The 288,358-nt window shown below is 40.8% G+C and overlaps 1 non-coding gene across 1 annotated transcript; it reads left to right on the forward strand.

Moving 5' to 3' along the window:
• The first annotated feature begins 6,151 nt into the window (after window positions 1–6,151).
• On the forward strand, window positions 6,152–6,224 carry Trnat-agu (transfer RNA threonine (anticodon AGU)). Its single transcript has one exon. It is a non-coding gene; the product is annotated as a tRNA-Thr (tRNA).
• The last annotated feature ends 282,134 nt before the right edge of the window (window positions 6,225–288,358 follow it).

Raw genomic sequence — 288,358 nt, forward strand, 5'->3', positions numbered from 1 at the left:
ACCGTAAAACTCTCTCAATAAACCGAATTCGACCATTCACCTTCCCTTATGCCACCCTTACGTCGTCGTTCCCTTTCATAACTCTTTGCAGCGTTACGCCAATATGTTTCATTGAGTGAATGTGTCTAACGGCACGTGATCAGTACTGTATTCGAACGTTACAGCATTGTTTATCTTAGTCTCCTGCATTAAATTAGAATTTTAGACTTTAAGAGCAAGCTGCGATTCTTTTCCCGATAAGGCAAACACGTTTCCATATCTTTTTGTTTAGCGTCAAGAATGTCATACAATTAAACTCAGTATCTTCCAAACAAAGTTTTTTCGACTTTTTAGATGGAAATTTTAAGAAAATCCGTTTCCCATGCAAACAATTCCACAGGCGTCTCGTGAAGTCCTCCAGTCATAAAATTTTTCTTATGTCTTTTCTATTTAGCCACTAACTTTTGGAAATTCTCCTTTCATTCTTGCTATCATTTTATTCGGAACTATAGTATTTTCATTACTTCTGCTTTTATTTTGCAATTTTGATCAGTTCCTAACAGGACTTCCACTTATTTTCCTCGAAATAACAGGAGACTTACCTTTTATGTACCATATTGTTTTGTGGCTCTGTAAACAGCCATGTTGTATTGCGTAAGTTACATAATATTTTTTGTAATAATTCGTGGGAATATTCTCCTCCTTTGTTATTACTATTCCTTTTCTAATCATTGACCATCCTTTTGTAGTACACTCTGCAAAGCAGAAAAGAGTACGGTGTACTATAATAAGCACTTCCTCCAGATCATCACGCAGTAGACACTTGTTAACAGTTCTCCAAGGTCGACATTTACCAGTCTTTCCACTGTCCTTCAAATAATTTGCCTGTGATTTGAAACTATTACTTATTAAACTTATAAATCAGTAATACTCAAAAATGTCAGCATTTGATTTTGTTGGAATTAAAATAAATCACATGTTTCTTGAGGTCTGAGGGCTATCGAAACTCTCATACATTGCAGACCACCTGCCTGTCTCTGTTACCTCTCTCAATAATTATGAGCGTATGTCGTTTACTGAAGGTGACTTGTTACGACTTAGATTTTTCAGTTCCATATATTCCTTCCAAAATTTAACATTTTCACCTACGGATAATACTGGACTGACATATGAGTTTTTGATATTCATACGACTGCTTAGCTTTTCTCCAAATATTTGTTTCATTTTCGTATATGACGCATCTTTTATCCTGATGGACATGCATACTTCCACATATTTGCATTTCTCCATTTGGGATTTCTGTTTGGCTGTTTTATGCTTTATTCTCACTCATTTTTCGGAGATCTATATTTACTTTTACTTAATTCTTTGCTGCAGTTCTATATTTACGTCTTTCATTCGTTCAGTTCAGCACATCATACCTTCTCCCAGGACAACTACTGGGTGCTGTCATCTTGTGATCCTCTATTTCCTTCACCATGTCATCTCTCACAACTACCTGCTCCCGTTTTATTGTATTCCTTTCTCCGGTTTCGGGCAGTGATTCCCTGGTGGTTTCTTTGAAGCTCTTGGCGACCTCTGGCTGTTTCAACGTAACCAAGGTCCCTCTCCATTCCCACCTTTCTGTAATTTGTTTAGTGCTAATCTGCAGTTCATAAACAATAAAATATGGCAAGAATCTGTCTCTGCTCACACAGGTGTTTTGCAGTCTAAAATTTTGTTTCTAAACCTCTGTCCTACAGTTACACATCTATCTTGTACTTTTTTTGGTTTTAAAGGTCTTTCAACTATACAACACATTTCATGATCTTAAACGAAGCGTTTGCAAAAGTTACTTTGTGATTTCTGGAAAATTCTACCTGGCCATTTCCACTTACATTCTTTTCTCTGTGCATATTTGTCCCATTATTTTTACTTCCCTTCTTCTCCTTACTGTTATGCACAAAGACAATGTGGGAATGGGAGAGTAAAATGTGTTCTAAATCCTCAAAGCCAAGCATTGTTCAGCTCAGGGGTGTGTCAATACAAGCCAGCCGCAAGATGTAAACGTTTTGACGTGGTTAGTAAGTTACCAAGAGTGCGACGTCGGCCCTATGGTGTGAGAGTGCGAGTGAGCCCAGCAGAAAACTAAAACAAGCTCACACCATACTGCTGTCGTTACTCTCGTAACATAAAGTTCACTACATAGGACGCCACTACGCATATCAGGGACCTGCCATGGCAGTTGGAGTACCGAAACAAACCCTTGAAGGAAATTTAGAGGGGCCCTCGCAATAAACTGGATTGATTTGGTCATCACGAATGATATCCCACGGCAAAGCCACTTCTAAGTTCAATACAAATACCCCAATCAACTAGTTCAGGAGCAGTCAATCAGAAGATTCAGTGACACCCATGTCATTAATCTCGAATATCTAATTATTGCACCTTAACATCTTGTGTAAGATTGTCCCAGTATTGTCACAATGTGCCTGCCACACTGTCACTAATTGGCATAATGACAACAGGTCCAAAACCACAGATAACTGCCGCCACAATCCAGGAGTAGAGATGCCGCTGACAAATAGTCCATGGGTAGTCCATGGCTAAAGATCGGGTCCTTAGCTCCTCTGACATTATGGAATCATACAGAACACACAAACTACATAGCTGCCAGGCCAGGAACAGCGTACATCACGACATCAGATTTCACAGCACATGAACTTTCGTCTACGTAGTGGGACAACACTGGCGGTGACTACATAGGGACAGATCACTCTCAGAGGTACACCTCGTTTGCAGTGGTACTGCTGCACAGGAAGCGCCTATGCATCGGCATGTAGGTAACCCGCCAGATCAGGAGTCACTGGTCAACCCTTCTGCTGATGCACCGACCTCCAGCAGCCTCGTCTCGCACTTAGCGTTGACAAATGTCCTTTCAAACGTTGGCAGGTTAATTACCTTGGGCATATTATCAGCCACGATAGATTGAAGACAGATCATCGCCTCACTGACTTTGCAATTCTGCAAATACTAAAGCAGTTACAAACATTCGTTTAGTTGGCCAAATGTTACCGTCTGACGGCTTGCAGAGATTGCACAACCACTGGGTAGATAACAAAAGATAGATGTTACATTTTACCAGGCATCACTACGTTAAACAGGATTCAAAATTTAAAGGAGGTATTGACATGAGATCCTGTGTTAGTTTTATCTGATTTTATGAAAGAATTTGTATTGTAATGCGATGCAAGCAAAACTGCCTTAACCGCAATTTTTAACCAAAACGGGAAGTTGAAGGTGCATCCAATAGGATATGCATCTCATCAGCTGAGTGACGTTGAGTGCAACTCGTCTACAATGGAAAAAGAAATGCTAGATTCAATATATGGTTCTTCTTACTTGTGTTGTTACCTGTATGGTCGAAAATTTAAAGTTGTTGTGGATCATGCATCCTTGAAATGATTGATGGGACAGAAAGACCCTTTAAGTCGACACTTAAGATGAGTCCTGAAGTTATGTGATTTTCAGAACAAAGTAGTTAACACGTCTGGTGTTAAGCACACAACTGTAGATACACTTAGCAGAAATAACACTGTGTTATAAGTATCTGGCACATTGTGACAGTACTGGAACAATATTTCACAAGATGTTAAGGTGCAATAACTAGATAATCGAGTTTAATGACACGGATGGCACTGAACCAGACTGGAAGAAGGCATTAGCAGCTGGCAAGGAATGCCAGTTGCACAGCATGCAGTCACAGTTCCCAGTGCACGAAGGTTTACTGCGCAGGTGAAGAAAATGCGAACCACACATCGTCGTCCCTGTAGCACTCCGTAAATAAGTGTTACAACTGGCACATAACTATGTGCTGTTTGTAAAGGAGCAACTGACAGACGAACTGCAGAAAGATTTTGAAGGACAACACGATGTGGTGATGTGGAACAGTATGTCAGAAATAGAATCCCATGTACAGAGAAACCATTTTGTAAAGTAGAAATTGACATGTTAGAGCCATTAATTAAAAGTTCGGCAGGGAATAAACACGTACTAACTAAGATTTATCCTTTTCCTAGATACCTAGTAATGTTAGCAATACCCTATCAAACTGCGAGTACTGTAACTCAGGCCATGGTTAACAACTGGATACTTAAATTTCGAGTCCCTGAACCGTAGTCACGGATCAAGGAATTACTTGTATGTCTCATCTGATGAGGCAGTGTGTCACCAGATAAAAGTGAAAAAGTTGCTTACCAGTCCATTTCATCCACTGGACTGAGCCAGTCAACTGTACAATAGCAAAAATGTGAAATCATTACAGTCAACACTTTGACATGGATGTGTACTTAAGTAATATGGTAAGCGTGTACAGCTCTAAAACCCACACAAGAATGGGTTTGTCACAACTTGAGATGGCTTATGGAAGAAAAATGCCATCATGTTTCGATGTGATCCAGCCATAGGTGGGAACTCAGGCCGAACAAATAAAACAATCCACAAAAACATTGAAAAAAATACTGCAATATGTAAAACGTGCTGATATGAAAGTTTTGGAGCGTCAAGAACCCATGGTATGAGTAAGTTACCTCAGTGCAGAGTAGGACAATGGGTGTTACTAGCAAACCTTTTTACCTCAAAGAATAAAACTGAGAAATTATTGACAACGGTTCAAGGACCATATTTGGTAGTGGATAGGATGACACCGGTAAATGTCAAGTTATAGTTACCAACCAAAATGTCGGTAGCCGTTGTTAGTTGGATAAAGCTTTTTAAGGGTATTGTTAATGCTTTGGCGTAAGCACATTTACCTATACTGAAAAAAGAGGAGCTACCACAGGGAACAAAACGAATACATAATGCACCATGTGAACAAAGGTCTAGGGATAAGTAATACAGTATTGGGTTATATGCTTTTAACATGTGTTAGATTAACTAAGATAACATTATTTTGCTTAGTTTGCAGTTATGTGCGTAACTTTTCTTTTGAGATACCCCTTGGTCGTGATGAGGGAGGGAATTTTTTATAGTTACTTTGACCATGATGTTCAAACGAATTATGTTGAGTATAGTGTTCTTACACATATATAAGGCAAATATGTTTAAGAACCAACCTTTCGAACCGGAATCTGATTCTCACAGTACCCAGGCCTGCTTCTCACAAACCACAACTGGTCACTAAAACTAACCTTTAGCATGTTAATGGACTTATCTGCTGATGGACTGGAAATTCTAGCTTGCATAAGGAATGAACATTAGGAATTGCAATTATCCTACATTAAACTAATGGCTGAGTTACAGCAAGGTGTAACTACGGAGTCACTAGTGCAAATAATGGAGGTAGGTTAGATTCTGATGGGAATCTGCTGAAAAAAGTATTTGGAATGGCAGATAGTGATGACATCACGAGCTGAAATAACACAATATGGAAGGTGCTGGAAATAGCCATGAGGGCAGAAACAACTTTAAATTGGCATACCATAGAGACTGCGAATATGGAACAAGGAATATTGAATATTACTAAAACAATATCTAAAATAACAACCCAAAAACAAAAGAAACTATGGATGCACTAAACAAAGATCTGTAAGAGGTACAGAATCATATGAGTACACTAGGTGAGAGATTAGTGTTAGCCATACATCAGGTGAGAGATAAGTATTCGTCAGATTGCTGCCAGAAGTAGCTAACAGAATGGGAGGTGGGTCTGGAACACTTGCATGGAGTGACTTTGGCGCGGAGTGACACTTGCACAGAGCGTGGGGCTCATTCCGGGCTAACTGGCACACTAAGAAGTCTAGCAGTTCAGAACAGCTGCTCGTGTGAGCTGGTTCACGCTCACCAGTAAGCAACCATACATCGCTTCAGAGTGTTTCATTAAAGTGTTTCGTGACAAATTTATTTTAAAGACTGTTGTATTAGTGAGAACTGACAATGAAATTCAACGTCTCTTTTAGCATTTTGATGGTGCGAGGAAAAGGGGGCAGTTAAGTAAGGAACATGGTATTTCTTACGAGTGTTCAACTATTGCCAGGGCTCTCCGGCATTGGAATATCACCCCAGCGTTGCACGTAATGGTAAAGTCTTGTACCATGTGACAGTGTAAGGCAAAATAAACTGAAAAAATGAATCGAAGTTTGTGTTGCGTAGGGCACTCGACTCTGGTAGTTTGTGCAGCAGTGTTGATCATAGAGCTGCGGTAGTGTAATGGTTAACATTTCTGCCTAGTAAGCAAGAAGACCCGGGTTCGAGTCCCGGATGTAGCACAAATTTTAATGCCTTTCTTTTGCATATGTTCGATATCGAGCCACTGGTCCAAAAAAGGTCATAAAATTGCTGATGATTTTGGTTTCCAGTCGTGCTCTTCTGAATACACAGTCATCCAGCGTCCAAATTTCCAGTGAAGATGTGCTACAGCAGAACACAGCGTATTTCCCTGTTTTCCATATAGGCTTGAAAAGGTTGCAACACTGAACTTGTTTCCACATACATTGAATAAAATGGTAACAGGAACCAGCAATGTTTATTCCATTCGATAGCTGCTTGGGCATAGCAGTTTCAAAGTCCATCATCAGAGATGCGAGATTCCATTCAGTCACTTTAGTTTTAATTGTATTAAAAATGTTGATATGTTTCTCGCTTTTTATTTGGCAGCAAAGCGTAAACCACTGGAATGGTATTCGCTTCCTTCCAAGAAATACTGAGACCGCCGAGGAGTATAAATAATTGTCTAAACTGCTCGTTCGAACTCTTGAACGTTCCGTCCAAAAAGAATATTCGCAGTTTGATAAATACGCATTACGCTTTTCGCTTGAAAACACCAGACTTATGTCATTCGATCGCTTGTTATCATTTGCAAGTAAAAAATTGCTACCATCATTCTTTAGTAAATTATTTTCTTCGAAGGATTTTTCTCCACAATCGGTGAAATCTTGTGTAGTTCCCATATATTTTCGCCTAACGGAATGTAACTATTATTTCGTGCTTCTGTGTGGTGTTAACGAATTTACTAACTCGTAGCCTTGACTGAAGAGCTGCCCTACCTTTTCGATGTAAACCGAAGAAACTGTAGCGTCTGCTTCTTTTGCCCACTTCTTTGCACTGACAAAATATTTTCGCACTTCCTTTTGTGCTTGATTTGGAATACAAACGTGGCTATCCTAAAACTGTGTTCTTTCTTTTGGATAGCTTTCCTTTGCATTTATTCTTTTTAAAGTTTACACAACGCCATTAAGTCTCTTCTTGTTTATTTGTATAGTAGTCCGCTATATACTGATGCCTGCTGTAAATCAGTAGAGGCTTTTCCTTGGTGGTCTCAGTGAACTCATTTATCTCAGCATTAAGACAGGCAATACTACTTGCCAGTCAGAGGTCAACTGCAAAACTGACTCTGGGAGAAAGCCATGCGCAATACGAGCTGGAGCGGGGAAGGGGAACTTTGTGCAGGAATTGGGCTTTGGCTTTCTCCACAATACGTCGCAGGTAGCAGCGGACAAACCGATGTCTCCTACCTCTGGAATACCCTGTCTTCCACTTACAGAGTCCCGAGCGCCGTGCAAATGCCAACACAATATCTCTCTGTACAAGTGTCAGACCGTGCAATAGTCACAAACTCTTGGGGAATGACAGAATAGAAAATGAGAGGATGCAGGAAGCAGTTCGCACGGGCGGCTAAGAACGACACTGTTAACTGCACAGCAATTTGTATCAGGATTTCAGAAATCGGAAAAAGAATTTCCAACACGATTATAACATAACGTACTTCCCAAAAAATTAATATTGCATTTTCCTACGACATTTCCATGGTTAAGCTCTATACACATCAGGCTAGGATATACATTGATACATAATTTCCAGTATCAGTTTTAAATGCTCAGCGCCAGTGTTTTATGATTCATCTAAATCAAGACAAATGAAAACTATTATTAAATGGGTTTGGGTTCAAACTCATGAAGTAGTCTACTTTCTGAAGAAGGAGATGGCGATCTCAGCAAGTGTATAAAGGAGATTATCATCATTTTTCCAGCTCAAGTAGTACGAACTGACAAGCGGTAGGGAAAATGGAAGCACAACATTGCAAGATGGTAATATTAATGTCACAACCACACTTTGTGCAGATTAGCAGTCACTGGATTTATTCCATGTTCTCACCAAAAATGGTAGTAATTAACTGCTATGATAATAGAACATTTACAGATATAAAGAAATTAGATTCAGGTGGATTATTGATTAATGGGATTGATGTGACATATCTGGAACGGAGTTTCACATTCCTGCTTCAATTACAGGAACCACTACAATTACAGACACTTGACCAATGTTTTATAGGCAAGAGAAACCTCTAAGCGTAGTACCCATGCAAAAGCTAACTCTTCTGAATGGCACCTTGGGACTCACTTCGAAAAAACAAAAGATGAATTAATTATTTCGAAAAAATGCTAGAGAATGCACAGAACTGTCAAGAAAAATGTAGACAGAGTATCATTACAAGCAATGTTTCAGCTACAAGTATTGTCCTGATACTATCATTCATTTGTGCGGTTTACTTTTCTCTGGTAAACAAAATCACTCACTTGAACGAAGCGACCGTTCATGAAATTCCAATAGAATGGATTCGCATTACCAAGTAAGAAATTGTGGAAAAATATATAACTAATCAGACTAGGAAAACAATGTTACACTAGGTTAAGATCTTTATTGTTGATTCGGAAAATCATAAACTCAGAACTGTAGAAACTATAAATATGTAGGATATTAAATTAGTAGACACGGAAAAAGTAAAATAAGTGACGAATTTTACTGAAAAGGAGAACACGCGTCAAGATATGAGGGTGACTTGAAAAGTTCTCGGAATCACCACGTGAGGTCAGCCCTAGTGCAACGAGTTGTTCACGTGATATTCATTGGGCTGTTGCCTGTAAACACGTGTCACGTCAGTGCTCTTGGAAGAGACCTGTGGCGGTGACGTAGCTCTGTTGTTGTTCCTGAATAGTGATTTGCGGAGATGGAAAAAAATTGAGACTCGAACAGTGATTAAATACTTCGTAAAGAAAGGTATGAAAGCAAAGAACATTCATGCTGATTTCCAGAATACACTTTGGGAACTCCTTCAGTTTCAACTGTTTCCAAGTGGACAAATGAATGTAAATTTGGTCGGGAGAGCTTAGATGATGATCCGCCCAGCGGTTCGCCAAGATGTGTCACTACTCCAGAAATCATTGGCAAGGATCGCCAATTGAAATTAATTGAAACTGCTCACGCTTTTCATACGTCATCTGAAAGGGTATATCACATTTTAACTGAAGAATTAGAAACGAAAAAATTATCAGCAAGATGGGTACCGCAACTCTTGCTGCTGGATCAAAAACGCATGTGCCGTCGCTGTGACAAAATTCCATGAACTAAGATATGAATTGTTGCCACACCCACCTTATTCACCTGATGTGGCTCCTTCAGACTTCCATCTCTTCCCAAAACCGAAAATTTTTCTTGGTGGACGAAGATTCACTTCAAACGAAGAATTGATAGCCGGAGTTGATAACTACGAGGGCTGTCCAGCAAGTAAGCTACGATCGGTCGCGAAACGGAAACCACAGTGAAAACCAGAAACATTTTATTTGCAACAGTTAGGTACACCTTCCACCTACTTCTCTACATAGTCGCTGCTCCAACTTCGAGTTTTATCGTAGTGTTGTATCAACTTTCCAAATTTCCGCGTCATAGAAAGCAGCCGCCTGTGCTTTCGGCCAGGTCTGCAGCTCGTTGTCTGTCGAAAAATTTTGTCTTCATGGCCAGCGGTTTTTGTGAGCAGAAATGAGACTCAGGTAGAGCCAATTACGGACTGTCTTGTGGGTGATCAAACACTTCTCATCGGAAACGCTGCATGAGCGTCTTCATTGCCCCTGTAGTGTGCGGCCGAGAATTGGCTTGAAGGTGGAACTGCTCGACACTTGTGTTATGTGGGCTGCATGACCCAGGCGAAATCTCTAACCGGGCCCTCATGTTTGGCGGGAGACGCTATTCCCTACGCATCTTTACGTGCTCACTGTTCACTTAAAACTGAAACGAGCGTCGCGACACGATTGACGGGCATACTAGAGACACTGACCAACACATCTATGCGAAACTTTACCGGACTTTCCCAGTAGTTTCCATTTCGCGGCCGATCGTAACTTACTTTCTGGACAGCCCTCGTATTTTGCAGGCCTGGAGGAAACTCATTTTCGAGATGGGATCAAGGCACTGGAACGTTGTTGGACCAAGTGCATTAATCTACACGGAGACTACATTGGAAAATAAAAAAAGTTTCGGTGATGTAAGTACTTTTTTTTTTACTCCGTTCCGAGAACTTTTCAAACAACTCTCGTAGTAAAGGAACGGGAGAGTAAAAGTTTTCTAAGTGTGAACAGCTCAGCATTGCTTCAGTGAAGGGATGTGCCAACACAAGCGAGCTGCAAAGTGTAAATATTTCGGCGTGATTAATTTTTCACCAAGAATGCGTCATTTAACACATCTGTATGAGAGTGCGAGTAAGCTCAGTAGTGACGTATAAGATAACTTCACACTATATTACTGCCTTTATCCTCATAATATTAAGCTACATGCTCTAGATACGACGTAACAACACCTATCGGGAACCTGCCAGAGCAGTTGTAGTATTGAAACAAACCCATCAAGCGGGCTTGAGACAACTGACCATTTGTAATAAACAGGACTGATTCGGTCACTAAGAATGACGTCCCACTGCAAAACTTCCCCTCTGTTCAATACAAATATCCTATCTAAGAAGTTTAGCGGCAATCGGTCAATAGGATCGAAGGTGTCCATGTCATTGGGACTCAGTTCTTTGATTATTGTAATGTAAGATCTTGTTTAAGAGTATTCCAGAATTGTGACAATCGGACAGTCAAACTCTCAATGACAGACAAAATGACAGCAGTTCTGAAATAACAGATAACTGAGGCCGGAGCCCAGGACAGAAGGTGCCACTGATGGGAAGTCGATGAACCCACCAACATCCCTCCCAAACTGCACTGATTCTGCGGCATCGTATGGATCAGAGGACCCATCTAACCAACACGCCAGTATCAGCGTACACACCACGCATCAAAGTTAGTGGCACCCAAAATCGTGGTACATCTGATGGCACAACATGGGCAACCATCAGAGACGGACAGATTACTCTAAGCACAACGCGTAAATCAGTCACACATGCAGCATGATCACCCGTATGCAGTTCTTCTGATACGTGACTAGCGCCTATGGATGAGCATGCGGTCAAAATGCCAGACGAGGAACCACAGGCCTAAACTTCGGCTGACGCAGCGTCCATTGGCACTCTTCAGTCTGCCACTGATCCCTACGTAGCAAACGGCCGTCGCTGAGGCCACAGGTGGGAAATGTATATAGAACAACAAATTTAGTGGTAACTTACCTTGCTCTATTAGCGGCAAACGACGCCTCACAGGTATTCTTGCCACAGATACTCACAGAACAGTAAGAGATTCCAGCCCAGGAATGCGTGATTCCTACATACTGTATAACTTCTACTACCGAATTGGGTCTTGCCTTTGTATCTACCTTTCACGAGTCTCTCATGTTGTTCTATAACATGACATATCTCTTTTATGAGTGTAGAAATAGCAAGAATCTAAAGCTAAACAAAAATAGGGAACAGTGTTGTATCTTGAAACACTTGTCAGGCTTTCTCAACTAGTCAATCTCTTCTTTTTCAGACGACAGCATTCACTTTTTGTAGGCTGTAGTCTTTTACTGAAATTATAAAAATTTCTCTCGCAAAGTAAGGTTTTTTCCAAATGTGAAAATCTGTTCCAAGGAAAACATTTACATTTAAAATTATTTCAGTAGAGAAAATTTGCTAATACTGTATGAAATGGCCTGTGTTAGGTCGTTATTCACGTCTGTAACTCAGCGGTCAGCTCGAGAGTCTGCCGTACGGGCGACCCACGTTCGAATCCCAGTACTGCCAGAAATTTTTCCTTGTTTTGAGGACTGGAACGAGGTGTGCTCATCCTTCTGAGGCCAATTGGAGAACTATTGCCCGATCAGTTGCCGTTCCAGATTACGAAAACTGACAACGGTATTCTGATCCCACCCTCCTCCATACCTAACCAATGACGCCACTGGCGGAGGATGGCACTGTGGTCGGTCGGTACCAATGAACTCGCCAGAACGTCAGACGGAATTTATTTTTACGTGGTACGTTATTACCCCATTACACACCAATAGTTAGTGAAATGATCAAATGTGTGTGAATTCCTAAGGCACCAAACTGCTGAGGTCACCGGTCCCTAGTCCGCTACGACAGCTGAATGGCCAGCGTGACGGATTGCCGTCCTACGGGCCCTGTTGTGTCGGGGATATTCTCCTCTCAGGGACTGGGTGTTTTGCTGTCTTCATCATCATTTCATCCCCATTCGGCGCACAGGTCGCCCAATGTGCCGTCGAATGTAATAAGACCTGCACCAAGGCGGCCGGACCTGCCCCGCAAGAGGCCTCTCGGCCATTGACGCCAAACACTCATTTCCATTTTCATCGGTCCCTAGACTTACACACTACTTAAACTATCTTACGCTAAGGCCAACACATACACCCATGCCCGAGGGAGGACTCGAACCTCCGGCGGGAGAGGCCGCGCTCTTCGTGACGTGGCTCCTCTAACCGCTCTGCTACTCCGCGCGGCAGTAGCTAGTAACTCAAATCAAATGAAGTAGAAATATTATGAAAGAAAGCTACAAGTTAGGAAAATTTTGAAATGGAAGCTGTTGGTTACTAACACAGTATCTCCATTTCCAAGACAGAGGACACTACTAAGACGTTAAAAAAAGTCATTATATTAGCAGATATCATTTGCCCCACGGTAAATTACTCTCTTCCATTTAAAGGTACAAGATACTGGACGACCAACAGACAATGACTTGTTGTCCACACGTTGTGTAGCTAATTTTAAAAATTTGCAGAGTTTTACTTACCAGGGAACTCTGTAAACGAAGAATTAACGACATCTTCAAAATCACGGTAACGTACATTGAGGTGACAAAAGTCATGGGATGCCCCGTCCATTCCATGCAAACACAGTCCACACTATTATCTAGGCACCACCAGTTTGCACAGTGTCTCTTTGAGAACTTGGGTCCATGGCTTCAGGGGGCCTGTGCCACACTTGAACTAAATGGTCAGCTCTCACCAACTGAAATGGGGACTCATCTGACGAGGCCGCAGGTTTTCAGTCGTCTAGGATCCAATCGACATGGTGATGAGACCAAGAGAGGTGTTTCCAACGATGTGCTGATATCAAGGGCACTCTAGTAGGTCATCTGCTGCCATAGCCTATTAACACCTAGTTTCGGCTCTCCGTCCTAAGGGATAGGTTCGTCGTATTTTCCAAGTTGATTTCGGTGTTTATTTCAGGCAGTACTGCTTGTCTGTTAGCACTGACAACTCTATGCAAATACCGCTGCTCTCGGTCGTTAATTGAAGGCGGTCGATCACTGCGTTTCCGATGGTGAGATGTAATGCCTAAAATTTTCTATTCTCGGCACACTCTTGACACTTTGGATCTCGAAATCTGAATTCCCTAATGATTTTCTAAATGTAATGTCCCATGCGTCTAGCTCCAACTGTCATTCCGCGTTCAAAGTTCGTTAATTCCCGTCTCGTGGCCATTATCGCGTCGGAAATCTTTTCACACGAATCACGTGACTGCACCGCTCCTTGTACCTTGTGTACACGGTACTGCCGCCATCTGAATACATGTATTATGCTACAATGAAATATGTAGAACTGGTATGATGTACCACTCTGCGCAAAACACAACCTCACGTCTCACAAGATCAAAAACGATAGAAAACGCCGGAAACTGCTTACGCCAGTTTATAGTGCGCATTCCTTCATGTGTTTCTGAAATCAGTAACTAGACTCAACCGACGACCAGGAAACAGCATGTGTTCCTAGTTACACAATACTCCAGTTAGAACGCTCTCCCCTACTACAAAATATGTAACTTTTCTGAGCAGTGGCAACTGCGTGCTGATGACAAGCAGACAGTATCTTGTCAAGTACACACTTCAACAATATTCCATGACGTTATTGATTCAAATGGTTCAAATGGCTCTGAGCTCTATCCGACTTAACTTCTGAGGTCATCAGTCGCCTAGAAGTTATAACTAATTATACCTAACTAACCTAAGGACATCACACACATCCATGCCCGAGGCAGGATTCGAATCTGCGACTGTAGCGGTCGCTCAGTTCCAGACTGTAGCGCCTAGAACTGCACGGCCACTCCGGCCGGCATGAAGTTCTTTTTCCTTAAAAATACGGACATTGTAATAACTATATATGCTTGTTTTCGGCGTCCTTCGTCTGTTAAAAAGTTAGTCGTGTCCACGGATTGGCGTATGGTGCAGCTGTTGGCACCTACTTCGCTTGTGCAAGCACTTCAGTCGACGTCGACATTCAATTGTTCTGCAAGCGCGGAGAGAACCGAAGGTCCGGGTCGCTTTGTCCCGAAGGACCGAAACTTCTGTCACCTAACTCGTACTTTCGAGACAGCGACGAACTGTGTGTATATATACATCTTACCAGAAGTTGGGATCCCGGTTGAGAAAAGAAAAGAAAAACTGTTCGCAAAAGAGAATGGGGCGATAGCCGAACTTCCGCTGGCGAAGAATTTCAGGGGTGGAGGGAGCGAGGAATAAACTTTGTGGGGAGGCTAGCCACAACTTAGAACTGCAGTTATCAGAGTGGCACAAAGAAATAAACAGACGAAGAGTGGAAGCACCGAAACAGAGCTCTCTCGTTAAAAGTGCGTGCAGCTGGCCGTAATAAAGATCCTTCGAAGATTGGTGTTTGCCGTTCTTTACCGACAACCGCAGGCGATATTTCCGTGGCCACATCCTAGCGTGCTCCACGGACGTTTTACTCCAGCAGATGTGATGAAGCCCGACCCGATAACGAGTTGGGAAAAGTTCCGGATTAAAAGAACTAGTCGGTGGAGATGGGCATAGATTCTTAGACGTATAGCCTTAGTTTGAGTTCTGACAACGTCGTCGACTTTCGGCAGGAGTAAACATTAGCATATGGGCAAATAATTATCGAACTCTGCACGAAAATGAAAAATGTGCGCTCACCTGTAGCTGGTTTTTCTACATTTAGGCAATGTGTCTCACTTTGGTTAAAAATAGCACATCCCAGTGAAATATAATCACTGTGTAAAAGTGAAATTAGAATAATGTTCGAATTAACATAAAGGTAAAGGGAGTCCTGTAGCGAATCATTTTAAAACTTAAATATTGTATTAATATAATACACTCACAGTTATTGCTCAAAATGAAATAAAACAGACAAGTGTAGTGATATTTATGACTAAAGCACTGCAAGTAAAGGCATTTACTTCAACCATAGAACTAAACTAAAAATAACTGTCTGTGTCAGAACTATGATTGATCGAATGTGGTAAGGTGAGATCAGACCCCCTATGTTGTCAATGCTAAATCCATTCACTTTTAACCCATTACTTCTAAAACTACCAATTAATTATGTGAATGTATTTAGTTCACTGATCTAGAATGAAAAAAGTACACATAGTAGAAATTGAGATACAATTTTCTATAAATAAGCCTATTTATTCGAACAAGTTATTGTGTTTTATACAATGCAGCATCAGTTATATAACTCTCAAAACGATGATTGTAGACCCATATAATCACCTCCTCTATATAAAAAAATCTCCATAAATTTTATGTTTTGTATGTTTATAGGTTAATGAGAGTATGGGTCTTTTGCATGAAAATTTAGTTTTGAGGAAATTCAAGTTTGAGTAAGAAGTCTATAGAGACACACATTTCTTCTTAAAAAAAAAACAACAAAAAACTGGCTAAAAGCAGCCTGCTCCATAATGTGATCCTTCTTCTTCACCTAAATTCTTAATTCTTCTCTTCTTTCTTGACTCATTGGTCATTTACTGAGCAGACATTTATTATCAGCTGACCCAGGACTTTTAATCTCCCATAATTACCATCATTGAAAGGAATAACTGCATCACACATATCTAAAGTTTATATACCTGCAAACACATTTTTTGGAATTCATGTCCACACGATATTGTAAATGCTTCATTAACATTCTGTGGCTTACCATGGAGGCATTTCTTTAGCAAGTCTGGACGTGCTAAGACTTTGAATATAGGCTTAATGGCCGCCATAGCTGCTTCACGTGCTGATTGTTTATTTTAAATGCATCTAATTTTCCTGCTGCCTCTGCTATTCTATACTGGCACCATGCACCTGGTACAGGCGGGCACAAGCTATATACAAGGTTAGTGTCTGTGGATAGCCCTTGAAAGTATGTTGCCCACACTGTTATTTTCATGCTTTCAAAATCATATGTGTTTTCTCTTATGGCTTTGCCATAGTATTCCTGCAATTAATCAATAACTTTATCAGAAAGCCTTCCAGCGTATTTTATACTTTTACCATCCGACAATTTGGTGTCGCCAAGTTTTTTTCAGCTGTCCATCCTTTTCTTTACATGGTCTACACATTCAAGTTTTGTAATAGGTTCATCATTGCGTTTACTTTTTAAAATAGTGTCGAAGGATTTACAGTCTCCATCTCCCAGATATTTCATATATCGAACACATCGCTCTGATTGTGATCGATGAAAAATAGCCATAGCTGCTGCAACCTCCATACTGCCACTTGATTCCTCATAGTTCTTTGTACACAAAGGCCTATGGAAACACTTTTTCTCCTCATTATAATCAACCAAGGCGCAACCCTGGCAATATTTGGCAAAAACTCCAAAGTCTAGAACCTTACCAGTATCAGCACTTGTTGCAGTAGCAAATGCATTTTTGGAAGTCTGGCCCCTTTTTTACCATGACCCATCAAATGTTAGAGACACGTCTGTTACACTACCATTCTCATTGACTGCTTCTACATCTGCAGTTTCCATGGATTCAGTTGCAACAGAGTCTATGCTGTTGCCAATAATTTCTGTCTACTTCCCATATTGCGTGGGATCGTTTGGTACATTCAGGAGAGCACAAAGTAATCTACCACTGCTAGTATCTTTCCCACTACACCTAATCCCATATACGAACCTCACATTGGCTGCATATAGTTCATTGTTTGATCATTTGGCAGAACAAAATTTTTGCATATAACGTTAAGTTTACACACTGTTCCATTCAGAGCAGTCACATGTTCTGAAAGTACTATATCTCCACCACCTAACTTGCATGCTTAAGTCTCTTTCAACACTGCTAATATTTAAATTTAAAATTATATTCACACCACTGCATTCATGGACTGGTAATGCATCTCCTCCACATGGAGCTTGCAATTTTCTTTTCGAAGCACTGGAAGGATTGTCAACAGTCTTCTCGCCTTTACAGCTCTTATTTTGCGTCAGTTCACTATTATCCACAATTGGTGAAGCTCTATAGTACCTATTTCCTTTGTTTTGGCGTCTCTTGAAGATACCTTCTGGTTTTGTCATTTCAATAAGAGCAATAACACAGAACAGTTTCACTATAAACACAGCAAACTACCAAACATGTAAACATTTCCTTTATTTTCAGAGATACACAAGTGTATGGGCGTAGAATATAACATAATCAGTGCAATCAACCCATGGTAAAAAATCCCAAAGAGAAAGAAGAGAAACCACAGCCTTCTAGAGCATGCAGTTTCTGATAGTTGAATACAAATCTGAGAGGACGACAAAATCATTGTAGGCTTCGCGATGTGTCAAGTATGTTAAAAAAAACAAACATTAAAATACATTTAAAGGAATTTTTTTTTAAAAATTATGCACCAACATGTCCAGGAAACTCCAAATATTTCTATAGCAAAAACAAACGAAATTAATTTTTTTCTGAAAATTTGGGGTCTCATCTCACCTTGGACTGCAAATCATTGGAAGAACACTGAACTGAAATTATACGGAATTTTCTGTTAAAGTTTTCCATTAGCTTATTACTCTCAGAATATTAAACAACTTATGTTTCAGTACAGAGTTAATTCCTAGAAAATGTATATCAGTTATATAAAATCGCTTTATTATTATTATTATTATTATTGTTGTTCTTGCCACGATCATCAATAATATTGTCTTCAATGTACTTCTACAAGACCGTTAATTAAGCTGAATGATTGATTACTATCATCGTCATGTTCCAATTTACTTCTGTGATATCACAGTACACGTGAGCATAATATTTTAAAAAACGCATCAGTTAGATAGGTACGTACAAAATTGCCAGATAAATAAATAAAAAGAAAATAAAAGTACTGATCAGTGCTCAGAAGATTGTGTAATGTTGTAGCAACGATTAGAATGTAATCAGTGTCATATATCCTTAAATTTGATGACATGTTAGTTAGTCAATTACTACATTCTGTATGTTGAGGCACGAGACTTTTCGAATCACGTTATCTTTCTGTGGCCAGGGCTGAAATTGTAATAGAAATGTCAGTGGCGATATTCTGTCGAAGTGAACAGACTTTTCTGCCAACGAAAATGTTCATTTGTTTACCAGGTCCTCCAGAACACTCATATGTCCAATACTTCGCTTAGTGATTTGTCCTTCTGACAACAACTTCCTCGCAAGTATACCCCCCACAGAGTTCATTAAGAGGTATAAGCTTACTTTAGACATTTTGGCAATGGAATATGTCAGCATGGATTTGCCATTGAGGATCCGTATGGAAACACACATTGTGTCATTGACAGATTGAAGTCCTCCAGGCTATACGCCAATATACTGTTGTTCATTGCTGATTCTACCACATTGAGCAATAGTTTTGTATTTTTCTGTGTTTGATTATAATTGAGAGGAAATCCAAATGGATGTACAAGGTGACTATAATAACGAAACATTATTTTTGATGAAGTACAGTTGCACACCTATCATACATCGTGGATACGTGGGTGTTGTAAGAACCGACTGGAGACATCCAATGGAATTTGTAACATCTCGGGAAACTTTTTAAAAAATTAAAAATATTTTGACTTCTAGGGAAACGAGTAAAGAGTAAATCTACAGAGTTTAAACTTGTCACTTCTGCTTCGCAAAGAAACGAGAAAGCCGGCGGAATGGCTTGTATTTCTTTCGCATTCTTATTGTTAAGATTTCGAGAGCTGTGTCAAAAATTGACTCCAACTCTGCATAAAGCAATAAATTTGCACTGAACGTATAGGAAAATAGCAGCATTAATTTCTGCCTTAATGGAAAATAAGCCTGCAGAAATAAATATTAATGAAAATTTTATAAATGCGTAGCACACGCATACATTTTAGAAGATTTTATTGAAAGTCAGCGGAAGTGGAATTAAAACAGAAATACTTTCGCAGAGAAATGTTGTCAGCGTATTGTACCCTTAGCGCACTGCCATATGTGTATAGCATGGAATTTCTTGTAACACATACTGTCCCTACATGCTCTCCATCTTTGCCGGCCTGAGTGGCCGTGCGGTTCTGGGCGCTACAGTCTGGAGCCGAGCGACCGCTACGGTCGCAGGTTCGAATCCTGCCTCGGGCATGGATGTGTGTGATGTCCTTAGGTTAGTTGGGTTTAATTAGTTCTAAGTTCTAGGCGACTGATGACCTCAGAAGTTAAGTCGCATAGTGCTCAGAGCCATTTGAACCAATTTTTGAGCTCTCCATCTTTAGCCATCGAACAATTATTTGGAGCTCCCATACACAATTTATGGACATAGTCATCAAACCAGAGATAACGGTCATTGGACTAATTACTGAAACTTCTAACTGGGCTCACTGTAACGATTAGCTTCAAAGGTAGTAGATTCTAACTGCACCATGTGAATACATCCACTAGTGTCTCGTGAACAGCGGCTGTCCACGACCATGAAATCAGAGCTAAAGTCAACTTTACCGAGAGTAAATAAACAAAAAACGCGAAATGCCATTTCCGCAACGAAATGGCTTTTACAATAAGTTTCCATAAGGTATTAAAGAGTCAGCTAAAGTCCAAACACGTAAAAAGCCCGTTAAAACATATCTCTTAAATAACTGCTACTACAGAGTCACGGATTATACAGATAACACAGGAAAAGAAATGATAAAAAATTAAAATTTTTTAATAAAGAACAACTGTCAAAATTTAATAAATACTACTATAATATCCGAAGCCCGGTATCTGTGATGGATAATTCCAAACCCTTTCAAATTTTCTCAAGCTTAAGATCCCAGTCATTACGTTAAGCTACTGATTCAGCGTTTTCAGCCGGACGAAGAGAACAACAAACAGAACTCAATAGTGAGTGTGTGTGTGTGTATGGAGCGCAGTGAAAAGTGATATAATACAAATTTGCAGTGTAAAACTATTATTATAGATTAATTGTAAACTTGTTTTGGAAATATGCAAAATAACACTAAACAAAACATACCGTTACCAACAACATAACTTGTTAATCACGACCTATATAAGATAAAATAGTTTTATCATTAATTAGTTAAAGTTTAAAAACGTGTCTCTTTTTCAGTAAACGTAACGCATCTGATATTGTTTCTTTCAAATTGTCAACGAAGTTGTCGGTCGCTGTGGTCGAGCGGTTCTAGGCGCTTCAGTCCGGAACCGCGCTGTTGCTACGGTCGCAGGTTTGAATCCTGCCTCGGGCATGGATGTGTGTGATGTGCTTAGGTTAGTTAGGTTGAAGTAGTTCTAAGTCAAGGGGACTGATGACCACAGATGTTAATTCCCATAGTGCCTATTGCCATTTTAACCATTTGAACCATCAACGAAGTTCTTCTTTCTCATAAAGAAACGGTTCCTCCCTATCTTAGAAGCCCTCAATGTACCCATTCAACTTGTCTGTGCTCCCTCTGCGTTGAAAAGTCGAATACCTTTTGCGCTCTTAATACTGACGTCATTTCACCCAAATTTACTTGCGACGATTTGCTTTTAACATTCTTCCACATTCCTCATTTACCTTTTCTGTCATAATATAGAATATTTCCGACATTAAAGGAAGTCAAATTTCACCGATTCACTGCTGTGTATTATCATGTTGTTCGTGTTAAAGGGCGTGACCGATCATTGGCCGATTTACCTTAGCTGGCCGCTTTACGGAACAAAATTAGCGACGAGCTGCGACCCCGGACCGACAAATGTGGGACAACAAAGTTCACTACCCAGCCGTGCAGACCACGTGCGAAGCCCGCCATTAGCAGTTCCACGTTGCAGCTGTGGGCATGCAATTTGGAGAGACAGCTAATTCGGTCAGTAACGCGCACCAGCCTTTGACCACTGGTTTAACTGGGCATCAAACCGATGCCTACAATACCTTCGCGCTCTCGCCCTTCAGACGGGAAGTCTTTTCATCGGCTCACTCTGTGTCTGTACTGTGGACGCGTATCACGGGCGACCATATCAGCCTCGGAACATAAAGAGATCACAAACTGTTAACAGTGGGCCCCTTTTACTGCTAACGGATGTGAGTGCATGTTGTTTCCGCTCTGTAAACCATCCAACATGAGATCTAATTTGGATCCCTCTTCTGTCCATGGACGATTGCTATATACTGAAGCGTAATAGCTACTGCCTTTGAACTACTCTTTTATTGCGCTTGATGAAGTTCATATAATTGATGAATCCGAAGAACCTGGAAATGCTCTGTATTGCTGCCATTGTTATCATGGCAGTGCACAGTCCTGTTAGAAGTAGTTGTTTCAGTTTATCCTTTGAGATAATTCAAGACACCATCAATGATTATCAGATGATACTGTGTGACAAAATGCACCACACAAACACCACACATTTTCTTAACATATTTTAGCGTCTACTCTACAATACAGTAACTTCACATTAAAAACCTGAAATACACGGTATTCATGTTCCACAATCATATTTGTTTAAGAGTTCGTTATGAACGCGTTTTCGGCTTTCTACGCCACTCTCAGATAACTTAATACTAAACAGATAATGCACAAAAGTCCATCAAGGGTTCATAGCAGTACGAAGATTATGTTTGAAAGATACGTGAGATTTTACAGCTACATATTGATACAAAAACACAAACATAACAAAATTCACAAAGACGATCTGAACAAATAAATCATTTATTACTATATACTAACAGATTAAACGTGTATGAAAGTATTACCCAAAAAACTGTACAAATGAGTAATGGCACATAATAAAATATTACATGAACAAACTGGTGAATGATGAACATACTGAAAATAAAGGGGGGCAGAGCAGAGAAAGGAGTCCGTGGAATGCGGGTGTGGAGCAGTTATAACAAGCATATTATCTGATTGCGAAGAAAATATTAATGGCTGTTATTACTCTGGTGAAGTTGAATAATGAATCTCTGAGTAAGAGGTTGGGTTTTCTTGATTGGTATTTATTAAGAGACAGAATATCGAGCAATGTTTGTTGCCTTTAGTTCTTCTATGAACAACATGACATTTACTATAGTATTAACGACATTTTCAGAACATATTCAGCAAAAGTGGTCTCTTTCTTTTTCAGTCTCCAACTCCGTTCATGCTCAATCGATCTGTTAGTTACAGGTCTACTTGACTGACCTACATGTAATTTATGTAAATTAAAAGCGTAGGGAGACGAAAGGAAAGGAAAGGAACTGGTGACATCAGGTGCATGAAAAATGTATGCGAAATCAGCGACGAAGAGTTAAGACGTATGCAGGGCTGGGACTCGAACCAACGATCTTCTGTATACTAGTCGATTACGTTAACCATTGTACTATCCATCCCAGTCTTCATTACAAATGGACGGACTATCTTGGCACACTCCCTGGCCGATTCATATTTCAACATAGCCCTAAATATCTACTGTCCCCATACACCAGGGCGAATCAGTTATATGAATGCGTGGTGTCTTTTCTTTCGGACGTGGACGGGAACAGCGAATAGGTTGCGCTAGTTGGGAATGTGATGCGGCCGGGGAGCGTGCTGAGAAAGTCCGCACAGTTGGCATAAACACACTGTCCGAATGGTGCAGTGGTTACAGCATCTGTCTACTCCAGTAAGACATCCCGCGTTCTTACTCAACTCCGCTGACACCACATGAAGTTCCGTTGCAGCTGATATGATCATTTCCTTCCTCTTCCTTTTATTTCTCCTTTCTAAACCTTAAATTTATATGATGTGTATCATAGCCGCGGTTTCCGTATGGTGTCTGACCTTTCGGACATGTCCTACCCACATACAGCACGGGAGCCCATTGGTCATCGGTATGGTTTACTGCTTCCTGAGAACGATACAGAATCCTCTGCCCCTTCTTTCCATTAGTATGTTATCAATTAAGGTAGGGCTACAACCATTGCTGTACGCTATTTCATTAAGTATTTTCATTTCATTTTCGGAATATTATTTGGTTTGTAGCAGGTGTTGCACCAAGCAGTGGAAGGTTGAGAACTTGTGTGTTGTGTGACGTTAGTAACTGGAAGGAATTACTGTATCTATAGAAGATACTATCCTGTATATTTCAGACAAATGCTGATGCTTACTAATGTCAATGGTAAGGCCAAAAACGTAGCTAGATCTCTTCTTAAGTCCACTGTAAACTTAATTTTACTGTAGTGTGGAATTAAATGATGAAAAGTTTACTAAATAGTTTGGTGGTACCTGTCAACAAGCACAGAACATTATCCAGATATCTAGTCTAGTACTGTATTTTAGAATTTAGGGTCTCTTTACCTAAAAACGTTTCTTCTTAATTATCCATAAACAATACAGTTAGTAACGGGCTCAGACAGGACTCCATTAATACTTAGCATTTATCTGTTCTACAGAGCCTATCCACAAATACGGTCGCAGGTTCGAATCCTGCCTCGGGCATGGATGTGTGTGCTGTCCTTAGGTTAGTTGTCCGCACCTCGTGGTCGTGCGGTAGCGTTCTCGCTTCCCGCGCCCGGGTTCCCGGGTTCGATTCCCGGCGGGGTCAGTGATTTTCTCTGCCTCGTGATGACTGGGTGATGTGTGATGTCCTTAGGTTAGTTAGGTTTAAGTAGTTCTACGTTCTAGGGGACTGATGACCTCAGATGTTAAGTCCCATAGTGCTCAGAGCCATTTGAACCAGTTGAACCACAAATACGGAGTGAACCTAAACTCCATCTATAAAATTATGGAGATTTTCGAGGAAAATTTTCTAAAAATTTTGGTGAGACGCTCTACAGATCCATGGCTCATTACAGTATAATGATGTATGATATACCAGGTTTATCACGCCACTCACCATCATTTCTGTGATAATACTTAAACAACAGTGAAAAGGCCTGTGACATGTTATCCCCCTAACTTCTTCGTTGATCTGTTAACGTACACTTGACACTATAGGGAAAACGAACCCGAAACAGTACCGAGCAGTAATGCATGCAATCTTGAGGGTGGAGTGTAAGGCGGGAATCAACATTGCCAGCAGCAAGAACAGCGAGTAAATGGAAGGACGTTGTTGCTAAAAGGACACATAGTGCACTGTGCAGACATTTTCAGTGAGTGTGGGTACAAAGAAAAATTCGGTGAGGTTACCCCTGTCAGAGGTTCGAGTCCTCCCTCGGGCATCGGTGTGTGTGTGTGTGTTGTCCTTAGCGTAAGTTAGTTTATGTTATATTAAGTAGTGTGTAAGCCTAGGGTCCGATGACCGTTGCAGTTTGGTCCCATAGGAACTTAGCACCAACACCAAAACTTCGGTTAAGAGATAACACGAAATGCAAAAACTCTGTAAGGACCTGCCGGGTACCAAGGGTTCTTGATGCCAAAATACTGCGAAAGTAGACAGAACAATCTCCGAAACTTTGTTGCTTATTCGGTTCCAACCTGCATATGAACGTAGACCTCAGAAAGCGTGTCAAGAAAAACTGAAAGACAGACCATATGAATAGTCGTACAACATCCTCCAAAACGTTGATCTAAAAGTTATTTGTGTTATTTTTAAGAACGAAATTAAGTGTTCTATTACGAGAGACGAAAAAAACTTTTGAAGTACCAAAGACCTCAATGGAAATAAATTTACGTATACAATTCTTGTTTTGCATGGCTTATGTAAGTGTGCTCTTGTGGCGTGGGAGTGTCAGTCCTTAATCATCGGTACGTTATTTCAGAAGCGTAAATATCTGTGACCAGGTTTTTCGCTATAGAAGCAACTGTTGATGTTATTCGCCTCACGTAATATTCAATCGTGTGCGACATTTATGCGAGATTCGTCACGTGTTGTATATGTAACGAACAACTCAGGAATAGGCTAGTGCATAAGATATCAAAGTACTTATAAAATAAAACTGAACAATTAGGTCAATTTCCGTAAGCGGGTATTGCACCCACTTGACGCTCGACACTCGGTTTCTATATAGATATTCATTACAGAATTATTGTCAATTAACTGTTTTGAGTAGATGGACTTTCTGTAACTGTTATATTTTTTTTAGTTTCAAGTAATTTGTTTTCATACATACTCATCAACTGTTTGATGTCACTTTGAAAAAAATGGTTATTTTGTGCCCTTTGTCTTTACTACAGAACTTGAAGATGATAAATACTGATACCTCATTGTCAACTGACACCTCATGTCTAAGGAATAAAACTAAAGGTTCATGAATTTGGTGAGTTTCATTGATTGGGAAAAATAGTCACTTACCTATATATGGAGCTTTTATCACATGTTATTAATTAGTTGTTCTAAATGAAATCCTGCAAAGAAGCACTTTCCAAATGCTTCGAATATAGGGTGTTTCGAGAGAATTAATCCGATTTCAGAAGACTGTATACCCCACATGAACGAATATGGAAAAGGGGGTAAATTTTAGCTTACGTATCGAAATTACAACTTACTTGTGCTCCAAATGCATGTTACCGGTCCATATAGGTTCCACTATGGGTCACCGTTATGCAGCTATCTCGCTCGTTATTTAGGCAATTCCGAGAACCTCCCGGAACTTCAGCTGTTCAGCAGGATGAATTCCCTCTAAACTGGACCTGCGTGTTAGAGCATTTCTTAAAAACTAGATGTCCCAACGATGCATCGGCCTTGAAGAGTTTCCAGTAGCAGCATTGGGCTCGCAGGTCGCCTGATCTCAAGGTATGTCTTTGAGGTGCGAGGGGCGGGGTCGTTTGGAGGGAGGGGGAGGGGTTAGGGGTTGGGAAATACTTGGCTATGTATATCCTCTTTAATCATCTATGCGAGAACTGCGACGCTATATGGAAAAATCAGTTAATGTACGAGGAGCGTTGAATAAGTAATGAAAGACTTCTTTCATTAAAGCAGGTTGATTTTTCTCATGATTCCACCACATGATATTATTTTACTCTTTTGGCTACAAAACCCTATTTTGCAACATAGTCTCCGTTTAATGCGACGGCCTAACGCAGCCTAAATGGGAGGACCAGTATGCCCACATGCTACCACTCCACTGCCAAATTTTTTATTATTTGCACAAACCTGCGTGAGGTCTTGCGTTGTCATGGAGAATGAGATGTACATTTCCATTTTTGTGACGAAGAACACAGTGAAGTCGTTTATTGAATTTCCTGAAGGTACCACAATAAACTTTAGAGTCGATCATTGCGCCACAATGGAGGACATCAAACAGAATAATCCCTTCAGGGTCCCAGAAGACCGTCGCTGTTACTTTAGCGACTGAGGGTGTGGCTTTGAACTTTTCCTTCGGAGGAGAGGTGTTGCGGTGCCACTCCATGGATTGCTGTTTTGTCTCCGGTTCGAAGTGATGAATACGTGTTTGATTCTCTGTGACGATGTTCGACAAAAGAGTTTTCCGACCAGCCTCTTAAGGCTCCAGATATTTGACACAGCTGATCCTTATTTGGTCTTTGTGTTCTTCCGTGAGGCGGCAAGGAAACCAACTGTTATACAACGTTGAGCACACCAAATGGTTGACGAGTTTGTCATAACTACCAACAAAGACGTTCATTTGAGCAGTGAGGTACTTGTGAAAAGTCAGTCATCTTGAATGAGAGCACATTCCAATACTGCAGGAGTCACAGCGGCCGACCTGCACTCAGTAGATCGGATAGGTTTGCGCGACCTTGTTGCGATAATAACAGACACCTAACCCAACGCTCGCCGTGCTTTTATTCACTGCTAGGTCTCCGTAGACATTCTGAAAGCGCCTATGAATGTCTGTGATGCTCTGGTTTTCTGCCAAAAGAAACGCAATGTCAGCTCTCTGCTAGGAACGTAAATCCTTACAGACGCCATTTTGAAAGCAACGTATAGCACTGCCACCTATCGGAACTTCATGAAACTATGGGTGTTGAAGAGGGAATACTCCATTGTTCTACAACAAATTCTGGATTTTTTCAAACGAAATTGGGCAAGAAGGAAGGTGTTGCGATACATATTGAATGCCCCTCGTAGTAACCCCAATATGTTCACAAAGGTGTGGGATAAGATTGAGTGTAGTCCATATGTTTGTCCTGCGTCCGGTGGAAAAGGGTACACTGAACGTCTAGTAATATTTGATGATGAGGTCCCATACTCCGAGGACCTAGGGGACGATGCGTGAGACCCGCACCACCGTACTAGGCAAGGTCCTAGCGGAGCTGGTTTGCCATTGCCTTCCTCCGACCGTAATGAAGATGAATGATGATTATGAAGACGACACAACAACACCCAGTCATCTCGACGCAGAGAAAATCCTGACCCCGCCGGGAATCAAACCCGGGACTCCGTGCTCTGGAAGCAAGAACGCTACCGCAAGACCACGAGCTGCGGAGCCTAGTAATATTTGCATGAGCGGAAAAGATACAAATATGTAAATTTCCATACGTTCATCTTTTAGTGGATATTGGAACTGTCATTGTATCATATACACAGTACACAGAACACCATTAGTTCCATTTACTATTTTTGTTCTTCACAATCGGCTTCACAGTACACTATCCGCAGGCTCTTCTATGATTCTGAGTGAAGAGATCCTGAACGTGGTGAACTGTTAAATGGAAACCGATTGCGTATGAATAAACATACTAAATACAGCTGATGGTATTGTGCCGTTCGCTGTGTTATTCAGTTATTTGGTATTTAACTAATTTGTAAATGGAAATGATAATCTTATTTTATTACATTGAGTAATTACTAAATAATTTCTCTCCCGGCTAAAGATTTGATCAAGTTGCTAAAGAACTCCAAGTTAACGTCGTGTTAAAGTACTGTCTGTAAGTTTTGTGTTACTAAATCACAGTTCATACAACACATTCCTTACAACTATTGATTAAGATGGAAACAGTTATCTTCAGCAAAATTATCGTTAAAACCACCGAATATCAGCCGCGCACAACACTGACGTATGTTGCCTAAAACAATATTCTTCGCAACTCGTACGTAATTATTTTCGGCTCCATACATCAGCTAGAAAAGTTTTGTTACAACGTTCGTGCTATGAGCATTGTTTTCTAAGAACCAATCTGATTCGAATAATTTTCATTCAAATGAGTTCGGGACCACCGGTGCACATTTTTTTTTTTTTTTTACACATTTGTATTACGTTCAGCATTTATGTCTGCAGAGTTGCTTAATTTGAATTTTTCGCTGATACAATTGTTAAGATGGCGGCAGACAATTGATAGAGACTTTCTATTGTTAGGCCAAATAAGTATTTTAACTGCTTATTAAACTTTACACAAACTCTACTTTCGTATTGTGCACTATTTAGACTTCATCAAGCAAACATTTGATTTGTTTCTAAGGAAAACACAGACAAAAACGCGATACAAATCGCTATCATCAATGGCTGCGCTCCTTGCAGCGGAAACAAACAATTAACACAGATAATGCTTACTGAGAGAGGAATTACAGTTACAAATAATTATTCACTCATGTTTATAATAATAATGAACTCTATTTTCAAGTAATAATTAACAAATAATTACAATTTCTTATCAGACCTCAGTTTGATATGCGTCTTGCGTGCTGAACCTACAAAAGCCATCCAACAAAATGTAAAAAACAAAGGAAGACAAACGCAGATCATGAAAGGAATTTACAATTATCATTGTCTTTGTATGATACACATCGATATGTCTAATTACATCATAGAATATTATATAAGTAATTAAAATTTATAAGTTTTCATTGTTTTTTCATACGTCGAATACACAATGTTTATAACTGTTAGAGGCATAATTTCCTCTCGTCGCACTTTATCAAAAATTTATCTCGTGGATGTTACAGTGTTATCCTCATTTCATACGATACAGCTTTGTATATTCGGATGGTTCCTTTCACATTAAAAACTTTGCAATCCAATGCGGAAGAATCTTTGTTCATATAAAAGATATGGTCTTTTGAAAACCTGTGTATCAGCCTATAAGGTCGCATACTTTCACTGAAACTCTGTCATGAAATACGTGCTGTAGATGGCATCCTGGAAAAGTTCTTTTATGAGGCTTCACAACCACTATCCAATAACAGACGTACTTTCGCATTACGCCAAATGTAGCGCGGACGCAATCAGGAACGTAGTGGCGCAGATAAAATAACTGGAATGGTGCGGTTAACGCGCTTGATCAAACTGATTCATAGCGCAGGTGCAGACGAAACCTGAAAATTGGTATGAATAACCTACAATATGAAAGTGAACGACGAAATCTCTCATTAAAGGGAGCACAGCACCATTACACTGAGTGGAAACTGTTTGCAGCAACCGAGAGACATAAAAAATTCGTCTGTGATACGTCGGCGAAACAACAGTTTTGCACTTCGAGGATCTACGATTGTTATCCGCTGTGCACAGAGAGTGAGATATCGTGTTCTCTGGAGGCAATCGCAGTAAACAAACGCCAACCGTGGGCCCAGGTGCGGGTTATAGATACGCTACGTAGCCCTCAGGTTTATGGAATCCAGATATCGAGAAACTTGCCCGCACCCCGCGCCACTGCAGTCGGGCATAAAACGGGAGTCGGATGTTAATGGTGGACGGGCGCACAGCCCGGGGCAGATGCCGTAAAGTCGCGGACGCTTTCTGCGGATTCGGCGATAAGCGAGGCTGCCCTCCTATCTGGCCGGCTTGTTTATATGTTTGCGTTAGCTGCACGGTTACTACTCACATGCTTCTGCTTTGTTTACGCTGACTGACGAGTCCAGCCCAATGGGTTAGTGGTAACAAAGACAGCGACCAATCGCTCTTTTATATTCTGAAAATTTTGAGAAAACTTTAGCACTGATATCACATAGGCAGTAAGTTCACTGGACAAAATAATGGGTCAATCCCGGAGGATATCAAGGTTGGTATGAATAACCTACAATACGGAAGTGAATGATGAAATCTCTCATTAAAGGTAGAACAGCACCATTACACTGAGTGGCAACTGTTTGCAGCAAACAGCAAGGGTGCGGGGACCAAGCAGCAATCGGTATTGTAATTGTGAACTGTCGAAGCTGCGTTCGTAAAGTACCGGAACTTCAAGCGCTGATAGAAAGCACCAAAGCTGAAATCGTTATAGGTACGGAAAGCTGCCTGAAGCCAGAGATAAATTCTGCCGAATTTTTTACAAAGGCACAGACGGTGTTAAGAAAGGATAGATTGCATGCAGCCGGTGGTGGCGTGTTTGTCGCTGTTAGTAGTAGTTTATCCTGTAGTGAAATAGTAGTGGATATTTCCTGTGAATTATTATGGATGGAGGCTATACTCAACAACCGAGATAGGTTAATAATTGGCTCTTTTTACCGACCTCTCGACTTAGCACCATTAGTGGCAGAACAAATGAGAGAAAATCTGGAATACAGCATTTTATAGTCTTAGATGGAGATTTCATATTTACAAGATACAGACTGGGACACTCAGATGTTTAGGGCGGGTGGTAGGGACAGAGCAACGAGTGTCATTATACTGAGTGCACTATCCGAAAATTACCTCGAGCAATTAAACAGAGAACCGACTCGTAGAGATAACATATTGGACCGACTGATAACAAACAGACCCGTACTTTTCGACTCTGTAAGCGCCGAACAGGGAATCAGTGATCATAAGGCCGTTGCAGCGTCCCTGAATATGGAAGTATGTAAGAATATAAAAAAAAGAGAGGAAGGTTTATCTGTTTAGCAAGAGTAATAGGAGGCAAATTTCAGACTATCTAACAGATCAAAACGAAAATTTCTGTTCCGACACTGACAATGTTGCATGTTTATGGAAAACAACGCGATCGTAAAATGCGTTTTAGACAGGTACGTGCCGAGTAAAACTGTGAGGGACGGGAAAAACCCACCGTGGTTCAACAACAAAGTTAGGAAAGTACTGCGAAAGCAAAGAGAGCTTCATTGCAAGTTTAAACGCAGCCAAGACCTCTCAGACAAACATAAGCTAAACGATGACAAAGTAAGCGTAAGGAGGGCTATGCGTGAAGCGTTCAGTGAATTCGAAAGTAAAATTCTATGTGCCGACTTGACAGAAAATCCTAGGAAGTTCTGGTCTTACGTTAAATCAGTAAGTGGATCGAAACAGCATATCCAGACATTCTGGGATGGTAATGGCACTGAAATAGAGGGTGGCACGCTTAAAGTTCAGATACTAAACACCTTTATCCAAAGCTGTTTCACAGAGAAAGACCGCACTGAAGTTCCTTCTCTAAATCCTCCCCGAACGAAAAAGTGTCCAAGGAATAGAAAAGCAACTGAAATCACTCCACAGAGGAAAGTCCACTGGACCTGATGGGATATCACTTCGATTCTACACAGAGTACGCGAAAGAACTTGCCCCCCTTCTAACAGCCGTGTACCGCAAGTCTCTAGAGGAACGGAAGGTTTCAAATGATTGGAAAAGAGTAAAGGTAGTTCCAGTTTTCAAGAAGGGTCGTCGAGCAGATGCGCAAAACTATAGGCCTATATCTTTGCCATCGATCTGCTGTAGAATTTTAGAACATGTTTTTTGCTCGCGTATCAAGTCATTTCTGGAAACCGAGAATCTACTCTGTAGGAATCAACACGGATTGCGGAAACAGCGATCGTGTGAGACCCAACTCGCTTTATTTGTTCATGAGAACTAGAAAATATTAGGTACAGGCTCCCAGGTAGATGCCCTTTTCCTTGACTTCCGGAAGGCGTTCGATACAGTTCCGCACTGTAGCCTGATAAACAAAGTAAGAGCCTACGGAATATCAGACCAGCTGAGTGAGTGGATTGAAGAGTTTTTAGCAAACAGAATACAGCATGTTGTTCTCAATGGAGAGACGTCTACAGACGTTAAGGTAACCTCTGGCGTGCCACAGGGGAGTGTTATGGGACCATTGCTTTTCACAATATATATAGATGACCTATAGATAGTGTCGGAAGCTCCATGCGGCTTTTCGCGGATGATGCTGTAGTACACAGAGAAATTGCAGTATTAGAAAATTGCAGCGAAATGCAGGAAGATCTGCAGCGGATAGGCAATTGGTGCAGGGAGTGGCAACTGACCCTTAACATAGACAACTGTAATGTATTGCGAATACATAGAAAGAAGAATCCTTTATTGTATGACTATATGATAGCGGAACAAACACTAATAGCAGTTACTTCTGTAAAATATCTAGGAGTATGCGTACGGAACGATTTGAAGTGGAATGATCATATAAAATTAACTTTTGGTAAGGCGGGTGCCAGGTTGAGATTCATTGGGAGAGTCCTTAGAAAATGTCGTTCATCAACAAAGGAGGTGGCTTACAAAACACTCGTTCGACCTATACTTGAGTATTGCTCATCAGTGTGGGATCCTTACCAGGTCGGGTACACAGAGGAGATGGCGAAGATCCAAAGAAGAGCGGCGCGTTTCGTCACAGGGTTATTTGGTAACCGTGATAGCGTTACGGAGATGTTTAATAAACTCAAGTGGCAGACTCTGGAAGAGAGGCGCTCTGCATCGCGGTGTAGCTTGCTCGCCAGGTTTCGAGAGGGTGCGTTTCTGGATGAGGTATCGAGCATATTGCTTCCCCCTACTTATACCTCCCGAGGAGATCACGAATGTAAAATTAGAGAGATTCGAGCGCTCACGGAGGCTTTCCGGGAGTCGTTCTTCCCGCGAACCATACGCGACTGGAACAGGAAAGGGAGGTAATGACAGTCGCACGTAAAGTGCCCTCCGCCACACACCGTTGGGTGGCTTGCGAAGTATAAATGTAGGTGTACAATACGCTGTAACGAAACCTCTAGCTTTAATATTGCCCTCAATTCGGCGACGAAGAGGTTTTCCTTAGGCATGCCATATCCAGCTGAAGCCAATTCAGTCATGATCAGATCCCACAGCGGTAACATACTGCGGGTTCCTGAGAAATTCGTGTCTATATCTTTGGTTTTCCCAGACACGCCGAGAGCGGACGCCACTTCCAAATGTGCCGATGAAGACCACGCACAATCGTGGTACGAAAGTAGGAGGGCGTAAGAAGTTAATGAACAGCCAGTTTTCTAGCAGCCAGGAATATGTTAATGTTGTCCAGGTCTTTTCCTCTTTGGGGGTGGCTGCTTAGTGGGTAGCCATACGTAAATTCGTCGCTTCTCTCCTTCCATATCCATAGCTGTTGTGGAACGTTCAATGTTTTGTAGCCAGGTTTTAATACCGCCGCGACAGTACACCACCGAGCTAGTATCGCAGTTATTACCGACATATAACGTAAGTTATTGGTGAGCCACGTTCTGCTGCATTGCGAAATAACACTTGCGCTTAATGTGTGTTACCTTAATACACTGCGAAACCCAATTAATGCATCACTTTTTTGAAAACCCTTCATTGCCTTCTACTGTAAGGCATTGAAATTTGATTCAAAGGTGCCTGATACCTTCCTTTGCAATGGTGAAGAAGCATGGCGCCCTGAAACGTGACTGAAGAGATCGGTGACGCTTCAGACAGCAAACACACGTGCGATAAAAATGTCACTACTCGGAAGTTTGTGTAAGCTATAAGGTAGATTAATGATGTCACATTTGCACCAACTTTTACCACATCTGTGCCCAATGCCACCGCAGACGTGGCTCATGATGGGAAGGTCGTCACAGCCCTTCATACCCATATTTCATCCCTTCTTTGGACGTCTCTGTGATGGAGACCAGAACCGCAACGGCCAGCGTTAAAATAACACGGTTTTGTAGTGGGTGGCCGAGGAAAACATTTCAGAGACGTCGCCGGTCAGAATCGACACTAAAAGAGCTCAGGGGGTGGCATAGACGTTGTCAAGGAAATCGCCTCTTTCACTGAGGCGTCGATTCTCTCGCAAAACGACAGTTCACTGTGCAATGACCAACAGTAAGATGTTCTTGACAACCTTTGACACTGCTGATAACCTTGAACGTTTCAACCATTCCTTTAGAACGTCGTGGGGCTGCATCCCTATAGAACGTGATCGCGCCCTTATTGAGTGCAAAGAGACTGCAATGTTTGCCACTCGTTCACAGTCTGTAACAACTAGGGACTGTTCAAAACTATGCAATGCAATTTGAACGTGATACGAAGCAATCATCTTCGACAGTTTCTAGCCTCTGGCCGGGTCTGTTTGCAACATAGGGCTCTACATCGTCTTCTGTCTTGTCACCATTTCTCCGTCTTCACCTTGGTCCAGTCTTCTCCTTCCTTCTGGATGCATTCCTCCACTCGTTTCAGCCATCTGTCGCTCGGTCTTCTTCTTGGTTTCTTTCCTTCCGCTTTCTTCTTGTGTATCCTCCTGGGTATTCTCTTCCCCCCCCCCCCCTACCCCAATTCGCTTAACATGGCCGTACCATCTCAGCCTTGATTTCTCTATCTCCTCCAGTAATGGTTCCACCTTCATTAACTCTCTGATCTTCTTATTTCTGAACTTGTCTGTCTTTGTCACTCCAATACTCCTCAAGAATTTCAACTCACTAGCTTACATTTTGCTTTTCTCTCTTCCTTTCCTAACGCAGGTTTCGGATACATAAGTCAGAATCGGGACATAGCATCACCGGTATATAACCTTTTTACTCATTTCGGTTACATCCTTGCTCCTTATCAGGCTTCTGTCACTCTTTCCAAATGCTTCTCCTTTTCTCCCCCGCTCGTTTATTTCTCTGTCAGTTTTTCCATCTTCCTGTATCAGGCTTCCTAGGTACTTGAAACTCTCCACTCTCCTTAATCGTTCCCCACCAATGGTTATTCCAGTTGTTCCATTCTCCTTCGTTCTTGTTGCGATAATCATCTCACTCTTACTAACACTAAATTTCTTATTACTTGTACTAAATTACTATTACTTATTCTACTTACACTATACTTATTACTACTATTACTTCCTTATACTAACTTTCATTGATACGAAGCAATAAAGAGTAATTACGTTCTTTCACTCATCCGGTTTTCCACCCTCCTGTGGTGTGATCACATGTGAGTGCAGTATTCACATGTGCGTGAATAAAACTGCAGAGGATTCCTCTAAGGTCCTCCCTCCTCCATTTCTGCAAAATCACCCGACTACCTTTGCTGAGCCCGTTAAAAATTTACCTGTCAGAGACTTCGACACCAAATCAGCCTGAACGCTGCTCTCGCTCCTAAAACTAGGCAAACGCCGCCCAAGGTGTGTCGAGGAGGTTGCCCTACCCTCAGGCGCTACAGCAGCAAGCAGGCTGATTTGGTATCGAAATTTCTGAAGATATACTTGTAACGCCCTCAACACAGGGGCTTCCGTGGTACCGAGGGTGTTACTGGATTGTAGTCTTAGACCGACCTTTTGCCGTTTTAAGCATGCAAATGTTATGTTTCTCTCCCGCGTGATCACGACACAAGAAAGCGGGAAACAGGACTCAAAAAGCATGACTACTCTTTTCTGTATCGGATCACGTTGAAATTTCATCGAATGGATTTGAACGTCTCTAGTGGTTCCATCCTGTAGAAGAGAGGAATAACTGCGGTCGCATTGCACTCCAAAATGATGCGACCGCTTTCAGTGGGGATGCAGCTCTATAAGCGTTGAAACATCCGAGGGTGTCAACAATGCCAAAATTTGCCAAGAAAATATCTCTGTTGCTTTAGGCGCGAAATGTGTGGGTATCAGTGCTCCAGGGGAAGGGGTGATTTCATTGACACCTTTTATGCCACCCACTGAATCCTTTTCGTGTCAGTTCTGAGCGGTAGGGTGTCTCAAATATTTTTCTCGGCCAGCCATAACAAAACCGCACTGCGTGGAGCGGTACTGACCTAAATCACAGAGGCGTCAAAAGAAGGGGTGAAATGTGGGGTAAGAAGGTTGCGACTATCTCTCATCATGTGTCACGTCCTCTGTGGTGTCGGACAGATTTTTTGTGAAATTTTGTGCGAATGTGGTGTCATTAACCCACCTTATAGCTGACATAAACTTTCAAGCTGTGGCCTTTTTTCGCATGTGCTGCTTGAAAAATGGCCATTCGCGAGGCTGACACCACAGGGCGCTACGCTGATACACCACTACAGAGAAGAGTGAAATTTCAAACTTATGCCCCTTAATGGGCCTTAATTAAGGTGTTTCGCAAGAGTGGTTGTCTAGTTTTGTTATTCAGCGTAGCCATCGTGGAAGTACGACTGCCCCATCATTGGTGTGTCCTTTTAATCAAAATTAGAGAGCGAGTGCCAGCAGTAATTTGGGTGATTAGATTTTATTTGTAGCTATTACGCCGCCTGGGAGACAATTTTTCATAAACTGTTTGTATATGTTTCAGCCAAAGATACATTCTGACCCGCCTCCTAACGGATTATTTTATAAATTCATTACTTTGTAGGTGATGGGAAGATGCAAAACTAATGCCTTATCTCAGATGATATGTTATTGTTTCAAGATACTATTGTGCGTATGGTAACATTGTTTTTTCGTATTTCAGAGCTCTAAAACTTAACAATTTCTATTCTGCCCACGTAAAAGTAGTGAGACGACCTCATGCGACCGATGTCAAACGTAAATGGCAGCTTCGAGTTAAACTACTGAGGACGAGGCCTTGGCGTTCTACATCGACAAAAAAATCTGGCTTGAAATTTAAACTGCGTCATAGGGACTCTGACTGTGCTAGGTCTCAGTCTTCAGAAAGGTACAGTATTTGTTCTAAGCCGTCATGGACTGTGCGGCTGGTCCCGGCGGAGGTTCAAGTCCTCCCTCGGGCATGGGTGTGTGTGTTTGTCCTTAGGATAATTTAGATTAAGTAGTGTGTAAGCTTAGGGACTGATGACCTTAGCAGTTAAGTCCCATGGGGTTTCACACACATTTGAACACATTTGTTCTAAGTGTTGGCACCTCAAAACTAAATTCGATATTGCATTGTTCAATTCGGTCTTTGTGCTTTAAGGGTTTATTGATGCTAAACAATTTTATTATTGACGCTTCAAAAAAATTTTCATGATAATCGTAACTGGCACATTAAACTATTTAATCCTTCAGCATTGAGTTTACTTGGCGCTTTTAAACAATATCCGGTTTTAAACCTTATTCTCATTTTTTATTTTGTATCTTTACAATTCAGCAACTATATGACTTTATAAAATGCGGTAAAGTTACGAGAGTGTGTTTTTTTTTGTAAATTTGTTTGTGCAGCATTAAATTGTAGAAAAACGTTTCTGCGTAGTCTAGGCTCAGTCGTTTACCACTCCCGAATCCAGCACCCTAACCATCTCAGTTTCTATGAAATCAACTTCGAGTGACTTAACTAGGCAATAGTGGTGCAGAGCGCTGCCTGAGTTTTTGTCAAACAAGGGACGTATTCGTACATCCCTGTGAAAAATGCTGTTGGCGCCATGGGAGACGGCAGTGTCTTCAATGTGCTCTTGTGGAAGATGTAGAAGAAAGACCAACACTTGTTCCACGAGAATGTAGCCGTGGTCACCCCGTCCATGTTCATGCCAATATGAATGGCGTGCATTCATGATACGGTATATACAACCATTGTATTAGACCATTCCAGGAGTCACCTTCAGTGGTCACACAAAGTGGGGTAAACGCCTCAGTGGCTGAGCGGTCCTCTCGATAAGTTGTCTCTCCTCAAAAGAGGCAAAACTGCGACTCGTCGCTGTACACAATACGCTTCATATCAGCTAGTGTTGATTTTCCCAAAAACTAAAACTTCATGGCCCTCTGCGAGGTGTATCACACAAATCGTGCATTGCATATCTTTCCCAGCGTTCGCCCGGAACCGATTAAGATGACCTGAATTTAGTAACATCAATAAACGTTTTACCAAGAGCAAGCTTTGTCTATAGGAGGAACTACTGTTAAAACTAAGTTTTTGCAAACAGCTACAAGCCGCAAGCTGTACGTTTTATCGACCGGTTTCGCTCTTCAAATGAACAAGAACATCATCAGAATATACACTACAAGAGATACAAACTGAGATAATACAGAAAACTTACATTGACACTACGAAAGAACATATTCTACTTCCAATATTTTGACTTGCGTTTAAAGCCGGCTAACAGTAAAAGGATTTCTTTAAAGCTGGGTAACAGCTCTAAAGATTCATGAGGCTTTACTGTCGTACGTAAACTTACGTTTAAATACGTTTACAGTTCATTAGTAAATGTAGACACTGATAGTGCCAAAAATGAAATTGACTGTACAACAGGTCTTATAACCTCCATGGTATAGTCTATCCAAAGGTAATTTAATGCTACAGGAAACGGAACTTACATTTCAATCGACTCTTTTATGGGCGTATAGATATATCATATCTGTGCATATCAGCTTATCTTTCAAAAAGCACATCCGTAAAAATTAAAATATCTCTCAAAATACACTTTCAGACTACACATTTGAAATTGTGAACAAAACAGTGCATAAACACTACCGATTTTAAAAATATTTCCGTTAGTATAATAAGTAAGGTACTATATTTTGGTTATTTACCTATAGCTTTTCAGAAAATAACTGAAAGAAACCATTGTAAATTAAATTTGTCTTCTTCCTCTAGCAAATTTAGCGCATTTGTCCTCTTTTTTTTACGAAAATTAGGCATTTTCCCATTAACGCTTAACAGAGCACCTTCATCTGTGGTGCGCATAATTTTCATACTGTCTTGTATCTCACCTGATGTATTTTTAGTTGTTCTTAAATGTTCTCCCAATGCTACAAGCTTTGAATTTAAATTATAATGACCATTTTAACGTGTTTTACACGGTCTTCCAGTTTGGCGATGTACGTGCTTTTGGCCCTTCATTTTTTGTAGTAGTTATTACCGCATTTCTCCTTATAAACATTCTCCTTGCTTATTAGTGCGTGTCTATATGCAAGAGTTAAAATCCGGAAAGCCTCTCCAACCACACAATGTATCGCACGTAAAGCGGAGGTGAGTTGGTAAAACAGGAAATCAGAGATGAATACAGAGACAAACAACAACTTAATGTGCTTCTGTATAAGCCATATTTTTAGTTAGGAAGTTTGCTAACCCCAGCACAGAGCAAAGCAGTGGAAAATGTCGATCTGAAAATACTGCACATAAATGCAGTTCTATTCATTGTAAGGAACTTTATTACTGAGCCGTGGCGGGACGGGCGCCAGTAGAATCTCTGACCTGAGTATGATCGATTTCCTAGTACGGAGGTTTGTCTTGGTGGTTGGGCCGGCTCGGGATATAAGCGAGTGCCAACCGCGAGTAAGGGAACAACGCTTTGAGAACGGAAGGCGGCGGTGCGCGAGTCGGCGATTGGCTGGCGGGCAGAAGCGAAGACGGCGTGCCTGAGGCCGGGCGGCGGTTATCACGTGGTTGTACTGGAGGCGGCGGGAGTTGGCCGGCGCTGTGGATTCTCTGGCAACCTCGTGAGCTGTGGATGTGCCCGCTACCTTGGACGGACACGCTGTTAGGGTCTTGCGAAGTGATGGTCTGACATCTTCGCAAAATCGCCCCAGCATCAAGACACCCAGTTAAGTACTCTAATTACTAAGAGCGCTTAGTTAACTGTGATTGTGATCGCGTTTGGTACACTAAGACGTTGCCGAACGCGAGATGTTATGTGTGTTCGATTTCGTTTGATGCTTCCTACTAAGCGTGTGCTCTGCTTCCACAAAATATTGATGTATTTGCAGAATGTTAGTTCATTATCTATTGTTAGCAAGTGTTTCATTTGCTTACGATATCGGTTAATCCATGTCAATATGTCCTCTGCGGGCAATCTGAGTTTTTATTTCTAAAGGTTACCATATTGAGCATTGCAGGCCCAGTTAAGGTGGCCAATACGTGTGTCATTAAGTTCTAGTGAGCGCCGGTTCTCGTGAGCCAGTTCATTTCCCACTCTTAAGAGTTTGTTTATCAGGAACTGTTTCAATTTAAGAAAGGACTTGCGAGTGAAATTAGTGTTGTTAAACGTTGATTTTATAGTGTTAATTTACTGGTCAATCTTGAATGTTAAAGTAAAGAAGTGTTTTGGCCTCCTGTTGTCGGGTGTGGTCTGCGTTTCCGTGAGCTGTGGCAGCTGGCAACCGAAGCGTAGAGCTTCCCTTCGATTACAAGCTTGGCATACGGGCGGTGGACTTCCCCTGAACTCGTGTGTTCCTCTTCGGTAGCGTTTGCTGAGTTCACATTTCGATGGCCTACTGGACGTGGGGTTGCAAACGGAGCCTCGTCTTGGTTCGAAGTTAAGTATTACTTTCCTCAGTCGGTTCCACCGTTCGTGTTTAAACTTCGCCCTTACAAGCTTGGGCCTTACTTCTGTTATTAAACATTTATGATTGTACAAAGTTGTAACTCTCTATGCCCTAAAAGCCCATCTTACAAGCCCATGGGCATGTGAATAATTTCGTGGTTCGCTCTACAAGGCTCTCTAGTCTAGTAATTTGTAAGATTGCTCAAGTTACGTTTTAATAAATATGTATCCGCGTTAAAATTGAGGCTGTGTGTCCATTGTTATTTTACTTGTAATGTTAAAGTATTGGAAATGAAAGGGCCTTAAAGCGTATTAACTCGAGTTGTTAAAGTTATGGTCGATTCAGCTTTAGTGGCTTCTGTCAATATTTATATGAGATCGTTGCTAATGATTTATTAGTTCATTAATGACTTTAAGGAATTAGAGAGTTTCTTAAATATTTTGCCTGTGTGGCGTCTGACAATTTTTATGTGAGATTGTTTTTGGTATGAATTAAAATGTTTACTTATTGGGTCAGCCATTCCTCTCCCTCTAGATTTGAAGGTTAAACAAAGCAGGTGTTAAGTAAAAACGTTCCAATGACCTTTCACAGTTTGTTAGAGATTTTATCATAACTGACTCAGAAACACAAATTACATGGTATGATAATGACGCCAGTTTAACAGATATACAGCTAAACAGGCGTGAGACTGACTTGATAGAGAAAGGACTTCATAACTTGAAGCACAATTTATCGAATAAAAGCATAAAAAAATAATTTCTGATGCGAAAGCAGCTTCTTTTTGTACCAAATCAAACAAAAATGAAGAAATTAAAGTTGCTTTACAAACGAGCATAGATCTATTTAAAGCACTAAATGCAAATGCTTCCAATATTCCGGAACTTGCTAGATGTAGGAGCTAGATGTAGGAGCTTTAGTGATAAAAGCTGACATGGGTAATACGGCAGTGTTATTATATGAAAAGATTACATTCACAAAATATTACAACATTTCGAACAGAAGGGCATAAACGAAATTGGTAAAGATCCAGTCAGTAAGTTCCAAACCGAACGCAAAAGAAAAATTGGTGTTTCTGTATTTCTATTTCATCCAGTAGAATAACTTAGATAAAGTTAGTGCATCCAAGGGTACCTACTACAAGAGCTCAGACTAAAATTCATAAACCTGAGAAGACAATTAGAGTTCTTAATAATAAAAAATATGCTCAAAATAGTGAACAGAATTACACACTCGATAGACGACTTAATAGTATGTATTTCACAAAACTTTTGCTAAAAAAATATCATCCAGTTTGCTGACATGTAATAAATATGAATAACCCAGAAGATTGATTTTCGCCTCTTGAGATGTTACTAATATGTTTGCCCACATATCATTTGCTGAAACATTATAAATAATGAAACATTATTTTGCTACAGCCTTAAACGGTAGCAGTAGGAGGGATTTTAGAGGTGTTTGACTTTTTCCAGTTGGGCCTTCGTTCATTTAAATGGAAAACTATACTGCATGGGAGACGGTCTCGCGATGGGTAATAGTTTAACCAGCATGTTATTGGAAACTTTACCTAATGACATAGAAAGTACATCTTTCGATAAATTTACCGATATAAAGCAGAAAGTACTGTATATTGAAAACTGTGTGGTTCTATTTAAAGGAACCAAACAAGTGTTAAATGAAGTAATACGCCAAATGCACCCAAAAATGAAATTCGCAGTTGAGCATGAAACTGATAGTAGTATCAATTTTCTCGAATAGTATTATGAATGGGAGACATATTTTTAAGTTTACACGAAGCATACATATTCAGGTATAACTATTGGGAATAATTCAAACCATCCAATGAAGCAAAAAAAAAAAACACAACATATTTCTATTAAGGTAAACATAATGTTACAGATACCACTCATAGACGAAGGCAGAACTCCAGAATTATATACAATCGAGAATATAGCACTAAGGAACAATTACCAATTACCAGTTACATGATATAATGAAATTGCATCGTACTATACAGAAAAATATAAAACTAAAGAAAAACAATAGTACAGTAAAGCCAGTAGAAAAAGGAAGGTATATTACACTCAGATAATAAGTTCCTATAGCATACCGTATTGCTAGACGTTTTCCGAGACAGAAAGTGAAAGTAACATTTCGAAGTAGCAGTTCCCTTAGACACGCACTAATACCCAAGGAGAATGATCATAAGGAAAAATACGGTAATTCTCTAGTATTTGACATGAAGTACCAAAATTGTCAGAGCATGTACATTGGTGAAACTGGAAGAGCTTTTAAAACACATGGCAATTTAAGTTCAAATTGTATAGCGATGGGTGACCATTTGAGACCAACTTTATATACATTAATTGATATACAAGGTAGAATGAAAATTATTCAGACCGCAGATAAAGGTCCTGTCTTAGATATTCTGGAAGAATTGGAAATTTTCTTAGAAAAGAAGAAAAACCTGTAAATTTTATTAAATGAACAAAACGAATTTAATTAATGTGAACAAAACGAATTTAATTTACATCGATTCTTCCAGTTGTTTGATGATGTGCTGTAGATAAGCAACCGAAATCTAATACTGGCCGTATCATCGCAAGAGAAATATTTTTAAAAACTGTAGTTTTCAATGAATACTTAAGTCTCCCCCCCCCCCAAAAAAAAAATAAATAAATAAAACCATTGACCTTGCTGTCGGTGGCGAGGCTTGCATGCCTCAGCGATACAGATAGCCGTACAGTAGGTGCAACCACAACGGAGGGGTATCTGTTGAGAGGCCAGAGAAACGCGTTCTTACGGCAGAGGGGCAGCAGCCTTTTCAGTAGTCGCAGGGGCAACAGTCTGAATGATTGACTGATCTGGCCTTGTAACACTAACCAAAACGGCCTTGCTGTTCGGTACTGCGAACAGCTGAAAGCAAGGGGAAACTACAGCCGTAATTTTTCCCGAGGGCGTGCAGCTTTACTGTATGGTTAAATGATGATGGCGTCCTCTTGGGTAAAATATTCCGGAGGTAAAATAGTCCCCCATTCAGATCTCCAGGCGGGGACTACTCAGGAGGACGTTGTTATCTGGAGAAAGAGAACTAGCGTTCTACGGATCGGAGCGTCGAATGTCAGATCCCTTAATCGGGCAGGAAGGTTAGAAAATGTAAAAAGGGAAATGGATAGGTTAAAGTTAGATAAAGTGGGAATTAGTGAAGTTCGGTGACAGGAGGAACAAGCCTTCTGGTCAGGTGAATACAGGGTTATAAATACAAAATAAAATAGAGGTAATGCAGGAGTAGGTTTAATAATTAATAGGAAAATAGGAATGAAGTGTAAACTGTTACAAACAGCATACTGAACGCATTATTTTGGCAAAGATAGATACGAAGTCCACGCCTACCACAGTAGTACAAGTTTCTATGCCAACTAGATAACGAAGAGAAATGTATGATGAGAAATTATTCGGATAGTGAAGGGAGATGAAGATTTAATATTCATCGGTGACTGGAAATCGAAAGTAGGAAAAGGAAGGAAAGGAAACCTCGTAGGTGAAGATTGAATGGGAGTAAGGAATGACAGAGAAAGCCGCCTGGTAGAATTTTGCAAAGAGCATTACTCAATCATAGCTAACTCTTAGTTCAAGAATCATAAAAGAAGGTTGTATACATGGGAGAAGCCTGGAGATACTAAAAGGTCTCAGATAGATTATATAATGGTAAGACAGAGATTCAGGAACCACGTTTTAAATTGTAAGACATTTCCAGGTGCAGATGTGGACTCTGACCACAATCTGTTGGTTATGAACTGTAGATTAAAACTGAAGAAACTGCAAAATGGTAGGAATTTGAGGAGATGGATAAACTGAAAGAACCAGATTTTGTAGAGAGCTTCAGGGAGAGCATTAGGGAACAATTGACAAGAATAGGGGAAAGAAATACAGTAGATGAAGAATGGGTCGCTTTGAGAGACGAAATAGTGAAGGTAGAAGAAGGATCATGTAGGTAAAAAGGCGAGGGCTAATAGAAATCCTTGAGTAACAGAAGAGATATTGAATTTAATAGATAAAAGGAGAAGACATAAAAACGCAGTAAATGAAGCAGGCAAAAGGTAATACAAACGTCTCAAAAATGTGGTCTACAGGAAGTGCAAAATGGCTAAGTAGGGGTGGCTACAGGACAAATGTACGGATGTAGAGGTGCATATCACTATGGATAAGATAGATGCTGCCTACAGGAAAACGAAAGACACCTTTAGAGAAAAGAGAACCACTTGCATGAATGTCAAGGGCTGAGATGGGAACCCAGTTCTAACCAAAGAAGTGAAAGCTGAAAGGTGGACGAAATACATAGAGGGTATATACAAGGGCGATGTACTTGAGGACAATATTATAGAAAGGGAAGAGAATGTAGATGAAATTGAAATAGGAGATATGACACTGTCTGAAGAGTTTGACAGAACACTGAAAGACCTAAGTCGAAACAAGGCCCCGGGAGTAGAAAACATTTCATTACAACTACTGACAGCCTTGGGAGAGCCAGGCCTAACAAGACTCTACGATCTAGTGATCAAGATGTATGAGACAGGCCAAATACCTTCAGACTTCAGGAAGAATATAGTAATTACCATCCCATAGAAAGGAGGTGTTGACAGACGTGAAAATAACCGAACTATCAGTTTAATAAGCCACGGCTGCAAAATACTAACACGAATTCTTTACAGACGAATGAAAAAACTGGTAGAAGCCGATCTCGGGGAAGATCAGTTTGGATTCCGTAGAAATGTTGGAACACGTGAGGCAATACTAATCCTACGACGTATCTTGGAAAATTGATTAAGGAAAGGAAAACCTACGTTTCTAGCATTTGTAGACTTAGAGAAAGCTTTTGACAATGTTGACTGGAATACTCTCTTTAAAATTCTGAAGGTGGTAGGGGTAAAATACAGGGAGCGAAAGGCTATTTACAATTTGTACCGAAACCAGATGGCAGTTATAAGAGTCAAGGGGCATGAAAGGGAAGCAGTGGTTGGGAAGGGAGTGAGACAGGTTTGTTGCCTCTCCCCGATGTTAATCAATCTGTATATTGAGCAAGCAGTAAAGGAAACAAAAGATAAATTCGGAGTAGGAATTAAAGTCCATGGAGAAAATTTGAGGTTCGCCGATGACATTTAAATTCTGTCAGAGACAGAAAAGGCCCCCGAAGTGCAGCTGAACGGAATGGACAGTGTCTTGAAAGGAGGATATAAGATGAACATCAACAAAAGCAATGCGAGGATAATGGATGAAGTCGAATTAAGTCTGGTGATCCTAAGGGAATTAGATTGGGGTACGAAACACTCAAAGTAGTAAAGGAAATTTGCTATTTGGTGAGCAAAATAACTGATAATGGTCGAAATAGAGATGATGTAAATGAAGACTTGGAATGGCAAGGAAAGCGTTTCTCAAGAAGAGATATTTGTTAACATCGAGTATAGATTCAAGTGTCAGGAAGTCGTTTCTGAAGGTATTTTTATGGAGTGTAGGCATGTATGGAAATGAAACATGGACGATAAATAGTTTGGACAAGAGGAGAATAGAAACTTTCTAAATGTGGTGTTACAGAAGAATGCTGAATATTAAATGGGTAGATCACTTAACTAATGAGGAGGCATTGAATAGAATTGGGTAGAAGAGAAATTTGTGGCACAACTTGACTAGAAGATGGGATCGATTGGTAGTTCATTATCTCAGGCTTCAAGGGATCACCAATTTAGAATTGGAGGGCAGCGTGTAGGGTAAAAATCGTAGAGGGAGACCAAGAGATTTATACACTGAACAGATTCAGTAGGTTGTAGGTTGCAGTAGGTAGTGGGACATGAAGAAGCTTGCACAGGATAGAGTAGAATGGAGAGCTGCATCAAACCAGCCTCTGGACTGAAGACCACAACAAGAACAAGCAGGTAAGTACAAATATGAGGTGTCTGTAAACATGCCCATAAAGCAGGCGATGAAATTGTAAACTTTGTTTTCTGCTGTTAAAAATTGTCTTTGGATTGGCTATACGATGGACGTTACAAGTACTGTTGTACATTCAGTTTCCTCTTCGGCGCTGTCAGTACTTAAACTCACGTTTAAAGCACAGAAATGAATGTATACACTGACAGTGCCGAAGATGAAACTGAATAGGAAGTGCGGCTTGTCGCTCTTTTTTTAAAATCTTAGTTTTAATATCGCTCCCCTATAGGGATTGCCAGCTCATGGTAAATTTTTACCCAGCCCTGCATGGGGAATGGGATACAGATACCTAAGGATGAGACTGAAACTTTTGATGATTAACTTCAAAATTATATTCAATCGAGAGCACCTAAAACGTGGCGTCATTCCTAGATAAGCAAAGAATTAAATTCCGGAATGCAACCCATGTAGCACAACGCGTCACTCGTAAGGTGGAGGTAAGCTGGATAAATCCAGCATAGAGAATCAAAAAAGGACTTAATCTGCCGCTGTACAACTTATATTTTCAATCATTAAGTTTGCTAACCCGAACACAGTGCAGTGCAATAGAAAATGAAGTCTTATGTAGAGCTGAATGTGCTGCACATAAATGTGGTCCTGTTCACTAAAAGATACTTATAACTTGTCACCGTTCGCTACAGATGGTATTACAACTGACACAGAAACACAAATTAAATTCGATGATAAGCACCTAAATATAACAAATGTGCAGCTAAACAAGAGTGAGACAGACGTATAGGAGAAAGAACTGCAGCATATCTAGACACGCACTAATACAGGAGGAGAACGATCATAAGGACAAATACGGTAATTCAGGTATATATAAAATGAAATGCCAAAATTGTCAGAATACTTACATTGGCTAAATTTTAAGAGCGTTAAAAACACGTTATGAGGAACATTGTAATTGAAATTCAAATCGTACAGCATTGGGTGAATGTTACAGAACAACTAAACATACATTAATTGAGATACAATCTATGAAAATTATACACACTGCAGATAAAGGTGCTATGTTAAATGTTTTGGAAGAATTGGAAGCTTTCGTAGAAAAGAAGAAAAGCCTGCAAATTTTACTAAACGAACAAAGTAAATTTAAGTTACTTGTGTTCTTCGATTATCAACCAACAAAATATAATACCTCCCGTATCATTCTGGCATGCAAATACCCTCAGACTTCAGGAAGAATATAATAATTGCAGCCCCTAAGAACGCAGGTGTTGACAGATGTGATAATTACCGAACTATCAGTTTAATAAGTCACAGCTGCAAAATACTGACGCGAATTCTTTACAAACGAATGGAAAAACTGGTAGAAGTCGACCTCGGGGAAGATCAGTTTGGATCCCGTAGAAATATCGGTACACGTGAGGCAATACTACTCTACGATTTATCTTAGAAGAAAGATTAAGGAAAGGCAAACCTACATTTCTAGCATTTGTAGACTTAGAGAAAGCTTTTGACAATGTTGACTGGAATACTCTCTTTCAAATTCTAAAGATGGTAGGGGTAAAATACAGGGAGCGAAAGGCTATTTACAATTTGTACAGAAACCAGATGGCAGTTATAAGAGTCGAGGGGCATGAATGGGGAGCAGTGGTAGGGAAGGGAGTGAGACAGGGTCGTAGCCTCTCCCTGATGTTATTCAATCTGTATATTGAGCAAGCAGTAAAGGAAACAAAAAATAAATTCAGAGTAGGTATTAAAATCCATGGAGAAGAAATAAAAACTTTGAGGTTCACCGATGACACTGTAATTCTTTCAGAGACAGCAAAGGACTTGGAAGAGCAGTTGAACGGAATGGACAGTGTCTTGAAAGGAAGATATAAGATGAACATCAGCAAAAGCAAAACGGAGATAATGGAATGTAATCGCATTAACTCGGGTGATGCTGAGGGAATTAGATTAGGAAATGAGACACTTAAAGTAGTAAAGGAGTTTTGCTATTTGGGGAGCAAAATAACTGATGATGGACGAAGTAGCGAGGATATAAGATGTAGACTGGCAATGGCAAGGAAAGCGTTTCTGAAGAAGAGAAATTTGTTAACATCGAGTATAGATTTAAGTGTCAGGAAGTCGTTTCTGAAAGTATTTGTGTGGAGTGTAGCCATGTATGGAAGTGAAACATGGACGATAAATAGTTTGGACAAGAAGAGAACAGAAGCTTTCGAAATGTGGTGCTACAGAAGAATGCTGAAGGTTAGATGGGTAGATCACATAACTAATGAGGAGGTATTGAATAGAATTGAGGAGAAGAGGAGTTTGTGGCACAACTTGACAAGAAGAAGGGACCGGTTGGTAGGACATGTTCTGAGGCATCAAGGGATCACAAATTTAGCATTGGACGGCAGCGTGGAGGGTAAAAATCGTAGAAGGAGACCAAGAGATAAATACAATAAGCAGCTTCAGAAGGATGTAGGTTGAAGTAAGTACTGGGAGATGAAGAAGCTTACGCGGGATAGAGTAGCACAGAGAGCTGCATCAAACCAGTCTCAGGACTGAAGACCACAACAACAACATCATCATTCTGGCAGAAATATTTGTAAAAGCAGTAGTTTCCAATACATTTTTGCATAGACATTTTAAACGTGTATTTTTATAATGTTTTTTGAAAGATGCTGTAATTTTTACAGATGTACTCCTATTTTTTGAAATATACAACCTCAGTGAGGATTGGCTCCATATCGCGGGTGTTCCGTTATACTAAGTTGCTTCAGTTACAAACTGTTAAATTGTCGCCGCGCCTTTGAGGAACCTTTCATTTTTTTAAGTCTCAATGTGAGACCTAATTGTAACGCCTCAAGAAGCTTCTATAGAAGAAAAGCGAATGTCGTACATGCACGCCAGTAGTTTTCGCCAAGACGTTTACATTGTTTACTCACACAGTGATGAAAGTATTCGTATTTTTGGAAGATAAGCAGATATGTACAGATACAAGATGTCTATACACACGCCCATAAAAAAAGAGATTAAAATGCAAACTTGGTTGTCTGTAGTAAATTGTCTTTGATACACTATACCATGAGCGTTGTAAGTGCTGTTGTACAGGCAGTTTCAAACGTGGCGACGTGAAAGTCACCATTTACTAGTGTACTTCAAAGCTACTTTAACAGTAAGTTTAAAATCTGTAGTACAGCCAGTTTAATCCTTTGAGCTATCAGCCAAATTTAAAGGCAGTTCTTTAATATTGTCAACCAACTTTAAACGTAAATCACCATACTGGAAGAAGAATATATACTTTACGTAATGTCAGTGTCAGTTTTCCGTATATTCGTATGATGCTCTTGTTCATTTGAAGAGCGGAAAAGGTCAATAAAAATAGAAAATGCGAGTTGTGGCTGCTTTCAAAAACTTAACAGTAGCAACTGTCGATGATTTTAGTCATGTTCGGGATTAAAAACCTATCAAGATGAGACGTGAAATCTTCTTTATTTGTATGAATTACTAGATTCGACTGACAATCCCACCATCGACAGATCCAAGACATAAAACAAATTTGATCTCAAGTTAACAATGTACAACAGTATTGTAGCAGGACTCAAGAGTATATAGACGAGTTTATCACATAATACATATCACAAAACAATCTTTATTAGAGAAGCCAATTCCAGTAACTGCTATGTAATATTTATTTGGTCATCTACAGTTATTTCTTCACAACGAGCTTGCCTGATTCAGCTTTTAATACGATTTTCAAGTGTATATCTATGTGAAGTTGGTCATGTGGCATCGAGGTGCCAACTGTGAGCTGTTTGTTGTGGAATATTATTATTACAGTCACCTAGCTGTTGAAATATGAATGTTTTTCGTGATAATAATGGTTTGTCAGCTATTTGACAGTTGGGAAACACGTTTCATCTAAGGATCCCAACTGTCAAATAGCTTTCAAACCATTATTAACCACAAATAAATTTATATTTTGACAGCTAGGTGACTGTAATAACAATATTCCACAACAGACAGCACACAGTTGGTACCTCGATGCCATATTATCGTCACCTCCACGAAACACGTTTCATCTAAGGATCCCAACTGTCAAATGGCTGTCAAACCATTATTAACCACAAATAAATTTATATTTTGACAGCTAGGTGACTGTAATAACAATATTCCACAACAGACAGCACACAGTTGGTACCTCGATGCCATATTATCGTCACCTCCACGAAACACGTTTCATTTTAGGATCCCAACTGTCAAATAGCTGTCAAACCATTATTAACCACAAATAAATATATTTTGACAGCTAGGTGACTGTAATAACAATATTCCACAACAGACAGCACACAGTTGGTACCTCGATGCCATATTATCGTCACCTCCACCTAGATTTGCACTTTAAAATGGCATTATAAGCCGAAACAGGCAAGCTTTTGAGCAGAAAAATCTGGGGACAAGCAAATAACTGTTACAGAGCAGCTACTGGAATTGAATGTTTTATGGTATGTACTCTTCAATTAATTTGTTTATGTACTCTTGATCCCTGTCATAGTATTATGTGAAATTATGTAAGCTGTTGTATGTTGCTAACATGAGAAGGAATCTGTTTTAATGAATATGGCTAGCTTTTTAGTCGAAACTAGTATTTATTCCAAATAAAGAATATAAAAATACGAACTTGATTTCACCGGTTTTCAGTCCATGACACAAATAAAAAAAATTACGATAGATCAGGGAATCTCCTGATATACAATGTCAAGAAACTTGAATTTTTGTCCAATTTGTTACTGATAAGGCAGGATATTCGTCTCCGGTCTCGGAAGGAATCATTCTTACAGGCAAGCTTTTGAGCACGCCATGTTTACATGTGCGCGACTGATACATCATTCCAGCACGTGAGACAGTGTGTTTGTGATAGCCCAACGAACTGGGAACTACATTCACGATGTAATCATATCCACTTCTAATCACGATACCCCCTTTCTGTCATGATGTCATGTCTTCACGTCGACAAGTCTTACTGCGCGCATGCATTATTTCATTGACACTGCTTACGTCAGTGACGGAGAGACACATGGTCGGCTGGTTACAGTTATATACCATCTCCGAAGCCTACAGTGTGGCTAGTGTTTAGTTACGAAGTTTTATATTTACCGTTTAGCATCTTTCTCCTACGTAGAAACTCAGTAAATTAAATTATCATTGTTTCAATTTCTCTGACTTGCTGCACGTTCCCTCCATGTGTAAATATCGGTGGAAATCATATAAAGACTATGTCTCTATAATATAATGAATACAAAGAATCTCAAGTAACGTAGTTGCATCAAAGATTGCGTACTTGGTTCCTAATACGAGAACAGCGATTTTCACACGTATTATATTGTACTAAGAGTCTACCATGTTTAGATATGACAAGGAAATTTTTAGACTCATTTCATATCTCTGTAAAACAATATTACAAAAATCTGACTCTCAGTAATATTTGCAATAAATATTTTCATTAATGCGTTCGGAAACAATGTAAACGTGTTGGCGAAAGCTGCTGACAGGCCTGTAGGACATTCGCTCCTCTTCGTAAGGCGTTACCCTTCTGTCTCACAACGAGAGTCAAAAAAGTTAATGGTTTCTCAATGGTGCGGTGACAATTTAATAATTTCGAAGTGACGCAACTTAGTTATTAGAACACCCGAGACATGGATGCAATGAAGACGGATAATTTTAGTACGAAGCGCACGATGTGTCGCATCACAGGAAAACTACCTGATGATACACAACGATTTACCTTATAGCAATCGACCCTCGTGTAGTTTATTTGTAGATCTGCATAGTATTGGTCCATTGAGTGGGACGGCAGACGTCATCGTTCGGAAACCGAAGCCGAAAAGACCCGTGCACCTTTAACTGCATACAACCGAGAAACGATCGGAATAAATATCTCAGGGGGTTTCGGACACTTAATTGAAAAGCAATTAGCGAATGGACACTAATTACGTCCGATCGTTCGTGTCCCGACAATCAGACGCCAATCTCGCCTACGTTACGCCGTAACGTGTGAAAATAACAATATAAATGATTAAGCGAGAAGGTGGTGGCCTGGAACAATAACGGAGCCTATAACACTCCTGTCTGCTGTTATTACTGCACCATAACCTCAATGCTAGAAACAGGTTGTGACTTAAAACTCTTTTGTAAAAGCAATTATAGTGCAAATCAACAGGTCAGTGTTACCCTCTGAGAGGAATTTTGTTAAATTGACCGTGTTGTACCTAACGGAAGTGGCTTATCGGAAATGAAAGTCAGAATTACGTAAATATTTAAACAGTACCAAACAAAATTTTGCCTATTTGTACTGTTCAACGGATAAAGAAAACGGCCGCCAGCCTAACTAGGCAAGAGAAAGATTAACATTCTCGTTTTAGAAAGTAGGTATAAGTAACTATAACGGACAACACAACCTAGACTTGGCCACACGCGAGTGCAATGAACTCTGATACACATATGTTTTAAGATTGAATCTAACAACTGGAGCAGCACAAAAAACTATTTTCAAAATTATAACACGTACAAAAAAACACTATCATTTTCCGGGCTTACACAAACTGAGTGGTCTTTATACAGTTAATATGCACTCAAGAGAGACAAACACTTAGTAAGCATGAGTATATAATTTCCTACTAGGCAATTTTCCACTTTTTCTACTTCGAAACACAATATTAACAAAATTGCAAGAACTGACTCACCTTTTAGAATTTACTCAGGTATCAAGGAGATCATTAGCTAAGCAAAACTTTAGAAGCCTCAGTCTCAAGAACTTTAATTTTGCAGTTGGCAACAGCACTTTAATAAGCAGTTTTAATAGGAAAATTATATTCAGCAAGCAACATTTACTTTAACTCACTCTCTTGCCACATTAACTTTAACTTTCTTTTTACTGAGTTCAAGAGGCATAAATTAGTATAACATTGGTCATAAAAGTTCTTTCAGTAGGGATACTCGGTGATTACTTTAGTTCAAACGGAGAGGACCCTGAGAGGTATTATGATGAGGAGAAAAGTCAAGGTAGGTACATAAGTTCAGATATAAATTACCTTATATTTCAGCACAATAACACATCCATTAAGCTGATCCTTCACTGTACATCGTGATAGTATTATGTTACAGTGATTGCGCAATGTGGTGGCAACTGCAGGTTGGTAGATGGAATTGCAGACAGAATTGCTGGACTCTGTCATTTCTTGGTGGCGATGATAGATACAAATTCCAGAATAGCCCAGCGATTTATCCATCCATCCGAGGCATTGGAAAATAACAGGAAAGCCTCTCTCGAAACCAGCACTATGCAACTTTTACACGGCAGTGCACGGACTCTTAGCTCATCTCTGACTGACTGCTCGTCCCCGACTGACTATTCGTTCCACCTTTTCCACCTAGGCCAACCACAATTCGCGCGCTACACAGTTCCGTTCCCGAGGGGAACCACACTACCTCTTACATACAGAATAACTAAGAGCCCTAAGTGAGGATCAGCAGTTTACATAACAGCAAACAAATACATTAAATAAGACAGAACATTTTCACATATTGGCACTTCTACAAAAAATTATTCACACAGAATTACAATTATATACAGTAAGTTTTGTTCCCTCCAAATGGGACAAAGTATTTTAAATTACAGATACACCACTTTGCATAGAATCAAACTACAACATCAAAGTTTTAACATAGAAAAGAGTATACAATTTTGTGTTATCTATTCAATCAAAAACATTTACAGGTTCTTAATGAAGTAACATTAAATAAACAAAAAAACAAAATAAATCATTACAGCATTAGAGCTATGGTGTTACACATGCCCCATGTTTCGTTGAAGTTTCCTGTAAGGGATACTTCAAGGAAACATCCATAACACCTAAGTGGTGTTGGCTAAAGAAAAAAATTTGTACCATCCAACTTCAGTTGGGAGAAAAATAAATACACATATTACAAATATACAGTATATACACTAAGAAATGCATATATTTCTTTCAAAAACATCCTCAAAGTAAAGCATTTATAGTAATTTTCATTATCAGACTAGTTTACGGAAATTAATTTTTGCATCTTTACACAAAATACCATTAAGCATGTTCATTTTATACACATACAGTTCAACAAAACAGAACAAACAGTACACAAAATAAGCTTCATATTAGTAGAATAGGTATAGCCTTCAAATAAAAGAAAAGGAAATAAACACACATACAATAGCACAGAACATTTTAACTCAACAAAACACAAATTTGTCTTTCAATGTTGTTAAAGAATGTAAATATTCAGACACACAAGCATGTTAATAATCATAGGACTTTTCACAAGGTTCAGTAGTTAATGTAATGTTCAAAATTTCAGTTTGCATCCATCAATGCACAAATATTTAGACAAACAGCTATGAGAACTTTTTCCAACATACTCTTTAAATACAAAAGTAATTTTTCAAGGTTTTCTCAATTACAATTAACTTTAAAGCTGCTCTTCATTAATAGCAGTACAAAATGTTTGTTGCACAAAAACACATTAACCTATTCAGAACCTATCTTTAATCATCAATGCTGTGTTTTAAAAACAGACAGTCCAAAACTTTAAGTTATTCCAAGAACCCTAGCATCAAAACATCTACATCCATTTGAATAAGAATCCATATATACTCTATAATAAATTTTCACTGACTTCAGAAAAATAGTCAGTTCCTAACACATTGACCAATAAACCTAACTAAGTTCACTGCTTGCCTCAGCACTAGCAGTCTATGTTATACATTCTGCCCATTATTGTTTTGGCAGTCTTTATCTATAAACCTTTAGGCACAAAAACACAATTTAGATTAAGAACACTAAAACAAACATTTTTCAATTCATACACTGCCTCATCCTCTAGGTTTGGCAGTTCGTAACGACTTATCAACTTTTTGCCCCACAATGGCAAGTCCTTTGGCTACTGCTCACACTGCATATTTGGGTAGCCCTCAGCTTTAGGACCACTGCAATTTTTATTGTTTCGTCTTGTTTAGCTGCCCAACAACATACTTTTGAGCAGTTTATTGTCATCATCTTTGTGTTTTTCATCATTACGTCACATCTTTGGTAACATTTGCATTAATGGTACAAAATATAAAACCTGCAACTTTGAAACAGTAATTAGACACTGGCAACAAAACCATTTCTTTTCAAATGTCAATATCAGGTAACATATACATTAGTCAAGAAACAATTAAATGTCATACTTGGGGTCAATTCAGGATTAAGAATTTCTTACTACTCCTTTACCATTGTTTTTCCACACACCGTTAGGTCATTACATACATCAAGTCCAGGACAATAATTTTATATCCTATTGCAAGTGCTTTTTCCTTTAGTGGCACTAGACATATACATCTCCTATTCATCTTACACACATTAGCCAGGTTCATCTCCACAGTTTTTTAACACACAAAGTTTTTCAACATCATAACTATCCCTATTTTCAAAAACATTTACATTTAGTCATAATACGTTATTCATTTACCCTGTTTTCACTATTCTTACCTTTTCTCATCCATATTTCTCTTTCCAATTACTTTTTCATTACATTTTCTCTTTACAGTATCCACAATACTTACTTTCATTTGGTCATTTTCTAGTGTACCCACTTTAATTATTCATTACTCCTCTCAAACAATACACAGTATCTTACATTACTTCCACACTTTTCAGTTTATCCTGATAGAGAAGAAGGAAAGAAGATAGTAGAAGTTCTGAATGATGAAGAGGAAGGTTGGCAGCACGAAAAGAAACAGAAGTAGTGCTGGCAAAGACTCGGGTCCCTGGTGCTCGTCAGGCACCTGACAATGCAAAGAGTGCATGTCCCCTGAGGGTTCTACATTTCATTCATCATTGGTTTCTGTGGACATACAGCTTCAGGTCGACTATATTTCTAACTCCTAAAGGCTTCCTTGACCTAGGGTACACAAGAAAATAAGCATTTGCATGTGGAGTTCCTTGCACTTCAAAAGGCCCATTGTAAATGTATTTGAATTTAGAAATTTCATTATTAATTTCACTTGATTTTTCATGGGTTTTCACTAAAACATAATCTCCAAGCTTAAATTTAGTTGTTTTGAGATTATTATCATGCCTTTTAGATCTAGCGGCCGCTTTCTCTTTCATTCTTTTCTTAACTAACTCTTTTTTCTCATGCAGGTTAATTCCTACAATAGGGGGGAATTGCAAGATCTCTTCAATAATACTTTAACTTTTACGGTCTAACAGAATTTCTTCAGGGGTAAAACCGGTGGTTTCATGATATAAGGTGTTCATGGTCTTTTCAAAGTCATTTACAAATCTGCCCCAAGCCTTATGGTTATGGTGACAGTAGGTTCTACCTAATCTTCCTAATTCACGCATATATCTTTCGACAGGGTTACTAGCCGGGTGGTAAGCTGAAATATATTTAACTTGAACACCATGTTGCTTCATGCCTTCCTTCCAGATTTTTGAGATAAACTGTGGTCCATTATCAGACAAAACTGCTTTGGGTTTACCAATGGTGTTAAAATACTCAGTCATCTTGCTAAAGACTACTTTAGCAGTGGCTTTCCTGATTGGATATAATTTAATAAATTTGGAGAACACTTCCAACACTACAACAATATAAGACCAATTACCTGAGGTTTTTGGTAACGGACCATACAAATCCACTGACAGTAATTCTAATGTGTCCTCTGGTATTGTGTTCTGCATGAAACCTTGATTTACTCTATTTGTTACTTTTGCCCTTTGACATACATCACAAGATTTTATTCTCTCAGTAATTTTCTTAGTAGCACCTACGTTAATCGCAACCACATCAGTTAACTTTTCAATACACTTCTTGGGACCACAATGCCCTAAGGCAAGATGAAAATAATCAATTACTTCAGTCTCAAATTGCTTAGGCCAACACACCTTCCATTCTTCAGTGCTGGTATTCTTTCTCCTGTACAAAACTCCATTAAATATCTTGTAAAATCTACTGATTTGTGGGAAATTAGGGTTACTAAAATTAATTTTCACTGACTTCCAATTTTCATCCTCATTCTGGTGGAACCTCATACTTTTACAAATTTGCTCAATTCTTTTTCTACCTGGAACCTCCTTAATATATCTTATATAAATTTTGCCATCTTCATTACATTCCCTTGGTAAGTTGTTCATACCTTCAGGCAACCGTGATAAAGCATCAGCGACATAATTGTCACTGCCTTTAATGTATAATATCTCATAATCAAATTGTTGTAAGTACAGGGCCCATCGACTCAACCTGCCAGTAAACAGTCGACAATCCTTCAAAAAGGTTAACGCCCTGTGATCTGTATGAATTATGGTTTTATGCCCCCATAAATAAATCCTAAATTTCTTTAATCCCCAAATGATTGCTAAGGCCTCTTTCTCTGAAACAGTATAGTTCTTCTCATATTTAGTTAAAGTCCTACTAGCAAAAGCAATGGTATTATGTTCTGTTTCCCCAGATTCTGTGTTTTCCTGAAATATTTCAACACCAATACCATAAGCACTACTGTCTGTAATCATGTGGAATGGCTTACTTAAAACTGGGTGATGTAAAATGTTTTCCTTTACTAGCTCAGTTTTCAAATTTTCAAAATCTTTCTGACATTCAGATGTCCAAATATATACACTATTTTTCTTTAACAAGCTATTCAAATGTGGGCTGTTAAAAGCTTGCCCTTTCACAAATTTGCAGTAAAACCCACAAAGACCTAAAAACGCTTTCAACTGTTTCCGGTTCTTTGGAGGAGGGCACTTTTCAATAGCATTAAGCTTTTCTGGGTCCTTGCCAATCCCAGATGTGGTTATTATGTGTCCTAAAAACTTAATTTCTTGTCTCACAAATTCACACTTTTTTAACTTTAGAGTCATGCCCCCTGCTTGAAGAGCAATAAGGGTTTTGTTTAACAGATCACAATGCTCCTCCCAGTTATCAGTAGCAATCAATAGGTCATCTACATACACAGTCAATCTGGTACAAAGTTCTTTTCCTAATACAGAATCCAAAGCCCTAATGAAAACAGAAACAGAAGTATTCAAACCAAATGGTACAACTTTGTATTGGTAACATTTTCCTGCAAACAAAAAAGCTGTATATTTCCTAGAATCTTTGTGTAATGGGATCTGCCAATATCCGGCAGTAAGGTCTAAACTAGTTAGATACTTTACATTATGGAACTTTTGTAATAAATCATCTAAATTTTCAGGCCTGTCTACTTCTCTCCTGACAATCTTATTCAATGTCCGAGCATCAATGACTACTCTTACACCTCCATCCTTTTTATTGACTATAATAAGTGGACTATTGTATTCACTATTGCTTCTTTCTATTACCCCCCATTCCAACATTTTATCAATCTCAGCTTGTACTGCTTCTTTCTTAGCTATAGGTATAGTATATGGTTTGACAAAGAATGGTTCATGTTCCAGGATATCCATACGGTATTCAAAGTTATTTATGACACCTGGTTTATCAGAGAACACTTTCTTATTATTATTCAAGATATCAAATAAATCACCTTTCTGTTCACATGATATTTCTTGGATAACGTCAACAATTTCCCTAAAACTGTCGGTTTTTTGGTCATCCTGCAATAAACTTCTCACATGGTATATTTCATATATTTGGGATAAACCATCATTTTCAGATTCTATTTTTAACAAAATGGGTTCTACATTCACAGCTTGGACCTGGTTGTTACCTTCAAATTTAATTTCTATTGTTTCTGTTTCCTTATTAATCTTAACAGTTCCATTACCACAATCTAAAATTACTTTTTCCTTGTCTAGCCAATCAATACCTAGAATCATTTCAGCACTTAGTTCAGGGACCACTAAAAAATCATGTTCAAATTTTTGGCTTCCTATTTCAAAGTCCATCAGTACTTGTTTTTGAATGGGCTTGCTGGACCTACCAGTAGCTCCTATAATTTTCACTCCACTAACAGACATTATTACTAACCCTGGTTTACAGGAAATATGATCAAAGAATGATTCTGATATGGCACTGATTTGGGATCCTGTGTCTAAAAGTACTTGCAGTTCAGTGTTACAAACATTTACCGGTATTATAGTTTGTTTAATAATTCTCTGTTCCTTTTCCTCCTGCTCTTCCCATAACAGATCCTGCTCAACCATAATATCTTTCCAGGAAATATTGCCTACTGATTTCTGTTGTATATCAGGTGGCTTTTTAGGTTTGTGTACCTCTACATCTTTACAGATCTTTAACAGTTCACGTTCTACTATGTTTGCATCTGGAGGTTCTTTAAGTTTTAGTAAATCTATTTCTGTCATTACATTAAGTAAAGCCTGCCCTAATATAGTGTCATCCGGCGGCTCTTTCGGTTTTGTTTCAGTTACACATTCCGGATTTTGTTTCGAAAAGATGTCATTAATTTTTTTGTAACCTCTTTCTGTAAAGGTATAAGTAGATTTGTCTACCTCCGAAAACTCATCTGTATCTGAATCTGTTGACTCTCCTTCGTCTGAGCTATCACTGATTTCATTTTCGTCACCCGATTCGAGCAGGAATGCAACTTTTAAACAGTGAGGCAAATTATCACTAGATGTTTCAGTCACTTCGTATTTCGACTCATTTTCTACACAATGTACACCGTTTGGACAGTCAGACACTTCTGTTATATCACTTTGAACGATTTCGGCCTTAATTTCATATTTAGTATAATCGTCATGTACTTCGATAATTTTCATTTCATTTTCTTCCATGCTATCAGTTTCAGGCAATCGTGCGAAATTACCACACCCTTCTACCTCAGAATCACTAAACACATTTCCATCAACAACAATTTTGTCTGCACTGTTTACAATGCAATGTTCACTGACGTCCTCCTTTACATCATTTTTACCTATTATTAATTGAGCACACGTCTTTTGCGTGGCATATTCTACCTCCCTTTCCTCTTTATTCATCATAACTCCTCCCACATCTACGTCCTTTACCTCATACACATCATTAACAGTGCCAATATTTCCCTTTTCACTCGCCTTTTCTGTCTCCCTTTCATTCTTTAATAAAGTCTTTTCGCACGAAACCGTTACTGAGTTATCTTTATCATATGACGTATTAACTTTATTTTCATTTCTACATTCATCTACTACTGAAACCGGCCATCGGAAGTGTCCGATCCCGTCTCTTCTGTCTCTCTCTACGGCAGCCATCTTGTTCTGACGTCTGCCATTTGTGTCTGCTGCCAAATGCACTGTACGCTGCTCCGGCAACCGCTGGCCCGAGCACGAACTGTCACGTGACTTCGCACTGGGACCGCCACTATGTATCACTCCGCGCCCGTCTGCTATAGGCACGCCCTTAACCTTCCTGCCTCGTGGTTTACATCTTTCCTTTTCGAATCTAATATTGGACATCTTTTCTTTGGGCCCAAAACCGGCTTCCGCGTGAATCCGGCCCGTAACACACGCGGTTTTCAGTTTTCCATTTCTTCTCTATTTTGGAAATTCCGCGTCATGTATCCTCTACCGCGCGTAGTATAATTTCCTCTACCTCTCGCGCGACCTCTCTGAATCATGTTTACACGAAACCTATCATTTTCATGTCGTTCGTTTTGGTCATTATTTTCGCGCGAATAATTGTTGTTATGATGGGGACGGGACTCGCGATTTCTGCGCCAGTGATCTTCATCCTCTACCCTTTCCAGAAACGCAGAAAAACTGCTGTGTGTACTCCCAACATATCGTTTAGAATCCTCAGGCAATTTCTGCCAAATAACCCAAACGATCTCAGCTTCAGTCCTTCTAGCCTTCAAATGTATCAGTTTTCTGTACCATGATTCGCAGAATTCTTTCATGGTTTGCCTACCTCTGACATCATACAGTCTGGTCATTAGAAATTCACGCCACAACTGGTCTTGTTGGTGTTGTGTTTAAAGGTCTCAAAAGACATCTGGTTATTATCCAGATTCAATCCCCATCTTTTTGCTTCTCCCGTTAGTGCACTAATTACGACATTAATTTTTTCCTGATCGGACAAATATTCAGGAAAATTTCTTTCGCAATTCTTTATAAAGTCTAGAGGGTGCCATCCATTATGCCTCTTTGCAGGGTCGAATTTCTCTTCGCCCTCTAATATTTTACTGAGAGGCATTCTTTCAGTAATATGTGTAGGTCCGGTTTGTATTTTTCTTTCCAAGTCATACATTTTGCCTTGGATTTGTGAAGTGTTATGTTCACACTTCTTTTCGCAAGTAAGAATCTGTTTGGTTAGAGCTCTGCTTGTTTCTGTTACAGACTGTTTAATCTGTGCAAATTCCTCGTTACATTCGGTTTGTATTTCGGATTTAATACCGAATACCTTTTCATCTACTTTAGTACAGACTAAGGGTTCTATTTGATATTGAATTTTAATTACTTCTGTGTCAAATCTTTCGTTAATGTCATCGATTTGTCCCTGTATGTTGGCAATATTGCCATTGATGACAGTAATTTCGCTTTTGAGGTTTTTAATTTCATTACTCACAATGTCTACCTTTACATCAACCTTCTCAATCTGTTTACTAAGATTTTTGCCCTGCTCTTGCATTTGTTTACTAATATCACTACTTAGCGCTGCATTTTGATGTCCCTGTGCTGCAATTAGCTGTCTTTGTTCTACATTTTGTTGCCCCAATGCTGCGATTTGTGCATTAATATTATCATTTTGCGCAGCATTTTGTTGCCCCTGTGCTGCAATTTGTGCAGACAACATTTTTAACAATTCTAACATATCTGTGTTCTTTTCACTTTTAATTTCTACCGCATTTTCGCATTCAGATCCTACATCCCTTTCTGGTTTTGGTGATTCAAACATATCCCGCGATTCATTGACATAACCACTGTCTCCGACAACATCACTCATATTGCCTTGCATAGTATGCGCGACATTCATAGCTTCGATCTGATTATTGACGTCTGCGTGATAACGTACGTAATTTAATTCGCGCGTCATGCCATCTGTTGGTGTGCTCCCTGAACTGCTCTCGATTGCTTTCTGTTCTCGCGTGTCTAGATTTATTTCTAGTTTCCTGTCCATTTTAACTATTATTAAGTGCTGATACCTTTAGTTTCCAATATAAACTGAACTTTCACTATCCGTTCTGTCAAATAATGTACAGGTTCGTGCCGCTGGACGTTTTATGTTCACTCGATGTTTGTAAAATGCTAACTACTTATAATTTTTTCCCGCATGTAGATGCAAATTGAACAACGTCCTGTCACGCGGCGCCACGTATAACACTCCTGTCTGCTGTTATTACTGCACCATAACCTCAATGCTAGAAACAGGTTGTGACTTAAAACTCTTTTGTAAAAGCAATTATAGTGCAAATCAACAGAGCAGTGTTACCCTCTGAGAGGAATTTTGTTAAATTGACCGTGTTGTACCTAACGGAAGTGGCTTATCGGAAATGAAAGTCAGAATTACGTAAATATTTAAACAGTACCAAACAAAATTTTGCCTATTTGTACTGTTCAACGGATAAAGAAAACGGCCGCCAGCCTAACTAGGCAAGAGAAAGATTAACATTCTCGTTTTAGAAAGTAGGTATAAGTAACTATAACGGACAACACAACCTAGACTTGGCCACACGCGAGTGCAATGAACTCTGATACACATATGTTTTAAGATTGAATCTAACAACTGGAGCAGCACAAAAAACTATTTTCAAAATTATAACACGTACAAAAAAACACTATCATTTTCCGGGCATACACAAACTGAGTGGTCTTTATACAGTTAATATGCACTCAAGAGAGACAAACACTTAGTAAGCATGAGTATATAATTTCCTACTAGGCAATTTTCCACTTTTTCTACTTCGAAACACAATATTAACAAAATTGCAAGAACTGACTCACCTTTTAGAATTTACTCAGGTATCAAGGAGATCATTAGCTAAGCAAAACTTTAGAAGCCTCAGTCTCAAGAACTTTAATTTTGCAGTTGGCAACAGCACTTTAATAAGCAGTTTTAATAGGAAAATTATATTCAGCAAGCAACATTTACTTTAACTCACTCTCTTGCCACATTAACTTTAACTTTCTTTTTACTGAGTTCAAGAGGCATAAATTAGTATAACATTGGTCATAAAAGTTCTTTCAGTAGGGATACTCGGTGATTACTTTAGTTCAAACGGAGAGGACCCTGAGAGGTATTATGATGAGGAGAAAAGTCAAGGTAGGTACATAAGTTCAGATATAAATTACCTTATATTTCAGCACAATAACACATCCATTAAGCTGATCCTTCACTGTACATCGTGATAGTATTATGTTACAGTGATTGCGCAATGTGGTGGCAACTGCAGGTTGGTAGATGGAATTGCAGACAGAATTGCTGGACTCTGTCATTTCTTGGTGGCGATGATAGATACAAATTCCAGAATAGCCCAGCGATTTATCCATCCATCCGAGGCATTGGAAAATAACAGGAAAGCCTCTCTCGAAACCAGCACTATGCAACTTTTACACGGCAGTGCACGGACTCTTAGCTCATCTCTGACTGACTGCTCGTCCCCGACTGACTATTCGTTCCACCTTTTCCACCTAGGCCAACCACAATTCGCGCGCTACACAGTTCCGTTCCCGAGGGGAACCACACTACCTCTTACATACAGAATAACTAAGAGCCCTAAGTGAGGATCAGCAGTTTACATAACAGCAAACAAATACATTAAATAAGACAGAACATTTTCACATATTGGCACTTCTACAAAAAATTATTCACACAGAATTACAATTATATACAGTAAGTTTTGTTCCCTCCAAATGGGACAAAGTATTTTAAATTACAGATACACCACTTTGCATAGAATCAAACTACAACATCGAAGTTTTAACATAGAAAAGAGTATACAATTTTGTGTTATCTATTCAATCAAAAACATTTACAGGTTCTTAATGAAGTAACATTAAATAAACAAAAAAACAAAATAAATCATTACAGCATTAGAGCTATGGTGTTACACATGCCCCATGTTTCGTTGAAGTTTCCTGTAAGGGATACTTCAAGGAAACATCCATAACACCTAAGTGGTGTTGGCTAAAGAAAAAAATTTGTACCATCCAACTTCAGTTGGGAGAAAAATAAATACACATATTACAAATATACAGTATATACACTAAGAAATGCATATATTTCTTTCAAAAACATCCTCAAAGTAAAGCATTTATAGTAATTTTCATTATCAGACTAGTTTACGGAAATTAATTTTTGCATCTTTACACAAAATACCATTAAGCATGTTCATTTTATACACATACAGTTCAACAAAACAGAACAAACAGTACACAAAATAAGCTTCATATTAGTAGAATAGGTATAGCCTTCAAATAAAAGAAAAGGAAATAAACACACATACAATAGCACAGAACATTTTAACTCAACAAAACACAAATTTGTCTTTCAATGTTGTTAAAGAATGTAAATATTCAGACACACAAGCATGTTAATAATCATAGGACTTTTCACAAGGTTCAGTAGTTAATGTAATGTTCAAAATTTCAGTTTGCATCCATCAATGCACAAATATTTAGACAAACAGCTATGAGAACTTTTTCCAACATACTCTTTAAATACAAAAGTAATTTTTCAAGGTTTTCTCAATTACAATTAACTTTAAAGCTGCTCTTCATTAATAGCAGTACAAAATGTTTGTTGCACAAAAACACATTAACCTATTCAGAACCTATCTTTAATCATCAATGCTGTGTTTTAAAAACAGACAGTCCAAAACTTTAAGTTATTCCAAGAACCCTAGCATCAAAACATCTACATCCATTTGAATAAGAATCCATATATACTCTATAATAAATTTTCACTGACTTCAGAAAAATAGTCAGTTCCTAACACATTGACCAATAAACCTAACTAAGTTCACTGCTTGCCTCAGCACTAGCAGTCTATGTTATACATTCTGCCCATTATTGTTTTGGCAGTCTTTATCTATAAACCTTTAGGCACAAAAACACAATTTAGATTAAGAACACTAAAACAAACATTTTTCAATTCATACACTGCCTCATCCTCTAGGTTTGGCAGTTCGTAACGACTTATCAACTTTTTGCCCCACAATGGCAAGTCCTTTGGCTACTGCTCACACTGCATATTTGGGTAGCCCTCAGCTTTAGGACCACTGCAATTTTTATTGTTTCGTCTTGTTTAGCTGCCCAACAACATACTTTTGAGCAGTTTATTGTCATCATCTTTGTGTTTTTCATCATTACGTCACATCTTTGGTAACATTTGCATTAATGGTACAAAATATAAAACCTGCAACTTTGAAACAGTAATTAGACACTGGCAACAAAACCATTTCTTTTCAAATGTCAATATCAGGTAACATATACATTAGTCAAGAAACAATTAAATGTCATACTTGGGGTCAATTCAGGATTAAGAATTTCTTACTACTCCTTTACCATTGTTTTTCCACACACCGTTAGGTCATTACATACATCAAGTCCAGGACAATAATTTTATATCCTATTGCAAGTGCTTTTTCCTTTAGTGGCACTAGACATATACATCTCCTATTCATCTTACACACATTAGCCAGGTTCATCTCCACAGTTTTTTAACACACAAAGTTTTTCAACATCATAACTATCCCTATTTTCAAAAACATTTACATTTAGTCATAATATGTTATTCATTTACCCTGTTTTCACTATTCTTACCTTTTCTCATCCATATTTCTCTTTCCAATTACTTTTTCATTACATTTTCTCTTTACAGTATCCACAATACTTACTTTCATTTGGTCATTTTCTAGTGTACCCACTTTAATTATTCATTACTCCTCTCAAACAATACACAGTATCTTACATTACTTCCACACTTTTCAGTTTATCCTGATAGAGAAGAAGGAAAGAAGATAGTAGAAGTTCTGAATGATGAAGAGGAAGGTTGGCAGCACGAAAAGAAACAGAAGTAGTGCTGGCAAAGACTCGGGTCCCTGGTGCTCGTCAGGCACCTGACAATGCAAAGAGTGCATGTCCCCTGAGGGTTCTACATTTCATTCATCATTGGTTTCTGTGGACATACAGCTTCAGGTCGACTATATTTCTAACTCCTAAAGGCTTCCTTGACCTAGGGTACACAAGAAAATAAGCATTTGCATGTGGAGTTCCTTGCACTTCAAAAGGCCCATTGTAAATGTATTTGAATTTAGAAATTTCATTATTAATTTCACTTGATTTTTCATGGGTTTTCACTAAAACATAATCTCCAAGCTTAAATTTAGTTGTTTTGAGATTATTATCATGCCTTTTAGATCTAGCGGCCGCTTTCTCTTTCATTCTTTTCTTAACTAACTCTTTTTTCTCATGCAGGTTAATTCCTACAATAGGGGGGAATTGCAAGATCTCTTCAATAATACTTTAACTTTTACGGTCTAACAGAATTTCTTCAGGGGTAAAACCGGTGGTTTCATGATATAAGGTGTTCATGGTCTTTTCAAAGTCATTTACAAATCTGCCCCAAGCCTTATGGTTATGGTGACAGTAGGTTCTACCTAATCTTCCTAATTCACACATATATCTTTCGACAGGGTTACTGGCCGGGTGGTAAGCTGAAATATATTTAACTTGAACACCATGTTGCTTCATGCCTTCCTTCCAGATTTTTGAGATAAACTGTGGTCCATTATCAGACAAAACTGCTTTGGGTTTACCAATGGTGTTAAAATACTCAGTCATCTTGCTAAAGACTACTTTAGCAGTGGCTTTCCTGATTGGATATAATTTAATAAATTTGGAGAACACTTCCAACACTACAACAATATAAGACCAATTACCTGAGGTTTTTGGTAACGGACCATACAAATCCACTGACAGTAATTCTAATGTGTCCTCTGGTATTGTGTTCTGCATGAAACCTTGATTTACTCTATTTGTTACTTTTGCCCTTTGACATACATCACAAGATTTTATTCTCTCAGTAATTTTCTTAGTAGCACCTACGTTAATCGCAACCACATCAGTTAACTTTTCAATACACTTCTTGGGACCACAATGCCCTAAGGCAAGATGAAAATAATCAATTACTTCAGTCTCAAATTGCTTAGGCCAACACACCTTCCATTCTTCAGTGCTGGTATTCTTTCTCCTGTACAAAACTCCATTAAATATCTTGTAAAATCTACTGATTTGTGGGAAATTAGGGTTACTAAAATTAATTTTCACTGACTTCCAATTTTCATCCTCATTCTGGTGGAACCTCATACTTTTACAAATTTGCTCAATTCTTTTTCTACCTGGAACCTCCTTAATATATCTTATATAAATTTTGCCATCTTCATTACATTCCCTTGGTAAGTTGTTCATACCTTCAGGCAACCGTGATAAAGCATCAGCGACATAATTGTCACTGCCTTTAATGTATAATATCTCATAATCAAATTGTTGTAAGTACAGGGCCCATCGACTCAACCTGCCAGTAAACAGTCGACAATCCTTCAAAAAGGTTAACGCCCTGTGATCTGTATGAATTATGGTTTTATGCCCCCATAAATAAATCCTAAATTTCTTTAATCCCCAAATGATTGCTAAGGCCTCTTTCTCTGAAACAGTATAGTTCTTCTCATATTTAGTTAAAGTCCTACTAGCAAAAGCAATGGTATTATGTTCTGTTTCCCCAGATTCTGTGTTTTCCTGAAATATTTCAACACCAATACCATAAGCACTACTGTCTGTAATCATGTGGAATGGCTTACTTAAAACTGGGTGATGTAAAATGTTTTCCTTTACTAGCTCAGTTTTCAAATTTTCAAAATCTTTCTGACATTCAGATGTCCAAATATATACACTATTTTTCTTTAACAAGCTATTCAAATGTGGGCTGTTAAAAGCTTGCCCTTTCACAAATTTGCAGTAAAACCCACAAAGACCTAAAAACGCTTTCAACTGTTTCCGGTTCTTTGGAGGAGGGCACTTTTCAATAGCATTAAGCTTTTCTGGGTCCTTGCCAATCCCAGATGTGGTTATTATGTGTCCTAAAAACTTAATTTCTTGTCTCACAAATTCACACTTTTTTAACTTTAGAGTCATGCCCCCTGCTTGAAGAGCAATAAGGGTTTTGTTTAACAGATCACAATGCTCCTCCCAGTTATCAGTAGCAATCAATAGGTCATCTACATACACAGTCAATCTGGTACAAAGTTCTTTTCCTAATACAGAATCCAAAGCCCTAATGAAAACAGAAACAGAAGTATTCAAACCAAATGGTACAACTTTGTATTGGTAACATTTTCCTGCAAACAAAAAAGCTGTATATTTCCTAGAATCTTTGTGTAATGGGATCTGCCAATATCCGGCAGTAAGGTCTAAACTAGTTAGATACTTTACATTATGGAACTTTTGTAATAAATCATCTAAATTTTCAGGCCTGTCTACTTCTCTCCTGACAATCTTATTCAATGTCCGAGCATCAATGACTACTCTTACACCTCCATCCTTTTTATTGACTATAATAAGTGGACTATTGTATTCACTATTGCTTCTTTCTATTACCCCCCATTCCAACATTTTATCAATCTCAGCTTGTACTGCTTCTTTCTTAGCTATAGGTATAGTATATGGTTTGACAAAGAATGGTTCATGTTCCAGGATATCCATACGGTATTCAAAGTTATTTATGACACCTGGTTTATCAGAGAACACTTTCTTATTATTATTCAAGATATCAAATAAATCACCTTTCTGTTCACATGATATTTCTTGGATAACGTCAACAATTTCCCTAAAACTGTCGGTTTTTTGGTCATCCTGCAATAAACTTCTCACATGGTATATTTCATATATTTGGGATAAACCATCATTTTCAGATTCTATTTTTAACAAAATGGGTTCTACATTCACAGCTTGGACCTGGTTGTTACCTTCAAATTTAATTTCTATTGTTTCTGTTTCCTTATTAATCTTAACAGTTCCATTACCACAATCTAAAATTACTTTTTCCTTGTCTAGCCAATCAATACCTAGAATCATTTCAGCACTTAGTTCAGGGACCACTAAAAAATCATGTTCAAATTTTTGGCTTCCTATTTCAAAGTCCATCAGTACTTGTTTTTGAATGGGCTTGCTGGACCTACCAGTAGCTCCTATAATTTTCACTCCACTAACAGACATTATTACTAACCCTGGTTTACAGGAAATATGATCAAAGAATGATTCTGATATGGCACTGATTTGGGATCCTGTGTCTAAAAGTACTTGCAGTTCAGTGTTACAAACATTTACCGGTATTATAGTTTGTTTAATAATTCTCTGTTCCTTTTCCTCCTGCTCTTCCCATAACAGATCCTGCTCAACCATAATATCTTTCCAGGAAATATTGCCTACTGATTTCTGTTGTATATCAGGTGGCTTTTTAGGTTTGTGTACCTCTACATCTTTACAGATCTTTAACAGTTCACGTTCTACTATGTTTGCATCTGGAGGTTCTTTAAGTTTTAGTAAATCTATTTCTGTCATTACATTAAGTAAAGCCTGCCCTAATATAGTGTCATCCGGCGGCTCTTTCGGTTTTGTTTCAGTTACACATTCCGGATTTTGTTTCGAAAAGATGTCATTAATTTTTTTGTAACCTCTTTCTGTAAAGGTATAAGTAGATTTGTCTACCTCCGAAAACTCATCTGTATCTGAATCTGTTGACTCTCCTTCGTCTGAGCTATCACTGATTTCATTTTCGTCACCCGATTCGAGCAGGAATGCAACTTTTAAACAGTGAGGCAAATTATCACTAGATGTTTCAGTCACTTCGTATTTCGACTCATTTTCTACACAATGTACACCGTTTGGACAGTCAGACACTTCTGTTATATCACTTTGAACGATTTCGGCCTTAATTTCATATTTAGTATAATCGTCATGTACTTCGATAATTTTCATTTCATTTTCTTCCATGCTATCAGTTTCAGGCAATCGTGCGAAATTACCACACCCTTCTACCTCAGAATCACTAAACACATTTCCATCAACAACAATTTTGTCTGCACTGTTTACAATGCAATGTTCACTGACGTCCTCCTTTACATCATTTTTACCTATTATTAATTGAGCACACGTCTTTTGCGTGGCATATTCTACCTCCCTTTCCTCTTTATTCATCATAACTCCTCCCACATCTACGTCCTTTACCTCATACACATCATTAACAGTGCCAATATTTCCCTTTTCACTCGCCTTTTCTGTCTCCCTTTCATTCTTTAATAAAGTCTTTTCGCACGAAACCGTTACTGAGTTATCTTTATCATATGACGTATTAACTTTATTTTCATTTCTACATTCATCTACTACTGAAACCGGCCATCGGAAGTGTCCGATCCCGTCTCTTCTGTCTCTCTCTACGGCAGCCATCTTGTTCTGACGTCTGCCATTTGTGTCTGCTGCCAAATGCACTGTACGCTGCTCCGGCAACCGCTGGCCCGAGCACGAACTGTCACGTGACTTCGCACTGGGACCGCCACTATGTATCACTCCGCGCCCGTCTGCTATAGGCACGCCCTTAACCTTCCTGCCTCGTGGTTTACATCTTTCCTTTTCGAATCTAATATTGGACATCTTTTCTTTGGGCCCAAAACCGGCTTCCGCGTGAATCCGGCCCGTAACACACGCGGTTTTCAGTTTTCCATTTCTTCTCTATTTTGGAAATTCCGCGTCATGTATCCTCTACCGCGCGTAGTATAATTTCCTCTACCTCTCGCGCGACCTCTCTGAATCATGTTTACACGAAACCTATCATTTTCATGTCGTTCGTTTTGGTCATTATTTTCGCGCGAATAATTGTTGTTATGATGGGGACGGGACTCGCGATTTCTGCGCCAGTGATCTTCATCCTCTACCCTTTCCAGAAACGCAGAAAAACTGCTGTGTGTACTCCCAACATATCGTTTAGAATCCTCAGGCAATTTCTGCCAAATAACCCAAACGATCTCAGCTTCAGTCCTTCTAGCCTTCAAATGTATCAGTTTTCTGTACCATGATTCGCAGAATTCTTTCATGGTTTGCCTACCTCTGACATCATACAGTCTGGTCATTAGAAATTCACGCCACAACTGGTCTTGTTGGTGTTGTGTTTAAAGGTCTCAAAAGACATCTGGTTATTATCCAGATTCAATCCCCATCTTTTTGCTTCTCCCGTTAGTGCACTAATTACGACATTAATTTTTTCCTGATCGGACAAATATTCAGGAAAATTTCTTTCGCAATTCTTTATAAAGTCTAGAGGGTGCCATCCATTATGCCTCTTTGCAGGGTCGAATTTCTCTTCGCCCTCTAATATTTTACTGAGAGGCATTCTTTCAGTAATATGTGTAGGTCCGGTTTGTATTTTTCTTTCCAAGTCATACATTTTGCCTTGGATTTGTGAAGTGTTATGTTCACACTTCTTTTCGCAAGTAAGAATCTGTTTGGTTAGAGCTCTGCTTGTTTCTGTTACAGACTGTTTAATCTGTGCAAATTCCTCGTTACATTCGGTTTGTATTTCGGATTTAATACCGAATACCTTTTCATCTACTTTAGTACAGACTAAGGGTTCTATTTGATATTGAATTTTAATTACTTCTGTGTCAAATCTTTCGTTAATGTCATCGATTTGTCCCTGTATGTTGGCAATATTGCCATTGATGACAGTAATTTCGCTTTTGAGGTTTTTAATTTCATTACTCACAATGTCTACCTTTACATCAACCTTCTCAATCTGTTTACTAAGATTTTTGCCCTGCTCTTGCATTTGTTTACTAATATCACTACTTAGCGCTGCATTTTGATGTCCCTGTGCTGCAATTAGCTGTCTTTGTTCTACATTTTGTTGCCCCAATGCTGCGATTTGTGCATTAATATTATCATTTTGCGCAGCATTTTGTTGCCCCTGTGCTGCAATTTGTGCAGACAACATTTTTAACAATTCTAACATATCTGTGTTCTTTTCACTTTTAATTTCTACCGCATTTTCGCATTCAGATCCTACATCCCTTTCTGGTTTTGGTGATTCAAACATATCCCGCGATTCATTGACATAACCACTGTCTCCGACAACATCACTCATATTGCCTTGCATAGTATGCGCGACATTCATAGCTTCGATCTGATTATTGACGTCTGCGTGATAACGTACGTAATTTAATTCGCGCGTCATGCCATCTGTTGGTGTGCTCCCTGAACTGCTCTCGATTGCTTTCTGTTCTCGCGTGTCTAGATTTATTTCTAGTTTCCTGTCCATTTTAACTATTATTAAGTGCTGATACCTTTAGTTTCCAATATAAACTGAAATTTCACTATCCGTTCTGTCAAATAATGTACAGGTTCGTGCCGCTGGACGTTTTATGTTCACTCGATGTTTGTAAAATGCTAACTACTTATAATTTTTTCCCGCATGTAGATGCAAATTGAACAACGTCCTGTCACGCGGCGCCACGTATAACACTCCTGTCTGCTGTTATTACTGCACCATAACCTCAATGCTAGAAACAGGTTGTGACTTAAAACTCTTTTGTAAAAGCAATTATAGTGCAAATCAACAGAGCAGTGTTACCCTCTGAGAGGAATTTTGTTAAATTGACCGTGTTGTACCTAACGGAAGTGGCTTATCGGAAATGAAAGTCAGAATTACGTAAATATTTAAACAGTACCAAACAAAATTTTGCCTATTTGTACTGTTCAACGGATAAAGAAAACGGCCGCCAGCCTAACTAGGCAAGAGAAAGATTAACATTCTCGTTTTAGAAAGTAGGTATAAGTAACTATAACGGACAACACAACCTAGACTTGGCCACACGCGAGTGCAATGAACTCTGATACACATATGTTTTAAGATTGAATCTAACAACTGGAGCAGCACAAAAAACTATTTTCAAAATTATAACACGTACAAAAAAACACTATCATTTTCCGGGCATACACAAACTGAGTGGTCTTTATACAGTTAATATGCACTCAAGAGAGACAAACACTTAGTAAGCATGAGTATATAATTTCCTACTAGGCAATTTTCCACTTTTTCTACTTCGAAACACAATATTAACAAAATTGCAAGAACTGACTCACCTTTTAGAATTTACTCAGGTATCAAGGAGATCATTAGCTAAGCAAAACTTTAGAAGCCTCAGTCTCAAGAACTTTAATTTTGCAGTTGGCAACAGCACTTTAATAAGCAGTTTTAATAGGAAAATTATATTCAGCAAGCAACATTTACTTTAACTCACTCTCTTGCCACATTAACTTTAACTTTCTTTTTACTGAGTTCAAGAGGCATAAATTAGTATAACATTGGTCATAAAAGTTCTTTCAGTAGGGATACTCGGTGATTACTTTAGTTCAAACGGAGAGGACCCTGAGAGGTATTATGATGAGGAGAAAAGTCAAGGTAGGTACATAAGTTCAGATATAAATTACCTTATATTTCAGCACAATAACACATCCATTAAGCTGATCCTTCACTGTACATCGTGATAGTATTATGTTACAGTGATTGCGCAATGTGGTGGCAACTGCAGGTTGGTAGATGGAATTGCAGACAGAATTGCTGGACTCTGTCATTTCTTGGTGGCGATGATAGATACAAATTCCAGAATAGCCCAGCGATTTATCCATCCATCCGAGGCATTGGAAAATAACAGGAAAGCCTCTCTCGAAACCAGCACTATGCAACTTTTACACGGCAGTGCACGGACTCTTAGCTCATCTCTGACTGACTGCTCGTCCCCGACTGACTATTCGTTCCACCTTTTCCACCTAGGCCAACCACAATTCGCGCGCTACACAGTTCCGTTCCCGAGGGGAACCACACTACCTCTTACATACAGAATAACTAAGAGCCCTAAGTGAGGATCAGCAGTTTACATAACAGCAAACAAATACATTAAATAAGACAGAACATTTTCACATATTGGCACTTCTACAAAAAATTATTCACACAGAATTACAATTATATACAGTAAGTTTTGTTCCCTCCAAATGGGACAAAGTATTTTAAATTACAGATACACCACTTTGCATAGAATCAAACTACAACATCGAAGTTTTAACATAGAAAAGAGTATACAATTTTGTGTTATCTATTCAATCAAAAACATTTACAGGTTCTTAATGAAGTAACATTAAATAAACAAAAAAACAAAATAAATCATTACAGCATTAGAGCTATGGTGTTACAAGCCGACACAACAGACGGATTCAAATTATCGTTATTGACCAGACATATTGACGACTAGAAAACTTACGTCAGCTCAGTTTGATATCCAAATGATAAAAGGCGTAACACAACTGCTGCGCTGCTTCACTTCTTCTAAGTGGCTTTGCATTCATCACTTTTACGACTTCTGGAAGTTTTACGATGTTAAATGATATCTTTAAACTTACAGGGAATGCGATTTTCACAAACACATTCCTGTCTTTACAGATGAGATTGGTTTTCCTACTATACATCATTACATTACCATTTCTGAGAATAAAAATTAGGACTAAAGATTAATAATAACATAAAATATGTTATCCTTCAACGTCATTGTGATTATTGTGGAGGAAGTGCCTCGAACATTGCATTATATATTTTTTAAATTTATTTAGTTCTCTCACCAGTTCCCATATACTATAACTGCATTCTAATTCTTTTCAGGGCTACAGAATTTTTTTCTTCTTTATAGCCGAAGCCTTTCTCTAGGTTCACATATGCGATGTACAAAGCTTGAAAAGTCTCTGTTGGATTCATTTCATGTTAATTTCTTAAATCTGTTGTCATTTATGGCATACATTCCACTTCTAAATTTACTGTGGTGTTTCTGACTCTATCTGGGAGGAGACTGAGCAGTGGAATGCGTTACTTTTACACATAAACAAGAACGATCTGTCACACTACTACACTTTAAAACACAGTTTATATGTAAATCATGTCACACAGTCTCATATGGAACCTACATGCGCTTTTTTTTATATAGTGTATATGATAAGATACTGTCACCCCCTTCCCTTCTGTGTGAAAGATCGAATGAGCAAATGTATTTCTAGTTGCATGTTTGATGGTAGCAGAGAAGCCTGTCTGCTAGAGAACAGTAGGACCAACGTCAAAACAGGTAGCTACGCTTTCTAAAAGCAAAGAGGTTTCTATTCTTAGTATGGTCCTGTCCGTCCCTTGTAACTTCCATTTGTATCCGTGAGGCACCCTCGGTTGGGGCCCAAGCCAGTCTGTCCACAGCGAGCGTCTGAAGTGGTAAGATCTCCGGCTACGCGCGTCTCTGCTAAGTCCTTAGAACAATGGATTTCTTAAGTTCAGCCTAAATGAAAATTTAATCACCTTTGTCTCAGGTTTAGATCTAAAATATCTTATGTTATCTTAAATTGCAACGCAGTGTAAGTCGAGTGTGAAGTTCAGAATATCTTCCAGTAGTTGCTTTGTTACTACTTTGTGAGCAAAGTGGAACCACGTGTTGATGATCTGTAACTCTAACTAAGATCATCAATCTTAAATGCGAATGTGTGTGAGATTATAACGTCTCGTCTTGACAATATTTTTCAATATAGCAACTTTTCTTTATGTTCAACCCACGTGGGGTGTATTTTGTAGGACCAGTACCACGTGCTTATATAATTGTTTGACCCATCAGGTTAATAGTATAACGATAGTAACCAGTCCGAGGTTTTTCTTTTGTAAATTGCGTTTTGATGTAATTTATTTTAATTCTCAAAATTATTGTGGAGTTACACTCTTTGTGTAAACCAAGTTGACCACGTGAAGCATGTGGTGTAATCATCAAAGTATCCCTCAGCTATTCTTTTCGAGAAGATTTCACAGCCAATTAGTATGAATTTAGTATACCATTGTGTGGTAATTTCATGACGGACATGATTGTGCTACGACCGTAACTTCTTTGGGTGAAAATTGAATCGGTAGCCATTGTACGTGGAGGTACGGGAGTTCTTAACGTACCTGGACTTGAAAGTTTCGTTGATAGAGACATTATTGCCTACCGTACCTCCACGTACAATGGCTACAGTGAGCCAACCATTACCATGACCGAATGTATCGTTAATGTCAATACTAAAATTAAGTCTACAACCACAGAAAGCACAAGGTCCGTCGACAAGGGCAGTAGCAGCAACACTCTTAACTGGTATGCGGTTCTTCTTGTCTCCAGCTGTGGTGGCAAACTCGATGTTCTCGATGGTTTTATACACTGTCTGTTTAGAACGGCGACGAATTCTCCTTTAAGGCATCGTGGCGGCGTTCAATGCAGTTGCCTGTGCAGCAGCAGCAGCAGCGCGGATGAGCTTCTGCGCGGTTCTCGCTCGCTTATATAGTATATGCAGTAGCTTGGACTTAGAATATTTTCACAGTGCCAGCGGAACGTTATCCCGTACGTGCACACCGGTTGTCCTAGGGTGTGCGCGTCCTCTGGCCCGCCGCCACGATTGCGTCAGCCGGCCGCAGCTGCGAGAGATCAACAACGTCAAGAGATAAGTCTATTGTGGTTAATTTCCTCTTGCATGTGTTTCAACGTTCTTCGTGTGTTATTTTATGAATGCACTGTTGTATGCAGTCTCCCAATCTTGGCTCCATATTTGATGTGTTCCGTAAGATTACAAACTCACATTTTCACAATCCTAAATAATGCACAAGTTTAGTTATGAATCAAGTTTCATATGCTGAAATTTTATGGAACAATGATCAATGTTAAAATAAATTTCCAAACATAAACTGATTTATTTCTTTTTATTTAAATTCTCTTTTTATATATATATCAGTGGTTGTCGTAGGATGACTATTAAAAGATCGTAATTAATGTTAGCCTGGTTGGCAATTTGGTTAATTAGACTGGATACCTGGTGAAACAGTTGCTCAGTAATGCAAGGATAACTTCCCCATATAGCTCACAGCTTTTAACCCACTTTTATTATATTGAATATCAGCACAGCTTTCAGAACAACCTAATGCATTAACCTTACAAGCTCCAGTATTGTTGTTAATATCGACATTGTGTCACTGGTACTTTTGTGAAGCTGTATGACTTTGGTCAAATACATCGACAATAATTTCAGGTGACTTAAATTACAATGAAATTCCGACCATTAGCTTCTTACAGGTGTTGATAAATATCAACTTGGATCTCCTCTTTACATGGCAGTCGCTCTAGCCGACTGAGCCATAAAGGACACAGAGGATAGTGCTACTGCAGGGACTTATCTCTCGCACGCTCCCCGTGAGATCCACATTTACAGCTTACAGTCCACACACTACATTTGTAGTGCCGCTGCAGTCGCGCTATCCTCTTTTTCAAATGGCTCTGAGCGCTATGGGACTTAACATCTAATGTCATAAGTCCCCTAGAACTTAGAAACTTCAACCTAACTAACCTAAGGACAGCACACAACACCCAGTCATCATGAGGCAGAGAAAATCCCTGACCCCGCCGGGAATCGAACCCGGGAACCCGGGCGTGGTATCCTCTTCTTCTGGGCCCACATGCTTAGGTTGGTTAGGCCAACTGTGGTAGTACGAAGGGTAAAAATGAAAATAGTCATATGGCGGATGGGGACGTAATGGACCACGATGGCCTTTGTATAATTATGAGGTTATGACCAACTGATATGATAACCGGACAACCAGCTGCCATGCGTTAATGAAAGTAAAACAGATTATGAGGAGGTCTCCTAAAAATATTAAGCTCATTAAAAAATTAGTTTATTAAGTTCGGCAAAGAGCTGAGAAGAATCGGGGACACACCGATGGACGTTTAATTTTCTACCTTCAGCTAGGGAAAGATTAAAATTAAAACACTTAACTCCATCTCGAGGTTTACTGTGCTTTTTTGTCAGACCGTGGTTCTTGTCCAGTGTGTTTGCACCGCGTAGGGAAAAGGCCTAGTGAACCCTGTGACTGTGGTGCAGAGATGGGCACCCCAGAAAACGTTGTTTACTATTGGCCAGTATACTCACGAGTTGCCTCGGATGAGAGCAAAACCTTAACACCAACACTGTATCACGTACTACGTGGTTTTCGGTTAGAGAGACATCTAATGGCATTAACAGAGAAGATATCATCCCATGTTACGTTCTTTTTGTATGAGGCCAAAGCTGGGGCATTGTGATATACAGGAAAGAAAAAACCGTATATACTGTGAAGTACACATTGGCAGCAATTGAATGTCATAAATGGTTCAAATAGCTCTGAGCACTATGGAACTTAACATCTGAGGTCAGCAGTCCCCTAGAACTACTTAAACCTAACTAACCTAAGGACATTACACACATCCATGCCCGAGGCTGGATTTGAACCTCCGACCGCATCAGTCGCTCGGTTCCGGACTAAAGCGCCTAGAACTGCTCTGCCACAGCGGCCATCTTGAATGTCGCATATTAGGGAAAGAGGAGTCCTATTCCCAGAGGTGCGCTGGACCACCCTTGGAAGTGGAATTATGGTTTTACATACACTATAAATGGAAAGGAGAAGGCATGACGAGTTGAGGAAGGAAGACTTCCCCACCTAGCAAGAGATAGGATTAAGGAACAAGTCACCAACAAAAGGACATAGGTGTGGGCTTTGCCTCTCAACCTTCCAAACACTTTTTATTTACTGTGTTATTAATTGTGCTGCGGAGGAGGGAATTGCATAAAGGTTACAGTGCTTGTGGTAATTCTTTTGCTCTTTTGTATTATAATAATACTTGAAAATTGTGACATTAGGCACTGGTTCCGCTGATAGTAAACCCCGAAATCCCGCCCACGTCCGCGAGGTTAGGGACAGGTACTGGTCCCCTTCAGATGTCACATTAAAAAATAGTTAACTGCCTCAATAAAACTAATTTTAGTTGCACATCGAAGCCTCAGCAGCATAGAATTATTAGGTTAATATTCAGTTGTAAGATCTGTTCTTCGTCAGTTAGATATCAAACCATAAGGTATTTGCTACAGGTATAAGAAAAGAACTCGACGACAAGAGCAGTAAGAGTGCAGATGATAACCAGATATACAGTAGCACAGTAACGATAGAAACGAGGATTATGTGAACTGTAACAAACGATACCAGAATTGTAGAACAAAAGCAAACTGGTGCTTTTCATTTATTATTATGTTGTTCTACCAAGAACCGACGGAAGATTCTGTTAATATGATACCAGAAAACTTCGAGCTGTTGTAGAAGATCCTTACTGCTATAAATTGAGGTCACGAACCAGTTTTGTAAATAACAGCGTGTTCGCCTTTTCATTGCAGATTATTTATTTGTGCGACGCACTACTGTTTTTACTAAATTTTACATGAGTGTGAACCACAGGAACCTACGCTCTGAAAACGCTACCTGACACTGCTATTGAACGTCGAAGCAGCATCGGACAACGTGTGCTGTTAAGAGGCCCCTTTGGAAGTGAATATGAGTTTCATTGAAAATGGACCGCACCGGAACTGTTTGAAATTGGTCTAAAAGCATTCTGATCGTTATATTGCGTCGAACGCATCATGCACCTCTTACAACAACACTGCTTGCGGCCTACTAGTGAACAAACTTAAAGTTTCTACCGGGGGGTGCACCACTTCATATAAGATGAATTTGATGGACAAGACATTAAAATGCTCCTCGTTCCAATCTTATGATACGGATAGTTATCCTGTTGATAGATGACATAGAGGACAACTCAAGCATAAACAGATGGAGGCGATCGTAATAATCTTCACATAGTCCATAGTTGTCTTGGTGCCGTCGATTATATCTCCCACAGAAACCATGTGAATGTCTCCCATAGCATAAATCCACTCGTCCGAGGCGCGGTTCATGTTTGGACCAGCCGATCACCTAGATGGTGGCGTATCCGGACATGACCAGCGAACTGGTGTAAAGAAATGTGATTCATCCAACCAAGCGTGACGCTTCCAGTGATCCACAGTTCACCTGCGACAGTCCCGTGCGCACAGCAATGGTAGGTGACGATGAAATCCGACCAACGTGGGAACAAGTAGGGGTCGTTGACAGGCGTGGTCTGAAATACTTGTACGTACACAAGCGTTAAAGTCTTTACATCTGATTCAGATCGCCGTCTGTTTCGTTTTATCTAGCAAGCGAGTTCTGTACTCCACGTTTGGTGGCGAGGCATGGACGTTCACTATATTGTTCCCTCTTCATTTTTTTACTGTTCGTTTTGATTCATTCTCACGACTGTTGCACGCGAATTGTTAGCTTACCAACTTCGCCGGTTGCGAAGCCGAGTCATACCAATCCACTTTTTGTCAAATTTGCTTATATCAGTGGTTTTCTGCATTAGCGGTCCGTATCGTAGCTAGTGAAAGATGCCGAATTTTACCGAGGTTCTGAGAGTGATGTGTGTCTCTCTCTGGTCACTGTCGGCGTTGTACCTCCAGATGTGCCATTAAGTCTGATATCGTGATGTGTACGCTGATACTTTCGCGCCGCATAGGTGGGCTCTCTGGTCCATACGACACCGCAATATAACAGGAGTTCGGTGCCCGACCTGGAGCGGTGTTGGTAGATCCGGCGTTAAAGTGTATGCCTTCCTATAAGTAGCTGGGCAAGTCAGCCGAAGGTTGGAGGGAGCCTTCGCCACGCCACCTCCAAGAGAATTATGCCTATACGTGCGCTGTGGTGTTAAAAGGAATCTTCGGATAGATAACTGCTTTAATTTCCTATCGTCGCTAGAATAATTTCCCCTGTATATTTTCTTCACTGCGCCACGTAGTTGCAAAGCTACCATAAGGCATTCGGTTTGGCCATGGGTGAGCCATGCGCCGATTTTTGTATCTCGCACCCAGCGAGTTGAGCACCGTCTTTGCTGGTTAGAGGGCCATTGGTTTTCTCTATCGTGAGAGTGAGGCACTGGTTGTTACGAAAAGTGATTGGGGCAGCCGGGAATAGGCAGTTAAGGTGGATAGTAGGTCCGGTGAAGCGTAGGGGTTTCCTGCAGAGCAATTGGTCACCATTGCCGGAGCACCGTTTCTCGGGTGTGAGCGTTAGAGATCGGCGTTCTCTGTGCAGGGCGGTGCATCTATTGAGGTGCCGTGCTGGGCCAGCTAAGTCCTGCCGTAGCTGTACTTCTTCCCGCAGTACCCCAGGTTCCTCACGAATAATTTGTCATGATTCGGCGAAGCCCACCGGTCGTGTCCTCTTCTGCACCCTAGGACCGGAACGCCTTCACCAAAGGAATTCACCGCGCTTCGAATCAACGCCTTCTTCGGGTTCCCTGGTCCAGGAAAGACCTCTGTTGCGCTCCGTCATCTTTGTGGTAAGCGTTATGTGTCTTTTCTCCAGAAATTCTGTCCATAGCCCATTCTTGGTTGAGTCTGAAGTAGCATGGCGCTGGCCTTCCTCCCGGTTTTTTAATTTTTCGTAGAGCTGTTCTCACAAAATTTCATTTAATGAGGCTTTGAAAGTGTTTGCATTACGTGGTCAACTCTCTCTCCTGCGGGATGATTGGATTATGTTTAGATTAAATGTTTTGAAACGTTTTTGGTCCCAAATTTTAAGATTGGAGCAGACTGTTGTTTTGGGTGATTTAAATTTAAGATCTAGAAGTCTACGATTTATTCTAGGTCGTATCCTATCGCTGTACTGGCCTTTAGAGAAGATATCCGCTTTATTTAGCGGCACTAACTTGTTTCTTGCAGCCAGTAAGTATTTTTTGCCCTTAAGTACTACAACATCCTTAAATCATATGTAAACTGTGCTAAGAAACAATTCCATGAGCACGGTTGAGGTTCATAAGAATCTCTGCTTTGATCGTTAAGCTAAAAATACAAAATTGGTGTATCTTGGGTTGTGGATTCTAGTTTGAAGACTGCTTCTACATTTATTAAAATTGTGATGATAATGGTTCTACATTTAAAATACTAGTAAATTTTATCTTTTACCGGTGCAGTTTCGTCTCACTTGTGTATCTCGCTCGAACACGTATTTATACGCTGGCAGAAAAATAAAAGGATAGAAATTTAAATTGCCATTTACTTCAGTGACTTAAACTTGAATGGTAACGTTGGAATGTTTGTTACTTGAATGTTAAGTTAAATGTTAATATTCCTCACAGTGAAGTTTTTCTCCATAATGAAGAGTGCCTTTAGTTGGATCTAAGATTTCAGGACTGTCCAGCTATGACGGTGTTTAATAAGTTTACTAGTACGATGTATACTACTGGCCATTAAAATTGCTACACCACGAAGATGACGTGCTACAGACGCGAAATTTAGCTGACAGGAAGAAGATGCTGTGAGATGAAAATGATTAGCTTTTCAGAGCATTCGTACAAGGTTGGCGCCGGTGGCGACACCAACAACGTGCTGACATGAGGAAAGTTTCGAACCGATTTCTCATACACAAACAGCAGTTGACCGGCGTTGCCTGGTGAAACGTTGTTGTGATGCGTACCATCACGTTTCCGACTTTGATAAAGGTCGGATTGTAGCCTATCGCAATTGCGGTTTATCGTATCGCGACATTGCTGTTGCGTTGGTCGAGATATAATGACTTTTAGCAGAATATGGAATAGGAGGGTTCAAGAGGGTAATACGGAACGCCGTACTGGATCCCAACGGCTTCGTATCACTAGCAGTCGAGATGACAGGCATCTTATCCTCATGGCTGTAACGGATCGTGCAGCAACGTCTCGATCCCTGAGTCAACAGATGGGGACATTTGCAATACAACAACCATCTGCACGAACAGTTCGACGACGTTTGCAGCAGCATGGACTATCAGCTCGGGGACCATGGCTGCGGTTACCCTTGACGCTGCATCACAGACAGGAGCGCCTGCGATGGTGTACTGAACGACGAACCTGGGTGCACGAATGGCAAAACGTCATTTTTTCGGATGATTCCAGGTTCTGTTTACAGCATCATGATGGTCGCATCCATGTTTGGCGATGTCGCGGTGAACGCGCATTGGAAACGGGTATTCGTCATCGCCATACTGGCGTATCACCCGGCGTGATGGTATGGGGTGCCATTGGTTACACGTCTCGGTCACCTCTTGTTCGCATTGACGGCACTTTGAACAGTGGACGTTACATTTCAGATTTGTTACAACCCATGGCTCTACCCTTCATTTGATCCCTGCGAAACCCTACATTTCAGTAGGATAATGCACGATCGCATGTTGCAGGTCCTGTATGGGCCTTTCTGGATACAGAAAATGTTCGACTGCTGCCCTGACCAGCACATTCTCCAGATCTCTCACCAACTGAAAACGTCTAGTCAATGGTGGCCTAGCAACTGGTTCGTCACTGGCCGGGGTGGCCGTGCGGTTCTAGCCGCTACAGTCTGGAAGCGCGTGACCTGCTACGGTCGCAGGTTCGAATCCTGCCTCGGGCATGGATGTGTGTGAAGTCTTTAGGTTAGTTAGGTTTATGTAGTTCTAAGTTCTAGGGGACTGACGACCTCAGATGTTAAGTCCCATAGCGCTCAGAGCCATTTGAGCCAACTGGTCGTCACAATACGCCAGTCAATGAACTGTGGTATCGTGTTGAAGCTGCATGGGCAGCTGTACCTGTACACGCCATCCAAGCTCTGTTTGACTCAATGCTCAGGCGTATTAAGGCCGTTATTACTGCCAGAGGTGGTTGTTCTGGGTACCGATTTCTCAGGATCTATGCGCCCAAATTGCGTGAAAATATAATCACATGTCAGTTCTAGTATAATATATTTGTCCAATGAATACCCGTTTATCATCTGCATTTCTTCTTGACGTAGCAATTTTAATGGCCAGTAGTGTAGATTGGTGCAGTCGCCTTACTGATCGAACGGCAGCGATAGAATCTGTACGCTCCACACTTCCCACAGTTGCTGTTGCACGTCACTTTCCTGAATAGCTTATTTCATTCTCACATTAGGCATACGTTGCCATCTACACTCGTAACACACTCTCGGATGTATGAGTGTAGTCGTCTCATTTTTTGGAGGAGAAAATATTTGTGGATTACAGTTCCAATGCAAAGATAGTCTATTGCGACGGAACCGGACGTATGCAGGCTCGAACTAACAAACCCGCAGAGACGAATGTTCAATAGTGCGCATTTGTAAACCTGGAGCATAAATTTCCAAAGTTGTTAAAATGATAAAACTGCTCACCTTTGAATGAATATTTATTTATACGATAGTTCTCTTTAGCAAAACAACCACTTTCGTATTTCTGTTCACAACATATTATGCCTCAGTGTTTAAATAAAATTAATTCTCTAACTAATTGCATAATGTGTGTCGTGGAACAATACGATTAGAACTGATCCGACCACATGTCTTTTTACTGCAGTACCTCAAGCGATGGTAAAAAGCATTATTAATCAAGTGTTAGGGATGCTGTAATAGCAAAGGCTGGCATCGCCTACATAGAGTTTATCCTCGAAGTCACTTTCTTTCGCTGGAGCAAATACGTTAATTTTGAAGCGCGCAAAGAGCGGAGTACGTTAAATTATAATCTGTGCCGTAAAAAACTGTCAACACAGCATATATATATATATATATATATATATATATATATATATATATATATATATATATATATATATATACAGGGTGTTACAAAAAGGTACGGCCAAACTTTGAGGAAACATTCCTCACACACAAATAAAGAAAAGATGTTAAGTGGACATGTGTCCGGAAACGCTTAATTTCCATATTAGAGCTCATTTTAGTTTCGTCCACCTACTCTCAATGGAGCACGTTATCATGATTTCATACCGGATACTCTACCTGTGCTGCTAGAATATGTGCATTTGCAATTACGACACAACATGTGGTTCATGCGCGATGGAGCTCCTGCACATTTCAGTCGAAGTGTTTGTACGCTTCTCAACAACAGATCCGGTGACCGATGGATTGGTAGAGGCGGACCAATTCCATGGCCTCCACGATCTCCTGACCTCAACCCTCTTGGCTTTCATTTATGAGGGCATTTGAAAGCTCTTGTCTACGCAACCCCGGTACCAAATGTAGAAACTCTTCGTGCTCGTATTGTGAACGGCTGTGATACAATACGCCATTCTCCAGGGCTGCATCAGCGCATCAGGGATTCCATGCGACGAAGGGTGGATGCATGTATCCTCGCTAACGGAGGACATTTTGAACATATCCTGTAACAAAGTGTTTGAAGTCACGCTGGTACGTTCTGTTGCTGTGAGTTTCCTTACCATGATTAATGTGATTTGAAGAGAAGTAATAAAATGAACTCTAAAATGGAAAGGAAGCGTTTCCAGACACATGTACACATAACATATTTTCTTTCTTTGTGTGTGAGGAATGTTTCCTAAAAGTTTGGCCGTACCTTTTTGTAACACCCTATATATATATATATATATATATATATATATATATATATATATATATATATATATTACTCATCGCCGTTTTGTGCCATCATACAGTTAACTTTCACTAAAGACTTTGGTTTTATTTAAACTATTCACTGCTTAAGAGAACTTTGCTGTATTTGCTGTGATGCGATACATACCCTCTATAGGCTTGTTGTCGCCTAAGGGCCGGGTCCACATGTCTACGTCTGGGGTCTGCAAGAAACGAATTCAGACATCTGTGGACTTACATAGATCCTCGTTGGTAGCGACCACTAGTAACTGAACATAGCTGTGCCGTCTGAGGGTTTGTGACGCGAACTGACCTGTTATTTCATTGTAATTTCGAGGTAACGGTGTACCGTGGCATGACTTTCAATGTAAATTCTTAAAATATAATGTTTTGATGAATTCTAAGTTTCCCCATGAACCATGGACCTTGCCGTTGGTGGGGAGGCTCGCGTGCCTCAGCGATACAGATGGCCGTACCGTAGGTGCAACCACAACGGAGGGGTATCTGTTGAGGGGCCAGACAAACATGTGGTTCCTGAAGAGGGGCAGCAGCCTTTTCAGTAGTTGCAGGGGCAACAGTCTGGATGATTGACTGATCTGGCCTTGTAACAAAAACCAAAACGGCCTTGCTGTGCTGGTACTGCGAACGGCTGAAAGCAAGGGGAAACTACTGCCGTTATTTTTCCCGAGGGCATGCAGCTTTACTGTATGGTTAAATGATGATGGCGTCCTCTTGTGTAAAATATTCCGGAGGTCAAATAGTCCCCCATTCGGGTCTCCCGGCGGGGACTACTCAAGAGGACGTTGTTATCACGAGAAAGAAAACTGGCGTTCTACGGATCGGAGCGTGGAATGTCAGATCCCTTAATCGAGCAGGTAGGTTACAAAATGTAAAAAGGGATAGGTTAAAGTTAGATAGTGGGAATTAGTGAAGTTCGGTGGCAGGAGGAACAAGACTTTTGGTCAGGTGAATACAGGGTTATAAATACAAAATCAAATAGAGGTAAAGCAGGAGTAGGTTTATTAATGAATAGAAAAATAGGCGTGCGGGTAAGCTACTACAAACAGCATAGCGAACGCATTATTGTAGCCGAGATAGACACGAAGCCCACGCCTACTACAGTAGTACAAGTTTATATGCCAACTAGCTCTGCAGATGATGACGAAATTGATGAAATGTATGATGAGATAAAAGAAATTATTCAGATAGTGAAGGGAGACGAAAATTTAATAGTCATGGGTAACTGGAATTCGAGTGTAGGAAAAGGGAGAGAAGGAAACATAGTAGGTGAATATGGATTGGGGCTACGAAATGAAAGAGGAAGCCGTCTGGTAGAATTTTGCACAGAGCATAACTTAATCATAGCTAACACTTGGTTCAAGAATCATAAAAGAAGGTTGTATACATGGAAAAATCCCAGATATACTAAAAGGTATCAGATAGATTATGTAATGGTAAGACAGAGATTTAGGAACCAGGTTTTAAATTGTAAGACATTTCCAGGGTCAGATTTGGACTCTGACCACAATCTATTGGTTATGAACTGCAGATTGAAACTGAAGAAACTGCAAAAAGGTGGGAATTTAAGGAGATGGGACCTGGATAAACTGAAAGAACCAGAGGTTGTACAGAGTTTCAGGGAGAGCATAAGGGAACAATTGACAGTAGTGGGGGAAAGAAGTACAGTAGAGGAAGAATGGGTAGCTCTGAGGGATGAAGTAGTGAAGGCAGCAGACGATCAAGTAGGTAAAAAGACGAGGGCTAATAGAAATCCTTGGGTAACAGAAGAAATATTGAATTTAACTGATGAAAGGAGAAAATATAAAAATTCAGTAAATGAAGCAGACAAAAAGGAATACAATCGTCTCAAAAATGAGATCGACAGGAAGTGCAAAATGGCTAAGCAGGGATGGCTAGAGGACAAATGTAAGGATGTAGAGGCTTACCCGTCTAGGGGTGAGATAGATACTGCCTACAGGAAAATTAAAGCGACCTTTGGAGAAAAGAGAACCACTTGTATCAATATCAAGAGCTCAGATGGAAACCCAGTTCTAACCAAAGAAGGGAAAGCAGAAAGATGGAAGGAGTATATGGAGGGTCTATACAAGGGCGATATACTTGAGGACAATATTATAGAAATGGAAGAGAATGTAGATGAAGATGAAATGGGAGATACGATACTGCGTGAAGGGTTTGACAGAGCACTGAGCCGAAACAAGACCCTAGGAGTAGACAACATTCCATTAGAACTATTGACGGCCTTGGGAGAGCCAGTCCTGACAAAACTCTGTCATCTGGTAAGTAAGATGTATGAGACAGGTGAAGTACCCTCAGACTTCAAGAAGAATATAATAATTCCAATCCCAAAGAAAGCAGGTGTTGACAGATGTGAAAATTACCGAATTATCTGTTTAATAAGTCACAGCTGCAAAATACTGACGCGAATTCTTTACAGACGAATGGAAAAACTGGTAGAAGCCGGCATCGGAGAAGATCAGTTTGGATTCCGTAGAAATATTGGAGCACGTGAGGCAATACTGACCTTACGACTTATCTTAGAAGAAAGATTAAGGAAAGGCAAACCTACGTTTCTAGCATTTGTAGACTTAGAGAAAGCTTTTGACAATGTTGACGGGAATACTCTCTTCCAAATTCCAAAAGTGGCAGGGGTAAAATACAGGGAGCGAAAGGTTATTTACAATTTGTGCAGAAACCAGATGGCAGTTATACGAGTCGAGGGACATGAAAGGGAAGCAGTGGTTGGGAAGGGAGTGAGACAGGGTTGTAGCCTCTCCCCGCTGTTATTCAATCTATATATTGAGCAAGCAGTAAAGGAAACAAAAGAAAACTTCGGAGTAGGTATTAAAATCCATGGAAAAGAAATAAAAACTTTGAGGTTCGCCGATGACATTGTAATTCTGTCAGAGACAGCAAAGGACTTGGAAGTGCAGTTGAACGGAGTGGACAGTATCTTGAAAGGAGGATATATGATGAACATCAACAAAAGCAAAACGAGGATAATGGAATGTAGTCGCATTAAGTCGGTTGATGCTGAGGGAATTAGATTAGGAAATGAGACACTAAAAGTAGTAAAGGAGTTTTGCTATTTAGGGAGCAAAATAACTGATGATGGTCGAAGTTGAGAAGATATAAAATGTAGACAGGTAATTTCAAGGAAATCGTTTCTGAAGAAGAGAAATTTGTTGACATCGAGTATTGATTTAAGTCTCAGGAAGTCGTTACTGAAAGTATTTGTATGGAGCATAGCCATGTATGGAAGTGAATAATGGACGATAACTAGTTTGTGCAAGAAGAGAATGGAAGCTTTCAAAATGTGGTGCTACAGAAGAATGCTGAAGATTAGATTGGTAGATCATATAACTAATGAGGAGGTATTGAATAGGATTGGGGAGAAGAGAAGTTTGTGGCACAACTTAACTAGAAGAAGGGATCGGTTGTTAGCGCATTTTCTGAGGCATCAAGGGATCACCAATTTAGCATTGGAGGGCAGCGTGGAGGGTAAAAATCGCAGAGCGAGACCAAGAGATAAATACACTAAACAGATTCAGAAGTATGTAGGTTGCAGTAGGTACTGGAAGATGAAGAAACTTGCAAGGGATAGGGTAGCATGGAGAGCTGCATCAAACCAGTCTCAGGACTGAAGACCACAACAACAAACAAAGTTTCGGTGAAAAATTTTTAAAAAAACATCTAAATTGTTTGCTTCTGGTGTTTCATATATTTTTTTTTGTTTTGTTTTTAAGGGGGAAAGCTCAAGTAAAATCTGTAGTGTATTTCTTTAAGACGAGCCTTGTGTTGTTGGTTAATAAATTGTGTGAAAAAGTACTTGGTAAGAAACGACGTTCAATAACTTTCCCGAGCCCTTCCTTTAGGACCTGTTGGTTACCTTTGTCAGAGGGCAGTGGGCAGAACATTTTGTCTCATCTGTGGTAGTTAATACGATAATCTTAGTATCTGTCCTTTAATGCAGCGGCCTGAGTTACAGCATATCTCCTCATGCTTTTCTTCCAATTCGCATGACCAAGAGCTTAGCAACTGCCCTAAGTAGCACACAACATCCACCGTCAGTAGCTCTGCGGCTTCGTCCTTCTTGTCGGGCCAGACTGCATTAAGTCTATCACCACATCAATCCCTGGATCTGCCAGGCCCTGAAAGGGATGAAAGACAGTCGAAACCCCTCGAATTTGTATAGAAGAGGTTTCCTTCCTGTACTTGCTGCAGAGATCTCTACAGTAGCATTTCAATTAGGTGGTAGGTCTTAAGGCAGCCTTTGTCACAGACCTTGGATATATGATCGTTGCTGGGGTGGAAGACCCAGAAGTGGACCAAACGTGTGCATTGTGGTTTGCGTGCCCACTTGAGCATCAAGCAGTGATTTCAGGGATTTCTTGACGCTGACTTGGAGCCGTAGCCGCAGCGCAGTAGGCTGACTGATATCGCTACTTTCGTAAAATTTCAACACCGTCAATGTTCCATTGATATGGTGCTGTATGTACAGTAGATTAGAAAAGTATATGCACTCAACCTCACCATAACTCTCTGAAAGGGGAACGTCATCAATAGCTGTTGCGATTGTGATTGCAACACCCACAAGGAACCCCTTGCGTGCGAAGTCGCCAGTTCAATCTTCAGTGAAGTGAAAATGTTACGTTGACAATTATAACAGAGAAAATATCAATGGCTAATGACTCACCATCTGCATCAGGAGGTCGGCAAAAAACTAGTATCCGGGAGCTGCTATGCAATTTATGTATTACCCTTCACAAAATGGACGTCGTCGACATTAAAGAAATGTTAAAAACAAACCATTAACCTGCGTCGCGAACACTGAACGGAAAATGGCTCTTCACAAAGGTTCGCACTATGAAAATCGAAGGCGAACTGCTTGGGTGATACAAACCGTGTAGGACTATCAGCTACGTATCCACTCTCAAAGATTGATGTGATGGGGTGGTGGGAACAGATGGAATGTGACGGCCTGCAACAGAATGTGAAGCACTCTGTCGTGGAGCTTATCTTTGAACTGGCTGTCCTTTAAGGCGTCCACAGGCTGAAATTGCCCAATGGTTCAAGGTGATATGAACTGCAATGTCACACACTTTTCAGGAGGGATAGTTTACTCCAAAGGAGTATGATTTTTCTTATGCGCTACACGATCGTACTGCTGCTGACGTATTCGACATCTCTTCACAACTTTTTTTTTTTTTTTTTTACTGTGCTGCTTCGGATGATCTTCCATCTACGTATTTGTATTTAGTATTCGCTACTTGGACAACGATTTTCCTTTACTACGTTTCACTTGAGACGGGATTTGTGGTTCTCTGTCCGAAAAGCATGATGAACTATATGGCTCGACCCATGTATCAATATCACTTTAACTTGTTAAACGCATATCGATACCATCGTACTTCTCACTTACGAGTACATTGTCCGCACAATCGAAAGTGTACGACACTATACGTTCCACTGACTCGTCCTGCAGATTCGCTAATATTTCATTTTCCACTTCCTTCTCGCTCTGTGATACTCCTTGGATTCCATTCTGACGAAATGTCAACATCGGCAATTATTGTTCACAATACAATGCATTGTTTGCTTTGTTTATCGTTGTAATGGCTCTGCTATGTATCAGCATTGTAGTGAGTTACGCGTGTACTAACTAGTCAATTCAGTTACTCTCCATAGCCTCATGCCGAGCTCATCATTGGATACCTCCAGTACCTCCCCCCTGTTACCACATTAGCAGCCGACATTGTGCTTGCATGAAAGACAATACGTGGTGAGTTCGGACGCCGTAAACATTTGCCTTGTTTTAGCCTCGCAGTAAGGGTTTCCTTGTCACAGAACTGACGTCAGATAAGGTGTTGATCCATTATCACAATAAGATGTGGGATGCTTTCGAATTCAAAGGTTTTCGTTAAGAGAATGATCTGGCCTCAGTCATTGTGTAAGAAAAATTGCAAATATGTGGTAAGTTCTATGGGACAAAACTGCTGAGGTCATCGGTCCCTAGGCTTACACACTACTTGATCTAACTTAAACTAACTTACACTAAGGACAACACACACACCCATGCCCAAGGTAGGACTCGAATCTCCGACGGGGGGAGCCGCGCGGACCTTGGCAATGCTCCCGAGACCGCACGGCAACCCCGCGCGGCATTGTGTAAGACCAAAGTCACTTATGACAGAGTGACCCTCATGTCATGACTTTACCAGGATGACAAGTGCTGTGGAACTGACTAAACAATTTTGAGCAATCCGGTCGCTGGGCGTTTGGTATGGACGTCAATGTCCCACTGCCCGTTGGCGTCCACTCCGCCTTCTACAACTACATCTACATCTGCATATTTATGCCGCTAGCCACCAAACGGTGTGTGGCGTAGGGCACAATTCACGCCAAAGTCATATATCCCCCGGTCTGTTGCACTCGCAGATCGCGCAAGGGAAGAGCGACTGTCTGAATGCCTCAGTACCAGATCTAATTTTCCGTATCTTTGAATGGTGATCATTGCGCGATTTGAAAGTAGGTGGTAATAATATATGCTCTACATCCTCTGCGAAGATCGGATTTCAGAATTAAGTGAGCAGCCCCTTCCGCTTAGTGCGCCGTATATCTGCAAGTGGGTCCCACTTAAAACTTTTATGAGATTTGTAACGCTCTCGCAATGGCTAAATGTACCAATTTCGAATCTTGCCGCTCTTCTTTGGACCTTCTCAATCTCTTGACTCAGACCGAACTGGTAAGGGTCCCATACAGATGAACAATACTCTAAGACTGGACGAACTAACGTAAGCTATCTCCTTTGTTAAGGACTGCATCGCTTCAGGATTCTACCAATAAATCTGGATTTCGCCTTGCCCTTTAATTGTGTACTCTGATCATGCCATTTGAGATCATTTCGAATAGTCACGCCCAGATACTTGACGGATGTTACCGATTCCAAAGACTAGGCATTTATTTTGTACTCGTACATTAATGGGGATTTTCGCCTTGTTATATGCAGTAGGCTACACTTACTAATATCGATAGATAACTGCCAGTCATTACAGCACACTTTATTTTCTGCAAATCCTCATTGATTTGTTCACAACTTTCGTGTGATACTACCTTCCCGTAGACTGCAGCATCATCGGCAAACATTCTAATGCCGCTATCAATACCATCAACCAGATCGTTTATGTGAATCGTAAAAAGTAGCGGACCTATTACACTGCCCTGGGGCACACCTGAAGTTACGCTTGTTTCTGTTGAAGTCACCCCGTTCAGGACGACATACTCCTCACTGTCTGTTAGAAAACTATCTATCCAGCAGCATATGTCACGGGATAGACCGTAAGCGCGCACTTTTTGGAGCAAGCGACAGTGCGTAACTGAGTCGAACGCCTTTCGAAAGTCGATAAATTTGGCATCAACCTGGGAGCCGGTATCTAGAGCCTGTTGTATATTACACACGAAGATGGCTAGCTGTGTCTCGCATGACCGCTGTTTCCTAAAACCGTGCTGGTTCCCGCAGATGAGATTCTCAAAATATAGAAAAGTCATTATGTCTGAACATAAAATATGTTCCATTTTTCTGCAACAAATTGTTGTCAGTAAAATTGGCCGGTTATTATGTGCATCCGATTATCTACCCTTTTTATAGATTGCTATGACCTGGATTTTCTGCCAGTCCCGTGGAACTTTCCGCTGTTACAATGATCTCTGATGGATGATGGATAAGAATGGTACTTCATTTGTAGCATAGTCAAAATAAAATGTAACGGGGATACCGTCTGGGCTAGATGCCTTCCTGGCATCTAAGGATATTAGCTGTTTTACAGTCCCAGATACACCAAACACTATGTCAGCCATGCTTGCGCATGTTCGATAACTGAAAGGGGGAATGGTGCTGCAGTCCTCTACCATAAACGCGTTTTTGAAAGCTAGGTTTAGAATTTCGGCCTTCTGTTTATCATCATCATTTACATCACCGGTTCTGTCAGCAAGAGAAGGTATTGATTTATTTGTAGCGTTCATTGGTTTTACGTACGACCAACATTTTTTGGGGCTATTTTTAGAATCTGCAGATAAAATATTGCTTTCAAATACGTTAAAAGAATGTCTCATTGTCCTTCCGACAGCTTCTTTCATTTCGCATAATTTCTGTTTTTCAGCGGGGCAGTGACTACGTTTAAAACGGCTGTGCAAAATTCTCTGCTTTCTCAAGAACTTCCTAATATGTTTGTTGGACCAAGGTGGATCCTTTCCCTCCCCTATACTTTTGCTAGGCACATTCTTCTCTAGCACATAGTGGACAATACCTTTAAATTCCGACCAAAGATGCTCAATATCTTTGTGTCCCGCGGTGAATGCTTGGAGCTGACGGATGAAGATATTCATTAATGACACTTTTATTTGCTCTCCCAAACAAGGAAACGCGACTTTTTTTTTCTTTTTGGCAACTTCCATTGACATAGAAGCCACTACGACATTATGGTCGCTAATACCTTCTTCTATATTAACGTCCTCAAAAAGATCAGGTCTGTTTGTCGCGAAGATATCTACGTATTATGTTCCCATCTCGAGTTGTTTGTATGTTGAGAGCGCTCCTAGAATAACTTCAAACGTGTCTTTGCTTCTGCCCCTGTGATAAACGTGTAATTTTTCCAGTCAATGGATGACAGATTAAAGTCTCCATCTGTAACTAATAGGTAATTTAGATACTTATTTCTTATGTACTCAAGAGTTTCCCTGAAACGTTCTGCGTGCTGGTGGTCTATGAAAACATCCTAATACTATGGTCAATCCTTGTATGATTGACAGCTTTTTTCCAGACTATTTCACAGTGCGAACCAGTATCGACCTCAGCTGCGTTTAAACAGCTATTAACTGCAATGAACACACCACCTCCTATAGTATAAGTCCTATCCTTCCTAAATATTGTCCAATCCGTGTTCAAAATTTCACTGCTATTTATGTCTGGTTTCAACCAGCTATCGGTACCTAATACAATATTGGCATTACTACTGTTTATTTCAGAAAGTAACTCGGGGTTGTTGCTACAGACACTTCGACAATTTACTAACGTGAGATTTAGCACGTTTAAATCCTTTGGAATGACCTGTTTAGGCGAACTAACAATTTTTACAGTTGGCACACCCACATCAGTGTCATGAACGTAATTTTTTAAGCCAACGGTTTGTTTCCCGTGGGGAGGAACCTAATCTAAAAAAGGAAAAGAGAACCATATGCATGCCACAAGTACTGTGTTACCCATGAAGCTGCTTCCTGTGTGTAGTGCACCCCTGATCTATCGAGGGGCGTCCTACAACCTTCCACCCCACAGCGTAGGTCGAGGAATCTACGACCATTTTCGTCACAGAGTCGATGTAGCCTCTGGTTTAGATTTTCCACGCGACTCTAAACCAGAGGACCCCAGTCCACCCTGGGTACGATGCTGCACATCGTCAGCTTGGCTTCCACTCCTCAAGAGATGGAGGCCGCCTTCGCCAATTTAACCAGCCGTCGAAAGGACCCAAGGATTTCCTCAGAACCCCGACGACAGACATCGATGGTGTCGACTTGTGCAACAATCTGCAGCTGGCTGCACCCCACACGCTCGATAGCCGCCGGAAGAGCCTCTTTCACATCCCGGACAAGGCCCCCTGGCAAGCACACCGAGTGAACATTGGATTTCTTCCCTGCCCTAGTCGCTATGATCCTGAGGGTCTCCATGCCCCGCCTAACATTCCAGCTCCCAATAACTAACAAACCCACGTACCTGTGCAGCCCTTGCTGAAGGAGTGGCCACTATCCTGGCCGAAGGTGCATTCTGATCCGGCTCTGGCTCCCCCTCCCCCCCCCCCTCCCTCTCCCACCATCAGATATTACACTGAATCTATTAGCAAAGTGCATGGGATTTGGCAGGAGCCTGCGTCTCTCCCATACAGCCTTCTCCTTGAGGCTCGAGACCTCGACACAGTCCGCCATCCACACTGTGAGAGTGGGCCGGCCGGCTGAGTCGCTCCTGAGGTCGGCTCAGAGACCTGTGACATCCCCCCCCCCCTCCCCTGCACATCTAGTACAGCAGATGAGACAGAGTCAATTGATAACGGATAGCCTTAACTGTAGGACACAACATGGGGAGCCCCATCAGTTACAGTTTAAGACCAGTCGAGTTAATTATGTTTCAGTAATTTCACGAACTTATATGGGGGACAATCACTGTATGTGGCTTTTGTGATGATAACCATACATTCAAATATTTGAGGGCCTACAACAGTTCCTCGTTGGTATGGAATCGGATCACCTAGTGGGTAATGATGTCCTAATCAGAGTCCAGTGGATCGTGTCAGCACTGTTTTGAGATATCGTTTGAAAATTACATTGTTATACGAATATACCACAAGACAAAAAAGAAGTACAAGAGAACGACACACCATGAAATATAATTCGAATCGGACAGAAATCTCAAGATTTGATGTGTATGTGCAGAGAGACAAATGATTACAATTTCAAGAAAAAGTTTATTCACTTAAGAGAAAGAGGTTCACAAACTGAAGAAGTCAATAACGCTCTGGTTCACGTCTGGCTCTTACGCAAGCACCTGCTCGGCTTGGCATTAATTATCAGAGTTGTTGGATATCTTCCTGAGGCATATATCGTGCGGAATTCTGTGCAATTGGTGCATTAAATCCTCAAACTCCCGAGCTGGTTGCCGGGCCCTGCCCATAATCCTTTACAAGCAATAGAAACTCGAGTTGTGAGGACGCCCTTAGTTTTCTGAAATGTAAGCCCAGTAAGGCTTCCACTGGAGGGCAACAAAACGGAGTGTATAATATCGTCGACGTACCGCTGTTGTCTAAAGGGTGGTGTTGGCGACAGATGGCAAATAATGATTGCTGCTACTCCTCTTTGTGCGATAAAACATCTCTAATTTTGCCTGCATTGTGTTTTCGGGAGACATACTTCGAGAAAGAAATATATTGATTGACTCTTCCACGAACGTATATACCTTCGGACTGTTAACATCAAGCCACAAACCGCCTCTCTTGTGGCGTCTGCTACTACAATTGAATGGGTACCTCTATTACGCTTTAGTCCTTAGTAAGTAAACCCGCCAAAAGCCATAGCGTGGATTTTGAACAATAATAGGCACTGCAAAATTTGAAATTTTCCCGGTGAATCAACTGTTAAAAAAGATATCAGGCTTGCAATCGGTCGTCGTAAACTTCATTGCACGATATTTCGGCTGGACAACTGCCAGCCATCTTCAGGTGAGCCGATCGAGGACTGACGAAGACTTTTTTTTTTCTTTATTGAATTTCGATTCCCCCCCCCCCCCCGCCCCCAAGGGGGCGGGCTGGCAGCAGCTTAGTATGCCGCTCTTCAGCCTACAGACTTTGTTAAAAAGATGAAGAGAATAAATAATAAAAACGCGAGAAAATCGGAGACATAAAGAGTAGCATGGCGAAAAAAAAATCGTGGAACTTAAAACATAGAACAGAGGGATTATGATTCTAATAAAATACATACGAAGCAGACAGGTAAAACAATAGACAGACAATTAAAAAACACGGCGACAGTCTGGTTTCTGTTCGCAAAAGACATAAAATTCACACCTAGCGACAGCATGGTTTCTGTTCACAACACGAGAAAGATGAACTACAGTGAACAGTCACTGGAACAGTGCACTAAAAAGTGACATGCCAGAGCCGAGAGCAGGTGGCGGGAAACTGGACAGATAATAGGAGAAAAAGGGGGGAAGGAGAGGAAAAGCGAAGGGGGGGAGGCGGGAGAGGAGCCGATGGAAGATGAGGACCCATAACAGGGGAGGGAGGGTGCTGACGCGACAGGGAGTGGGGAAGGCAGAGGAGGGGAATACAAAAGGACGCGGGGGGGAGAAGGGAAGTAGGGAGAGATTTGGTGGGGAGAAAATAGAGTGGAAGGGGGGGAGGAGGGAGCCCAGGGGAAGGACGGAGGAAAGGAGGGGCGGGAGGTTGGGTTCAGAGTTGATAGGAGGGATAGATGGAGGGAGAGAGGGCATCATCCAGGAGGGGGAAACGAAGACGTTCTCTGCCCCGTCTTATATAGTGCGCTGATAGTACTGCCGCGCATGCGTTGCAGTCGCGGAGATAGGAGGGCCACACCGCCCAGTGACAGCGTTCTCACTGGTGGAACTGCAAGACTCAGCTGCCGTCGGTATTGTCGCTGGCCGCAGATATCGAAGTCTTCCGGCGTCTTCGTCTCGAGCAGATTTCAGAGATGACGGGATTCCAAGCGTTATTCAATTGGTAACCACTGTCACGGTTCATTAGATTTCCTGCAATGAGTATTTCAACGGATTCTTTGATAACTGAGTCCCAAAAAGTTGTTGTGTGGCCAAAATCGAAGTTTTGTCGTACTCCATTGAATGTCCGTTAGAAATACAATGTTCCGCAACGGCAGACCTACTGGCTTGCAGTAGGCGAGTGCAACATTGATGTTCTGTACAACGCTCTTCCACTGTACTCGGTGTCTGTCCTATATAGGCCACACCACATTGACACGGTATTTTGTAAATTCCCACCTTCCGCTGTAACAAATCATCCTTCACCGATCCCAGCAAATCTGAAATCTTAGAATGTGGACGAAAAAACCACTTTCACATGATAATTATTAAGAATCCTCGCTGTCTTGAAGGTGATATTTCCAATGAAGGGAAGAAAAGCTAGGGACGTGGCTGGCGCGTTCTCCTCTTTGTGCACTTCTCGGTTCTTGGCTCTAGTTGAGAAGGCTCTGTTAATTTGCCGGGTCGAGCATCCATTGTCTGTTAACCCCACCCTCAAATGTGCAAGTTCCTTATGCAAATTCTCTGCATCCGACACCATATCAGGCCTGCGCACAAGGGTTTTAAGTATACTCATGGTCTTGGATGGGTGATGGCAACTTGAAGAATGCAAATACAAATCAGTGTGAGTGGGCTTACGATAGACAGAATGTCCCAACGTGCCGTCACTCTTCCGTTTAACCAAAACATCCAGGAATCGAAGGCAGCCATCTTTCTCTAGTTCCATAGTAAATCTAATATTCTCATGGATGGAGTTAAATGGTTCAAATGGCTCTGAGCACTATGGGACTTAACATCTGAGGTCATCAGTCCCTTAGAACTTAGAACTACTTAAACCTAACTAACCTAAGGACATCACACACATCCATGCCCGAGGCAGGATTCGAACCTGCGACCGTAGCAGTCGCGCGGTTCCAGACTGAAGTGCCTAGAACTGCTCGGCCACACCGGCCGGCGATGGAGTTTTCATTAACTCCATTAACGTCGGGCCACACTATGGAAGTATCATCGACATATCTCCAAAACACAGTTGGTATACAAACAGCTGATTCAAGTGCTGTCTCCTCAAAATCCTCCATAAAAAGGTTAGACACTAGAGGAGACAGAGGGCTGCCCATGGCGACACCGTCAGACTGTTCAAAATATTCCTGGTTAAACATAAAATAAGTTGAGGAAAGAGCATGTCGAAACAAAGCAGTGATGTCTGATTCAAACTGTTGGCCAATCAGAATCAAGGAATCCGCAAGAGGGACTTTTGTGAAAAGGGAAACTACATCAAAACTCACTAGAAGATCCGAACTACTTAAGTGGAGAGCCCCAGCCCGTTGATAAAGCGAGGATTATTAATAATTTTCATGTTAAAGTGGTTTTTCGTCCGCCTTCTAAGATTTCGGATTTGCTGGGATCGTTGAAGGATGATTTGTTAACGCAGAGGGCGGGAATGAGTGGAGAACGTCTTCGCCAGTCCGCGTTCGGCTCACCTGAAGATAGCTGGCTGTTGTCCAGCCGAATTATCGTGCAATTAAGTTTACGACGACCGGCTGCAAGGCCGAAATGTTTTTGAATAATAATAAGCACTGTCGGACGACGACTTTCGACATGGGAAGTCATCGTCATTCTGTCAACAGCCTTGTCAAAGAGGCCGGAGGAGCGAACAGAGGTTCGGGGTACACTCTTGTCCTTCGGTTGGGAAACTGCCCCTAAAGTCGGAAGAATCTGCAGTGATCAACGGCATCAGGAGGCAAAAGGCATTGGAAACCACCGCATTAAAGACCCATAACCTTCATCCACAAGGCATGTGGCCTCCATTGGCAAAAGATTCCGGAATAGTCCCACTTTCGGATTTCTGGGTGGGACTGCCAATGGAAAGGTGACCAGGAGAAAAAGACTGAATAATTAAGGAAAGGATAACGTTCTACGAGGCGGGGCTTGGCATGTGGGAAGCTTGACCATGGTAGGGAAACTAGGAAATCTGAGAAGGGAAATGCCAAAGCTCACCAAATATAGTTGGGGTCAGTGTAGGGGAATGGAAAGAAGACAAAAATTTCTGGTCAGATGAGTATAGAGTAATATCAACAGCAGCAGAAAATGGTGTAACGGTAGTAGGATTCGCTATGAATATGAAGGTAGGGCAGAGAGTGTGTTACTGTGAACAGTTCAGTGATAGGATTGTTCTTATCAGAATCGACAGCAAACCAACACCGACAACGATTGTTCAGGTATACATGCCGAAGTCGTAAGTTGATTGTAAGGCGTACCCAGGAGCATATATAGACTCAGATCGCAATGTAACAGTGATGAAGAGTACAGTGAAGCTTAATAGGTTAGTGTGGAAGAATTAATATGCAGAGAAGTGGTACAGAGAGGTATTAAGGAATGACGAGATACGTTTGAAGTTCTCTTAGGCTATGGATCCAGCAATAAGGAACAGCTCAATAGGAAGTTCAGTCGAAGAGGAATGGACATCTCTAAAAAAAGTAGTCAAAGAAGTGCCAAAGAGAAACATAGATACAAGGAAGGAAACAGCTAAGAAACCATGGGTAACACATGAAATACTTCAGTTCATCGATAAAAGAAGGAAGTACAAAAACGTTCCGGAAAATTTAGGAATACAGAAATAAAAGTCGCTGAGGAATGAAATAAATAGGAGGTGCCCGGAAGATAAGACGAGATCGCTGCATGAAAAATGTTAAGAAATCGAAAAAGAGGTGATTGCCAGTAGGACTGACTCACCATTAAACAAAGTCAAAACAGCCTTTGGTAAAATTAAAAGCAATGTTGGTATTATTATGTTAAATGCAGAGAAGAGAGCGGACAGGTGGAAAGAGTAAACTGAAGGCCTCTATGAGGGGGAAGATTTGTCTGACGTAATAGAAGAAGAAAGAGAAGTCGTTTTAGAAGAGATAGGGGATCCAGTATTAGAATCAGAATTTAAGGGAGCTTTGGAGGACTTAAGATCAAATAAGGAAGAAGTGATAGATAACATTCCATCAGAATTTCAAAAATCGTTGGGGGAAGGGGAAACAAAAGGACTATTTATGTTGGTATGTGGAATATATGGGTCTGGCAACATACCATAAGACTTTCGGAAAAATATCATCGAGACAATTCAGAAAACTGCATGAGCTATCAAGTGCGAGAATTACAGCACAATCAACTTAAGAGCTCATAGGTCCAAGTTGCTGACAAGAATAACATACAGAAGAATAGAAAAGAGAATTGAGTACATGGTAGACGACAATCAGTCTGGCTTTAGGAAATAAAGGCACTAGAGACAATTCCGACGTTGAAATTGATAGTGGAAGGAAGACTAAAAATGAATCAAGTCATGTTCATAGGATTTATCGACCTGGAAAAAGAGTCCTACATTGTACAATTGTGCAAGGTGTTCGAAATTCTGGGAAAAATAGAAATAAGCTATAGAGAGCGATGGATAATACACAGTATGTACAAGAGCCAAGAGGGAATTACAAAAGTGGATGATCAAGAAAGAAGTGCTGAGATTAAAAAGTGTGTAAGACAGGGATGCAGCATTTCGCCCCTACTATTCAATTTTTATATCGAAGAAGCAATGATGGAAATAAAATAAAAGTTCAGGAGTGGAATTAAAACTCAAGGTGAAAGGATATCAATTATACGATTCACTGATGCGATTGAAATCCTGAGTGCATGTGAAGAAGAATTTCATGATGTGCTGAACGGAATGAACAGTTTACTGACTACAACATACGGATTGAAGTAAATCGAAGAAAGACGAAAGTAATGAGATGTAGCAGAAAAGAGAACAGCGAGAAACTTAGCACCAGGAAGAAGAAGAGGTTAAGGATTTCTGCTACTCTAGGCAGCAAATTGACAAACGACAGACGGAACAAGGAGGACATCACAAGCAGACTATTACTGGCAAAGAGGGCATTCCTGCCCAAAACAATTTTACTGGTATCAAACATACGCCTTAATTTGACGATGAAGTTTCTGAGGATGTACATTTGGAGCACAGCATTCTATGGTAGTGAAACATGGACTGTGGGAAAACCGAAACAAACAGGATGTGTGTAAAAAACTGGTAAGGAGAAGGGGCTGGATGGTAGGACATCTGTGACATCAGGGAACGGCTTCCATGTTACGAAAGGAGGCTGTAGAGGGCAAGCGCTACTCTTAGATGAAGAATTTGGCAGATGTGAGGAAGTAGAAGCGGACCGCATCAAACCAGTCAGAAAATTGTTGACTAAAAAAAAAAAGCGAATCTGTGACGAAACGTGCTGCTCTTCGTTGGCTATTCTGTGTTCTATCTCTCGTTCCAGACTGATGAGCAATGCACAAGTATCGATCGATCGATAGTAATGTATGCCACCTTGTGTCACTTCAGCGTAGTTACTACCACAGAAAAATCACTTATTTCTTTTGTTTTCACACATTTGCTATGTGTGGTAGACGTGCTGGCATTGTCAGGGACGTCGTATTGTACAAAATCGCTGGATTCGACATGTGGTTACTCGTATAGAAAGGACTAATGGTGGCACCGTGAGAGCGGACGGACGCTTCTGTAGGTGGCTCTGCCGCAGTGGTGAGGAGAGCGGCAGGTTTTGCAGTCGCGAGTTTCACGGCACGGTAAAAGGATCATAGTCCATCGATTGTGAGGCTTCGAGATGACTGGAAGGAAAACTACTGCCGAATAATAGCACTCACTTTCCCGTTGCAAATTCCAAAACTATTTACATGAGAAAGTAAATCGTCTACTAGGCGACCACTTTGGAACTTAGGAATGAAATAAACACATGCTGGCCACGACAGTAGAGCGGCACGATTTACTTTTAGTCACTTTTTTCTATAGTGTTACGCCTCACTTAGTCGAAGATTTTCGACATTTTAACCCCCTCTTGTTGTTCCACTCCACTATGGTGGTTCACACGTGTTTATTTCGCATTCTAGCTTCAATGTGGCCGCCTTCTAGACGGTTTTACTTATCTTACTTTCAGGTTTACATGACGTGCAGCTCGGCGGTGTTCGGTGTTCACGTTTTGCAGGGTAATTCTCCGTTACTTCAATAGTTTTGTAAATATCTTTCTTTTACTTTCACACATTTATCCCCAGATTAATCCTACACACCGTTTTACGGATGGTCTGGTTCCTGTGGATCTTATCAAATAGAAATATCTTGTAGATGGTTTATTCACCATCAGTTCTGGCCAACCGTCTTTCCATCCGGTCATATGAAATGCTCACGAAATTTATGTGACTTCCTTGTGATAAAGATATCCTTAGTGATGCTGACCTAGTCAAGGTTTTTAGATTAAATTTACTCACCTGCTGGCTGTATCCTTTAAATACTGAGGTTTCACTTACGGTTGCTGTTGTCAGCCATATTTAAAATTGTGCTCTTTATAGCTTTTCGTGATTGTTTATTTATTCCCTAATTTTTGAGAAAAGAATTTTAAATATATATATATATTTTTTTTTTTTTTGCGCAGCTTAGAATCATGTTCTAGGATGTGTCTCAGCCGTTGCTTTGCCATTGTTTTCAGATAAAAACTGAAGCAGGCGAACCGCGTTATTAGTAATAAAAATATCTTTGCAGCTGAGGCGTTTCTTTAAACAAGTGAGAATTTTTTTTGACAATGAATAAGAATGTTGAAGATTTAATAATTAGATCGGATAAGTACGACAAAATAAATTTCTGGCACGACATGATCTGACACTTCCTGAATCGTTATGGAACTATTAATTTGGTAATGACAGAAGTGTGACAACCGAGAAGCGCGATAATTGTAGAAGCTAAACCAAGGATTTATTACAGTAAGAAGGCGCAAATGGCAGTAGGCTGCAGTAGCCATGCCGAAATGGCTTGCATGAGGCAGCGTACTATGGAGTACCGCATCAACTCAATTGTAGGATTGAAGCCCACTACAACATGCCTCCATATGTGCAGTAATCTTTGCTCTTCTCGTAGATCCTACAGGGGACACACGAAGGAGGGAAAAGAATTGTTGAATAGTCGGAAGCCAAATTTTCTGCGTTCGTCCAATACAGTTGGGTTACAATATACTGATTAATGCAATACGATAATTTTCGAAAGCTAATTTCAAGTGCTTAGGGGAAACCCATCGTTGTGACAGTAACACAGCTTTTTGATCTCGCGTCTTCAACTTGTAAATCATTGGTCCATAGTAACAATTTAGATGCTTCTCCTACAATGACTACAGATAAAAGCCAGTACATTAGCATGTGATCTACCTGTTTCTCCGCTTCCGAATAAGAGAAATAATCTTATTGTGGTCTTTAGTCCGAAGGTGGCTTGACGCATAGTGTCGGTACGCCTTATAACGTAATAAAAATGATATCGAATAACTTCGCAAATATACCAAAACTCACGTCGCAGCGAAATAAATATTATCGCAGAAAAATCACAAAGACTCTGTAATCAATTAACATGATCTGCGTATGTAATTGCAATATCTGTTCTTTTACAAAAGAATCACTCTCTCTTCCCTTTTGCTTCTTCGTAGTGTAAGAAGCCATTTTGAGACGAGGCACGAAAACGTTTAAGTTCCATGTAATATTTAGCCTAAATACACGGTGTTTATAAATGAATATCGGGGTTTTAACGCTTTATAATATTTATTATATTAAACTTACAGTTATAAATGATATGTCAAATGAAAGAGCAACTCAAACAGTTTTACCAAGAACCTTATAAATGTTCAATGTGAGCACCATTTGTCACACGGCACACATCAGTCCTATAGCCTAGTACTTCCGAAACGTTGATAAGTGTGTCTTCAGTGATTGTAGCAACAGCTGCTTCAATCTGGTTCCTTAATTCAGGGAGGTCTGCTGGTAGCGGAGGCACGTACACACGATCCTTGATGAAGCCCCAAAGGAAAAATTCGCATGTGTTAGGTCGGGTGAACGTGGAGGCCATGCGAAGCAAGCCCTGTCACTGGGCTCCTTGCGGCCTATCCAGCACTTGGGTAGAGTGAAGTTCAACCAATCGCTATGCCAGTGAGGTGGCGCACCATCTTGCTGGAAAATGAAGTTCTCTGGCTCGTCTTCTTCCAACTGAGGAAGAGCCATTGCTCTAGTGTATCATGGTAAGAAGTGCCCGTTACAGTAGATTCACCAAAAGAGAAAGACCCATAAAATTTTCTCCTGGATACGACACAAAAATGTGTGCCGTGTGACAAACTGTATTCACAATAAACATTTTATAAGGCTCTTGGTAAAACTGTTTGAGTTGCTCTTTCATTTGACATATCATTTATAACTGTAAGTTTAATGTAATAAATATTATAAAGCGTTAGTGGTGGGCAGGAAATCGCGTATTTGTTAGAAATCACAGTGACTGAGAAGTCACAGATATCACAGTAGCAACTTTACAGAATCTAACTGCAATTTCAGTTACAGTTAGCAGTCGCAAGTAGTATTTCACATTCAAAGACGTGAGCCATCTATTGAGCGAATTTAGCACTGCTTTCTGCGATTTCAGCGACAAGTCGCAACTAAGAGTCGCAAGTAGCATCTAAAAAGCGCGGTTAACAGTGGCATCTGTTGGCCAAAGTTCGTACTACGTCCATCTCTGCGGTACGCTATGGAGTCCAACTGCGATTTCCGTGACAAGTCGCAACTAAGAGTCGCAAGTAGCAACTAAAAAGCGCAGTTAACAGTGCCATCTGTTGGCTGAAGTTCGTACTACGTCCATCTTTGCGATATGGTATCGAGTCTAACTGCGATTTCCGTGACAAGTCGCAACTAAGAGTCGCAAGTAGCAACTAGAAAGCGCGGTTAACAGTGCCATCTGTGGGTCAAAGTTCGTACTATGCCCATCTCTGCGATACACTATTGAGTCCAACTGCGATTTCCGTGACAAGTCGCAACTAAGAGTCGCAAGTAGCAACTAAAAAGCGCGGTTAGCACTGCCATCTGTTGAGCAAAGTTCATACTACGCTATTCGCTACCGAGTCAAACTGCGATTTCTGAGACAAATCGCAACTAAGAGTCGCAAGTAGCAACTAAAAAGCGCAGTTAACATACTTTTCCTAGTGCCATCTGTTGATCGACAGACGTACTTCGTAATGAGAGCCTTGTGCCTCACGAGATCGATGTGCTATGTGTGCATATGAAGGGCTTATTTCAATAGTGGTACAAGTCCATTTTTGTTAATTTTGAGATACAGAGTCGTAAAGTTAAATGAGCGCTGAAAAATCTGCAGTTGAGATACCAGAAATATTCAAGCATACGGCTTCTTGCTAGAGATGAACCTTTATTTATGTTTGCTTGGATCATTAATTTCAGAAGCATTATAGACAGAAAAGTGGAAGTAATGGACTTGTACCACTATTGAAATAAGCCTTTCATATTATATGACGACATGCACATTCAGCATCAGTTATGGTTGGTCAAATACTGCTGTGACACTGAATGTACACTCCTGGAAATGGAAAAAAGAACACATTGACACCGGTGTGTCAGACCCACCATACTTGCTCCGGACACTGCGAGAGGGCTGTACAAGCAATGATCACACGCACGGCACAGCGGACACACCAGGAACCGCGGTGTTGGCCGTCGAATGGCGCTAGCTGCGCAGCATTTGTGCACCGCCGCCGTCAGTGTCAGCCAGTTTGCCGTGGCATACGGAGCTCCATCGCAGTCTTTAACACTGGTAGCATGCCGCGACAGCGTGGACGTGAACCGTATGTGCAGTTGACGGACTTTGAGCGAGGGCGTATAGTGGGCATGCGGGAGGCCGGGTGGACGTACCGCCGACTTGCTCAACACGTGGGGCGTGAGGTCTCCACAGTACATCGATGTTGTCGCCAGTGGTCGGCGGAAGATGCACGTGCCCGTCGACCTGGGACCGGACCGCAGCGACGCACGGATGCACGCCAAGACCGTAGGATCCTACGCAGTGCCGTAGGGGACCGCACCGCCACTTCCCAGCAAATTAGGGACACTGTTGCTCCTGGGGTATCGGCGAGGACCATTCGCAACCGTCTCCATGAAGCTGGGCTACGGTCCCGCACACCGTTAGGCCGTCTTCCGCTCATGCCCAACATCGTGCAGCCCGCCTCCAGTGGTGTCGCGACAGGCGTGAATGGAGGGACGAATGGAGACGTGTCGTCTTCAGCGATGAGAGTCGCTTCTGCCTTGGTGCCAATGATGGTCGTATGCGTGTTTGGCGCCGTGCAGGTGAGCGCCACAATCAGGACTGCATACGACCGAGGCACACAGGGCCAACACCCGGCATCATGGTGTGGGGAGCGATCTCCTACACTGGCCGTACACCACTGGTGATCGTCGAGGGGACACTGAATAGTGCACGGTACATCCAAACCGTCATCGAACCCATCGTTCTACCATTCCTAGACCGGCAAGGGAACTTGCTGTTCCAACAGGACAATGCACGTCCGCATGTATCCCTTGCCACGCAACGTGCTCTAGAAAGTGTAAGTCAACTACCCTGGCCAGCAAGATCTCCGGATCTGTCCCCCATTGAGCATGTTTGGATGAAGCGTCGTCTCACGCGGTCTGCACGTCCAGCACGAACGCTGGTCCAACTGAGGCGCCAGGTGGAAATGGCATGGCAAGCCGTTCCACAGGACTACATCCAGCATCTCTACGATCGTCTCCATGGGAGAATAGCAGCCTGCATTGCTGCGAAAGGTGGATATACACTGTACTAGTGCCAACATTGTGCATGCTCTGTTGCCTGTGTCTATGTGCCTGTGGTTCTGTCAGTGTGATCATGTGATGTATCTGACCCCAGGAATGTGTCAATAAAGTTTCCCCTTCCTGGGACAATGAATTCACGGTGTTCTTATTTCAATTTCCAGGAGTGTATTATATTAATAAGAAGCAACATTGCCCTTTTCTCCTGAAAATATCAAGTAACGTAACAAATGTGTTTGATTCTGCTTCCAATATGACAGTTTTGGTTAATACTCCACATGCCTATAGGACTTTGCAATGTTAACACAGCAGAACTCAGACATCTGTATAAGTGTAGTGAAATGAGAACAGTCATATGAATGCCTCATGTTTGTTCCGACACAGTTCAAGACTCGGGAGAAAAGTTTTGCACCTGGTGTTCTACATGGCAACTTCACACACAAGAACTTTTTGCCGACACTACTACCACCTACATAAGTAAGCTTTTCCTGTGTTACTTTCAAGTAATGCACTTAAGCTATTCCCGATTTAACTGGAAGATCTGTACTCCCCACTTTCACATCAAAAGCCTCAAAATGCATATTGTAGACTTCGGGATATGTTACAGGTCAGTGTCACACCAAGATTGTGGAGAAAGGGGGAGGGGGGGCGGCATGTCACTCTCCAACAAGTGTTTACCAGTAAGTAAGTGGCGGAAAATTACGGGTATAGGACGGCTTAACATGTGGAAAATGAGATTTTTATTATTCACTCACTGTATTTAACATTTATTATGCCTTTAAAATCGCACAACTTCAATAAAACACAGTTTCATCATTCACACACTTATTTCACAATTATTTCACTTTTAAACAGCAAATACTATAAGAGCTGTCTTGAATCTTCACGAATCTCTCTCAACAGCCTTGATGTGGATAGATACGTACAGCAACCAGTAATCAGAGTCAGAACTGCGTCTGCAAAAACACAAGGATTATTAAACAATTTTTGCTGTCACTAATTACTAGCAATATAATTGACAGAGTAGATTGCTAATATTTGCTATAATGAATGTCACATTTGCAAGAACGATCTCACTGAAGTTATTAAGTCCATCGAAACGCTTAGAAACTAACCTCTCGTCTGACGAAAACGATCTAAAGACGCAGTGGCAAATTTCTTCAGATCTGCTGACAATGATATTTTGAGCTATCACTTTACTGAGTGACTGAAATGTAGTTCAGGTACCTGTGAACATAACAATATGTTAGAAGTCATTTTCTAACCACGAACTATTACGGTAGTGTACAGCTACTTACATATTAATTACGCTATTAATATTTTCACAGTTGTTTCTTTAATACAAAATTAAAGCCAACGGAAGAAAAAACGTAAAACATACTTGCCAATGACAGGTTTGTTGCGATGCAATTTTCTGTGTTGACAGATATAACTTTTTCATATGGTGGTAAGTCGCAGAAATCGTAGGAGTCACAGAAATCGCAGAAGTAGCAGAAGTCGCAGAAATCGCGGAAGTAGCAGAAATAGCAGTGGCGGAGGGATACACGACCTATGTTCCTTAACTGCGACAAATCGCAGTTAAGAATAACAGATACTGAAAAGTAGCATTCACTGAAATCACTGATATCGGAAAATCGCAGTTTAGCCCATCACTATAAAGCGTTAAAACACCGATGTTCACTTATAAACACCCTGTATAGTCAAATATTACTCAAGTGTTGTAAAATTTTATATGTACCAACTCCTATATTCATGAAGCAGCAAAATCAATGTCTTTATGCATATTTAATTGGAGAACGTTGGCGCAGAGGTCAGCGCCATTGTACTAAATGATAACGGCCCAGAGACGTAATAAATATCTTCATATTTGTTAATTTTGAGAAATAACAAGAAAAGAATGAGAATTCTCATGATGAGTTGGCAGTGTCTTTTAATATAAAACATCGTGTCGGCCAAACTAACTGCGAGAAGTAACACAACTGGATCACTGACGTGCATAATTTTCTAGTTGTGAAGCAGCCAGAACAACACTAACTCAAATTTCTGATTATATATAAAAAAACAGTACATAAAATAACCACCACAGCATCTCTCCACGCCAGTGTGTCTTTGTGTGTATTTGTATGTGTGTGTGTGTGTGTGTTTCGGTGGTGGAACAGGGAGTGGGAGGGTGTCGCACGTTCTCACTTCGCCTGTTGTTGCATGCTGATAAAGGCTTGAGGTTAGCACACGGTCTGCAGCCTTTAGTGGATGTAGCAGGTGCTTTCGTAAGAAGATTATCTTTTTTTTTCAAGGAAGAAAAACGCGAAACGTTTTTCTGAGTACCTACGACTTCATCTGCGGTTGGTAACCTCGCACAAAAACGTGTGAAATACGTTCACGGAAGCGGATTAGTGCCTGTCTGCAGTTTTGTGGGATTATTTCTGAAAACGTGGGTGAAGCTCCTACGAAGAGACGGGCGATGTCGCGTAGCAGGTGAGATCACGAGAGACAGAGCACAAATGCCGTTGAAAGAACGTGGGTCGAGGACGTTTGCAGCTATTTTTAAAGTAGTCAAACATCAGCGGAGATTTAAGGGAACTGTGGGATTGAATTTTATTTCTCCTAGATACCAGTTCAATATCCATTCCAAGACAAAAATTAAATAAAATAAAATAAAAAGATGCACCACGAAAGAATTAGTTGAGTAGGACGGAAGTCGGTAGGTGCCATTTACATGTACAGACAAACAGCTGATTACAATTTAAGAAAAACTGGACGATTTATTCAAGACAAAGACAAATCTGAAAAGCATTGGTGCAACTGTGATCTTTATGTAAGCACTTATTAGGCTTGGCATTGCTTTATAGAGTTTTTGGATGTCCTCCTGAGGGATATCGAAGAAACTCTGTCCAACTGATGCGTTACACCGCTCAAATCCCAAGCTGATTGGATGGCGCTCCCTGTAATGCACGAAACGTTGTCAGCTGGGAAATATCTGGCAACCTTGCTGGCCAAGGTAGTGATTGCGAAGCACGAAGACAAGTAGTAGAAGCTCTAGCGATATGTGCGGGCATTACCTTACTGAAATGTAAGCCCAGGGACAGCTTGCCAGTGTAGAACATCGTCGACGTACCGCTGTGCTGTAACGGTGCTCCGGATGACAACAAAATGGGTCGTGCTATGACAAGAGGTGCCATCGCTGTTCATCACACCCACATACTCCGCCGTATGGTGGGCGTGACTCTAGTTGGTATCCCAACGCTGTTGGGTTCGTCTCCCTACGTCTGTTCTGGTTATGAGGCGCAATTCAAAGCGGGAACCATTACTGCAGACAATTCTTTCCCCAGTCAATGAGATGCCAACCAAGAATGATGGTCTGGAGTGCCATTTCTTTCCATAGTGTAACCCCTTTGGTAGTCATCCGCGGCACTTTTACAACACAGTGGTTCGTCGACGATATTCTATGTCCCGTTCTGTTGCCCTTCATGGTAAGCCTTCCTGGACTTACATTTCCTTCATGCATGCCAAACTCTACCATGGCCAGCAAGGTCTCCAGATCCCTCCTCAGTTGATTACGTCTGGGGCCCTCCGACCACCTCCGAATTTCGACGATCTAACACGCCACTTGCACAAAATCTTGCACGTTATCCCTCAGCAGACGATCCTACAACTCTATCAATCAAGCCGGATAACCGCTTGCGTAAGAGCTGTAGGTGGACCAACGCGTTATTGGCTTTCTCATTTTAGCTCTTAGTCTCGAATGAATCATCAGTTTTTCTTAAACTGTAATCAGTGGTTTTTCTGTGCATGTATGTCCCATCTACCGATTTTCGTCCCAGTGGGATAATTCCTTCGTGGTGTGTCGTACTGTTTTTTCTTAGAGTGTAGTAACATTAAGTCACCTTTCTAGCCGAACTGTTCAATTGTATCATTACCCTTTGACGCCGCTAGTCAGTGACTGAAAAAGTGCGATCCTGAAAATAACCACGATAACTCGAAGGTGCAAAATATATTGAGATGTAGGAAGTGTAGGGGTGTCTCACGGTACAGTCATTTTAAGAACGCAAAGAAATGAGTCTGTTAAAGAAATTTGTATACTGAATAGAAACTATTCCATAATATTCTTCTCGGGTGTGCAGCCGGATCATAACGTCATCTTGACACAATATTTCCGCAGTTCAACTGGCCGCCATCTTCAGGTGAGAGTGCTGGTACACGATCTCGCCGGAATTGATTTCTCAGCGAAAGCAGCGGCCCCTATATAGGCTGCAGAAGGCCCACAACGCATGCTGCGCGAGGAGGTGCCGTAACTGCCCTCTAGCGCAAGTAAACATACGGCGCCGCCAGTGGTAGAAACTGGCGAAATCGAGATATTGCTCTCAAAAATTATTCCGACGATCGAAACACAGACCGTTGTTTTTTAAGGTCTAATAACACCGGGTTACAAGTCTTACTTACAAAGGTAATCCTTGTCTCTATTAATAAGATTATCAGATAAACGAATCTCTATGGATTCTTTTAAAACACAGTCCCAATAGCGAGATGTAGGGGCAACCATTCGTGTCTTATCATACAGCATTCTATGTCCCTCGGTGAGACAGTGCTCCGCCATTGCAGATTTCTCAGGCCGAAGCAACAGCGTGTGCCGCTGGTGCTCAACACATCGGTCCTAAATGGTGCGGATTGCCTGACCAATATAAGTCTTCCCACAGTGGCAAGGGATCTTGTACACACCAGACTTCCTCAAACCGAAGTCATCCTTAACAGAGCCAAGAAGCGCTCTAATCTTGGCTGGCGGACGAAACCTGAAGTTGGCGGCCACTTGGACCCCGAAAATATTGTGTCAAGATGACGTTATGATCCGGCTGCGCACCCGAGAAGAATATTATCAGTTATTACGCCGGGAAAGCCTTTGTAATCAGAAACTATTCCACTTAATGATATATAATTTCATTTCTCTGGGATTCGGAAATGGAGAAGCGAATGTGAAATCCTAAAACTAAACAGATGCCAGAGAATTTTTCATTTTCCTCATACACTTAATACTACTAGAAAATCAGTTACTCGGTCGTAAACATCTAAGCAGGCGAACTCATATATTCTTAGCAGATAAGGATAAGTAACGTAGGCCTGCCTAGGTACAGTTTTCAGAGTTTAGCCCCAGCGGGGCCTGAAATAGAAGTTTAATAAATTTCCTTATTCCGTATGTAAATGATAGTATTCCCCTTTTTCCTGGTAGAAGACTTTCCGTTTCAAGTTACGAGATGCTGCATTACGACGACGAATGACTTAAACTGTCCACACATATATTCAGAAACGCTGCACGGAACACATTCTCATGTCCCACAATAACCAGTACGTTAGAAAATGCCAGATACTGCTGTAGTGTACTTTACTTCACGTGATTCTAATGTGAGTAGATCGAAATACCGGCCAAGAAACATCGTGTGATTTTAGGAAAGCTAACCTTAAGGTACTATGCTTTCTACTAATAGAGGAAAGCTTTCTGTTTTCAAACAAATATCGTTACATCGGTCAGATTGTATGTAATTATTGATGTGTTTTAGGCCTATCCTTTTTTCTCTCAAGTATTGTTTCTTTCACACCTGGCATTTATTTGAGAGTGTGAATAATGCTGACTTTAACACAGGTTTAAAATGTTGGTCTGCTCTATAACTGTCTGCGTTAACAATTTCAACGGACTGAGCAAGGCAGAATCACCCCCAAGTTGAGGACATTTTCACTATGTTTCACCATCGTCGTCATGTAACCATGGTACTAACACTACTGGGTAAAGTCCTTAAAGAGACTACTATACATACTGCGGTCTTCAGGTGCACGTGTCTACGTCACATATTCATCTGCCCTCCTTCCATCACTTCACATTTTAAGTCTATTCTAATTTCTTGCAATCCATAACGAACATCCCACGCGTTCATTCACCTCGGTTTTCTGTTCTTTGTTCATCAGTTTCTCGACTGGTCAGAAGTGGCCAAATAAGTTTTCGCCTCCCGTACAAATCTCTACATCTCAGAATAGCGCTTACAACGAAGTCCCCAAAATTTAGTTTCATATTTGCCAATCTCGGTCCTCTCCTTTGGTTTATGCTCTCTGCGACTCCTTCAAGTTCCATAAATGTTATTTGCTGAAGCCTTAACATATGCCTTGTCATTCTGTACTTTCCTCTAGTTAGTCTTTTCCGTAATTCATTTTTAGGGGATCTGTAAGAACCCTTCATTTCTTACAGAACCACCTCATGTTCTGCGTCCTTTCATAACATCGCCTCCATACCGTTTCGATTTCTTTCCTTTCCGGATTTCTCACAGTCCTAATTAAAATCCACACAACGCTGTGCACTGGACGTACATTCTTAGATATTTCTTCTTCAAGTGAAATGTTTGATAGAAGACTGACAAGCTGCGCGCGTCACAGTGACTCAGATATTCAGTAGGATTTTGGAATGTAAATGTATTCGAACATTATGACTTACCTCGAAGAAAACGATTTGATGAGAAGTAGCAGAGATCTATATAACACCGTTCTTGTGAAACACAAATAGATATTTATTTCATATCAAATAGTAGGTACTATTGACCGGTGACCTCAAATGGTTTGCATATTTCTAGATTTCTAGTACGATCATGAGACATTTTCTCACAAGAGACTTCTAATGTAATTGCGTGCCTACGGAAAACCGTCTCAGTTGCGAGGCTGGATTCCTGATTTCCTGTCAGAAAGGTGACATTTCATAGTTACTGATGCGAAGTCATCGAGTAATACAAGACTGATATCCCACGTTCCCCAATGAATTCTTATAGGCCCTCTATTGTTGCTAATGTATGTAGGAGACAATATGAACAGCCCTCTTACAAACTGCCATCATGAACTCATGGTCTTGATCAACTAATCCTATGAACTTGACGATATCATATAAACCTGGCTCAGTTTCTGTTGTGATGAGAATAATCGTATCACTGAGATGTTCACAGTAGCTCACTAAGGAAATCTGCACTCGTTCCACAAAGTTATGTTTGATATACCTCTGTATGCATTTGGGTAGATGAATTTATTACTCTCCCTTCCATTTCACTGACCCCTACCCCATCTTCCCACCTTTGTATTTCTCTCTCCAGATTATATAATTTCCTTAGTAATTCCACACTACTGAATCCCCGTCAGTCATTGATTCTTGGTAATACTAACTGGTTCTAAACTTTCGATGAGATATTTTGAATGTTTGGATTTAAAAACAGGGTTCACATTATTTAAACCGCACTATCTTCCATTATTTTCCTGTCCATCAAGTCACTGTCTACACCTACTCGGAACAAAAAATTTGCTTGGGTGGCTCTGTGACTTCAGAGTTAAACTGTAAAATTTTTTATTTGATTTGTTGATTTTTCTTGTTGTAATGGATTTCTGTTCTGCTATCAAACTTCTTCTATTAGACACTTATATACATTCTTCCATTTAACCTGCTTTAGAAGAAAACAATACAACGTCATCGGTATGTCTGGTGGGATGCTTCATTAAACTGCATTCCCACTTTTAATAGAACTATTTTTTATAATAATGCAGCTAGAATCAATGTCGTGTTTCTTCAAACCCATTTGTATAGAAACTGTTCATGTGATGGACTTTCTCAAAGCCTGTGAAACTGCAAAATGACAATTCATATGTAACGCTCAGTTATATGACTTCGTACAGTACTTTGAAATGAGCCTTTGTATGTCCAGTTCTGATACCATTTGCTTCCATTGCTTGTTTAATATTCATTATTTACTGAAAGTTGCTGACGACTAACTTCTGCATTACAGAAATTAGCCTCGTAGTTTTACAGGTTTGTATTGTTCTCTGTATCGTTACCTCCATTTATACATCAATCACAAAAACATTTCTGAATCCAGTTACCGGTTTCGACCAGCTAGTGATCAACATCAGACTGTTTAAATGCGTCTGCGCAGTCGATTAGGTAACGTTTCCGTTGCGTCATCGACAACCATATTTTATACGTATAGCCATTTTTATTCCGAGAGAAACTTATAGCGACTCTTCAACATCCTATTTCGCAAGAAAAATTTCTAAACTTCCTAGAAAGAATGTCAAAGCACAAGAAAAATTATGTTTTCGTTGGTTATGCATACAAGTTCTGTAAGTGATGTGAGTTTTTATTTACAACATTCATTCAACCACAACGAGATGAAAGAGAGCACTGAACTATATTTTGTCCTGAGAAAGGATCTGGTAGCAGTTGAGTATGTTTCGTCCATCAACGATCTGTAAAATAAATTGTTCCTCAGTTTCTTGTTTTGTGTTCCCCACTTTCCAGTTTTGTGATAATGTGAGTATATTTTAGATGAGTTTGATACCTTTCTGCACGCAGAATTGATTCGCTATCTATTTCAATGTTACTTTCGTAACCGGAATAACCTTTCCATGTGCAAGGGTCGTTCCCAAGGTGATGATAACCGAAAATCTGATGAAGACAGTCTTTTGGACAGAAACAACCCAGATGATTTTGTAGGAAGGAAAATCACTTGGTCTCAGACTCTACTGATGTAAATTTCTTCTTCTTCTTTTTCTTCATCTTCAGTATTTCTTCTCACCTGATGTAGAAAGAGGTACGTCCCGAATGAGGAAAATTCATTCATCTAGATTGACTTGCATCTCCTCTTTCACACAATGAACTCTTCTTCCTGATAATACAGCCAATTAACTCCAAAAAACATCAGTACTCATGCTGATGGTTTTGTTGTGTTCAAGCAATCCAATTACGGTAGCCGACCGCTGTGGCCGAACGGTTCTAGGCTCTTCAGTTCGGAACCGTGCTGCTGCTACGGTGGCAGGTTCGAATCCTGCCTCGGGCATGGATATGTGTGATGTCCTTAGGTTAGTTAGGTTTAAGTAGTTCCAAGTCTAGGGGACTGATGACCTCAGATGTTAAGTCCAATAATGCTTAGAGCCATTTCAACCAACCAATTACGGTAGTATGGACACCATCATGCACTTCATTGCTACCAGTCAGGTGAATCTCCTCGTCGAGATTTTTCCAGGTTTCTCTAAATCTTCGTGGAATGTCTTATGTGGTGAAAAGTGAGTCGGAACAGCTCTTCAGAACTAACTCCAAAATGCGATGAATGCAAAAAATGTACAAAGATCTTGAATAAACACTTTTATAGTTTTTATTGGCACTGTTTCGAAAATCTATGTAGCTTGCTGTTGTATCACAACAAAGTTACTTTACTTTGTAGTTAACAGAAAAATTCACTCATAGTTTCTAAAGTGTCACGGATTGCTCTTTTTCCCGGGTTCGATTCCCGGCGGGGTCAGGGATTTTCTCTGCCTCGTGATGACTGGGTGTTGTGTGCTGTCCTTAGGTTAGTTAGGTTTAAGTAGTTTTACGTTCTAGGGGACTGATGACCATAGCTGTTAAGTCCCATAGTGCTCAGAGCCATTGCTCTTTTCCTGAAGACGTTTCCTTGGAAATTTAATGTTACTGCTACTGCTACTGCTATTGCTATTGACGTTTTCCACAAGCATCCCTGCAAGCCTCTTCATGTCAGTATAGCTACTGCAACTCACTGTAGCCGGCCGAAGTGGCCGTGCGGTTAAAGGCGCTGCAGTCTGGAACCGCAAGACCGCTACGGTCGCAGGTTCGAATCCTGCCTCGGGCATGGATGTTTGTGATGTCCTTAGGTTAGTTAGGTTTAACTAGTTCTAAGTTCTAGGGGACTAATGACCTCAGAAGTTGAGTCCCATAGTGCTCAGAGCCATTTGAACCATTTTGCAACTCACTGTAACAACAACGACTCTGTACTATTGTACATATAAGTAATTATTTTCATCTGATTATACGCCAAACCTGTGCCATTGATGTTCTGATTTCATTTCTTTTTGTTTCATGCCATTATGTTAAGAAAACTGTAAATAAGTTTCGATGTGAATATTAATGTCAAATATCAAGTAATATGTAATAGAATAGAAATGTAACGAATGTTGTTACTGTTGTAAGATGTTTAAAATTGTAACCGTGCGTCTGGTCCATACGTAGGCAGTGTGTTAGGATATGTAGAATGCAAAACCTCGGGTGAAATCCCGGTCTGTCAGGAAGCGGTAAAAGGTGGATGGCAGGCGAGCGCGGGAAAATGCGCACGGGCACTGCACGGCACAACGGGCTCAGTAGTAGTTGCAGTTTGGCACTGGTTTGAGCAACACCTTCTGGAGCAAGGAGGCTCTCCTGGAAGACATAGCTTCACTGAGCCTAGGGTATGCCGTTCCAACGCCCACACAGTATGACAAAATTCCATACTCACTAAATGGAAAAGTATTGCGATGCTAAGAAGAATTAGAGTGCCGATACGTCAAGAGCCATAGCTGTGGTTGTACTTGTGCTCTGTGCCTCGCAATCTTGCTGCCCGCCAACCGCCGCATAGATACTAGCAGGTTGAAACTTTTAGTACTGTATTCGTATGGATCAGCTAGTGAACTGTGTTTTTTTGGTGAAATAATAACCTCAATTTTACCAGAACTTTTCTATCATTCAATTATCCTCACAACTAACCTAGACAGGGTCCTTTCCAAACGCTGTGCAATGCGAGTGTCCCGAAATGAAAATTAAAATTTGTTTTAATAATAATTATTTCCAGAGCTAGCTATATTAGAATGGTGTTTAAAGAAATGTTTTGTTAATGAACCAGTAAATGAATAGCGAAGGTCTAACGAAGTCGAAAGATAACTTTAATGTTGATATAGTAATGAAGTTTATTATTTCGAGACAGATTTAAAGGCTTTTAAATGAGCTGTAAATAAGATGAAAAGAGTAGTAACTTACATACTGGAAATCTTGAATGAATAATAAATTCAGTAATCATTTTTATTTTAAATACAGCGATCATAAGAGTTTCAGGGTCCCCCCCCTCATTCATTTGAATTCTGAAGTGTTCTAAATTGGGTTGACCAGCAAACGTTAAAGTCAATATAAAAGTCAAAATTTATCAGTGATTTGTCTTTATGAAAACTGTTATTTTGTGTGTGGCATGAAAGTACAATTTCTAGGGTAGCAAATATGCCCGATTTTAATCAGATTAATAGACAGTATAAAGTTTTGTAGTAAACATTATAGTGTAGTGTTATGTATTCATGATTTTCCATATCAGTACAGAACGTGAAACTATCAGTTCAATAGATCTCCTGGTTCTAAAATTCTACTATATTAGGCAGTGTTACAACTTATTGTTTTGCATGAATATATACCAACTTGTACGGGGTCGAAACTCAGTTAATGCCTTATTAGGCTGGCGGCCGTGTTATTGTCACATTGGTAGCATTTTCTGGTTTGCTTTTGATCCGTCCTGACTTGCGATTGCATTTCGAACTTACTTGACGTATCATTGTTATTACAGATTGGATGTAAGTCTGACTTGCCAACATTCAGGTACACGAAAATCCTTTCTCATAAGGTGAATCCGGATCACTTACCATAGCACAGGCTTTAACGAGTACTGCGTCAGGGGTCACATCACGTCCATTTGAACCAGCTGACTGTATTCATCTCGTGGTCTCTGTCTACAATTTCTACTTCCCCCGTGTTGTTGTTGTTGTGGTCTTCAGTCGTGAAATTGGTTTGATGCAGCTCTCCATGCTACTGTATCCTGTGCAAGCTTCTTCATCCCCCAGTACCTACTATAACCTACATCCTTCTGAATCTGTTCAGTGTATTTATCTCTTGGTCTCGCTCTACGATTTTTACCCTCCACGCTGCCCTCCAATGCTAAATTGGTGATCCCTTGATGCCTCAGAACATGCGCTACCAACCGATCCCTTCTTCTAGTTAAGTTGTGCCACAAACTTCTCTTCTCCCCAATCCTATTCAATACCTCCTCATTAGTTATATGATCTTCCAATCTAATCTTCAGCATTCTTCTGTAGCACCACATTTTGAAAGCTTCTATTCTCTTCTTGTACAAACTAGTTATCGTCCATTATTCACTTCCATACATGGCTATGCTATATACAAATACTTTCAGTAACGACTTCCTGACACTTAAATCAATACTCGATGTCAACAAATTTCTCTTCTTCAGAAACGCTTTCCTTGCCATTGCCAGTCTACATCTTATATCCTCGCTACTTCGTTCACCATCAGTTATTTTGGTCCTCAAATAGCAAAACTCCTTTACTACTTCAAGTGTCTCATTTCCTAATCTAATTCCCTCAGCCTCACCCGACTTAATGCGACTACATTCCATTATCCTCGTTTTGCTTTTGCTTATGTTCATCTTATACCCTCCTTTCATGACACTGTCCATTCCGTTCAACTGCTCTTCCTGGTCCTTTGCTGTCTGTGACAGAATTACAATGTAATCGGCGAACCTCAAAGTTTTTATTTCTTCTCCATGGATTTTAATACCTACTCCGAATTTTTCTTTCGTTTCCTTTACTGCTTGCTCAACATAAAGATTGAATAACATCGGGGAGAGGCTACAACCCTGTCTCACTCCCTTCCCAAGCACTGCTTCCCTTTCATGCCCCACGACTCTTATAACTGCCATCTGGTTTCTGTAAAAATTGTACATAGCCTTTCGCTCCCTGTATTTTACCCCCGCCACCTTCAGAATTTGAAAGGGAGTATTCCAGTCAACATTGTCAAAAGCTTTCTCAAGTCTACAAATGCTAGAAATGTAGGTTTGCCTTTCCTTAATCTAGCTTCTAAGATAAGTCGAAAAGTATTGCCTCACGTGTTCCAATATTACTACGGAATCCAAACTGGTCTTCACCGAGGTCCGCTTCTACCAGTTTTTCCATTCATCTGTAGAGAATACGCATTAGTATTTTGCATCCGTGACTTATTAAACTGATTTTTCGGTAATTTTCACATTTGTCAGCACCTGCGTTCTTTGTGATCGGAATTATTATATTCTTCTTGAAGTCTGAGGGTATTTCGCCTGTCTCATACATCTTGCTCACCAGATGGTAGAGTTTTGTCATGACTGTCTCTCCCAATGCCGTCAGTAGTTCTAACGGAATGTTGTCTACTCCCGGGGCCTTGTTTCGACCCAGGTCTTTCAGTGCTCTGTCAAACTCTTCACGCAGTATCGTATGACCCATTTCATCTTCATCTACATCCTCTTCCATTTCCATAATATTGTCCTCAAGTACATTGCCCTTGTATAGGCCCTCTATATACTCATCCACCTTTCTGCTTTCCCTTCTTTGCTTAGAACTGGGTTTCCATCTGAGCTCTAGATATTCATACAAGTGATTCTCTTTTCTCCAAAGATCGCTTTAATTTTCCTGTAGGCAGTATCTATCTTACCCCTAGTGAGATAACCCTCTACATCCTTACATTTGTCCTCTAGCCATCCCTGCTTAGCTATTTTGCACTTCCTGTCGATCCCGGTTTTGAGACGTTTGTATTCCTTTATGCCTGCTTCATTTACTGCATTTTTATATTTTCTCCTTTCATCAATTAAATTCAATATTTCTTCTGTTACCCAAGGATTTCTATTAGCCCTCGTCTTTTTACCTACTTGATCCTCTGCTGCCTTCACTACTTCATGCCTCAGAGCTACCCATTCTTCTTCTACTGTATTTCTTTCCCCCATTCCTGTCAATTGTTCCCTTATGCTCTCCCTGAAACTCTGTACAACCTCTGGTTCTTTCAGTTTATCCAGGTCCCATCTCCTTAAATTCCCACCTTTTTGCAGTTTCTTCAGTTTCAATCTGCAGTTCATAACCAATAGATTGTGGTCAGAATCCACATCTGTCCCTGGAAATGTCTTACAATTTAAAACCTGGTTCCTAAATCTCTGTCTTACCATTATATAATCTATCTGATACCTATTACTATCTCCAGGATTCTTCCAGGTATACAACCTTCTTTTATGATTCTTGAACCAAGTGTTAGCTATGATTAAGTTATGCTCTGTGCAAAATTCTACAAGGCGGCTTCCTCTTTCATTTCTTCCCCCCAATCCATATTCACCTACTATGTTTCCTTCTCTCCCTTTTCCTACTACCGAATTACAGTCACCCATGACTATTAAATTTTCGTCTCCCTTCACTATCTGAATAAATTCTTTTATTTCATCATACATTTCTTCAATTTCTTCGTCATCTGCAGAGCTAGTTGGCATATAAACTTGTACTACAGTAGTAGGCGTGGGCTTCGTGTCTATCTTGGCCACAATAATGCGTTCACTATGCTGTTTGTTGTTGCTTACCCACGCTCCTGTTTTTTATAGACTATTAAACCGACACCTGCATTACCCCTATTTGATTTTTTATTTATAACCCTGTATTCACCTGACCAGAAATCTTGTTCCTGCTGCCACCAAACTTCACTAATTCCCACTGTATCTAACTTTAACCTATCCATTTCCATTGGAACCTCTCAGCAAAAATTATGTTAAATGAATAATGTGAAAAGGAGCCAAGCGTAACCTCCCCACAAAAATTAAGGAATGAAAATTGACCATAAACCAACGATAATATTAATTAAATAATGAACCATGAACGAAATGTAACCTCCTAACAGAAATAATAATATCTGGTAAATTTTATAAGGACAGCAGCGCTGACCTTCGGCCCTGTATTCTGAATAACAAAAGCAAAAATTCTTACCCCAATAAAAACTGCAACTATTTCTGCTCTTTTTATCGACACAGCTTCCTGCAATGCTGGTGTATATTTATTTTGGTTCTTGGAAGCAATGATAATGAATTGGAAAAATTCTTTAAATTGAAATGAATACTTTTCTTTAAAAAAATATTACTATATATTATAAAAATTATTATTGGGGCATTTTTTGAACAAATTAGATTACAATTAACACACATTATTAAATATGAGCAGTGCTGCTTCTTTACCTTCTACAACAATACTCATCGTCCAGAATCCTGACCAGAGTCGCGAGCAGAGCACACAGCCGACGTATGCCGACACCCGCAGACTACTACCGTCCACTCGCTACTAAAGCCGACCGACTACTACTGCAGACTCGCGCAGACTCGCGACAAGCAACAACTAACAATAAACTACTCTCTGGTCAGAGATTCTGTCATACCTCGCCCATCGCCGGCGAAGCATACACCTAACATAACCCTCCACTGGGGGGGGGGGTCAAAAATTTGGCAGCGATGGTGAGTCAATTGGACTTGCCATGAGCAACACATTTTTCTTAATTAATTAACTTTACAATCACAGAATATTTACAGATATATAAGTGCAGAACATGAAATAAAATATAGTGCACACGCACTGAGTACAGACATATCAAGCAATGGCAAAATATATACACAATGAGTACAAAACATATTAACAAATGGCAAAAGTGCACACGCACTGTAGTAGTGAACATATCAGGAAATCACAAATGTATAGGCAACGAGTACAAATTATACTGAGAAATGACAAAAGTGCACACGCACTGTAGTTCAGAACATATCAGCAAATCACAAAATGTATAAGCAATGAATACAAATCATGTTAACAAAATGACGAAAGTGCACACGCACTGTAATACAGAACATATCTGGGAATCACAAAATGTATACGTAATGAGTACAAATGATATTAACAAATGGCATAGAGTGCACACGCACTGTAAAACTCTCTAGCATTTTTTTTACAACAAATAAACATATCAAGGAGTGAAATAAAGTGCACATGCACTATAGAAGTCTTTAGTATTTTCAGGACAACTGATCTTATTAACAAATGAAAGGAAGTGCACACGCACAGTATATGTCTTTATCATTTTACAAGAATTAGGAAAGGAATGGGAAGGATTGCGTCATGGTTGCAGCATTTTAGGTTGCACGCAGCTGCACTGAAAGTCCATATCTTTCTACAGAAGCACAACACCAAGTGAGACAATCTGAAGCTCTTTTCCTTGAAGTATTAATCAGTGTAGCCAAGACACTGAAATGTCGTAATAATATTCCATGCTATCATTTTGGTAGTACACTAGGTACACCAAACAGTGGGACCATAATAACATCTCCATCGCTCAAGGTGGTGGACAGTATGTCGTGTCAACACCATGTTCTTGTAAAGTAGACCAACGTAGAATTAGTGCAAAAACCAAATATAGTGCTCCATGATCATGAGGATAGACAGGACAAATGGATATTGCAGTAATTTCTGGTAATTAGGTCAGAAGGTGAAGGACATTAAGTCACATAGTAGTCTTAATTGAGAATTACACTAGTCTAACAACTGATTTGAGTAATTGGTGGCACTCATCGCCCAGTTACTGAACATTTCTGTACCATGTATGTAGTATTACAGAATAATGTTCATAAAATTATCTGAATATAGTAATTATTGGCACTCATTGCCTAGTTACAAACCATCAGAAGTCATCATTCAAAACGGAAGCTAATGAATGGCATAGTATTAACATAATTCACTTAATTATAGTAATCATTGTCATCATAGGTAATCTTATTTCAATAAACAGTGGCATTCATTGGCCAGCTACAAAGCATTTTTTTGTATTATTCAGAAGTCATTACTCAAAATGAGTTAATTATTGGCACAGCATTTGTACATAATTAATCTAATTATAGTAATCATTGGCATCATAGGTAATCATATTACAATGAACAGTGGCATTCATTGGCCAGTTACAAAGCATTCTTTTTGGTATTATTCAGAAGTCATTATTGAAGTGACATACTATTCAGAGCTGATCAGTATTATTCAGAACTCTCCTAAACTAGTAGCATTATTTGGAACTGGTAATTACTTTGTTTGCTTTTGAGTTATTGATGCAAATGAAGATGTGTAACGTCATTCATCATGAGTCAGCTGTAGTAAGGTTATGAAACAAGAAGAGTATATGTGATCACATTCATAAACGACATAGGATTAATAAACAACTATTTATACCACATTAATTTCATGAATAATTTCTCCTGCAAAATATACAAAAATGGATTATGAAACGGAAAGAAGAAACGCATATTATGCTGAAAAGTAGTGAACTTCGAATTAACAGGTAGTGAAATGTGTATAAGAATATATGTGTTCTCTACCTGTCCTTTCCAAAACCTTCAGTCATCATACCATGCGATATAAGACATATTGTCAAAACGAACTACAACAAATACTTAAATAACTACATAGCATCTCTTAACTAAAAGCAAATATATAAACTTTATCATTATTTTCATCTGCAAAGAAAAACTTCATTATCCATATCACCATAACTCCATTATTATCATCACCTGTAAAGAAAAACTTCATTATCCATAGTAGCATATTCATCATCATTATTCATGACCATTCATTATCATCTGCAAAAGAGTCACTTCATTATTCATTATACAACTATTCCTTATTTCTAGCATATTTCATCACTAAAACTAACATGTGTAGTTCTGTCTGACAGCCTGCATCAATCGCCTTGTATTCTGAAAGAACAAATTAGTTAAGACTGATATTCTACGATGTGTATAGTATATTCTTGTTAATGCTTGTTAATTCTGATCCATTTACTCTTCATCACGAGGTATTGCATCCTCTTTCGTTCATTCCGGTGGTGAAATTCCCATTTCTTTTTAATTTATTTCGTTTACACGTTATTTCTTTCTGAAAATGATGAACAAAGATTAATGTCTTGCATTTAATTCATATACCCATTAGATAAAAACTGGTTTATAGTAACATAGTTGAACATACAGCATAGCATGACAGAAAACGTAATATGTCAAAAACATGTTCAGAAGCAAAAAATGTACACAGTGTAACACAATGTAGCAGCAAAAAAAGAAAAAAGTAAAGTAGTCACGATGTTGAGATATCATAAGGCAAAATGTTAAAGTCAACTGGTGTTTGTTATATCTTAAATATTTCATAGTGCATACAAAAAAACAGGAAAACAATCATACATCCATAAAAAATGGAAAATATGCACGGTCTGATGTGTAACGACAAGAAAAGCGACCTGCTAACCTTACCTTGCCAGGCACTTGCCAAGAAAAAATACGATAATCATCAGTAAGTAGTCACATAAATATAACTGCGTAAGTGGGCATAAAAAATTAGGAAATGGCATTACAGTGTGATAAATCATAAAGTATTTTCATTCAATAAAAGGTTTGACGTTCGACACGTGGTGGTTCCCTTTGGTTTTTGTGGTTCTCAAAGTTTCGACGTATACTACATTGGGGTGAGGAATGGTGCGAATCCGATATGGACCTGCGTATAGAAGTTCAAATTTACTACACCTACCTTTTCCTCTATTCGATAAATACTGTGTACGTACTAATACCTTCTGTCCAATGTGAAAGTCACGGCGTGTACAAACCAGTTTTTGCTGTCTTCTCCGGCGCTCTGCGGCACGTTTGATGTTGTTCAGCGCAATGTCAATTATTTTATGGTGTCGAATTCGACGAGATGTAGGAAAGTTAACTAATTCTTTAATTTTGTTAGGTGGTTCAACATTTTTCAGTATAACAAACGGAGATAGCATATTAGATTCATTCGATATGGAATTAATTACATCCTGGAATGAGAGTATGTGTGTGTCCCAATCAATATGTTTTTTATGGCAGTAAATTCTACACAGTTTACCAATTTCTTTCATTAATCGTTCACAAGTGTTCGAAGAAGCATGGTACCTGGATATATATATCGGAGAAATGTTTCTAGCTCGTAACATACGTGTCCATATAGCAGATCGAAACTGTGGTCCATTGTCGAAAATTACTTTCAACACATGCCCTACATGAAATAGAAAATGTTTTACAAATGCTTTCGAAACAGTTTTAGCAGTAGCTTTGCGTAACGGAGTGAAGGTAACAAATTTTGAAGTGAGTTCAACAGCGACAAAGATGTAGCAAAAACCTCTATTACTTCTGAGAATCGGACCAAAAATGTCTACAGCGGCCATATGTCTCAGTTTAACAGGAACAATGGGATGTAATGGAGGAATATGTGAAGTCGTATCTGATTTAGCTTTCTGGCAGATTTTACGTGACGCTAAAACTCGTCGAATATGCTTCTCCATGTTGGTAAAATAACAGTTCTGTCTCAGTATAAGAAAACATATTCTGGCTCCGTAATGTGCGTAATCTTCCCCCATGAACCATGGACCTTGCCGTTGGTGGGGAGGCTTGCGTGCCTCAGCGATACAGATGGCCGTACCGTAGGTGCAACCACAACGGAGGGGTATCTGTTGAGAGGCCAGACAAACATGTGGTTCCTGAAGAGGGGCAGCAGCCTTTTCAGTAGTTGCAGGGGCAACAGTCTGGATGATTGACTGATCTGGCCTTGTAACATTAACCAAAACGGCCTTGCTGTGCTGGTACTGCGAACGGCTGAAAGCAAGGGGAAACTACAGCCGTAATTTTTCCCGAGGACATGCAGCTTTACTGTATGATTAAATGATGATGGCGTCCTCTTGGGTAAAATATTCCGGAGGTAAAATAGTCCCCCATTCGGATCTCCGGGCGGGGACTACTCAAGAGGACGTCGTTATCAGGAGAAAGAAAACTGGCATTCTACGGATCGGAGCGTGGAATGTCAGATCCCTTAATCGGGCAGGAAGGTTAGAAAATTTAAAAAGGGAAATGGATAGGTTAAAGTTAGATATAGTGGGAATTAGTGAAGTTCGGTGGCAGGAGGAACAAGACTTTTGGTCAGGTGATTACAGGGTTATAAATACAAAATCAAATACGGGTAATGCAGGAGTAGGTTTAATAATGAATAAAAAAATAGGAGTGCGGGTTAGCTACTACAAACAGCATAGTGAACGCATTATTGTGGCCAACATAGACACAAAGCCCATGCCTACTACAGTAGTACAAGTTTATATGCCAACTAGCTCTGCAGATGATGAAGAAATTGATGAAATGTATGACGAGATAAAAGAAATAATTCAGGTAGTGAAGGGAGACGAAAATTTAATAGTCATGGGTGACTGTAATTCGTCAGTAGGAAAAGGGAGAGAAGGAAACATAGTAGGTGAATATGGATTGGGGGGAAGAAATGAAAGAGGAAGCCGCCTTGTAGAATTTTGCACAGAGCATAACTTAATCATAGCTAACACTTGGTTCAAGAATCATAAAAGAAGGTTGTATACCTGGAAGAATCCTGGAGATAGTAATAGGTATCAGATAGATTATATAATGGTAAGACAGAGATTTAGGAACCAGGTTTTAAATTGTAAGACATTTCCAGGGGCAGATGTGGATTCTGACCACAATCTATTGGTTATGAACTGCAGATTGAAACTGAAGAAACTGCAAAAAGGTGGGAATTTAAGGAGATGGGACCTGGATAAACTGAAAGAACCAGAGGTTGTAGAGAGTTTCAGGGAGAGCATAAGGGAACAATTGACAGGAATGGGGGAAAGAAATACAGTAGAAGAAGAATGGGTAGCTCTGAGGCATGAAGTAGTGAAGGCAGCAGAGGATCAAGTAGGTAAAAAGACGAGGGCTAATAGAAATCCTTGGGTAACAGAAGAAATATTGAATTTAATTGATGAAAGGAGAAAATATAAAAATGCAGTAAATGAAGCAGGCATAAAGGAATACAAACGTCTCAAAACCGGGATCGACAGGAAGTGCAAAATGGCTAAGCAGGGATGGCTAGAGGACAAATGTAAGGATGTAGAGGGTTATCTCACTAGGGGTAAGATAGATACTGCCTACAGGAAAATTAAAGCGATCTTTGGAGAAAAGAGAATCACTTGTATGAATATCTAGAGCTCAGATGGAAACCCAGTTCTAAGCAAAGAAGGGAAAGCAGAAAGGTGGATGAGTATATAGAGGGCCTATACAAGGGCAATGTACTTGAGGACAATATTATGGAAATGGAAGAGGATGTAGATGAAGATGAAATGGGTCATACGATACTGCGTGAAGAGTTTGACAGAGCACTGAAAGACCTGGGTCGAAACAAGGCCCCGGGAGTAGACAACATTCCGTTAGAACTACTGACGGCATTGGGAGAGACAGTCATGACAAAACTCTACCATCTGGTGAGCAAGATGTATGAGACAGGCGAAATACCCTCAGACTTCAAGAAGAATATAATAATTCCGATCACAAAGAACGCAGGTGCTGACAAATGTGAAAATTACCGAAAAATCAGTTTAATAAGTCACGGATGCAAAATACTAATGCGTATTCTCTACAGATGAATGGAAAAACTGGTAGAAGCGGACCTCGGTGAAGACCAGTTTGGATTCCGTAGTAATATTGGAACACGTGAGGCAATACTTTTCGACTTATCTTAGAAGCTAGATTAAGGAAAGGCAAACCTACATTTCTAGCATTTGTAGACTTGAGAAAGCTTTTGACAATGTTGACTGGAATACTCCCTTTCAAATTCTGAAGGTGGCGGGGGTAAAATACAGGGAGCGAAAGGCTATTTACAATTTGTACAGAAACCAGATGGCAGTTATAAGAGTCGAGGGGCATGAAAGGGAAGCAGTGGTTGGGAAAGGAGTGAGACAGGGTTGTTGCCTCTCCCCGATGTTATTCAATCTGTATATTGAGCAGGCAGTAAAGGAAACAAAAGAGAAATTCGGAGTAGGTATTAAAATTCATGGAGAAGAAGTAAAAACTTTGAGGTTCGCCGATGACATTGTAATTCTGTCAGAGACAGCAAAGGACTTGGAAGAGCAGTTGAACGGAATGGACAGTGTCTTGAAAGGAGGATATAAGATGAACATCAACAAAAGCAAAACGAGGATAATGGAATGTAGTCCAATTAAATCGGGTGATGCTGAGGGGATTAGATTAGGAAATGAGACACTTAAAGTAGTAAAGGAGTTTTGCTATTTAGGGAGTAAAATAACTGATGATGGTCGAAGTAGAGAGGATATAAAATGTAGACTGGCAATGGCAAGGAAATCGTTTCTGAAGAAGAGAAATTTGTTAACATCGAGTATAGATTTAAGTGTCAGGAAGTCGTTTCTGAAAGTATTTGTATGGCGTGTAGCCATGTATGGAAGTGAAACATGGACGATAACCAGTTTGGACAAGAAGAGAATAGAAGCTTTCGAAATGTGGTGCTACAGAAGAATGCTGAAGATAAGGTGGGTAGATCACGTAACTAATGAGGAGGTATTGAATAGGATTGGGGAGAAGAGAAGTTTGTGGCAGAACTTGACTAGAAGAAGGGATCGGTTGGTAGGACATGTTTTGAGGCATCAAGGGATCACAAATTTAGCATTGGAGGGCAGCGTGGAGGGTAAAAATCGTAGAGGGAGACCAAGAGATCAATACACTAAGCAGATTCAGAAGGATGTAGGTTGCAGTAGGTACTGGGAGATGAATAAGCTTGCACAGGATAGAGTAGCATGGAGAGCTGCATCAAACCAGTCTCAGGACTGAAGACCACAACAACAACAATGTGCGTAACTTAAATGAGTATACCAGATTAACTTGTTAACAAGTTCGTCAGGAATGCATAATAACCAATTGTTGCTGTCGGGATGAGAGCGGCGAAACAGAATGTCATTGCGTACAGTGTAATGGTTTCTAACGGTAACATTATTCCTATGTAGCCAAAGGTGTTTAATCTCTGTCCATAAGTTGTCTTTATTCTCCTCTTGTGCTATGTCTTGTAATGACGACGAAATGAAATTTTCAAATGCAACTTGTTGAACGTACATGACGATGAAATTTGCTTTGCAGAAGTTGGTTGCGATTTCTTGCTGATTGTTGCTGAGAGAACGGGATAGTGCATCTGCTACAATATTTTGTGTGCCGGGAATGTGAACAATTGTAAAATTAAATTCCTGTAGATAAAGTTCCCATCTGCTTAATCTGTCGTGTGTAAATTTAGCCGAAAGTAAAAATTATATCGCTCTGTGGTCTGTGTAAACGGTGGTATGTCTTCCATAAAAAAAATGCCGAAATCTGGTAAAAGCCCTTACAACACATAATGTTTCAAGTTCTGTAACAGAATAATTTCGTTCAGCAGGTGACAGAATGCGACTTGCAAAAGCGATGATTTTAATTACTGTACAACCATCTTCTTCAATTTCCTGAAAAATATGTACGCCTAAAGCGGTGTTAGAACTGTCGGTGGCAATGGAAAAATTTCTGTTAAGATCTGGGTGCGATGAAAGTGGTGCATTCAACAAAGCATGTTTCAAATAACGTTTTCGTGAATACGATTCTGCGTGTCAAAAGTATTGCTTGCGTTACTGGAAGATGCAACCAGTACTGTATTTAATCAAATTCTATCTGGCGTGTTATTATTTTCAGGAGGATACTATGGCATTTCGATTATTTGAACTGTTCTGTTATTTCTTCCTGATGTCTTACGTTCTGGATGATACCTACTGTCTAGTTCATTCATGATTATTTGTTGTTGCGGATGATTTTGCTGTCGGTAAGACCTACTGTTATTTAACGTACGCTGAAAATTGTGTTAATTACTTTTATGTCTATCATGATAGTCATTTCGATACGGCGCATTGCGATAGGAATTAAAATAGTGTGTTTTCTGTACGTACTGATTCCCTTGTTGCTGTGCGTTACTATTTGTTGGAGCTGACGCTATACTTGTACGCGGCGAAACATTAAAGCTCGGTTGACCTTGTACATTACACTGGTGGTTAGGTATGCTAACCGGCTGGTTTTGTTGCTATTGCGAAGAAAAACCTCTATTATTACTAAAAATGTGGCTCCTATTGCTGATAATTTTACACATACTGATGATTATAATTTTATCTGTTATTAATGTTACGGCGATAGTTGTCATTTCGGGAGTGTCTAAAGAGAACTGTCACTTTCGGTAAAATTTGTCGTATCAGGTTTTCTTTACTCATTTCTTAATGCTAGATAGAGCAATAGTTAAAGAGCTGTTTTGATAGATATAAAGGATAGTAGAAGAGAAGGCAGCAGTGCAGAAAACTAAAGATGAAACAGCACTACTACGGCTCGGGGCCCTGTGCACGCTATGGCGCATACTCATTGAAGCGTAATGAATCCCCTGAGGTCAATTACGCCCTGCAAATAAATTTTGGCTTTTGCGTTTCAGGCAATGCTGGTGAAAATTCAAAAGCAAATTGTTGTACCCAAGTCAATGCTAGTTTCTGCATTACACGCAATGGGGGTGAAACTACAAAAATAAATCGACGCATCCAGTTCAAAGCGTGTACCTGTGCTCCGTCTTTTTCAAATACCTTAAATTTTCTCACTGATAGAAAATGTTTGTAATCAAAATTATCGTCTCGGTATGTCTGTACAGGTTCACGATTGTATGAGAATCTATTTGTCTGTGACTGTTCGGAATCTAACTCACGCACTCTCTGTAAATTACCTAAATTATACTGGCTGTGTGAGTCTGACAAATGTTCGCAAAGTGGCGTCTGCTGTGATGTATTAAACACTGAAACATTTTTCATTTCTGTCACTTTAAAACATTCGTCAATTTGGCTGATCTGTTGTTCAAATTTCTTATCGACTTCCGTATCCGGAGTGTGTAAAAGTTCTGCTGACTTTAAATTAAACTCGTCGCGTATCTGTGTTGCGTTTTCTGAACATTGCTCAGTGACTGCATTAATTTAATCTCTAAATGATTCTGCTGTGCCTGCATGTCTATTACCTAATTCCTGTGCTACAGATCTAGTTTCTTCACTACTGTTACTAGCACAAGCCTTAATTTCGTCACGTAATTTTTCTTTAGTATCATGACGTAGCACGGTAACATCTGTAACCTGTTCACTAAGTTGTTTGTTCTGTTCGTTAAGGTTGTCGTGCTTTTCGTTCGACTTTTTGCAACTTTCATACCACTGTTTGAACATTTCAATAAGTTTGTCGTATTTTTCATTAAGCTGTTTATAATGGTTGTCTTGTTTTTCACTAAATTGTTTGAAATTTTCATTACGTTGTTTGTACGATTCATCAATTTGTAGCAATAATGCCATAGCTTGATCCATGCCAATACTACCTACTCTATTCTCTGTGCTGTTCGATGGTGTATGTGCATTTGTCACGTTTTCTGTAACCATTTGGTCATTCTGTAATTCTCGAAAATATTTGCTAATCGGATGTACACTGTTGGTCACCACACCGAAATTAAATAAATATTTCGTACTCTGATTACACTGTTCATTTTCGTTAGAAAAAGTTGTCTGTTCATTACGTAAATTTTGCAAACTGGGTGTTTCAAGCTGGGCAGCGTTCATTGTAACAGAACGTCCCGCATCATCAATTGTCATTAAATTAACAGAGGACACAATTGAATTCGTCTGTTCATCACTAGGATCAAAATCAATATTAGTGGTCGTTACACACTGATTGTCTACAATTACGGGATTATCATCATTACATTGGGTGTCGCAAGTACTATCGGTCAAATTATTAGAATCGGCTATTTCACTCATTACACATCGCGATGTACTGCTAACAGTTTTTCGCGGCATTTTTACACAAATCAAGATTATTCACTAATGAAACAAAGACAATGCAAAATTCAACAAACACAATTATAACAAAGAGCAACAAATTGGCGATGATCTGTAGAAGAAAGAGTGACAAATCAGTAAATTCGTTGCGCCAAATGCTAATTACATTTAAGTAAATAAGAGCAGATACATGACTACTTATCTGAAGATTCACAAAGAAATACGATCCTTGCAGGGTCGCCAAGTATAACCTCACAGCAAAAATTATGTTAAATGAATAATGTGAAATGGAGCCAAGCGTAACCTCCCCACAAAATTTAAGGAATGAAAATTGACCATAAACCAACAATAATGTTAATTAAATAATGAACCATGAACGAAATGTAACCTCCTAACAGAAATAATAATATCTGGTAAATTTTATAAGGACAGCAGCGCTGACCTTCGGCCCTGTATTCTGAATAACAAAAGCAAAAATTCTTACCTCAATAAAAACTGCAACTATTTCTGCTCTTATTTATCGACACAGCTTCGTGCAATGCTGGCGTATATATTTTTTTATTCTTAGAAGCAATGATAATGTATTGGAAAAATTCTTTAAATTGAAATGAATACTTTTCTTTAAGAAAAAGGTTACTTTATATTATAGAAATTATTATTGGGGCATTTTTTTGAACAAATTAGATTACAATTAACATACATTATTAAATATGCGCAATGCTGCTTCTTTACCTTCTACAACAATACTCATCGTCCAGAATCCTGACCAGAGTAGCGAGCAGTGCACACAGCCGACGCATGCCGACACCCGCAGACTACTACCATCCACTCGCTACTAAAGCCGACCAACTACTACTGCAGACTCGCGCAGACAAGCGCAGACTCGCGACAAGCAACAACTAACAATAAACCACTCTCTGATCAGAGATTCTGTCATGCCTCGCCCATCGCCGGCGAAGCATACACCTTACACCATTTTTAAATTTTCTGACCTACCTGCCCGATTAAGGGATCTGACATTCCACGTTCCGATCCGTAGAACGCCAGTTTTCTTTCTCCTGATAACGACGTCCTCTTGAGTATTCCCCGCCCAGAGATCCGAATGGGGGACTATTTTATCTCCAGAATATTTTACCCAAGAGGACGCCATCATCATTTAATCATACAGTAAAGCTGGATGTCCTCGGGAAAAATTACGGCCATTGTTTCCCCTTGCTTTCAGCCGTTCACAGTACCAGCACAGCAAGGCTGTTTTGGTTAGTATTACAAGGCCAGATCAGTCAATCATCCACATTGTTGCCCCTGAAAATACTGAAAAGGCTGCTGCCCCTCTTCAGGAACCACACATTTGTCTGGCCTCTCAACAGATACCCATCCATTGTGGTTGCACCTACGGTACGGCTATCTGTATCGCTGAGGCACGCAAGCCTCCCCACGAACGACAAGGTCCATGGCACTCTAGTTCTAAATACGTCGTTCCTTGACGTCTCAGAATCATTTCCTTTGGTCAAATCTTATCGTAAATTCCTTTCCTCCTCAATTCTATTCAGTACCTCCACATTACCTGGTTGTGCGGTCTCACCATCTAATTTTCATCATTCTTCTCTAGTACCATATTTCAAAAGCTTGAATTCTCTTGTTGTCTGAACTGCTCGTCATACATGTTTCACTTAAATACGAGGCTAAACTCCAGACAAATACTTAAAGAAAAAGGCTTCCTAATACTTAAATTTATATTCGATGCAAAAAAATTCTCTTCTTCCGTAACACTCTTGTAGCCCTGGCCAAATTACATTTTATATCCTCTCTACATTTTCCATCATCAGCTACTTGACTTCCAAAATAGTAAACCTTTTCCACTATTTTTATTGTCTCATTTCCTGCTCTATTTCCCTCAGCATCATTTGATTTAATTCGACGATCATCTTGTATCCTATCAAGAGAGCGTACATTCCATTCAATTGCTCTTCCAAGGTCTGTGCTGTATCCAGCACAAATTTTCCACTTGCCCTTTAGAGATTAAGCAATGGCAATTTGCAGCTAATTTCTTTATTTCCTTTGGAGCCGCCATCTTGAATACACTTGGCTACAATACAGAGTGGGGTGATCCTCTCTTTGTCCCACTACTACTAACGAAACTTCAACGTTTTTAACGTCCATCTGACACCCTGTAACGATGTGATATAAAGTGAGTGGACAAGACTGAATCGTTCACGCCATGTGCGATTGTAGGGCCTAAGAGCAAACCATTCAGCACATCGTCAGAGACTGCCTTCTGAGACAGTATCTAGGATTATTCATTGACTTTATTAATGTTGCTGCCTTTGCTGTCAATTGACTTCATTCACTATTTGCTTAATTTTGATTAAATTTATCTATTTATAATCAACAGTCTTAACTTTGTAGTTCTAACGTTCCATCTTCAGTATTATTCAGATATTAACTTTCAGAATTTAAACATACTAATTTTGTGACCAAATCCTTAAATGTAGGTGCTTCTTAATATTTGTTGTAGTCACTATAAAGTAAATAAATATATTAATTTTTCTACATGTTTGCTTTGTAGGTTTTCTGAAAGCAAGCAGTTACAGCATGGTTCTAGATTAGGGAATTGTCGTCTCTGCATACTATGAACAATTTTTCCAGTTGTTCTTAAGTTATGTTGGCTCCGTCTTTAACCATATCTGTTTCTACGTCATCATCACCAGACACCCATCTTAGCTTCCTGATTGGACTATCTTTTTGTACGCTTCACATGACACTGTTCCATAATGTCATAATTTTCATTACATACTACATGTGTTTCTGAATCACTTCATAAAAATATATAAAATCCTGAAATTAATCCTCTCCCTCTTGTTTCAGTTGCTCTGACGCCTGTCATCTTAAAACAACCATTTTAAATTGTGGAATGTGTTTTCTGGTCAATATATGTTTTCAGTTTCGTATTCTTCCACCTGTTTTCATTTACACTTATCTCTCTTATAAAGCAGTTCCTCCCAAATACTCCCAACGAGATCTGCCAGGAGTTCTGTTTAAATCTCCATTATTGTTTCCATTATAGTTTGTTTGAAATTCTCGCCTTGACTTGAAATGTTGCCGTCTCTCGTTTGAGATGTTCTTCAGTTTTATTTTCTTCTGCACTTGCAGCGTAAGTAGCTCCAGAAATAATTTCCATTTTCATTTATGTCTGTATATCTTTCATCTCACACGGTGGTAAATTTCTTACTATACATTATCCGCTACACACTCCAATTCCGGGAAACATTCCCATATTCTACAACTTTCTGTCTGTTTATGTTGTTTCTTTGTAGCTCTTTATCCGTTTTGTAACGCTGCGTCTTACAACTTTATGAACACAAGTCATAAGTAGTTTACAACACACAGATAAAAGATAATTAATTTCAATAGTAGCTTCATTTGGCGCCAGATAATGGCATTCTCTATTTCTTTCTTGTTGGAAGAAACTGTTAAGGGCAATAACCTAGGCTTACTTCCATCATGCTTTTAACTTTGCTTTTGTAAGTAGTAGGTAACGGGTATTAGATAACAATAAATTCGTATCGGGCTTGCACTCTGCTTCTTGTATGTAATTGCTAGAAGCTGTAAGCAGAATTATAACTTCAATGCAGTTTTAAGTTACAAAGCAGAGTTATAGCTTCAGAGCAGTATTTCGATAAAAATGGCCAGCAGTTTCTTTCTGGTACGATAATGTCTCAGAGAGGCACTGAAATTTAACGACCGTAACTTGCAAGTTGTGACACTAAAAAGTTTGAGAGCGTGCACTCGGTTAACATTTTATTGACTATAACAACACATGTAAATAAAGTTCCCATAAAAATATCGTCTTTCTTGCCACCTAATTCGTCTTATCGGAGAAGCACGTGTTTCAGTGTCTCAGTTTCACACATCGTTTCAGTCTCCTTTTCTTCATTCAGAGACAGCGAAGACAAAGAAAGAAGTTACTTACTTCGTGTTGCTAACTAAAGTCTGATGTAGAAAATTTTCAGATTAATTCCATGTGGGAACGATTTTCTGCTATTTAAACAGGTGGTGAGAATTACTGCAATACTGAATAACGACGTAATTACGCACTGATTATTGATTCCTCTACTTCTATACGTTCTGAATACTTTCTACGGTACAAAAATAATAAATTTTTTATTGCCTCTTCTTTTGTTCATATTTGTTGACTAAATAAAGAGAATCGAGAAGTAGTTAATTTGCTCAAGGAGTCTAACAGTGAGAGAACGGCGGTAGAATAATTCAAAAGGAAACACTGGGGACGTGTACAAAGCGCACGTACGCAAAATTTGACATCCAAGAGCTATTACCGCCAAGACACTGCAATTGCAAACTCCAGAGCTGCTCTCGGGATTCAGGATTGGACCTCAGACATAAGCGAATTTTCTCTTCGAATAAATCCTAAAAATTTATTGTAGGTCATCCACAGTTCCAGACTAATGAAACGTACTATAACGCGATCCAGCCACATTAATGTGACCACGACCTACATTCGACGTCAACGTCAATAACCACTTACAGAAGCCAGGTGGCAGCACTAGAAGCGATCAGTATATCAAGCATGCTGGAAGGAATGAAGAAGGTGCAGTCATTGTCGCATTGCGGAAACTTAGCTATTTATCTGACATCCAAATAGACGTGACCATAGACTTTCAGGCAATGGATGGAAGCATTTCCAAAACGGTGAAGTCTGTAAACTTTCCGCGTGCCATCGTGGCTAAAATATTCCACGCATGGCAAAATGGCGCTATCCAAAACCCGCGCTGAGGGAACTGAGGTGCACTATAGGCGATATATGACACAAGTGAACGACCGCTGCAGAGATGTGTGCGGACGAATAGATATGCAACTGTTTAGCAACTGAGTTGAACCAAGGGGCTGCCAACATTATCTGCTCAACAAACGTTCAGCAAACATTAGTGTGTATGGGCCTCCACATCAGGCGCCTCTTCCAGTACCTATGTTCGCTGTGTTTCATCGGCGGCAAAGGCAGAAATCTGCACGTCAGTACGTAACTGGACAACGACCTCTGACCTTACCTGACGAATTACATTTTACACGCCTTCTGACAGATAGCCGTCGGCATGTACGGCTGAAATCAAAAATCGTAAACAATCGTCGGAGCGTTACGGTCTGTGGAACGTTTTCATGCATTCCCCGGGTCATTCCATCATTCTGGAAGCAACAGTGGATCAACATAGGCATGCAGCTGACCTTGAGTACCATCTCCACATTTACATGCAGTCTGTTCCTCTTCGTTCTACCAAAAGGACAACCAAACTTCTCACACAGCTCGCAGCGTCCGTATGTGGTTCGAAGAGCACCGAGATTGGTTTACTGTACTCCCTGGCCATCAGAGTCCCCGGTTTTAAACACAAACGAGAATCCATGTGTGAGCTAATACCCCAAAGGTGTTCGGGCTCACATGCGGTTCACCGTATGTCAAGGGGTTGGATCGCACATGGCGCATTACAAACACTAAATTGGACACTTGTGACCCTTTGGTTAAAATGTCTGGCTGATGGCAAGTTTGCGAAATTGTATGAAAAATGCAAAGTTATTATGACATATAATAACAGTCATAATGCTATCGGGAACTAAATTGACGACCCATAAATGATGTAGGACACATAGTTGAGATTTGTTTAGAATAATACTTATTCAGAAAGCAAACTAATAGTGAAAGTGGTAGTATTTAGAGTTACTGTTACACTCGAGCGCATATCCATTTGACACATTTCTGTCACTCACAATCTCATCGCGAAATACAAGTCCAATACTCCACCTCGTTAACTACGCGAAAAGTTAGAGTTCACACCAGGCGAGCGGCTGCTCACCGCTCAGAGACTAAGTCCCGTCATACCACAGAGTGCGAAATTTTCTAAGTCGTTTCACTTCCTAGCTGCATAAAGAGAGGCTGTCCGCTTTCGCGTCTCAATCCGAACTGTACCCTTTGGTGTCTGGACCACAGCTGTCCACTTTGGTGTCTCCAGACGAACTGTGCTCATTCCAGTCTGCACCAGCTCTCTCTCCTGTGTCCGTCTCCGACTGCGTCTCTCGTGTGCCGAACATCCTCGCCCAACTGACTAGTGCAGTTCCCTTCCCTGAAGCCGTCCTTCCGATTGGCTACAGCTTATTCTACATTTTTGTACATTTTAAAGTATTTAAATAATCAAAACTTGACCACTTTCTTGTTGTAAATAAAGTAACAATAATATCCATTTCATAATAAACGTTAAATTCTTTTACATAAAACCAATACAATTTCCTTCTTAACTTTGAATGTCACGGCCAGTAGCCTTGCACCAAGTGCTTTCCGATAAACAAATAAAGAACAAAAGTAAGCATTATGCACTAAATTTTACAGTACATTTTCTATTACCTAATGATTCAATAAGCTGTCATGCTGTCATCGTTCAATGTATTTTATGTGGAGGAAATGCCGCAGAAATATCAGCGCCACTGTGCTCACTTTCACAGAACTTTTGCGTCACAACGAGGTCTCCAGCGGCGCTCCACAGATTCGCAGCCGAGTAGTCGGCCGAAACTCTGTATGGCTCTGCATTCCAACGTCATCGTTTTGCGGGAACAAATCTGTTGAAATTGGAATCGGGTGGAGATACCAGAAAACAAACACTTTCCAAAACCACCCAGGATCTGCACCGAACCCTTCCACCAAAGGAATCGATACAAACAGATGTAAACTACACAGTAAACAGTTGGTTTACTGCGTTAGCAAGATGCTCGTAAATTCTTCAATGATTCTGACACGTTATGCAAGCCCCACTAGACACATGCATATAGTGACAGAGTGCCAATGGACTTCATCGACAAATTAATATTTTCTTGTAATTTAAATAACTCCCTTAGGCTCAAAACTAACAACAAATATGAAAAAATCTCACCCCTCGTTTGATTCCGTCTATTGAAGCTGCGTACAAAAATCGTTACTCCATGCAGCAATAAATTATTCTCCCAAAATATTCTCAGATAAGTAGATAAACATAGATATGTCTTCCTCGGTAAGCGTTATTAATTTGCATTTTCCAAATTTCTCCGACTTCCATGCACCCAAACTGGTGTGACCATAACTTATAATTTGGAAATTACAACAAACATAGAACCATTCAAAAACTTAAGCCTAATACATACATACACATAAATAGATCTCTTATATACGCCCAAAAAACTAATTTATACGCATATTGTGCACTGAATTTTGAGTTGATACCGTTCACCAAATAATCGAGTTCTCCGACGTCCTCGCACCCAAATGTGAACCTAACCTATCTCTTTATAACTGCACAGACCTTGTGCAACGAAACAACAAACAAGCTACGATAAATCCTGAAATAAAACATTGCAAATTACCCCTCCAAATAATCTTTTAATCTAAACATAGATACAATTATTGCATAACCTACTTCCTCTTTCTCTACGTAAAATTTCAATTCTGTCATATTCCCTAATCTTAGACGTTTTCCGAACAGGGTATTAGAGTCTTTAGGCATTAGGGTGCGGACATCCTGCCACTACAACTGACCCATAGTACAGCACAAACAACTTTTTCATTTCTCCACCCACTTCGCTGGACTTTTCTTTCGTACGTACTGGGGCTTTGCATCCTATTTTGCATTTAATTTGATTGTACCGTCCATCATACCGTTTCTTACTTTCCTATGCCAGCTTCGTCATATGAGATTTTACCGCCTGCTGCCTCTCAGCGGCCGACTCAGCTTGGCGTTGGGGGTTCTCCATAGTTCCCGTTAATAGTAATTTTGATTTGACTCCCGGCATCACCTCCAAGGGCGAACATCCAGTTGAGTTGCTTTTCACGCAGTTTAGAAAGTCCTCAAATGAACGTACGTATTCCCCCCACTTTGAGTGTCTATCACTCAAGTCCGACACAGCCGTCCCAACTTCTCGCATATACCGCTCGCAAGGGTTACTCACCCGGTGGTACACGGATATTTTAATGTGTTTTATACCCTGGTCGTTCATAAATTTGTTCCAACGTTTGATGTAAACTAAAATCCGTCGTCAGATAACAGCCTTTCTCGTTTGATTACGTTTTGAAATATATACTTTTCTAATCTGGCTATCAGCTTTCCGTGTCGGATAAAATTTAATAAATTTTGAAAAGAGATCCACAACAACAAATGTGTACTTCATACCGCCACGTCCCGTGGGCAGTGGGCCAAAACTGTCAACTGTCTGTAACTCTCGTACCTTGGTCGGTATTATACTTTGCAATTCCCCTTGTTGAGTTGTAGTGCAATATCTTACTCGATGACATCGATCACAGGCGGCCAGCTGTGTACGTACTCATGTGGCGAGGTTATTAATGTGGATGTATTGCTCTCTAAGTTCCGTGCACTTCTGGGCTCCGTAATGACAGTGACTTACATGGACGTAATCTATCAGCTGTTCCACATGTTTGTCTGGAAGCACAGTCTCCAGTGATCCGTCTTCTCGTCTTTTCTGCGGAACAGCATACCCTTGTGGATGTTAAAATAGCGCCGTATTTTTTCGTAGCCCTTCCTGTCAAAATTGATTTTGATGTTCAGTTCACGGTCATCATTTTGCGCTCTCCGCATATCCCTGCTGACCGCACGAATTTCGTTTTCCCCGGTACTCCTTTCATATACAGAAGCTGAAATTCGGTCTTTGTCTCCTCCCCTTCATTGTCTTCCTCGCCAATGGGTAGCCGCGACAGAGCATAGGCAATAAGATTCTCGGTCTCTTTAATGTAGCGTATCTGGTAACTAAATTGCTGCAGGAACATTGCCCAGCGCACCAAACGGTCGTTTAGTATTCTACAGTCTTGCAGAAAGCCAAGGGACTTATGGTCGGATAACACTGTTACCTTACTACCTTCCAAATACATATGGAACTTTTTGAAATCATTCACGATTTCAAGCAGCACTTTGTCTGATATGTTGTAGCCGCGTTCGTGGTTGTTCAGAATGCGGCTGGCGAAAGCCACAGTCCGGTGTTCTATCTTCCCGTCAACTTTTTTTTTTAAGGTTTCGCAGCCTGTCCCATAATCTGAAGTGGCCAACGATAAAGAGAAAGGAAGTGTCATGTCGGGATAATAGAGCATCTTTCTCGCACTCAGTCTATCCTTTACGTTCTGAAATTCTTTTTCATATGCTTCGGTCCATTTCCAGGATGCGTTTTTCTTTGATAATTTATATAAATTTGCGTTATTCATTCCTCCCTCCTCCAAGAATTTTCGATGAAACCCACATAACCCGGGGTAGGATTTCAATTGATTTCTGTTGGTTGGCCTTTCACAAACCGTGATTGATTTTAGTTTCTCGCTACTCAGTAAAATTCCCTCAGATGTACGTAAGAGTGTGCCCTAGAAACTGAATTTCCGCTCGGACAAATTCGTGTTTAGCTATCTTTAACGTCATCCGGCCTCGTCTTGAGGCCACAATCACTTCATCCAGCAATTTACAGTGTTTGTACCAGGATTCCGTCCCTATTGAAAAGTCGTCCACATAGATCACAAACTTACTCATTAAGCGTTCTCCTAAGACATGGCTTAGTGCTCTCACAAACACTGCCACTGAAATCGTGAGGCTGATCGGTACAACCTTAAACCTTCGAATAAGAAAGCTATGTAACGTCTGCTTTCTTCTGCCCATGTGATTTGCCAGATTCTACTAGTTGCTTTATTTTATCTACTTCCTTCTCCCCTTTACCTATTCGAACATAAATTTCTAATAGCCTCTGTCGTCTCAGCCATTAGAACATCTTGCCTACTCATACAATATCTTACGTTGCCTAGCAGATGTGCCTGCAACTTCTCCACCTTATCACTGAAATTTTTCTCAGCTTGATCTACCTTACAGTCAAGTATCCCAGCTTCATCAGAAAATTTGACCATTTTATCCCGAATGGTTTTTAATTTTCCGTCTATCAATTCCTCGATTCCACTATCGATTTTACCTACTTCGACTTTCACAGCCGAAGGAATTTCGGATTGAATCGAATCAATTCTTAAATTTACGTCACCCATATCGGTTTTAACAGAATCAATTTTGGATACTAATCCTCTTATCATAGGCATTAATTGCGACATCATGTCTCCCCCAAATTCATCTCCCTTGCCTGATTTCGGACTATTTGCCATACTAAATTCACCGCCGATCACGCTCTCCCGCTCAGGCTTCGGGTTAAGCGGCTCGCTAATATTTTAGGATCTTTAGAATATGGCTGAAGTTCTCATAGCCTCTGTTGTGCTACTGTAACCGGCGCTGCGCGATGAATCGCCGTTGAAGATGCCGCTGCTGGCTGTAACCACGTGCTTTCGATGTCGCCTCTTCTTCCACGTATCTTTTTTATCACTCCTAACCGCTGCTAAAACTCGGTGCACACAACTGTTGTAACATTCGTAGATCAGAGCACCCACGCAAACTGCCTAAACTGCCACAAACTAGCGACCAAGATCACAGAACGTCGTTCACTGTGAGAATTACAATTGTCATTTCACAACTTTTAAAGAAACCTAGTATGTAGTCCTGAACCAATCTCACATTAAGTTTTGCGAAAGGGCCTGCCTATCTAAGGTGAGATAATTCTTTTGGACACACTTCGCAGAATTCAAATCCAATTCTAAAACTTCCCAGAGTTCATATTCTGCAACCGGCACTTTCCAAAATCCAATCCTGTTCCAACAATTTGCAAGATTCTTATCCCTCAACTGACATTTTCCAAATTCCTATCGCGGACGAGCCCCCAGTTGCGAACTAAAATTCCGAAGGTGTTCGGGCTCACATGCCGTTCCTCTTCGTCGAAATGTCTTGGCTCAAACTCGTCTAGGGGTTGAACCGCACGTGTCGCATTTCACGCCCTGAATTAGACACTATTGTTAAATTGTCTGGCTGGCGGTAAGTTTGCAAAATTATATAAAACATACAAAGATAATATAAAATATAATAACAGTAATAATAATATCGGGAAATAAATTAACGACCCATAAATTATGTAGGCCACACAGTTGTGATTTGGTTAGATTAATACTTATTCAGAAAGCAAACTAGCGGAAGTAGTCATATTAAGAGATACTGTTATACTCCAGCGTATATCCATTTGACACAGTTCGACCATTTGCAGTGTCATCGCGAAATACAAGTTCAATACTCCTCCTCATTAACTATGCGAAAAGATAGACTTCACACCAGGCGCGCGGCTGCCACAGCTCAGAGATTAACTCCCGCGATACACACAACGCGAAATTTTCTGTCGTTTCACTTCCTAGCTACCTAAATACCGACTATCGCGTCTCAATCAGAACCATACCCTTTGGTGTCTAGACCTGAACTGTCCACTTTGGTGTCTCCAGCCGAACTGTGCACTTTTGCGTCCTCCCCAGCACTCTCCTCTTCCCGTCTCTGGCCGCGTCTCCCGGGTGTCGAACATAGTCTCTCAACTGACTAGTGCAGTTTTCTTCCCTAATGCCGTCCGTCTGATTGGCTACAGCTTTTTATATATTATTTTATATTTTAACATATTTAAATAATCAAAGCTAGACCACTTTTACGTTCTAAATAAAGTACCAATTTATATCCTTTACATAATGAACTATAAATTCTTTGACATACATCCAACACAATTTCCTTCTTAAGTTTAAATGTCGCGGTCAGTTGCCTTGCACCAATGTTCTCTCTGATGATTAAAATATGAACAAAAGTGTGCATTATGCACTAAATTTTACAGTAAATATTCTATTACGTAATGATTAAATAAAATGTCATGCTGTCATCGTTCAATGTGTTTTGTGTGGAGCAAATGATGATCTGCTTAACTGAAAACACTGATAATTAAAATTTATATAACTTTTAAACAAATAAAGTTACTGAGTTGATATGTACAACATTTGTCATTTTAATGATGGAATTTTATATGAAATGTCGATCGTTAAGATCGATCAAAGCGTTAATATTTTAGTATTGAGGTCTTTGTTACAAAACATGTTAGTTTCACTTTAAGAGTAAATCCTGAACTACTATAGATATGATCACTATTCAAGTTTTATTGCGATCACCATGAAAATTTAAGAAAGATGGCAAATTAAAATTACTGTGGCTTCATTCCCTGAACTACTACGAATTAAATAATTTTCCTAAAGGTTTCCGTTTATGACCGGTCTTAGGTTCGCCATATTTAACACTGATGCGCCTCCCTGTACCCAAGAAACCTGAACGGGGTTTCCCGATGACGTAGTTTCTCGTTTGTCTCACTCGCACACTACAGCGCTTAGGCCTGATCTGCCTGGCCTCATTCAGCACATTAGACGCCTTTGAATTTCCCCATCTCGTGGCGAATCTGCGCTCTTTGATGCTCACTGTCCTGGACGACAGGATTCGTTCCTCAATTCCTGGAATGCTGTCTCTATTGGCCATATACTTAAATGAGAGCGAAATGCTCGTTAACACACACAAGTGTGATCATCTCGATCGCACTGTTCACGCCGTGTATAATCATCCGAGCAACCTAGTTCAACTGTTCATGGCACTGAAGTCGTCACGGTTCCACAACAGTGTCATTACCTTCCAGAATCTCACTGACTCCCTCCTTGCACATCTGGTAGCAGAGAGCGTTGCAAAATGTGGCTCTCGAAGCTTTTGACAAATTGTCACATTAATCTGATTAGGCAGTGTAATTGATGCATTTTAGAGTAAAAGTAAGGCTAAGATGAAATTACCTGACAAAACATTTCATGTTACTAAGGAAATAGTTCAGTTTTATGGCTGATAAGAAGGTCCTTATTTCTAATAGGTACGTAATACGTGTACAATACGAGTCTTTTGCTTTCCTCGTATATCAAAAGGTGAATGCAGTGATTTGGGATATCTTTGGAAGAGAACATTCGGTGAACCAGTAGGTTAGTGTGCTATTACCACACATTAATCTAAATGTTAATTGATCATCCTAAATTATATTTTCAGAAGGTAAAGAAAGGGATAAATCTGACAGTACTAAAAAGTTTCGTAAAATGAAGAACAAACTGCCTTCAGTCTCAAGTTGCGTTTATTTACTGCACTATGCATTTCGAGCCCTGGACTCTCATCTTCAGGTGCTTTTTAGCGATTTACATCAGGTTTTTTAGTTGTGTGCCTGTAGATATTACATTTTTGTGTTACAACATGATATATTGTAGATATAAGTTTAACAGCGTTAATAATATGAAACTAACTTACAGTTTAACATTGTATGATGTCTGCTTCTGTTGTGCAGTTGGTATACGCAATACACATCTTTAATTTAGCAGTACATACTGGGATATATACATAATCACACACTTTTTCGCACCTTGTAGTAGCAGAACGTAAACATGCCAAAGATTCTCGTTCATACAGATACTCTACTTCTAATCATAATCGATTTTCTTGTTTCACAGAAGATAATATGATATAATATTACTAGTACACAGGTATTATTAAAATAATTATTTGGCACCTGCATATAAACTTTCACAGTTATTAAATAATATCCTCAGAGAAATTTACATTTTTGAAACCACCTACACAATAAAAAATGCACATGAGCTAACAACACTCATCAAAGATGTAAAAATCCCCAGAGAAGCTAGATTTGCCTCATTTGACATTATCAATCCGTTCACAAATATACCTATTAAAGAAACAATTGAAATAAATAGAAATTCGTCATCACACACAAAAAACTAACCATAACAGAGATTACAGAGTTGGTAGATCTACTTGTTCTAGTACTGTCCTACAACTACTTTTCATTTAATAATAAAATCTATCAACAGAAAGAAGGCTTAGCTATGGGTAACTGCATGTCTAAAGTTTCCCAGCTGACATTTTCATCAACCACTTAGAGAATAAGTTCTTCAAAGGAGAAAATAAACTTGTTCAAAAAATTGTGTATTACAAGAGATATGTGGATGACACACTACTCTTATCTGATGACACTAAAGATGGACTTGAAGGACTCCTCACATCATTCAACTCACTCCACAATAAAATAAAGTTCGCAATGTAACATGAAACAAATCAATCCATAAATTTCTTAGACCTCACAATTGTGAATGAAGAACAAGAACATAACTTGTACATTTACCGAAAACCAACCTATACAGACATAAAAATACATGAATCTTCATAACACCTGAACACACATAAGTATGCTGCACTTAGATCAATGTTGAACAGGGCACATACATTACCTTTAAAACCCAAAGCACTAACACAAGAAATAGATACTATCAAAACATTTGCAATAAATAATGGTTACTCTGTAAAATCAATTGATAAACTGACTAGAAAAATTCAGACCAACATCACTCACAAAAACACTGAAAAGAAAACTACCGACACAAATCAAATCTTCACAATCATTCCATACATAGGCACAGTATCACAAAAAAGAGCTAACTTATTAAAAAAACCAATATTAAAATATCTTTCTCCACAAACAGCAAACGTGGATACCACTTACCTGACACAAACAAGCCAATAACACAACACAGTGGAATATATAAATTAAAATGTAACAGTTGCCCTGCATTTTACATAGGAAAAACTGGAGGAACCTTCCACACACGGTATAAAGAACACACCGACCAAACCACTTTGAAAAATCTACAAGAGCTAACCACATGTATATTAATTAACACAGACTTGACGACATCCACAACAGCCTAACTGTACTTCACACAGAACCCAAAAGTAAAAAACTTAATCTAACAGAACAGTTAGAAATAATGCTACACAAAGGAAAATATTCCGAAAACTTGTTGAATGAACGAACAGAGTTTAACAGACACAATTCTTTCTATACCTTTAAAAGTTCATTGTTTTCCTGTGGAATCAAATGTATAATAGTACAAACAACTGACAACCTACAACATGGAGCCAAATAATTATTTTAATAATACCTGTGTACTAGTAATACTATATCATATTATCTTCTCTGAAACAAGAAAATCGATTATGATTAGAAGTAGAGTATCTGTATGAAAGATAATCTTTGGCATGTTTACGTTCTGCTACTACCATGTGCGAAAAAGTGTGTGACTATGTATATATCCCAGTATGTACTGGTAAATTAAAGATGTGTATTGTGTATACCAAGTGTACAACAGAAGCAGACATCATACAATGTTAAACTGTAAGTTAGTTTCATATTATTAACGCAGTTAAACTTATATCTACAATATACCATGTTGTAACCCAAAAATGTAATATCAACAGGCAAACAACTAAAAAACCTGATTTAAATCACCAAAAAGCACATGAAGATGAGCCTCCAGAGCTCGAAATGCATAGTGCAGTAAATAAACGCAACTTGTGACTGAAGGCGGTTTGTTCTTCATTTTACGAAAGTAAAACAGTCGCGGACGAAACACTGAAAAACAATGGATAAAATTAAGTAAAATAAAATATTTATCAAGGCTCTCACGTTGCTCAGGGTCTGGTATTGTTTAGATTCAGCCAAAAACTGGTTAAGCAAATCAATTCAGAAGGCTGGAGTCACACGGGTAATTACTTCTGATTTATTTCCAATAATTTTATCACTATCAGTACAACAGTGCTAAAGATAATGAAGTTAATTAGACTGGGAAGAAGATGAAATAGCCGTGTTAATGAGTGTAGTATCTCTCAATTAATAGGCCAGGTTGGTTCTCTTAACTAGGTTATATCTCCTTTTACTAATCAGCTGAATTACTTCTCCATAACTACTAATTTCAATGTTCACGCAAAGTTAACTTTTTAATGTCCATCGTTAAGAGGTATGACACAGTAACACCGACAGTGAATAAGAGGTTATATTCGGTTACTTTAGTTAAGAGAAATGATTCTATAACAATAACAAATAGTGATGCTACTGGAGGTAATAACTTGCATCATGTATTGCGTAATAATGTGGGGCGTCAACAGTGATTTGCTACTACTCATGTGCCACATGTTTCGAGAGTGCTGTGCTCACCTGCAGGCCTCTATACATACAAACATGCATGTTATCGAACCATAAAATATCTTAAGCAATCCAAATTATCACAGAAATATTAAAGCTACTACCTTGTGCGCTGTCTTTTGGGGTATGAGGAATGGGTTCGGCAAAGGGTTGGGGGGCAAAAGAGTGGTGGTGGAAGGGGCAAAGTCCAAAAGAGAATGTGGAATATACATTTTGCAGCAGAACCGTTCATAAAATTATAGCTTTAATATTTCTGTGCCAGTTTCGAATAGTTAAGACATTTTAGCATTTAATAACGCATACAAGGAATACCAAATATTTTGCGACAAACTTCAAGTTGTAGGTGTCAATTTCTGTAGGGAACAAATTGAGGACAGGAACCCCTATCGGGAAACGTCATCCGACGACGCCACAGTGTACCTGTCGCTAGGCCACGCCTTTCGCAGAAAACTTGTGTAGCCTAATGTGCAATCTAGTGTAGCCTACATATCATGTTTTTTGTACCTCACTGGATACAGACGGTGTGTCATGGACGAAAGAAAGTGTTCGTTTACGTCTGTAGCAAGTTCACCTAACGACTTAAGGAAACAGTAACATAAACAAATACACACGATACCACATTGTGGATGTATTAATTGGATACAATTGGATGCTTTAACTTAAAAAAAAAAAAACAGTTCATCGCGAAAGCGACTCACACGTCGGCGATTAGCATTTCCATTCCATACGGCATTGGCTCATCTCATTGAACTAATGGGACAACTCCGATACATCCCACAGTTAATGCTACCTGTTCTCGGCCACGCTGCACAATGTTACGAGCATCGCTGCTACAGCCTCGTTCCTTAAATAGCATTTCTGTTAAACCTATTGGAGGGACAAAGTGTTGTTAGAAACACTTCTGTTTTGAATTTGGGTGAGGAATTGCATGTCGACTGCCAAGTGTGGGAATTTTTCTTCATAATGTATCCAGGTCTGAAAATGAGCAGAACATGCGTTAACATGCAGTGTTCTGTTACGTTAAACAAAAAATAATTATAAATGTAACGGCAGCAGTTTTACACAAATAATTGTTTCACACAGTGAAGCTTGGTGTTGGGCTTTCGCAGTCTTGTCTGGACTGTAGATATTCTATTACGGGGTTTTCTTGGGCTATGGCGTCGTCGTGTGTACAGATTTCGAATTAAATCGTACATAGTGTTGCAGGAGCATGCAATCTCACAGTTTGTTTCAATTGTATAACATGGTGACGAAGCTTCAATTATGATACTCTGGTCACTTATAAGAATACATACACTACTGGTCATTAAAATTGCTACACCAAGAAGAAATGCAGATGATAAACGGGTATTCATTGGACAAATATATTATGCTAGAACTGACACGTGATTACATTTTCATGGAATTTGGATGCATAGATCCTGAGAAATCAGTACCCAGAACAACCACCTCTGGCCGTAATAACAGCCTTGATACGCCTGGGCATTGAGTCAAACAGAGCTTGGATGGCGTGTACAGGTACAGCTGCCCATGCAGCTTCAACACGATACCACAGTTCATCAAGAGTAGTGACTGGCGTATTGTGACGAGCCAGTTGCTCGGCCACCATTGACCAGACGTTTTCAATTGGTGAGAGATCTGGAGAATGTGCTGGCTAGGGCAGCAGTCGAACATTTTTTGTATCCATAAAGGCCCGTACAGGATCAGCAACATGCGGTCGTGCATTATCCTGTTGAAATGTAGGGTTTCGCAGGGATCGAATGCAGGGTAAAGCCACGGGTCGTAACACATCTGAAATGTAACGTCCATTGTTCAAAGTGCCGTCAATGCGAACAAGAGGTGACGGAGACGTGTAACCAATGGCACCTCATACCATCACGCCGGGTGATACGCCAGTATGGCGATGACGAATACATGCTTCCAATGTGCGTTCATCGCGATGTCGCCTAACATGGATGCGACCATCATGATGCTGTAAACAGAACTGGATCCATCCGAAAAAATGACATTTTGCCATTCGTGCACACAGGTTCGTCGTTGAGTACACCATCGCAGGCGCTCCTGTCTGTGATGCAGCGTCAAGGGTAACCGCAGCCATGGTCACCGAGCAGATAGTCCATGCTGCTGCATACGTCGTCGAACTGTTTGTGCAGATGGTTGTTGTCTTGCAAACGTCCCCATCTGTTGACTCAGGCGTCGAGACGTGGCTGCACGATCCGTTACAGCCATGCGGATAGGATGCCTGTCATCTCGACTCCTAGAGATACGAGGCCGTTGGTATCCAGCACGGCGTTCCGTATTACCCTCCTAAACCTACCGATTCCATATTCTGTTAACAGTCATTGGATCTCGACCAACACGAGCAGCAATGTCGTGATACGATAAACCGCAATCGCGATATGTTACAATCCTATCTTTATCAAAGTCGGAAACGTGATGGTACGCATTTCTCCTCCTTACACGAGGCATCACAATAACATTTCACCAGGCAACGCCGGTCAACTTCTGTTTGTGTATGAGAAATCGTTTGGTAACTTTCCTCATGTCAGCACGTTGTAGGTGTCGCCAACGGCGGCAAACTAGTGTGAAAGCTCTGAAAAACTAATCACTTGCATATCACAGCATGTTCTTCTTGTCGGTTAAATTTCGCGTCTGTAGCACGTCATCTTTGTGGTGTAGCAATTTGAATGGCCAGTAGTGTATTAATAATCAATACCTAGCTTCTAGAACACAGCTCGTTTGAGTTTAATTTAAATAATTTATAATCACTGCATGCAATACTAATAAACTGTTTATTAAAAGCGCTACAGAACGCTCTGGGGTGACGTAGTTGTCTGGCCTGCACTATTTATTCTGATTTTTATTCATAGGTTTGCAAAATTTATTGTCTTTTGTACTTCTTTAGGGCTTTGGATCGCCCGGTAAATATTCATTAACAACTTATCAAAATCTTGCAGTTAGCTCATAGTTTACGTCGGCCAGAGGTTCTAACAGTATGCAGTACTGAAATTTTATGCTAACACGTTAATGTTAGTATCGATAGCATTAACTTTTCCCAATAGTCACACTGAAATGCAGATAATCTGACCTTCTACTTTTCAGTTCATAATTCCATTTAACGTCAAGTATCACAAATCTTCACTTCTAATCAGTAAAGAATTTATGTTTCTCTCGCCTTAAATAAATTCGAGTCTCTGAAATCATCTCTCTGTATGATGAAAATTACGCCTACTTGAAGCAGGTAATTCTTTTGTAAAAGGATCGGTACCCTTTTTAAAACAGCTTGGTATATTTTCAATACTTCAGTCTACTTAACACTCAATTTTAACAACCGCAACAACAGTAGTAATAGCAATCAGTGGACAGGAATCGGAGCAGGAATCGTAATAATAATCGGAATAGTAATGAGATAAAATGACGGTTAAGAGAGTATATAAGCGAAAACCAACAAGGATATTACAGCTTTGTTCTGTTATAACTTCATGTTCTTAATCATTTCACTTCCTCTTAATTAAAATTTTTACTTAAGTTTTCCAATAATGCTAATTAAAAAGTATTATGGAAGAAAGAATTACTGAAATGTTACCCCAACACAGACCAACCTGCAAGAGTGGCTACAATAGCCGCCGTCTCCATACTTTGCTACTGAGATCACATTTCAGACTGTAAGATGGTACACGTAGGGAATCGCTGCTTAAAACAAATACCTACTTCCCTACTGTACTGAAACTAATATATCTACTTCTCGGCTTTACTGAAACTAATATGTCTTCAAACGTCTATTATTCAAGGCGATCTGCCTATATTTTGACCCCACGTTAATTTAAGGAGGTGGATGAAGACCAGGACTTCCAATATACACTAACCTACAAATTATTTCTTACGCCTTTGGCACGCAATATAACCTTCACTTAATGTTCATAACCCTAGACGCTAAAGCATCTACTTCGAAAGTTAATTACAAATAAGTATAATATTTGTCAAACTACCACATCCAGATCATTTAAATTTATAGAAGAAGATAATTTATAATTGATAGAGTTTTCTTTTGTGAGGTATATCAATAAAGAGAAGCTTAATGCTTGACTTCATGCATTTATTTTTCGTGTTGAAATTACGTTAACGTAGACTTTCTCGAAACGAAGAGAGGACTTCAGTCAAAGAACAATTTGTGAAATGTATCGACGACTACAGGACGCACCTTAAGGATCCGGTAGATGCAGAGGATTAATGTTTAAAACCTCAACCACAGTGAGGTTATCAGATGTGAATTTACAATTTTAGAGACTCTATTATACAATAATTTTAATGTACAGTAATAGGACCGGTGTCATCTTTAGAGTATTCAAACATGCAGCATGCGTATTCAGAATTGATAACCTGACAATTACTAAATCAAAACTGAGGAAAAGGAAACGCTGCTATCGAAATTAAAATGATTTTCCAACAGCTATCACAAGAAGTTCTTGGCATACGTTGTACACAAAAGATACTGTGTTGAGTCTCACAAGAAGCATGTAATTAAGTTCTTTATGTTGGTCGCCATAGGATAAAGAAATTTTTAAAAAGAATTTTAAGCACTTGACATAATTATTCAACACTTCTTTGTCACAGTAACTCAATTTCTTAACACAACTTCGATACACTGTGTACCGTTAACGTAGACGTGAGAAACGCAGTATCAAACAACTGCCATGAATGCGGATGTGAGCTGTGTCCCAGCACGAAAACGTAACATCCCACGTAATTCCGCTCGCTGTAATCGTTTACCCTGTTCTGTTCCTAAACAGGAACGGGGTGCAAAGCGAAACTCGCAGTAATTAGTAATAGCCAGCCTGAGGGTTACGGAAATCGTCCTACTGTTGCCGTGCTCCGTAATTATACCTGGAAGACCTTGGCAGTCGGTGTTTACGTCCTACTGTACGTCAGCTGTTTGAAGGTATCAGGTGCTACGTGGCAGACTGAACGGAATTTCATCTCACTCCACACACTGGAGGGACGATGGTGTGTTACTTCTGATGCACCTTGTAGGAGTAGCTGTTAGGTGAGATTAGGAATTATGACCAGAGGTCAAATATATACTAGGTATTTTCTACATTAAAGTCAAAATTTAAAAAAAAAGCAGCTGGAACAACACTCGAAGGAGATAGTCTGTCTCAAAGAATTACAGGTTTATTACATTACTGGGACATCAACAAATACTGAGAAAACAAACAGATCATGACTGAAGAGCTAGCCAAGCCATGACTGAAATCTCGTTCGTTTGAAAAAGTTATAAACTTCTGTTTGAGAATACATGTGCTTGTACACGAGAGATATGCGAAATCATCTTTCGAAATACTTAACATATTTATCAGCTAGATCAGAAAAAATATAAACTAGTAGAAAATGTCGAAGTATCATTAGTCTAGCATAAGAATTTCAACATGTGAGGATAAAGTATTGCTTTAAGCTATGCTGATTGATTATTCTGCTCTAAGCTCCAGTAAGCAGATTCCTTAGATGAAATAAATAAGAAAACGTACATAGAATGTTGAATCTGGAAGTGATTCTGAGACAGCTAGACTCACCGCAAGTGGTGTCCTGAAATGAGCTATTCAAGAATGAAGAAATAGGCTACATGTGGAACTTTGACTAGAATATAACGAGAAGTTTCTTAATAGTTCGTTTTTGTTAAGCAAACGGCAGCAGCTGTTGATCATTTTTTATTATGAGAACCGTCTTCACAACACTGAAGTAGCGTCATCAAGTACATATGAATACAAAGAAACAGACACTGGAGGAAAAATTTTGTAAAAGGAATTGACAAGAACTCCAGTGAAATCAAAATTTAAATTCAATGACTAATAGTGAATAGTGACCTAGATTTTGCAGAGGACATCATGTATCAAGGAGCTCCATACATGAGTAAAATCTCCGATAAAATTGGTTCCAGTTGAAAACAAAATGTACAAAACCAGCGTAATTCATTCCTAATAATGTCGTAGAAATGTATAGCCACAGAGATAATGACAAAAGTCCCAAATTCTAAACTACTGGAATATACTGCACCAGGTGCGAAAATTGGCCAATGAAATGCATCGGTCAAACCGGTAGGAATTTTGAGAAAAGGTTTCGTGAGCACTTAAATTTCCCGAACACTAAATCAGGACTAACAATAAGTATAATCGCAAAAAAGTTACGAGATCCCACTTGTAAGTCCACAAGATGTTGCGTCAGTATTTTCTGATCCGAAACAGAAACAAATGGTAGAAGTACGGTTGAGACAGGAGACTGAAGCAGATAATGTGCGTTCACAGGAGGCAGTGGTGCAAAAAGCGGTAACTGCGCGTATACCAACGGAGCGGCAGCCGACCCACCGAACGTACACGAATGACGCAACAGCAGAGCAGTTTACTGCGCCACAGGTACCAAATTCTCAATTTACGAGTTACAGTACAACAGGCCAGATGCCACAGGTCAATATGAAGCAAGTACAAAGACAAAACAATAATCCAGTGACGGGAAATTTGAACGTATCTGTCAGTCCGATTCAGGAGGAGCAGAGGAACGGTACGGTGTAGATAATTGCACGCCGTTGCTTAGATACGATGATAGATGGGACGCAAATATGTCGTCTCAGTATCAAAATGTGGTAGTACGAATAAAGAAAAATGTGACGCAAATGAAGGGAACGTAAAAAGTTATGAAAACACAAACGTCATATGGTACAGTAGAGATATTTGACAATGATCATCTTTTGATAGTCAGTAAATCGCAACATAACAAAGAAAATGGGAACGGCTTGCACCCCCGGACGCTTATACAACAATTCCAGATCGATTTACCAGAATATTGGCCACTTAGAGAAAATCTTGATTTCATTTGTGGTCATATGGAAGGCGCAGTAGCGGAAACGATGCAGAGAGTCGCTGCAAACTGTCAGTCGTATGATCAATTCAGGTCTGCATTCTTGGAACTATACTGATCCGCGGAAACACAAAATAGGATAAAATATAAATTGTTACAGAAGACGTCACATGAAAATTCGGGAGAAAGGAAGTCAGTGAGATTTTCCGTAGAAATGACGAAAAAGTGTCTGTGTTTCGACAATCTATACAGTGATGGAGAACTGATAATTATGTGCACATTGAGTTACCCTTGCATTATCAGCAATCGTTGGCTGACAGAGCTGTATATAATATACAGGTATTTAAAGGGTTGCTAAGAGAACCTGAAATCATCTTCAGTGAAGATGACGCGAAAAAACAACGTGCAGTGAGAGAAAGTAGTGGTAGGAGGAATAATAGCAACAGAGTGGCCTTTAATAATGCTTACAATGGCAATTGTAATGTTGGGAAAGGTAGTCGTTTTTGGTATCATAGTAATCGCCCATGGAATAATAAAAGCTATGGTTTTGGCAACTCAAAGAGGTCATACAATAATTGTGGTTTTCGTGAGCAGCGGAATTACAATAATGGCTTTGGTTCCAGAAATTATGGTGGTAACTTTAATTTGCTGATATGATCATCATGCCAACGAAGCAGAAAGGTTTAGAGCTCCCCACTACAAATTACAAATTATTCGCATTGAACTGGAATAGCTGCGAGAATCAGACTTCAGCATGACAATGCTCCCTAGATGGTCCGGTACAGATAGTCGAATTGAGGCCACCAAATCCTCATAAGAGACAGAATTGACGATATGAACGGTACGAAGACCAGTCACAAGAGATTCAATCGCCAAATTAAGTTGATTTCATAATTAAATGTGTAAATGGACTGAGCTTTGATCAACAATATTCTGAAGTAGGCTGAGGGGTTGATCAGATACAAATGCCAGCATGCTGGGAGACAATTGATTGCGAATCGTCCGATGATGAAGCACAAGGGTTGTCAACAGTTAATGTATGCAGGTGTACAAAAACTAATGATGACCAAATTGTTGAGGATTTCGTTCGTTTATACGAAACCGAGAGAGAAATGGTATGCCAAGAGGATAATGCACCATTGGCAAGACTAGTACTGATACACAAGTCAGATGATGTATATAGGACAGGGTCTTATGAAGAGATCATAGATGCATATGATACAGAATATGGGCAAATAACTCCACGCCAGAACATTCAGCACATCAACATCTAGTGAAGTACAATTCCTAGTCCAGAGAACGAAGATACAAGTGAGATGATAGTAAGATGTAACAAGAAAAGAAGATTCAGTGCAAAAGAATAGGAAGAAAGAAGACCTGGACCAGAAGAAATCAAGAAACCTTTCCAAATTCCTTCCTATACATGATTATTATTGCACCTACCTACTAACAAAACATCAATTTTTACAGTTCTAGCTATAAAAATGTCCAATATATTCCTTATGGCAAATTGCAACACCTTTAAATTTCACACCAACAGAAGAGAGACGACTATTCGTACAGAAAACAGGAGACGAATTAACCAACGATGCAGCGCATAAAGATTCGAGGATTGATGAAGAATATAAGTTTTTATGCGGCTAGTAATAGATCTCCAATATAGTTTAGCCATGGGTACATGCGGAATGGAACAAAGGCAACCAAACATTCGCAGTACATTCAAACTTTCTGCAATCTTTCTCTCTGCTGACCGTCATTCCATAGTCAGAGGAGACACGTCGAACTGCATGAAGATGTGGATGACAGCTTTAATTAACCACGTTGAAGATATATGAGAAAAATTGTCTGTGAGAGAATAACATGTATCTGGTTGAACCAAAATGAATTAATTGACGTACACACAGAGAATTTTATTGTTTAAAAATATTTAATTTTTGAAAAATTTTGTGTAAGAAACAGATTTTTGCTAACAATACTTTTAAGTTTTTTAAATCTTGACAAATAAATGATTTTTCTAGAATTTCATAATTTTGACAACATAACTAGGTTAAGAAAACCAAGTGGTTGATATTTTCTTTGATGGCTAAGATTCTAGTATATAATGTGTTTATTGATATATAGGTTATGTACAAGAAAGGGTTTTGTAATTTAATGATGTTGATTTGATATTTACAGTGTAGTTAATAGGATAAAGAATTTAGTGTTCTTGTAAAAGTGAATGAATAAATTATGTCTTCTCTAAGGTTATAATGCATATGTTTAAGATTTTTGGGGGATGTAAATATGTTTGGCACAGAAAAAAATATATGGAATTGTGTTTGTAAAGTTATAGTATGGTGCTTATAAATGAAAGATAATTTGATAAATTATTGTAATGGATAAAACAACCATAGAAAAGAAAGAAAAGGCTTCAAATTATTCAAATAATTTTGGTAACACAGATAACTAGTAAAAACATGTTAAATTCTGGAAAAACATTAGTTTTGTGCTTAAATCCGTAGTATACAGTAAATCAATTGCAGTGGAAAAACAAAGGGAGACTGAAAGAACACATGTTTGACTATGGCAAATTAAAATAGAGAGTTGGTCAATATAAATATATAACAATTGCTGCAGTCAATAGTTGGGAACAATTTTGCACTGCCTTCAATGAATTTCTCAACTTTTGATTGACCCAGCGCAAATCTGAAAACAGAAGGAGGCAGATATGCAAGGTGGCAGCTTGAATGAATGTTAATTTTGCACCTTACATGAGATTTTATATGTTTTAAAAGTAGATGGGTATATCACATGACATGCTTCCGAGATAGGTAGTAGAATTGCCTATCAAAACGTATGGTATATAATGCAGAATGGTATGCCCCACATCTCGTACAATGAAAGGCTTTTAACAGGGGGGTCTGTGACCCACAATGAAGGAGACAACGAACGCACCAGGCGATAAATCGAAGGTTGCAGGTAACGACCCAGTGCTGCCTCCGACAGAGAAATTATTTAGAAAATTTGGTTGGTGGATTATCAGATGGATACAAACAGGCCTGAGACGCAGTAAAAATAAAATTTATTGATCACGTGAAAGGTTCGTGGTGATCTCGTGAAGTATGTGAGTGACTTTTAGGCGTCAGGAGCGGGCACAAAACGTCCGATAGGCTGAAATAAACTAGGAAGGAGTAGAAGTGGCAAGATTATGGTGCAGTTTGAAGGTACGCTCTTTGCGATTCGTGGGGGCAGTTTCCACGGGATGAAAGGAACGCTCTCAGTCGTCTGAAATGGCCGTGATATGAAGCATAGAAGGACATAGGTGGGGGGACACTGTGTACTCTCCTCTGAACCAACGTCAAGTATAGAACAGGGCGCAACACTGCGTTTCACTTTGTCTCACATTCAGGTAGAAATTAGTTGAAGAGTCTTTGAGCTCTGATAGCAGATGAACGAGACAGCCACGTAGGTAATTTTTCTTGCGAGAACTGAAAGGGCGTTGAAATGCACCCATTGCACCATCTAAGCATGTGTATATCGCCATATTTTCCAGACTAGGGACGAGTTCACATTTTCTCGCCTAACGCAAAACATAGAGCAGTTTGAGGTGATAAACTCAGTAAATATTTTGATTAGCTTTTTATAGGATTTACAGCTTGCGTCCACAGTGAACACGAGTAACAATGAGTAATCTTTTCAATCTTTACAATGAGTAATATTTTCACAAAACTAACCATCCTCTGTAGACTTGATTGTCATACTAAATAGTTCCGAACTTATAAACGGAATCGGATGATTCAACGTAATGTTGGCCAACCTCTACAGTGCTTCACTGTCTAGATGTAAGAAAAAACTTGTGGAGAACTCTCTATTTAAATTTGCGATTGTTGTGTTCAAGTTATTTCTGCTAACCAAGACGTAATACGTCATCTTGACAATTTTCCTGAACTTTTTATGTTACAATCTAAGTAACCAGTTTGCTTCATTGACAACAATGCAAAAATTAAACAGATTTTGTACAGCTGAAGACCAATGTGCTGTGTCATAGAATTAAGGTCCACTCCTATCCCCATTCACTTATTCTAGTGACGCTAACGCATTCACAGGGTCATTTGCTGATGTCTGACGAATCTGAAAAGGAGTGGAGTGTCAGAACTGCGCCATCTCATTACTTTATATACAGAATAATATTTTTAGAACATATTGTAATTACAGCCTAGACAATATTTTCCTTTTGTGGGAAATAAAATGTATTGTAGGTCAAAGAGTTCCGAGACTCACTTTACTCCTGGCGTGGAAGTGACATCAGCGCAGTAACCTCAGTAGCATCTTGAACTAACAACTGTAAACAACAGATGCGCATCGGACCAATCAGTTGTGAGCTGGCAGTGTTAGTAGTGGACGTGTGGCTGCAGTGGGTCAGTGCTGTTGTGTCACAAATGGAAATAGAACAGTATATCTAAATTAATAGTTCAATGCATACGTTAGATTATGTCGAAGAAGAGAAAAGTGTGTGCAGAGATTTTCCTAGCACACAATGACACTGTAACTGAGAAAAACGCTCGTACACGTCTGCCGCGACTTGATTGACACGCAATTCTCTTCTTAAAAAAGTCATCATAAGTGACGAGACTTGGTGTTATGAAAATAAACGTACCGCAAAACGACACAGTGCGTAAATTCACGTGAAGAGTCGAGAATTTGATGGCATAGCGGATATTCAAGTCAAGGTGACTTATCTGGCAGTTTCACATGGTTGCAGAAGCTTTTCTGTGCGTTGTACTCAAGTGTGGATGTACTGTTAAACACATAAAGTACTGAAACCATAATCTTAATTTTTCATTTCTAAACTGGAGTAACGGCGTATATCTCTGTAGTTTGTCACAGTACATACAATAAATTTTGCAGAAAGAAAAAAAAATGGTTGCATACAGAAATCAATGCGTATATGTTAATAACCTTAAATGATCTCCCTTTCAATCATATTGAGCCGTGGCATTGTCGACCTTGCTCCAGCTTTGATAGGGGTTCGATATGTCGCCATCAATCACAGCTCGGATATAAGAGAAACTCTGTTGCGGCCTCTCTTAAAAGAGCGAGCTCGTTGGCTCTAGAGAGATGACTGGCAGAGGAAGAAGACTGGAGCACACCGTGAGAGACAGAGAGAGAGAGAGAGAGCAATGCCAGCGTGGGTGCTTCTCCACATAAATAAGAGGTGGAGCTATAATATAACTTGCCATTTGCAGAGCCACACTGTGTGTGTGTGTGTGTGTGTGTGTGTGTGTGTGTGTGGACAGGCAGTTGTATCTGCCGGTTGGGTTCTGCCAAGTAGTTTTGTAGCGGAGAACGTAGTTTTGCAGTGTCTGCAAGTGGCGCGTGTTATCTGGGTTCTGTTCCATGAGTGGATGCCACTTTTAGGAAAGTAGCTACTGCTTGCACATAATATTTTCTTTCCACAGCGGAGTGTGCTCTCATACTGAAGTTCGTGTCAAATTAATGCCATCTACTTGACCAAGACTCTAACTAAAGACATTTGCCTTTTTTTTATGGGATGGTGGACCAGTGGGGGCACAGTGGGCAAAGTGGCCACAGGGTCCCTCTCGCCACCACCAAGCCTGTGGAGCACAGGATAGTGGGAGACACAGGAATCAACAGAAGTGAAAGGCGTTATTGTTATTTATTTATTTGCATTTGGTTTTTGTAGTGTTCACTATTAATCTGAAATTAAGTGGAACATAAATCAAGAAGAATGTAAATGCTATGTAAAGAAAAGAAAAGAATAAGGAAAAGAGAAGTGAAATAAGATCCTTGCAATCTAAGAAGCGCTCTCCCATCCACGGAGGAAAAAGGGAGAATCGATCATAGGCAGCTTAGACACCACCAGGGGGGGGGGAGGTATGTGCCCTCAGCTACAGGCACCGCCCCCCCCCCCCAACTTAATGGAGGTCTAACAAAGCCCCCCGAAGATGGTTAGCAACTAATGCTCGGTAACATGGCATGTTTTCGAGAGCTAAATGGGCTGTTCGTAAATAGGTCCAGAAGTCGAGGCGGGATTTAGGTTCCTCATGGAAAAGATGAGCGACCGCCCACTCCTTGCACCACGAAATTGCATGACATTTGATGGCAGATAAATGTTTGTCCTGCGGGTATAGAAACATGAGCCGTTCGATTGTGTCTGGTGACACTCGGAAATAGGAGGCAATGATATGCTGCACGAAGCGTCAGACATCTTGCGAAGAGGCGCATGTCAGACGGTGGTCATCAGTGGCAAAGGAGAAACCAATGCTGCGCAGTTGCTCTTTCGTGGCAAACTTCCTCTTGAGTATATGATAACACAGTGCCTGGACGATGTAGGGAGGAACGGCTGCTGAATTGTAGTCCACATTATGGGCCACTGGATGGAGGGATGTTTGGTCTCTATCACATTCAGGCTGTAAAAATCCTTAGTCCTGGGCGGGCACCTATCTGGCTGACTGGTATGTGTGTAACTGTAGTCGACGAATAAGGTAGAAACTTGAGAGAAATGAGGCACGATGTGGCCGACAGACACCGGTGGTGAGGTGGAAGCAGGCTGGAGGACCTCAAGCAAGCGGCATGTTAGAGATGTGTCACGGCCGGTCCACTGTCTTCTCATATCCAAGGCCACAGCTCGCATACGGACACTGACGAGTCAGAGGCCACCATTCTGTGAGGGCACGGTAAATATCTCATTACGGACATTAAACATGAAACCAGCTGTGAGATAATAGCCCAGTCGGCATCAGCAGAGGGACCAATTTTGATGCCACATAGCGATTAAGAAACTTACGGCGTTGAAGAATGTCCTGGCGGCGCAGGAGGTTCTGGCGGACGTCGTTGCGGATGACATGTAACAGGCGATGGAAATTCGTTGCCGCTGTGCGTGAGACTCTGGGAGGTAAAGGTAATCCCCAGGTACCAGAACGTCAGCACAGGTGGCACGGGTGCCACTTCACCGAACTAGAGGCCTCGTCCAATGCACATTGCAGAAGATTTGGCGGATTTCATGGCACTGCCAGCGGCAGCCCAATAATGTGTGATCAATTTGAGGACTGCTCGAATCTCAGAGACGAAGCGAATGAGGAGGAGGAGGTCATCGGCATAAGCCCGACAGTGGAAAGTATGTTGGCGAAGGGTGAGGCCAGAGAGCTTGGTTGTCAAGCCCCAAATTAGGGGCTCAAGGGCAATGGCATACAGGAGGGTAGAGAATGGTCAACCTTGCCGTATGGAATGGCAGATGTGTAGCGGCCCTGTGACAGTCTCCATATTAACCTCTCCCCCAGATGTCGTTTGTTCTGGAGAAAGGATATGAGCGAGTATTGTTCGGAGACGCATTGCCAATAAACAAGCGAAAAAGTTATAATCGGCATTGAGTAAGGTGGGCGGTCTGTAACTCATGACCGTCGAACTACGGGCTACTTTGTGAACCGGAATGATGTCCTCAACAAAGGCGGGAGGGATTGTTTGGTCAAATGTCACCAGTTCTTGATACATAGCCGATCACCACGGTGCCATGAAGGCCCGGTAAAACTCAATCGATAGGCAGTCAATGCCGGGCGAACTGCTGACTGCACCGTTGTGCTGTCGATTTCGTCTCGTGTGACCGCCACTGTCAAAGTATCCGCCTCCGTGTGGGGTAGGGTGTGCGTGAAATAATGCAAAATTGTGTCATCTGCTTCAGTATCAGCATCTTCTTTCCTGTAAGTACGACTGTAGTGTTCGGCAGATGGGTAAACTATGTCATTATGATTGTTCACCTACGAGCCATGAGGTGTGATCAGAGTGTTGATGGTCTGCCGACGACGCCGTCCTTCGTCGGACACTGTATGATGCGTGGATGGAATTTCCAAACCGGTATGATCGTGGCGCTGCATCCGTGTCACTACCCCTAGCAAATTCCGGCGTGCCAGCGCAATTAACCTTGTCTTCATTCTTTGCCGTTCCAACTGGCTGTTCTGGGGCTGGCGACTGAGTGTCCAGATCTCGGAGAATCGCGTAATGGATGTCAACAGTGTTGTGATGCCAGTCGACCAAAACCTTCTAGTATCTCATTAGTGTCCTCCGGATCGCTGGTTTGGCGCAGTCCACCCACCATGTCAGTGTCGAGCGGTAGCGGGAAAGGCATCGTTCGCAGGCTGTCCATATCTCAGCGAATTTTTGGCGACAAGTCAAGTCATGCAAATGAGAAGTATTTAGATTCCATGGCGCACGGCTGCGCCACGAAGATTGCAGCGGAAGGAGGACCATGCAGATGCAAGCGCAATGTTCGGAAAAGGTCAGTGGCGACCGTTCCCCCACAAGTATGAGTCTGTGAGGCATACATCCTGTCTAGACGGTTTGCGGAATGACTAGTAAGAAAGATATGGCCAGAACGGTCGCCATGTTGCACCTCCCAGGTACCATGAAGCATGAGGTCCCGCACCAGTTAATACGCCGATCAATCCTCTTATCAAATCCACCTAACGTGTGATAATCAGTACAACGATGGAATAAATCAAGTGAAGGTGAAGTGACAGACAGCTCTGCGTCTTCAGAAACCGGTGTTTAAAACATCAAAAGACAGAAGGAACCGTTACAACCAAGGTAGACAAAAGAAACCACAATCCACACCGCAATCAAGGAGGCTGTCGAACAACACGTCATGCCGGACAGCATCAGTAAGACGAGGAAAAGTACACTGTCGCAAAAATACGCTATCCTCCAGGGTAGGTAACTTGGGCGTTAGCGGCCACTAGGCAGTAAAATACCGCTGGTGGCACTTCACCAAATAAGAACACGAAATACAAAAAGTAATAACAGGCAGTAGAAGACGGCTAATAGATTCTGCCAACTCGACACGCTCCACTTGCTGCTGTTCGTCTCATGGCGACCCTCGAACAGCAATACACGAACAAACGGCATGATCACAAAAATGGAGGTTTCAGTACTGGATTAATGTTCACTCAACTCAACGTGCTGGGTACGGTGGACAACGAGGTTGCGGCCCTCGCAACAACAGCCCCTCGATCCGGCAATGTCTGCATGTTGCCAGTGGTCCCGCATGTCTTCGTGCTGCCGGACCTCTCTGCTGCTGCGTCCCGACCAAACTACTCACACCCGATCCGGAAAACACTTCACGTCCTTCCAAAGATAGTATGGGTACTAGATATCGGTAAACGCTGCTGCTGCCACTCGTGGACAGACAACGGTAGCAGACGTAGTGGGGCAGTAAACAGAAAACAGAAGAAGAAAATGAGACCCCACTATCCCTGTTACACGATGCCAACCTACCAACGGCACTAACGCGAGCCGCACACAGCTCACCGTCATAGGCCGTGCATTTCGAACAGCTGCTCGATTGTGTTTGAAGGTGCAATAGCCATCCCCGAATTGCTCTTCGACAGTGGGATGCAAGAAGATACTTCAAACATTAACGTAGGCCTGTGCTGTGATAGTGCCAAGCAAAACAACAAGGGGTGCCAGCCCCCTCCATGAAAAACACCACCACGCCATAACACCACCGCCTCCGAAGTTTACTGTTGGCACTACACACGCTGGCAGATGACTTTCACCGGGCATTCGCCATACCCACACCCTGCCATCGCATCGCCGCATTGTGTACCCTGATTTGTCACTCCACATAACGTTTTTACACTGTTCAATCGTCCAATGTTTACGGTCCTTAGACCAAGCGAGACGTCGTTTGGCATTTACCATCGTGATATTTTCTCACCTCCCGCCTAACTGTCATAGTACCTGCAGTGGATCCTGATGCAGTTTGGAATTCCTGTGTGATGGTCTGGATAGACGTCTGCCTACTACACACTGCGTCCCGCTTGAACTGTAGGCGGTATCTGTCAGTCAACAGCCGAGGTCGGCCTGTACGCTTTTGTGCTGCACGTGTCCCTTCACGTTTCCACTTTAGTATCACATCCGAAAGAGTGGACCTAGGGATGTCTCGTAGTGTGGAAATCTCGCGTACAGACTTAAGACATAAGTGACACCCAATCACCTGACCACGTTCGAAGTGCGTGAGTTCCGCAGAGCGCCCCATTCTACTCTCTCACGATGTCAAATGACTACTGAGGTCGCTGATGTGGAGTACCTGGCAGTAGGTGGCAGCACAATGCTCCTAATACGACATAAGTGAGTTTTTGGGGGTGTCCGGATACTCTTGATCACGTGGTGTACGTCGTCATCATCCAAGGATTACTATTTAATTTCACCGAGTATTTCTGTTGTATTTCCGTACGTGCGACGCCTTCCTCTTACGATAATAGTAGTGTACATCTAAATCCGACCAGTATCTGTAGTCTTGCATACTTGGTATAAACTCCTAATAAAGGAATAATGCTCTACAGGTTGCAGCACTAGCGTCTTGTATGTATTTCTACATTTCCTTACTGTCGTTCAAGAACGGTATTTTCCTGCAAACAGTATCGTCATCAACGAACAATTTTGTGGCTGTGTTGATCATATGCGATAAATCTTTTGTGTACACTCTCTCCAAAGAATAAGATACAGAATGAGGGGAAAGAAAGCTGAGGAACAAATGAGGTTCAGTTTGCCTTTACGAGAGGTAAAGCCACCAGAGAATCAGTTCTGGGATTGAGTTTGGTAATGGGAGCAAAACTGAAGAGAAATCAAAACACACTTATATGATATGTCGACGTGGAATAAGCGTTGCACAATGTAAAATGGTGCAAGGTGTTCGAAATCTGAGAAAAATAACGGTAAGCTGTAGGGAACGACGGGTAATATCAAAATGTACAAGAGCAAAGAGGTAAGAATAAGAGTGTAAGAGAAAGAACGAAGTGCTCAGGTCATAAAGGGTGTAATACAGGGATGTAGTCATTCGATCCTACTGTTCGATATAAACATCGAAGAATCAATGATGGAAATAAAAGTGTTGAAGAGTTGGATTATAAGCCAAGGTGAAAGTATATCAGTGATAACAATCGCTGATGACATTTCTATCCCCAGTGAAAGCGAAGAAGCAATACAGTATCTGTGGAATCGAATGGTCTAATGAGTATAGAATACAGACTGAGAATAAACTGAAGAAAGACCAATGAAGTGAAGAGTAGCAGTAATGAGAACAGCGCGAAACTTAATATCCGAAATTTCGGATCACGAAGTAGTCGAAGTTATGGAACGCTTCTACATAGATAGCACAATAATCTACGAAGGACGGAGTAAGAACGACGTAAAAAACAGACCAGCACAGATAAAAATGTCGTCCCTGGCCAGAGAATTATCAAACACAGTCCTAAATTTCAGGGAGAATTTTCTGAGAATGTACGCTTGGAGCATAGCATTGTATGGTAGTTGGAGCGTGGGCTGTGGGAAAACCAGAACAGAAAATGAAAACTGCAGAAGAAGCAATGATGTTACAGAAGAATACTGGAAGTTAGGTGTACTGACAAGGTAAGAAATAACTTTCTCCGAGAATCGAAGAGCAAAGGAATGTATGGGAAACTCTGACAAGAAGGACGGTCCGAATAAGAGCACATCTGTTAAGGCATCAAGGAACAGCTTTCATGATAGTAGAGGGAACTGTAGAGTGTAAAAACCATAGAAGAAGACAGAATTAGGGGTACGTCGAGCAAATAATTGAGGACGGAGGTTGATTAAATGTATACGGACACCTAATAGTGGATGTTAATATGGGATGTGTCCAAGCCTCGCCGTATGACGCTTTGAGTCCTGCTAATCACACTTTGAGTGAGGTGTCTCTCTGTGGTGGAATGTCAGCCCATTTTCCTTCAATTGACCAAACCAAAGAAGATAGTGATGCTAGCTGCTGGAGTCTGCCGCGAAGTCGACTTTGTAACCCCTTCCTAAAGATGTTGCATTGTGTCCTCGTCGGCATTCTGGGTAGGCCAGTCAATTTCAGGAGAGTTATTTGTCCACAAACCACTGCCTCGCCAGTGCTGCCTTTTGAAAAGGTACACTTTCATGCTGATACATGCAGTACACAATGCTTAGAAGTGTGTTGATACTCTTACGCATTGTGCGCTTTCTTAAGCGTAACCACCAAAAACATGCACATACCGTAACGCCACCTCAGATGTACTTCACTGTTGGCATTACACATGGTGACAGTTGAAGCTCTCCAGACGAAATATAAATTCTCTCATCCGTTTACCTCAGGGTATACGGCATAATTCATCAGCCCCAATCATTCGTTCCATAAGTCACTGTTCAGTGGCGTCACTCTTTACTACCTGAAGCTTCACTTGGCATCGAGTATAGAAATGTGTGACCTACGAGGAGCTGTTCGACAATTGTGCCACATAGTTTTTAACTTGCTACCCTCACCCATGGTGCTAGTTGGACAGCTGGTATCACTTACTCAGGACTGACTCATTCTTCTTATTTGCTACTATATTTTACAGCCACCCTCCATAATGTTCGACGTTTCCTGTCTGTCAGTGAATGAGGTCTACATGGACGTGGTTCAGCTGCAGTTGTTTCTTTGTGTTTCAGTTTCAGAATCACATGATCAACAGTCGATTTAGAACGATTGAGATATCACTGACGGATTTGTTACTCAGGTAACATTCGGTATAGTAGAATAGTGGTATCCCGACAGACTCATTCTGCTGTTACGCCTTCGATACTGACAACAGAATAGTGTCAGCTTCTTCTTGTACTGGCAGATCCATCCGTCGTGATATCTAATAGCCATTCCCGCATTACATACTGGTATCCTGCTACTTTTGATCAAATAGTGTTTATTGCCCTTCCTTTGGGCAGCACACTCGATATTACTTTCATCTGTCCTCTAACGAGATGGGCTCTAGTATTCATATATCCATCGAGCCAGGCTTTACGACGATTCAGGATAGTGCGGCTCTGACCTCGGAGTTCAGTCGCTACATAACCCCAACGCCTCCCGCTATCACGACAGGTGCAGTTTCAGTACCAATTAGCCGTAATCCAGCTAACTGCCGCATCGAGGATAGAAAGGAGAGGACGCGAAAGCGGTCCGCCCGATTGCTCCGGCTGCGCGCTCTTCCGAGCACACAAGATTCGACGAGAAGCGCCGCAGACGCCGCGAGCGCGCCCACCGGCTTTGGGGCGGCTAATGAGCCCCGCCGACCCGACTAGCTGCGTACGTGTCGATTGACGAACCGGCAATCGATAATCTCGTAACGAGCCGCGCTACACAAGCCTGCAGCCGTTGGACGAGAGTTCCGCGGGGGCTCTGCCTGGCGTCACTCACCTGTTCCGGGTCCTCCAGCTGGGGCCGACCTTCTCGGCTGCGTCACTCTCCGATTATTGTCTTCTTCGACAGGGTAGGTACGCACAATTAGGTAGACTTGCTATTTATCACCATTTGTAAGTAGAGGCGAAAACTGATGAAATGTAAATTGTAATCTCCAATCAGGTTCAGTGGAAAAGGCAAAAAAAATATAAACTAAGAGGAATTACCTTTTTCACGATTATCTGTTTGCTTTAGCATTGGGACCATTCAGTACGAGGAGAATACAGGGTGAGTCACCTAACCTTACCGCTGGATATATTTCGTAAACCAGATCAAATACTGACGAACCGATTCCACAGACCGAACGTGAGGAGAGGGGCTAGTGTAATTGGTTAATACAAACCATAAAAAAATGCACAGAAGTATGGTTCAAAATTGGTTCAAATGGCTCTGAGCACTATGGGACTTAACTGCTGTGGTCATCAGTCCCCTAGAACTTAGAACTACTTAAACCTAACTAACCTAAGGACAGCACACACATCCATGCCAGAGGCAGGATTCGAACCTGCGACCGTAGTGGTCGCGCGGTTCCAGACTGTAGCGCCTAGAAACGCTCAGCCACTCCGGCCAGCACGGAAGTATGTTTTTTAACACAAACCTACGTTTTTTTAAATGGAACCCCGTTAGTTTCGTTAGCACATCTGAACATATAAACAAATACATAATCAGTGCCGTTTGTTGCATTGTAAAATGGTAATTACATCCGGAGATATTGTAACCTAAAGTCGACGCTTGAGTACCACTCCTGCGCTGTTAGATCGTGTGTATCGGAGAGCACCGAATTACGTAGGGATCCAAAGGGAACGGTGATGGACCTTAGGTACAGAAGAGACTGGAACAGCACATTACGTCCACATGCTAACACCTTTTTATTGGTCTTTTTCACTGACGCACGTGTACATTACCATGAGGGGTGAGGTACACGTTCGCCGGGCGTTTCATAGGACGTGGAGCACGCATAAATTGGCCAGCCCGTTCTCCTGATCTTACACCTCTGGACTTATTTCTGTGGGGTACGTTGAAGGAGAATGTGTACCGTGATGTGCCTACAACCCCAGAGGATATCAAACAACGTATTGTAGCAGCCTGCGGCGACATTACACCAGATGTACTGCGGCGTGTACGACATTCATTACGCCAGAGATTGCAATTGTGTGCAGCAAATGATGGCCAGCACATTGAACATCTATTGGCCTGACATGTCGGGACACACTCTATTCCATTCCGTAATTGAAAATGGAAACCACGTGTGTACATGTACCTCACCCCTCATGGTAATGTATATGTGCGTCAGTGAAAAAGACCAATAAAAAGGTGTTAGCATGTGGACGTAATGTGCTGTTCCAGTTTCTTCTGTATCTAAGGTCCATCACCGTTCCCTTTGGATCCCTACGTAATTCGGTGCTCTCCGATACACACGATCGAACAGCGGAGGAGTGGTACTCAAGCGTCGACTTTAGGTTACAATATCTCCGGATGTAATTAACATTTTACAGTGCAACAAACGGCACTGATTATGTATTTGTTTATATGTTCAGATGTGCTAACAAAACTAACGGGGTTCCATTTTAAAAAACTTAGGTTTGTATTAAAAAACGTACTTCCGTGCATTTTTTTATGGTTTGTGTTAACCAAATACACTAGCCCCTCTCCTCACGTTCGGTCTGTGGAATCGATTCGTCAGTATTTGATGTGGTTTACGAAATATATCCAGCGGTAATGTTCGGTGATTCACCCTGTATATCACACGTTCAGAGTCGATTAAAGCGATGAGTTGGACCCTTTGTCCACTGCTGCACACACGGATAAGTCAAAGCATTCTGATAGCCTGCCCTCTTACATGTTGGCACTAGCAATGTTCCTGCTCCACTTTGACTCGTCATGTCCTTGGTAGGTTTCCGAATGTCTATCGTTTATATACACAAGGTGTAAACGGTATAAGGCGCCAAAATTATACAGATGGTACATCTCGGTGTGCTTGACAAAAAAGTCTAATGACATTTTCTTTTATCATGTACTTTATTTTTGTATTATTAAAACCTAATCTTCGTAGGATAGATAGCATACGCATTTCTGTTTACGTAGTCAACCGACTGTACACGGCGTACCGAGCTTATTGCCTACAATGACGGGGCGGCCAGAGAAAGGCAACGAGCCGACCAGAGGATTGAAATCATTAGACGTGTACAACGACGTGGTGTGATAATCAGGTGGTACCGAAAAACGGAATGTAAACGGTTTTTGGGTTGTCAAGAATGTGTAACTCGCTTTACGTGAATTGAATACAACCAGTCTGTTTCTCAACACGTCCATAATGACGATCGTAGTAGTAATGACAAGCTAATATCAAACACAATGTATTTCCATTAGTACAAATTCAATCAATCATAAAGTAAATAGTTGTGCATTAATTACAATCAACTGTTTCACCTTTTTACGGCAATGCCATAACGAATACTAAATTCACATTATTTTCCTTCTGTACAACAATATCGTAACGAAAAAAAACCCATTATTTTTTTCCTCTTACACCAATACTACAATAAATGTTCGAAATGCCCACCATTCTCTTCTACACATGCTTCATTACGGCGAACCCAGTTTCGTCGCACTCGTTCACACACATGCACTTTGGCCTTTATGGTATTGGCAGCATCTACAACCTTCTGCGTCAATTCGTCCACATTATTTACTGGCTCAGCATAAACAAGTTCCTTCATATGGCCCCAAAAGTAAAAATCCAGTGGATTTTAATCAGGGCTGCGTGCTGGCCATCGACGTGGACCCGAACGCCCGATCCATCGTCCTGGAAATCGACCATCCAAAAATCTGCGTACTCTGTGACCAATGTGGGGTGGAGCACCATCGTGGAGGAACCACATGTTATGACGTATGCCTAACGGAATGTCTTCTAACAACGTTGATAACAATGTTTCCTCTAGAAACGTTCGGTAATAGTTACCAGTCAAACGTGCAGGTAAAACATAGGGCCCAATAATGTAATTATCGAGCATACCCGCCCACACATTTACGGAAAATCGTCGCCGAAAATGTGTTGCCACTACGTGGCGATGATTGTGTACACTCCACGTGTGCATGTTATGGATATTAGTTATTCCGTCACGACTGAAACACGCTTCATCTGTGACGAGTATTTTGTTCACAAAATCATGCTGCGCACTGTGTAATCAAAAACCACTCTGAGAATTCCCGTCGTGGAGGGAAATCTTGTTCTTCCAATGCTTGTACGCGTTGAATGTCGTAAGGCCGCAGACGCTCCTCTTTCAAAGTGCGATGAACGACAGTGTGCGATATACCCACGTGGCGGGCGATGCTTCTAGTACTCTGAGAAGGATCCTCCTGGATGCAGTCCAGAATTCTTTCCTCAGCTTCCAATGTACGATCGGCGCGCTGTGAGCCTCTGCCTTCTGCGCGGGACAGTAAAGAGCCAGTATCTCTCAATGTAAGGAAATTAAATACGTACTCGTCAGTTGTATTCTGTCATGATGTGACAAAAACGGAAAGCATATCAGAACAAAAGATACGTTTCGCATACGGACGAAAATTTACAAAGGTGCAGATAACTAATGTACTTTATTAAAATGTAAATGCATAATAATCGCATACAAGTATAGAATTACAATGACACAAACCTTTGGTGCACAGCAACAAATGTCTTTCGTGCAGGAAGTCGTCATTGTGGGAAGCGTTCTCGATAAATTCGTACAGCAGCCCTCGCAACACCTTTTGCCTCGCCATAAATTAAATCCATATCGCATAGTTCAGCTATAGTAAATCTCGTTTCCGTCCTAACAGTTAACAGAGTTGCAATAACATCTGCACCGGTTACTCGCCTACTGTCGTCGCTCGGTGTATTACAATGACGCAGCCACTCAGGCCGCAGTTGCCTATGTGTTTACGATTTACGCTCGCGATGTCAATACGCGCAGCGGGCAATAACAGGAACCGATTGCTTACGTACGTGCACGGCCAAGTATCTACTTTTCCAAAACCGTTATCCTGAGACGAACTGTTTTTTTCTGTGGCAACAGTAGGAGATACGCAAACATGTTACTAGACTTTTTTGTCAAGCATTGCGAGGTGTGCCATCTGTATAATTTTGGCGTCTTACACCGTTTATACCATATATATATATATATATATATATATATATATATATATATATATATATATATATAGGGTGGTCCATTGATCGTGACCGGGTCAAATATGTCACGAAATAAGCGTCAAACGAAAAAACTACAAAGAACGAAACTTGTGTAGCTTGAAAGGGGAAGCCAGATGGCGTTATGGTCGGCCCGCTAGATGGCACTGCCATAGGTCGAAAGAATACCAACTGCGTTTTTTTTTAATAGAAACCCCCGTTTTTTATTACATATTCATGTAGTACGTAAAGAAATATGAATGTTATAGTTGGACCACTTTTGTCGCTATGTGATAGATGGCGCTGTAATAGTCACAAACGTATAAGTACGTGGTATGACGTAACATTCCGCCAGTGCAGAAAAAGAAATATACACACACCAAAAAAAGTTTGGATCACCTCGTTTCCGAGAGTTCTGGAACGTGTACAGAAAATTGGAATAGAGATCGAGATAAACATCATTTCCGCCCTTTTTATTGCTCATGAAAACCACACATTCAGTGTCGTACCACCATACAGCGAGACCTTCAGAGGTGGTGGTCCAGACTGCTCTACACACTGTAGCACGTCCTCTTGCACTGATGCATGCCTGTATTCGTCGTGGCATACTATCCATAAGTTCATCAAGGCCCTGTTGGTCCAGATTGTCCCACTCCTCAACGGCGATTCGACGTAGATCCCTCAGAGTGGTTGGTGGGTCACGTCGTCCATATACAGCCCTTTTCAATCCATCCCAGGAAAGTTCGATATGGTTCATGTCTGGAGAACATACTGGCCACTCTAGTCGAGCAATGTCATTATCCTGAAGAAAGTCATTCACAAGGTGTGTGCGATGGGGGCGCGAATTGTAGTCCGTGAAGACGAATGCCTCGCCAACATGCTGCCGATATGGTTGCACTATCGGTCGGAGGATGGCCTTCACGTATCGTACAGCCGTTACGGCACCTTCCATGATCACCAGTGGCGTACGTCGGCCCCACATAATGCCACCCCAAAACAGCAGGGAACCACCACCTTGCTGCACTCGCTGGACAGTGTGTCAAAGGCGTTCAGACTACATGGGTTGGCTCCAAACACGTCTCCGACGATTGTCTGGTTGAAGGCATATGCGACACTCATCGGTGAATAGAACGTCATGCCAAGCCTGAGCGGTCCTTTCCCCATGTTGGTGGGCCCACCTGTACCGCGCTGCTTGGTGTCGGGGTTGCAAAGATGGACCTCGCCATAGAAGTCGGGAGTGTAGTTGCGCATCATGCAGCCTATTGCGCTCGTATAAACGACGTCCTGCGGCTGCACGAAAAGCATTATTCAACATGGTGGCGTTGCTGTCAGGGCTCCTCCGAGCCATAATCCGTAGGTAGCTGCGATTCATTGCACTAGTAGCCCTTGGGCGGCCTGAGCGAGGCATGTCATCGACAGTTCCTGCCTCTCTGTACCTCCTCCATGTCCGAAGAACACCGCTTTGCTTCACTCCAAGACGCCTGGACACTTCCCTTGTTGAGAGCCCTTCCTGGCACAAAGTAACAATGCGGACGCGATCGAAGCACGGTATTGACCGTCTAGGCACAGCTGAACTACAGACAACAGGAGCCGTGTACCTCCTTCCTGGTGGAGTGACTGGAACTGATCGGCTGTCGGGCCCCCTCCGTGTAAGAGGAGCTGCTCATGCATAGTCGTTTATATCTTTGGGTGGTTTAGAAACAACTCTGAACAGTCTAAGGGACTGTGTCTACGATACAATATCCACAGTCAACGTCTATCTTCAGGAGTTCTGGAACTAGGGTGATGCACAACTTTTTTTGATGTGTGTAGTAAACCTGGAAAGACGGCGTCGATTTTGATACGATTACGGGGATAGTAGATGTACTGACAATGGTTTCAACGTCATCCGCCAAGCCGAGTGGCATAGCTACCAGAGCACTGTCTATGTCTACCCTTTAATAGAGAACGCTGAAAGTGAGAACGATCATATAGCTGAAACGTTTGAAGCAAGCGGGCAGCCATGCCCCGGAGACGCACTCGTGTTTTCTACAGTCAAATTAGCCAGTATCAAAGGGATGTAATTGTGGCCTTTAGATTGACGTCATAGTCCTTTCGGAGAACTGCCAAACAAGTTGTACTTCAGCGTTAGTTGCGCAACGATGGTGGTATCAATGGTCACAAAATTATTCTCACTCCTCTAAACGAGATTCTGGACGCCCACGAAGCATAGGCGCCCTCCAGGATCGTCATATTGTGAGGGCAGCAGTAGCAGATCGTACAGCTACCACAGCACACACGAGAGAACTTGCAAGCTTAGACGTGTTAACACGAACTGTTGCGAACCGGTTATTGCCAGCTGGACTACAGTTTGTACTGCTCATATACATCTACATCTACATATATACTCCGCAAGCCACCCAACGGTGTGTGCCGGAGGGCACTTTACGTGCCACTGTCATTACCTCCCTTTCCTGTTCCAGTCGCGTATGGTTCGCGGGAAGAACGACTGTCTGAATGCCTCCGCGCGCTCGAATCTCTCTAATTTTACATTCGTGATCTCCTCGGGAGGTATAAGTAGGGGGAAGCAATATATTCGATACCTCATCCAGAAACGCACCCTCTCGAAACCTGGCGAGCAAGCTACACCGCGATGCAGAGCGTCCCTCTTGCAGAGTCTGCCACTTGAGTTTTCTAAACATCTCCGTAACGCTATCACGGTTACCAAATAACCCTGTGACGAAACGCGCCGCTCTTCTTTGGATCTTCTCTATCTCCTCCGTCAACCCGATCTGGTACGGATCCCACACTGTTGAGCAATACTCAAGTATAGGTCGAACGAGTGTTTTGTAAGCCACTTCCTTTGTTGATGGACTACATTTTCTAAAGACTCTCCCAATGAATCTCAACCTGGTACCCGCCTTACCAACAATTAATTTTATATGATCATTCCACTTCAAATCGTTCCGCACGCATACACCCAGATATTTTACACAAGTAACTGCTACCAGTGTTTGTTCCACTATCATATAATCATACAATAAAGGATCCTTCTTTCTATGTATTCGCAATACATTACATTTGTCTATGTTAAGGGTCAGTTGCCACTCCCTGCACCAAGTGCCTATCCGCTGCAGATCTTCCTGCATTTCGCTACAATTTTCTAATGCTGCAACTTCTCTGTATACTACAGCATCATCCGCGAAAAGCCGCATGGAACTTCCGACACTATCTACTAGGTCATTTATATATATTGTGAAAAGCAATGGTCCCATAACACTCCCCTGTGGCACGCCAGAGGTTACTTTACCGACTGTAGACGTCTCTCCATTGATAACAACATGCTGTGTTCTGTTTGCTAAAAACTCCCCAATCCAGCCACACAGCTGGTCTGATATTCCGTAGGCTCTTACTTTGTTTATCAGGCGACAGTGCGGAACTGTATCGAACGCCTTCCGGAAGTCAAGGAAAATAGCATCTACCTGGGAGCCTGTATCTAATATTTTCTGGGTCTCATGAACAAATAAAGCGAGTTGGGTCTCACATGATCGCTGTTTCCGGAATCCATGTTGATTCCTACAGAGTAGATTCTGGGTTTCCAAAAACAAAAACATGTTCTAAAATTCTACAACAGATCGACGTCAGAGATAAAGGTCTATAGTTTTGCGCATCTGCTCGACGACCCTTCTTGAAGACTGGGACTACCTGTGCTCTTTTCCAATCATTTGGAACCTTCCGTTCCTCTAGAGACTTGCGGTACACGGCTGTCAGAAGAGGGGCAAGTTCTTTCGCGTACTCTGTGTAGAATCGAATTGGTATCCCGTCAGGTCCAGTGGACTTTCCTCTGTTGAGTGATTCCAGTTGCTTTTCTATTCCTTGGACACTTATTTCGATGCCAGCCATTTTTTCGTTTGTGCGAGGATTTAGAGAAGGAGTTGCAATGCGGTCTTCCTCTGTGAAACAGCTTTGGAAAAAGGTGTTTAGTATTTCAGCTTTACGCGTGTCATCCTCTGTTTCAATGCCATCATCATCCCGGAGTGTCTCGATATGCTGTTTCGAGCCACTTACTGATTTAACTTAAGACCAGAACTTCCTAGGATTTTCTGTTAAGTCGGTACATAGAATTTTACTTTCGAATTCACTGAACGCTTCACGCATAGCCCTCCTTACGCTAACTTTGACATCGTTTAGCTTCTGTTTGTCTGAGAGGTTTTGGCTGCGTTTAAACTTGGAGTGAAGCTCTCTTTGCTTTCGCAGTAGCTTCCTAACTTTGTTGTTGAACCACGGTGGGTTTTTCCCGTCCCTCACAGTTTTACTCGGCACGTACCTGTCTAAAACGCATTTTACAATTGCCTTAAACTTTTTCCATATACACTCAACATTGTCAGTGTCGGAACAGAAATTTTCGTTTTGATCTGTTAGGTAGCCTGAAATCTGCCTTCTATTACTCTTGCTAAACAGATAAACTTTCCTCCCTTTTTTTTATATTCCTATTAACTTCATCATTCAGGGATGCTGCAACGGCCTTATGATCACTGATTCCCTGTTCTGCACTTACAGAGTCAAAAAGTTCGGGTCTGTTTGTTATCAGTACGTCCAAGATGTTATCTCCACGAGTCGGTTCTCTGTTTAATTGCTAGAGGTAATTTTCGGATAGTGCACTCAGTATAATGTCACTCGATGCTCGGTCCCTACCACCCGTCCTAAACATCTGAGAGTCTCAGTCTATATCTGGTAAATTGAAATCTCCACCTAAGACCATAATATGCTGAGAAAATGCATGTGAAATGTATTCCAAATTTTCTCTCAGTTGTTCTGCAACTAATGCTGCTGAGTCGGGAGGTCGGTAAAAGGAGCCAATTATTAACCTAGCTCGGTTGTTGAGTGTAACCTCCACCCATAATATTTCACAGGAACTATCCACTTCTACTACACTACAGGATAAACTACTACTAACAGCGACAAACACGCCACCACCGGTTGCATGCAATCTATCCTTTCTAAACACCGTCTGTGCCTTTGTAAAAATTTCGGCTGACTTTACCTCTGGCTTCAGCCAGCTTTCTGTACCTATAACGATTTCAGCTTCGGTGCTTTCTATCAGCGCTTGAAGCTCCGGTACTTTACCAATGCAGCTTCGACAGTTTACAATTACAATACCGATTGCTACTTGGTCCCCGCATGTCCTGACTTTTCCCTGCACCCTTTGAGGCTGTTGCCCTTTCTGTACTTGCCCGAGGCCATCTAACCTAAAAAAACCGCCCAGTCCACGCCACAAAACCCCTGCTACCCGTGTAGCCGCTCGCTGCGTGTAGTGGACTCCTGACCTAGTGGACTCCTGACCTATCCAGCGGAACCCGAAACCCGACCACCCTATGGCGCAAGTCGAGGAATCTGCAGGCCACACGGTCGCAGAACCGTCTCAGCCTCTGATTCAGATCCTCCACTCGGCTCTGTACCAAAGGTCCGCAGTCAGTCCTGTCGACGATGCTGCAGATGGTGAGCTCTGCTTTCATCCCGCTAGCGAGACTGGCAGTCTTCACCAAATCAGATAGCCGCCGGAAGCCAGAGAGGATTTCCTCCGATCCATAGCGACACACATCATTGGTGCCGACATGAGCGACCACCTGCAGATGGGTGCACCCTGTACCCTTCATGGCATCCGAAAGGACCCTTTCCACATCTGGAATCACTCCCCCCGGTATGCACACGGAGTGCACATTGGATTTCTTCCCCTCTCTTGCTGCCATATCCCTAAGGGTCCCCATTACGCGCCTGACGTTGGAGCTCCCAACTACCAGTAAGCCCACCCTCTGCGAACGCCCGGAACTTGCAGACTGAGGGGTAACCTCTGCAACAGGACAAGCAGCCATCTCCGGCCGAAGATCAGTATCAGCCAGAAACAGAGCCTGAAACCGGTTCGTCAGACAAACTGGAGAGGCCTTCCGTTCAGCCCTCCGGGAAGTCTTTCACCCCCTGCCACACCTCGAGACGACCTCCCACTCTACCACAGGTGAGGGATCAGCCACAATGTGGGCAATATCACGGGCAGCCACAGTCGTAGTCTGATCGGGGGATGCGTGGGACGAGCTGGCCATCCCCAACAAACCCCCATCCGGACCCCCACAGTGATGCCCATTGGCAACAGCCTCAAGCTGTGTGACCGAAGCCAACACTGCCTGAAGCTGGGAGCGAAGGGATGCCAACTCAGCCAGTCCCTATCCATGCTAAAAACTGTTGTGCAAAGAACGTCTGAACTAATCTACAGAGAGCACAAACAATTCGACACAAAATTTAAACGGTTATTAAAATACAAGATTGCCTAGTAAATGCAGTAATGCTGCTACTTGCGCACTGCTGACACACTGCTTGGCGGCGGAAGGAGACTACGCAAATTTACACTATTCAAGTACTAAATCGCGATGCTACAACTCTCAAATACTATAATACGCCCAAAATTTATGAATTTAAACAATGCAAGTACCCAAAAACGCGCAAAGAAATTAAGAATTAAACTATGAAACAAATGAGTGAGCTAGGAGTATACGACTTTCTGCTGGCAGCTGCTTATCCAACGGAGGCAGGTAGCACACTGGCTGTGACCAACCGACACTGGCCGTTCAAAACAAAAACAGAAGACAGACGACTACGCGAATTTACACTATTCAGGTACTAAAACGCGATGCTACAACTCTCAAATACTATAACACGCCCGAAATTTATGAATTTAAACAACGCAAGTACCCAAAAACACGTAAAGAAATTAAGAATTAAACTATGTAACAAATGAGTGAGCTAGGAGTATACGACTTTCTGCTGGCAGCTGCTTATCCAACGGCGGCAGGGAGCACACTGCTCGACTGGTGCCATCAGAGGATCACTTGGAAGATAGAGTGGCGCACACAAAGCAGATTCTGCCTGCTGGCAAGTGATGGTCGTTTGCCGATACGAAGTAGAACTGATGAGGGCTGTCTCATAGGAGGCACCTGTCCAAGAAACAATGGTAGCAACTCCAGGCCTTAGGTCTAGGATGCTATAAGCTACAAGTCTTGTTCATCTTTGGTATCTTTGGAAGGGACGCTAACCAGAGTTCACTACGTGCTGAATGTTGGTAGACTCGTTCTTTTGTATTTCTTGCAACAGGAAGGTGATGTATTGTTACAACAGGATAATTCTCGCCCTCACTCTGCCCATGGAGGCTACACCTCCTATTATTATGGGTGTTGCAGCATGGGTCGATACTTGGTTCCACAGAATCGCTCGTCCTGTTGTGTAAATGTGATCATTTCACGTACTCCATGCGCACTGATGCAACAAAAAATCTCGAGTGAACTGGAAACCTGTAAAGGCGCTACTGATCTTACTTCTGGCTGTGTATCACGGGCCAGTGGTTTGTAGGCGAGGAGCTGGCACCCGAGAGTGATCCCGTTGTACTCTGTGGAGTTCAGAGCAGGTGAATATCCTGGCCGAGACATCAATGTGAGTTGACAATTGTGCTTCTCGTATCACTCTAGCAAGATTCTGGCTGTTGCCAATCTGGAAGACATAAAGAATGAAGGGATGCAGTTGGCTTGTGATAATGTTTACGAAGTCCACAGCTACAGTGATGCTATCGACAACTACTACAGTTTCATAGAAGGTCATATAAATGACCCCCGCCGGCCAGGGTGGCTGGTTCTAGGCGCTACAGTCTGGAACCGAGCGACCACTATGGTCGCAGGTTCGAATCCTCCCTCGGGCATGGATGTGTGTGATGTCCTCAGGTTAGTTAGGTTTAAGTAGTTCTAAGTTCTAGGGGACTGATGACCTCAGATATTAAGTCCCATAGTGCTCAAAGCCATTTGAATGACCCCCGCATCAGGATGGAAGGGATGTTCAATAAAGAATGATCATATTCTTTTTACCTTCATAATTTCTAAAGCTACTATTTAATCATATCATATTCTTCTAGGGTAATGTATAACAAACACATTGTACTAGTGTCAATGTTGGTACTCTTGGTTCCCACAAGCAGAGGTGGGCAAGTTGAGACACGCTCAGCACCGCCTACCGCAAGAACGGAAGTGAAGCGTAATGAACAATATGTGGATCAGAAATTCTGCTTTTGTCTCAACAAATCTTCAACTGAGAGCTATACAATGTTACCAGACAATGGAGAGTCCACTCTTCCACCACCGCTCGGAGATGTTCTAAATATTTAAACACATAATCAATTTCAATGGAAAGTTGAATCTCATTAATTGATTGAATTATCAAAATTTATAGTTTCATTATTTTTGAAGAATTCTGTAAATATTCTTATATGTGGGATAATTAATGTTGATATAATGAATACTATATTGTTAAGGTAATAATTATGGTAATTGATTTAGGTTGAAATATATCATTCCTTGCAATTCTTGTAATATAAATAAATAGAACTAATATACCACCAAGAAACGTTAAAAATAAAATATATGATAATCAATATCTTTCCATTATTGTTCCTGCTTTTAATCCAACTAAAAAAGTTTGTAAGATAATGAAAACCATTATTGATATAGGGTGTCTTAATTTAATAAAATTAATATTCATTACATTTTATAGTGATATAATTATTATTTTAATCATTTCAGGGGTTAGATTATTTAAAATATCAGTTTTGGGGACCGATGATGAAAGCTTTTCCACCTCTGAAGTTTTAAAAGTGGGGGCTAGACTTATTTCTGGTTTACAAGACCAGTGTTTTTTTTAAACTATTAAAACTAATGTTTATATTCTCTGTTTTACTTCTTTGTTGGTTTATTTTGCTGGTGTTTATGTTTTTTCTTCTAGATGTAAACATTTATTGATGGTTCTCCTGAGATTAGAGCATATTGTTCATTTGTTTGTTTATATTAATTATTGTTTTTCTTATTGAGTTTGATTACGATCATTTCATTTCTGTTATTTTTTTAGTTTTTTTCTGTTTGTGATGGTGCTTTAGGTCTTTCTATTATGGTTTCAATAATTCGTTCTCATGGTAATGATTTTTTAAATTATTTTGGTTTATCTTTATGTTAAAGTATTTATTTATAACTATTTTTTGATCTGTCTTTGTTTTGCTGAATAATTGTTGGTGGTTGGTTCATTCTTTAATGTTTCTGTTGAGTTATGTTTTTATGATTTGTGTTTATTCATATGCTGATTTGAATATAATTAGATATTATTTTGGTATCGATGATTTTTCTTTTACTTTAATTTTGCTGAGTTTTTGAATTTGTTCTTGGATAACTACTGCTAGAGGTTCACTTTATTGAAGTTCTTTTCATTCTATTTTTTTTTGTTTTTATGGTTTTAATTTTAATGATTATGATTTATTGTTCATTTGATAGATTGAGTCTTCTTTCTTTTTATATTTTTTTGGAGGCTAGATTAGTTCCTACTTTACTTTTGTTTTTGGGTTGGGGTTACCAGCCTGAACGTTTACAGGCTGGTGTTTATTTAATTTTTTATACTTTGCTTGCTACATTACCTTTATTGTTGGTTTTATTTATGGTTTATGTTTTTTCTAACACTTTATATTTTCCTTTGTTGGTTGATTATGGTTCTTATTATTTTATGTTTTATATATTTATAATTTTAGCTTTCTCAGTTAAGATGCCAATATTTTTGGTTCATTTATGGTTACCTAAGGCTCATGTAGAGGCCCCTATTTCCGGTAGAATAATTCTTCCTGGTGTCTTATTGAAGTTAGGTGGTTATGGTATTTTTCGTGTTATGAAGGTTATTTCTTATTTTGGTTTAAAGTTTAATTATTTTTTATTATCTTTCGGTTTATCAGGTAGGGTTATTGTTAGATTTATTTCTTTTCGTCAGGTTGATTTAAAGTCTTTAATTGCATACTCTTCTATTGCTCATATAAGAATGGTTATTGGTGGATTTATAGCTAAAATTGGTGAGGATGTATGGGTTCTCCTTCTTTAGTGGTTGGCCATGGTATATGTTCTTCTGGATTGTTTTGTTTATCTAATGTAATTTATGAACGTTTAGGTAGATGAAGATTATTAATGAACAAGGGTATAATTAATTTGGTACATAGAATGGCTTTATGGTGATTCCTTTTAAGATCGTCAAATATAGCTGCCCCTACATCATTAAATTTGATAGGTTAACTTAGATTATTAAATAGAATTATGTCTTGATCTTCTTTTAGATTTCTTGCTTTAATTTTTTATGTCTTTTAGAGCTGTTTATTTGATATATATATTATTATTCTCAGCATGGGAATTATTAATCTGGGGTTTGTACTTGTTTGCTTGGATATTTTCGTTAATATCATCTTTTACTTTTGCATTGATTGCCTTTAAATATTCTTTGTTTAAAGGGTGAATATTTCTTTGTTTAATTTTAATTTAAAATTTAGTTTTGTGGAATCAATGAAATGAAATTTTTCATCTTAGGCTGTGAATTTATTTTCTATTTTTTCTTTGAGTTTTTTTCTTTATTTCTTTCTAGAACTATAATTTTTATTTTACGTATTTATTATTTAATAATTGACTATAGAGTTGAATGAGAATTTTTCAAATTAAATGGTTGGATGGTTATTATAACTTTAATTTTAGTTTGAATGATTCTTATTTTTATGTCTTTAGTTATATATATTTCTTCTTTGGTGATTTATTAGAGGGGATTATATATCGGGCGAAAAGAATATAAATCGTTATATTATTGTTGTTTTAATATTATTCTTTCTATAGGTTTTTTAATTATTAGTCCTAATTTGATTAGAATTTTGTTAGGATGAGATGATTTGGGTTTGGTTTCTTATTGTTTAGTTATTTATTACCAAATGTAAAGTCTTATAGTGCTGGTATATTAACTGCACTTTCTAATCATATCGGTGATGTTGCTATTTTAATTTATATTGCTTGAATATTAAATTTTGGTGGTTGGAATTATATTTATTATTATGATTTCATTTCTAATTCTTTTGAAATATAGCTTATTACTATATTAATTGTTTTTGCAGCTATAACTAAGAGAGCTCTAATTCCCTCTTCTTCTTGACTTCCTGTTGCTATGGCTGCCCTACTCCTCTTTCTCCTTTGATTCATTCTTCTACTCTTGTAACTGCTGGGGTTTATTTATTAATTCGTTTCAGACCAATATTAGATACTTATAATTGTGTTTGATTTTTACTTTCAATTGGCTGTATAACTATATTTATGGCTGGATTGGGTGGTAATTTTGAAATTGATTTGCAGAAGATTATTGCTCTTTCTAATTTAAGACCACTTGGTTTAATAATAATAATTTTTCCCTCTTATTAGCCTATGCTTTATTTAAAGCATTATTGTTTATGTGTGCAGGTTCAATAATTTATAATTTAAAGGATTCTCAAGATATTTGTTTAATAGGAACAATTGTTAATTTTATACCTATAATTTCTGTTTGTTTTAATATTCATAGTTTATCTTTGTGTGGTATACCTTTTTTGGCAGGGTTTTATTGAAATGACTTGACTCTTGAAATGGTTTGCTTAAGATGAATTAATTGTTTATTTTTTCTTTATTTTTTTTCTACTGGTTTAAATGCTTATTCTTTTTGTTTATTTTATTATTCAATTTCTGGGGATAATAATTTTTATTCTAGATTTTCTTTTGAAGATAAGGGTTATTATATTTCATTGGGTAGGATTGGTTTATTGTTTGTTGCTGTTTTTGTTGGTAGTCTTGTATCTTGATTGATTTTTCCTAATCCTCATATGATTGCTTTACCTTATTATTTCAAATTTCTGACTATTACAGTTGTTGTTTTAGGTGCATATTTGGGTTATCTTATTTCTAAGTTAGATTTTTCTCATAATTTGTTTTCTTTAAGTATGCTTTCTTTTGTTAGATTTGCTGGTTCTATATGATTTTTACCTTTTCTTTCAACTAAGTTTGTTAGATAAATTCCTTTAAAGTTACATTATTATTCATCAAAATCATTTGATCATGGTTTAGTTGAGTTATTTGGTGGCCAAGGTTTATATAGATTATTTATTTATTTAATTGGATATATTCAGGGTTGATATGATTCTAATTTCAAGATTTATCTTTTAACTTTTATTTTTTGAATATTTATTTTAGCAATGTTGTTTTTCATGTACTTAAATAGCTTATATTTATAGCGAGACACTGAAGACGTTAAGGAAGTATTTTTACTTTTAGGTATTTCTAAATATAGATATATTATTTTTACAATGAAAATGTAATGTTTTATTTAAACTATATAAATTTTAGAAATGTTAATGGAGTTTAACCGCTAATATAAAAAGTTAACAGCTTTCATATTGTCTTTACATTTCCTTAATTGGAACTTTATAGTTCAGTTACATTATTAACAGTAATACACCTCTTTTTTGCTTCAATTAATAAGAATAAGGGTATTTTATCTACTAATCTTCCAGGTCGAAACTGACTGCAATATTTCACTTCTTATTCTATTCGATTGATTATATAAATACTTTTTGAATGGAACCCAAATGTTATAGTTAACTACAACCCTTTATTCTGCTCATTCTAAGGCTTCTTGATTACTTTCATGGTATAGTCCACCTAATAGGACTAGAATAATAAATATTGTTGATACTGTTCAGATTATAATGTCTGAAGTTTTGTGAATAATTACAGTTGCAAGAATTAGTGCAATTTCTACATCAAAAATTAAAAAAATTACTGCGATTAGGAAGAATCGTAGGGAGAATGGTATTCGTGCTGATCTTTTTGGATCGAACCCACATTCAAATGGGGATCTTTTTTATCGAAAATTGATTAATTTTTTGAAAATGTTGTTGCAAGGACTATAACAAGTATTGGAATAACAAATCTAATAAAAACTCTTGCAGATAGAATTAGGATTGTTTTCTTGATTTATATCAAGCTTTCTGATTTTAAGTCAAATGTAATATTAATACTAGAAAAACAATTATCTACTTCATCAATAAATAGAGATGTATAATCATACTACATCTACGAAGTGTCAGTATCGTGCTGCTGCTTCTAATCCAAAGTGGTGTCTTGGTGAGATTTGATTTATTGAATGTCGAAGTAGAATGTTGTTAAGAAGATTGTTCCAATAATTACATGGAGACCATGGAACCCTGTTTCAACAAAGAATGTTGATCCATAAACTGCATCTGCAATAGTGAAAGGTGCTTCTCAATATCATATGCTCGAAGTATGGTGAGATATAACCCTAATAATACTGTAAAAATAATCTTTGTAATGCCTGAGTATGGTTAGATTCTATTAAACTATGATGTGCTCATGTTACTGTCACTGTAGCTCTATTAAGTAATGGAATTTGTATAGGATTAAAAGGTTGCATTCCTATTGGAGGTCATAATAATTCCTAGCTCAATTGTTGGTGGTAATCTTCTTCTAAAGTAGGCTCAGAAGAATGAAACGAAGAATAATACATCTGATGCAATAGATAGGATTATTCCTCATTGTAATCCACTTGATACAAACCCTATATGTAGTCCTTGACATGTTCCTTCTTGTACTTCTTCTCGTCATCATTGAATCATAGTTAATAATGTAGTTCCGAATCCAATTATAAATAAGTTAATGTTAAATAGGTGGAATCATTTTTCTAATCCTGATACCAGGACTATTGCTCCAATTGCTCCTGTTAGTGGTCAAGGTCTATAGTCTACTAAGTGGAATGGGTGATTTGAGTGAGTTGTTAACATAGGTTTAATATACTTCTCTAGAATATAAAGTTGTTAAAATTGAGAAAACATAAGCTTGGGTTATGGCCACTGAAGATTCTAGAATTAATAGAAGAATTTGTCCAATAATTAGTAGTGAGATGAAGGTTATTGCTATTGATGGTCCTGTGTTTCCTAGTAAGGTTAATAGTAAGTGTTCTGCAATTATATTTGCTGCTAGTTGTACTGCTAGTGTACCTGGTCGAATGACATTTCTAATTGTTTCAATTAATACTATAAATGAAATTAATGCAGGTGGCGTTCCTTGTGGAACAAGGTGTGTAAATATATGATTAGTATGATTAATTCATCCAAATAATATGAATCTTAATCGTATGGGTAGGGCAATTGCTAATGTTAATGCTAAATGTTTTGTTCTAGTAAAGATGTAAGGCTATAATCCTATAAAATTATGAAATAGTATTATAATAAAAATTGCGATAAAGATGAATGTTGTTCCATTAAATGATTTAGGTCCTAGTAGTGTTTTAAATTCGTTGTCTGAGGTTAAGTTTAGTTTATTTCAGATAATATTAATTCATGATGGTGTAAGTCGGAATATTGATGGAATTAATAATAGCCCTAAAATGTTCTACTTCAAGTTAATGATAAACTGAAGATGTTACTTGATGGATCAAATGTTGAGAATAAGTTTGTTATCATTTCCAATTTAAGTTTTTTATATCAATTGTTGTTTTTTCTGCTCTTTTAATAAGGTTGGGTTTAAATGAGAAAAAGTTTATTTGATTAAATGGGATTAGGGTAGCTAAATATATAATGAATAGGGAGAATCATATGAGAGGAGATATTTGAGGGATCTAGATTTAATATCCCCATAAGTAGTAGTCGTTAATTTACTATTATTTGTTTTAAGAGACCATTACTTGCTTGCAGTCATCTGATGTTTCAAGGTGTACCAATTGTTTAGTTATTTTGGATTGACACTCTAATGTTATATATTTTAACTAACTCCTAAGATTATCTTAGATAATCACTTGATTAATAAATTTACTGAAGTTCTTTCAATTACAATTGGTATAAATCTGTGGTTTGATCCACAGATTTCTGAGCATTGTCCGAAGAATAATCCAGGTTGGTTTATTGTAAATGTTCCTTGATTTAGTCGACCTGGCGTTGCACCAATTTTAACTCCTAGAGCAGAAACTGCTCATGAATGGAGAACATCTGATGCTTTTGTTAATACTCGTACTTTTGTATTTATTGGGTGAATTGTTCAGTTATCTACATCTAGAAGTCGAAATCCATCATATTCTAGATCTTGTTCTAGTGTTACATAAGTGTCGAATTCTACGTCTATAAAGTCTGATTATTCATATCTTCAGTATCATTGTCGTCCAATGGTTTTAATTGTAATTATTCCGTCTACTGAATCGTCAAGTAAGTATAATAGTCATCATGATGATAAAGCAATAAAAATTAGAGTAATTGCTGGTAGTGCTGTTCAGATTGTTTCAATTAAATGTCCATGAAGTATGTTTCGGTTTGTATAGGCAATAAATAATATATAACTTAGGGCATAACCGACAATTACTGTAATAATAATACAACCATAGTATGATCATGAAAGAATGATAGTTGGTCCATTAATGGTGAAGCTCCATCTTGAAGGGATAAATTTGAACATGTCACCATTTGAATATTTTTCTAATAAAAGTACAAACTTTTATTTGTAGAACTTAAATCTACTGCACTAATCTGCCATATTAGAATCTAGAGATTAATGGTAATTCTGAGTAGCTGTGTTCTGCAGGTGGTTTATTTTGTAGCCATTCTGTTGATCTTCTTATATTAGCTCTAAATATAATTCATCGATTTGTAACCATTCTTTCTCATATGATTACAATGAATATGATAATTCCTACAATAGAAATTGTAGATCCAATTCCTGATACTACATTTCATGATGTATATGCGTCAGGGTAGTTTGAATATCGTCGTGGTATTCCTGCTAACCCTAAGAAGTGTTGAGGGGAGAATGTAAAGTTTACTCCAATAAATATAATTGTAAATTTGATTTTCAATTATGTGTTGTTTATGGTTAATCGTCTGAATAGTGGGTATCATTGAATAACACCTCCTATAATTGCGAATCTTGCTCCTATAGATAATACATAGTGGAAGTGGGCTACTACATACTATATATCATGTAATACAATATCAAGTGATGAATTTGCTAATACTAATCCTGTTAATCCACCAATTGTGAACAGGAAAATAAATCCTAGAGCTCATAATAATGGTGGATTAAACTTGAATTTAGTTCGATATAGTGTAGCTAGTCATCTGAATACCTTAATTCCTGTAGGTATGGCAATAATTATTGTTGCTGATGTGAAGTATGCTCGTGTGTGAACATCCATTCCAACTGTAAATATATGATATGCTCATACAATAAAACCTATTAATCCAATTGATAACATGGCGTAAATTATACCTAATGTTCCAAATGATTCAATTTTTCCTCTTTCTTGACATACAATGTGTGAAATAATACCAAATCTGGGTAGAATTAGAATGTAAACTTCTGGCTGCCCAAAGACTCAGAATTGGTGTTGGTACAGAATTGGGTCCCCTTCTCCTGCAGGGTCAAAGAATGATGTATTTAAATTTTGATATGTTAATAATATGGTAATAGCTCCTGCTAAAACCGGAAGTGAAAGTAGGAGAAGAAGGGCTGTAATAGCTACAGATGAAACAAATAAAGGTGTTTCATCTAAAGTTAGAATAGATGATAAACCTGGTAAGTGGAGTGAGAAAATTGCTAGATCTACAGATGCACCCCTGTGTGCAATAACTCCTGCTAGAGGGGGTATACTGTTCATCCTGTTCCAGCACTGTTATTTACTATAGAAGATGTAGGAAGAAAGGTTAATGAAGGTAGTACTAATCAAAAACTTATATTATTTATTCGTGGGAATGCTGTATCTGGTGTACCAATTATTAATGGTACAAGTCAATTACCGAATCCACCAATTATAATAGTTATTACTATAAAGAAAACTATTAAAAATGCTTGGGCTGTAATAATAACATTGTAAATCTGGTCATATCCAATTAGAGATCGTGGTTGACCAAGTTCAGCACAAATAAGTACTCTTATTGGTGTTCCTACTATTCCTGCTCATGCTCCAAATTGGAAGTATAAAGTACCAATGTCCTTATGGTTTGTTGAGAATAATCATTTTTGTGGTAAGATGGCTGAATTTTATGTGGTAGACTGTAAATCTTCCTATGAGATATTTTCTGTCTTACTATATTTTGGTCTTATATATAATTATGATTCTAGATTGCAATTGTAGACGTGAAATTTTTTACTAAGGCCTAAAAGATAATTCTTTTGATTATAACTTTGAAGGTTATTAGTTTAAAAGTCCTTAGTATAATGAGATTAAGGTTGATGTTGAAATCAATCCTATTGTTGAAATTATTGCGGTTAAAGGAAGAATAATTCTTGATTTTTGAGACTTTATCTTTATAGATCATGAATTTCCTGTGTATGATATAATTAAGGCTGAGAATGTAATACATATGTAAAATTAAAGTGTAATTGTAGTTAATAAAACTATAATAATTATAGTAGTTGTTATATTGTTTTCTATCAATGATTGTATTACAATTCACTTTGGTAGATATCCAAGAAATGGTGGTAAACCACATAGAGATAGGAGAGATAAGAATATTATGAATTTAATTTCAGTTTTTATATTTCTGGCTGAATAAATCTGGTTTATGAAAACTAGATTTATTTGCTTAAATAATAAAAGCATGATTATTCTTAGTAGTGAATAAATAATGAAGTTTAGTTCTCAGATATTTTCTCTGACTGTTAGGGACCTAATTATTCACCCCAAATGCGTAATTGAGAATATGGTAGAAGTTGGCTCCAATAATGATTCTTAAAATGATAATTGTTCAAATGAAAGTTCTTAGTTGAAAACAATATGATAATACCATTATTGAAGCAATTTTTGTCACGTTATTAATGCTAGGCAGTTATTTCATCTTGACACTCCAATTACTTCTGGAAATTATAAATGAAAAGGTGCAGTTCCAATCTTTAATAATAATCTAGATCTGATTATTATTGATGGGATAAATTCTCTCTCTCACCCTCTTGGAAACTTTATTTGAATTAACAAAATTGAAAATAAAAGTATTGTCGATGCTATTTCTTGGACAACAAAATATTTAATTGAAGACTCATTTATTATTATATTTTCATTTCTTGTTAGGAGAGGAATAAATGAAAGTAAGTTGATCTCAAGTCCTATTGAAGCTCCAAATCAGGAATTTGATGAAATGGACAGGATCGTTCCTATCATTAATGTTGATAGGAAGAGAAGTTTTGTAGAGTTGTTGGTCATTAAAAAGGAGAGGATTGATACCTCTATATATGGGGTATGAACCCATGAGCTTGCTTAGTTTACCTTTTTACATTAAGGTGTATGATGCAAGCTAATTTTTGATACTAAGGGATGTAGTTTAAATCTATCTTATGTAATTTGTTATTGAAGGTAATTTTTATTTACTTAATTTACCCTATCATGGTAACCCTTCAAACAGGCACTTCATTTATTTAATATACAAATTAAAAGTTTTTTTTTGAAATTTGGTTGTGTATTATTTTCGTTATTTTGAATTAATTTGTCTCGATTTGTTTAATTTTTGTGTGTGTATATATATGTATATATATATATATATATATATATATATATATATATATATATATATATATATAAATAATTTCTTTTTATATATTACATTTAATTAAATTTAAATAATTATAAGGTTATTTTATTATTATTAAGTGATTATTTTAATATGTTTATTTACGAAGGATTATAGCTACTTATCTTTTAGCTTAAAATAGGTTATTATATTATAATATATATAATAATATTTAAATTAATATTAAATATTATTATAATTGGATTTAATAAAAAAATTGTAACTTTCAATATAAAATATTATATCTATATAAATAGTTATTTTAATTATAATAATATAATTAATAAATTATCTACAATTAGATTATTTAATAATTAGATATTTAAGTTAATTTAATATAAAGTTATTTTTTATTAATAACATATTACATTAATTTACATAATTGCATAAAATATATTTATTATATTATTACATTTATTGTTATACTTGTTCCATATTAATCTATATTTATATTTAATAGAGAAGCTGTTGTGGTCATACGGCGGTGTGTTTCCTTTTTTTTTGTTAATGTTTGTGATATTTATATATTTTTTTCTTTAAATATTAGAATCTTTCATTTTTTCTTATTTATATTAATTTTCGTATTTCTTATTTTTTGTTCTTTACAGTTTTATTCTTGATTCTTTATTCACCTTTTCTTTGTATTATATGTAAGTTTTGTTAGGCTAATGGCTCTTTTTGCAGTAATTTGATTTAATTATCAAGTGAATTTTGGATTTAGCAATTGATTTGGTATCGGCATAATTCATGGCAGCACCCGCAGTTATACGATTGATACAAGTGAATATTATTGGTTAAAACAGTTGTTTATATTATTAGGGTTAAAATATAAATTTGTAAGGTGAAATGTTAAAATTTATTTCTAACTCTTTTTATGAATCTCTGAAATTTAAATAATAAACTAGGATTAGATACCCTATTATTTTAAATGTTAATTATAATTACCAGGGTACTGTTAGTTACGGTATATAAACCCAAAGAATTTGGCAGTATCTCATTCCATTCAGAGGAACCTACCCCTTGATTGATAATATACGATTTACTCTACTTAATTTATTTGTTTGTGTATCTTTTTAGAGTTATAATTCTCAAGATTTATAATTATAATATATTTCAGGTCAAGGTGCAGCTTATAGTTAAGAGGAGGTGGGTTACAATAGATTTTTGTTCATAACGGATTTGATTGCGAAATACTGTTAATGAAGGTGGATTTGATAGTAATTTATATTATTTAATTTAACTGATATTGGCTGTGAGGTGTGTTCACATCGCCCGTCGCTCTCATTTTTTATTATTCTTTTTTGATTATTTTAAGTTAGCTTGAATTTTGATGAGATAAGTCGTAACATAGTAGATGTACTGGAAAGTGTATGTAGGAAGAGGTTCAATATATAACTTATTAGTAAAGTGTTTCACTTACACTGAAATTTTTTCTGTGCAAATCTGAATATCTTGATTATTTACTTTGTTATATTTATTTTTTGTTTATTTAATTATTTAATATAATAACTTTGTTGGATTTTGTCTTAGTATATTTTATAGAATAGATTTTTTTAATTATAGTGTATTGGTAATGTAAATGTTTTATGAAATATAATTTTAAATTTTTTAAAGTTGATTTTATTTATTGTACCTTTTGTATCAGGGTTTATCATAACTTTAGTATTTATTTTACTTGTCTGTATTTGGGTTGATTTATAAATAATTTATAGTTAATGTATCATAATTCTTATTACATTGTTTATAGAATAAGATGTTAATCTTTTCCCTAAGATATATATTTTCTTAAGAAAAACTTTAATTTATTTATGTTAATTGTTTTTAATTGATTTTTAAGTATAAATATTAACTTATTTATTCTTTAAGGGATAAGCTTTGAAGTTAATAACCTATAATTTTGTTTTTAAAAATATAATAGTAAGCTACAAACTTGCTATCTTTAAGATTACATTTTAGTTCATTATTTTTTATTTAGATTTTAAAAATATTTTAGGTTTTTTATTAAGAGTTTTGATTTAATATTAAAACTTTTGTAATAATGTTAGAATTAGAATTTTTTGTATAAAATTTTTATCTTTAATTTTATTATAAGGAACTAGGCAAAACTGATTTCCACCTATTTATCAAAAAAATGTCCTCTTGAAAATATTTTGAGGTCTGGCCTGCTCACTGAGTGGATTTTTAAAGAGCCGTGGTATTTTGATTGTCAAAGGTAGCATAATCATTAGTCTCTTAATAATAGGCTGGAATTAATGGCTTGATGCGATATCAACTGTCTCTTAATAAATTTTTGAATTTAACTTTTGAGTCAAAAGGCTTAAATTCTTCTTTAGGATGAGAAGACCCTAAAGAGCATAACATTTTTCTCTTATATAGTTTTTTGTTGTCTTTCTATATTTAGTGACGATGTTGTGACTTGAAAAATAAATAAACTCTTCATTATTATATCATTGATTTATGTTTGTTGTTTTGATCCATAATTTATGATCATAAGATTAAATTACCTTAGGGATAACAGCGTAATGGTTTTTGAGAGCTCATATCGACAAAGCACATTGCGACCTCGATGTTGGATAAAGAAAAATTTTGAGTGCAGGAGCCCAGTGATTAGGTCTGTTCGACCTGTAAATTCTTGCATGATCTGAGTTCAGACCAGATCGGTTTCTATCCTAAGACTATTAATCCATATTAGTATGAAAGGACCAGATGGTTAAAATATTTTTTATTATATTGATTAATATTAATTAATTTACTATTTTGACAGATTAATGTGTTGAATTTAGAATTCATTTATGTAGATTTTTTCTACAAATAGTATTGATACTTTATGATTTACTTATGTTTATTTTAAATTTTCTTTTATTAGTTATTTGTGTTTTAATTAGTGTGATACCGAAAAAATTCCATATCCGTGCGCCAAGCATATATATATATATATATATATGGCGCACGGATATATATATATGCTTGGCGCACGGATATGGCTGGCTTTATTTGCAGTGACGTGTCGAGCGGAAGGAAAGAGGTCCGCGGATGTAGCGACCTATTGCGGCGCCGTTGACGCCTCCTGGTGGTCTCTGGGAAGCGTCTGTGTTTCCGGGACGACCGGCCAGGCTGACCCCTACTCGGTCCGGGGCCCGCTGTATCGGTCTGCTTCGCGGGAAGCGATAGTTGCAGGCGCTTAGTCTGTTCGCAGTACTATCAGTTTTATCACAAACGGCAGCAGTGTAGCTTGCAGTGGCGAAGTCCTGCAATGAAAACTTTCGGTTCCATCAGAGATTGAAGACGGTCACAGTGACCGTCATACGTCCAGGCTCCCGGCTGGTTGCCTGTGAACTGAGCACAATTAGATTAAACCACTGGACGGGAGTAATATTAATACAGGAACTATCTCGCTGCGTATTCTGTAACGTCAGTGTTCTCAACGACCATTCTTACGTCTAACTAGACATTATTATTTTACTCTGCAGGGTCAACACAATGACTGTATCGTCGCGTCCCAACGATGTCATTCTTCTTTATAGACACTTTGGACACCCAGCTCTTATAGTGTATAGCAGTTAACTCTGCCTTGCGGTTGCATTACATGTAACATCAACAGTCCTTCTCTAAGTAGGCTGTTTAGGTTTTTATGTGGTAACGCCACGTAGCACTCTGTATGAAAATCACTGACTGTGCTGTGTGCAGTCTGTGGCTAGTTGGTATTGTTGGAATATTCGCTGTTGTAGTGTTGGGCAGTTGGATGTGAACTGTGCATAGCGTTGACCAGTTGGTGAGCCGCCTGCAGTGGTCGATGTTGGAGAGAGTGATGCCAGAGTTTTGAGAGGTTGCTATAACCGGACGATCTGGACGTCTTTCCGCCACAAAAAGGAAATTTGTAAAGATGGATGTCATGAATTGAAATATATATATATATATATATATATATATATATATATATATATATATATATATATGATGACTTTTGAACATTATTAAGGTACTAGTTTTACAAGCTGCGACATCGTCGCGAAAGAACAGTGACCTGTCCACAAACTGTTTGATAACAGATTACCGGTTTCGGTCATTCATGACCATCATCAGATCTGCAGCAAATGGGAAAAGCATAAATACACGAGCAAACTGTATACTGCTTAAGAACAATACATAGACCATAATGAAAAGTAGTACTGACAAAATTTACACTTGTGCGATTTAAATATGAAGAGACATACCTGTTTCATAAACACAAAGTCCTAATGTACTGCAGCCATAGTGGCATCGACAAATGTTAAATGTGGAATCAGCACCAGCATCGTCAAATACATACAGATAACATCACCAGCACAAGTCATGTTGTGAGTAGTACCACTGCTTAAAACAAGCTGCCGTACAGTAGCCACGAGATGTTTGTGTTGTAAGTTCACCAGATGTTGCTAATGTCGGCCTACACTAGTTTTCAATAATTAATTGAAACAGCGAAAATAAAGGGGGATACAATAGTTGAAGTCTATAATAAGCTTACAGTAATAAAAAGCAATAGAAAGAAGAACACGACAAAAGTAATATTCTTAAAAAGAGGAAGAGTTAAAAAACAGTGGTTGACATGTGCTCTAGTGCCAATATGCTGGATAATGACATAGATATTAAACACCGTTGATGGTGTACCGGGTAATACTACACAACCATAAAACAAATCGCTAAAGGGGCCACAAATAGAAGAAAACATCGTGCTGCAAACAATCAGCGCCCTCTGGTAGCGCTAACGCCAGAATTCAGCACTGGTGCGAAGTGGTTGGAGGAACGTGACCGGCAGAGGGCCCCTCGCACCCTGCGGTACTCGGTTCCAATAAAAGAATGATAAAATTCCGTAACCGTGGATGATCCACATTATCTGATTAATGTAGTCTATGAAATGAATAGAGAAGGAACGAGAACATACTAGAGCGATGCGTAAAATGTGTGAAAACAAAGTAAATATGTGATGCACTCAATGCTGTCAACACACTATATATAACAGAGACGTCCAGTGATTAGAGTAAATCGTTGTCAAATAAATCAAAGTTGGCATTGGACATAAAGTCATTTTGCGAGTTAAGTAGTTCAGTTGGTTCTCTATTTTTTGCTTTATAAATTTCAAGTTCCTCGAAAAGATTGAGAGCACGGCCTTTTTCCACTCTGTGAAGAATGCGCATACAACTCTCAATGCTTCCTATAAAATCACCAGTTTTAGATAAATGCCGTCCCAAAGCCGTTTTGTTTCGTGGCTGTGAGTGTTCTTTAAACCTTAATTTAAAAGAGCGGCCTGTTTGACCGATATAATAATTGTCACAGTTACTGCAGTCAATCCTGAATACTCCAGTGCCGTCAAATTTATCATAGTTCCCTTTTAGTTTATGTTTTATTCGCAGTTTTAGGATGTTATTAACCTGAAAGCCACATCTGAAATCAGACTTCTTAAAACATTTTTCTATTTGCAGGGACATTTTGCCGTTAAATTGCATGGGAATGGTTCTCATTCTATCTTTCCCGGTTCTCTTTTGTGTGTGTGTACCTGCTGTTTGTTAAACGTTTCTTTAGCCTACTGTAGGGGCGCGTGACGTCATTTATAGAAAAGCCGTTGGCTACCGCGATTTGCTTTAAAATGCTAAGTTCTTTACGTATTTCGTTTTCGTCCAAAGGTAGACGGAGGAGCCGGTGAACCATGGAATTGATAGAAGCTTTTTTGTATCGGGGAGGATGGCATGAACTGGCATTGATTATACTGTCTGTAGAAGTTGGTTTCCTAAAAATCGAAAACTTATGTTTGTTATTAACTTTCTTAATAGTGAGACCTAGGTAGTTAATGGCACCATTTTCTTCTATTTCAGTGGTAATAGTTATTTTGTGGTGCATGCTACCTATTTCTTGGGCGAATGTGTTGACGTCACAGGTGTCACCTTGTATCAGTAATAAAATGTCATCGACATACCGTTTGTAATAAATCGTTTCATCTTTTAGTTGTGGATGCTTACATTCTAATTCATTGATAAAAATGTCTGCTAAAGTGCCAGCTAGGCAATTACCCATCCCAAGCCCGTACTTTTGAAAATAAATTTTGTCATTAAGGGTTAAAAAATTGTAAGCTCAGACAAAATCTAGGAGTTCAAATAGTTCTGTACACTCTGCAGTACTAATCTTGTTGCGGGAGGGGAGATTCCGTCTAATAATGTCAATGGTTTCTTTAACTGGGATATTACTGTAGAGATATTTTATATCCTAGGATCCTAATGTCGCATTATTTGGTATATGTATATCGTTAATTACATTCGCTAGCTCAGCACTGTTCTTGACCCCAAAATAATTATTGAACGTGTAAACTGATTTTAGTTTGTTATTAATGAACTTATTTAGTTTATAGCATGGTGATGACATATTGTTAACAATCGGACGAACCGGATTTCCATCTTTGTGCATCTTAACTTGTGATCTGAACTGGGGAAGATTGACATTCATCATTTTGAACGATTTCTTTTTATAATCGTTAAGAAGAAACTGGGAGCTGTCAATCTTGCGAATTTCTATAATATCGTTTCCTGCAAGAAATTCTTCTTTATTCTTAATGTAATCATCTTCATATATAAGAACTGCCGTGTTCCCCTTGTCAGCGCGAATGACCATTGCTTTCTCCTTCTCTAACTTGGTATTGAGACCTTTTAAAATGCGGCTTTCGTGATTTACCACATTACTAGAACTATTCTGAACAGACAACGCCTTATTAACCTCAACATCTGTGTCCACAATTTCTAATTTCGTCATCCCAGCCGCTTCACAAGCCATTTTACTTTCCAATATTATACTCTTCATATTTGCCTGACTAACATGTGGAGCGATGTTACGTCACAGGCCTTTATTCAGCAACATATTTTCATCACTACTCAGTACAATACTTGTTAAATTAGCTACCCTGTGATTGAAACGATGTTGCCCAATGCCTTACAATATGTACATTCTGAGGTTTGACCAATTTAGCCAATTTTTTGTTATGCCTACTGTAATTTTCTCGACATTAATCCTAACTCTGTTAGTTATCTCTTTCCACACAAATTGAAACTGGCTACAAGAAAGTTCGTTACTTAATTGTAAATTATGTTTTTCCCATTTGCTGCAGATCTGATGATGGTCATTAAAGACCGAAACCGGTAATCTGTTATCAAACAGTTTGTGACCATAGACGTAAATTAAAGGAAATTATTAAGGTAAATACATTGTTTGTTCTGAATCAAAATCTTTCATTTGCTAACTATATATCAGTAGTTAGTGCCTTCAGTAGTTAGAATCTTTTATTTAGCTGGCAGTACTGGCGCTCGCAGTATTGCAGTAGTTCGAGTAACGAAGATTTTTGTGAGGTAAGTGATTCATGAAAGGTATAGATTATTGTTAGTCAGGGCCATTATTTTGTAGGGATTTTTGAATGTCAGATTGCGTTGCGCTAAAAAAATATTGTGTCTCAGTTTAGAGATGTTCAGAATAAGTAAGGAGAGAAATGTATGAGTACGTTCAATTTTGCTCAGCTGTTTGAATATCAAATAACGTAAGAGGTTTTCCAGTACTGTCATTTTATAATTTTTCTAAGGGAACGTTTCACTTCCTTGTTGGCATTCCACCTATGTGTAGTGCATTGACCTGCGTTGGTCGCCTCTTGAATTACCAAGGGAAGAACTGTAAAATTCTTTATTCCAAGTCTATTATCTCAGAGCGTTTCGAACTTACAGAAAATAGATTTACGCAAAGGAAGACTTATTCAACAAAAGAGATTTGATTAAAATACAAAGTTGCATGGAAGAAGTCTGACTGCGTACCTCTCAGACACGAATGCTAAAAGTGGAATGACAAATTACGTTTATCCAATTCCCAGGGTCATCCCGCTAACGAGATTAATACCACATCTACACATACGTTGATGAGAGACCATCGTGTCTACGGTACTTGGGTTGTACAGATACTAGTTTCCCAAGTCTTAACTAATTGTATTTTATGTACTGATGAGAGGTATATCCTACGGAATGGCCTTATCGATGATATCCGACACTGATTCCGAAAACATCTTTCATGTGGAACTCCTCTCGTACTTTTGTCTTGACTCTTGACGAATATTTTCTGAGCAGTCAGGTCTGTTATGGGAAGAATAAGAGAGGAAGAGAACGTATAAGTGACTTATAAACTCTTTTTTACGAAACACGTGTTATTTTTATAATTTAATCTTTTCTTTCCTTTTAGCTACAATGGCGTTTAACTGCAGTGCCAGCTCAGTGATAACTCTTTTTAAGATTCGCTGCCGTTTAATAGATGGAAACGTTACATCAGGGCTGTTCGAATCATACATGGTATCATGTCTTTAAATACGAATGTCTGCAAAACCGTCTTTTTTTCTGCTACGTAAGATAATAACAGCTTGGGCCTGAAACACAACGGATTTGATTTTGGTATTGTTAGCGATCGAATCATGTAGCCGAATAACCTTTTTTTAAATGGCCGCTACCTAATGGATAAGCTCTAATCGGTTTTGACCGCTACTGGAGTTATTGCAGGCGATTTTGGCGGATCACTAATGCTATATTCAAAGAATAGAGCTTTTGCATTAACCAAGGTCTCGAAAAGTTTACACAAAGTAATATATTCTCGATAAATACAAATAGGTACAGTCACTACCATTCCAACACATTTCTGTTCACATGAAATATCGTTACACGCTGTTGTAATAATCGGCACACATTAAGCCATTGGCCAGAGAGTTAGGCACGAACTCATAATATTGGCAGCCCGAATTTAATAATGCTTTTGGATACGAACACTTTGTCACCAGACAGAACACTTCGGTCTGCTGGGGGTCACCCCACGGCGATGAGGTCACACTCTCAGCCAGCACGATATTCCTCCTCCTACTACGACATTGCAACTACGACTCAAAATGATTCATCTGCACCTGATGATCACCTGAGGCACACACTGTCTAATAAGTTCCGTGGCCAGCTCAAGCACTTAACGAAAATTTGTCTCTGGACCGCGACCACGTATTAATTGTTTAAATAAGGCGCTTTGATATTAGCATGGATTTACCTCATAACAAGTCCGACTAGCTACAATTGTAATCACTTGTGACTAAATCCTATATGACGTCTGCGTTCATTTAAAGCAATTAGTAACATCCATACGTATGGATATGTGCAAGAAATGTTGTGATCCAAGTATAAGATTTAGTTACAACGATGTACCATATCACGAATTTGCTATAATACCAACTGAATTGGTTTTTATTCACGAGTTGTAAATTCTGGTTAATTACGTTGTAGAGTGCTGAGAAGTAATAATCCTACCCAGCCCAACATTGATTTTTCCGCCCTCTGGGCTGTAAAACTCAGAGTTTAGGAATGCCTTTATCATTCTCAACGTACCTCTACAGCAACGAATGAGGACCATGACGCTTTAGAGAAATGATACGCCTGGCATCCACGCTCCCTGCGTTTCCTTCTTCGACGTGTATAAATGAGTAAAGTAATAACGATCTAAAATGTTGATGAACTTTTGCTTAAAATGCAAAGAGACAAAGGAGTGCAGAGTCTGTGGTGGTATGTATAGTTGATTAGGGCATGGCTCTATTCAAACTGAAGCATATTGTCAGCTGCAAAGCTTGACAAAAGGAAGCGTTAAAGATGTGAAGTACTTCACTCACAGTTTCGAGTGGCATCCGCAGCATTGTAGAAATGTGAAATTCACGCTGGAGTTACTGTTCCTTGTTCTTTGTGCAGCAGACATCTTTGCCTGAGTTTCTCCAAATGAACACAAGAAAAATATTCACGCCGAAATACCACTGACTATACAGCAGCTAGGCTCTTACGAGATATGTTTAATACACCGTCTTGTTTCAATAGAACTGCAGAGAACTGTACCATATTTGTCACAGTATGAACTAAAATGTTCACTGCGCCTGGAGATTTTTTTCTCCTGATAGCGCATGTGCTTAGTTTTTAAAAATATCGATTTGAGATTTTCGGTTGTCGTTAGTACATATGAATGGAGTTACTTTCAAACAATGGTGTCCATGTGTCTGCAATCTGAGCTCGGTTCAATGAGTAGAGATTTTGGTATTTGACCTGAGATGAGTGAATTTCATTTTAAACAAGGTCTACACAATTCTCCAGTTGAGTCTTCTACATTTCGTTAGTATTTCAAATGGTTCAAATGGCTCTGAGCACTATGGGACTTAACATCGATGGTCATCAGTCCCCTAGAACTTAGAACTACTTAAACCTAACTAACCTAAGGACGTCACACAACACCCAGTCATCACGAGGCAGAGAAAATCCCTGACCCCGCCGGGAATCGAACCCGGGGCCCCGTGCACGGGAAGCGAGAACGCTACCGCGAGACCACGAGCTGCAGACCGTTAGTATTTCAGTACATCATCTAACAAAATGAAGAGTAAACAAAACATTCTTTTTTTAAAAAAAATGAAAATGTTCTGACTAAATTATTTTCAGTCATCGTTGGAGGTGAGGGAGTCTACAATGAAATCTTCTCACACAGTAATTGTTTCCGGTAGTGGCGTAGTGCACGACGTATCTCGATTAACGGTTTAGGTATTTAGGTATTAACATTATTTTTTTGGTGATCAGGAATGGTACAGATGTAAGAAAGTTTTATCTACATTTAACTCGACCTTTTACTGCAAGTGCACTTCCGACTAATTTCTGAATATCACTCAAACGACAGATTATAACATGCGTAGTTTGCCCCTACTATATACTTTTAAGGACGGTACTTGTTACAATAGTTCTACTATCCACAATCTCTGTTCTTTTGTGCCGGTTCTAGGTACCTCCACAGTGATGAAGTAGTAATGAAATTTCAAATGGTTCAAATGGCTCTGAACACTATGGGACTTAATATCTGAGGTCATCAGTCCCCTAGAACTTAGAACTACTTAAACCTAACTAACCTAAGGACATCACACACATCCATGTCCGAGGCAGGATTCGAACCTGCGACCGTAGCCTTCGCGCAGTGCCGGACTGTAGCGCCTAGAACCGCTCGGCCACCTCGGCCGGCGAAATTTCAAATATTTCCTTTCTTACTTAAATTAAATGTAATTTTCTAAACGCAACATACTGTAGGAAATAACAACGAACATGTGGATGAACGGAAACGTACCGAAATATTGGAAAGAAGCCTCCATTACTTCGGTATAAGAAGCGTGGCAAAAAGGTACTGGATTGCTGCAGAGAGATATTCCTCTACACTGTCGTTGCGTAGGGTGGAAGATCAGCTTGAGTCAAATCTTGGGGACTATCAAGATGATTTGCGGAAAGGCAGGAACCGTAGCGAACAGATTTTTGCTCTCAAAAGTTTATCAGAGACACCGTCAAAGGAAAGATGAAAACTGTGTAGTGCCACTCGTGAACTTTACGAATGTTTACAAGTCCATAGACAGGAAATAGTGATTGAGTGCCCTTCCTGCCATAAGGCTAGGCCCAGTAACACAAGGACTACTAATGCACCCTTTGAAAGATACAACTGCTGTGGTCATGATTCGAAGCACAGTGTAGGAAAGCATTGAAATAAAAACAGGAGTTTGTCAAATAGATGGGTTGTCACCGATTCTATTAAGCTTGTTGTTGGGTGAAGTGCCTCTAGTGTGGAGACACTGGAACGAAACGATGGTTATCGAAAGTGCACTACCTAGTCTTTGCCAGTGATATGTGATTGTTGTAGGCTATAGGTCCAGTAACACAAGTACTAGTAAAACACCCCTTGAAAGATACAACTGCTATTGTCATGTATCGAAGCACAGTGTTGGAAAGCTTTGAAATAAAAACAGAAGGTCGTCAAATAGATGGGTTGCCACCGATTCTATTTAGCTTGTTGTTGGGTGAAGTGGCCCTAGTGTGGAGACACTGGAACAAAACGATTGTTATCGCAAGTGCACTGCCTAGCCTTAGCCAGTGATATGTGATTGCTATAGGCTATAGGTCCAGTAACACAAGGACTAGTAAAGCACCCCTTGAAATACACAACTACTATGGTCATGTATCGAACTACAGTGTTGGAAAACTTTGAAATAAAAACAGGAGTTCGTCAAATAGAGGGATTGCCACCGATTCAGTTTAGCTTGTTGTTGGCTGAAGTGGCTCTAGTATGGAGACAGGGCAGCAAAACGATGATTATTGTGGTTATCGGAAGTGTACTGCCTAGCCTTTGCCAGTGTTATGTGATTTGCTATAAGAGAACGAAGAACACGGAAAAATGGAACTGCAAACCCTAGGTGCTGTTGCAGCAAAACCCAGCATCAGTATACTGTCTAATAAATAAAGTCACGAATGCAGAGATTAAATTGAAGATTGAAGGCCAAGCGGTGGATAACAGCTTCAGTTACCTGAGACAAAACATAACAGGCAAGTTACAGACCTACAAGAGCATGAAAGACAGCTGCTAAAGGTTGCAGAAACTATAATATCTTCCAAAGACAATCTATGGAAAGAAACACCTGTTCACAAACACCCAACTAAGACACAGAACGTCTGCAGACCGAAATATAACATCGTATTCTATGGAGACGACCACCACGAATAAGAGAGCCTACATCTGGCTGCAGGAGAAGAAAAAATTAACATGAGAGCCACCTGGAGCATGAAGAAACAAGGTGAAGAATGGATAGAGAGTGAAAACCAGGAGGTGCATGATATTGAACCAATTTCAAGCATGGTACAGAAGAAAAGACTAAGATTTACCAGCCCCATCATGAGGATGAAGGACAACGCGTTGACCAAGAAGAAGAGGAACGAAACATGCTTAACAGACAACAACTATATGAAAGAAATCAGATGATGTCGGAAAACACAGTACTAAGTGAAAAAAATCCATATGTATTTGTACAGGATACGTCCAGCAGTATGAATACAGTGTTAATGTCACAGGTGGACTTATACTAAAATCAAAATTACCATCACGGAAGTAGAGAGTACCAGGAAGAGCGAGAGAATGAAGAGTTGTTGGGAAAAAGGAAGTTGTGGGCCTACTGGACAAGTCACAAATGACCCTAACTGATCGAAACGAACCTAACAAGTAAATGAAGAAAGTTGTATTTATTGTTGTTATCGGTCAATTTCGTTCAGTGTATCATGCTTGGATGAAATAAAATACAGGATAGATTATTAACATACTACTACCTTCTGATGGAAACACAGCAAACAATACGTATTTGCACTTGTTATGAAGTCATCAGATTTTATCAAATGTATGGTACACGGTTTGTGTTTGTGAAAGTGAAATAGAAACCTATATTAACCAAACTTAATTTTGTCTACAATTGTTGGTTGGTCAACTGAAACATTACAGAAAAACTTCTAAGAAAGTCAAATGTTAATGTTCCATTTGTATACCCACAAATTGTTGAAAATTACTTGAATAACAGATACTGCCCTACTCCCCCTGCCCTAAATTACAGATAACGCCGTCGTCAAAGTCAGAGTGTTTTAGTTACAGTAGTGCAAAACTGTTTTATACAGTAAGTAAACGAGCTGTTTTACATCTTGCTCAATATCAAATAAGAGGACATTATGGTATCATAGACATTTGACTCCTATAACATCAACACACGTATGTTTGTGCACATAATGCCCACTGAAATATGCGCAAGAAGCTGTCGTTCCTGTGTAAAAGGAAGGCTTCATCTGAGTCTGTACTAGAAAAAGCATTTAAACCCGTTTCTCAACGACTGAAGGGATTGATTCATAATATGAGTGAGAACGATTTGTTAGTGATCATTAGATGCTGGTGGAGATGACTTAATGGTGCACAGTGGAAAGTACCCATGAATGAGAGGATTTCACAGGTTTTCAAAAAAGCGTGTCGAGAGCTTCGACAGGTCTTAGTACTCATCGAAACAAGAAAAATAAGTTCAATATACATGGGTTCGGAAACGCATACTGTCCGGGATAAACAGTGTTTACAGGAAGGGCTGCGCGACGCGTAGTTGCGGATATTAGCACATTAGCTGCAATGGAGCTCCGTCAGCTGTGTCGAAAGGGTACTATGGTCTCACACACACTACTTAACCTGCCATAAGGTGGTCTGCAGTCAGTGAGTGGTTCGAGTCATGTTGTTGGTTACTCCATAAACCATGATGTTAGACCAAATTTATATCAGGATCGTGATTTATTCATTTGTAGGTTTCGCTACCTCGGTGTCATGTTTTTAAATTAATATATTAGGAGTCCAGGGAAACAGGACGAGTGTCCAACAAACGAAGTTTTGCGAAAACAGCGGTTTTAATTTTAAAACGAAATTACTAAATCCTAAAGAAAAAAACAACAATTATTACGATGTTACACTAATAAATAACATATCTGGCACATTTTTTTATGTAGCTAGACTTTTTGTATCAATGTAGTATATAAAAATAACATTATAATTGATTCATGTTACAAAAATATAGGCAAAAAGGATGACTGTCCATTTGTTTGTAGTGAAATCCATGAATATATTGTTTATGTGGTAGTTGTTGAAACACTTAAAATGTTACTTGATATAAATTGACCTACATCATTACCTGAAACTAATACTAGGATTCTTAAATACCCAGTACACTTCACAATTGAGGGATTGATGCACTAAATTTTGGGGTTTTGGCTAAACAAATTTTTTTCAGGTGCTGAAGGTCATCAAACTTTGCATTTGGAACTGGTATAGGTCCATCATATGCTACTTCAGGAAGGTGCAAGCATCTTCCTCGGTTTGGTGACAACGCTTTCATCATCCATGCCATTGTAGGTTTGCCGATGCAAGATCATTCTAGGATGGTGGTGGACGATCTTCAGTTTCCTCAAAGGATGTGTTTTAAAGGGACATTGTTTTACATATAGTGGGGAAAGAAAGATGGTCCACGATCTGAATATTTCTTGATTGTTACAAGAAATGACTTTAAATGGTCTTAGTTTGTTTCTCGAGTTTCGGAGAACTTCGTTCCACTCAGACGGAAGTTCAACCACGGAACTGTGGTTAACTAAACCCATGTTTTTATCGCACTGTAAACACTAATGTCCTCGTATTGGAAAAACAACTTGTATTGTACGTACTCGTTTGGAGTTATGTACAATGTAGTGCAGCATTCTAAACACAGAGTATTTCTCGTTTTGACCACTACATGAGTCACAGAAATTGAAAAATCCTTTATTTCAGAGTCAAAATGAAAAATGAAACCCCACAGCATGGAACAAACCTGATCTCCTTTTTTGCCGGAGGTTTGAGGATACATGTAGGAAATAGCTTCCGAATCCGATAATTGGTTTATGTTAAACATGTAGAATGATAGTTGCCATCAATAGTAAACATCATTTGTGTTGATATTTGGAAGAGGCAGGTTTTTATGAAAGTCCATGGCGATTGCTTCTTTGGTCTTGTCTTTTTGTGCTGCAAGCCTAGAATTTTTCTTTAGTTCCTAAAAAAAATCAGCTCACTTTAAGTGTAGTTTCTTTCTTTTGTAGTACACTCTTTAGTTCATAGTTAAGTTTTAAAGCTTCATTCTGAGTGGAAGTAGGCAGGCTTAGTTTCGAATGAATAGATTCTATATTCACAGTAAATTCGTCATAGGTGTTACTGGTGTCACACCTTGGATAGCAAAAGATCAAATTAAATTCGTTGTTAAATATTTCTCTGTAGTATTGCAGTGATATTTTATTGTCTGGGAAAGCCGTTTCGTAGAGACAAAACATTTTACTGGCGTTAAGTTCCTCTGGCAGGTAGCGTTTTTGAGACTTAGCTAAACCATAGTGAGACTTTCTGCTTTTAAAGGACTGAATGTGTTCACTTACAGAATTTACAACATCATCAAGAAGCTTCTTAGGCCGGGAGCTGTGTTTTACTCGCATATCTAATGGTGGTAAACCTGTTGTTTGAAGACTGTTGTAGATTTTGCAGCCTTTTAGCTGCAATGCCATGAAGTGATAAAAATGATTTGTAACATACACGCATTTCACGAACAAGTTCATTCCTTATTATTCTCACCTTACAAGAATATGAATATGTGAGAAAGTCAGCCTCGGATTCTGGTTTCCTAGGCCGACGACGAGTGATAGGAGAACACTGTATTAATCCACAAAGATGCATCGACTATTTTTCATGTAATTCAATCTGATTAAACTTCGAAATAATATCACTTCTTTCACTTACACTTATGTCTTAAGCACTTACAGTCTGGGCCTGTTTCATGGCTACTTAACCTCAACTTGTCCATTACATCTTGTATGAGGCCAAAAGATTTTCTTTCCTTGATCTATTTTCAAGGGTTTTAGCCTCTTCATTTTCACACATTTTCATTAACATGTTATAGACCAAACAAGACAACAACCAATAGACCAACACTGCTTCAACGGTTAATACAACATTAAACCACAAACAGCTGGGTGAACTGAAACCAGAGCACTCTGCAGTCAGTACAGCCAACTAAGTGGACACTCATCCTTGTAGCTCACATACAATGGCACCCTCATCTTTCTTGCCTAAACTACATATTTTTGTTTGCTGTGTATCCCCGGACATTAATCTTTTTAGCCTTCTGGGAGTAGTTCAACATATTCTGTTGGGGTTAAATTGTACAAATTCATTACAAATTCACTGCAAGCTCATTTTTCACAAAAAGTGGACCCTCATTCTTTTTCCCCTGAACTCGTCATATGTTTTTCGCATTCTTGTAAAAAGTGCGTAATGTCATTGTAGACCGATGTCAAGGTAAAACGACATTAGAGTAGAAAAACTTTAGAAATTCAGAAAAAGATTAGATATTTGATACATTTAATAGATTTGTACTTAGGAAGAAAGGAAATACTAGTGCTGAAAAAATTATTCCGCAATATCAATATAGGTTTATCAGTTCAGTCATACAAAAAGTGAAGACAGAGTAGAATCATGAATGTTAATCCATGAAACAATAAAATTCATTCGGATTTTGCAAAAAATATTTCTGATAGGTGCTATATATTTGCTGACATCACAAGTTACTTTCTTTTTTTTTTTTTTTTTTTTTTTTTGTGACTTACTCCAGAACATTCAGTGCGTGCCCACAGATTACATTGCTGACACCTTAAACAGTGTTCTCTAGGTTTTGAATGCGAGTGAAATTCCAAGCAGTACAAAAAGTGACATTCTTCGGAAGTACGACTGTTGTCGCTAAAAGGCTCATTTTCGTACATTATTTCTATTCCACCCCTTTTCTCGGCTATTTGGAATACAAGTTGTCTCCTATCCTTCACAGTCGTACCGAACATGCGCGATTCCAGTAGTTTCAGTTCACGCTCCAATGCAGTATTGAAAGTTGACGGGAATCTACTCACTGCTTTCTGAAAACCATTAAAAATTGTTCTTGTTCCTAGTTCGTCTTCCAGGCACAGCTTGGGAACTTTAAATGCTTCCAGTGGCTGCAGCCACCCCATGTTGTCTCTGGTAACAGCACTTATACCATGGTGCATCTGCACAGCACTACAAGACTGTCTTGATAACTTCCTTATTTTATTGCTTTCAGTATGAAATGGGAAATTTACGTACTTACATCTGGCCTACTTAAATTTGTGTATCATTTCACATTTATCACTTCATGCTTAATGTTTGGTTTATTTTCTTACAGTGACCAACTGCTATTGTTGTTTGGTTTAAGCAGATACTTAAAATAAATAGCTTAATTAACATCAAAGATCACCCAGAATAGAACTTCAGGATAAAACGACATACTGCGTTATTTTTCCCTGGCACGTGATATGTCATCGTAGTCTGAAACGCCTTCTTTGATTCATTCGAGAAACGTTCAGCTACAGTGTGCTCTAACAGAAACCTCTACCTCTCATAATATAGGTAAAAGAATGCTTTACAAGATAACTTATACTTTTCTGAAACATGTAATTACCCACAATACTAATGAATGAATACATGTGAATAGAAGTAAAAAGTTGGATGCTTACCTAAAGTCTTTTGTTCAGAGTATTAAGATGGAAGATGGCAGCTCGTCGCCACATACGTAGGAACATTGTTGCCAGTCGACCTTTATATACAGCTTAGAGCAGGTGGCGCCGCACAGCTGGTTTCGTCCATAGCGGGTATGTCATTATTGCCTGACTTTCCCTACATTTACATTTTCTCTCTTCCACCACCTGTTAGCAATAGAAGCCTGCTACTCGACAAGTGATTTGACGGATGTGATATTCTGCTATGATTTAGCAAATGGGCGTAGTCTGCAACTCCGTGCCCTTTATGCTGAAAAACTGTCTGATAGACTATTCCACTGTCTGATGGACATAGATATCCTAGCACCTCGGAAGACTGACAGTGGAAGGCCCTACACTGTCTGCAGGCCTGACTTAAAGGAGCATGTGCTACATTCGGTGGAAGAAATCCCTGGACCCAGTGTTCGGCGATTCCTTAGGCCGTTGGGCAGAGGGGTGCATTGTAATGAATGGACACCACGTTGAACACCTACTGTAAACACGTGTTTTTCGCAGGAAGTATGGATTTCCGGACGCATGTTTTTTGGACTCATCTCAGAAATGTGTGCTTCTCCGGGCCAGTGTTTATTGGTCTCATTTCTTTTTCTTTCGAAGAGTAGTACCCACTCTTAAAGAATTGAGCACATTTTTGAACTCCCCGTGTAACTTGTTTTTAAAGTGGAACTCAATAAAAAGGGTTATACAGTATGAAATCATCAAAATTACGCTAAATTTCTCTGTGTTACCTGCGCTAAGACAAAACTCTACTGCAGACCAGCAAATTACTACAGAGGCTGCATGTATACCACAAGTGTTAAGACTGTCTAGTTAAAAGTGTTGGAGAATCAATGAGACATAAAAGTCAATTAGTGTGGGAATATGCATGGATGGAGAGAAATGAAATGGCACTTTCCAATCATTTTTCCTCAGTATCATAATCGAACAGTAGCGATTGGCATTGACGATTTACGTGCAATACATTACATTTACATACATTCAACGTCAACTGTCAGTCCCTACACCAATAAATACATCACATAAAACATCACATTGCTCTAGAAGTGATTCCTTGGACTACTCAGGTCCGCACACGAAAACAGTAGCAAACATTAAAAGACTACGAAACTCTAGCCTCGCTACAAACTATCGCGCTCTGATACTACATATGTCGGCTATCTGTGCAAGGCACATTAACTGATGGGATTCCAAATGTGATACAAAGTCATGCGTTACCTTGAAATTACGTGCTTTTAAGGCCACCGAATTAAATTTAAGCTTTGTAAATTTTGCAACGATACACTCACCAAACTTTTCTTCTGGATATGTCTAATAACTTAGCCTCCCTAATTACCCAGCTTAGCATAAAATAATATAAATGTGAGCTACAGATGCGCAGGAGGCAGGAGACTATTATTATAATAATCAATACTTCTGTATTCAGGCTGACTTCTTCGCAATGATAAAACTCAAACTTCAGGCAAGGAATGACTTTATTGCTCATACGACGCCTGTCGAAATTGATAATTCATTAGACATCTACAGAAAAATCATCTACAAAAAGTTTTGTAAAAAATTAATGCAAAAGTACTGATTGCTATAAATGTACATTCGTTTTAAAGATTTAATGGAAACGTTAATCATTTTACTAATAACGTGAGAACTAGAAATCCACATATAGATCTTTCAGGCTGAGACGGATAAACTTTGTATCGTTGTGGAATGTGCCTGGAGGAACAAATGAAGACTTAAAATTGCTACGAGATGCCGAACTTAGCGCAAACATTTTCAGATACTCCGCAAATCTTATTAAAGTCTTCATCTAACCCCACTCTGTCGAAGTTTCCAGTGGATTTAAGTCAGAATATTGGTGCTTCTAGTGCAGCTCGTGGTCGTTTCTTCACGTAGCTTCCATTATTCATTTCGTTTTTCATCCTCTCAGTACATCACTTCGAAAGCCTTTAAAACACCCAATAAAAGTCTTGGTAAGTTCATTAGACATATTAATATCTACACATATAGTGCACAAGCACCTAACAGAGCATGTGGTAGTGACTGGGGCAGTCACAAAGGGAGTCCCACGGGATTCGGTATTGGGTCCACTTCTATTGCTTATATATGTTGATGACCATCCACTTAATATTCAACAAGCAAAAGAGGTACTTCTGGCACTTGTTACAGAGAAAGCAACAGACGGCATGGTAATTCCAATGAATTATAAAGTGTCTTTGAAATAAATGGACTCTACTTAAATTTATAATAACAAGTTATTTTCAGTTATTACAACATATAGAGTCATACCAGCAACTGATGCAGCACATCAGCAGAAGTGAGCAAATGGAGTAAAATGCTCCAAATTTTTAGGTGTACACCTATATCAAATAACACTATTAATAATAAAACCATCATATTATTCTGACATTCGCACAGTCTTTCTCTGTAAATTTATCCAGCAGGGTTTCGTTACTACCAAGTCAAATTTCATCAAATAATTCCCATTTCGTTTCCTGGAACACCTATGATACGCTTTCATATGGGCTGTTCCGACCTATTTTCTTTCTAGTGGTTCCATTCTGAGTTGTATTTCTGTCGTCACGTCTTGCTGATAAGAGTTCAGAATGCTGGAACAGAACTCTAGCGTCACTTGTGCAGTTTCCAGAAGCACATCACTTTCCCAGAATCCTTCCAACAAGTCTGAGTGTTTGTAGATCAGGTCAGGAAGCCTGGTATAATTAGTGGCCTCACAACAGGTTCTGATGTGATTGTGAGAGGTTTGACAGAGTAGAAGATACGTGAAGCAGTGTGACTGACGATTCATAGAAGCAGTAAACATTAATGTGTTTATTCATTGCGTAATGTACAGCACTGTGTGTAACTGTGGTCAGGGCCCTCATACGTAGACCAGACCTGTAGTTCTGTAATGTGCTGAGCTCAGCGCGCAGCCTTCCGATTTCGGCCCACCGAGCCGACTTCCACAACCATATCATTTTATGTCATGAAAGAAGACGTTTCCTTTCTCCTCGGCAACTTTCATTACAACGCCCTATTTCATCCAGGGAGTGGCTACGCCAATAACGTCAGCCAAGTCCGTCAAAAATTCTGTTTACACCTTTATTGACACATGAGGTGGCCATCTCTATAGGAACGCATCTTACAGAACCCGTCTAATTCCCTACGTTCCATTTACTGCAGAATGATCCAGTTCGTTTCACGCTACCCAGTATTGATAGATATTAACAGTCATCTTCCATGTCCTATCTATAAACGTCATGCTAGTCTTATTTTGCTTTTGGACATCCTATATAAATGTAGGAATTGAATCTGCGACTATTTTGCTTCGTATACCACACCTTAGGTATATAACACATATTTTAGTTTCATTATTTTTCCGTATCCTGACTATAAAACTCGTGACAGGCTTAAGCAGGACAGTATTAGTGGAATTTAGAGCGGCAGCAGCTAAACAGAATGGGGCCCTGCACTCTTTGACAGACTTTTACTGTTTATGTAGTTCAGCTTTATCTGCTCTTAACTGCGCTGTCTACTGTAATTTGGATTCCTTGTTGGAACTTACTGTTTTCTTGACTGAGTTATTATGAAGCATTTATCCGATACACAACGAAAAAATAACAGGAGAATAGAAAAATGTAGCTAATTATAACACTGAAACATTAGTCCTAGTCTGACCCTAATCATAACCCACCTGGATTCAACACATGCCTGTATACAGTACATAAATAGAGTCACTGGGTCTGATTCCGAATGGAGTTTACAGTATGCTAACAGATTACATTGTGCACATCTCACTGGCTGCATTCCATCATAGTTTTCCTTTACATGCTTCTTAAATTGCCTTAAACCCAGGTCCTAACCGGCGTGACGAGTGGAACCCTAAAACACATTTGCGAATCTAACTGTATGACCGTCAAACTTGGAGGTAACACAATCACCAAAAAGATACACTCACAGCACACACCCTACTATACTGATGATACTGTTGATGTCGACATAAACCCATCGAACACTTCTGATGCCACTTGTGTCAGGAGACATAATGGTTAACGTAATTAGATAATCCTCTACAGGTTGTGATGATGTTGTGAGCAGGTTGGCAGAGCAGCACAAGTAACTATCAAGTGATGAGGAGAACTGGAGACCCAAGTACAGGATGCTGCGATAGCGGTCAGCAGAGGCAAGCCCACAGAAGTAGAGTGTGCCCTCACATGGAAGGTGGTGGTGTGGCGGCAGGTCAGCCCCAGTTGTGAAATGTGGACCCCTGAGTATGCAGCTTGAAGTTGGCAGTAATCAGCCACGAGGTGGCCCTGTGGCTAGAAGGCACTAGGGCACCATTTCAGCTCCTCGCCGCATCTGGACTTACGCATCTGGACTTACGCATCTGGACTTACGCATCTGGACTTACGCATCTGGACTTACGCATCTGGACTTAGGCATCTGGATGTATGTCATAGCTCTGCAGGTAGTGGATGCAGCATCTAGTAACAGCAGGCTGGTCACATTGATGACTGGTGTCGAATACCTCTCAGCACTGGATGTGGATGGTGAAGGACAATGCATAACCGAGGCAGGCGGTATTTATGGTGGCTTGTTCCACATCTGTTCTGAAAAAACGAATCATTCTTCACCAAATTGGCCATTGTATCAGTGCAGTGTCAGGCACTGAGTGTGGTAATCCAGGTCACCACTGCTACTGTGTGGCTCCCGTGTGTTGCTGTGTTGGCAGCACAGCAGGCCTGGCAAATGCACCGAGGCTGGAGACTGCTAAATGGTCCTGCTGTAAGACAGGGGTGGAAGTTCTTGCTGCGTCAGCCCACCTTGCCAGCTGTCTGTCTGTCTTCTCTGAAGTGTTCTGCCTCAACCCACGGTTACAGCATTCCGCTTTTTTAAAATTCATGGTGAAACCTTCAGCTGTCCTTTACTTTGCCCAATTCGCTACTGGTTTTCATGCAAAATAAAGGACAGCTGAATGTTCCACCATGAATTTTAACAATTATTTGGCTGCTGAATACACCCACCTACAAAACTCCATACAGCATTGCACATGCTTAGTCAGAGGCTATGAACACCAAGGAACAAATCAATGGTACAACATCTTCCATTCCCAAGATTTCCTTCAACTGGCTGAAAAAGTTTGTCGGGTCTTAACTACATATAACATTATTTCTCTTTTTTTCAAAAGTCTGAATCGCGTTAATTGCTAAGCAACAGTTTCATTCTGTGGAGCGCACAAAAATGCCAATCACACCAGATACTATTTTGGGTACTTCGTTAGTTTCTTGTTTCACTTAAGGTCAGTGAAAAGCCCTCTTATGGAGTAAGTCATCATAATGCCCAAAGCGATATAGGTTTGAGACATGCTTCTCTACACACTGCAACCTTTGCACAGGGTACAAAAGTGGTAGTCGAAGTTAGAGGCCTCACTCTGTACTTTTATATTCAGCGATGTATGTCATTTAGATAGGGATTGACTGCTGCGACTGCTATCCGTTTACGTTGTCACGGTGAATACTGTTTGCCATGCAGGTGGCGATGGCGTGTTGTTGTCAATCACGTTTAGCTAATTGCTATGCCCATCACGAACGACAAGCCCGTAGTTATCTGCCCCGCGAGTGGGTCATTAGCGTGCGAGGAATAGAAATTGATTTCGGTGAAAAGGGACAATTTCCAGGAAGACAGTCCACTTTATCGAATTTGTGTCACGCCTGACTGTATTGTCGTCACAAGCTCTCCTACTGTTAATCTGATGAACAGAGAGGTGCGGCAGAATGACATTACTACGTTAATTCATTACTGTTCACTGGTTTCCGAACTTTCGAGCAGCTGCTGTGTAATGCCGTTATGGTTATAGTGCCGCCCGTCCACTGACTGAAGGGTAAACTTCTTTCCTTGTGCCTTCCACGTTACCATTCATTATACACAAATAGAAAAATTTGGCACGTTTATGAGAAGTGTATCGAAATACTTCGAAAACTCTTAGGTAAGTCTCAGTCGGAAATCCCCTCGAAAAATAAAACGTTCACAATTTTGTGGTGATATCAACAGTAGCGGGTCATCCAATCCTACCGTTTCCTAAAACATTATGCTATTGTTCATTATTTTCTCCAAACGACGTTGAAAGCAGTACGAGAAACTGAAATAAATTTGGACCACTCCCATAAAAGGCTTCATAACTACGTCATTTCGATTAACATTTATTGACAAAAGTAGAAGGAAAAGTTACGTTCACAGTCAGAAAGTACAGCATAAAAGTAAAGAAGTACTGCTGATCGTAGAATACACAAAGTATGGTTCATTTCTGTAGTATTTTGTTTTAAGGAAAATAATGCTCCATCATATACGAAAATACACTCCTGGAAATGGAAAAAAGAACATATTGACACCGGTGTGTCAGACCCACCATACTTGCTCCGGACACTGCGAGAGGGCTGTACAAGCAATGATCACACGCACGGCACAGCGGACACACTAGGAACCGCGGTGTTGGCCGTCGAATGGCGCTAGCTGCGCAGCATTTGTGCACCACCGCCGTCAGTGTCAGCCAGTTTGCCGTGGCATACGGAGCTCCATCGCAGTCTTTAACACTGGTAGCATGCCGCGACAGCGTGGACGTGAACCGTATGTGCAGTTGTCGGACTTTGAGCGAGGGCGTATAGTGGGCATGCGGGAGGCCGGGTGGACGTACCGCCGAATTGCTCAACACGTGGGGCGTGAGGTCTCCACAGTACATCGATGTTGTCGCCAGTGGTCGGCGGAAGGTGCACGTGCCCGTCGACCTGGGACCGGACCGCAGCGACGCACGGATGCACGCCAAGACCGTAGGATCCTACGCAGTGCCGTAGGGGACCGCACCGCCACTTCCCAGCAAATTAGGGACACTGTTGCTCCTGGGGTATCGGCGAGGACCATTCGCAACCGTCTCCATGAAGCTGGGCTACGGTCCCGCACACCGTTAGGCCGTCTTCCGCTCACGCCCTACATCGTGCAGCCCGCCTCCAGCGGTGTCGCGACAGGCGTGAATGGAGGGACGAATGGAAACGTGTCGTCTTCAGCGATGAGAGTCGCTTCTGCCTTGGTGCCAATGATGGTCGTATGCGTGTTTGGCGCCGTGCAGGTGAGCGCCACAATCAGGACTGCATACGACCGAGGCACACAGGGCCAACACCCGGCATCATGGTGTGGGGAGCGATCTCCTACACTGGCCGTACACCACTGGTGATCGTCGACGGGACACTGAATAGTGCACGGTACATCCAAACCGTCATCGAACCCATCGTTCTACCATTCCTAGACCGGCAAGGGAACTTGCTGTTCCAACAGGACAATGCACGTCCGCATGTATCCCGTGCCACCCAACGTGCTCTAGAAGGTGTAAGTCAACTACCCTGGCCAGCAAGATCTCCGGATCTGTCCCCCATTGAGCATGTTTGGGACTGGATGAAGCGTCGTCTCAAGCGGTCTGCACGTCCAGCACGAACGCTGGTCCAACTGAGGCGCCAGGTGGAAATGGCATGGCAAGCCGTTCCACAGGACTACATCCCGCATCTCTGCGATCGTCTCCATGGGAGAATAGCAGCCTGCATTGCTGCGAAAGGTGGATATACACTGTACTAGTGCCGACATTGTGCATGCTCTGTTGCCTGTGTCTATGTGCCTGTGGTTCTGTCAGTGTGATCATGTGATGTATCTGACCCCAGGAATGTGTCAATAAAGTTTCCCCTTCCTGGGACAATGAATTCACGGTGTTCTTATTTCAATTTCCAGGAGTGTAAATGGAATAATTGGAGGATCAATGGATACGCTGTTGTTTAATTGCATCAAACTGTCAAATATCCCATCAGCCAACATTAAGCTGATATGATTATGTAGTTCTTCATAGCGTATTTTACGACAAAACAGTTCACAGATGTACTTAATGTCCAGCGAGCACAATATTTTGTAGTTTTGAGGAGCAAACTTGTCACCATCACAAGGTGCGTTGAAGTGACGTCCTGGGGCAGGACGGGCTGTGACTTATCTCGCCCCCCCCCCCCTCCCTACATCTGTTGAGTGGCCATCCGGATGCACACAGCGGTCAAAAGCGGTCACCTGTCGAGTTGGTGGTGTGCTTTGTGGCGGCGGTCTCTCTACGTAATGACACCTGCGAAAATGTACGGTAGGTTTATATTCACAAAGTCATATTAACCTTGCCAAATATGAGTAAAATTTACAAGTTTCTTCTATGTTTGGAAAATACTTAATACACTACTGGCCATTAAAATTGCTACACCACGAAGATGACGTGATACAGACGCGAAATTGAACCGACAGGAAGAAGATGCTCTGATATGCAAATGATTAGCTTTTCAGAGCATTCATACAAGGATGGCACCGGTGACGACACCTACAACTTGCTGACATGAGGAAAGTTTCCAGCCGACTTCTCATACACAAACAACAGTTGACCGACGTTGCCTTGTGAAACGTTGTTGTGATGCCTCGTGTAAGGAGGAGAAGTGCGTACCATCACGTTTCCAACTTTGATAAAGGTCGGATTGTAGCCTATCGCGATTGCAGTTTATCGTATCGCGACATTGCTCCTCGCGTTGGTCAAGATCCAATGACTGTTAGCAGAATATGGAATCGGTGGGTTCAGGAGGGTAACACGGAACGCCGTGCTGGACGCCAACGGCCTCGTATCACTAGCAGTCGAGATGACCGGCATCTTCTCCGCACGGCTGTAACGCATCGTGCAGCTACGTCTCGATCCCTGAGTCAATAGATGGGGACGTTTGCAAGACAACAACCATCTGCGCGAACAGTTCGACGACGTATGCAGCAGCATGGACTATCAGCTCGGAGACCATGGCTGCGGATACCCTTGACGCTGCATCACAGACAGGAGCGCCTGCGAAAGGTGTACTCAACGACGAACCTGGGTGCTAGAATGGCAAAACGTCATTTATTCGGATGAATCAAAGTTCTGTTTATAGCATCATGATGGTCGCATTCGTGCGACCCGTGGCTCTACCCTTCATACGATCACTCCAAAACCCTACATTTCAGACCGAGCGAGGTGGCGCAGTGGTTAGCACACTGGACTCGCATTCGGGAGGACGACGGTTCAATCCCGTCTCCAGCCATCCTGATTTAGGTTTTCCGTGATTTCCCTAAATCGTTTCAGGCAAATGCTGGGATGGTTCCTTTGAAAGGGCACGGCCGATTTCCTTCCCCATCCTTCCCTAACCCGAGCTTGCGCTCCGTCTCTAATGACCTCGTTGTCGACGGGACGTTAAACAACACTAACCTAACCTAACCCTACATTTCAGCAGGATAATGCACGACCGTATGTTGCAGGTCCTGTACGGGCCTTTCTGGATGCATAAAACGTTCGACTGCTGCCCTGGCCAGCACATTCTCCAGATCTCTAACCAATGAGAACGTCTGGTCAATGATGGCCGAGCAACTGGCTCGTTACAATACTCCAGTCACTACTCTTGATGAACCGTGGTATCGTGTTGAAGCTGCATTGGCAGCTGTAGCTGTACACGCCATCCAAGCTCTGTTTGAGTCAATGGTTCAAATGGCTCTGAGCACTATGGGACTTAACAGTTGTGGTCATCAGTCCCCTAGACCTTAGAATTACTTTAACCTAACTAACCTAAGGACATCACACAACACCCAGTCATCACGAGGCAGAGAAAATCCCTGACCCCGCCGGGAATCGAGCCCGGGAACCCGGGCGTTTGACTCAATACCCAGGCGTATCAAGGCCGTTATTACGGCCAGAGGTGGCTGTTCTGGGTACTGATTTCTCAGGATCTATGCACCCAAATTGCGTGAAAATGTAATCACATGTCAGTTCTAGTAGAATATATCTGTCCAATGAATACCCGCTTATCATCTGCATTTCTTCTTGGTATAGCAATTTTAATGATCAATAGTGTAGTACATGCACGAAAGCTGAAGAGTTTGTGAAATACTTAATTTCCATAAAGATCACAGAAAACGGCACGAATTAATGGACATAAGGGAACTCTCAATGAAGAGAGAATTAATTTGACATAAAAACCATAACGAGGTAAATGTGGTACTCCACACTAAAATAGGCTATTCATTGAAGCAAAACCGACAGGCAAAAACGTGATTGAGAGTGAAGGATGATGCAGTAAACACGGTGAGCCGGAATTAGTACCGATACATGACAGGTAGAATCAGGTTACTCAACAAAAATTGCCACAGATGTCAAAACCAATTTCCAGATCATGTAAACAATGCGATATCTCTATTACACGTGGCCTAGGTGTCGCATTTCCACTGTGTACCGGTGTAACGACAAGAGCCGGCACGAATATGAAGAATAATACAGCAGGGAGGGCTGTGAGACGACGTCAGCCAATAGCACGATGACTATGACGTCACCACGACAGGAGCGGCCCCTACACGAATGAAAGGGACGCGCCGCCTAAACTCAGCCGTACTAGAAGACCCGTACTGGGAGACTTATGAACTTGGGTGATTTGTTATTAATTGCTTACATGGAAATTATACGCATCGAGGAACACCGATTACTTGTTTGTCGCCAATTGCTCGCGACACATTATTGTACAACTGCTAGGTTTAGTATTGTCGATACTGTTACTGTAATAAACTCCATTAATATGATTTGCTTGTGTGTTGTTCAGCTATCCGACAAAACTGCTTCCTAGACACCCTGTATTACACGAGATAGCAGGATACCACCTTGACGACAAGGATTTACAAACAAACACCGCGCCTCGCGGCCACAGAATTATCTTTTGTTTTGCTGGCGCATTAATTCCCTCTTGTCTTTAGTTTGCAGGGGTTTTTTCTTGCTATAACAGTCTCCTATCATTTTTTAATAAGTGTTTCCAGGTCGGTGTTGCAGAAATTTTCTTTGCTCTTGTAGTTCTTTTTGTTGCTTACCTGGTCTGTTTCTTGCATTTGTCTCTTCCAAAATGCTCACCCGACCCCCCACTCAAGCGCCACAGCTGCAAGTGTTAGATGCAGCACAGTCGATGCAGGTATTTCAGTTTGCAGACACAGCAAATCTCTACCCATCTCAACAAGGGGCAACTGCTACTGGCCAGCACTGCCTACCCAACGTAGCAAGCATCACCTGCAGCCACACCTATAGCAATACCGCCTTTTCGCGAGTTTTGTGAATAAGCAGAGGAAAGGCTCGAGTGGTTCCGACAATCCGAAGCCCACATACTCGGTGTGCAACTTCCTTATTTTTTATCCATAGTAGGAATTTCAGTGTTCCATCTAATTCAGAAACTTTTACCTAACGCCACTATGTGTGAACTAGCGTATGGACAGGTTGTAGATTCGCTAACTATTACGAACAACAATTGAATGTGGTAGCAAGTAGGTATCACTTCTTTAATTGCAAAAAAACGGTCAGAACAAATTTATTTGTGAGTGGGCAACAGATTTTCAGGGCATAACGAGGAAATGCAAATTCAAATGTGCTTGCAGTGCTTTATATTCAGACGATATGTGGCATGATGCGACCGTGTGCAATGTACGTGATGTCAAACTCAGAGGACAGATTTTGAAACAGTCCAATCTATCATTTCAGCAGGTAGAGCAAATACTAGATCAGTACGATTCAGGTGCACTGTCAGCCGATAAATTTGAGCAGCCAGCTATTTGTCAGGTAGAGTCCCTTGTTTGCGACTGGCCCATTCAGCGGCAGCTTGCGCTCGCCGCGCTGAGTAAACAACGCTTCAGGCTGCGTAAGCAGTCTGCTAAACAGGTGGCTACTCAGGCGAACAGAATTAAGTCTTGCCCTCAATGTTATTCACGGCACAAACTCCAAGACTGCCCCTTCCGACAAGCTCAGTGTTACATTTGTGGTAGGGAAGGACATGTACAATGCATATGTTTCCAACGGAACGAACATAAGAATTCGGCCCACTCACAAAAATCTAGACACAGCTCCCATGTTAGTAATGTAGTATATCCAAAGTCTGCAACAGCCATTCGCAAAACTGGCATGCTAGCAGGTTCTTGAGTGATATGCCAGTGAAACAAACTTTTTGTTTCTTTACTTCTTTGCGGGAAACGTGGGAAATTTCAGTTGAGCACAGGTGCCTGTGTCACATTACTAAGTCGTCACACATAAGATGTGTTAGGCTCCCCATGCTGTCTAAAACTAGGACGTAACTGATGGTTTATGTGTGAAATAAAATTGCCATTCTTGGAAAATGTACATTATTCACATAGGCGAACAGTGACTTTTACAGTGCTGCAATCACGCGATTGTTAAAACGTATTTGGCCTTGACTGATTTGATTTATTTGGCTTTAACATTCAGGACATTGTATTGTCAGTGTCTGCATTCAATGCTAAAGACAGTGTAGGTGGTTTGGTAAAAGAATTCCTGGAACACTTTTCTGAAGGTTTAGGTAAGGCTAACAACTTCGTTGCACATATTACTATGAAAGACAATGCTGAGCCGAAATTCTGAAAGGCCAGAACTGTTCCCATTGCATTACGGGACAAAGTCACGGCTGAACTTAAAGAATTGCAAGGTAGCAGAGCTATTGCGTCCATACAAGCTATTCTACAGGCAAGTCCATGGTTTTTCTCCCCAAACCTTCAGTTCGCATTCGCCTCTGTCCTGACCTTCAGTCTACAGTCAACCCACAAACTGTGACCGATACATATCCTCTGCCACGCTCAGAGGATCTTATGGACAGATTAGGCGATGGCCACTTCTGTTCAAAACTTGATTTGCGAGACGCATATCTTCAAATAACACTCCATGAAGAATCTCAAAAAGTGTTTGTCGTAAATACCCATTTGAGCTTGTTTCAATATTAGCGTTTGCCTTTTGGCAGTGCGTCCGCACCCGCCATTCTCGAACGGTTCTTGGAACAGCTGACTGCACGAGTACCAAACCCTGAAAACTATTTGGATGATATTGTAGTAACAGGTCCTACACGTGAAGAACATATCGCGAATTTACGTGCTTTGTCTCGAGTGTTATCTGATGCAAGACTAAAGTATAGGCTGGACAAGTGTGACTTTTGTAAACCTATGTTGCAGTATCTTGGTTATGTCATAAACAGTCAGGCTGTACACCCTCTTCAGTCGCATTTCTTATCCACCGAGATTTGCCAGGTCCTCACAATGTTACAGAATTGCTGTCAGTCTTAAGTAAATGAACTGTAATATTCGGTTCATACCTAATCCTGCGCAAACGGCTGCTCCATTACATCACTTGCGTCGAAAGAATGTCCCCTTTGTATGGACCTTTTCGAACACTCAATGGTCTCGCAAATTGACGCTACCTCTTGCGGAATTCGTCCAGTGTTTTTGCACAGAAATGGCGTTAAGGACGGGCCTATCGCTTTCGCATCGAAATAGTTGTCAAACTGAGAAAGAGGCCCTGGCTATTGTGTATTGTGTCACCAAATTCAACCACTATTTGTATGGCAGAAAATTCTCCTTAGTGACGGATCACAAGCCTTCGCAGTCCGTGTTTCATCCAACGAAACCGGTTCCTTTACGAACTGCCCAATAATTGCGAAGTTAGGTTTGGTTGTTTTCTATACCATTACAAGATTGACAACATGGTAATGCTGACGCACTTTCATGTCTCCCGATTGACCCTGGTACAGACTTTGACGCTTCAGCTGCCTCTTGTTGTCACGTTTCTGAAATGCTTCAATCTTTTCCGCTGAACTATTGGAAAATTGCTCAGGTCACGAAAGGTGATTCAGATCTAAAAAATTGTGTTAATGTATATTCCTACATCCTGGGCTTGTTCTTTGTATAGCATATAGAACTCTGTAGTGCGGAGATACTTAACCCGTCGGCATAGCCTCTCTGTACAGAAAGGTGTGACTCTTGTTCGAAATGACAGTGTATACCACTCCCGTCTGCTACTATTACTGCACCATAACCTCAATGCTAGAAACAGGTTGTGACATAAAACTATTTTGTAAAAGCAATTATGGTACAAAGCAGCAGAGCAATGTTACCCTCTGGGAGGAATTTTGTTAAGTTAAGGACACTCGGTAATCACTTTAGTTCAAACGGAGAGGACCCTGAGAGGTGTTATGATGAGGAGAAAAGTCAAGGTAGGTACATAAATTCAGATATAAATTACCTTATATTTCAGCACAATAACACATCCATTAAGCTGATCCTTCACTGTACATCGTTATAGTGTTACGCTGCAATGATTGCGCAATGTGGTGGCAACTACATGTTGGTAGGTGAAATTGCAGGCAGAATTGCTGGACTCTGTCATTTCTTGGTGGCGATGATAGATACAAATTCCAGAATAGCCCAGCTATTTATCCATCCATCCGAGGCATTGGATAATAACAGAAAAGCCTCTCTCGAAACCAGCACTATGCAACTTTTACACAGCAGTGCACGGACTCGTAGCTCATATCTGACTGCTGGCAAGTTCCCGACTCGTTGCTCGCCTCCGACTGACTCTTGTTCCACCTTTTCCACCTAGGACAACCACATTTGGCGCGCGCTACACAGTTCCGTTCCCGAGGGGAACCACTACACCTCTTATACACAGAATACTAAGAGCCCTAAGTGAGGATCAGCAGTTTACATAACAACAATCAAATACATTAAGTAAGACAGAACATTTTCACATATTGACACCTCTACAAAAAATTATTCATACAAAATTACAATTATATACAGTAAGTTTTGTTCCCTCCAAATGGGACAAAGAATTTTAAATTACAGATACACTACTTTGCATAGAATCAAATCACGACATCAAAGGCTTGACAAAGAAAAGAGTACACAATTTTATGTTATCGATTCAAACACATTTACAGACGATCAACAATGTAACATTAAATAAAGCAAAAAAACAAAATAAATCCATACAGCATAAGAGCTGTGGTTTTACATAAGCCCCATGTTTTGTTGAAGTTTCCTGTAAGGGATACTTCAAGGAAACATCTACAACACCTAAGTGGTGTTGGCTGCAAAAAAAAAAAAAAAAAAAAAAAAAAATTATTCCATCCAACTTCAGTTGGGAAAGAAAAAAAACACACATTACAAATATACAGTATATACACTAAGAAATGCATACATTTCTTCCAAAAACATCCTCAAAGTAAAGCATTTATAGTAATTTTCATTTTCACCCTGCTTCAAGGAAATTAATTTTCATCAATACCCAGGATACCTTTAAACATGTTCATTCATACCCATACAGTTCAAATACAAGACAAAACAGTACACAAAATAAGCTTCATATTAGCACAATAGGTATGGCCTTCAAACAAAAAAAATAATAATAAACACATAAATAACAGAACAGAACATTTTAACTCAACAAAGCAGAAATTTGTCTTTCAATATTTTTGAAGGAATGTAAATTTTCAGACACACAAGCACGTTAATGGTCATAGTACATTTTACAAGATTCAGCAATTAATGAAATATTGAAAATTTCAGTTTGCATCCATCAATGCACAAATATTTACACAAACAGCTATGAGAACTTTTTTCAACTGACTCTTTAAACACAAAAGTAATTTTTCAAGGTTTTCTCAAAACAATTAACTTTAAAGCTGCTCTTCATTAATAGCAGTCCAAAATGATTGTTGCACATAAACACATTAACCTATTCAGAACCTATCTTTAATCATCTCTGCTGTATTTTAAAAACAGACAGTCCAAAACTTTAAGTTATTCCAAAAACCCTAGCATCAAAACATCTACATCCATTTGAATAAGAATGCATATATATATATTTTTAATAACTTTTCACTGACTCCATTAAGAATAGTCAGTTCATAAGACACTAATCAAAACCTAACTTACTTCAATGCTTGCCTCAGCACTAGCAGTCCATGTTACACATTCTGCCCATTATCGGTTTGGCAGTCATCTATAATTTAGGTACAAAAACACAATTTAGATTAAAAACACTAAAGAAAACACATTTTTAAATTAACACACTGCCCCATCCTATAGGTTTGGCAGTTCGTGACCACTTAACTCCTTGCCCCAACATTGGCAAGTCCTTTGGCTATTGCTCACACAGCATATTTGGGTAGTCCTCAACTTCAGGACCACTGCATTTTTATTGTTTTCTCTTATTTTGCTGCCCAACAACATACTTTTGAGCAGTTTATTGTCATCATCTTTGTGTTTTTCATCATTACGTCACATCTTTGGTAACATTTGCATTAATGGTACAAAATATAAAACCTGCAACTTTGAAACAGTAATTAGACACTGGCAATATTAAATTTTTTCTTTTTAAATGACAACACTAGGTAACATATACATTAATCAAGAAACAATTAAATGTCATACTTGGGGTCAAGTCAAGATTAAGAATTTCTTACTACTTCTTTACCATTGCTTTTCCACACACAGTTAGGTCATTACATACATCAAGTCCAGGACAATAATTTTATATCCTATTGCAAGTGCTTTTTGCCTTTAGTGGCACTAGACATATACATCTCATATCCATCTTACACACATTAGCCAGGTTCATCTCCTCAGTTTTAAACACACATACTTTTTCAACATCATAATTATCCCTATTTTCAAAAACACATTTACATTCAGTCATATTATCGCATTCATTTATCTAGTTTTCAGTATTCTTACCTTTTCTCATCCATATTTCTCTTCCCAATTACTTTTCCATTACATTTTCTCTTTACAATATCCACTATACTTTCATTTTTCTTGGTCATTTTCTAGTGTACCCATTTTAAATATTCATTTACTTGTCCACAAACAATACACAGTATGTTACATTATTTCCACACTTTTCAGTTTATTCTGATAGAGAAGAAGGAAATAAGATAGTAAAAGTTCTGAATGAAGAAGAGGAAGGTTGCCAACATGAAAAGAAACGGAAGTAATGCTGGCAACGACTCGGGTCCCTGGTGCTTGTCAGGCACCTGACAATGCAAAGAGTGCATTGTCCCCCGAGGGTTAACAACCCTCATCTGAGGACATGTCTCCTTAAGTAAACCACATACTGCAAACATAAGCCCTTTCTGATTTTTAGTTATATTAGAAATAAATTATTTTCTTGTGGAGTTCTTTACACTTTCATAAAGTAACCATAAGCATCATTATTCCTAAAGTTCTCAGGTTTGCTACACTACATGCCCCTATTCTCATAATTAGGCTGGCAACAATAAGTATTCAATCGAAAATAAACAGCTCCTAAGCAAAGACAAACAGTGCACTACAGTAAATAAGCACCAAACTGCCACAGGCCTCAAGGTCAACAAAACAATAATTCACTTTCAGGTAACACTCAGATACAATAATAATACTAAAGTCATGCATTATATTAACAAAATATATACATACATCCTGCCCCCAGTCTCTTTATTAACAGGGCAGACTTTTATGTTTCATAAAACAGTTACTAAGTCTGGTGGCTTTTTAGGCCTCCTATCTTCTACATCTTTCACTGTGCTATTCAGATCTTGCCAACGTTTTGTTTGATCAGGTGGCTTTTTAGGTCTTGGAAATTCAAAATCTTTAACAAGGTACAACATCTCCTGTTCTGCTATCATTTTATCAGGTGGTTCTTTTAGTTCCTGTAATTTACATTCATTTAAAACATTTGTTAAGGCTTGCCCCAGTATAGTGTCATCTGGAGGTTCCTGCAAATTATGCCCCTGTGTTACATTACTGAATAATTCATTCGGTTTTGGCCCAGTTTTATTTTCTGTATTTTGCTTTGGTAAAATGTCACTTTTTTCGTACCCTCTGTCAGTAAACGTATATTCACTTTCGTTTACACCTGAAAATTCATCTTCACTGGAGTCATCACTACTCTCTTCCTCACCATCAGATTCACTTAAGTACGCTACTTTTGAACAACAGGGAAAGTTAGTATATTCATTTTTATCTGTATTCATATACCCTTCATCATCTGAACTATCACTGATCTCATTTTCGTCATCAGATTCGAGCAGGAATGCAACTTTTAAACAGTGAGGCAGATTATCACTAGATGTTTCAGTCACTTTGTATTTCGACTCATTTTCTACACAATGTACACCGTCTGGACAGTCAGACACTTCTGTTATATCACTTTGAATGATTTCAGCCTTAACTTCATACTTAGTATAATCGTCATATACTTCGATAACTTTCATTTCATTTTCTTCCATGCTGTCATTTTCAGGTAATCGTGCGAAATTCTTACTAGGCCCTTCTGCATTACAATCATTAAACACCTTTCCATCAACAATAATTTCATCTGCACTGCTTATAATGTCATGATTACTAACGTCCTCCTCTACATCATTTTTACCTATTTTTAACTGTGCACACGTCTTTTGCGTGGCATATTCTACCTCCCTTTCCTCTTTATTCATCACAACCTCCCCCACATCTACGTCCTTTATCTCATGCACATCATTAACAGTGCCAATATTTCCCTTTTCACTCGCCTTTTCTGTCTCCCTTTCATTCTTTAATAAAGTCTTTTTGCACGATTCCGATACTGAGTTATCTTTATCATATGACATATTAACTTTATTTTCATTTCTACATTCACCTACTACTGAAACCGGCCATCGGAAGTGTCCGATCCCGCCTCTTCTGTCTCTCTCTACAGCAGCCATCTTGTTCTGACGTCGACGTCTGCCATTTGCGTCTGCTGCCAAGTGCAGCGTACGCTGCTCCGGTAACCGCTGGCCCAAGCACGAACGGTCACGTGACTTCGCACTGGGATCGCCACTATGTATCACTTCGCGCCCGTCTGCTATAGGCGCGCCCTTAACCTTCCTGCCCCGTAGTTTACATTTTTCCTTCTCGAATCTAATATTTGACATCTTTTCTTTGGGCCCAAAACCGGTTTCCGCGTGAATCCGGCCCGTAACACACGCGGTTTTCAGTTTTCCATTTCTTCTCTATTTTGGAAATTCCGCGTCATGTATCCTCTACCGCGCGTAGTATAATTTCCCCTGCCTCTCGCACGACCTCTTTGAATCGTGTTTACACTAAATCTATCGTTTTCAGGTCGTTCGTTTTGGTCATTACTTTCGCGCGAATTATTGTTGTTATGATGGGGACGGGACTCGCGATTTCTTCGCCAGTGATCTTGATCCTCTACTCTTTCCAAAAATGCAGAAAAACTTCTGTGTGTACTCCCAACATATCGTTTAGAATCCTCAGGCAGTTTCTGCCAGAGAACCCAAACGATCTCAGCTTCAGTCCTTCTAGCCTTCAAATGTATCAGTTTTCTGTACCATGATTCGCAGAATTCTTTCATGGTTTGCCTACCTGTGACATCAAACAGTCTGGCCATTAGAAATTCACGCCACAACTGGTCTTGCTTTTGTTCTGACCAGTATTCGTCAGTAAATTTTTGCTTAAAATTTTCAAAAGACATCTGGTTTGTATCCAGATTCAACCCCCACCTTTTTGCTTCTCCCGTTAATGCACTGATTACAACATTAATTTTTTCCTGGTCAGATAAATATTCAGGAAAATTTCTTTCGCAATTCTTTATAAAGTCTAGGGGGTGCCATCCGTTATGCCTCTTTGCAGGGTCGAATTTCTCTTCGCCCTCTAATATTTTACTGAGAGGCATTCTTTCAGTAAAATTTGTAGGTCCGGTTTGTAATTTTCTTTCCAAGTCATACATTTTGCCTTGGATTTGTGAAGTGTTATGTCCACACTTCTTTTCGCAAGTAAGAATCTGTTTGGTTAGAGCTCTGCTTGTTTCTGTTACAGACTGTTTGATCTGTGCAAATTCCTCGTTACATTCGGTTTGTATTTCGGATTTAATACCGAATACCTTTTCATCCACTTTAGTACAGACTAAGGGTTCTATTTGATTTTGGATTTTAATTACTTCAATGTCAAATCTTCCGTTAATGTCATCAATTTGTCCCTGTATGTTGGCAATATTGCCATTGATGACAGTAATTTCGCTTTTGAGGTTTTTAATATCATTACTCACAATGTCTACTTTTACATCAACCTTCTCAATCTGTTTACTAAGATTCTTGCCCTGATCTTGCATTTGTTTACAAATATCACTACCTAGTGCTGCGTTTTGCGCTGCAATCTGTGCCTTAATATTGTCATTTTCTGCTGCATTTTGTTGTCCCTGTGCTGCAATTTGATGCCCCTGTGCTGCAATTTGTGCCTTAATATTGTCATTTTGCGCAGACAGTATTCTAAGCAAGTCAGTCAGATCTAGTGTCTTTTCACTTTTAGATTCTACTGCCTTTTCGTGATCAGATTCTACACCCCTCTCAGTTTCTGGTGATTCGAACATATCCCGCGATTCATTAACATAGCCACTGTCTTCCGCAACATCGCTCATATTGCCTTGCATAGTACGAGCGACATTCATAGCTTCTATCTGTTTATTGACATCGGCATGGTATCGTACGTAATTTAACTCGCGCGTAATGCCATCTGTTGGTGTGCTGCCTGAACTACTCTCTATTGCATTCTGCTCTCGCGTATTTAGATTCATTTCTAATTCCCTGTCCATTTTAGCTATTACTAAGTACTGATACCTTTAATATTCAATGTAAGCTGAACTTTCACTATCCGTTCTGTTAACTACTCTACAGGTTCGTGCCGCTGGACGTTCTATGTTCACTCTGTGTTTGTAAAATGCTTACGACTTATAGTTTTTTCCCGCTTGTAGGTGCAAATTGAACAACGTCCTGTCACGCGGCGCCACGTATAACACTACAACAGCGTATTTACGTAGCTTATTCAATCAAATACCAAGTTTGGCTTAGTACATACGATATCCCAACAGAACAATTAGTCCTTTCACGGAAAAGCCACGTATAACACTCCCGTCTGCTACTATTACTGCACCATAACCTCAATGCTAGAAACAGGTTGTGACATAAAACTATTTTGTAAAAGCAATTATGGTACAAAGCAGCAGAGCAGTGTTACCCTCTGGGAGGAATTTTGTTAAGTTGACCGTGTTGTACCTAACGGAAGTGGTTTATCGGAAATGAAAGTCAGAATTACGTAAATATTTGAACAGTACCAAACAAAATTTTGCCTATCTGCACTGTTCAACGGATAAAGAAAACGGCCGCCAGCATAACTAGGCAAGAGAATGATTAACATTCTCGTTTAAGAAAGTAGGTATAAGTAACTATAACGGACAAACACAACCTAGACTTGGCCACACGCGAGTGCAATGAACTCTGACACACATGTGTTTTAAGATTGAAGCTACCCACTGGAGTACCACAAACTATTTGCAAAATTATAACACGTACAGGAAAACACTATCACTTTCAAGGCTTACACAAACTGAGTGGTCTTTATACTGTTAATATGCACACAAGAGAGACAACACTTAGTAATCATGAACATATAATTTCCTACTATGCAGTTTTCCACTTTTACTACCGTGAGACATAAAATTAACATTTATGTAGGATACTGGCTCACTTTCTGCGATTTACAACAGGCAGTAATGTGATCATTTACTAAGCAAAACTTTATAAGCCTGAGTCTTAAGAACTTTTAATTTTCCAGTTGGCAACAGCACTTTAATAAGCAGTATTACTAAGAAAATTATTTCGGCAAGCATCAATAACTTTAACTCACTCTCTTGCCACATTAACTTTAATTTTACTCTGTCCAATAGGCATTAATTAGCAAACTGAGTTTTAACGTACTTTCAGTAAGGACACTCGGTAATCACTTTAGTTCAAACGGAGAGGACCCTGAGAGGTGTTATGATGAGGAGAAAAGTCAAGGTAGGTACATAAATTCAGATATAAATTACCTTATATTTCAGCACAATAACACATCCATTAAGCTGATCCTTCACTGTACATCGTTATAGTGTTACGCTGCAATGATTGCGCAATGTGGTGGCAACTACATGTTGGTAGGTGAAATTACAGGCAGAATTGCTGGACTCTGTCATTTCTTGGTGGCGATGATAGATACAAATTCCAGAATAGCCCAGCTATTTATCCATCCATCCGAGGCATTGGATAATAACAGAAAAGCCTCTCTCGAAACCAGCACTATGCAACTTTTACACAGCAGTGCACGGACTCGTAGCTCATATCTGACTGCTGGCTCGTTCCCGACTCGTAGCTCGCCTCCGACTGACTCTTGTTCCACCTTTTCCACCTAGGACAACCACATTTGGCGCGCGCTACACAGTTCCGTTCCCGAGGGGAACCACTACACCTCTTATACACAGAATACTAAGAGCCCTAAGTGAGGATCAGCAGTTTACATAACAACAATCAAATACATTAAATAAGACAGAACATTTTCACATATTGACACCTCTACAAAAAATTATTCATACAAAATTACAATTATATACAGTAAGTTTTGTTCCCTCCAAATGGGACAAAGAATTTTAAATTACAGATACACTACTTTGCATAGAATCAAATCACGACATCAAAGGCTTGACAAAGAAAAGAGTACACAATTTTATGTTATCGATTCAAACACATTTACAGACGATCAACAATGTAACATTAAATAAAGCAAAAAAACAAAATAAATCCATACAGCATAAGAGCTGTGGTTTTACAAGTGGACAGTCAAGTGTGTTGATCCGTAAAGCTTTTCAAAGAGAAGTGTTGCAGTTACTTCACCAAGGACAGTGGAGGATTGTTCGTACGAAATGGTTAGCGCGTCGACGCTGTACTTGGCGAGGTATGGACACCCAAATAGAACAGATGACGTCACAGTATCACGCATGTGCGGAAAATCAGTCCGCTCCGTCACAGAAATTCTCTTCTTGACCAAAATCTCAGGCACCATGGAAACATGTCCACATAGACTTTGTAGGGTGGCCGGTGTGGCCGAGCGGTTCTAGGCGCTTCAGTCTGGAACCGCGCGGCCGCTACTGTCGCAGGTTCGAATCCTGCCTCGGGCAGGATGTGTGTGATGTCCTTCGATTAGTTAGGTTTAAGTAGTTCTACGTTCTAGGGGACTGATGACCTCATATGTTAAGTCCCATAGTGCTCAGAGCCATTTGAACCATTTGATCTTTGTAGGACCTTTTTGGAACACTCGTTGGTTGATTGTGGTTGACTCGTATAGCAAGTTTCCTTTTGCTGTGCCAATGAACTCGACAACGTCACCTAGCACAATTCAGGTGTCTTCCTCAATTTTTTGCCTAGAAGGCCAGACAATGGCCGTCAGTTCACGTCAATTGAATTTGAAAGATTCTGTGAACACAATGGCTTGCAATGCCTCATTAGTGCACCGTTTCACCCACAGTAGACAGCGAAGCGAAACGTTTTGACAGAAGCTTCAAGCTGTAGAGGGCCAAGCTCCTCTCCACACACCAGGGATTAGTAAGAAGTGCAGCTGTTTCTCGCCTACTATCGTTCGCACTCACGAGATGGACCATCGCCGGTGGAATTCCTCCACGGCTACCGCCATCGGACGCTGCTCTACGTGCTCAACCCTCCTCAGCTTCTGGCGCCGAAGGAAGGCCGCAAATGTCACTTCGCGCCGCATGATATTGTCTTTTACAGGGTTTTTAGCGTCTGCAGGCCATGGGCGCCAGGCGTGACCGCCCGTCGACTTGGCGTTTGCATGTACCTTATTACAGGTCCCGACGGGATGCAGCGCCGACCTCAGCATGAGCTTCGCCACTGTCATGTGCACAATGATCTTTCAGTGTCTCTTCCCACAGGTTCACGGATCCCCTATGCGGCCACAGTAGCCACCAGAGGATGTCATCACGACACCGCGGGACGACCCCATGGAGACAGAGCCTTCGCCGCCTCCACCTCCTCTCGCCCTACCGGTGGAATTGGACCCACCCACATCGCAACAGTCGTCGCCTTCTTCATCTCGTTCATGGCATCAGGAGGTGGACACGTACACATCCAATCATTTTCTGGGGGACGTGTAACTCCCCCCCCCCCCCTGCTTCCCGGGATTTGCGAAATTACAAGTTAACAATAACCGTGAATTATGAATTTTGACCCGTGTCGGGATAAGGCATCCGAATCCGAAGTAAATAATGATTATTCCGCGGGAAACAGGAGACGTTATATGGTTCAAATGGCTCTGAGCACTATGGGACTCAACCGCCGAGGTTATCAGTCCCCTAGAACTTAGAACTAGTTAAACCTAACTAACCTAAGGACATCACAAACATCCATGCCCGAGGCAGGATTCGAACCTGCGACCGTAGCGGTCTTGCGGTTCCAGACTGCAGCGCCTTTAACCGCACGGCCACTTCGGCCGGCGGAGGAGACGTTATAACTTGATCGTTATTGAATCAGTAATTTCATTCAAAAACTATCGGTAAATGAAATAATGGAAATAATTTGGAAATAAATTTTGCGAGTGGAAATTTTGCCGAAAGAAGTGATTAAGTCGTAAAAGCAACTACAAAATCGGTCGCCAACTCAACAGATGAGCGACAGTACTGTTAAGTACGTGAATAAATGTGTCAAAAATAAAGTTTACCTGTTTGTAGCGCAGCAGGTGGAACGGGAACTTTTACGTAAGTGCTGTGTCAGGCTTAGTAGTCATATAAAATAATGTCATAACAATCTAACTGCACTTAAACATTATAGTTAACTTTCAATAAGAATTTCGATAATTATTTTGTTCAAAATTTGTCAGCTAAGTGCAATGCTGACAACACAGATAATTATCTATCGAGATTTTGAATAATGTGACTTTATTCTGTCTTTAAAATTACGTAATTAGCACAGTGTAATCTACTGATAATGCAATATATTGCCAATAATTGATTAACTATGTTTTGAATGATAATAATTCGTTAATTGGGTGATTGTCAGGTGGAATAAGCTTTGTAGTTTCATGAAATATCCTTGAACTAACTTCAGCTGAATATGCATTGAAATAAATCTTAATAATCAAATTTATTGCTTCAGTCTATTATTAAGTTACTACGGATGGCGTAAGCTTATTAAGTGCAACAATTAACTACGATAACCAATCGTTCAAAACAGTCTGAAATTTACTCTTCACTGTCTATGCAAGTACTTCAATAATTAACATATTTTCTCTTGATAATGGCGTGATACACACGGTTCAGTAAGGTAAGGATCGGAAGGAACCTTCCTGGGGTTATTGTCGGGTAGAATGTAACTGCAGCACTTCGATTATAAAGTGCTTTTTATTAATTGTTCTACTTCAGAGAAAAGCACAGTCACTGGCAAGCCTTCTACAATTTTATCCTACGAAAATTACGTAGATATTACTTCCCTCGTTGTCGGTGGATCGACGGAAGTCCACGGCGGCGACACAATGTGGCAGCGGGCTTTTACTGTTGCGATTTTAGACCACAGTGCGCTTCACATTTAAGCCCTCGTTTCTTCAGCACTATGCCCATGAATCCTTAATAACTTGCCCGGCCATACTTTTAGATATGCCGACATTTACTTTCCCGTCGTACGTAGATCCACACACTAACCGTTAGATGTAACACAGCTAGGACTAGCAGCACTCGACTGTACGTCTTACTCCGACCACGGCGTCACTGCTACTACTGCCCGCTGGCGCGCTCCCGCGCCCAGCGGCACGACAAAACAATCTCAAAGTTAACTAGATATGCCCTGACCTGCCACGGTATTACATAATTTAAACATAGTATTTACAATACATATTTACAGTAGACAATACATCGTATACAAACAGTTTTATGTGTTAAGTAAGCGAAAAAATTCATAGCAAGGACTGTGTTGTAGCGTCACATACGTTTCCGCCAGAGTGAAGGCCAGATGGCAGGTAAGTCCTTAAGCTTGACGTCCCCTGCAGCCACAGCTTTCGGTCCAGCACTACGCCCACACTCCTGCCTCTCCCGCCGTTGTCACGCTACCTACACGACGACGGTCCGTCTCTTTGTGAGGCAGGAATGTTCCGACGTAGCGACAAGCGACGTCACGAGTACAAAGAACGATACGGCAGAGAGGGCTGTGAGACGACGTCAGCCAATAGGACGCTCACTAGCACGTCGCCACATCAAGAGTGACCTCTACACAAAGAGAATAAGAGCGACGCCCCACCTAGCCTCGACCACACTAAAGTGCGTGTCATTTACGATGGCGCCCAACAAGCAATAAGCCTAATTCAGGCGATAGCAAGGAAAGGTGTTTGCATCACTTTCACTGACTGCTTTTTCGCAATAAAGAGCAGCGGTAATTGTTTATTTCCTATTGTACTTCCACGAAACGTGAATAATTAATAGTCATACCAACAGTGTTTATCTGTATTTTGCGTGCTATTTTAAACTCCTTTGGAAGGTCTATGTAACAGTGAGTTGCGTTAGCGTACTGGTTAAAGTTTGTGGCTGCCAAGTGAAAGGTTCTGAATTCGAACCTTGTTCGGTTCTTAATAGTTTCTTTATTTAAAAACAATATCGAAGTGTCTTACTTCATGAATATTATTCGTTTGAATGTAATATTTTGAAATTTCTAGTGACAACTAAAATCGACCATATGGAAAGTATAAGCTATGGACTTTTACCTCTGAAAACTCTTCAAAATTTCGTGCAATGGTTTACTGAATCAAATGCTGCACAATAACTGCGTTGAACATTGAAACAAAATTAAGTCATTTATGGCGGGAAGGTATCAGTCAAGAAGATGTGTAAAAATAAAATTTTTGGGCCAAATAGTTTTTATGAAATCGAATGATAAAGTGTGTCAAAGCAGTCGAAGCACCATGTGTCTGCACAGACGAGCAGTGCAGTGATGACAAAATCGCGCACAGCGCGAAATGCGGGGAGCACGTCTCTGTAGCACCTAAAGGGTTAATGCGGCCATGGTGGCTTTACTTCATAAACTGCGCGCTCCCACCTAAACGTAAGTTTGCGAACTATACTATACTATGGCGCTGCTTGTCTTGGCGCATACAACTGGCAATGCAGCAATCTCCCGCGTCTGGGTGGGCATGCGCGAACCGCCAACATAAAAGAATAGAACTATAGAAGAGCCGTACTGGGAGACGAGCAGTGACTTATGAACTTGTGTGGTTATTAATCGCTTACACGGAAATTGTATACTTCGAAGGTCATTGATTATTTGGATGTCGCCAATTGCTTGCGGCACATCATTTTACAGGGTGATCAAAAAGTCAGTATAAATTTGAAAACTAAATAAATCGCTGGATAATGTAGATAGAGAGGTACAAAGTGACACATATGCTTGGAATGACATGGGGTTTCATTAGAACCAAAAAAATAGAGAAGTTAAAAAAATGTCCGACAGATGGCGCTTCATCTGATCAGAATAGCAATAATTAGCATAACAAAGTAAGACAAAGCAAAGATCATGTTCTTTACAGGAAATGCTCAATATGCCCACCATCATTCCTCAACAACAGCTGTAGTCGAGGAATAATGTTGTGAACAGCACTGTAATGCATGTCCGGAGTTATGGTGAGGCATCGGCGTCGGATGTTGTCTTGCAGCATATGTCGGTCGATCACGATACACTTGCGACTTCAGGTAACCCCAAAGCCAATAATCGCACGGACTGAGGTCTGGGGGTCTTGGAGGCCAAGCATGACGAAAGTGGCGGCTGAGCACACGATCACCACCAAACGACGCACGCAAGTGATCTTTCACGTGTCTAGCAATATGTAGTGGAGCGCCATCCTGCATAAACATTGTACGTTCCACCAGCTGTTTATCAGCCTTGCTGAGGATGATGCGATTCTGTTACATATCGGCGTACCTCTCACCCGTTACGGTAGCAGTTACAAAAACAGAATCACGCATTTCCTCGAAGAAAAAAGGCCCGATAACGGTAGATGTGGTAAATCCAACCCATACCGTGACTTTCTCGTCGTGCAATGGAGTTTTAACGACAGTTCTAGGATTTTCGGTAGCCCAAATTCTGCAGTTGTGGGCGTTGACAGACCCTCTGAGCGTGAAATCAGCTTCGTCGGTCCACAACACGTTACTCAACCAATCGCCATCTACCGCCATCTTTTGAAACGCCCACACCGCAAATACCCTCCGCTTCACTAAATCGCCAGGTAACAGTTCATGATGCCGATGGATTTTGTACGGATAGCATTGAAAGGTACGCCTCAGTGCCAACCAAACGGTGTATGGAATCCTGGTGCGACGTGCGACTGCACGAGCGCTGACTTCCCCGTGCATAGACGAACCTGCTACAGTCTCCATTTCTTCCTGATCTGCCTCAGCAACATTACACCTTGTGCTCGGTCGCCCATTACGGGGTCTGTTGTCTAAATAAGCCGTGGCTTCGAACTTTGAAATCATTCTCGCCACAGCTGCATTTGTCAACGGACCTTTACCCGTTCGAATCACCTTCCTATGGCGATAAGATCGTAAGGCTGAACTAGCACATTACCCATTCTGATAATACAGCTTCACTAAAAGCTCCTTTTCAGGTAACGTCAACATGCTGCGACTGCTGGCGCATCTGATTCTCTCTCTCTCTCTTTTTTTTCTTTTCTTTATTGCACATTTTAATCACCTCATACAAGGCTGGCTGTCAGCAGCATATTACGCTGCTCTTCAGCCTTGCGTGGTACAATAATATGACATATTAGTGGCACAGATAATACAATAAAAACGGCGGACAAAAAATGTAGACACGAAAAACAATAAACATGAAGCCGTTCACGCTGGACGAGAAAGACACTAACACTTGTTGACACGGCGCACATAACACGGTTGACTGCGACGGCACACGTGAACAGTGGTGGCGTGACGGCGAAAGAACACTAAACACAAAACGAAGGCACACACACGAGACACTGATGGCGATGATCTCCGGCGTGCGAAATTCCACAGAGCATGTTCGAGTCTGGGGACCTGCCAAGAGAGGAGGAGGGGGGGTGGGAGAGGGAGAGGGGAGAGCAGATGCCATGGGCAGGGGAGATAGGGGGAAGGGATGAAGGGGAAGGGGAAGCCTGGGGGAAAAGGGGTGGATGAAGGGGGATGGGGGAAAAGGAGAGAGAAGGGAGGGAGGGTGCCTAAAGGAAAAGACACAGAAAGTGGGGGGGAAGATCAAAGTTGATAGGAGGGGTAGATGGAGGGGAGGAGGACATCATCAGGGAGGGGGAGCTGGCGGAAGGCATCTTGGGAGAGGGTAAGGAGGGTGGAGAGATGGAGACCGCCTGCGGCAGCAGGCGGGGCTGGGAGAGGATGGGCAGGACAAGCGGGTGAGGAGGATCGAGTTTACGGGAGGTGTACAGGATCCGTATCCTTTCAAGGAAAAGGAGGAGGTGGGGGAATGGAATGAGATTGTACAGGATCAGCATGGGGGTGAGGAGATGTATGTGAAAGGGGAGGCGGAGAGCATGGCGTTCAAGGATTTGAAGGGATTTATAAAAGGTAGGGGGGGCGGAGATTCAGGCCAGATGGGCGTAACAAAGGATAGGTTGGATGAGGGATTTATAGGTGTGGAGGATGGTGGAGGGTTCCAGACCCCATGTACAGCCGGAAATGAGCTTGTGGAGACGGAGTTGGGAGCATGCCTTGGCTTGGATTGTCTGGAGATGGGGGGTCCAGGAGAGGCGACAGTCGAGGGTGACGCCAAGGTACTTAAGGGTGGGGGTGAGGGCGATAGGACGGCCATTGATGGTGAGATAGAAATCAAGGAGGCGGAAGGAAGGGGTGGTTTTGCCTACAACGATCGCCTGGGTTTTGGAGGAATTGACCTTGAGCAACCACTGGTTGCACCAAGCAGTGAACCGGTCAAGATGGGATTGGAGAAAGTGTTGGGAGTGCTGCAGGGTGGGGGAAAGGGCAAGGAAGGCGGTGTCATCGGCAAACTGGAGAAGGTGGATGGTGGGTGACGGCGGCGGCATGTCCGCCATATACAAAAGGTACAGAAGGGGGGAGAGGATGGAGCCTTGGGGCACACCAGTGGAGGGAAAAAAGGTGTAGGAATCTGTGTTATGGATGGTCACATAGGAAGGACGGTGGGAGAGAAAGGAGCCTATCAGATGGACGTAGTTAATGGGAAGGGCGAAGGTTTGGAGCTTGAAGAGGAGACCGGAATGCCATATGCGGTCATAAGCACGTTCGAGGTCCAGGGAGAGGAAGATTGCGGAGTGACGGGAATTAAGCTGTTCGGAAAGGAGATGAGTGAGGTGAAGGAGAAGGTCGTCGGAAGAGAAGGATGACCGAAAGCCACACTGGGTAACTGGAAGGAGGCGGTGCTGGCGGAGATGCTGGTGGATGCGGCGGGTGAGGATAGATTCCAGGACCTTGCTGAAGACCGAGGTAAGGCTGATGGGATGGTAGGAGGAAACGGCGGACGGCGGTTTACTGGGTTTAAGGAACATCAGGATACGGGAAGTTTTCCACAGGTCGGGGTAGTAACTGGTGGACAGGACTACATTGTAGCGCCTGGCCAGGGTGGAGAGGAAAGAGACAGGAGCTTCACGAAGGTGACGGTAGGTGACACGATCGTGGCCAGGAGCCATGTTGCGTTTTCTGCGGAGTGTAGCAATGAGAACTGTGTAGTGATAGGGGCATTGAGTGCCGTGTGTGCAGTGTTGTCCAAGTACTAGAAACCAGGTGCAAGGGGAGGGACAGAGGTGTCAGTTCGATCGCGGACATCCGGGAAGAGGGAGTAATCGAGCTGGGGATCATCGGGGATGGAAAAGGAAGGGGTGAGCATCATGGAGGATAGTAGGGGAAGAGTTTAGTTCCGGTAAGGCGACGGAAGGCTGACCAAAACTTGGATGAGTTTATAGGTAGGGTAGCATTGAAACGGGTGCATGTCTGTCGCCAGTCCCAGCATTTCCTAGCCGCGAGCAAATTACGAATGTGTCGCTGGAGTTGCCGGTGGTGTCGTAGTGTGTCCGGGTCATGCGTGTGGAGAAAGGCACGGTGTAGATGACGGGATTCACGGAGGAGGAGGACAGCCTGTGGGGGTAAGGTAGGACGATGGGTGTGGATGGCGACAGTAGGGACGTGGGCCTCCACAGCCTCAGACAAGGTCTGCTGGAGAAAGGAGGCGGCATGGGTTACATTGTAAGGGCAGTGGTAGGTGAAGGGGTGGCTATCGACTTGGGTGGAGAGGGTATCCCGGTAGGCATTCCAGTTGGCACAGGAATAGTCATGGATGTTCTTTGGGGGAGGGTCATTATGAGGGTCGGGGCGGGGGCGACGACCATCTGAAACGGTGTGGAGGACATGGAAATGGTTGCTACCAATAGTCTCCACGACATCAACCGTTATGCAGCCAAGGAGGTTAGGGGAGGAAAGGATAACATCGGGAGTGGAGTTGGATTCGGGACAGGTGTGTTGGGGGATGGGGATGAGGTCGCCTTGAAGGGAGGAGAGGAACCGATGTCACCGCCGTAACTGGGCGACGGAACGACTATGGATGTTGAGGTCGGCGGTGATCACATAGGAGGAGAAGGTACGGTCAATGTGGGAGAGGAAGTCGAAGGGAATAGGGGCGTTAGGGCGGACATAGATGGTGGCGCAGGTGACGGTAAGGCTGGGGAAGAAGAGACTAAGGATCAGGTGTTCGGTGGTGTCGGGAAGGAGAGGCTGGAGCAGAACTGGGATCTGGCAGTGGTGACCAATGGCAACTCCGCCACGCGCAATCGGGAGGGGATTATCGGAGCGGTGAAGGAGGTAGGGCGAAGTGTGGACGGTGTGGTGGGGTTGGAGGAAGGTTTCATTGAGGAGGAAGGCATCCACGCGGTGGGTGGCAGGGGTGTGCAGGAAGAGGTTCTTGTTGGTGGGAAGGGAGCAGATGTTGTTAAAAAGGATACAGTGGTGTCACGCCATGACAGGGATTTAGAGGAGGGTGTGAAGACGGGAGAAGGTGAAATGGGCCTGGTTGTTGGAGTACATGGTGTACATTTTTAGGTGGAAAATGGAACGGGCGGCGAGGGATATCTGTTGGAGAGTGTGGGGGCGCTGAAAAGGATGAACATTCTGAAGGACGATGGTGAGGAATCGGATGATGTCCTCAGCAGTAGGGGGTGGGCGAAGGGAATTGCCGGGAGGGGTGGGGGCGTCCAGAGGGTGGACAGGATCGGTGAGTTCAGGAGTGGTAGGAGGGGATCGGGCCTTACATTTCTGGGAGTAAGTAGGATGATGGAGGTTACTGGAATTACAGGAGGGGGGGGGGGAGACTTGATATTGGGACACTGACGTAAGAAGTGGGCTTACCTACAGTGTGGGCAGGTTGGGGCTTTGCGGCACTCAGATGTCTGGTGTGCATTATACTGCAAGCAGCTCTGTCAGCGGAGGGATTGAGGAGGGGGATGGGAAGGGTCAACTTGGTACCGTTGGTGAAAAAGAAGGGAACCCTCCTTCAGGAGACGGTCTATGGAGGGGGCGTGTTCGGAAAAGACCCGCATAAGGCGGGTGGGGCCGGCAGAGTTTTGGATGTGGCGAACTGCACGCACCTCCAGATTGGGCTGCGCCCTGAGCTCGGCCAACTCCTCCTCCTCCGTAATCGTCGGACTTAGCCGAGTGATCACAGCGGTGAGGGTCGGCGGGCGATGCGGGGGTTGGGGTTGGCAGGAGGGAAGCGGGGAAGGGGAAGGGGTGAGGGAGGCATTAGGGCCAAAGCTGGAGACAGGGATGCGGGAAAGGAGATCTGTGTGAAGGGTAGGGCTGGTGAAGGAGATGAGGACCGAATCATGGCGAGGAGTGAGGAGGGAGATGGGGGCACCAGGAAAATGCTGGCGGAGGAAGAGGGTGAGGTTCAGGGCCTTAAGAAGGGAAGGATCTGGATGGGAGAGGAGGTGGCGGTAGGAGGAGGGGGAGGAGGAGGAGGAGGAGGAGGGGGCAGGGTCAGGCGGCGAGACATCCATGGCATCCTGGACAGGGGAAGGGGGACGAAGCGGAGCCTTGTTAGATGCAGAAGAGGCAGGGGTGGCACTGGGGCGTTTGACGGCGGCGGAGGAGGTGTGGGGGATGGGAGCAACTGGAAGGTGGCATGGAGGGGCACGTCCTGGTGCTGCAGTCGGCGCCAGAGATCGTGAGGGCGATGGCGACTGCGATGATGAAGACGATGAAGAGGGCGAAGGGGAAAGTTGAGCATGTGCCGTGGCCCTCCGGGCCACCACCCTAGCGGGGGCCGCAGAGACGGAAGGAACAGAGGTGGGGAGGGGAGGGAAGGGATCAGAGGAGCAAGGCAGGGAGGAGCCGGGGATGGAGCAACAAAAAGTGAGGGAGATGGGAGAGTGAGGAGTGGGGGGATGGATTGAGGGGGGGGTTGGGAACACCACGTGATAGTGGTGGTGGCGGTGGAGGGAGATGTGTATACTATGGCAGTGGTGGTGGCTGTAGTGGTGGTGGTGGGGGCTGACATGGTGATAAGAGGAAAAACACAGGACAGGACAAAGAAACAAACGAGGGATGGACAAGGCGTCGAGAAACACAGAGTAGAAGGGACGGAGAAACGATGAAGGAGACTGGGGCCGAAGCCCCACTCTGCTGCTTCTGGCTGCTGGCTGATGGCAGGAACCGCTGCTGGATGCTGGCAGGAACTGCTGCTGGCTGGACTGCTGCAGGGTGGCTGGCACCTGCAAGAGACCTATCGCTTCGATTGGAACCGGAAAGGCACAATCGAAGGGCGGTATCCTTCCGGATTACCGCCGGAGATGATTCTCTCTCTCATTACAGCTCCTTTTATACACAATTGTTATGCGCAGTCACTGACGTATTGCTGTCCAGCGCCATCTGTCGGACATTTTGTGAACTTTCTTTTTTTCTAAGAAAACCCTATGTCATTCCAAGCATGTGTGTAAATTTTTACATCTACATTATTCCGTGGTGTATTAAGTTTTCAAATTTATACTGACTTTTTGAGCACCCGGTACATACGCAAAGTTAAGTATTGTCAATTCAATTGCTGTAATAAACTCCATTATTATTATTTGCTTGTATGTTGTTTAACTTCCTGGGCATCCTATATTACACGAGTGGGCAGGACTCTACACACTAGTAATCAAAATGCCTTTCGTCATCCTTAAATTTCGAATAAAAATCATCATCAATTGCGGTCGTTGACTGACAGTATGAGTCACCCTCGTCCTGCCAATGGCACTGTGGAAGCGGAAGGAGGAGCTGACAGAGTTTCAGGGCTGAAGTTCGCTCTTGGGATGGGAAACAGCTCCTAAAAGACTAACATGGCGGCGAGTGAGTGACGTGCGTTAATTTGGCTCGCAAATTTACGTGAAATCTGGAGGTGTTTTAAGCAGTTAGGCTAGTCTACATATACTAAAGCTGCATATCTACTGCCGAGTGTCGTATTTTACATCACATACTGAGCACCAATCACAAGGATTCGCACTTAAAATGGAAAATCGCCGAACAACGCGCAGTGCAGCCAACGGCCAGGCCGGCGACAGCGCAGGCGTGGAGTCTACACCGGGAGTTGCGGCCTCTCCGCCCGGCATCGCTGACATCGCCGCACTCGTGAAGGCTGGGGTGAGTGCCGCGCTGAAGACTAAGGAGACGCTCGGGCTCGTTGTTCAAACCATCACTGATGCAGTCACTGCAGCAGTGATGGACAAAATACAGAAAACTCTGGAGGCGAATGCGAGTGAGATCCGTGCACTGGACACATCGTTAAAAGCAAGTGAGGAGAAAGCACGACTGCTCGAACAGAAATTGATCGAGAAGACGGACGAGCTCGAACAATATCAGAGACGCAATAATCTCAGACTGTTCGGCATTCCAGAGAGCAGCAGAGAAAACACAGATGAACTTGTGATAAACCTTGTCCAAGAAAAGCTAGGCGTGCAGGTGACTGAGTGAAATTGACAGAAGTCATAGACTGGGTAGTAGGTCGCCAGGTTCTACAAAACCAAGACCTATAATAGTGAAATTTATGTCATATAGGAAAAGATCTGAAGTCTTCAGAGCAAAGAAGAATCTCGCGAAGTTGGGTCTGACAGTACGCGAGGATCTGACCTCTGAAAGACTAAACATTCTGAAGAGCGCGATTTCGAAATTTGGGCTGCAGAACGTATGGACAAATGACGGCAGGATAATGGTTAAGACTGGAAACGGAAAGAAAACAATTTGCAGTGTAAATGAACTCGAAAGCCTGTGCTTTAGAAGCTAAATCATGTCTAATCTTGATGCCACTAACCTTTGTGTTTATATTGTTTACACTGTCAACTATAGGTTAATTGTATTATCAAAATGTTCGTTTCTCTACATAACTATTTTTTTTGTCTCTAATTATTTTTTCTCATGGAGTTTTGTTATTATTTGTATTATCAACTTTTCATTTCTCCACATAACTGTTTTCATCTTTAATTATTTTTCTCATATAGTTTTGTTAATTACTGCATAAGGTTGTCTCATTTCCATCCTTAATTGGCAGCCCACCATCATACTTTGGTTGTTATCCTCATAAGTCCAATTAATATCACGCTCTGCCGTTCCGTGCAGATTACTCCCGTTGTGTTTAGCGAAATTCCTTCCCCTGGCAGCCCACGGCTACTTCCAGAACAGTTGCAGACCTCGCTGACCTTGGCCGCAGATCCCGTGGCCTCCCTGGGGACCCACCCGCTCCCCCTCCCAGCCGCTTGCACTGCACAAAACTGGGAGGACACTCCCTCACCCCCCCCCCCTCCCTTCACACGCCTTCCGCATTCCTCATGCCAGACCCTCTTGTCACCGCTAACCACGACCTGCAAACATCGATCGGCAGCCTCCTTGGGCAATCAACACCCGAACGCACCAAGCTGCATATTGCACATGCAAATGTCCAGTCTCTGCCAGCTTACTTCGACGAGTTCAAATATATATTTCAAACTGCTGACATACACGTAATACTTTTGTCAGAGACTTGGCTCAAACCAAGTATTCCTACAACTTCCGTAAACCTAGATGGCTATATCTTTCTCAGGCACGACAGATGCAACAGACGAGGGGACGGAGTAGGGGTGTACATACGCTCTGATTCTTCACCTACAATACTACACACATCCGACAACAATGTAGATAAACGAGAGGAATATATATTCGTAGAGATCAAATCCCTTAACAGAAAGTGCTTAATATGTGTCCTTTAGAAACCTCCTAAAGTAGTCTCGACTCGTCATATGAACATGTAATTATAGCAGGTGACACTAACATTAATTTTCTGCGCAATAGTCCTTCCACTGGGAAATTCAAGACAATGCTTTCTTCCTCAAATATGACGCTACTTCAGCTGGCACCTACTCATCACACGACTACCAATCACACTTTCATAGATATATTCGCAAAGAAATCTCCAAACAGAATAATCCGTGCCCGGCATGTCTGCCCATGACATCATGTTCATGACATATTCACTAGAATGTCCTAGAAATAAACTAAAACTGTCTACATACCGAGACCTCAAACGCATAAATTTGCCTGAACTCGAAAGTGAGGCACAAGAAATAGTTTGGGCGATGACCTCTACTCCCCTCACGGACATAAACGACAAACTCCAGGATTTCACTAACAAAATTACTCAACTATATGACAAATATGCTCCAATAAAGACCAGAAAAGTAAAGAGGCAACCTGAACCTTGGCTGACTGATGAACTAAAAGAGCTCATGAATCTCAGAGACGCTGCACATCGAGCATACAAGATACGCCCTACACCCGAAAATCATACTTTTTACAAGCAGAAACGAAACAAAGTCAGTCAAGCGGTGAGAAACGCTAAGCTTAGGCATGTCCGTACATTAGCTGACAATAGATGTAGACCAGCTATCCTGTGGAAAAATCTCCGCAGTCTCGGTTTAGGCAAAATAAAAGTTGCAGAAAATCCCATGGTCCCAGCTGAAGAACTAAACAGTTTCTTCACATTACCTACAACTACAATTTAACCGCAAAACAAAACAAAAAAAATACAAAAAAAGAAACAGAATCATTGATTACTTCATGGGGATGAATGACTGTAGCAAAGAAAAATTCTATCTACAGCACGTCACTTGCAGTACTGTCAAGAAAGCCATAATGCGGATTAGATCAACATCTACTGGACATGATGGCATCACTATCCAGATGGTAAAACTTACTTTTGACCAACTACTGCCCTCTATAACAGACATTTTCAACGATTCATTAATCACAAGTGTTATCCCTGAGGCCTGGAAACTGGGACAAATTAAGCCACTGCCTAAAAAGGACATCGCCACAGCACCCTCTGACTACCGCCCCATCTGCCTTCTTCCTGCACTACCAAAGGCCTTAGAATATGTAGTTCATGACCAGCTCACCAACTACCTAACTACTAACAACCTACTAGACGAATACCAATCTGGTTTCCGTAAACATCGAAGCACAACATCCGCACTGATAAAGATGACAGATCACCTGAAACTTGCCATGGACAGACAAGAAGCGACTATCATTTGCTTCTTAGATTTCAGCAAAGCATTTGATACTGTCGACTTCGACATCTTACTAGCCAAACTTAGCGGTCTAAATTTCTCACCAAGTGCAGTGCAATGGTTTCGCTCATACATGACGTCTCGTCAGCAACGCGTCCTGTCTGGGAATATAAAATCACAATGGCGGCAGGTAGTGTCAGGCGTTCCCCAAGGCTCAGTATTAGGTCCTATACTCTTCTCTCTGTATGTCAATGACGTGTCATCGGTTCTGACCTATTGCAAATATCATATATATGCTGATGACCTTCAGTTGTATCTAAGTGCGAAACCAAGCCATCTCAAGAAAGGTATTGAAAATTTCAATACTGACCTCGATGCACTGTCAAAATGGGCACAGGACATAGGTCTAAAACTAAACCCATCTAAAACCCAAGCGGTATTTGTTGGTCACTCTAAGCTCATTAGCCCAAAGCATCGGGAATCCGTACCATCTCTTATCCTAAATGGAACAAATATTAACTTCTCTCCCTCAGCAAAGCGTTTGGGAGTTATAATAGATGAAAATCTAAATTGGACAGAGCACGTAATTGCAGTGTGCAAAAAAGCATCAGCATCCCTTCATGTCCTACAAAAATATAAAAAATTCTTCCCTTTCGATCTGAAAAAGAAATTAGTACAAACGCTTATACTCCCAATCATTGACTACAGTGATATTATCCTACAAGGCCTCTCTCAGGAAAATTCGCGACGTCTAGAACTGGTCATGAATGCCTGCGTCCGATATATCTGTGACGTTTTACTTTTGATCACATTTCACCAGCATATGCAAAATTGTCCTGGCTGCGTGCAGACAAACGCAGAGATTTCCATACACTCTGTGTCATCTACTGCCTTATAAATGTACACTGTCCCTCATATCTCTCCTCGTCCCTAACGCTCATGTCGGAACAACACGACAGTAACACACGTTCCCATTATAATAAAATCCTCTCTGTTCCACTGCATCGCTCAGTCACCTTCTCCAAGTCCTTTACAGTAGCAGGAACCCGACTATGGAATAACCTCCCTCGTTATGTTAGAGAACTTAAAAAGATGTCCGGCTTCAAAAAACAGTTAAAGACGTATCTACTTAAGCAACAGTAATGCCTTCCTCTGTACATGAATGCACTTCACCTCATTACTTCCCTCTTTCCCCCTCCTTAAATCTCCCTTCCCCAAAACTCGCTACACTAGTATACATCTACTTTACACACCAAGATATTAATGTACATCTGCACAAATCTTCATTACTATTGCCAATTTTTCTCATGTTTATCATTATTATTTGACTTTTTTTACTGTTATTATTATTGCTTTTATCATAATCTGTATGTATAGCACCTGTTGTAAAATACTACCAGCATTTACTTTATTGGGTCTTAGTCATGTTTATCATTATTATTTGACTTTTTTACTGTTATTATTATTGCTTTTATCATAATCTGTATGTATAGCACCTGTTGTAAAAATACTGCCGCATTTACTTTATTAGGTTTTAGTCACTACTCTTTATTCATATTGTCAGTAGAGTTATCTAATTTTCTCATTTAAATTATTGTCATGAGGTAACTCTGATGTGTGAAATACTGCATGTGTGGAACACTGGTCCGATGTAAGAGAGCCTGATGGCCCTAATCTGATCAGGTTAAATAAATAAATAAATAAATAAATAAAATAAAAGGCGGATGAATCAGTAACATCCAACTGCATGAGTGTGGATAAAGCAATGGAAACCGCAAAATCAAATGCACTTGTATGTACAGGGCATGGGGCTGCAACACAAAGAAAGTTTCATGATATCAGTGTTACCAAAAGGTTCCAGATCAGTCCCCCATATGGACATCCCAGAGGGGACAGCCGTGATAAAGAGATTGAATAACCAATGATAGTGTAACGATGTAAGAGACAGATGATGGAATGGTAGCAATTTTGACATAGCAGACAAGCTAGAAAATCTTGAAATGGAAATGCAATCACTCATTCTACATATGGTGGGATTGAGTGAAGTGAAATGGAAAGAAGGTAAGGATTTTTGGTTTGCCGAATATAGGACTGCATCAACACAAATCGTGTAACGATAGTAAGTTCCTGCATCAATAGAACGGCAGGGCAGAGAGCACAAGCAGAAGACGAAGAGACGGAGAAAGTATATGATGATATTGACTGGTAATTGAGTATGTAGAGGGAGATGACAGCCTGATAATCAAGAGTTGATTAAAAGGCTGTTCTACGGGAACAAATGAAGTAACTACATTATATGACGTTGCTAATATTAATGAAAGAGGAGAACGACTAATTCAGCTCCGCAATAAATTTCAGTTAGTAATAGCGAATACTCTTTTCAAAAGTAACAAGTAGAAATGGTATATACCTGAAAGCGGCCTCGAGAGACGGGAAAATTCCACTTGGATTACATCATGACGAGACAAAAATTTCGAAATCAGAAACTGTATGGTATTGTATGGTGTGCCCAGGAGCAGATACAGACTTGGATCACATTTTAGCGATGACGAAGAACAGACAAGAAAGAGAGAATCGTCTAGAAGATCAACATGGGAATACTGTGGAATGATGAGGTGGGTTGAAGTTCTCTAAGACTGTAGATGGTGCTATAAGTAACACCATAGTACACAATTCAGTTGAAGAGGAATGGGCACATCTAAAAAAGACAATCACAGACGCGGGTCTGATAAACATTGGTACAGGGAAAGTAATTGCCAATACACCTTGGGTAGCAGAAGAATCACGGGGTTATTATCATTAAACATTCAAACCACTGTAGAAATAACACCAATGGTCAGAATGACGTCAAATTGCAACGAAATTTTATCGGAGAAGGGGGAAAACATATGGCAGAAGAAAAATAAATAGTTACAAAATGTAGCAATAGATGGCGCTGTAAGCATCATAATTTAACAGTGGTCGACTGCAAATGACAAATGAATCATACAACAATGCCGAAGGGGTACGTTTGACGTTAAACAAACTGTATTACTCAGTGTGCATGAGTGTACTTGTGTGATACTGTTAGTTACGTAAGTCCATCCACCACGGAAAGGTCACATCACATCGGTTGGGAAAAATCGGTTTTTAATTGTCCTGACGCCAAAAACTGCATAAAAAGCATTATTCACATCGATTTTTAATTTTCATGAGGCAAAAAACCGCATGAAACGAGTCAGTCATATAGGTTTTTAATTGTCCTGATGGCAAAATCCGCAAAAAAGCGTCAACCAAAATCAAATCTGATTATTAATTTCCGTGTGACTGGCGCAAAACATATTCAATATGCTGTGCACCGTTTTCTGCAACAAGTTGTAATCGAGAAATAGCATGTTCCACTACTGATCGAAGTGCTTCTGGGGTCACGTTCAGAATGTGTTGCGCAGTGTGTGCCTTCAATGCAGTTACGTTGCAATAGTAACACTGAACACAACATCATTCAGATAGCCCCACAGCCAGACGTCACATGGATTAATATCAGGTGATCAGAACGGCCAGACTGTAGGGAAATGGGGGCTGATAATTATAGCATTTACAAAATGGTGCTTCAGCGTCTGCTTAACGGGATTTTCAATGTGCGGAGGTGCGCTGTCTTGCGTAAAAATGATCCCAATCACACATTCACGTTGTTAGAGAGCTGGAATGACGTGGTTGCGCAAAAGACACTCATAGCGCTTACCAGTGACGGTACAGGTAACAGGACCGGATGTAACTGTCTCTTCGAAAAAATATGGCCCTATAATAAATGATGCCGTAAACCTGCACCACACAAGAGACCTTTTCAGGAAGATGTGGTACTGGTTGATTTGCGTGTGGAATTTCCGTAACCCATCTTCGACAATTCCGTATATTGACATATCCTGTCAGATGGAAGTGGGCTTTTTCTGTCAACAAAATCTTCCATGGCCAATCATTGTCCACTTCCATGTTAGCAAGAAATTCTAAAGCAAAGGGCTCTCGTGCTGGCATGTCAACAGGAAGCAACTCGTGCGCGTGGGTAATTTTGAATGAATAGCAGAGAAGGATGTTTCGGATAATTTTACGCATCATGCTCCCGGGTACGTCCAGTGTTCAGGCAACTCTCTGTGCACCACACGTTTGCACACCACCACTCGTCTCCTCCTGCATTCCTGGGGCCACTGCTTTTACTGACGTCGAATCAATTCGTTTCCTCCCTCTACCAGGTTGCACACCAAAAGAACCCGTTTTTTCGAAATTTCCGAATCATTTTGTCCAGACTCACGGCAGTCATTAGATCAACACCTTTTTTCAAACCCTTCAGTGTCCGGAACTTCTGCAGAGCGACATGTGCATTGTCATCATTCTTGTAATACATCTTTACAGGCAGAGTGCAGTCCTGCGTTGACACAGTCGTGGCGTACGTCGCAGACGCGAAAGAAGGCGTGTTTATATCAACTCCAATGGTCGTGCGCTTGACAGTTGTTTTCATTTATGTATTTTGGCATATACAGCGCCATCTATTGATCAGTTTTCACACTTTCTTTTTCCACTGCCATACGTTTGCCCCCTTCTCCCATAATATTCCCTAGGAATTTGACGTCATTCTGACGAGTGGTGTTATTTCTACAGTGTTTTGAAAGGTTAACTTTAATTATAATCACTCTGTACTTTACATGGTCGAAGAAAAAAAAGGAAGTACAAAAGTGGACGGGAGAAGACAGGAATCCAACAATGTAAGTCACGTAGGAATGAAATAAATGGGGAGCATAGGGAAGCCAATGTGAAACTGCTGCTGGAAAAATGTAAAGAAATCGAAAAAACAATGTTTGCAGGAAGCGCTGATTCAGTAGAAGCTAGGACATCAAGAGAGACTGCTATGAACATTGCACTTTTAAACGCAGAGGGGAGAACGGATAAAGGGGACGAGTACCCTGAAGGCCTTTACGAGGGGTAGAAACTGTCTGACGTCGTAATAGGAGAAATGAGAGTCTATATGAAAGATGTAGGGGATGTAGTATTAGAGGCAGAGTTTGACAGAGAATTAGATGATGTTTGTTCAAATCAGGTATAAAGGACAGATAACCTCCCTTAAGAATTTCTAAAACCATTGGGAGAAATGTTAAAACAAACGAAAATCCAAATTTGTTTGTAGAAATGAAGAGTTAGGAGTCTCAGAAACAGACTATCGTAATAACATCATCCAGACAATACCGAAGATAGAAAGGGCAACCAAGTGCGGTAGCGATTGTACTCTCAGCGTTCTATCTCATGCGTCCAAACTTCTGCGAAGAGTGATATACAGAAGATTGCAAAAGAAAATTAAAGACATTAGTTGATAAGTAGTTTGGCTTTAGTGAAAGTAAAGACAACAGAAATGCAGTTCTGACGATCGCTTGATGATGGGTGCAAGAATAAAGAAAAATTTAGATCTATTGATAGGATTTGTCAATCTAGAAAAACTGTTCGACAATGTGAAATGGATCAAGTTGTTGGAAATGTAATTTATTTGGGAAGACGGCAATACACAATATGTGCGAAAGCTAACACTAAAAATGGATGAACAAGAACTAAGTGCTGGAATTAAATACGGTGTAAGATAGGGATGCAGTCTTTTGCCTCTACTGTTCCATATCTACATCGAAGAAGTAGTACTGTAAAAACAAGAAAGCTTCAACAGTGGCACCCAAAATCGGGCTGAAAAGATGTGAGTCGTAAGATCCACTGATGACGTTGCTGTTCTCTGTGACAATGAGGAAGATTAATATGATACGTTGAATGGAATGAAGAATCTATTGTGCATGGAATATGTATTCAGAGTAAATGGAAGAGGTAGGTGTAACAGATGTAGCATTGGTTATAAATTTACCATGAAAACTGTAGCCTCGAAGGAACGATATTAAAATATTCTGCTAACTCAGACAAAATAGATTACGACGGACAGATCAAGAAGGAATTTAAAAGCAAACAAGCACAGGCAAACAGTGAATGTTTTGTCAAATGAGGTATGTTAGTATCAAACGTAGGCATTTATTAGAGGAAGAATTTGCTGAGACTCTACGTTTGGGACACAGAATTGAAGGAAAGAAGAGAATTGAAGCTTTTTAGATATGGTGCTACAGAAGAATGCTTGGAATTAAGTGAATTGATAAGATTGGTTGTTGACTGCAGAATCTACGAGGAAACAAGAATATGCAAAATACTGACAAGAAGAAAGGACAGAGCGACAGTACGAAAGTTAAGACATCGGCAAATCCCTTCCTTGGCTCTAGAAGAAATATCGGACTGTAAAAATTGTGGAGGAAGACAGATACAGGAATAAATCCCACAAAAATTTGAGGATGTAGGGTAGAAAGGTTACTTTGAGACGAAGGAACTTACCATAGGATGGAAATTCGTAGGACGGCGCATCAAACTAATCAGAAGAGTGATAAATTAAAAAAAAATGTGACGACCAATAGACAATATTGTTCCAGATATAAGTTGAAACAGATCCAGTTTCCAAGTCTAGTTAAGTTTTCGCAAGGATGCTCTTGGTCGTCAGGCGAATGCCAGAACTGGAAACCCACTGCCAAAAATTCCCGGTTGGGATTCCCTTCGCTGCACTCGCAGTTCTTGGGATATTTAGCTGAAATAAGCGGAATTCTCTAACTGTTCACACCGCCCTCACGGGACAGAAACCGATAAAGTCCAGGCAGCGAGTATAGACCAGAACACCGGTCGTAGGATCTGAAGATGAAAATAATGTCCATAAAACTTGAAACAAAAAGTCAGCTGCATATCAGAATGCTCATTATTGAAAAACTTCACATACTGGCATCTTTAATACTTTTCATCGCCGTCGTACGTTGTACTGTTCTTCCTTTCCGTGTTATTTTAGTGCTAGAATGCTTTTCAGAGATCGTGCAAATACACTGATAAGCCAAATATTGAGACCACTGCCGACCGTGACGTTGGCCACCGCCTTGTGGCGTTGCGGGCACGTGACGGGGGATCACCCTAGAGAAGATATGGGCTGCAAATGGGGAAGTCCATTAAGATAAGGACTTTGACAAAGAGCAAATTACTATCACGTAGAGCCTGGGGGAACCGCGAAAACGGCAGAGCTAACCGACTGTTCACGTGCTGCAGTCGTGAGCATCTAAAATCGGAGGGAGGTAGAAGGAGAGTGAAACTACCACGAGGCGCAAAATGGGTGGCCGTCCACGACTCTTCACAGAATGTGGGATTCGGAGGCTTGTCTGCTCTGTAAAGTAGAATAGATGGTGATCTGTGGCCTCTCTGCCGAAAGACCACAAGGCTGGTGCAAGCACAAGTGTATCGTAGCGCAACGGTCATGGTACATTCTTGGATATGGAGCTCAGCAGCAGACCACTTCTATGCGCTCACGTGTTGACCCATCGACGTCGTCATTTACGATTGGAGTGGGCACAGGACCGTCGGCATTCGACCGTCGATTAATAGAAACGTGTCGGCTCTTCGGGTGAATTACATTTTTCCTACACTAGGTCAATGGTCGTCTCCACAAACGGTGCTATCGTGATGAAAGGCGGCTTGAAACGTGCAGCGTGCCACCGACGCAGGCTGATGGAAGCGGTATTATTCTATGGGAGACATTCTGGTGCGCTTGCATGGGACCTATGGTAATAATCGGAGACATGCTGACAGCTACCAACGACGCGCATATCATCATGCTTGACGTCTTCCCCAACGGTGGTGTCATATTTCAGCAGTGTAATGGTCCGTGTTTTGGAGCCACAACCGTGCTACAGTGGTTTGAGGAGCATGAAGGTGAGCTCACGTTGATGTCTCGGGGACGTAATTCGCCTGATCTAAATCCTACAGAACCCACCTGTGTCGCTATCGGACGCCATTACTGAGTACTCAAAACAGCGACCCGTTATGTAGACGAATTACATGACCTGAGTGTAGAACCTAATGCCACATACCTCCGCAAACGTGCCAACAGACTGTCGGAACACTGGTACGCAGAATAAGTGATGTATTTTATTCCAAACACCGACAAACAAGCTATCAATCAGGTGGTCAAATCCTTTGGCTCATCACTGCACGTACTCATCAGTTTCCTAAGTGAAATGATTGTCTTTAATGTACAAACTGTATGAAACATGATTTCGGTAGTAGGACTAAAGAAAATCTCTGCAAAGGCGTAAAGTGTAAACACCAATCCTCAATGAGGTCAGATACGGGACTGGAAACGTATCGAACAATTTGCAAAGGAATGTTAAATGTTTCGTGGATGGTATAAAATGTCTTAAGACAGTAACACACATTTCTGTGGACCACCTTTTATGCTTTTGTGTGTACACAGTCTAAGAATAACTAATGTCTGCCACCATAAGTTAAAACCTATTAGGGTTTCGAAATAATGACATTAAATAAGTTTTACACGCTCTGCTGTCTTAAATATAAACGAAATTTTATGTCTTTCCGGGTGATATTTACAAAACATCTAATATGTAACGTAGAAATGGGATGTGAAAGTTGCACTTTCTGCTTAGATGCATCTCACCGCCCCTACGTAATGCGGAATTGACCATAGATGTCACGACAGGCCGACCCAGCAGTATAAAAAGAAGCGTACAATATTGTGTTTCCAGTAGAGAGGCAGTAGCAGCAAAAACCGTCGGTCAGGAAAGCGTAGCGACTTCAATGTCGCTTGAGTAACAAATCCATCAGGGGAATTTCAACCCTTCTTAAGCTGCTGGCGATATGACTGTAAAATGGAAATAAACCAAGACCAGGAAAACCTCATGCACTAACGGACAGACACAATCGAGCATTGCGGTGAGTGGCTGTAAATATCGCATGATATTAGCTGGAGGAATCACTTGCGAGCTACAAAGTGCTACTAGCATTTTAGCCAGCAGAATGAATGTTCGTAAAGAAATAAAATGAATAGGATACATTGGACGAGTAGGTCCTCAAAGTCACAAATTTCTGCAGTCAGTGACAAGCGATGTTCATGTTGTATAAAGAGCGCGATCACAGGACAGCAGAGGACTGGATACGAGTGATTTAGAGTTATGACTCATGCTATGTCCTATGGCAGTCCGATGGAAGGGTTTCGATATGCTCAATGTATGAAGAACGTTACCTGTCATCGTGTGTTGCCTCAGAAGTAATGTTACTGATGAAGTGGTACTACGCTGTAGGGGTGTATTTCGTGTTTATGGTGTTTCAACTTTTGCATTGGTTATCCTCCCTGTTTCACTGTCCTTGTTAATAGGTATCTACAAAACAAATATAGCACTACACTGAATTTGGGACCACTTTAAAAATAGTTTTGTTTAAAACGGAAAACACACTAACGCTTTGTGTTCTTACTGTGCGTCGCATATAAGACGTTATTATCAGTATATGTTTGAGCTGGTTCTAGCTACACAGTGAAAAAATGAAATTGCAAATATCTCTCAAAACATTGGAGAAATGCACAAGACAACTCAGAAGATGAACAGACAGTATATGGTGACTGGTGAATTAAGCCCTTTAGAAAATAAATCAGGTGCAAAATATCAAAATAAAATTTACAATTCATTAAAAAATTAGCTAAATATTAGTTCACAAAATCATTATACGAATAGAAAACATTGTCCTATGTATAGATGTTACGTTGAGCTCCAGTGTCTAGACTTCTCTTCACTCTGAACAATAATAAAAGTGATTACAGAAAATATTTCTGCGCAGTGAACTGGTATGTCTTAATGTTTTTCAACTCTTTACAAGCTGAATCAAGCAGATGATGGTTAGAACTTCATTCTTGATTTAAACATGAATATTGTAAGCATTTATATTTCTTGTCTTGTACGACGACATACATTATGTTTTGCTTTGGGTCTTTTCACAGTGTCGCTTAGCATGTTTTATTCTTACGTAGAGACATAGGCTGTTACACTCATTTCATCAGCTGTACAACTGCTAATGTAATACCTCTCGTGTTCAGATTGATTCTGCAGTGCTTTTAATTCCCTATATCAAATATAGTATTTCTATGAAATATGCAGTTCTGCAAGGTTCGCAGAAGAGCTTCTGTGAAGTTTGGAAGGCAGGGACGCGGTACTGGTGGAACTGAAGCTGTGAAGACGGGTCGTGAGTCGTGCTTGGGTAGCTCAGACGACAGAACACTTGCCTGCGATAGTCTCTCTCCAGCACACAGTTTTAATCTGACAGGAAGTTGAACTCTATATACATTTGTCAAATTCACTGTCAGAGTAGTTACAAGAAGTAAAAAGTAGTGTCGTATTGCATGAATGGCTGGGGGACCCAGACGAGCAGATTCAGTTACCCCAACTGGAAAGGTGTTCCCTTTCCTTCGCGCTCGCGGGCACCCTTCCGTCGCGAAGTATTTGCTGCATATGCAACTGGTAAGTGTGGGTGACTGTAATGGATGTGTGTGTGTGTGTGTGTGTGTGTGTGTGTTTGTGTGTATGTGTGTGTGTGTGTGTGTGTGGTCTTTATCGTGTTGGGGGTGACGGGAGAAGGGAAAGAGTTTAACTTGGTGCAAGCACATAGGCTACTACTCACGAATAGCACTAAGGAGGCCACCGAGCTCAACGTCCGCATGCGACGGAGGGGTCACCATCTACAGCGTCGCATGCCCTCACTTCACGAGACACGGCGGAGAGGTTTGGAATTTAATTCAGGACATTGGCGTAAAGATTGATGATCAGAAACTGTACGCCAATTCCTCTCTTCCCCTTCCCTGTCAAATACTGGCAGTGAAAACTTCATCGACCACCAGGATTCGAAGCGGCTTATCCTCGAGTCGACCGCCATAGCATAAGCTTATGTCAGCGATCTCAGCTACGACGGTAGGTTGTTTATAAGAGACTGGAACCAGTTATAGCCCACTAAGCATTCCGAAACCTTTCTCGTGCGGTGGAGCTAAATTACATAGCGTCAACACAAAGTAGTTACCTGAATGAGGACGGAGATAAACACAACCATTTTGTATTTGTAATTTTAAACTGAATGTCTTTAAAGACAATGTATTTACAACGTTACCAGCAACCACATGACTATAATCATGTCCCAATCTTTCCATCTCAGAGTAGCACTTTGCAACCTATGTCATCAATTATTTGCTGGAAGTATTCCCATCTCTTTCTTCCTATACAGTTTTAACCCTCTACAGCCCCCTCTGGTACAATCGAGGTTATTCCCTGATGACTTAACAGATGACCTATCAGCCTGTGCCTTCTCGTCAGTGTTGTCGTATATCCCTTTCCTCGCCATGAACCTCCTCATTGCACATCTTATCAATCCACCTAATTTTCAACATTCTTCTGTAGCACCACAACTCAAACGCTTCGATTCTCTCCTGTTCTGGTTTTTCTGCAGTCTATGTGACACTGCCATACAATGCTGTGTTCCAAACGTACATTCTCAGAAATGTATTCCTCAAATAAAGAGCTATGTGTGACACTAATAGACTTCCATTGGCCAGGAATGTACTTTCTGCTAGTGTAGACTGCTTTTAATGATCTGCTTGCTCCGTCCGTCATGGGCTGTTTTGCTGTCTAGTTAGCAGAATTCCTTAACTTCAAAGACTTAGTAATCAATCGCAACGTCCGAACTGCCTCTGTGGTGCCTCTACGTTTCCTAAAGCCAAACTGGTCGTTATCTAACAGATCCTCAGTTTCTTTTCCATTCTTCTGTATGTTATTCTCGTCAGCAACTAACTACACTACGCTTGTCAGTCCTGTTTTTCATCGAACGAGGTGGCGCAGTGGCTAGCACACTGGACTCGCAATCGGGAGGACGGCGGTTCAATCCCGCGGCCGGCCATCCTGATTTAGCTTTTCCGTGATTTCCCTAAATCGCTCCAGGCTAATGCCGGGATGGTTCCTTTGAAAGGGCTAGGCCGACTTCCTATCCATTCTTCCCTATCCGATGAAACCGATGACCTCGCCGTTTGGTCTCCTCCTTCAAATCAACCCAACCCTGTTTTTCAGTACTGCTGCGCAGTGTGGGATCCTTACCTGGTGGGAGTAACGGAGTACGTCGAGAAAATTCAAGGAAGAGCAGCACGTTTTGCATTACCGAGGAACAGGGGAGAAATTGTCACCGGCATGATACAGGATTTGAGGTGGACACCATTAAAACAAAGGCGCTTCGCGTTGCGGCGGGATCTTCTCACGAAATTTCAATTATCAACTTTCTACTCCGAATGCGAAAATATTTTGTTGACACCGACCTACAAAGGGAGAAACGTTCATCATACTAAAATAAAGGAAATCAGAGCTCGGAAAGATATAGGTGTTCGTTTTTTCCGTACTGGAATAACAGAGAATTATTACGAACGTGATTCGATGAACGCTCTATCAAACACTTGAGTGGGATTTGCATTGTATCGATGTAGATTAGATTTATATCGATATGAATGGATTGTTAAACTGTTATGAAGATGGACAGAGCGTCTGCCATGTAAGTAGGAGATCCCGGCTTCGAGTTCGGGTCGGGGCACACATTTTCAACTGTCCCCGTTGATGCATATCAACGCCTGTATGCAGCTAAGGGTATTCATTTCATTGCATTGATTTAATTGTAAATTCATTGTAACGAGCTGCACGGTCACCGATGGTATCTGTTCTTTCGGCCATGTCCGAAAGAATACCATCTTCGTATATACCATCTTCGTATATATATATATATATATATATATATATATATATATATATATATATATATATTCCTCTATTACGTTATCAGATAAGTTCTCCTCCTCATAGCAGCCCTCAATGTACTCTATCCAACTGTCCGCTCTCTCCTCTGTGTTTAAAGTGGAATTCCTATGGTACTCTTAATGTTACCGCCCTTGCTTTTAACTTCTTTTAATTTCACCGATGGTTGTTTCTACTTTTCTAAATGCTGGGTCAGTTCTTTTGACAATCATATATTTCTCAAATGCTTCACATTTTCCATTGAGCCCTACTTCCTCTGCACGTTATATTTATCTCGTTCCTAAGTATCTTACATTTCTATACTCCTGTATTTCCCTGAACATTTTTGTTCTTCCTCGTTTCGACGATCAGCTAAGTATCTCTTTATTCACGATTTCTTCGCAGTTACCTTCCTTCTACCTATGTTTCTCTCTCCTGCTTCTGTGAGTGCTCTTTTTGGATATGCCTATTTGCCTTCAAATGAATCGCCTACTGAGCTATTCATTATCACAGCATCTATAGCCTCAGAGAACTTGAAATGCATTTCTTCATTCCTTAGTTCTTCCGTATCCGACTTCTTTGCATATCGATTCTTCCTGCCTAGTCTCTTAACTACTACCGTATATATACAACAGCCCATAGCTGGCTGGCTAGGCCCAATTAATTGTAAGGTGAAATTGTAAATAATATAACGTGGACCTTCTACAAGGGCATACTTCACGAACCGCCTGTTAGTGAACTAAATAACTGTTACTGTTGGAATCAGTACGATGGTTAGTTTGCCATGGCGAAACATCTGCTCGTTTCACAGCCCAGTTCCACAAGAGTCTCTACTGTAGACGAATGTGCGAATCCGCCTCGCCGCACTCGGCACGTGGCTACGGCTGCCTCGGCCATCAACTCGCGGCGCGCCATTACCATTAATTGAAATTCCCATCAGGGGCCCCGATGTGCTGATGAGGGCCTCGGTAAGTTCCGCCGCTCGCGCGACCGGTTCCGCCGTTGCCAGACTCTTCCGGTCTCTTTCAGAGACACGCGGCGATCGTTACGTCTTCTCTTCGCAAGGCTCCCTCTTACGCTTCAAAAAGCCGACAGTTACAGGTGGCGCACAGCAGTGGATTCCAGAATTTGGTATTGTCAAGTACTTCAGTGATGCGCACCACTTCCCAATTCCCTGACGACTTCTGATTACGTAATAACCTTATTCGAAGGGGAGATCTGCCACTCGTCATGCTTGCGTATTCACTACCTTAACATCCAAAGATCAATAGCAAGAGTCGATGTACACTGACGAGAAAAAGTCGTTTCCTTGTTTACGAGGGTACCCCTGCGAGAGTCACTAGAATTGATTAGTCAGAAGTTTGACGAGAAGACCACTGAACTTTTTAGGCATGTCTTGACTTCCACGGATTTTCTTTTTAATGGAGAATACTACGAACAAACGGAGGGAGTCGCCATGGGTAGCCCACTCTCACCGGTGGTAGCGAATTTGTACATGGAGAACTTCGAGGAGGAAGCCCTGTCGTCATCCGTATGGAAACCTACTTGCTTTTTCCGTTACGTGGAAAATGCGTTTTAGACAGGTACGTGCCGAGTAAAACTGTGAGGGACGGGAAAAACCCACCGTGGTACAACAACAAAGTTAGGAAACTACTGCGAACGCAAAGAGAGCTTCACTCCAAGTTTAAACGCAGCCAAAACCTCTCAGACAAACAGAAGCTAAGCGATGTCAAAGTTAGCGTAAGGAGGGCTATGCGAGAAGCGTTCAGTGAATTCGAAAGTAAAATTCTATGTACAGACTTGACAGAAAATCCTAGGAAGTTCTGGTCTTACGTTAAATCAGTAAGTGGCTCGAAACAGCATATCCAGACACTCCGGGATGATGATGGCATTGAAACAGAGGATGACACGCGTAAAGCTGAAATACTAAACACCTTTTTCCAAAGCTGTTTCACAGAGGAAGACCGCACTGCAGTTCCTTCTCTAAATCCTCGCACAAACGAAAAAATGGCTGACATCGAAATAAGTGTCCAAGGAATAGAAAAGCAACTGGAATCACTCAACAGAGGAAAGTCCACTGGACCTGACGGGATACCAATTCGATTCTACACAGAGTACGCGAAAGAACTTGCCCCCCTTCTAACAGCCGTGTACCGCAAGTCTCTAGAGGAACGGAGGGTTCCAAATGATTGGAAAAGAGCACAGGTAGTCCCAGTCTTCAAGAAGGGTCGTCGAGCAGATGCGCGAAACTATAGACCTATATCTCTGACGTCGATCTGTTGTAGAATTTTAGAACATGTTTTTTGCTCGAGTATCATGTCGTGTTTGGAAACCCAGAATCTACTATGTAGGAATCAACATGGATTTCGGAAACAGCGATCGTGTGAGACCCAACTCGCGTTATTTGTTCATGAGACCCAGAAAATATTAGATACAGGCTCCCAGGTAGATGGTATTTCTCTTGACTTCCGGAAGGCGTTCGATACAGTTCCGCACTGTCGCCTGATAAACAAAGTAAGAGCCTACGGAATATCAGACCAGCTGTGTGGCTGGATTGAAGATTTTTTAGCAAACAGAACACAGCATGTTGTTATCAATGGAGAGACGTCTACAGACGTTAAGGTAACCTCTGGTGTGCCACAGGGAAGTGTTATGGGACCATTGCTTTTCACAATATATATAAATGACCTAGTAGATAGTGTCGGAAGCTCCATGCGGCTTTTCGCGGATGATGCTGTAGTATACAGAGAAGTTGCAGCATTAGAAAATTGTAGCGAAATGCAGGAAGATCTGCAGCGGATAGGCACTTGGTGCAGGGAGTGGCAACTGTCCCTTAACATAGACAAATGTAATGTATTGCGAATTCATAGAAAGAAGGATCCTTTATTGTATGATTATATGATAGCGGAACAAACACTGGTAGCAGTTACTTCTGTAAAATATCTGGGAGTATGCGTGCGGAACGATTTGAAGTGGAATGATCATATAAAATTAATTGTTGGTAAGGCGGGTACCAGGTTGAGATTCATTGGGAGAGTGCTTAGAAAATGTAGTCGATCAACAAAGGAGGTGGCTTACAAAACACTCGTTCGACCTATACTTGAGTATTGCTCATCAGTGTGGGATCCGTACCAGATCGGTGACGGAGGAGATAGAGAAGATCCAAAGAAGAGCGGCGCGTTTCGTCACAGGGTTATTTGGTAACCGTGATAGCGTTACGGAGATGTTTCATAAACTCAAGTGGCAGACTCTGCAAGAGAGGCGCTCTGCATCGCGGTGTAGCTTGCTCGCCAGGTTTCGAGAGGGTGCGTTTCTGGATGAGGTATCGAGTATATTGCTTCCCCCTACTTATACCTCCCGAGGAGATCACGAATGTAAAATTAGAGAGATTAGAGCGCGCACGGAGGCTTTCAGACAGTCGTTCTTCCCGCGAACCATACGCGACTGGAACATGAAAGGGAGGTAATGACAGTGGCACGTAAAGTGCCCTCCGCCACACACCGTTGGGTGGCTTGCGGAGTATGAATGTAGATGTAGATGTAGATGTAGATGTAGACACGTTTGTCATCTGGCAACATGGTATGGATAAACTCCTTGACTTCCTAACACAGCTAAACTCCATACACCCCAACATCAAATTCACTATGGAGACTGAAACGGAGGTAAATTACCTTTCCTTGACGTCTTGGTCAAGAGAAGGCCTGACGGCACCCTACGTCATGGGGTGTATCGGAAGACAACGCACACTGATCTGTATTTGCACGCAGACAACTGCCACCACCCTTCACAGAGGAATGGGGTACTTAGAACTCTAGTACATATGGCGCGCACTATCTCTGACGCAGAGAGTCAACCCCAGGAATTGGAACATCTGAGAACTGTATTTCGAAAAAGATGGGTACTCAGAGTGGCAGATTCAACGTGCTCTCCGCCCAACCACTACAGCACAACCTGTGGAGATGGATGAAACCACGAGGGAGGGGTAGGCACTGCGTTTATTCTAGATACAGGCGCACTCTCGGGGAAAATCGCCCGCATTTTGAAGAAACACCGGGTCGGTACTGTCTTCTGTTCTCCGAATAAAACTCGTGCGCTCGTGGGGAGCGCCAAAGATGACCTCGGTTTGAGGAAGGCTGGCGTGTACCAGATTCCGTGTCAAAGTGGCAAATCGTATATTGGTCAGACGATGCGTACCGTCGAGGAGCGATGCCGTGAACACCAGAGGCACACTCGACTGATGTATCCGAGCAAGTCGGCGGTTGCTGAACATTGTTTGTCGGAAAATCACGCTATGGAGTATGAACGCACGAGGATTCTGGTACAGACGTAGAGATACTGGGACAGCGTTGTTAGAGAGGCCATCGAAATTCGCACCAGTGACGACCTCATAAACCGTGACTGTGGCTATAATCTTAGCAAGGCTTGGGAACCGGCGATTGGGTTAATCAAGAGTAAATCGAGCAAACGTATAGTTGTGATGACCACTGCTGACAGAGCCATCACAGCGACGTCGTCTCAGACGCCGTCGCAGTCTGTTCCACCGCGCGACCGTGGCGCGGGGCGTGGACGGCGGAGGGAGAGCGCCGCGGGCGGAGGGTATTTAAAACGGCCGCCGCCGTGACCGAACCCATTTCTCTCTGAGCAGCCATAGCGTACGGATCTCCGTACCGGCACGTTCACAGGAGCTCAGTCCGTCTGTTCACCTGATGACGGCGACATGTATGATCGCCGAAATATTGTGCCCATTGGACACTGTAGACCGGCAGTACACCCGTCGATATTTTGATTACCTAAAAATAATTCATGTAGAATAATGAAATACTGGGAATAAATTGTCCAGGTAACATATTCAAGGGATTAACACTGCAAGATCGCAAGTTAATGTAAGCGCGCGACAAGCGTTCCAAATGTGAAATGCTGGTACTTTAATAACCGGTATGAGAACCAGACTGTCGAATGCAGGCATGCAAACGTGCTTGCATGGTGGTATACAGATGCCGGATGTGAGGTTGTGGGATGGAGTTCCATAGTTGTTGCGCTAAATTGACAGTTAATGCTGTTTGTGGATCACACTGGAGTTGTCGTCCGATGATGTCCCATATGTGCACGAATTGGGACAGATCTGGTGACTGAGACGGCCGAGGCAACATGTCACTACTCAGTAGAGCATATTTGGCTGCAACAGCTGCGTGTGTGCTAGCGTTGTCCTATTGGATATTACCCTCTGGAGTGTTGTTCAGGAACGGCAGCACGAAAGGTGGAATCACCAGATTGATGTAGTGCTTTTCAGTCAGGGTGCATAGGATAGCCGGTCGGTGTGGCCGAGCCGTTCTAGGCGCTTCATTCTGGAACCGCGTGACCGCTACGGTAGCAGGTTCGAATCCTGCCTCGGGCATGGATGTGTGTGATGTCCTTAGGTTAGTTAGGTTTAAGTAGTTCTACGTTCTAGGGGACTGATGACCACAAACGTTAAGTCCCATAGCGGTCAGAGCCATATGAACCATTTTGCATCGGATAACCACGAGCCATAACTCCAGGGGTAGGACCACTGTGTCTACCACGCAGACAGGTTGGTTGCAGGCCCTCAACTGGCCTCCCTCTAACCAACATACGGCCATCACTCCAACCGAAGCAGAACCAGCTTTCACCAGAGAACACAAATGATCTCCACCCCACCCTCCGGTGAGCTCTCGTTCGACACCACTTTAGTCGCAAATGGTGGTGTTTTGGGGTCGGTGGAATATACGCCACAGGGCGCCTGGCTCGGAGATGTCCTTGAAGTAACCCATCTTTAACACTTCGCTATGTCACTGTGGTGCCAGCTGCTGCTCAGACTCAAATGGCTCAAATAGCTCTGAGCACTATGGGACTTAACATCTATGGTCATCAGTCCCCTAGAACTAAGAACTACTTAAACGTAACTAACCTAAGGACATCACACAACACCTAGTCATCACGAGGCAGAGAATGCTGCTCAGACTTCTGCAGCACTTGCAGTACCATGAGCCAGAGTCATATACCGAACAGAATAGTTTTCCCCACGGGTTGTGCAGCGTAACCGTCTGGAGAGCTGTCTTCTTGTGACTGTACATTCTCATGACCACCGCTGCCAGTAATCGTGTACCGTGGCTACATTCCTGCCAAGCCTTTCTGCAGTATCGCAGAAGGAACTCCCAGATGCTCGTAGCCCTACTGCACAAGCTGGTTCAAACTCAGTGAGAATTTGATAATGGCGTCTTTGTCACCTTAAAAGCATGCTTGGCTAATATCAATCAACCGCGTACGTTCTTAAAGGTAACTGACGCTCTCGACCTTTTCAGAGTGTACTTAAAGCAAACATATTTTGCATCCACATAGCGGCATTACTAGCACACTCTTATGCGATTAGTGCGAAATCTGAACTAATATCATCTTTGAGATGCAAAAACATGCCTGCAAACTTTCGTTTATGTGGCAAAACTCCTTCTTGGTGTCGCAATTTTTTTTCCATCAGTGTATGTAGGATGGATTGGTTCTGAATAAAAGTACTTCTGAGCTATAAGCGATTGCACACATGAAATTGATTCGGACGTAATGTAACATAGTCTTTCAACTGCAGCGTACAGTTGCACCAAATTTCTTATCTCTCTTCACATAATTGATTTTGCACACATTTAAGAAGGAAGAGGAGCAAACGAAATAAAACTTCGCGGCTTAAGAAAGTATGTGACGTCATATATATAGTTGGTGTTTACTTTAATTTACCCTCGATATGTTGGCAAAAATACATGTTTAATTCCGGAGGTACGCATAAAACATCATCCGAAATTGTGCTAAACGCATACTCTGAATATTATTTCGAGCAGTTAGTTCATGAGCCCACGCGAATAGTAAATGGTTGTGAAAAAACACTTGACCTCTTAGCAACAAATAATCCTGTGTTAATAACGAGCATCAAAACGGGTACAGGGATTAGTGGACACAGAGTTGTCGTAGCAAGATTGAATATTGTAACACCCAAATCCTCCAAAAATAAACGAAAAGTATACCTATTCAAAAAAGCAGATTAAAATTCAGTTGACGCCTTCCTTAGAGACAATCTCCACTCATCCCAAATCAATAATATAAGTGTGGATCATATGTGGCTAGAATTCAGAGAAATAGTATCGGTAGCAATTGAAAGATTTATCGAAATAAATTAACAAACGACGGAGGTGATCTTCCTTGATACACAAAACGGGTCAGAACACTGTTGCACAAACAACGAAACAAACATGCAAATTGTAGCAGACGCAAAATCCCCAAGATTGGCGATCCTTTACTGAAGCTCGAAATTTAGCGCAGACTTCAATGCGAAATGCTTATAACAGTTTCCACAACGAAACTCTGTCTCAAAGCTGGCAGAAAATCGAAAGAGATTCTGGTCGTATGTGAAGTATGTTAGCGGCAAGAAACAATCAATGCCTTCTCTTCGCAGTAGCAATGGAGATACTATCGAAGACAATGCTGCCTAAGCAGAATTACTAAACACAGCTTTCCAAAATACCTTCACAAAAGAAGACGAAGTGAATATTCCAGAATTCGACCCACGAATATCTGCCAACGTGAATTACGTGGAAGTAAATATCCTCAGAGTAGTGAAGCAACTATAATCACATCCCCAAAGACTGGAAAGTTGCGCAGGTCGCATCAATATTCAAGAAAGGTAGTAGGAGCAATCCACTTAATTACAAGCCCACATCATTAACGTCGATATGCAGTAGGATTCTGGAACATATATTGCGTTCGAACATTATGAATTACCTCGAAGGAAACGGCTATTGACACACAGTCAACACGGGGAATTAGAAAACCTTGTTCTTGTGAAACACAACTACCTCTTTATTCACATGAAGTGTTGAGTACTATTGACAAGGGATTTCATATCTATTCCGTATTTCGGGATCTCCGGAAGACTTTTAACACTGTACCACACAAGCGGCTTGTAGTGAAATTCCGTGCTTATGGTATATAGTCTCAGTTATGTGACTGGATCCGTGATTTCCTGTCAGAGAGGTCACAGTTCGTAGTAATTGACGGAAAGTCATCGAGTAAAATGGAGGTGATCTGGCGTTCCCCAAGGTAGTGTTAGAGGCCCTTTACTGTTCCTTATCAGTATAAACGATTTGGGAGACAATCTGAGCAGCCGTGTTAGGTTGTTTAGAGATGATTGTGTCGTTTACCGACTGATAAAGTCATCAGAAGATCAAAACTAATAGCAAAACGAGTTAGAAAAGATATGTTAATGGTACGAAAATTGACAGTTGAACGTAAATAACGAAAAGTGTCAGGTCATCCACATTACTGCTAAATGGAATTGATTAAACTTTGGTTACACTATAGATCAGTCAAATCTAAAGACCGTAAATTCACCATAATACCTAGGAATTACAATTATGAACGACTGAAATTGTAAGGAAAACATAGAAAATGTCGTGCGGAAGGCTAAGCAAACACTGCGTTTTATTGGCAGGACACTTAGGAAATGTAACAGACCTACTAAGGAGACTGCCTACACTACACTTGTCCGTCCTATTTTAGAATACTGCTGCGCCGTGTGGGATCCTTACCAGACAGGATTGACGGAGTACATTGAAAAAATTTAAAGAAAGGCACCACGTTTTGTTTTATCGCGAAATATGGGAGATAATGTCACTGAAATGATACAGGATTTGTGCTGGACATCATAAAAAGAAAGTCGTTTTTCGTTGCAACGGGATCTTCTCACGAAATACAAATCACCAACTTTCTCCCTCGAATGCGAAAATATTTTCTGACACCGACCTACGTAGGGGGAAACGGTGAACAGGATAAAAAAGGGGAATCAGAGCTCGTACGGAAAGATATAGGTGTTCGTTTCTTCCGCACCCTGTACGAAATTGGAATAACAGAGAATTGTGAAGGCGGTTCGATGAACCCTCTGATAGACATTTAAATGCGATTTTCAGAGTATTCATGTAGATGTAATGTAGATTTCAGCGATTCCACTATCCAGTCAAATTTATAAGGAATTTGACAATTTGAGCCCGCTTATCAGGGGTTGCACTCCACTCTGGTCTGAATGCATGACTTCATTCGGTTGCGGTAGATGTCAACTCGTTACGCAAGCTGTCCCACAACTATTGTGACTGGTCCTTGATATCCTCAATACTGGCTAACCTCCGAACTGGTCCCACACGTGTACTATTGGGGAAGATCTGGGAATCTTGCTGGCCGCAGGAATACCACAATACTGTTCAGACAGTTCATAGAAACATGTGCCATGTATGGACGTGCTTTGTGCTGTTGAACGACAGGGCTGCAATACTGTTACATGAGAGGTAAGACATAACGACCTAGTAGTTCCTGAACAACGTATCAGCTGTCAGAGCCCAACATTCACTACCAGACATGATCTGAAGTCAAACTCGACACCATGACTCCAGGAGTAACAACTCTAAGTCTCTACAAACGCCGGCCGGAGTGGTTGAGCGGTTCTAGGCGATTCAGTCTGGACCCGGAGACCGCTACGGTCGCAGGTTCGAATCCTGCCTCGGGCATGGGTGTGTGTGATGTTCTTAGGTTAGTTAGGTTTAAGTAGTTCTAAGTTCTAGGGGACTGATGACCTCAGATATTAAGCCCCATAGTTGCTCAGAGCCATCTGAACCATTTCTCTACAAAACATTCAGGACTCCTAGGTCGCCCTCACACTCGCCGTCAAAGGTCATGCAGGATACAGAAGAAACGCGATTTATCGCTGAAGACACTGCAAAGCCTTTCATCAACAGTCCATGCTTCCCAGTTACAGCACCGCTTCAAACGCGGAAGTGTTAGTAGCATATTTTGAATGAGATGGTATTTCCCCAGATCTCTGTAATCTCTGACGAATGTTACAGGACGATACAGAAGACTGCAGGGCGACCATTACTTGTTCTCAGATGGCAGGCTCAATGTGTAGGGGTTACGACGCGCTCGGCGCATAATATGGGAATCCTCCCTTGTGGTGGTCAGACGTGCCCGGCCGGAACGTCAGCAACGCGTATAGGCCTACTTGCCCTCATGTTTCCACGATGTCCACCTACGGACCACTGCCTCATCTACATTTACCACGAATCTCGATGTTGCACAGTTTGATCAGCTGGTATAACGCGGATTTTGTAATTTAGTAGTACTGATTCATGCAAAAATGTGACCTTGGACATCGAACTGCCCAGCGCCTTGCTATAACTAAAGTTCAAGTATCCGGAGAAATACTATTTCTTGTGCATGTACTCACAATAATGAAACCAATATTAAATCAGACATACAGCTTAGAGTGTTGATAAAAGTCTCCAAACGATGTTCCTTATGTCGCTTTGGACTACATAGTAACTTTCATAGTACACACAATAATCGCTCACTATGTCACACTTACAACTAAACTACTAATTATGAATTAGCCAAGATAATTATTTGTACAAGAAATTCTCCGAAGTTTTTGAATCTGTCAGTTTACACACTGGTAAAACAGTGCTTTTTGTCTAGTTCTGGGCCAAAAGTCTGATGACAATGGGTTAGAAAAATAGTCAAATAACACACGAATCGATTTTACTGACTTTAGTCAACGATAGTGACTATATCGATGCAAAAAGAGTTTTATTTCTTGGGAAACTGTATTTTGTAAAGAAAAGGATCAATTGGCTGGTGTCGTCGTGGTCGTGGTTTAGTGGCAAATAAAATTCATGTATTTCATCATTATTTTTATGCCAATGTCACATTAATGGTTACATAGTGTCTTCCTCTTCCTCTAATATTCCTGTATACTTCCATGAGTCAGGGAGATTTCTCTTGTGCATTCCTTTATCGTCACAAAAACGGGCTGCTGCAGCATTATGAGCACGTTGAACAACCAACTGCCACAGACAGTAACCGTATAAGCAGACCTTTTACAGAAATAAAGTCTCTGCTTAGCGAGTCCAGCTCCTGTATAGTTTTTATTTGCTTTCACTAGATTTGTAATAGTTATGTTAATTTGTTATACATGCTGTATTTGTTTTCACTAGATATGTAATAGTTTCTACATCATTACTCTTTTGAAAGTATTAATCAAGAAAATAATAACAGCAATGTATACGAGTTTTTTCACACAGGGACCCCATTACGCGCCTGACGTTGGAGCTCCCAACTACCAATAAGCCCACCCTCTGCGACCACCCAGATCTTGCAGACTGGGGAGCAACCTCTGGAACAGGACAAGCAGCCATGTCCGGCCAAGGATCAGTATCAGCCTGAGACAGAGCCTGAAACCGGTTCGTCAGACAAACTGGAGAGGCCTTCCGTTCAGCCCTTTGGAATGTCTTTCGCCCCGTGCCACACCTCGAGACGACCTCCCACTCTACCGTGGGTGAGGGGTCGGCCTGAATGTGGGCAGTATCCCGGGCAGCCACAGCCGTAGTCTGATCGGGGGATGCGTGGGGCGAGCTGGCATTCCCCGACAAACCCCCATCCGAACCCCCACAGTGATGCCCATTGGCAACAGCCTCAAGCTGTGTGACCGAAGCCAGCACTGCCTGATACTGGGAGTGAAGAGATGCCAACTCAGCCCGCTTCCGAACACAGCAGTCGCAGTCCCTATCCATGCTAAAAACTGTTGAGCAAACAACGCCTGAACTAATCTACAGAGAGCACAAACCATTCGACACAAAATTTAAACGGTTATTAAAATACAAGATTGCCTAGTACATGCAGTAATGCTGCTACTTGCGCACTGCTGACTCACTGCTCGGCGGCAGAAGGAGACTACGCGATTTTACACTATTCAGGCACTAAAGCGCGATGCTACAACTCTCAAATACTATAATGCGATAGCAATTTATGAATTAAACAATGCAAGTACTCAAAAACACACAAAGAAATTAAGAATTAAACTATGTAACAAATAAGCTAAGAGTATACGACTTGCTGCTGGCAGCTGCTTTCCAACGGCGGCAGGGAGCGCACGGTACTCCACGACCATCATGGTGACACTAGTAGTATGAGGGCGTCTGTAGGACACTTTTGCTATCAACTTTATATCTAAATTAATTTAATTGATCAATTAATCACCCACATCCCCACCCACCCCGCCGACCCCCACCCCCTGAAGACGCCCATCACCGCCCCCCGGATTACATCACGTATTTTCTCAGCTGCAAGTGTGCCCCAGCCCCTCCGCCACCAACCCCTCCACCCTCCCCCAGCTCCCCTTCCCACCAACCTACCCTACTGATCGGAATTTCGAATTTTGGCAGGAATTTCGAATTTTGGCCGGAATTTCGAATTTTCATGGGGATGTCTTTGTCCCGTGGCTGTGCTGACATCCCACCCCACTCCGGAATTGTGGGAAAATTAAAATTGGCGGTTCCCTTTCTGTGAGTCTAACCCTGGTCCTCATGGGCCAAAAGCCCAATTGCCCCCCCCCCCCCCTAACCAGAGGCGCTTGAAGTGGGTAGTAGCCAATAGGAATGCAGCATACGATTACAACGGGAATATAAGAAAGGCCCAGCAGCTCTGCAGCCTCAGTGTCAGTCAGCTACCCAGAATGAAGCGCCAGTAGAGATCGTCCAGGGCTCTCCAGCCACAGCATCAATGGAATACGAAAAAGCCGCAGAAGAGTAAGTACCCCCTGCTTAATGCGTGTGCTTACTGCCGTGTGAGGGTCTTTGTGCTTCTAACATCGCTTGTAACGGATTTTCTTCTTTGCTCATCAGCGGATACGTCCTCCAGCCTGTTGGGGCCTGCAACAGTGACATGTCCCAGTCCGTCGGGACCCGCAGCAGCGGCAGCATCCTGGGATCCTGTCACGCAACTGGTCAGCTTGACGGAGCAGGACAATCAGCTGGAGGTCTTAATCAGCATGATGCAGTTCGGTACTAGTCTCCATAATACTCGCCATTGGAGAGTATTCCATTGATACTCAATGGACAAATTTAGGATGTAGTGGATGAAAAGATACCAATTAAGCATTGTGCACCACTACTCTTCTCTTCATTGTACAATTTAACTGCTAGTGGTTCCAAATGTTTACATATCGGTATAGAAGCAGCCACACCCAGAGAGTGGCGTATTGTGATAGAGATTGAGAATTCAGCTAAAAGTATTAAAGTACGGTTTATGGATGTGGAATGGCATGAACTCTATCGTGCAACAGCATATATGATGCAGCTGTCCACCGCCAGTTATCACCACAGCCGTCCTCCTCCGGACATTTACTGTGCGGCTCTAACTCTATCCATTCCAACTCTGTACTATGACTTTACACTCCAAGTGAAAACAGGTGTCACATCCCTTTATCTGCAGCACTCCAATGTTCAAAACGTCGCCGAACTGCAGATGATGCTGTCCATTGTGTTGGGAAGACTGAACAGATGGCGGCCTTGTGTTAAAGCTGTGTATAGAGGCATTGCAGAGTATCTTAGTATGAGCAGTGTGCATGTAGACGACTTCGAACAGTGGGTTAGTATGGTGCCGGCAAAAACTAACGTACTGCCAATAAGTTAGAGAGAAACAGATGCTGAATGCTATGCTTACAAGAAGGCTATATTTTCTTTATTCTGTACTGGCGTTAAGACAAAGAAAGAACCAGTTGATGTAGTACATCCTGTGTATGATTACTGAATAAAAACAGCATGTAATCATGTATGTTTTTTATCACTCACCTCTTATTATATTGCAAGTACTAAAGCTGTTGCCCAGTATTTTCACTGGAAACATGCAACAGCAGAAAATTATGTCTTTTAAATAAATTCTCCATAAAAGCCCATTGAACGCAAGTACCTGAAATGGTTGGTATCTTGGAAAGGGCATAGTGTTCATTATTTTCTATAAAAACCCATTGCACGCCAGTACCTGACGTAGTAGGTGTCATGGCAAGGTGGGTGAAGCATCAAGACTTTGTTGTAAGCGACTGGAGCTGTGGCGGTGCACAAGAAGACCGGAAGGAGAAGAATGGAGCACTCCTTCCCCACAACATACGTGCAATATTTGTAGGTTCATCCAACTGCGGCAAGACAAATGTTCTCAGGTCGATGCTAGCACATCCGGATGCAGTCCGCTTTGAGCATGTATGTGTATTTTCAAAAACACTGTTTCAGCCCATATACCAACTATTAGAGGAGATTCTGCAGGGTGTAGATGGTGTGACATATACGAAATTCAGTGAGAGCAGCTATATCCCTCCACCGGAGAAAGTAAAGCCAAACACAGTGTTCACATTTGACGATGTTGCTGTGGAAAACCAAGATCAAATTATGCGATATTTCTGCTTCGGTCACCATACGGCTGTTTATGTATTTTATCTGAGTCAGACATATTCCAGAATCCCAAAACAGCTACTGAGGGATAATGCAAACCTGACCACAGCATGAATTTAAAACTAATTTACCAGGCTCATGTAGGAACCAACATGTCATTCAATGATTTTGTAAAGATATGTGCAGATTTCTGGAATCAATCATAATATGGGTTTCTCGTTATTGTTAAAACAAGAAAACTGAACGATGGCATGTACGGACGGAACTTCCAGAGGTTCTTATATGTATAGTCATGCAAAGAGGTGAGTACTTTAATACACGCATTAACGTGGATAAATTCGCACGAATGCCGGGAGATCAATTTCATAGGATGGGTGTACATAGACAAAACATTCGCTTGTACGTGGACACGAAAATTCAAACTCCCGAAAGTAAAGTTGGAGGTGTACGCAAGGAACTAGAGACATATGGTCAAACCCTTCTGAGACTGAACTATACACTGAATGATCGTGTTAATACAATCGAGAAGAAAGTAAACGGTTTAAATGAAGGGGGAATAGCTGTCATCGAGAACTGGAGATTGTACGAGCTGGTTAACGCAATTGAAAAGAAAATAGGCAACTTAAATAACGGGAAAATAGCTGTTACAGAGAAGGGGGAACAGCATAAGAAGAGAAAGAGTGGATATATAAAACCTCACGCTGCACAGAAGTCCGATTAGTATACACTGAGCCGAGCGGGATTAGCCGAGCGGTCTGAGGCGCTGCTGTCATGGACTGTGCAGCTGATCCCGGCGGAGGTTCGAGTCCTCCCTCGGGCATGGGTGTGTGTGTTTGTTCTTAGGATAACTTAGGTTAAGTAGTGTGTTAGCTTAGGGACTGATGACCTTAACAGTTAAGTCCCATAAGATTTCACACACATTTGAACATTTTGAGTATACACCGAGATGTCGACTAAGCATAAAGTTATCGAGGCACGGAAAGCCGTTCGCGAGAAGTTACGTTTGCTGAGGCTAGGGCATTTGAAGCGGGAGGAGACTCTGCGAGAAACCTTTAAACCCGTTACTGAATCTCTCGATGAACTTTCATCGAAATTCCGCAACGACGACGATGACGCTATTGCCGATTTCATTAACGGTCACAGCGACGCTAGGCTAGACAAAACATTTGGTGTTAGTGGCGAAAAACCATACATGTTGGGCACACAGTCTATAACTTTGAATGAAAAAACGATACAGATCGGCGATAAACAATTTCAAAGAACGCCCGGCCTACTGAACCTTATTTTCCTAAGACCGACAAAAACTGTAAATTATTCGCCTAAAGATCTGGAAATGTATCCTGAAACATTGCTTTTAACGGATCTGCATAAGAAAGCAAGAAGTCGAAGAAATGCGAAATACAAATCCATTATAAGACCTATTTTGGATGGTGAAAAAAAAAAAAAAGCAGTGGTCTGGTATTGACATTCAGCATAAAGGACTGAGCAATCGACTCCCGCAGTATATATATTACGACGACCCCAATGAGCTAATAGTCCGGCTACGACTGCTCATGGCATCAGCTGCTGCTGGTAATACAGTTCATTCGAATGAAGTTGTTTTAATAATTTCTGAACTTAGAGAGAGAGGCATCATCGAATAAGTATGGAGACTGTAGTTCAAGAACTGCACAAACCAGCACGCAAAACATACCCTCGGAGATACGTTACGATTAAAGGTTTGGACGGCCTGTGGCAGGCAGATCTTGTCGACGTGAGAGAATATTCACGTGTCAATAACGGATTCAAATATACACTCCTGGAAATTGAAATAAGAACACCGTGAATTCATTGTCCCAGGAAGGGGAAACTTTATTGACACATTCCTGAGGTCAGATACATCACATGATCACACTGACAGAACCACAGGCACATAGACACAGGCAACAGAGCATGCACAATGTCGGCACTAGTACAGTGTATATCCACCTTTCGCAGCAATGCAGGCTGCTATTCTCCCATGGAGACGATCGTAGAGATGCTGGATGTAGTCCTGTGGAACGGCTTGCCATGCCATTTCCACCTGGCGCCTCAGTTGGACCAGCGTTCGTGCTGGACGTGTAGACCGCGTGAGACGACGCTTCATCCAGTCCCAAACATGCTCAATGGGGGACAGATCCGGAGATCTTGCTGGCCAGGGTAGTTGACTTACACCTTCTAGAGCACGTTGGGTGGCACGGGATACATGCGGACGTGCATTGTCCTGTTGGAACAGCAAGTTCCCTTGCCGGTCTAGGAATGGTAGAACGATGGGTTCGATGACGGTTTGGATGTACCGTGCACTATTCAGTGTCCCCTCGACGATCACCAGTGGTGTACGGCCAGTGTAGGAGATCGCTCCCCACACCATGACGCCGGGTGTTGGCCCTGTGTGCCTCGGTCGTATGCAGTCCTGATTGTGGCGCTCACCTGCACGGCGCCAAACACGCATACGACCATCATTGGCACCAAGGCAGAAGCGACTCTCATCGCTGAAGACGACACGTCTCCATTCGTCCCTCCATTCACGCCTGTCGCGACACCACTGGAGGCGGGCTGCACGATGTTGGGGCGTGAGCGGAAGACGGCCTAACGGTGTGCGGGACCGTAGCCCAGCTTCATGGAGACGGTTGCGAATGGTCCTCGCCGATACCCCAGGAGCAACAGTGTCCCTAATTTGCTGGGAAGTGGCGGTGCGGTCCCCTACGGCACTGCGTAGGATCCTACGGTCTTGGCGTGCATCCGTGCGTTGCTGCGGTCCGGTCCCAGGTCGACGGGCACGTGCACCTTCCGCCGACCACTGGCGACAACATCGATGTACTGTGGAGACCTCACGCCCCACGTGTTGAGCAATTCGGCGGTACGTCCACCCGGCCTCCCGCATGCCCATTATACGCCCTCGCTCAAAGTCCGTCAACTGCACATACGGTTCACGTCCACGCTGTCGCGGCATGCTACCAGTGTTAAAGACTGCGATGGAGCTCCGTATGCCACGGTAAACTGGCTGACACTGACGGCGGCGGTGCACAAATGCTGCGCAGCTAGCGCCATTCGACGGCCAACACCGCGGTTCCTGGTGTGTCCGCTGTGCCGTGCGTGTGATCATTGCTTGTACAGCCCTCTCGCAGTGTCCGGAGCAAGTATGGTGGGTCTGACACACCGGTGTCAATGTGTTCTTTTTTCCATTTCCAGGAGTGTATTTTAATTGTCATTGATACTTATTTTAAATATGCCTGGACATTACCTGTCAGAGCGAAAACAGGGAAGTAAGTCCCGCATGTGTTTCAGGGATTGCTGCAGACGTGGACGATTCTAAGCCCACACAGCCTTCAGACAGATCACTGCGGTGAGTTTTACTATAAATGTTTCAAGGCTGTGATGGATTGGTATGGAATACATCTCGACAAACTACGGTGGACGTGGAACAAAACTTCTGAAACGTTTGGCACGCGGTGAAAAGAGAATATATCTACCCATCGAAGCGTGTATGGAACACGACATCGCTTATGCAGCAAATAAAGATCGTCATACCGCCGATAGAATTTTAGCTGATAAAGCTGGGGGCAATACGTGCAAGAAAGAATATTGGTACAGATCAATGCATTGCAGCATCTCCAGTTCATTTACATATCCACACACAGGCATACTTATTTACACAGACATCCACACTTAAACGCACTCACAAACATACAAACAGATGCACATAAGCACTCACACATTCAGGCACGCCATACGTCACACATACAATATTTAAACTTGATAAAAGAGCCATACAATTAGGTACAAGCTCTCACTCAGACAGTCACTCACTCACTGACTCTCTCTCATTCACACAGTCGGAGTCCCCAACCCCCTATCGCGCTTCAAGTGTGAGTACTGGAGCATTTCGATCCGGTCACCACAAATGGCTCTCTTATCGTCATGAGGTGGCAATTCGACTTTAGATTGAAGAACAGTGTACATCTCGTCACCTCACGATCGAATACTGGTTTACTTGTAGACTGGTACATTAGGTGCACTCTTAGATAATTTTCCATGGATGATTCTGCGAGCAAGCCCAACCCTCCCGCTAAACGAGAATTCAAAAAAGACTCTGGATGAGCCCCGAAAGGCCCGCCGAAAAGCTACTTTAAAATCATACAACGAACTCCAGGTCATGAAATTCATTATGTTTATTCTTAGTCATCTTCATTCCTTGAAAAATAGTTTAATATTACCATCTTTAAAAAACTGAAAGTCCCAGTTACTTATTATTTTATTAAACCTTTCTGACAAAATAACTTTATATGTATTAGGGACCTCGATGACAATTTTCTCACCATATCCAGTTCTTAAGCGTTCACAATCAGTAATGCAATATGATTCATTTACTTCTAGCTCATTAATCTTTTTAAACAAATTAGAATTGCATGCATTATTTAGCTTCTTCACTAGAATCTCAATTTATATAGAATAATAAAATTTAATTTTCAACGAAAATTCTATACTGTGAATCATATATCAATTTCTTTTTACCACACATTACCACATACATAAGTGCATCATTCAGAAATTTATCGTTTAAAGTTGCACAGAGCTTCGTTGTAGTTTTCCGAGAAGCTAACACATTCATTCTCCTAGACATATTTATGACATAGGTAGGATAATTTTCAATAAAATTCAATGGACTCACATTAACAGCACGATTCAATTGTGTAGTTCTCTTGAAATCCGAGAAATTATCACATGCTTTTACATAATTATTTGGAGGGTCTAGATTCCACATTTGTTGAGGAAATTTTTCTGTTTTGAATATAGATATTCTGTACTTTAACATGATCGATTAAGTAAGAGTCAACCAACTATTTCTTTCTTCCTTTTAGTGAGGAAAATAACGAAGATGAAATAAGGCATATCAAATGATGCAAAGTTATAGAACAATGGGTAATATGTAACTCAAAATTTCTTTTTTCATGCAATCCAGCAATCTCTACAGTTTATGGTTCGAAGAAAGATATGGGAGTTTTCGTATTTTTAAGTCTATCTTGTTCTAATCCAAGCGAATATTCTGGTTCAAATTTAACCACAGAACCCTATTTTCCATCGATTCTACAACAATTTTACCCCTTACAAATTACTTCTGGGAATTCCTTTCTGGCAGTGTTCAACTCCAGCTTGGATATGATCTGCCCATTGAAGAACAGAATCTCCAGGACTTGATGACCATGTAAAAAGTATTTTTAAATCTCCTTCCTACATTGTTTCTTTATAATCTTTGAAAAATCCGCTTAAAAAATAATTCTAATGGATAAATCACTTCATTTGTCTCACTTTTTATCTTTCCTTTATTAAGAATACATCCTTCCATGGTTAGGTCAATGGCTAGAGTCGAAGTCAATCCAATAAGAGCTGACGATGAAATAAACGGAAATTCCACTCCAGACTTGTATTGTTTTCTTTCTTTATGGTGATAACACCTAACAGTTTTACTACATAATTCTCAATTAATTTTTTATTCGATTTTCCATCATTAGTTGGATAACCTGTACCATCAGCTCCAATCATACTGTAGTTCATTTACTGGGTGTTACAAAAAGGTACGGCCAAACTTTTAGGAAACATTCCTTACACACAAAGAAAGAAAAACGGGAAGATCAGTTTGGATTCCGTAGAAATATTGGAACACATGAGGCAATAGTGACCTTACGACTTATCTTAGAAGAAAGATTAAGGAAAGGCCAACCTACCTTTCTAGCATTTGTAGACTTAAAGAAAGATTTTGACAATGTTGACTGGAGTACTCTCTTTCAAATTCTAAAGGTGACAGGGGTAAAATACTGGGAGCAAAAGGCTATTTACAGTTTGTAAAGAAACCAGATGGCAGTTATAAGAGTCGAGGGACATGAAAGGGAAGCAGTGGTTGGGAAGGGAGCGAGACAGGGTTGTAGACTCTCCCTGATGCTATCCAATCTGTATATTGAGCAAGCAGTAAAGGAAATAAAAGAAAAATTCGGTGTAGGTATTAAAATCCATGGAGAAGAAATAAAAACGTTGAGGTTCGCCGATGACATTGTAATTCTGTCAGAGACAGCAAAGGACTTGGAAGAGCAGTTGTATGGAATGGACAGTGTCTTGAAAGGAGGATATAAGATGAACATCAACAAAAGCAAAACGAGGTTAATGGAATGTAGTCGAAGTAAGTCGTGTGATGCTGAGGGAATTAGATTAGGAAATGAGAAACTTAATGTAGTAAAGGAGTTTTGCTATTTGGGGAGCGAAATATCTGATGAAGGTCGAAGTAGAGAGGATATAAAATGTAGACTGGCAATGGCAAGAAAAGCGTTTCTGAAGAAGAGAAATTTGTTAACATCGAGTATTGATTTAAATGTCAGGAAGTCGTTTCTGAAAGTATTTGTATGGAGTGTAGCCATGTATGGAAGTGGAACGTGGGCGATAAATAGTTTAGACAAGAAGAGAATAGAAGGTTCCAAAATGTGGTGCTACAGAACAATGCTGAAGATTAGATGGGTAGATCACGTAACTAATGAGGAGGTATTGAATAGAATTGGTGAAAGGAGAAGTTTGTGGTACAACTTGACAAGAAAAAGGGATCGGTGGGTGGGACAAGTTCTGAGGAATCAAGGGGTCTCAAATTTAGAATTGGAGGGTAGTGTGGAGGGTAAAAATCATAGAGGGAGACCAAGAGATGAATACACTAAGCAGATTCAGAATGACGTAGGTTGCAGTAAGTACTGGGAGATGAAGAAGCTTGCACAGGATAGAGTAGCATGGAGAGCTGCATCAAACCAGTCTCAGGACTGCAGACCACAACAACAACCACAACATCATGTAATCTAACTGAATTCTTCCTGATTATGAGAATAACTCTATCACTGAACTGTTCACAGGAACCCAATCTCTCTCCTACCTTCCTCTTCAAAACGAATCCCTCTCCAGTTATACCATTCTTTGCTGCTGTTGATGTTACCCTATTGACATGGCCTCGCGGGCGTTAGCTGGGATGGATACTGGGGAAAACATCAGACAACGCCCGAAGACCAATACCTTGAATACGTGAAAGTTGTAGGGAGTAAGGGCAGGCACCGTTTCTTTAATAGAAGTTTTTTCTCCCTTCAAGATTTTGCAGCTTCATTAACTTGATTTTAAAATAGTAAGTGAACATTCGTTTTCATGAATAGCAAGACCCTAAATACAGTTTATTAATGAAAGTTCTTGAAGCATTATTTAACCAACATTCTTTTGAATAATAACAGATCAAAGAACAGGTATCAAAATTAGTTTACAATGCTCAAAACACAAAATCCCTTTTAAACAATGGAAAAAATACAAATTGCATAATTCAAGGTTAAATAAAAGATTGTAACACGTCATGGCAATACCAAAATTTCCCTAGATGTCACCTGTGATCTTTAAAGGCAATAAAATATTGATCACAAAATTTTGATTAAAACAACAACTTAAATGTAATAAAGTCTGATTACTGTCAACGTACACTCAAACCCCGCAGCCTCACCGAGCGAGGTGGCGCAGTGGTTAGCACACTGGACTCGCATTCGGGAGGACGACAGTTCAATCCCGTCTCCGGCCATCCTGATTTAGGTTTTCCGTGATTTCCCTAAATCGTTTCAGGCAAATGCCGGGATGGTTCCTTTCAAAGGGCACGGCCGATTTCCTTGCCCGTCCTTCCCTAACCCGAGCTTGCGCTCCGTCTCTAATGACCTCGTTGTCGACGGGACGTTAAACACTAATCTCCTCCTCCCCGCAGCCTCTACGATACTCACCGTATCACTAAATATTTTCCTTCCTTTTGAACACTTTACACCATTAACCTCCATTCATGTGATGCATATGACACCCAACAAATTATGACAAATAATTAAGTATAGGTGTTATAATTAGCCAAGTATGTCAATCTTTTCCTTCCAAGATAAATAAAAAAACCACACAAATCAACTCTTAATCTCAGTAGTTACATCCGTTAAAAAATAACATACAATACATATCATTTGATTTCGTTGTGATCATTTGCTGTTGTGCACCATGCTGTCCTTCAAGAGCACATGCGTCGCGGGAAAGATTTTCCACGATGTACAAAACGTTGACAGGGCGACACCAATTTACACAAATTGCGTTCTGAGATTATGCGTAGATACGGAAGCGGCTCGCAAATCTAAAAACCGTCGAGGCAGTAGACGCGGTAGTACTGAAAACTTTGACTATACCGCACTGCACCAAACGGCAGTACGGTGTGGTAGACAAGAGACAAATCAACCACTGTTGCAAAGCAACCTCAGCAAAGGCAGTAAGAAAGTATTTGAGGCTTTAAAATCTTGAGAGGGCCACACCGAGCCACAGAATGACGTCCCAATTTCGATTTCGCCGCGAAAATTAGATCCACAAAATATCACAAGAAGTGAACTGCAATGAACACTATTCATAAGCGTCCGAGTGAAAAGCTCCAAAGGCAATCTTTCCATTATTACAAACACTTAACAGTACCTCTAAAGTTCACTCGTAAACACTTCCAGGGTGTCAAATTACTCGTTACAACTGTAAATAACACAGTTTAACAAGCTGGGGGTCGACTTAGGTTTCTTAATAAGAGAAGCAATGATTCGGTCCCTCACTTGGATCCACCTTCGATACAAAACAGTCTTTTACTTTAAAGCAGCTAAATGGATGACATTACCGATATAAACGCTCTCCTCCCAAGCAGCGCTCCAACTGGAGACTGCAGTACCGAAGCAAAGCTTACACCACTCACACGTCTGACATACGTGCCACCAAAGTGCACCTTTTTAGAATTCTTATGTTCATCGCATACATCAGACCTGCAGTACTTCTTCATCGGAGCCGGCCGGAGTGGCCGAGCGGTTCTAGGCGCTACAGTCTGGAACCGCGCGACCGCTACGGTCGCAGGTTCGAATTCTACCTCGGGGATGGATGTGTGTGATGTACTTAGGTTAGTTAGGTTTAAGTAGTTCTAAGTTCTAGGGGACTGATGACCTCAGTAGTTAAGTCCCATAGTGCTCAGAGCCATTTGAACCAACCTTCTTCGTCGGAATCCAAGGGAAGAACCACGAAATCACTTCTTAGCCCTTGAATGACCACGCGATGACCGCCATCGGGACAACAGCGGACCTCCACACTATGATTTTCGAGCCCACGACGTTCCGTCCTCAACCGACTGCTTCCGCGGGGCCCACAGACCAAGCTGCCTTGCCCTCCGACACATGATTCGCTAGCCGGCCGGGGTGGCCGAGCGGTTCTAGGCGCTACAGTCTGGAACCGCGCGACCGCTACGGTCGCAGGTTCGAATCCTGCCTCGGGCATGGATGTGTGTGATGTCCTTAGGTTAGTTAGGTTTATGTAGTTCTACGTTCTAGGGGACTGATGACCTCAGAAGTTAAGTCCCATAGAGCCATTTGAACCATTTTTGAACCGGAGTCCTTCCTCACGCACAGTCCAGAGAGAACTCCCAGCAACCACCTTACCACCTTTACCTCCCTCTGTTGCCTCGCGGCGCGCGGAAAGCCAAATCGCCAAAGGTATGCGGCGACCAGAGACTCCAATCTGATGTCGTTACTGACATCGCGACGAGTACTGAGAAGGCGGGTGATTTCAACAACAACAACAAAATAAATAAAAAAAATTAAAAAAATAAAATAAATAGCGAACCTTACCAGCTCACCTATACTCATCTGACAAAAAATTCTTGTCTTATCATTTAACTTCACTGATCCCCACAACATCTAGATTGAGCCTTATCATTTCGTTTTCCAGATTTTCTAGCTTCCCTAACACTTCAAACTTCTGACATTCCACGTCCCGACTCATAGAACCTCATCCTTTAGAAGGTTATTCAGTCTTTCTCTCATTGTCAATTCCCCCTTGGCAGTTCCCTCCCGTAGATCTGAATAGGAACTAGTCCGGAAACTTTTGCCAATGGAGAGATCATCATGACACATTTTCAAATACAGACTAAATGTCCTGTGGATACACATTATGTGTCTACGATGCAGTGACGTCCACTGCCTTCTGCATCCTCATGCTATTGATCACTGTTGATTCTTCCACCATTTATTGGCAGTTGCTCACCCCAAGGGCCAAAAAGTTCCCTGAACCTTTGTCCGCTCGTCCACCGTCTTTGACAAAACCATGGGCAGATCGAAGATAACTTATTATGGCGGAAGTCTTCGACCAACGTTGCTGATGGTTTTTAATTCAAAATTTAGGCAGTGACGGGTTCTAACTCGGGACGAAGTATGTTTTGGTTACTAATTAAAGATACCACCCCTAGACAACAGATGGACTAATGAAACCTCGACAGAAAAACGAGTCTGCCAAAGAACCTTGTGACTTCAGGCCCATTTGCCATCTACCAGCATTATCTAAGTCTTTACAATACATAGTACACGATCAGCTTATCGATTACTTAACATCTTAATCATCTGTATGAGTCGTAATTGGGTTTCGAGAAAATCAACGCGCGACATTTGATCTTATAGAAGATACAGACGAACTCTTACAAGCTATGAACAAACAAGAACTGACTCTTGTAGGCTTTTTGGACGCTGATACCCTCGCCGTTGAGCACCAGCAAGTTCCTACTTTTTTGGTTTCACAATCAGACTTTGATATTCTATTAGCTAAACAGAAAAGTCAAAATTATTCTTAAGGCGCTGCACAAAGGTTCCACTCCATCGTTACATATTTCCAACAGTGGGTAAGGATAGGGAGAATGGAAGAATGGAGTATTAGGGGTACCACAGGGATCACTATTGCGATCTATAATTTTCTCATTATATGTTAATCGTGAGTCAATTGTTATCTTCAATTGCAAATATACTTTATATCATGTGTAAATAACCTTCAGTTACAACTAAATGCAAGTCCACCGAATTCCGTACAGAGCCATCCAGAACTGACTAATTTACTTTATCAAAATGGGTGCTGAACATGTGTTTGAAAATTAACCCATCTAAAGTCCAAGCAGCCTCAGTTGCTTTGGACCATCACTTACACAGTCCTGAATACTGGCGCAGTCTGTAAGACGAAGTCTATATCACTTTATTCACTAGAGAAATAAATATAAATATTCCCTCTAGAGCTTAAAAAGAAGTTCCCAATCCACGACTGTTGTGATCCAATTCTCGAAGGGCCTCAGTGTAAGAGGTAACTTCGGTTCGATCTGTGACGAATGACTGAGTGAGATACATTTGAGATGTACGCTATTTCGACCATATCACTCCCGTCTTTGAACAATTATCATGGCGGTATGTTCGATCAGAGTAGAGATTATCATACCATCTGTTTTCTGTGTAATCCTCCCAATTATTACACACCTTGCCATTTACCTTCACCACTTACACAACTATCTCAACAACACAGCAGAAACACTCGTTCTCAAAAAAGTAAACTCCTCTCTGTATCATCACACAACATTGCCATGTTCTCTAAATTACTTCATGTACCAAGAACCTGACTTCGGAACAGGTTACCTCAAAATATTTGACCATGTAAAATCCTTTTATACCCACATAAAAAAAAGTTTTGCATCGCCTCGATTCCCCTCTTTCCCGAACCTGTACAGAAAATTGGAACAGAGATCAACAAAAACATCATTTCCGCCCTTTTCATTGTTCATGAAAACCACATAATGCGTGTTGTACCACCATACAGCGAGACCTTCAGAGGTGGTGGTCCAGATTGTTCTACACACCGGTTCCTCTAATACACAGTAGCACCTCCTCTTGCATTGATGCATGCCTGTATTCGTCGTGGCATACTATCCACAAGTTCATCAAGGCACTGTTGGTCCAGATTGTCCCACTCCTCAACGGTGATTCGGCATAGAACCCTCAGAGTGGTTTGTGGGTCACGTCGTCCATAAACAGCCCTTTTCAATCCATCCCAGGAATTTTGCGATAGGGTTCATGTCTGCAGAACACGCTGGCCACTCTAGTCGAGCGAAGTCGTTATCCTGAAGGAAGCCATCCACAAGATGTGCACGATGGAGGCGCTAACTGTCGTCCATGAAGACGAATGCCTGGTCATTATGCTGCCGATATGGTTGCACTATCGGTCGGAAGATGTCATTCATGAATTGTACAGCCGTTACGGCGAATTCTATGACCACCAGCGGCATGCCACACGAAAACAGCAGGGAACATTCACCTTGCTGCACTCGCTGGACAGTGTGTCTAAGGCTTTCAGCCTTATCGGGTTGCCTCCAAACACGTCTCCGACGACTGTCTGGTTGGAGGCATATGTGATACTCATCGGTGAAGAGAACATGATGCCAATACCGAGCAGTCCATTCGGCATTATTCAACATGTTGGTGTTACTGTCAGGGTTCCTGCGAGCCATAATCCGTAGATAGCGGTCATCCACTGTAGTAGTAGCCCTTGAGCGGCCTGAGTGAGGCATGTCATCGACAGTTCCTATCTCTCTGTATCTCCTCCATGTCCGAAGAACACCGCTTTGGTTCACTGCGAGACGCCTGGAAACTTCCCTTGTTGAGATCCCTTCCTGGTGAACAGTAACAATGCAGACGCGATCGAACTGCGGTATTGACCGTCTAGGCATGGTTGAACTATAGACAACACGAGCCGTGTACCTCCTACCTGCTGGAATGACTGCAACTGATCAGCTGTCTGACTCCCTCCGTCTAATATGCGCTGCTCATGCATGATTGTTTACACCTTAGGGCGGCTTTAGTGACGTCTCTGAACAGTCAAAGGGGAGTTCTGGGAACCGAAGTGATGCAAAACATTTTTTTGATATGTGTAGATATAAAGGCAGCCAATGGCCTTCCTTATGTCACAATAGCTATCTCTTCCGCAGCTCATTTACATGAGAATTCTTTTCTTTCCAAGCAGCCATAGTCACGTTCATTTCAGTCTTTTTCTTTCTCACTATCCCTTCATCGGCTTCTAACACCAAACGAAATTTCAAAAATGCTTAGCTAAGATAAGTAATTTTTAATGGCTCTATTATCTCATTATTGTTATTATTATTATAAATGACAATTATTTTTTATTAATAATGCAAATTATTAGTGTGATTCTTATATTATGCTGCTTTTATGTGTTGTTCGTGGTCACATGTGGCTAGGCTAAATAAGCAATAAATAAATAAAACATTATTTGTTTCAATGTTTGTGTGTGAAGCCAATATACATTTTCAGTTTTACTTGTACATTCTCGCTTACAGTGAAATTCAGTTGGTCGTCACTTCATCGCACAAAAGTTGAATCCAAGGTAAAAGAGCCTGTAAGTCATCAATACACATAGCTATTAAGTGTTCTGTTGGTATTTCCAGTAGCTACTTAGAAGTTGGGACAAAACGCAGACTTAGACAAATAATCTGTGACGTCTAAGAAACCACATACAAGTAATAAAAGTGGGAAATCAAGAAAGATACTTTCGTGTTAAGCGGCGAGCAAAAAGGGGTTGCAACTCATAACCATCACTGTTTAACTCGTTATGACAAAAGGACGGAAATGAAAGAAATATTCAGGAGAGAAATGAAAGAGCATCGGTAACGGGTATCATGGGTACTGTTGACGTATATGAAGGCTCTACTAGCTGGATACAAGGGAGACTTCGTTCACATATTAAAGGGAATACGCACCATACTTAGCGCAAAATTTGACTTGCGGGAGAAATAAGCAATGGCGGCGGTGACGAATAGTTATAAAGAGGAGAATAGCGACTTTGTTAACACTAAAAATTGGTGCCTGCACAGTTGAAAGAATTGAACGAATTCTCTTATCTAGGTAGACCCCGGAAGCAAGGAATGCAAGAGAAATATTTTAGCTGTGGTTCTGTGAAATAGTTCTACTTGTAACACTTACTAATATTGAAACGTGGAAGAGGATATATTTGCGGAACACTATATTGTAGGGGTGGTGTGGGGATCATCGCAAGAATGATAGAAATTTAAATGAAAGTATCTGAAACGTGGTGCTATCAAAGAATGTTTAAAAATAAATGAAAGTGTTATCTATGAAATGAAGATGATATGACGGAAGAGACGAGGAAATATATCTGTGAAAGACGAGAAGAGGTGACTAGTTACTGGCAAATTTACAACAGAGTCCAGTAATAGTGCTTGAAGTAGCAGTGAAACGGCAAAGTAGTGGGGACAAGCGAAGTATAGCAAATGCAAAATATTGCACAGAAGATATTTGGGTACGGTGGTTTAATTCAAAAGGTGTGCAAAGAAACTGTATAGTATGCAAAGTATATCGCAAAGAGATTTGAGTGTGGTGTATAGTTTAGTAG

This window comes from Schistocerca nitens, chromosome 4, assembly GCF_023898315.1.
Source record: "Schistocerca nitens isolate TAMUIC-IGC-003100 chromosome 4, iqSchNite1.1, whole genome shotgun sequence".
Classification (NCBI taxonomy): domain Eukaryota; kingdom Metazoa; phylum Arthropoda; class Insecta; order Orthoptera; family Acrididae; genus Schistocerca; species Schistocerca nitens.